Genomic DNA, 288,358 nt, shown 5'->3' with positions numbered 1-288,358 from the left:
TCTCAACCCACTAGGAACAGAAATATATAACATTCTCAATTTGATGAAAGATATCTGTGAAAAAACTACTGCTACTTACTAGTGAAAGACTGAAAGCTTTCCCTCTAAGATAATGAATGAGACAAGGGTATCTATTCTCATCACTTCTATTCACTATTATAATGTAGGTTATAGCCAGGAAAATCAGGCAAGAAAAAGAAAAGTCTCCACATTGGAAAGACAGAAACTGTCTCTATTTTCAGAAGACATAATCATGAATATGGAAAATCCTAAGAAATGAACACCAGAAAGAAGAAGGAGGAGAAGGAGAAGAAGGAGAAGAAGGGAAGAGGAGAAAGAAGAAGAAATTACAAATAAAGAAAGAAGGGAGAAAGGAAAGAAAGAAGAAAGGAACTATTGGGCTAATAACTGAGTATAGGAAGGTTTCAGGGCACAATATAAATGTACAAAAATCAATTCTATTTCTATGTACTAGCAATGCATAATCCAAAAAATGAGATTAAAAAAACAATTCTGAGGGAGAGGCCACCATGGCGGAACAGCATGGAAGTTTTTTTGTGTCTCTCATCCCTGAAATGCAGCCACATCAACACTAAACCATCTTGCACACCTAGAAAACTGATTTGAAGATTAACACAACAATCTGCACAACCTGAACCACAGAACTCAGCAGGTATGCCGTGTGGAGAGGTAAACCGGGAGAGAGAGAAGCCATGGAGGGCAGGGAGCTGTTTTTGCTTGTGGAGAGAGGACACAGATGCGGGGGAGAGTATGGGAAAAGCAACCCCCCAAAAGGAGCTGGAGAGAAAGTTGAAAAGTGGAAACAGCCATGGGGACTGAACTAAAAAGGGAGAAAGGAGAAAGAAGAGGGTTTAAATTCCATTATGACTCTATAAAGAGGGGGAGCACAGAGTCTGAAACTCCGTAGCTCGATACCTGGCGGTGCTCTGGTGGGAAGGGCAAATCCCCAAGAGCAGAGTGAGGTCTTGGGATCCTCAGGCCACAGGGGAGAGGCGGTTCCCCTATTGGAGGACATCTGTAGAGGCTTTGCAGCACTCCCAAGGCAAAGGTGCCAGCAGACCCTGGAGAACAACCACATTCACTGGTTCTGGAACAAGGACATTAAAGGCGAAGCCTGGCTCCAGATGTGTGTTGTGATTTTCCATAATCCCTGAAACACTGCAGCTGCACAATCTCCTGAACTTTTTCTGGGGCAGGCTGGCACCCAGCCGCAGTCTCTGGGCATCGGCAGCAATGTGGTCTCCAGAACATTCTTGGGGGTGGGTGGGCACCTGGCCATTCCTCAGCAAGACCCTCCCCTAGAAGGTCTTAGCGGGTGAAAGCTGCCGTCCCTCAGAAGTGAGTGGTTGGGAAACACAGCCCCATTTGAGATAAAACTCAGGATGGAGGTGCCACCTGGTATCCTGACAGTTTGGTCACAGACAGTGTAGAAGCAGGGAGTGGAGAGAAGTCAGAGACAAAGGAGGGTTGCTTGATTGCTGGTCAGTGAGAACACAGAGTTCTGATACTAGAGAGCGGGTAGCTGGGTGAGGCCACTTTCACCCCTCCTGCGCATGCGCATACGTGCCTACGCGAACCATGTCAATCCACCCAAGGAAGCTAAGCAGCATCATCTAGTGGAGAACAGAGCCATCACACTAAACCCCACCCAAATGGGCCAACAGCACTCTTGACCAACACATGTCTCTGCCTGTTTGGTTTACAGAGTATAAAGTGCTTCATAGCATGATGTCAATGGGAAACCAGATGTAACTTCAGTCATATTTCATTGTGTTCACTGGTCCTTTTATTCAATTTTTTTTCTTTTTCTTTTCTTTTCTTTTCTTATTCTTGAAAACAGAAAGAAAACTCTGTTTTTATTTTTCATTTTTATTAAAAACATTTTTCTTTAATTTTTTCTACTATATTTTTTAGTTTTGTAAATTTTAAAAATTCTCTTTTACTTTCATCACTACATTTTATTCTATTTTATTGCATTCATTTTTTTCAAATTTTCAAACGTTTTCCTTTTTGTTCCTTTTTTTCTTTTCTTATCTTTCCCTTTTTTCTCTAATCTATCAAGCTTCTTTCAACAACCAGACCAAAACATACCTAGGGTCCAGCATCCTTTATTTGATTTCTTTGTGTTGTTTTTAATTTTAAATTTTTTTACGTTATGAATTCCCTTTCTTCCTCCAAAATGACTAAATGAAGGAATTCACCCCAAAAGAAAGAACAGGAAGAAATGACAGCAAGGGCTTAATCAACACAGATACAAGCAAGATGTCTGAACCAGAATTTAGAACCACAATAATAATAATACTAGCTGGGGTTGAAAATAGATTAGAATCTCTTTCTGTGGAGATAAAAGAAGTAAAATCTAGTCAGGATGAAATAAAAAATGCTATAACTGAGCTGCAATCTAGAATGGATGCCATGGAGGCAAGGATGGATGAGGCAGAGCAGTGAATCAGTGACATAGAGGACAAGTTTATGGAGAATAATGAAGCAGAAAAAAAGAGGGAAACTAAGGCAAAAGAGCACAAAATGAAAATTAGAGAACTCAGTGACTCATTACAATGGAATAACATCAGAATCATAGGGATCCCAGAAGATGAAGAGAGAGAAAAAGGGGTAGAAATTTATGTGAGCAAATCATAGTGGAAAACTTTCCTAACCTGGGGAAAGACACAGACATCAAAACCTAGGAAGACCAGAGGACTCCAATTAAATTCAACAAAAATTTACCATCAACATGGCATGTCATAGTCAAATTCACAGGGTACTCAGGCAAGGAGAGAATCATGAAAGCAGCAAGGGGAAAAAAGTCCCTAACCTACAAGGGAAGACAGATCAGGTTTGCAGCAGACTATCCACAGAAACTTGGCAGGCCAGAAAGGAGTGGCAGGATATATTCAGTGTGCTGAATCAGAGAAATATGCAGCCAAGAATTCTTTACCCAGCAAGGCTGTCATTCAAAATAGAAGGAGAGACAAAAAGTTTCACAGACAAACAAAAATTAAAGGAGTTTGTGACCACTAAACAAGTCCTGCACTAAATTTTAAGGGGGAATCTCTGAGGGGAGAAAAGACAGAAAAACAACAACAACAACAACAACAACAACAAAAACCAAAAGACCATAAGCAACAAAGACTAGAAAGGACCAGAGAACACTACCAGAAACTCTGACTCTACAGGCGACACAATGGCAATAAACTCATATCTTTCAGTACTCGCTCTAAATGTCAATGGTCTAAATGCTCCAATCAAGACATACAGTAACAGAATGGATAAGAAAACAAGATCCATCTATATGCTGTTTACAAGAGACCCACTTTAGACCTAAAGACACCTTCAGATTGAAAGTAAAGGGATGGAGAACCATCTATCTTGCTAATGGTCTCCAAAAGAAAGCTGGAGTAGCCATACTTATATCAGACAATCTAGATTTTAAAATAAAGACTATAACAAGAGATAAAAAAGGGAATTATATCATAATTAAGGGGTCTATCCACCAAGAAGACCTAACAATTATAAACATTTGTGTTCCAAACGTGGAACACCCAAATATAAAAATCAATTAATCACAAATATAAAGAAACTCATTGATACTAATACCATAATAGTAGGGGACTTCAATACCCCACTCACAGCAATGGACAGATTGTCTAAACAGAAAAGCAACAAGGAAACAATGGCTTTGAATGACACACTGGACCATATGGACTTAACAGATATATTCAGAACATTTCATCCTAAAGCAGGAGAATACACATTCTTCTCTAGTGCACATGGAACATTCTCCAGAATAGACCACATGCTGGGACACAAATCAGCCCTCAACAAGTACAAAAAGATCGAGATCATACTGTGCATGTTTTCAGACCACAACGCTATGAAAGTCTAAATTAACCACAAGAAAAAAATTGGAAAGATAACAAATACTTGGAGACTGAACAACATCCTACTAAAGAATGAATGTACTAACCAAGAAATTAAAGAGGGAATTAAAAAGTACATGGAAGCCAATGAAAATGACAACACCACAGCCCAAAACCTCTGGGACGCAGCAAAGGTGAGGATAAGAGGGAAGTACATAGCAATCCGAGCCTTCTAAAGAAGGAAGAAAGATATACAACTTAACCTTACACCTCAAAGAGCTGGAAAAAGAACAGCAAATAAAATCCAAAGCCAGCAGAAGACAGGAAATAAGAAAGATTAGAGCAGAAATCAATGCTATCAAAACCAAAAAAAAAAAAACAACACAAAAAAAACCCCAAAAAACAAAAAACAAAAAAAACACCCCAAAACCCAATAGTAGAACAGATCAATGAAACCAGAGGCTTGTTCTTCGAAAGAATTAACAAAATTGATAAACCTCTAGCCACTTTGATCAAAAAGAAAAAGGGAAGGACCCAAATAAATAAAATCAAGAATGAAAGAGGAGAGATCACAACCAACGCTGCAGAAATATGAACAATAATAAGAGAATATTATGAGCAATTATAAGCCACTAAAATGGGCAATCTGGAAGAAATGGACAAATTCCTAGAGACATATAAACTACCAAAACTGAAATAGGAGAAATAGAAAATTTGAACAGACCCATAACTAGTAAAGAAATCAAATTAGTAATCAAAAATCTCCCAAAAAGCAAGAGACCAGGGCCGGATGGCTTTCCAAGGAATTCTACCAAACATTTAAAGAAGAGTTAACACCTATGCTTTTGAAGCTGTTCCAAAAAAATAGAAATGGAAGGAAAACATCCAAACTTTTTCTGTGAATCCAGCATTACCTTGATTCCAAAACCAGACAAAGACCCCACTAAAAAGGAGAAGCATAGACCAATTTCCCTGATGAACATGGATGCGAAAATCCTCAAGAAGATATTAGCCAACCCGATCCAACAATACATTAAAAGAATTATTCACCATGACCCAGTGGGATTTATACCTGGGATGCAGGGCTGGTTCAATATCCACAAATCAATAAGTGTGATACATCACATCAATAAAAGAAAGGACAAGAACCACATGATCCTCTCAATAGATTCAGAGAAAGCATTTGACAAAATATAGCTTCCTTTCTTGATAAAAACCCTCAAGAAAGTAGGGATTGAAGGATCATACCTCAAGATCATAAAAGCCATATATGAAAGTCTCACTGATAACATCATCCTCAATGGGGAAAAGCTAAGAGCTTTCCCCCTAAGGTCAGGAACACGACAGGTATGTCCACTGTTATTCAACATAGTGTTGGCAGTCTTAGCCTCAGCAATCAGACAACACAAAAGAATAAAAGGCATCCAAATTGGCCAGAAGGAAGTCAAACTTTCACTCTTCATAGATGACATGATACTTTATATGGAAAACCCAAAAGATTCCACCAAAAAACTGCTAGAACTGATCCATCATTTCAGAAAAGTTGCAGGATATAAAACCAATGCACAGAAATAGGTTGCACTCTACACCAATAATGAAGCAACAGTAAGAGAAATGAAGGAATTTATCCCATTTACATTGCACCAAAACCCATAAACTACCTAGGAATAAATCTAATCAAGGAGGTGAAAAATCTATACACTGAAAACTATTTGAAAGAAATTGAAAAAGAAACCAAAAAATGGAAAAATATTCCATGCTCCTGGAATGGAAGAACAAACATTGTTAAAATATCAATACTACCCAGAGCAATCTACATATTCAATACAATCCCTATCAAAATAACACCAGCATTCTTCACAGAGCTAGAAAAAACAATCCTAAAATTTGTATGGAACCTGAAAAGACCCTGGATAACCAAAGCAATCTTGAAAGAGAAAACTGAAGCTGGAGGCATCACACTTCCAGACTTCAAGATGTATCACGAAGCTGTAGTCATCAAGATAGCATGGTACTGGAACAAAAACAGACAGATCAATGGAACAGAATTGAGAACCCAGAAATGGACCCACAAATGTATGGCCAACTAATCTATGACAAAGGAGGAAAGAATACCCAATGGAATAAAGACAGTCTCTTCAGCAAGTGGGGCTGGGAAAACTGGACAGCAACATGCAGAAAAATGAACCTGGACAAATTTCTTACACCAAATAAAAAAATAAACTCAAAATGGATGAAAGACCTAAATTTAAGATGGGAAGCCATCGAAATTCTAGAGGAGAAAGCAGGCAGAAACCTCTTTCACCTCAGCCACAGCAACTTCTTACTCAACATATCTCTGGAGGCAAGGGAAACAAAAGAGAAAATAAACTAGTGGGACCTCATCAAAATAAAAAGCTTCTGCACAGAGAAGGAAACACTCAGCAAAACTAAAAGGCAACTGACAGAATGGGAGAAGATATTTTCAAATGACATATCAGATAAAGGGTTAGTATCCAAAATCTATAAAGAACTTACCAAACTCAACACCCAAAACCAAATGATCCAGTGAAGAAATGGGCAAAAGACATGAATAGACACTTCCAAAAAGAAGACATCCAGATGGCAGACACATGAAAAAATGTTCACCATCACTCATAATCAGAGAAATACAAATCAAAACTACAATGAGATGTCACCTCACACCTGTCAGAAAGGCTAACATTAACAACTCAGGCAACGACAGATGTTGGCAAGGATGCAGAGAAAGAGGAACCCTTTTGCATTGCTGGTGGGAATGCAAACTGGTGCAGCCACTTTGGAAAACAGTATGGAGGTTCCTCAAAAAACTGAAAATAGAACTACCCAATGACCCAGCAACTGAGATACTAGGTATTCATCCAAGGGATACAGGTGTGCGAAGGGGCACATGCACCCCAATGTTTATAGCAGCACTGTCAACAATAGCCAAAGTATGGAAAGAGCCCAAATTTCCATTGGTGGATGACTGGATAAAGAAGATGTGGCATACACACACACACACACACACACACACACACACACACACATACACACACACATACATACAATGGAGTATTACTCGGCAATCAAAAAGAATGAAATCTTGCCATTTGCAACTATGTAGATGGAACTAGAGGGTATTATGCTCAGAGAAATTAGTCAGAGAAAGACAAATATCATAGGAATTCACTCATATGAGGACTTTAAGATACAAAATAGATGAACATAAGGGAAGGGAAACAAAAATAATGTAAAAACAGGGAGGGGAACAAAACATAAGAGACTCATAAATATGGAGAACAAACAGAGGGTTACTAGAGGGATTGTGGGAGGAGGGATGGGCTAAATTGGTAAGGGGCTTAAGGAATCTACTTCTGAAATCATTGCATCATATGCTAACTAACTTGGATGTAAATTAGACAATAAATAAATTTTTAAAAAAACAAGCAAAATAACAACAACAACAAAACAATTCCGCTTACAATCAAAAGATGAAAATTCTTAGCAATTTAAACAAAAGAGGTGAGAGAATTTTACACTGAAAACTACAAAGTCCTTTGAAAATAACTAAAAAAAGACCTAACTGAATGGAAGGACATGTGTGTTAAGGCACCTGAGAGGCTCAGTCAGTTAAGTATCCAACTCTTGATCTCGGCTCAGGTCATGATCTCACAGTTCACAGATTTGAGCCCCGCATCAGGCTCTGTGCTAACAGCATGGAGCCTGCTTGGGGTTTTGTTTCTCCCTCTCTCTGTCCCTTCCCCAAGGGACATCTGTCTCTCTTTCTCAAAATAAATAAACTTAAAAAGACTAGAAAGACATTTGTGTTCATGGGTAAGACTTAATATTGTCAAGAGGGTAATACTGTCCACATTTATCTACAGATTCAACGCATTCTCTTTTAAAATAGTTGTCCCTTTTTTTGGCAGAAATTGATAAGCTGATCCTTTTTTTTGATAAGCTGATCCTAAAATTCATATGGAAATGCAAGAGAGCCAGAATAGCTAAAACAATCTTCAAAATTAACAACAAAGTTGGAGAAATCATACTTCCTAATTTCAAAACTTACTTCAAACCTACAGGAGTCAAGACTATGGTACTAGCATGAGTGTGTGTATATATATATATATACATATATGTATATATACATGTATATATACATGTATATATACATATATGAGTGTATATGTATATGTATATACATATGTATATATATATATGGAATAGAATTACATATATATATATATATATATGTATATATATATATATTATATCTGGAATAGAGAGTCTAGAGAGAAGCCCCTGCATTTATGACTGGGCTTCTGACAGAGTACCATGACAGAATTATGTTTTCAACAAAAGGTTCTAGGAGAACTGGATATCCACATACAAATTGAATCAGAGATCATACAGTAAGAGCCAAAGCTGCAGAACTCTTGGAGGAAACATAGGTGTTAGTTTTAGCTGGATTAGACAATGGTTTCTTAGGGATGGCTGGGTGGCTCAGTCGGTTAAGCGTCTGACTCTTGATTTCAGTTCAGGTCATGATCTCATGGTTCCTGAGATCCTGTCCCAAATTGGGCTGTGGGCTGTTAGTGCTGTTAGAATCCCTGCTTGGAATTCTCTCTCCCTCTCTCTCTCTTCCCCTCCCTCACTCACATGCACACTCTCTCCCAAAATAAATATGTAAACTTAAAAAAAAAGATGATAGTTTCTTAGACATGAAAAACATAAGCAAAAAATCAAATTGGACTTCATCAAAATTAAACACTTTTGTGCTTTAAAGGACACCATCAATGAAATGAAAAAAGACAACCCACAGAATGGAAGAAAATATTTGCAAACCATATCTCTGACAAAGATCTAATGTTCAGAATATATAAAGAACCCTTATAACTCTACAATAAAAAAGACAACCCAATTTAAAAACAAAGGATTTGAAAAGACATTTCTCCAAAGAAGATGTACAAGTGCCAATAAGCACATGAAACTCATAATTTAGGAAATGCAAATCAAAATCCCAACAAGGTACCACTTCACATCTATGAAGATTTCACATCACACTATGATGACCAGAATGAAAAAAAAAAACCAAAAAAACCCAGCAATAACAAGTGTTGGCAAGGATGTAGAGACCCTGTAACCCTTATATACTGCTAGTGGGAATGTAAAATGGTATAAGCTGCTGTAGAAAACAAGTTGGCAGTTCCTCCAAAAGTTAAACATAGACTTCTATATGGCCCAACAATATCACCCCCAGGTATATGCCCAAGAGAACTGGAAAACATGTGTTCACACAAAAAAATGTGCACAAATATTCAGAGCAACGTTATGCATAAGAGCCAAACGGTAGAAAGAATCCAAATATCCACCAACTGGTGAATGGATAAATAAATGTGGTCTATCCATACAATGGGATATTATTCAGCCATAAAAAGGAATGGAGATATAAACGTGGATGAATATTGAAAACATTATGCCAAGTAAAAGAAGCTAAACTTATAAGGCCATATATTGTATGATTCCGTATACATAAAATTTCCAGAATGGGAAAATTCATAGAGTCAGACTGTCAGTAGATTAAGGGTTGCCAGGTGCTGCTGGGGGAGGGGAATTGGGAGTGGCTGCTAATAGGTACAGGATTCCCTTTTGGGTGATGAAAATGTTCTGGAATTAAATAGTGGAGGTGGTTGCACAACCTTATGAATATATTAAGAACACTGAACTATATACTTTGTTATATAGTTTAATAAAATAATAAAATAAATAGCAATACACACAGCATTTGTGTTAGGAGGCTTTTAGCTGCAGGTAACTAGTTTAATCAGTAAGAAAATTTATTGACTCAGGAAGCTTGCAGTCCAGAGGCAGAAGGAGCCCTCTAGATTGAATGCTTCGGTGGCTGAATGTTGGTGTCAAGGACTCAGATTTTTGTACATCTCTCTGCTTGGAAGTCCTCAGTGTCAGATTATTTTTTCAGTCTGGTAGTAAGCTATTTCAAGTGACCCCAGGCATCACATATGGACAAAGAAATGTCCCAAAGCAGCAAAAAGAGCTCATCTTCTTGAGGTTTTTCTCTCAATAAAGAGGAAACTTTTCCCAAAAGCCCTCAACAGTCATGCCCTTACATCTCATGGCCAGAAGTAGCTCATGTGCCCATCCTAAGCCAGTTGCAAAAATCAGGAACAGCATTACTTTCAAACCACTGAGGCCCAGCCTGGATTTTGGGGTGCTGCCAACCTTCTCTGCAGCAACTGGCTGAATGGGGAAGGAATGGATACTAAACAAAGTAAAAACTAGGAAGGAAGGGGGAAATAGATGTTGGATGGGAAGCCAATAGTTAAGTTACCTCAACAGATGATTGATTCAACTTTTATAAATTAGATTACCAAGTATTAAAATATTCAGTCAATGAGCTGGAAAGAAGTACATGGACAATGTGAAAGCCAGTGTTCTCCATGGAGACTTAACAAGTAATAGTGCCAACCAAGGATACATCACGACCTCCATCCTCCCTGCTAGAGGTTCTTCAGAGAGGTTCCATCTTCTAATAACTGAACATCCCCTAGAAGAGACCTTAGCTACAGAATAGAGAGAACCCCAACCTGGGAACATGTTATGCGTATCACAGCACCAATGAATCAATTTCTAATTATTTCCAAGACAGGATGAGTCGTAGAGTATTTCTTTTCTATTTATAAATAAAAATGAATAATAAAAAAAAGGTTTTTTAAAAACAGGACAAAGACTTGAACAGATTCTTCATGGAATAATACATTCTAATGGACGATGAGCACGTGAGAAGGTGACTTCATAAGTCATCAGAGAAATGCCACTTCTAAAATTAACACCGCTGAAACACCAAGTGTTTGTGAGGACAAAAAGCAGGTCCAGATGTCAAACATTGCCAGTGGCAGTATAAATGGTACACCCACTTTGGAGAACAGTTTGTTCGTTTCTTACAAGTTAAACAATATACCCCACAACCCACCCATCCCACTCCTAGTAATTATTCCACGAGAAATGAAAACAAACGCCTTCAGAAAGACTTGTTCAAGAATATTCATAGCAGCCTATTCATAAGCCAAAAAGTAGAAACAACCCAAATGGCCGTCAACGGGAGAACAGATAAACAAATTGTGGTGTATTCATACAACGGAATGCCACTTAGAAATGGAAAGGAACGCACAGCTGTCCAACATGGACGGATTTCACAGACATGCTGTTGAATGAAAGAAGTCAGGCCCCCAAAAGTACATACTGTGTGATTCCATGTATACGATTTTTCAAGAACAAGTTCATCTAATTCATGGTGACAGTAATCAGAACGGTGACTGTTATCTATGGGGGTTAATTGGAAAGGAACATGAAAACACTTTCTGGGGTGATGGGAAAGTTCTATATTCTGAGAATCATGTTGATTACACAGGTGTATACATTTATCCAAATCTGTTCATTGGTATACCCAAGATCTGTGCATTTCAGTGTATGCAAATTTACATTCAATTAAAAGAAGTAAAAAAGGCAAGAGGCAGGAGGGGAGGTGTCTGGGGCCAAATTGAAAGAGGTCAGAATTTGAGCATAAAGAGTTTGCCTCTGCTGTTCTGGGGGCCCTGGGGCCCTGGGAGGTGTCTAAGCAGGGGTGTGTGGCTCAGCCTTTGCTGCGTTCCGGGGACGTTGTCGGTCTCCTGTTACCCTGCTGTACAGCTTTGGTGGCTGAGTCAGCTTAGCTCCTAGGACCTGGGCTTTGCTATCTGCCCCATCCTTCCTGAAACACCTTGGAGAGCTTGTCCCTGAAGAGACACTCAGCTGGAGCCAGAGCAGCCCCTGGGCCTCCAGTCCCCAGCCCTGGGTGAGCCAGGAGTGACGACTCCCCCGCCACCCGGGGCCCTCCCCAACCCCAGCTTTCCCGAGCCGAGCAGGACGAGGCTTCTGAGAAATCTCATTTTAAGTGCCAGCTCTAGGATTTATCACTGCTCTGCATGGGCGATGACTCAGTGTGGGGGAGGGGACAGGAGCCATGCTGCTGCCAAGGCGGCCAGGGCTGCTGCTGGGGGAGGAAAAGCTGCCCATCCCTGTGGGGACTTGGGGTTTCCGTTTCCACTCCTGACCTGTCTGCTGTCCAATCTGTCCAGGCAGGATGAAAGGAGCAGAAAGGGCTTGAACTTTGGGGAGAGACTGAGTTGGGGTCCTCCTATGCAAGCTTAGTTTCTTTTTCTATAAAATGGGGTAGGGATGTTTTAGGGCTTTGGGTGCATGTGATTCATTGAGGAAGTGCCCTGAGGAAAAAACCTGTAAGGGGTGAGGGAAACAGCATAGGGAAGGGGGAGGAGCCAAGGGGGAAAGTGACCCCAGGTAAGGTCCAGCCTCAGCCTGGTCCACTGGGGGCTGCGGGGTCAATCACACTCCAAAGTTGTTCATAGCCCCAGATGAGATGGGGAGCCCGCGTTTTGCATCCCCTTGCCAGCATCCTACTGACTGTAGGATGCTCTTGGAGGGTTATAACCAACTGGTGAGGCTCCCATCAACCAAGGGCAATTCTCCAGAGAAGGCAGGCAGCTGTGAGCTCTAGGCAGCCAACACTGGTGGGTAGGCTTGCTGGCCTGGTTATGGAGACCTGACTGGGGCCCCAGCAGCACATGTTAAAGAGGCAACATACACATTTGCCCAGGGCTTCTGTGAGTTCACACAATAGGCAGTGAACTGGCACCCGGTACTATAAATGTGCGTGCCCTTCCTACTGTGAATTCAACACTTTTGAGGACCAGGGTAGGGTGAGAATCCAAAGTCTATGCACCTAAGCAAGAGTAATATCAAAAATACTCAATAGCCAGAAAGTAGCTGGCAGAACGTCTGGGTCCTGGAGGTCTCCTTTCGTTTCTGGATCATAGGAAAGTTTGGGGCTCCTGAGGACAGTGGCTGGGGGACTAGTGGGGAGCCAGCCCTTTAGGAACCTGGGGCAGTGGCTACCGATCATCTGGACTTACCAGCTTGCCACATCACTCTGGCATGCACTCGGATGATCTTTATGCACACCTCCTGGAGACAGGGGAGCCTCCAGTCCCCTGTCCCCACTCCTCCCCCTGACATTTCTCTATTACGTGCTTCTAAGAAGTTGAGAACTGATCATTGAGCATCATCTGGTCCGTTCAACCTAGGACTCTGCTTTTGACGAGGCTTTCCAGAAACAGTGAGCTTAAAATGTTCTTGGGAGGTCTACATTTTCTCTAATAAACTACAGTATGTACATCAAGGGAGCAAAGAACATTGACTTTGGAATCAAACAGACCTGGTTTTGAATCCAGCTCTGCCATTTCTTGGCTGTGTACTCTTGAGGGAGTTGCCTTACCTCCCTGAGCCTCAGCTTCCCTGTCTGTGGGAATAAAGAAAAAGGCTAAATTAACGTGCCTGCTCCAAATGGTGACTGGGAGGAGTGAGCCTCACCATGCGATGTGCTTAGCACACAGTAAGCCCTTGATAAATGTTTGCAGGTGGATTCATCACCTGCATTAGGGGGTTTACCCCAATGAACTTCTTGACCCTCTGGGAGGGGACCCTTGTCCTTTCGGTCTCTGGCCCCAATTTCAGGAACCGCCCCACAAAGGCCCAGTTATTTTCCTCCAGCTATTTCTTACACGTCCCAGAAGACTCATCTCTTTTATGAGCACCCTCATTGTCCCCTCCATCCGGCCTCCCTTTCCTTGGAAAGATGGTTTGGGCTGAGGTGGCCCCTTTGCCAGTAAACTGCGTCTGTTGTTAGGAATCCTGATAAGATGGTATGAAGAACCACGTGGAATCTGCCATCACACGTGACTTCAAAGGGGCTTGTGGTCAGTGCCTATTTCCTCCCTTTCTTAGAGGAGCTTTTGCAGGAGAGAAGGCACTTACAGATCATAAATGTCAGGGCTCAGACAGCACGATCCCAGCCTGACCTTGAGGTCCAGGAAGGTAGCTAACAAGTGAAGTGTGTCTCTTGATTCAGTCTGGGAGTTCAGACATGGCGAGAGAAATCCAAGTGTGCAGGTGCCTTGCCCTGAGTTCTAGAACTACCACTCACGGGGGGCAGGTGGGGGGGGGAACCTGGGCTTGAGTCCTGGCATGGCCAGTCACCAGCCATGTGATCTAGGGCACTTTACCAAACCTCTTTGTGCCTCCGTTGCCACTCCTATAAAAGGGATAATAATAATCAGCATTTTTTTTCTGAGAGTGGGGGTCTTCCTCCTTTACACACAGGCATTGTCCCATCTGGTAGTAGCACCTGCTTCTCCTGGAGAGCAGCTCCTGCACTCCCAGGCCCTGTGCTTGGGAAAGGCTGGCCTTCAAATGGGGCAGGTATTTCAGCCCTGGACAAAAAGCACATTCATTCCATCCTTATGCCCTCCTTGGTTGTTCAGAGATGGACGCTGGACCCCTGAAGGCTCAATGAAACTCAATTCCAGGACTTCTGTTGGAAATGTTGAGAAACAGCTCTCTTTCCATATGGGTTTCAGAGATCTCTCGGGGGGTGGGGGGTTGTACTCAGGGCTGCTCAAGGTCATTTTGCTTCCACGAAAGGAGAACCTGACTGAGAAAAGAGACAACACAAAGCCATAGGATGGAGTGGAAGTTTCCTGAGAACATCCTTTGAACACCTGGATCCAGCTGGACCTGAACATCTCTTCGGAATTTTTAATCACTGTTTCTTTGCTTTGTTTTGTTTTGTTTTTGCTAAAGCCAGTTTATGTTGGGCTTTCTGTCCTTTGCAACTGAAGATTCCTTCTTCTGTATCATATATACAACAATAATACATCCCCCCTTTGGTTGTTTGAAGACAAGCCATGAGAGCCTCCTAGCACAGTGCCTGACACACAGTAGGCACTCAATAAATGCCCCTTTCTCCAGGGCCTGTTTTCTCATTTGTCAGATGTATCCCAATGCTTGTTAGCAGAGGTGGAGACCATAGAGGGGAAATCTGGGCAGTCTGTTAAAGTAAGAGGGGAGCGTTCGGGTAGGAAGAACAACGTGCCTCCTTCCCAAAATGTTCACATCCTAATCCCCAAAGCCTGTGAATAAGTTACACTACATGGTAAAAAGAATTTTAGCAGATGTGATTAAATTAAGGATTTTGAGATCCTCCTAGAATATATAGATGGGTCCAACCTGACCAGGCAAGTCCTTAAAAAGAATCCAAGAATCAGGTCAGAGATGCAATGTTGTTGGCTTTGAAGATGGAGAAAGGGGGCCTAAAGCCAAGGAATGTGGCAGCTTCTAAGAAGCTGGAAAAGGTAAAGAAATGGATTCTCCCTAGATCTTACAGAAAGCAACACGGCCTTGCCAACACTTGATTTTAGCCCAGAGAGACCCGTGTCAAGCCTCCTAACTTCCAGAGCTGCAAGATAATCAATTTATGTTGTTTTTAGCCACAGAGTTTGTGGTAATTTGTTAACAACAGTGACATAAACTCAGACAAGCATTCGCACATTTACGTATTCTTTTCATTCATTCATCATTTGGCAACTATGTATCAGGCCCTGTTAGTAAAATCTATTTCATCCCTGCTTATAATCTACTTGGGGATACAGAAAATTATACTCAGTTTGAAAAGCTCTGGAATGCAAAAATGGAAGCTCTAAAATGGGAAATTTAAATGTTGCTATGGGAACACCAAGAGGACACCTGGCGCAGCTTGGGGGGCGAGACTGATGGTGCCCAGGGAAGACTTCCTGTAGGAAGTGCCATCTAAGCAGAGACTAGGAAGGATGAGAAGAATTCACGAGAATATGAGCAGTCTTCCCTGGGGAGAGCTAAAAAGTGTATGGTGGTGTATTAGTCAGAGTTCTCAGAGAAACGGAACCAACAGAACATGTAAATATTGACCTAGAGAGAGACTTATTTTAAGGAATTGGTTCACACAACTGTGGAAGTGTACGGTATATCCAAAATCTGCAGAGTAAACTAGTAGGCTGGATACCCAGGGAAGAGTTGCAGTTTGAGTTCAAAGGCCACCTGCAAGCAGAATTTCTTCTTGCTCAGGGAAAATTAGTCTTTATTCTATTAAAGCCTTCACCTGATTAGATGAGGTCCACCTCCCCATTATGGAGGGCATTCTGCTTTACTCAAAGCCCACCCATTTAAATTTTGATCTCAACCAAAGTGCCCCTTCACAGAAACTTCCAGAACAATGTCTGACCAGATGTCTGGGCACTGTGGTCCAGCTAAACTGACACATAAAACTGACCGTTATAGGTGGGTACCAGTTTACTTCACAACATACAGACATATGAAAAATCACATTATTTTGTCTCAGTCACTTAAGAGTGTCCCTCTCTTCACATTCACCATATTTTCAAGCACTTCAGTCTCAACTATGTTTTTGCAGGCTACCCCTTTTTAGGCTCCAACAAGAATCAAGGATGAGGGCATCCTTGGGGCTTGCTCTGTAGTACATGTGAAGGATACTGTGGCAATTTCTCCCTCTGCTCCCCAAGGCAGCTGTTTGACCTGCTTCTCTGCTCCATCAGCCCCTATTGGCTCCAAAGTTTCCTTTCCACCACCAGCCACATGCCTGGCTGTGGAAACATCAGTTTCCATCTTGAGTGAACTTAAGATCTCAAGGGAATCTCCCCAGGCATTCTGCAATGGCAAGGATACTGCCTTTCTTCCCTACTTGCAAAAACAACCACCCTAAGTATCCTTCCATTTCCTTTCCTGCCTGTTCCTCCCAGGTCAGAGCTCAGCCCCCACCCCAGGCTCCTACAATAGACTTCCCTCCCTGGCTGAAGTCTGGTGCAGGTGAGGGCCTTTCCAGAGGCCTGGCGAGTTCCATTTAAGGCTCTTAAACACAAAAGCTCCTGGAAGTATCAGACTCCACACTCAGAACTATAAAGGGATCTGGAAGAGAAAGGAGGAATTGATAAAGGCTTGTAACTTTTCTGAATCGCCTGCAGGAGTCAGAATTAGTCACAGATGAGTTTTCCAATGACTTTGCCACACACATGTTAGACAGAAGGCCCTGCTGTGCAAAGGCCCTGGGGCAGGAGGGGAACCACAAGGAGGCAGGGGTGGGCAGAGAGGACAAGGGGAGAGTGGTGAGAGAAGAGGCTGGGATAGTGGGCAGGGGCCAGACCACAGGGAGGCCTTGTGCCAGATGAGAGGCTTGAAAAGTATCCTGAGATTGGCAGAGAAACATACCTTGAGTGGGAGGCAACACAATCCCATTTGTGTTTTAGAAAGCTCCCTTTGGCGACTGAGCAGAAAGTGTTCTTGATGGGTATTATGGGCTGAATCATGCCCTACTCCCAAATTCATATGCTGAAGTTGGAACCCTAGAAATTCAGAATGTGACTGCATTTGGAGATAGGGCCTTTCAAAGGGCAAAGAAATGAATGAATGAATGAATGAATGAATGAATGAATAAGAGGTAAGTAAGGTAAAATAAGGTCATGTGGATGGGCCCTAACACAAGATGTCTGGTGTTTTTATAAAAAGATGAAATTGGGACAGAAGACAGACAGCGGGAAGATGGCCAGCTGCAAACCGAGGAGAGAAGCCTCAAAAGACATCAACTCTGCTGACACCCTGATCTTGGATGTCCAGCCTCCAGAACCACGTGAAGACACGTTTCTGGTGTTTTAAAGCCAGCCGATCTGTGCTGCTGTTACAGACGGCTGCCCAAGCAGGTGGATACAACAAGGCCAAGGCAGCTGCTATGGCTTTTCAGGCGAGAACTCAGTCTGGGGGTGATGGGCAGATGGCCCCCCAGAAGGGCTCAAAGGCCTGCGGCTGGATGAGGCCTGAGGCCAGACACGTGGACTTCCCAGAGACCTCCCGCTGTATCGAGAAGGGCAGGGCTCGGTGGTGATTCTGTCGCATCTGGAAAACTGCTCTTGGATCACGTGGCCTTGATTTGGCTGCCCTGGGCCTTAAACAGACTTCCTCAAACCCAAAGTTTTTTGTTTTTTTGGGGTTTTTTTTCTCTCCCACTTCTTGGACACAGTGTCATTTTCCAAAGCTTGGTCACACCAAGAAATTTTTATCAAGCAGGATCAGATCATTTTTCTTCCTTTGAGGACATGATCACACCCATGGGTATACTTTGTCAATTGTTTTGTGAAAACTTGGCATTTGGACACTTCTAGTGGTTTTTATTTTGTATAGTTTTAGAAGCAACACGCCCCGACTTTTATATTTTGATATATAAATGTTTATATACTGCAGTTTATATAATTACATATGTTGAGTTATTATTAAAGTACAGGAAAACGCATACATCTTAGGTACATAGCTTGATGAATTTGCACCCTTTTTGATTGTTGTAACTCCCACCCTGATCAAGCTATAGAATATAGTGTCATCCTCTTGTCAACAAGAGGAACAACTTCCCCTTGTTCCTCTGTATTCAGTAACCACCCTCCCCACTTCCTATGTAACTGGCATCACTGAAGTTCTGAACTTTGTATAAGCTCATGTAATCCATAGTCCTTTGTGCCTGGTTTCTTTCATTCAATACCCTTCTAAGATTCATTCACATTGTTGCATTGATTTGTAGCCATTCTTTATTATTATTATTATTATTATTGCTGAATAGTATTCCATTGTATCACTATACCTCTGTGTATCCAGTGTCCAGTGGATGGGTAACAGCCGACTTATTTTAAAGCAAAGCAGACACAGGACATGTTGAATTTCAGTGAACAGAATGTCAGGGCTGAATGGAAGGAGCCTTTGGGATCATCTGTCTCAACTTATTTTTCACATGAGGCCCAGAGAAGGAAAGTGAGTACCCCGAGGTCCCGACCAGAACTAAGATCCAAACCAAATCTTCCACTTCTCTGGCCAGTCAAGGCTCTTTATTCCTCTCCTATCTGACCATACATTTTTTAAAAATGTGGAAAAATTAATTCTTTCCTTCCTAAAAGGACACATTCTTTTAGGCGTGTCAGTGGCAGGGAAGCGGAGATTTGGTCTGGAGTGTGTGAGAGACCATTTTCTCCTTATAAAGTTTGACGTTTTCCTTGGCAAGAGCTGAAATATTTTCAGGCCTCTGGCACCTGACCTTGTCTATCTGCTTTGCTCTCTCCAGGGTTGCATCTTAGAAAGGGAGGCTGGGAAAAGGGCAAGGGCTTGTGTAATCTGGAGGGCACAGGGGTGGCCAAAGACAGCCTTGGTGTGAAGCTCCAGCCTGGCACTGAGCCTGGGGAAGGTTGAGCAGCAAGACAAGAAGAAGAGAAGGGCCCCAAGTAGGCAACTCTGATTTTCTTTTTTTCAACTCTTCAGGGCCTTGGGAGACCCCCATGAACAGGGGTCTCAAGAGTTGGCGTATCTGGAGTAGATGAGGGAGCCCGGCTTGCTGGACAATCCTGTGTTGGGATCCCAGCTCAGTAAGCCGCGTGGCTCTGGGTGAGTCATTTTCCCCTTCGTGGGCCTCAGTTTCTTCATCTGTGAGGTAGGGGAGCCATTCCATTGGGACGGACAGGAGGATCCAATGACCTGACAACAGGAGAAAGCTGATGGGTCAGGTTGAATTCCTTTGTCTTTTCCTACTTGATGGCGGATCAGTCTCCAGGCCACACCAACTAGCTGAGCTGTGAAGTTACTGATGCCCGCCCCCACCCCGTATCCCAGATCCAGGCTCAGCCCGGCAGCTTCCATGGGCATTGCCACAGTTCACATCTGTCTGTCTCCAGGACAAGGAGACAAGCCCAGCACCCATGATAGAAGCACATGCTTCCCATTCTTCGTGAGAAGCAAAGGTAGGTCTTGGGGTTTTCTTGATGGTCAGACGCTGCTTGCCATGTGACTCCCTCTCTCCCAGTTTCTGGTACTTTCACTGTAAAATGGGATTAAATAACTCCCCTGATATTGCAAGATCATCATGAGGATTAAATGAAGCCATGATTGCAAAGCACGTAACACAGAGCCAGGGGATGTGAGTGGATAAAAGAATGGGGGTCCGATTCAAGCTGGGCTTAAACCCTGTCCCCACCACTTCCTAGCTGTGTGAACCTCGGAAAACCTGCTTAAGTCCTTTGGGCCTCCATTTCCTCATCTGTAAATTGGGGGGATGACTAGAACCCACTTCACACAGTGGTTGAGCAGCACCAGTAAGTCACAGATGTGAAACAAATACAGTGATTAAAAGCTGACTGAAGTTCTCGGATGGTAGGACAGACACCATCTGGGTGGGGTGACAATGGGTTAAGGATTCATCATTCCTTAATCTCCCTGTCTACCAATCATAGCAATATAATTGAGTTGTAATAAGTTATAGCAATATGATTAACTGAATTCTGTATTGCTATGGCAGCCCTTTTTTTATTGTTAAGATTATTCTCTTTTCTAGAGGGGAGACAAACAGGCCCAAAAGGGGGTCACTCATGCTTAAACCCACTTCATTAAACCAAGACTTAATACCTGACCTAACTGCTGTTTTAACACCCCCCCCTCACTGCCCCCGCAAATGTAACCTTTAGCCAGTCAACATGGAATTACCTGGTCTGCACAAGTGACAATGTCCATCTGATAGATCCTTTCCATTACCCTTAGGAGGGTGACCTTGCCTGAAACAATGCATTTTCTGCTAATAATTCTCTCTGTCCACTCCCCTTCTGCCATTAAAAACCTTTTCTTTTCTACAGCTTTGGTGAAGCTTCTTTCTTTCCTTTTATTTTCTGTTTTATATTTATTTACTTATTTTTAATTTTTTAATATTTATTTTTCAGAGGGGGGGAGGGGCAGAGAGAGAGGGAGACAGAGGATCCAAAGCAGGCTCCTTGCTGACAGTTAGAGAGCCAACTTGGGGCTCAAACTCATGAAGTCAGACACTTAACTGACTGAGCCACCCAGGCACCCCTCACCCTCCCTTTTGAATGTTTATTTATTTATTTTGAGAGAGAGAGAGAGAGAGAGAGTGCGATCAGGGGAGGGACAGAAAGAGAGGGCAAAAGAGAGAGAATCCCAAGCAGGCTCCATGCTGTCAGTGCAGAGTTTGATGCAGGGCTGGAATCCATGAACCCTGAGATCATGGCCTGAGCCAATATCAAGAGTCGGATGCTTAACTGACTGAGTCACCTAGGCGCTCCAGGTGGAACTTCTTTCTACTGATAGATAAGATGCTGTCTGATTCATGAACCATTGAATAAAGCCAATTTCATCTTGAAATGTATTCAGTTAAATCTGTGTTTTAACAGATTTGATTGGTAGCTGTGGGATCCAAAGTCATCTCCTGATGGCATTTGGGGACAGCAAGACACACAGCCATGGTACCCTGCAAACCCTTTTGAGATTGCTGCTTTTCTCGCCATTTCTGAGGGCCTTGAGTGAACCCCTCTTGGTTCTGAGCTCTCCTCTCTTTGCACCAAACTCCCAATCAAATTGACTTTCCGGTCCAGAAACTTGCTGGCAGACAGTTCAATCTGGAACCCCAGTCCGTGGCCTTTGGTTTGGTCCAAAATTCCTCAGTTCCAGTCCATGGTCCCCATTTTAAGATTGACTTTATGGAGCCAATAAAACCTTTTGGAAAAATTGACCTGGTACCTTGCTCACAAGGTTCCAGCAAAACAGTCTTAAAAAGAGCTTTTAGGGTCAATCACTAGTCTCGCTGCACTTATGTAAATGATCAGGCCCAGTTTAATGCAGACAGATGTTTTACTGTAAATATCTTTTTTAAAATTTGGAGATAGTTATAGGAAGGAAAATTATGTTTGTACCTTTGTAGCTATTAGATTCTAGTACCGTTAATTGTCTGCTGGTTTTGTTACATATCTTTAAGCTGGACTAGATTCTGAATTCTAACTTCTTCAAACATCTGGCTGTGACTCATCAAACTAACGTTTCCAACTTTCTCTCACCCTTCTGATTTAGAATCACTAAGAACAAAGATGGCCCTTGAATCTCCTTGAAGGGGATGTACAAGGTCCTCCTTGCTACCCAGATGGCAACCACACTTGAGGGGCTTGAGCCTTGAGTCCACATCTCACAGCTGAAGAAGGCTCCACTTGAAGAAGGCTCTGTCCTGTGCAAACACTGGGCATCTCCAAATGCAACTGACCAGAAGAAGTAGCTGATGTGGAGGTAGACTGCCTCCTCTCAAGATGCCAGATAAAGACTTCATCTTTAAACATGAAATCCTCTCTTCCTCCCTTTCTCTCCTTTACTCTGGCACAGGCCTGGATGGATAACACCCTCATGCATCTCTCCCAGGCCACTGCTAAGACGGGTAGTCTTTACTTCTTGGACTGCTGGATTTGTCATCAAAACCTCGTCTGTCCATTAACCATGCCCCTCTTAGCAGGAAGTGGTTTATGCCCCAACAGGGATTGCCTTTGTCTGCTGAAGTTATTGTTCTCCTTGGACCTATGAATGCCTGGATGGCAGGTATTTAACTAGGCAATGCCTCTTAGGTTGTTTAACTGTGTCCCTAACTGCCCACAAACAAACTGACACAGCTGATTGGTCAACTCCCCTGGATTTACACCAGCGAGTTAGGAATTACAGGAGGCATTCATAACTCAGGATTCACTTGCTCTGGTAGGGCAATACTTGCCTGATTAGAGGTAAGTGTAAATGAGACCATGATCAGGAATCTCTCCTTAACTCTTGACAGTGTTACAGAATCCACTGTGAAAACAATTGCTGCCCAACAAAAATCCTTAGACTCTGGTCAAAGCTGTCTTATTATCAGCTCGATTACCTTTTAGCTGAGCAAGGAGGTGTCTGTGCTGTGGCCAACACTACCTGCTATACCTGGGTTAACACTTCTGGGGAAGTTGAGACTCAGTTATGTAAGATCACTGAGCAAACCACTTGGCTTAAAAAGGTGATTCCCTCCAATAGGTTTTTCTTTGACTTATTTGATTTTGATTGGTTTGGGTCTTGGGGGCCACGGCTCTGAAGCACAGTCCAGATATTGGGAAGTATCCTGCCTATAATAATCATAATAACCTCCCCAGTGCCTGGTATTCTCCCCAAAGATATAAATGTGTGTTTGCAGCCGCTAACCACCAAGCAAAACAAATCTCCCGAAGGCTGGAATGTCGAGAAAGGAATGAAAAGAACAACTTAAGAATTGTGAACCTAAGGTCACGGCTTATGAATATCACAAAGATTAAACTGTCATGACAAAACTGTCATGACCCGTGACTACCACGAAAAGGATTAAGAAAAGCTTCTAGAACTACAGAGTAGTAGTTGGCAATGGTACTAAAACTTTAAGTTTTGACGACCTCAGTTAAGCTGAGAGTCTGATCCAAAGGGGAAAACTGTTACAAAGGCAGCAAGCTTAAAAGGGAGTCATGGGTGCTAAACCCTGACTCAGCAAACCAAGACTTAATACCTCACCTAACCAGTTTTAAGCCCCCAGAAATACAAACTTGAACCAGTCATCCTGGAATTATCTGGTCAGCACCAGTGAGGCAATCTGCCAGAAAGATCCCTTCTGCTCCCTTCAGGAGGGCGACCTTGCCCAAAACAATACATTCTTGGGGAATCATTTCCTCTTCTGTCCCCCCTCTCACCTTTCAAGACCTTTCTTTTTTTTTTTTAATTTTTTTTTTAACATTTATTTATTTTTGAGACAGAGAGAGACAGAGCATGAACGGGGGAGGGGCAGAGAGAGAGGGAGACACAGAATCGGAAGCAGGCTCCAGGCTCTGGGCCATCAGCCCAGAGCCTGACGCGGGGCTCGAACTCACGGACTGCAAGATCGTGACCTGAGCTGAAGTCGGACGCTCAACCGACTGAGCCACCCAGGTGCCCCTCAAGACCTTTCTTTCTCTAACTGCTTAGCAGAGGTCCTTTCTACTGCTAGCTGGGATGCTGCCTGATGCATGAACCACTGAATAAAGCCAATTTGTTCTTTAAATTTACACAGCTGAATTTATGTTTTTTAACAGGGGCAAGGTGGTAATTGGAAAGAATGGGGACATTGGGTTCAGACTGAGTGTTGAATCCTGATTCAGTCACCTACCAGCCACAGGAAACTGGGCAAACGCTTCCCCTCTCTGAACCTTTTTTTCCTCCTCTGCAAAACGGGGGTGAGTATGCCCACCTTGCTGGTTCCCCTGAGGGTGAGATGACACATTTGGGGCCCAAGCCCCCACCCGCCCTCTGGCCCAGGATCAGCTTCCCAGAGGAGGGTTTCCTGCTTGTCTTTGTGTTATAGTTGTCATGGTAGTATAAGTTTAGCTCAAGGGCATCAAGATGACTCCCTGCCATTAACGGAATGTTGGTATTTGTTTATTGTCCTCAGGCTCTCCCCCTGTACCCTCTACGCCTGCCTTCGGCACACAGACAAGACGGCAAAGAAAGGCACACCCCAAGGTTCCAGGAAACCATCTGGATTCCTGGCTCCTGTGCCTTCCTCTGCCCGTGTGGAAACATGGTTAATGAGGCCTTCTCCAGGGAGAGGCGAAGTGTCTGCGCTTTGATGTCAGACAGATCTGGCATCTGTCTTGTTCATTTTAAACTGCACGCCCTTGCACAAGTGACTTCATTGCTCAGATCATGTGAAATGGGGATAACCATGGACCTTACCTGGAAGGGCTATTGAGCCACCCTGCCTGCGAGGAGTGAGTGGCATCTTCTCCTGTTGTTGTTGAAGATCAATAAGGGCCTGCTGTACAGTGATCGGAAGGTGAACTCTCCAGGGTGGGCAGAGGCAGGCCTTCTCCTTCACAGCTCTTCATGGGCTCTGGGGAGCGTGATAGGACATATACATGTACATTTAGTAATGTCAACCAAGAGCTTGGCACATAGTAGATGCTCTACAAATGGTAATTCCCCCTCCTCTAACCTCTCACAGGTAAACTGGAGGGCCCAGCACTTCTCTGGGTACCATGGTCCTTATCTCCTTCTTCTCAACCCTTTATAATGTCAAAGGGCTGGAAGTCTCCTTCAGCCCCTGGGACAGTCCCTTGGGACCTTGTTCCCACGCAGGGGAGGAAACTCAGCAGGGAGGCTCTTAGTAGCTTCATCAACACGGCAGAGCTGGTATGTGGTAGTAACCAAATCCACTCGATCTACTGCCCATCCATCATTCATTCACTCAACATATTTATTTAACACCTATGACGTGTTCTGGGCATAAAGTGGTTAACAGGACACCCTCATCTTGGCCTGTGGAGTGTATAGTCTAGCTAGGAGAGAGGCATGAATAGATAACTGCATAAAAGTTTCTCAGATGCAAGGGTGATAAAAGCTATGAATGGGAAGTACAGGGAGTTTCCAGAGTGTATAGGGATGACCCAGCCTCCTCTGAGGGGTCAGAAAAGGCTTCCATGAAGAGGGTCTCAGCCTTGGACCTGCAAGAGTGGAGCCTGAGGCAGGGACTTGGTTTCAAGGGGTTCATTTGCAGTAGGGAAGTGCCCTGGGGAGCAGCAAGGAGGGTGAAGGGTAGTGGGCCAGGGCAGGAGAAAAACCAAAATATAAAATTATGTTATCAAGGTCATTACTGGGGCAACTCCTGAGACCACTTGAATAGGGGGCAGAGAGCTTCCTGGCAGTAAGCCTCCAAAGGGAGGAGGGAGATACTCTCTGTAGAAGGCCCAGCCAGCTTCCCCAGTGTCCCATCCATGGGAGGAGCCCGAGGGCAGCTGTCTGGCCCGGGCCAGCCCAGGCTGAATCAGAGTTTTGACCCAGAATAGTCAGGTACAGGAGGTGACATTTTCCATGTAGCTTCAGAGGGTCTGGGGGAGTATGCCAGGTGGAGGGACAGCTCCAAATTCAGCAGCCTGTCAGAGGGGTGGCTCATGTGCCATTGCGCAAGTCCCCAGGATTTCTGCTGGTTCCTCTGAGTCCTAGAAAAGTATTTTCTGGAGCAGTACATATTCCCAAAGCCCCAGACTCTTTCCAGACACCCATCCAAAGCTACATGTCTCACTGTGTCCAACAGGACACTTTCTCCACCCAGTGCCTCTGCTACTGGTCCAGGTGGGCACAGCGTACACTGGTGAGAAGTAGATTTGTTTCCTTCTCCTCCTCTCTGGACCTCTTGCCTCCTGGACTCTCAAAGACTTTGGAAAGAAGGAATTTCCCGGACAAGCTGTGAATAATAGAGGGAAGCCTGTGCCTGTGGTTTGGGTTGTTAACCTTGAAAATAAAATTGCCAGTTATTTTACCAGCAAAAATGGGTTTATTCGGAATAGCAGAAAACCGTGACCCAGGACAAGCAAGCTGCAACAAAATCATAGGCAAAACTGCAGAACAGAGAAAGGCTCTTTTATAGAGGAAAGGGGGAGGGCTCGAGAGCTGTTATAAACAAAACATCCATTGGAGTAAACTGAGTGCTGAAGTATCATGGCTTTTCATTGGCTGAGTCATGACTGCCACTCATTGGCTGAGCTGTTGCCAAGGGAGGAGGAAAGCCTTTCTTCCTCCTGCTGGGATGGTAGTGTCCACATGCAAGGTCCCTCTCTTCCTGTTGGATCTGCTATTGACAAGGAGTGGTAGGGTGTGAGAGCTCCCCCTGCTGGCCTCCCCACTCCATTCTAAATTTTCTTTCATTAATTTCCACAGGGTCATGGAGGGGTCATTCTTTGATGACCACAGAAGCCCAAAAAAGATGGATCTCAAGCACAACTATCTCTAATGGAACTCAGGAAGTCCGAGGTATTTTCCACCCTTGCCTTGCTCTCCTCCAGCCATCCCATTTGCTAAGCAAATGGCTTCTGGCCAGAGGCCAGTGTGGGGCTGGAGGAAAGATGTCTTCAAGTAAGTGGCAGAGTGACACCTAGTCCCCTCCCAACTGACAGTGGCAGAGCAATGGCCTGGGAGTTAACCCTGCCTAGTTCCAGAGTCACTGACTCTTTTGGGCCATTATTGCAAAAAGACCTAATCCGACCTGAAATGCACAATTGAGGTTCTTTTTGGTGGATGGCAGCAATGGCCAACAATTAGGATCGAGGCACGGTTTGCTGCTTCCCCACAGGCTTGCTACCAGGCTATAATGAAGCAACAAGTGGGTGGAATTCCACGCCCACAATGACATTTATTAAGCAACTATTATGCGCAAATAGGCCCCAAACAGTGCATACAACATATTAAGTTCAATAAATCTGAGGCAGACCTAAAAATATTCCAGAGCCACATTCTGTGACTGTTAGAATCCATGTCAAACAACTGGAATCACCCTACACCAATGGCTGGATGAGATCCACAGGGACCAGCCTGGAGTGCCCTCCTGAGGGTTTGCAGGACCCTTCCACCTTGTCCGGGCCAGCGAGGGAGCATCTCTAAAATGTTTTAGCCAAGCTCTACCTTCTGAATCCCATCAATTTCATCAACAAATGCCTGTTTCTAGCATCCATTAAGCTGACTAACAAGCTACTGATTTCACCTCTGAAAACCCATTTATTTTTAACAGTCATTATGCTAATCAGCAAAACCTCTAGTGTTGATCAACATCAAGGATAAACGAACCTTTTGTGCTAGTGCCTTCTGGAGCCAGTGAGGCCTTCCTGGAGAGGATGCCAGCTGGCCACCCCTGGACTGTGAATTCCAGAATAAGCAACGGACAACTCCCGTGGAATTGTAGCTTGAACACCATCACAGGCTTATATCACATTATCTTCCTTGAAGTGTTTCATTTAACTTCCAACATAGTGGTGGTAATCTTCCCATAGCCAACCCCCCACTGGGCTTCAGTGTCCCCATCTCTAAAATAACTGGTGCCCCATGCCCTTGGCACAAACTCCTCTCTGAAGGCAGAGTCTTGGGGAGGCTGTTCCAAGCTCCCTGTGGACAAGACTGATCATTTTCTAATGCCTTTTTTTTTCATAGATACAAGTGACCTATAACATATTAGTTCCAAATGTACAACATAATGATTCGATATTTATATATATATATATATATATATGTGAAATGATCACCACAATAAGTCTAGTGAACATCCATCACCATTCATAGTTACAAATTCTTTTCCTGTGATGAGAATTTTTAAAATTCACTCTCTTAGTAACTTTCAAATATAGAATCAAGTATTATTAACTACAGTTGCCATGCTGTTCATCATACCCCCAAGACGTGCTTATCCTATAATTGGACGTTTGTACCTTTTGACCCTATGACTCTGTTTTGTTTTCATTTTTATTGTATATTCCACATATAAGGGAGATCATATGGTATTTATCTTTCTCAGTCTGATTTCTTTCATGGAACATAATGCCCTCGAGATCCATCTATGTTGTCACAAATGGCAAGATTTCCTTCCTTTTTATGGCTGACTAGTATTCCATTGTATACATTGCCACGTTTTCTTTATCCACTTGTCCGTTAATAGACACTGAGGTTGCCTCCATATCTTGGCTATTGTAAATAATTCTGCTGTGAACATGGGGGTGTTATAGTTTAGTTTCGAGTTAGGGTTTTCATTTCCTTCAGATAAATACCCATAAGTGGAACTGCAGGATCATATGCTAGTTCTATTTGTAATGTTTTGAGGAACCTTCCTACTTTCCACAGTGGCTGCACCAGTTCACATGCCCACCAACAGCGCCCCAGGGCTTCCTTGTCTGCGTATCTTCACCGACACTTGTTATCTCTTGTCATTTGAAAATAGCCATGCTAACAGGTGGGAGGTGACATCTCTTTGTGGTTTTGATTTACATTTCCCTGATGACTAGGACATTGAGCACCTTTTCATGCATCTTTTGGCCATCTGTATGACTTCTTTGGAAAAACGTCTGTTCAGATCCCCTGCCTATTTTTTTTAAATCACGTTTTTTGTTAATGCCTTTCGTTTTGGCAAACCGGTCCTGCCCCCTAGTTAGGCCTCCCTTTGTGGAGAGGTGATACTTGCTCATCCTGAGGCCCCAGTCGTACTATGCTTATCCTGAGGAAAACGTTCCTGTTTTTCACTGGTGGAACCAATCCTTACTTCCATTCTTCCATTCCATTGATCATCCATTTGTTCCCTACCAACTTTTTGGCTATTTTCCACGTGCCTGTGACTGTGTTAGTGTTCATTTTCTGTCTCCCCGGCTAGAGACCATAAGCTGTACCCCCTGTGCCTAGCACAGTGTTGGCCCTCAGGAAATCCTGAATAAGTGCATAAATGAGTAGCAGAAAAGGAGAAAGAGGTTTGTGGCTGGAGAGATGCCAGCTCTGTCCGTCCCTGAGGTTTCCTTGGCCCCTCATCTTAACGCCTCTCCCAGGTCGGTGGTGAGCCTTGAGAGAGGCTGAAAGAAGTGCCCAGCTCCCTCCGCCGCCTGAGTGCTTGGTGGAGTTGTGCCCATCGGCAGATTGCCAGGGCGGGAGGTGCTCGTCCTTGCCTGGCTCATGTGGGAGCAGGTGGCTGTGATTCCGAAAGCCTGAGGCCCAGTGAGTTCTCATGGCTACAGGGAGTCAGAGGAGCAGGAAACAAAGCATCAGAGAGACACAGAGGGTCAGGGCCAACTAATAGGTGTTGAGATCTCACTCCAAGCCAGCCATGCTGGGAGGCCCCTAGGATTTAGTGGTGAACACCAAATCATGCCCCACCCTCACGGAGCTTAGAGTATAGAGCAGGGTTGGCACACGGCAGCCCTCAGGCCCACCCTGGCCCACTGCACAGGCTTGTGAGCAAAGTTTCATTGTAATACTGCTGTGCTCATTCATTTGAGTTGTTTATGGCTGCTTTCACCCAATGGCAGAGCTGGGTTGTGGCAACAACTGTATCTGGCCCACAGAACCTTAACATACTCTTTGGCCCTTTACAGAAAAGCGTGCCAGGTGGGATCATATGTGACTGAGGGTTCACTTGCCTCCTACGAATAGAGCTGTGATTCCTCCTCCATCCCTGACCCTGACCAGCACCGCTTAGGCACACGTGCGCACACATGCAGGGTCCCGTGCACTGGTGTGTAACAAGGAAGGATCCACATGTTTCACGGGGGAGGGGATTTACAGTTTGTATAACTTGGGGGACCCTGTTTAAGTAAAAGATTTCAAAATTATCAATACAAACGTAGGTACCCATGTGAATATTTGTTTGGAATTAAGGAAGAAATCACAACGTCGCAAATTTCTAAAAACCCTACAAATACCAGAAACATCACAAAACCTAGAAAAACGACATGTATTAATGGACTTCCTGGTACTTTCTGAAATGTATTTCCTACTTTTTTTTTTTCCTTTTTGGCTGTATAACCCCAGATTGGCTCTTCATTTTTGACCGGGTGTCGATGAGAATGAAATTCAATTATGATACTACATGTGTGATGATGAGAAGAAGTTTCCGCGCCCATTTCCAAGACTAATTTCCAGCTCTGTCCCTTTCCAACCGTGTTTCTCTTGTTACCCGCATATTTCCAGCATGGTAGGCACCAGGGCACACGCTGATCTTTCTGCACGACCACAGGCCCTACTCCTTCATGTCATGAACCAAGGCAGGTGGCCTCAGGGCAGCAGCATGATTTCTGGAAGCCATCACTATGCCAGCATGGCTAATAATAAACTGTCTCTGGAGGGGAAGGTGAACCACATGCATATACCCCACTGGTCCCAAATCAAAAGTGTCCCCAACTCAACTTGCCCCAAATGCTACCTGTCATGTGACCAAGGGGGTTAGCGAAGAAGGAGCTAGTAGTTTTAACCAACTGTGGTTAGAATGTGTTACTTTTTCTGAATGTCCATCAACTGACAAATAGATAAACCAAATGTGGCACATCCACACAATGGGATATTATCCAGTCATAAAAAGAATGAAGAACAGATACATACTATAAGATGGATGGACCCTGAATATACTGTGGTACATGAAAGGAGGAAGACACACAAAGATACACATATTGTCTGATTCCATTTATATGAACTTCCCAGAAGAGGCAAATCTATAGAGTCAGAAAGTAGATGAGTGGTTGCCTGGGGGTTGGAGGCAGGGGAATGGGGAGTGACAGCTAATGGGTACAGGGTTTCTTTTTGGGGTGATGAAAAAGTTCTGGAATAAGATAGTAGTTATGGTTGTATAACTCTGTGAATATGCTAAAAAAAAAAACCCACCCAGAATTGTACACTTTAAGTGTTTAAGTCTTATGGTATGTGAATTATATCTCAAGCAATTTTTTAAAAAATAATATTACAGGGGTACATGGTGGCTCACATTTTAAGCGTCTGACTTTGGCTCAGGCCATGATCTCACGGCTTGTGAGTTCAAGCCTCGTGTCAGGCTCTGTGCTGATGGCTCAGAGCCTGGAGCCTGCTTCGAATTCTGCGTCTCCCTCTCTCTCTACCCCTCCTCCACTCACTCTGTGTCTCTCAAAAATAAATAAACATTGAAAACAAATTGCAAAACATTAAAAAGAACATTACTTTTGCAAATTTTAGAAAAGCATATGACTAGGTAAACACATTGCCAGGGGCCCCTCCTAGGACCTTTTAAGGACCAATACACCAACATGACAAGTTCCTTGGTGGTATACATATGAATCAGTTATCTACTGGTATAATAGATGTGTGTACACACAGCAAACAGCCACAAAACGTCAGCAGGTGTTATACGTTTACAGGTATCTGTGCATTTATATGTGAATATAAGCATGTTCAGGCATAAGTGTGTGTGCATGTGAGGCTGCTGTGTGTGTACTTTCTCTGAGTGTGAATACATGTGCTACATGCATGCATGGGCATGTTTTGGAAGCTTTTCTGCTTATGTGTCTGTGCAAATGTGAGCTTTCCTAGATACCAAGCATGGTGGGGTGTAGATGGCACGAGGGCAATGCACGTGACCCTACCGCCCCAAACCCCAATGCCAATGGGATTCTGGAGTCTCTGTGACCTTGTCTGTCACTTCCAAAGAAGGACAAGGTCACAGGCTTTGGAATTCCGAAGGCTGGATTCAAATACCAGCTCTGCCACCGACTGGCTTGGCAAGTGATTCCAGCTCCAGTTTTCTGATCTGTAAAATGGGAACGCCATCCACTAGTTTCCTTGGGAGAACCCCACAAGGTAATGCTTGTGAAAGGGCTTTGTAGCAGGCACTGTGCCACAGCTTTGTTCGTTATAAAGACCCTGGGGGAGTGGCTTTCTTTCCCACTCCATGTTCCAAAGGTTTGACCCTTTCCAGACACAGAAACTGGAGGTGGCTTTTAATGTGTTGCCATGGCAACCACTGCTTCCTGCACTTCTGTCAGCAGTGTGGGCTGGGGCTCTGTCGCCCCCTCATGCCGGCCAGGCTCCCCGGAAGTACCTTCCTAAGGATGCATGCAGGACAGGGAAGGATGCAGGGAGGTGGCTATCTGTCTTTGGTGCCTTTGCTTCAAACTTGAGCACACCTCAAAACCACCTGGGCAAAATGCACTGTCACAAATTCCCACTCCCGTGCCCTGTCCCAGAAAGTCTGATTCATTGGCTCTAAGGAGCACTGGGCACCTGCATTTTTAATATGCTCCCCAGGAACTGCAGCTGGAGAAACCCTGCACGCTTAGTGCGGGGCCCAGGGCAGCCCGCTGGCTTCCGCTGCTGACTCCCACAACAGAGCGGGTCACTTCATTCATTCATTCACTGATTCATCAATTCACTTACCCACTCACCAGTTTACTTCTTCATTCAATTATTCATTCATCCACTCACGCCTAAAAAACCATTCCCTCATTTATCGACTTATTTAAACGAACATGTATAAACGTCTTAAGTGCTGGGAGATGGAGAGATAATTAAAGACGCGGTCCCTGCAGCCTGGCAGGAGGTGCTAGGGCAGTGTTTTACAGACTGTAGTGAAATGAATGTAATGGCTTGACTAGCACGTCTTACAACGTGAAGCAGAATAGACCGTAATTGAAAATATCAGCGTGCATAGCAGGTAGCAAGGGAAAATGGTGTTTGAGAAACTTTTGCACCCAGCGTGCGTGTGAATGTGGGTATTGGATTTTGATGTGAAATGTATTTTCTGGTGGGGGTGGGGGCTGTGGAAACAAATGCCAACACCGCAGGTGGGGGCCATGGCCAGACATGCTGGGGGGGCCGGCAGAGCTCAGTCCCTCTGCCAGGACGACACTGGGGAGGTCTCACACAAAACATCTGGGCTGGGTGTTGAACCATGAGCAGGAATTTTTTTTCACTAAAGAAAGAGGAAAGGGATTACAGGTAGAGGGAATAGTGTGCCCCAAAGCACAGAGGCATAGAAAAGAGGAGAGAAGAGCCACACCACCAGGGAGTCCAGAGCATGGAAGGTGTGGCTGGAAATGGTATGAGGTCAGGCTGGATCCCAAAGGGCCTGAATTCCAGGAAAAGCACTTGGGTTTTATTATGATACCATGGGGGGCCACTGGAGAGAAGTCACGGAAGTAATGTCATCAGAGTGGCCATTTAGAGAGGCCACGCCGGCCAAGACCTGGGCAGGGAAACCAGAGGGAGACTGGCTATTATGTGGTGAGAGACTGTTGTAACAGGAGCCAGGAGGAGGTCTGTGGTTGGGGCTGGGAGATAAGGATGATGACTGCACCTGGGAAGGGGGCATTTGAAAGAGTCCACAACAATGCCTGGGTTCCTGATGTGAGAAGCTGGGTGGCTGGGGAGGTCATTGACTCAAATAGGGCCCCTCGATTCTGCTCTTTTTAAGGGTCTCCACCTAACGTTATCACAGGCTCTCTCCTTGGGAAGTCGAGGTAGTTACTCAGCCCTCCAGTGGGAGAAGAGGTTCTATAACTTTATAATATTTTCAAATATTACGATAGTAGAAAACAGTAATAGGATTGTGATGTCCATTGCCAGGCTAACTTCCCCTATTCCGAGGATCTGGAGGGTTACACTCTGCCCCGCCCCCCCGCCCCAGGATGGTTACTGGACTGTATGAGCTTGACTGGGCCATGGGGTGCCCGGATACCTGGCTAAATATTATTTCTGGGCATGTCTGTGAGGGTGTTTCCAGAAGAGGTTAGCATCTGAATTGACAGACTGCGTAAAGATCTCACTCACCAATGCAGGTGGGCATCACCCAATCTGTTAAAGGCTTGACTAGAACAAAAAGGCAGGAGAAGAGAGAATTCTCTCTCTCTCTCTCTCTCTCTCTCTCTCTCTCTCTCACTGTTGAGCTGGGACATGTTCTTCTTCTGCCCTCAGACTGGGACTCCTACCATCGGTTCTTACAGTTGGCAGGCATCCCGACTCAGACTAGAACGACACCACCACCAGCCCCCCTGGGTCTCCAGCGTGCAGACAGCAGACTGTGGGACTTCTCAGCCTCCATAACTGCATGAGCCAATTCCCATAATAAATCTCTTTAGGAATACACACATAGACATAGACATATAATAAATGGAAATATAGACAGATAGAGATATCTCTCTATCCCCTGTTGGTTCTGTTTCTCTGAAAAATCCTGACTAATAAACCCCTGAAGCCAGGCATGAGTCTAATTCTGACCACTGAAACATGAGAGGCAGTGATGTATGTGATTTCTAGTCAGAAGCACCTAGTTGCTACCTGCTGCTGTTCAACTTTTCACCATGCCCTTCCCCTGGCTTGGTGAACCCCGAAGGCTTATGTCAAAGCATCAGCATCATTGATTGGTGGCAGTGAAGTCAGCTGGATCCCTAAGTGAAGGATACCCCAACCCAACCCAGCCAACTCATTTCTGGACATGTACTGTGAGCAAGAAATGTATCTTTGTTGCTTCAAGCTGCTGGGACATGGTGCTATTCCTTACCCGGCCTAACCTAGGCTATTCTTACTGGTATACAAAAGCCACCATTTATTGAGCATCTACTATGAGCCAGGCTCTAGCCGTACAGCTAGAAGAGCGCTGTTGCCATGTAAGAGTCATGGCGCTCCACTGTCACAAATGTTCTTGGCTTCCTCATTTCTCATTCACAGCGAAAGCCCAATCCCTTCCACTCTGACCCAGAGAGCCCTTCATTTCCTGGTGCCCTGCTTGGACCTCCTCTCCTCTGACTCCCCTCCCAGCTTACTCCACTCCAGTCCTGGCCGCCTTCTCGCTCTTCCTCCAGCACGCCACGCATGCTCCCTGCCCAGGGCCTTTGCCCTTGATATTATTCCTTCTGCCCCGAACGCGATGCCCCTGTGTTTCCTTAAGGCCACCTCACCTCCTTTACTCAGATGTCACTTTTTCAGCAAGGTGTTCCTCAGCACCCAACTCCGTCTCTATGTTTGACCCCCTGAACACACATTTCCCACCTGCCTTCTCTGCTTTATAATTTTTTCCTCCTGATCACTTCCCCTGATGTAATGTTTGCCTTATTTCTCTTGTTTGCTGTCTGTCTCCCCACTGGAATAGGGTCTCCCCTAGGGCAGAGATTTTTGTCAGCTTTGATCCCTGCTGAATCCCAGGGGCCCGACATTGAGGAGGCAATTCATTCGAATGTGTGAATACACCAGCTCCTTGAATCTTCCAGTGAGAGATTGTGAGCCCACCCGCAGAGGAGGAAGTAGAGACCCAGCATCAGCTGTAAGTGACCTACCTGGCACACGGGCAACACTGCAGGAGGCCTTTCATCTGCGTCTGAAGCGCCCCGCCTAGTCTCACTTCAGGCGGATCCTCTGCCCTGGGTCCCCCACTTTTGAGGGGCCGGCCGGCAGGCTCCCGTTGCGGGCTGGCGCTGCGGGCTGGCGTCTCTGAGTCGGGCAGCAGCGCCACCTGCTGGACACCCGCAGCCATCTGCGCCTCCTCTTGCCACCTGAGGGCCGGGAGGGACGCCCCAGGCTCACACCTGGGCCTAGCCTTGAGGCCCTCAAACGGTTGAAGGATTTGCCTGCAGGGTGTGAAATGAGAAGTTCTACAAGGTCCTTACTTACCGTGTGGTTAAGAGTCCCAGGGCCAGGCACCAACAAACCTGGACTCAATTCCTGCCTGGGCCACTTCCTGAGCTGGGCAACCCTGAGCACCCCACACCCCGAGCCTCAGTTGCCTCATCTACAAAATGGGTATAATCACAGTACCTACCCCATAGGGGTGTGGCAAAGATCAAGCCAGGATGCCCAAATTACGGCCTCCTCAGAGAGCCCTTCCAAGGTTACATCGGTCTGAAAGAGCTCCCCCATCTCCAGCCAAGGCACTCTTCATCCTTTCACGTTGCCTTATTCTCTTTATAACACTGTCAAATGACAAAAAGGAAACAATTTAGTAACAGGCTTGATGACCTTTATTTTAAGGGAAAACGATCCATCGATTGGGGGAGTTCCGTGTCTCCCAAGTAGGGGAGCAGTGTTCCAGGGGGATTTGGGCCAAGTGTGAGTTTTACGGAACTTTGGAAGGGGCAAGGCAGAAACAGGGCATGACCGACCAGGAGATGTGGGATTTCCTCATAAGGCTGGCACAGTTTTCCGGGGTAAGGCAAGCTAGCTAAAGCTGAGTTGGAGGATTTGATTGGCGTAGGTTAAGCTTCCTTGACAGGTGTTTCCTGTAAGTGCAGGCCAACTGAGATTTATATTTGCCACGTGGGCCAGGCCACCGGGGCAGCCTCCACATTGAGGGTCCCAATATACAAATTAACTTTTTCAGCACACAGCACCATTTGACATTTTTTCATATTCCTTGTTTACTATCTGCCCCACAAAATGCCGGGTCTATCGCTGTAGGGACTTTGCTCACTGCTGTACGGCCAAAGCCTCTGGCACCGCTGGCCACATCCTAAAAAAACTACCTGTGAAGGCGAAGAACATGGCGCACGAGGACTGGTAGATGCTGAGTGCTCAGGAAATATTACCGTTGTTGTGATTATGAATTCGTGTGTTCATTCGCTCACCTCTTAGTCTATTCATTCACATACACTTTTTTATCGTGGCCAAATACACGGGACATACAATTTGCCACTTTTACCGTTTTAAAGTGTGCAGTTCTAACGTGTTAAGTCCATTCACAGTGTTGTACAACGGTCACCACCATCCATCTGTAGAACTTTCTCATCTTCCCAAATGGAAACTTTGTCCCCATTAAACATGAGCTCCCCATCCCCCTCCCCCCAGCCCCACCATCCTACTTTCTGTCTCTTGGAACTTGACTCCTCTAGGGACCTCACAGAAGTGGAATCATATGGCATTTATCTTTTTGCCATATGTATTTCTTGAGCCCCCACTACGTACACAGGGAGTAGCTCTTATAGTGCTAAAGTGAGTATTGAGTGAGATCAATGCAGGTGAAGCACCTAGAACAGGGCCAGTCACAGAGGAAGAGGCCACATAAAATTGGCCGGGTCCCCTGCATGCTCTTCAGGCTGCGGGGACCCTGGGCAGGGAACTGGGACTGCTGCCTCCAGTGCCTCTGTGGCTGCTGTACTCTGCATGGACACCAGGTGGCAGCATCGTGCCATGAAGGAGCCTTTGCTGCCTTGGAGTGGAGCTGCGGGATGCCGTGGGGAGCGGGAGCCCATCTGGGATTCCACCAGCAGCCGGAAGAAATTAAGGAGGTTCTATATCCTTTAGAGTTTGAATCCCGAACAGAAAGCAAAGCTCCGAACAAGGGGGAGGAGAGGAAGGGGCAACATGTTGCAGAGGTAAGAGCAGCTGGTTGGCTCTGGATAAACGTGGGATCCAGCCCAGCTCATGTGCTTTTCTGCTGTGTGGCACTGGGTGAGTGTCTTTACCTCTCTGAGTTTGCCCTTCCAAATCTGTAAAATGGGTCTTCCTGCAGATAGACTCTCTGCAGGGTTGTCGGGACCCTCAGTGAGTGAAAGGGCATTCTAGAGCTGCTGGCACACAGCAAGTGCTCCATGTTTATTGGCATTTATTGGTGTTTACTGACACGGAGGAGAGAGGTCCTCTCTGTGACTGCTACAGAACCAGGAGGTGAGGACAATCTTTATTCCTCCTCATGCCATTGAATAAAGGGTACTCCAATTCCTACTTACCAAGGAGTCACTGCCTGCCAGACCTTAAGCCAGGTGTTGGCAAACTGCAAGAAGTGGGCTCTTCTCCAAACCCACTTCATAGCCTGGAGCCCTGGAATCCTTCTGCCTCCTTCTAAGCCCCAGCTGATTCCAGGAGTTCTTTTGTCTTCCCACTGGGAGTGGCCAGGCAGGGGCTGTTCCATTTCTATTTCACAGATTCCTCCCCAACCTCGGAAACTAGGTTTTGTTGCCCATAAGAAGTCTGATTTGAGAAGCCAGACACAAAAAGTCACATACTGTTGATTCCATTTATATGAAAGGTCCAGAAAAGGTAAAACCATAGAGACAGAAAATAGGTTAGAGATTGCTACTTGGGGGCAGGGGGGGTGGCGGAGGATAGTGAGAAACTGCTTAATGGGGGTTTATTTTGGGGTGAAAATATTTTAGAATCAGATAGAGGTGGTGGTTGCACACCATTATGACTGTACTAAACACCACCGAACTGTTCACTTTAAAATGGTTAATTTTAGGAGCATCTGGGTGGCTCAGTTGGTTAAGCATCCGACTTTGGCTCAGGTCATGATATCAGGGTTTGTGGGTTCAAGCTCTGTGTCAGGCTCTGTGATGACAGCTCAGATCCCGGAGCCTGCTTTGAATTCTGTGTCTCCCTCTCTCTCTGCCCTTCCCCTGCTCACACTCTCTCTCTCTCTCTCTCAAAAATAAATAAACATTAAAAAAATAAAATAAAATGGTTAATTTTATTCAAAATGGAACTACCCTATAACCCAGCAATTGCACTACTAGGCATTTATCCATGGGATACAGGTGTGCTGTTTTGAAGGGACACACGCACCCCCATGTTTATAGCAGCACTATTGACAATAGCCAAAGTATGGAAAGAGCCCAAATGTCCATCGATGGATGAATGGATAAAGAAGATGTAGTATATATATACTAATGGAGTATTACTTGGGAATCAAAAAGAATGAAATCTTGCCATTTGCAACTATGTGGATGGAACTAGAAAGTATTATGCTAAGCGAAATTAGTCAGAGAAAGACAACTATCATAGGACTTCACTCGTATGAGGACTTTAAGAGACAAAACAGATGAACATAAGGGAAGGGAAGCAAAAATAATATAAAAACAGGGAGGGAGACAAAACAGAAGAGACTCATAAATATGGAGAACAAACTGAGGGTTGCTGGAGGGGTTGTGGGAGGGGGGATGGGCTAAATGGGGAAGGGGTATTAAGGAATCTACTCCCGAAATCATTGTTGCACTATATGCTAACTTGGATGCAAATTTTAAAAATAAATAAATTATTAATAAAAAAATAAAATAGTTAATTTTATGTCATATGAATTTTACCTCAATTAAAGAAAAAGAAGTCTGGTTTAAGAATATGTTATGATTGTTGTGACCCCTGAAAAAAGAGCTGGGGCAGGCACAGAGGCCTTCCAAACCTTGATACTGAAGTCTCGAGTTTTTCTTCCTCTAATGATAGAGGAAGGGCCAGCATCCATCCATCTGTGTCCACTCACCTGCCAATAGTTCATCTATACGATCATTCACCCACTCACCCACTATTGATTTATTAATCGATCTATCCTTCTAGTATTAATCTACCGATATATCATTCCTTCTCTCCATTCCTCTACTTATCTATTCATCCAACCAACCATCCATCCACTCATTTATGTACTCACCTACCCATCTAGGCAATCAACACACCATCCATCTATCCATCCATCCATCCATCCATCCATGCACCCACCCACCTATCCATTCATCCATCCATCCATGCAGCAGACCCTTTAACATTGTCTCTGTCCCAGGTACCATTATTTCAGTAATAAGCCACTCCAACCTAGTCTCTATCCTCGAAGTTCCCTAAATCCAATGGAGAAGACACACTTCTAAAGTAATTGCAACACAGTATGGTGAATGCTCAATGAGGGAAGCTTAGAAGTTTGTGGAAACCTTCAGTAGTGGACTTTAGGAGTGTTGGGAAGTTTTCTCAAGGAAGCAGTGTATAAGTGTAGCAGTTTTGGTGGGGCGGTGAAGGGAAGGGGCAGGAGGGGAGCTTCTTGCAGAGGGAACTGCATGGTCAAATGCAGAGGTGAGAGAGCATAGCATGAAGGAATGCTCAGGATTGGCTGAGTCTAGCCAGTGAAGTGGGAAGGGCAGTGGCCTGAGAGGATGGAAGGGCCAGACCACAGGAAAGGGGCTTCAGGGTCACGGTAAAGAGTTTGGACATGATGTAGACAGTGGGGAACCTTGGAGAGTTTTGACAACAGAGTGACAAGATCAGATCAGACCCACATTTAGACAGACCCCTCTGCGGCAACGTGGAGGCTGGATTGGAGGGAGCGGGCCCGGAGGAGGCGATGGGGAGGAGCCATGGTGGTAGTCCCGGCCCCGGACACGGACGATGGGGTCTTGGGCTGCTGCGAGGGGCAGGAAGTGAGGGAGAGGGGAGGAGCCCCTTTCAGGGCAGGGGTCCAGGACCTATGGGGGACAGGCTCTGCTCCTGGTGCCCCTGCCCTCCCACCTCTCCCAGCAACCCTTCCCAGGGACTGTTCTTGCACCACATCTCACTCTACTGTAGCCCTGCGAGGGGACAGGGGTCCCGTTGTGCGGACGAGGAGGTGGAGGCCCAGAGTGACTTGCCCAAAGGCAAGCGCCTAGAAAGCAGCCGCACCAAGGCTTGATCGCAAGTCTGCCTGGGCCCTGAGCCCCTGCCCTGCAACCTTGATAGCCATTCCGTTCCTCGTCTTTTAAAAACAACTGCAGCTCAGCACTATTCACACCCACGTTTCCACATCCGCACTGAGAGGCAGAACAAGATGATGCCCGTAAGGGCCTGGGTCCGTATCCTGCTCCTCTCCTTACTAGGTGAGCTGTGTGAGCTTGGGCAAGTTACTTAGCCTCTCTGTGCCTCTGTGTTTGCGTCTACCAGAGAGATCATGAAAATGACCACATGGGATACAGGGATGGATCAATGAGTTAACCTGCGTAAATGTGGTGTTTTAATAACAACTATCATTTATGGAGTGTGGGCCATGTGCCAGGCACTGTTCTTACACGAGACACGTATTTACTAATTCTATTCTCTATGACACAGGCCTCACTCTTGTCCCTATTTTACAGATGGGAAAACTGAGGTCCAGAGATGAATTAGGTTGTCCTCAGCCACACAGCTAGGAAGTAGCAGAGGCAGGATTCAAACCCACACAGGCTGAGCCCCAAAGTCTGTGCTCCTATGGGTGCCCCTCCAGGGGCAGTCATTACATTCAGTAAACGTTGACTGCAATAAATGTTGGGTGTTGGCACGCACCCCCCACCATCCTGTGCATGTCCAGCTGGGCTCACAGGCCTCTGGGAAGCTGGCTCAGGAGATGTGACAACCTCAAGCAGCGTCCTTCCTCCCCTTTGCTCTGTCTGAACAGAAAACCTGAGAAGCCAGTGGCCCAGCAAGTGAGAGAGGGAGCAAGGAGGCCTGGAGACCCAGAGCTCTCTGTGGGCCAAGCCCAGAGCCCCGTTCTCCTGTGTGGTTTGCGTCCACCTCGTCCCCGCCTTCCCCATGGCTCCTCAGAGCGCCAGCAATAATGTCTCTCTCAGGGGGTCCTGGGTTCTGAGATCGGCTGGCCACCTTCCTCACTTCTCAATACACAAGAAGACCCCAGTATTGCAAGGGACCGGGAGAGAGTTGCAGGGACAGGAGGGTGGCTCCCCGCCTCCACACTCCTGCTCCCTCTGGCACCTGCCCCTGCCCGCTCTGCCCTCCTGGCCAACTTCACTTTCATCAGAAAGGGATTTTAGGGCCGCCTGGATCCTCACTTTAATTAAAAGGAAACGTCCTCCTGGAGTTGTTGGGCCGTTTTTCCTTTTCCTCCTCAGAACATTTGCTCAGCCTCTGAGCCGGAGCCTGGTGCCTGGTTAATTGAAAGTTACAGATGAGCAAGGACATGGCCCTCTTGGGAGGGAGTGAGGAGAGGCACAAGCTGGTGCTGTCTCCCCGCGTTTCCTGTGGGAGGGAGCAGCCGTGCCCCAGGCTGGTGGGCAGGGGTGCGGAGTGCCCCCCACCCCCGCATCAGGGCAGCCCCCCTCCCAGCCACTGCAGACCCCATCCGAGCTCCAGATGCCAAACACATCTGACATCTAAACAACTCATGGGCTCACTTGCTACAGAGAAATAACAAAATAGAGTAAAATGAAGAGCTCAGCCCTCCCGCCAGCTAGAGGTAATCATGGTTCACACCTGAGTGTGAACAACCTTCTGGAACTTTCTGGACACTTTGCATACACAAACGGTTTTATTGCCTTTCCCCCCTTGATTATATAAGTGATAGATGTTTATTGTGAACAACTTAGAAAAAAGTTTTAAAAGCATAGAAAAAGTTTTAACCATCTACCTATAGGGTCATACCAAGAGACTGTGTATAGAGAAGGAGGGGATAGGAGGTGTGGGCCTAGGTGTGGACACTGGAGTTGGACAGTTCTGGCCTTGAGGAGGAACTTAATTTCCTGTGCCTCCCTGGTCCCATCTATGGAATGGGATACAATACAGCAGTGGCTATCTTCAGGCTGTTATGAGGGGGAATGACGTCATTATGTATCCTGTCCAGTCTGTTCAATAAATTTATCCAGTATGCTACACACAGTCTCAACCCTTGGGGAGGTTTCCTTCCAAGCCTATAATGACACCGCACAACACAGTATGAATGATACTATGTATACATAATTTTGCATCCTACTTATTTTTACTCATAGCTGAATTTTGGACATTTAAAAAAAATGACGTCTACTTTTCGGGGTACCTGGGTGGCTCAATCGGTTAAGCACCCGACTTCAGCTCAGGTCATGATCTCACAGTTCGTGAGTTCGAGCCCCGCAGCAGGCTCTGTGCCGACAGCTCAGAGCCTGGAGCCTGCTTCCGATTCTGTCTCTCTGCTCCTCCCCCCTGCCTCTCTCTCTCAAATATAAAATGAAACATAAGAATTTTTTTTAAAAAACTATATCTACTTCTCTTTTATAACATCATCTTTGATGGCTGATTCATGTTTCGGGGCTCCGGGTGCCACATTTTATACCATATTATTAGCAAACTATATCCAAAAAGATTTTTAAAAATCAATTTATGTATCTGTCCAACAGGCATGAGTGTTTCTTTTCCTTGCTGATACTGCCATCAATGATTTTTTTAAAGTTTTGTGGATTTAATGGATGAGGAAGATCTCTCTAGTTGCTTTAGTTACTGGGTGAAAAGGGAATATTTTGGAACTTGATGACTATTTGATAGTTGAGAGAGCGAGTTTCTCATCTCTTTGCACATCTGGTTCCTTACCTAGAAATTGAGGATAATAACAGTATCTATCTCATAGGGTTGTTGTTAAGATTAAATGAGCTAATACATATAAAGCCTCTAGCGCCTTTCCCAATAAATGCCAAATAACCCTCGGCATGCATTATTACCTTTGTTGCTGTTGTTGCTAAATCCATAGACATGGGCCAGGATCTGTCTTCTGATAGAAAGTACACTGTGTAATTTTGCATAGGTCTCATGTCCTCTCTGGTCCTCATGGCTTAATCTGTCAGATGGGGCTAAGAAAGCCTGTCTTGCCTGCCATGGAAAGCTGTTGGAGGTACTGAATGTGGACTTGCCTCTCAGAGATCTGGACACATGTAAGGGTTTACTGCCTCTCTTCTTGCTTGACGGAGTTCAGATTCCAAAGAGATGCATGGGCAGTCTGGGAAGTCTTCTTGGAAGAAGGGCACCTAAGCCAAGACTTGAAGGAGGAGATGGAGTTAGCCAGCTGGACGAAAGGAGGGGGAGTTCCAGGGAGAGCAAACAGTATGTACAAAGGGCAAAGGTAGAAGGGCCTCCGAGGTTGGGGACCTCGGTGTCCCCAGAGTGTGGGGGGACAGTGAAGGGTGAGAGAAGAGGCAGGAGCCTCTTCAATGTGACTTGCGAGGAGAGGGTTCCCAGACACCCCAGCCCGCAGGGGTCCATCCAGCCCCCCTCCACGGAGCTGTCTCTGCTCTGCCCTGCATGTAACATCTATTGTTGAATTTGTTTGCATTGGCACCACATCCCTGCCCTGAGAAAACTGGAGCGTAAACATCACAGCGGTGTGGGGACTTTCTAAGCTTTTTCTGCAGGCCTCAGCATCCTGGGGGATAAAACAGGAATGATGACAGGACCCACCTCTTATGGCCCGAGGGAGGATTTGATAGATCTCGTGTGTTAGGGGCTCAGAAGACTGCCTACCAGAGTATATGGGTCATGAATTGTAGTTATTACTGATTGTTACACGAATATTATTATGTGAAGGGAGGTTGGAGACATTGAGGGAGGGGCCCAGGAGAGATGAAGAAAGGGTGTATGGGAGCAATCTCTGAGGAATGTGTCTTATCCAAGAATAATAGTAATAGCTCATTCCTGGGCACTTGCTGGGTGTTGAATGCTGAATTTTACAGACAGCGCCCTGTTTATTTCTCACAGTTTCTCTACCAGTCGGTCCAGATGAAGGAACGGAGACTCAGGGTGAGTCCTGTTTCCCTCAGAGAAGTAGGTGGCAGAACCAAGAGTTGAACCCATGTGGGGTTGGCAGGGTGCTATGCAGAAGAGCTCCAAGAATGACAGGAGGAAATTTGGGGCAAATATATGGGTGCAGTGAGGGGATTTGAGAGGAGAGATGTTTCTGGCTGGGTAGAAGGTTCTGGAAGGGGGCTAATAGGAAGAAACACTCATTTGTTCATCCATTCTCCTATTGTTTGGTATGGGTTGGGATGTATACAACTGCAAGTTACAGAAAAACTAAATAATAGAGACCCCAATAGCATAAATAATTATCTTCCATAATAAGAATGCAGGAGGCAGATTTGACCCAATAGCTTAATGATGTCATCAAGCACAGGTGTCCTTTGCTTTTTGTCTTTTTACCTCCTGATCGCAAGAGGGCTGCCACATCTCCAAACATCACACTCCTTGCAACAGTTTTCAAAGCAGGAAGCAAGCCAGCAGCTCTCTGTTATCTTTTTCTCAGGGAGGAAACTCTCCGAAACTCCTTTTCCCTCCTCCTCCCAGATACTTCCTCATTGCTCATTGAACACAGCTGTGCCACAAGCACCCCTGGAGCTACGAGACACTGGGAAAATGAGCATCTGGCAAAGGTGGATGGGTTTACCATGACTGGCTTAGACCAGTAGTTGCCCCTTAGTGTAATCTGAAGAGCTTTCAGAAAATACTGACGCTTGAATACCCAACTAAACCAGCCTGAATCTTTCAGTGTGAGGCACAGACTGGTGTTTTTAAAAAATCTTCTCAGATGGGGGCTCCTCTGCTCAGGTCATGATCCCCAAGTCATGGATGAATCCCTGTGTCCAGCTCCACACTGAGCATGGAGCCTGCTTAAAGATTCTCCCTCTCCTTCTGCTCCTCTCCCCTGTTTGCTCATGCTGTCTCTCTAAGATACATATACATATCCTCAGATGATTCTGATGTATGGTCAGAGTTGAGAACCACTAGACTAGGCCAGTAGTGGTCTGTCCTCCATGATGGGACCCATCGCTGCCTAAATACAACTGAGGTCCATCAACATGGAAGAAGGGAGGAATGGTTATGGGTGCGTAACCCTTATGGTGAGTCCCACACTTGTTCTGGTTAATCAAGATTCACTGAGAACCTACTCCATCCCACCCTGCCCTCAGGAGATCCCAGCCTGGGCAGGAGGAGGTGGGCTGGTCAACGAATGAGAACAACGTGGGTGCTGGATACTACACAGAAGTAGGTGCACAGAAGAGAAGACGGCTTTCAGCCTTGACATTACGGCCCTGGGATGCATAATAAGGGGCCCTGGACCACCTAGCTGTGTGTTGGGCAAATGCGGTCCCCTCAGCTTTTTCAGTATCCATTTTCCAGAGCAAAAAAAGACCAAAAAAAAAACCAAACAAACAAACAAAAAAAAACCCCACAAAACCCAAAAACCAACAACAACAAAACCTCCCTCGCCCCTCCCCCCCAGTAGGCTCCTTACACTTCATTGGCCATAATTGCTCCCGTGCCCAGGACTCCACCAATCACTGCCCAGGAGAATAGAATCGCAGAATTGACATAGACCAATGAAGATTTACCTTCTGGAGCAGGGGCAGAGCCCCGCCTCTCCTGTAGACCTAGGCTGCCTGATACCTGAACGAGATCAGGGTTTCATCCTGAGGGAGAAGTGGGGGAATGGCTGTTGCTTCCCCCGCCAGCTGTGCCTTTCACCCTGTCTCCAGAGACCACCTTGGCAGACAGGAAAATGGGGCGTGCAGAAGCCGAGCATCCCCCAAGGAAGGGAGCATCCTATGTGACAGCCAGCGGGTAGCCTCCAGTTGGCTGCCTTGCCTCATTGGCTCCTCGTTATTTTCCCCTTGTGACTTGGCAGACCCCGGAGGCTTAGGAAGCGGAGGATAAATCTACTTTCTCTACCGGGGTATGGGGGGAGCAGGAGGACTGGCCCAGGTAATTTGGAGCTGAGGCCCCACCAGAAACCTCCCATCGCTACGCTCTGCCCTTGGGGTGCTGGTGTCGGCTCCGAAGGGGGTAGGGCTGAGTTAAGAGGCCTGATGCCCCAGTTCAGAGCCATACCTGGGACTTAGCAAGGATTCAATAAATATTCTGTTACATCATTAAAAAAAAAAAAAATTTGATTCCAGCCTTTGGGCAAATTAGTGCTCCTCCCCAGGCTTCAGATTCCTCATCTACAAAAATGGGAAAGTAAAGAAAAGGAAAAAAAAAATTGGTAGAACGATCTCTGTCCCCACCTCCCACCCCCTTACATGGCTTCCTGCTCCCAGAACAGCAAGCATTATCTGTCACCCCTTCCAACCTTCTCTTTTTTTCTGTTAAGGAAGGAGAGACAGAGTGCCTCTAGAGCCCTGGGCTTTCAAGTGTCACCCCTGACCAGCAGCACAAGCAGCATCTGGGAACTTGTCAGACAAGCGGAGAACCGGGACCCATCACAGAGCTCAGGAATCGGGAAAATGCCAGGCTAAGTTGCAGAAACACTGATGTTCCCAGGGACGCTGATGCTGTTGGTCTCAGGACCACAATTTGAGAACCACTCAACCCTGGCTGTGTGTTACAATCACTTGGCCTCGCGGCTAAAGATTCTGAGCTAATTGATCCAGGCTGGGCCTGGGCCGGGCTACTGTAAAAGCTCCCTTGTGGTTCTAGCAGGAAGCCAGGGTTGAGCACCATTGCTTTAAACGTTTTGGGGGGAGGGTCCTGTCACTTACTTGTTTACTTACATTTAAGCATTCATGCATGTGAGCATTCATTCGTGTTCATGTTTGTGTGTTTATATTTGCTAGTTTGCTCCTGTGCAGAACACGATCGAATGGTATTCCCCATCTAATCTGTCCTCTGTTCTCACAGATTCATCCATTTGCCCATTTCAGCTAACACATAGTTATTGAGCCTTTATGATGTGGCGGACATACACTCGGTGACGGGGAAATAATGCTGAACAAGATGGCCCTTGTCCTCACAAGACTGACAGTCTAGCCGGAGAAGGAGTGTGGAAGAGATGGTACCAACACAGTGTGTATCGTGCACAGCAGGGCAGGTCCGGACACCTCCAGAGCACGGGGTGGGGTGGCTGGCTCAGGGAAGGGTTCTGCAGGGAGAAGGTGCCCCGGAGGGCTTTTGAAGTATGAATAGGAGTTTCCAAGGCAGAGCAGAGGGAGCACAGGGCACAACAGGTGGAGGGCAGGCACTAGCAAAGCCAGAGGGACGAACAACTTAGGTGAGTGTGCGGAGGACAAGGGGCGGCTGGATGTGGCTGAGGTTATGAGAGCAGGTCAGACAGGGCCTTGCTGAGCACAGCCCGGAGTTTGAACTTTTCAGCACAGTGGGAAGACCTTGGCGGGTTTTCAGCAGGAGAGTCTCACCACCTGCCTTAAGCTTTAGAAAGAGCTCTGTGGCCGTGGGTGGAGAATGGGTTGGAGGGTGAACAGCGGAAGACAGAGTCCAGCGAGGAGGCCCCTGCAGCTGCCAGGTGAAGCAGGGCGTGGGCTAGACGGGGGACAGGGAAGACCCGAGGTGAGATGTATGTGGAGGGGCTAGCCCCAGTGAACGTCTCACATCAAGGGCTCATGGGGACCTGGAGTGGAGAGCCGGGTGGGGATGGGTGCCGGGAGCGGGGTTCTGGCTGAGGCCGAGAAGAGGCGATTGTGAGCGTCCCAGTTGGCTCTCAAGCCCCAGATGAGGCCAGCTGCAGGCCCCACGTGACCACTATTTGTCTGTTTTGGGGGTTGGCTTCCTTGTTTCAAATAAAGTCTAATGAGGCCATTGTTTTGTTGCAAAGCCTCGGCTTAAAAATAGTCTAGGTTGCAAGGGCCAGTTTTTTAAATTAGTGTTTTAATGGGCCAGGACTTGGCCACATGCCCTCAGGGAAACGCCATTCTTGGAGCGGGGGTGAGGACAGAGAATAAAGACTTATCTTCAGGTATCCGGGGTCCCAAGTCCCTTCTCCCACTGCCTCAGCTCAGAAACCATAAACTGCCGGAAGAACCAGCCCCTCATAGAACAGGTCCCTCATCTCTGTCCAGGTGGGGCCCCCTGCTTGCCCAGCTCCAGGGACGGGGAGCTCACTCACTACCAAGGCAGCTTGTTGTATTATAGGATAGTCCTGAAGGTGAGAATGTGCTTCCTTCAGTAGAATTGGAGTTTATCTCCTGGGGCCCTCCTCGTACCCCAAATACACATGCCTTCAGCCTCTCTGGGGTCACAGAACACTGTACCTTCTGCCTTATTTACTTATTCATTCATTTTGTTTTCAAGGAAGTCACTTCATTTTCCTAAGCATCATTTTTTCATCCATCAGACCGGAGTAATCAGACCTACCTTACAGGTTAGCTGGTTAGTTAGTGAGTGTATTGGTAATCAGACCTACCCTACGGGTAAGTTAGCGAGTGTATATTGCAGAATGCTGCATTTCAGCCTTAAGAAACCAAAAGCAGACTTTCGAGCATAGGTCTGTGGCAAACATGCCGGGTCTGGGGACGCAAAGACAAATGACGCACAGTCCACTCCCCTTGGGCCAGTGGGAGAGATCAGTGAGCAAGAGGGGAGAGGAGCACCTGCCAGGGAGCACGGCAGGGGCATCTAGCATAGCCTGGGAGCTGTTGCTCCTGAGAGGCTGCAAGGAGGTAACTCTCACCTGAGGCCTGAGGGGGTTGTTGTCCAGAAGAAGGGGGCAATTCCAGAATGGGCGAGTGTGAGGGACGAGTGAGTCTGCTCTAAACCAAACCTGTGTGTCCATGGCCGGGCCCGCTGTGCCCCCGCAGGAACCCCCATGCCCACCACCCTAGACTGTTCTCATCAAATGCAGGTGACACCCAGGCTCTTCCTTGGTCATCTGCTTAAATAACTTCAGACTTAGAAGTTGCAAAACTTGTGTAAGGAGTTTTTATATAGCCTTCACCCAGATTCCTCAAGGGTTTTCTCCACCGTTTCCTGCTTCATCCTACACACATGCACACACACATGCACACATATGGGTATATTATATTAACAGTTCTCTCAATCATTTGAGAATAAATTGTACACATGTTATCTGTTTACCCCTGAGTACTTCGGCATGCATTTCCTTAAACAAGGATATTCTCTTACATAACCACAGAGCATCGATCAAAATCAGGAAATTAACAGTGATACAATATCATTATCTAATCTACATTTCTTATTCAAATTTCACCCATTGTCCCACTAACACTCTTTCTTGCAAAAGAAAAACACATTTTTTTTTTCCTATCCAGAATCTAATTTGGGATCCCCTGTTACATTCAGTTGGCATTTCTTAAACTGAAAAAGTCTACCACCTTTGTTTTTTAAGACCTTGACATTTTTCAAGAGCATAGGCCAGTTGTTTTGAAAAACGTCCCTCAGTCTGGGTTCCTGGATTGTTTTAAACAGCATTTCTGGCTGTGATTGGCCGCCATTTTCCTCCATCAGAAGAGCTTGGGCTGCTAAAAAGCAGGCCATTGCTGGGCCCCAGCCCAGACTTCTTGCATCAGAATGTTTGAAATGGGCCTGGATGTCAGCTTTTGATCTGGCACCCTCCCTGATTCTCTTGTGCACCGCTGGTTTAAAGCTTTCTCCTTCTGGAGACGCAGTTAAAGTTCTCTGTGCTCAAGGCCTCCAGGCCAGTGCTACCTGGCATGGTCCTTGTAAACTCTACTGTGCATGTCTACAGTGGAGCTCCCTGGGCGCCCTGGGTCAGCGCGGGTCCTTACATCCAGAGGGGCTGGCACAAGAGGTGGGGCTAATCCCTGAGGCTCCAACAGAAAAGAGTCAGAAGCCCCTGATGTTCCTGCCATGGATTTTTCCTGATCACCCCCTGGCCTTAACTCTACCTGGTCTTAGACCTTTGCTTGGTGTCTCTGCCCAAGGAAGCCACGATGGTGTCCAGCCCCATGACTTGTAGTTAGTTGTGTGGCTCTGGGGAAATTGCTATCCCTGTCTGAGCCTCAGGATACTACTCATCTACAAATGGAAAGAATGACCTGTGCCTTTTTGCAGCGTGGCAGTGGGGAGGAAACCGCATCCCTTGAGAAAGTGCTGGGCAGGTAGAACATTTGCAGGAAACGTGGCTACCTTTTCTTGTCCCTAAATTTCTGCATTTCGTGGAACTACAGTGGAGAGTATAGTCGGCATGGCCTCCAGCCACAGCACCTTTGAACGTGTCCACAGTCCCCCTGGCAAGCCGCGGTCAGGGACTGAGCATGGTGGAGGTGCTGGTGCCTGGACGATGCTCCAGTGTGACTCCTCTAATGACAGCCGCTGACCTGGGGCTCTTCCAGGCCCCGCCAACACTGTCTCCGTGCAGCTCCACTGCCTGAGGCTCTTCCTACCCGGGCCCCCTTTGCTCTCCCTTCTTGCACAGGTGCCGACACCGTGGCCTGAGTGTCTCCACCTGCTCCTGCCCTTCCTCCTCTGTGTCATTCAAAGGCATTTATCCCTTCAAATCTCTTGCACTTCTAATTCTGTCTTGGCGTCTGCTTCTTTTCAGACCTGAATTGACCCAGACCTCAAGGAAAACACCAACAAATCCTCTTGAAAACATCAGGCGAAAGAAACCTCCAGTGATCACGTCGCTGGAGCCCCCGGTTTCTTCTTAGATGGTGTTCTGATATTATTAGAATTCTCCATTGTGCTTGAGCTGCTCACCCATGTACCCGGTAGCATTTTTTTCATACAAGAAGACTTTCCTCCGAGACCATATGCATCATCCTTAATTGTATGTGCATCATAATGAGACGTTCTTGTCAGTAAACTGTCCTCCTCCACATTAGCAAGCCCATGTGGCTTTGTGATTTAAAAAAAATACAGTTTATTATGTATTTGCTATTATAAAAAGTGACGACCGCGTCTGCAGCACAGACTGGAGGTGCCACATACGGGAGGGAAGGCACAGGTACGCAGAGTGAAAATGGGGAAGGGACCCAAGGGATGAGGCTGAGGCGCTTCATGGGGTGTCCTGAGGTTAAACGAGAAAGTGCTTGGGAGGCTGTGAGCACAGGACCTCGTACTTAGCACTCATGATCATCGTCACTGCTGTGCGACCACCAGGGCACCAACACCCGATCGGGCGGCATCTCAGGTGGCCCTGCCACAGCTCAGTGAGCCTGAGGGGTGTCCCAGGGAAGTTCTACGAGGTTCGTGAAAGGAATGGTTTGTGGGGACAGGGAAGGAATACCCCACTGGCACTACTGTGGGGTCTTGGAGAGCCAGTCGTCAGAATGACGTGATCTGCACGTGGATATGTTCCAGGTGCTGCTCTAAGTACTTGACGTGCAGTAAGTCATTAATCCTCAACTCTGTGAGGAAGGTGCAGCTCCCACATTCCCACCCGAGTGAGGGCTTAGACCAGCCCAGAACGGGAAGAGGGGGTGCCTGGAAATGGTTTTTTGATTTTAACTCAACACTCATGTCAAACTATAAAAGAGCTGAAGCTGGAGAAGCCAGGAACTGGAACACAGGCAATCAAGAAGAAGACTTCTTTGGGAGAAGATATCTACACCTACACATCTACACCTGCACCTACACGAATACACCTACACATCTATGTCGACGCCTGCACATCCATACCCACACATCTATACCTATACATCTACGTCTGCATCTGTACCTGAACATCTACACCTACACCAAACGTGTACATCTACACCCGCACATCTACATCTGTGTGTTGTGATTTAGCTGCCCAAGATTTAATGTGTACTTTTAACATAGATAATGATGAGGGAGCGTGGGGCAAGCTGAGGACAAAATACAGGCCGGCACACTTACCCCCCACCCCCTGCCTCGGTAGGAGCTGTGTGATATTCCTCAGACACTCCTGGCTACCCAAGAACAAAGGAAAGGGGTATAAGTGTTTGCCATGGCGATGTGGGAAAGTAAGGCAAATGGAAAATTAAATTCCCCTACTGCCTATAGTCGATTTGACAAGTCCTTGAGACCATCAGAGTGTCCTCCCTCTAGGAGCTCAGCTGCCTCAAGGATGACACTTTTCTGGGGGCAAAAGAGAACTTTAGCTTAACATGATCCCAACCTCGAGGACCGCGTAAGTCTACTTCTTGTATCTCAACTGCCCCAACATATATGCTGGCAATCACACTCCAAGCTTATGGCCCCCGATATATATCTGAAGCGTCTCACGACTGAGGTTTTATTAAATGGTAATAAATGGTGTTTCCCTAGCAACAGCTAGCCCCTCAAGGTCCTAGAAACCTTGCTTCCAAAGTTCCTTAGACACTTACTCTATCCCTGACCTCCTCCCAACCTGAGGGTATATAATCACTTACTCATCACAACCCCAGTGCAGCTCTTTCTGCCCATGGGTCCTGTCCCTGTGCTTTAATAAAACTACCTTTTTGCACCAAACATATCTTCAAGAATTCCTTCTTGGTCGTTGGCTCCGGACCACCCCACCATCACCCCAAAACTTCATCAGACAAGGTGTTAATATTCTCAGTGGATTCAAAAAAAACCCCTACCACAAAAATCAGCTACAAAAACAAAATGTCTATGAACTGTAAATTTACAAAACAAATATAAAAGGCCAGAAAACACATGAAAAAAAGACAAGCGTCAGTGACAGTCAAACACATATAAACTCAAATATTCAGATATCTTTGGCTATGAAACTGCAAATGATTTTTGAAAATAACAAAGCCTGCTTTGGGGAAGAGTGTGGGAGGACTGTCACTTCTGATACTTCCTTAATTTGGGGGGAATGAAAACAGACACGATTTTCCCAGAAGGTAATTTAGCACTAGATACGAATGGGTGGGGGGAGGGGTGAAATAGGTGAAGGGGATTAAGAGGTACAAACTTCCAATTATAAAATAAATAAGTCACAGGGATGAAAAGTACAGCATAGGGAATATAGTCGATAATACTGTAATACACTTACGCTGAGCATTTCTTAATGTATATAATGGCTGAATTCGTATATCGTACACCTGAAATGAATCGAATACTATATTTCAACTATACTTCAATTAAACAGAAAAAAAGAAAGCACGCAGGCCTTAAAAACGGACTTGTGAGTCCTGTGGGTGCAAGTTTTTCTGAAGGAAAAAGAGGATTCCCACAAGTGGGACTTCAAGGCCATGAGCTGTTTTCCTGAGGCTTTCGATTTGCTTGAGCCAGTGCTGCGGCCACCCCACGTAGAGGCTCGTTCCTCAAAGCAACCTGCGTGGCTTTGATTTTAAAGAGGGGAAACACAAAGTCTGCAGCCAAATGTTTGGTGAACTAATGGAGACGCAGACCCCACCAGAGGCCCCGGACCTGCAAGGGTCCCCGGAGAGACCAACGGGGCATCTGGAAGCGATTTCTCCACGTTACAAGGAGCCCAGAGGAAATCACATAATAATCCACCATCAGGGTGAGCTGCGTACCCAAAATGCCACATTGCTCTGCTTTTGTCTAGACTGCTATCAGCTCAGTGCTGTCACCCCGGCTACCTCATGCTAATCAGGAGCTCTAATTAGCAGCCACATCTGATTCATCAAAAGGAGGCCTTGCTTATTAAGCAACAGTTCAGGAGACACATCCTTCAAAACCTGGGGCTATGGGTGGGGAGTGGACCCTGATGAAAGCAGTCTTTCTAGGGGAGCATCTCCGAACCATCGCTGTAACAACACTTGCTATTTTGTGCACGCTCATTGTGGGCCAGGCACTGCCCTCTGTGCTTTCCTTGTTTTAACTCACTTCACGTTACTACAATTTTGTGAGGAAACCGAGGCACAAAGAGATGTAAATAATAAGTTCGGAGTCCCATGGAGATTGAGTGGCAGAGCCAAAATGCACATCGAAGGCCATCTGATCTCAAAGCCTGTGACCTTGAGGGTTGGTATGCCGCCATTCCCTGTCCATTCATATTCATTCATTCATTCATTCATTTATTCTCGTGTTCTTTGAGCTCTTACTGTCAGACACTGTTCTGGACATTTAGGACACAGCAGTGAACAGAAAAAAAAAAAAATCCCTGTCTTCCCGGAGTTTCCTTTAGAGTAGAAGACAGACAAGTTAACAAGCATATGAGTGTTGAGAATAAGAAAAATAAAGCAGAGTTAGGAGCCAGAGACAGGGGAGGGTGTTGTTTTAGCTAGGATGGTCAGAGAAGCCTTCTGGGAGGAGGTGACATTTGAGCAGAGACCTGCCTAAATGAAGGAAGGAAGCAGACTTAAAGATATTTAGAGGACGAGCAGAGCAGAGCCCCTCCCCCCCATACAGAACCGTGAAAGATTTCTGCCTCTGTGTTCCAAGGCCCTGGGTCTTCGTTTACTCTGCCTCCTCTGTCCCTCTCGCTAAGTCTTTGTCATCTCTCATCTTTGAGCAGGCTTGGGACCATAGCTGGACCAAAGTTCCATGGCTAAGTCATTCTTAGGTTCCCAGCTTAAGTGGCTCCTTCCTCAGCGAGCTATCCTTGTCCTTCCAGGATGAATCAGTCCTTCCAGGCTGCCTCTTTGGTGACCCCACAACTCCCCGAGCATATTCCAAGCACAGGGAATGGCAAGGGCCAAGGTCCTGTGGCAGAAACAAAGTTGCAGGGCTCCAGGGACAGAGATGGCCAAATGCTCTGAATGAAGGGGTGAATGGTCCACACTGAAACTGGAAAGGTAGATAGTGGTCATCAGATCACAGCATTACAGGTCAGAGCAGGGAGGTGGAACATCCTTCCAAATGCAGTAGGAGAAGCTATTGGAGAGTTTCAAGCAGGGAGATGACAGGATTTATAATTTCTGGAGATCATTCTGGCTACAGAGTGCACTTGTAGAGCGAGTGACGGCGAGGAGATGAGGGGCAGGAGACAAGTTGGGAATCTGTTGCGGTGGTCCGGCTGGGCTATGGTGATGACCTGGGCTGAGTGGAGGCAGCTTTCCTGATTTCTACCCCTGGGTCTAACAGTAGCCCCACCCTGGACTGTCCCACCTCGTCCCAGACACCTCTAGTTCCTCTGCCCTCCTTATTGCACCACAGCACAAAGGACTTGCACTAGAAACGGACCAAATGGTCACGACTGTTCAGAGACTCGCGTCAGGGAAGGACCTCAGAGGGTTATTTGAAGAGATAGTGGCTTTCTCTGGGGTTGGGGTGGGGGGGGGTCTTTGTCATGTTTGTCTGCCCAACATCTATTCCCACCTTCTTCCATTAGGGACCCACTTCCCTCCTCCCCCATTCTCAATTCACATGCTTGGGCACAACTCATCCATCCCCCAGCTCGAGAGGTGGCCGGGGTGACCCAAGCCCACCAGTCAGTCCCTTCCATCATCGGCCACACTGATCGATTAGGAGACAGGCCTGCAATCTAGGCTCAACGGGACTCAGTCCCAGGACTGTGACAGAAGTTTTGGGGATGAGAATCTCACTTCATAGTGTGGTCGCCAATTTGGTAGGATGTTAGCCTGAAGCTTCTGGAAGCCTTTTCTCACTCCCCCATTAGCAACAGGAACAGTCAGAAGGTAAAGCTTGGGCAGAGAAAAGCAGACAGGTGGAGAGATGGATTCCCGATGCCATCCTTTGAGCACCTGGATCCAGCTGTGCCTGAAGCAAGAGCCCCTGGAAATTTTTATGAGTCAACAAATTCTCTTTTATGCCTAAGACAATTTGAGTGTCTGTCAGTTTCCTAAGGAGGTTGTAAAAGCTCTGAGTATTTAAGAAGAGGCCGTGTGGCTTTTCTTTGGATACTTGCTACGTCAAGGGTGGGAGGGGTCCATCAGCAATACCTGAGAGTTTCTTGGAAATGCAGAGTCCGGCCTTACCCCAGACCTATGGAATCAGCACCTGCATTTTGACAGGGTCTCCTAGGGGATTTGTATGCACATTGCAGTCAGAGAAACAAGTCCCCGAAAGCAGTCCAAACGTCAGTAGAACCGGGTGACCTTTAAGATTCTTCCCGGTCCTGGGCCCTCTGACCTGTTTCTGTCTTCCCTCTGAGCTGATGACAGAACAGCTGAGGAGGAAGCACCCCTGTGTGGGGGCAGAAGGGGCGGTGCAAAAAAATCACTATGGCCATATTTGACCGGTGACGTTCACATTTTGGATTTTCTTTTCTTCTGTTTGTGCTTTAAATGCTTAGGGCTAAGGGATGCAGGGCCAGGAAGGGCATGGAAAGGAGAGTGGGCAGGAGAAGTAGCCAGAGAAAGAAATGATGAGAGCAGCTGGGACGCAGCCCTGGGAGGGAAGTGACTTCCTTAACGGAACCCTCCATCTGCTCTCCTGAGGGAGAGACACATTCTTTTTTGTGATGCCCGGAACAAAATCCCTGCTGTTGTTTTTTGGGAGAGCAGAGGGGCCTTCTCCTACCTCCTTCAGAGACTGGGGTGGGGGGAGGAGGGGGAGGATTGGGGGATGGGGAGGGGAGCCTGGCGGTGTCCTGTGGGCTTGGCAGGTAGTAGGCGCTCACAAACGTTAGCCAATTAAATGCCACACGTGATCCTGGATCCCACAGGAATTGCCATAAAGGGCACTATTGCAGAAATTGGATATGGACTGTAGGTGAGGTAATCGTATTGCAACAGTGTGAAATTTCTCGAACTTGATAAACGTGATTATGTAAGGGGATGTCCTTTTTCAGAGGAGACATGATCATGTTTAAAGACAAATAGGGTCCAACTGTCCACAGGTCACTCTCAAACGGCTTAGCAAAATCATCATTGTATGATTCTGATTATGATGTGTGTGTGTGTGTGTGTGTGTGTGTGTATGAGAGAGAGAGAAAAATTAAGGGAGGCCGTATTATACGCTCTACTTGCTTAAGTTAAAACCACGTTTCCCCAAATCCCCTTCCACGTATGGTTCAGAGTGAGAACTGGTTAGAAGCAATATTTGCCCAAGATTTAGAAGGCAGGAGTGGAGCGGGAGCCATCACTTCTCTGAAGGCCTCCAGAGTCAGAGGCTGTGAGAGCTGGAAGTGCTCACAGAAGAGCTGGAGGGAGCTGGCTTATCCTTGCTGTCCCTTGGCCTGGGCCCTGCTGACCAGCGGCATGAGGCTGTCCATCACACATCCAGAGCTGGAAGCTCTGTGGAGGCACTGGCCTTCCCCAGGGCAGTACTTTACCTGCAGGTTCCAGGGAAGACGGCAAATGCAGGGCCCCCGTGTTCAACGAGCTGGAAAAAAGTGCCAATAAAGGTACTAGAGTATAAGGCTTTTCCTTCCTTCCGTGGTCTTTCTCTTGACCAGTCGTGGTGTTTTAGAATTTGCTACTTTATATCCTTCTAAGTAAAGGAAAATTTAACATCTAAATCTTCAGCAGACGATCTACTGTTCATCTTCATACTCCGCAAATGCCAATGGAAGAGCCCGTAACTTCTATGCGAATTACAGACTACGTATTTCAGAACTTGTACACGCACGTGCCTTTCATTCTTTCCAGAACAGGAGAAACACAAAACAGAGGTGTTTCGATTTCACCTCCTGAGGTGTGCACATGCGCCCATACCCCCAACTTCTGCTTTCTGATCGGGGAAAGAATGGGGTGCCGTATCTTTCCCTTCCCTTCCATGCCATCGTTTTCAGGGCGAGCAGTTGGCTCGTATGAAGAAGTGACTCAAGTAAGGAAGCATATGATGGGGTGCTGAGTGTTTCCTAGAGCCCTGCTGTCTTCCTTCTGGGTGGGAGGCAGCTTGCAGTTTAACAGAGAGTTGTGGCCTTTCAGAGCCCTGCTTATGAGTGAAAAAACCTCCCTTACGTAGCTCAGAGTCACTTTTTATTCACTCATTCCAGGGTTTTGGGAAGCCCAGCTGTATCTTTCTGGAGTTTTGAGCCCACATCTCTCTCCCTGTTGGGGAAAAAAGCAGTTTTGTGTGTATGTGTTGCTGTTCCAGTGAACGAGGCTCTTGTATCCACAATCCAAAGAACTGAAGGTCTGCCATCGTATATCATAGAACCTTTATTATTTTTCCTCTAAATTCTTAGAAACGTACATAACGCCCGTGCTCTAGTTATGACACCATTTATAGACATTTAAAATGCATCTTCATTTATAAATATTTTACATTTGGTCCATAGAACAGATAATTTTTCTAAATAATAGTGTAATTTTTTTTAAAACAGGCTCTGTATATAGTTTGAATATGTATATATTACATATATTTTTTTTATATAGAGATAGATTTACTTGATGTTCTGAGAATAAATCCTTATTGCAAAAAAAGCATATATGATAATACAATATCTTCTCCCCCAGGGCAAATACTAAAAAAAGGTACACATATTCACAGTTCTCACAGAAATTGTACGACACGGAATATTGTGCTATATAAGTAGGTTTGGATGGAAATCAGTTAGGGGATTTCTTGCCAAACATCTCAATTAGATTTGCTTACAAACATTAAGTACACTGCATTTATCTTGGAAAGACTTGGTCTTAGTTTCACATTGAAGGACAAAGAGAATGTCAGAAGTCTTCCTGCCCTTATTCTAAAGGAATTCACACAGGCTGGGGAGGTGGGACCATGAGACACAGTGAAGGGTTCCTTTCATCCTAAACCCTACAATGTAACAACACGTAAGCATCTTGATCATGGATTCACCAGTTGGCATGTGGGATGCCTTAGCAATGAGACTATTTTACAGATGACCTCAGGAAAAGGTCTGAGATTCCCTACACGTTACCAAGTAAGACCCTATATACCACGCGCGAGGATGAACGTATAGGTGTGTGCCTTTCTACGTGTACACGTACTTTTTGTTTTCTCTACAAGGATGTGCTTAATATTCTGAGGGTCATACCTTATTGCGAGAATTGGTATGCTGGTCACTGTCGGATGAGAATGACAAGAGATTAAAAAACCCACGGTCACAGTTAATTCACCATAATTATTAAGGATTAGTCGTAAAACACGATTTGTGAGCTAACTAGCTAAGGAGCTACGGGGCACAACATACAGTTTGCTACATGGGAACCCATCTTCCTGGCAAATGAGAAACGCTGAGTCACCGGAACTTGCAAGAAAGTGTCTTTGCCAGATTTGCTGTCCACCAGCACCAGCACCACCACCACCACCACGGAGCCCAGTTCCGGAAAGAAACAAATAGTACTTCTCGACGAAGTAGTTTAATCTTGGAAGCACTTTGGGGGGGTGGGGGTGGTCGGGGTTAACACTAGCTCCTCAGTTAGTGGGCTGGGGAGATTTTCCTGGCAGTGAGGGGATTCCCGCTGAGGAATATGAATGAAGAAGGCAGCATTTTGACTAGGGGCGGCAGTGAGGACACAGCAGAAAGGGGAGCCAGAAAGAGAACCGCATCCATTTTGACTCAAGGACAGACAAACCTTCGCCTTGATTTCCTCCGCACCTGATCTGCGTTCCATAAAATGGGGCAGCCTCAGAGAAACTGGGGCTCCTGATTAGGGAATTTCCCCAGAGGGACCTCAGGCCCCCAGAATGGCGATAAAAAAATCAATTGTGCTTGTGGCAGTTTTCCAAGGAGGGAGCGAGGGAGAGCTGGGCGGTCTGGAATGATGGCTGTTGGGCCAGGTGCAATCAGAATGGCCTGGCGGGAAGGGGGCAGGGAAGGACGCTCCACAGATTGCTGGAGATGCAGCTCAGGGAACAAGGATGGAGGTCCTCGGCGGGGGGGGGGGGTTGTTTTGTCCAGCTGCCTCGGGAAGGATAAACAAAAAAATGAAAGTAAGAGCTCTGCCGGCTCCCTGCTTCGTACAAGTGAGCTCTCCCTGGAAATCCCCATTATACGAAATGCCCTTTTCGTGTGTACAGAGCAGCGTTCTGACGGAACCGAACTCCTGCGAAGTCCGAGATAAGAGTCGTGGGTTTCGGCAGTAAGAGAACAGTCAGGAACATGACTAAAAGCCTCGAGGTGTGTGGCCACACCACACCACACTCTCAGGCAGGATGAAAAGGATTTATCACACAGTCACAAAGGCTGATTGCTTGATGCTTATGGGGCCCGGATTAAAAAGGTCACCAGCCTACAGGTGCTGGAGCCGTGGGGTATCTCTGCCCCTGGCGGGGCCCACCGGGGGTGTGACTGTCCCCCACCTCCCCTCTCTCTGCATGGTGATGATGTCTGGACTCGCCGTCACTCGAGGTAGGTTGAGACAGACGGTATCTTCAGACAGCAAGCGGTGGTCACGTTCAGCCAGGTCGGGGGGTGAGAGTGTCGGGTCGGGGAGCCGCCAGACGCCCCTAGATGTAGGCCTCTTTGCTGGCTGAGCCGCTGGCCTGGGGCTGCTCCGGGCCGTTCTCGGGGCGGACGATGTCTTCGCTGGGCTGGATCATGACCTGGATGCGCTGCGGGCGCCGGGGAGAATTTGGGCTGTGGGGGGAGGAAGACCGGCCGCTCCCTTCCCCCACCCCCCTTTCAGGTCTGTCCTGCCTGCCTGTTCTGCCTTCAGAGTGCCCCCCCAGACTCCAGCCTCACCCCCACATCCTCCATACTCTCCCATGTTCCTACCCGGGCCGAGTGGCATCTGTCACATTTGGGTTATTGTAATAGCTCCCCGCTGGCCCTCTCCCTGCCGCTCCTGCCCTCCCCACCACTTACTCCACTCCAGCCACACTGGTCTCCTCACTGCTCCTCAGGCACGCCAAACATACACCTGCCTCAGGGCCTTTGCACTCGCCCTGTCTAGTACATCCTTCCTCTCAGATAATTAGCTCAATCTCTACCTCCTTAGGTCTTGGCTCAGTGTTACCTTCTCAGCAAGGCCTTGCTCAGCACTCCCTAAAACCCCTTTCTACTTTATTTTTCTCCACAGTACTCATCCTTATCTAACACGTTTTTATTTTGTTAATTGTTGGTCTTCCTCTACTAGAATGTAAGCCCCAGGAGGGTGGGATTTTTGCCTATTTTTCTTACGGCAAAATGTGTCTCTAGCACTGATAATACTGTCACATAGTAGGGGTTCAATACGTATTTCCTGAATGGATGTCCCACTACCTTCTCTACACATATTCCCTGAAATCCTGTCCCTTCAGATAATGCACTGTCTTTAGAGATGCCCACCTCTGGGCCTTTGCACAGGCTGAGCTCCCCTCCTCAAATGCACTGCCTTTGCCTCTCTGCCACTCCAAGACCTGGCCGCCTTTGGGCACTCAGCAGAGGATTGTGGAAAATGAAAGCATTGGGCCTGGAGTTGGAAGAAGGGGCTGTAAGCCTCAGCTCCTCTAATGACTTAATGACTTACTGCAAGGGGTGGGGAAGTATTTTATCCCACCTGATCTCAGTTTCTCCATCTGTGAAAGGAGGAGCCTGGCCCAGGGGCTATGCACAAGCCTCCACCTTGTCCTCCTTAGGCCGCAGACCATAGAGCTCCCTCTTCTGGCTCTGATTGGTCTGGAAGGTCCATCTTAGTAGAAATAAGGTTGAGAACCACTGATCCCAGGCCCTCCACATTCTGATTATCCACTTCTCCTCAGTGAAATCTCAGCATGCAGTTACTCCATCAATATCTCTAGCACTTGGGTACTTGCAACATGCCCTTGTTTCACTTGAGAAGTCCATATAATTTAACAAAGAGCTGGTATGGGCCTAGAATGTGCTAGCAGGCCCCTGCTGAGGGCAGCATGCTTTACATTATCTTTCCTCGAGGGTAAGACCATGTTTTGTCTTTATCAAGCCCACAAAAGAGGTCTAGAGTAAGCCTTCAATACATCCGACCCTACCCTTCACCTGTTTCAAATCTTTGAGGCTCCCCTCTGCCCTCAGGAGAAAGTCCAAAGTTCTTGTCCTAATTTTCAAAGCCCTTCATGAGCCTGACCTTCTTACATGCCCAACCTCATCTCTTATCATCCCCTCTGCACCCCTCTCTACCATTCAGTCACAGTGCTCTGCCTTCAGTTCACCATATGCAGTTTATACCCCTAGGCCTTTGCAAATGCTTCCTTTCCATCCCCTTCTAGAAACATTCTTTCTGTGCTTCTACTTTTACCACTGGCTCATCCTTAGGCACTTTCTTAGCTATCTCCTCTTTCAAGAAGCCTTTCTTAACCCTCCCCAGCCCAGGCAGGGCTAACCCACCTCCTTGATTTACCCAAATCATGGCACTTCTAACACCCTATTGTCATTGGATATTGGCCTGTCTGTATCCTAACTAGACTGTGAGCTCCGCAAGGGTAGGGGGCTGTGCCCAGCACAGCAGGGTAAGGGGACTAGCAATCTAAAGGGTGTAGAAGGGGCTTACCTGCTTCAGAGAGCCCTTTAAGGTGAGGAACATGTAGGCCATGTAACCAGGGATGAGGACCATGGAAGACAGAGCCATGAGCCAGCCCACGCCCTGGCCCCACTTGGGGAAAACGTAGTTCCCCATGGTGAGAGGAGTCATCTGCACAGCGCTGAAAATGAACACGCCCTGGGGAGGGTGGAGGAGAGGGGATGGCGCACAGTCAGTCACCCAGATTGGACAATCGAGGCCTCTTTCTAGACCTTGAAGCTGATAGGTCCACTGACCACCTCCTTCGCCGTGAGGTTGACCCTCATAAGGGCCCAGTATCTTGGGAATCCTGCACCCAAGGCCACTGCTGGTACATAAGACATCTTTGTATAGAATAGAAAAAGGCACCCACTTCGGGAAGGACCGATAGCCAAAGGTTCCCTCTCGGTGACAACCAGCAGAAAATGGCAGTCCTTCTGGGAGGACCAGTTTGAAGTTGGTGCCCTCTCTGGGAGGACCCTTCCTCCAAGATAAGCAGCTTGGCAAGCAGAATGAGGACTGGAAATCAGCCTCTGGTCGTCCATCAGCCCAGTGTCTTTGTGCAGGACACAACATACAGAGTGGCCTAGCCCCCACCCCAAGGACTGGGGCAGCCCTCCTAGGCCTGCCCATGCCTCAGCTTCCTCCTGCCTAAGGCAATGAAGGATGCTGAGAATAAGAGGCCTCCCTTGGTTTGAGCTTCAGAATCGGGCCCGCCTGGTTTGAACGCAGTACCAACTAGCTGGGTGATGCTGGCAGGCTGAGCCTGGGTCCCTCAGCAGTAAAGCAGGCACAAGAATGCCTATTTTGCCGAGGTTTGTGAGGATGGTGTAATGTACCATGTAACGTACCACGGTACCATGCAGGGCACAAAGCAGATGCTCAGCAAATGGGAGGCAGTAGTATTATTACGGAATGGGCGCCTTTGCTTCCAGAAGTTTCTCTCTGGACCTGAGTGGCCCCAGGGCCTGGTCTGGCCTCACGCTAACAGGGCTGGTCAAGCCTTGTCCTTACCGCTACAATGATTGGGGTGAAGAAGGACCAGCAGAGTTTCCACCAGATGCAGGGCCTGGAGCCAACCATCTCTTGGATGTTGTCATAGAATCGGTTGACACCTGTGACATTTGGAGCAAGAGCAGCAGGGATGAATGAGCTCGAAGCCCCAATCTGCCACTTTCTTGCAGTATGACCACGGGTAAGTCACCTGACCTCTCGGAGCTTCCGCTTCTTTGTCTGTAACAGGGGGCTAATGCTCCCTGGGGTCCTCGCGATCTAAGCATTCAATAACCAACCCCCCCAGCGTGTGGGTTGTGTGGGAAAGCCAGGCACCTTCACATGAAAATACCCACCAACAAAAGGATATGCTCATAAAGATGTCCCCGCCTCTCTCAATGTCCCTCCCACCCAACAGCTAGCCTAGACATTTCTTCAAGGCTCTGCTGGACAGGGCGTTTTCCCATGATGATCTGATGCTATAAGCAACCGGGGACAGACTGCAAAGAAGAACCTCAAAGCTGGCAGAAAATCACAGGTGTCATGAAGTTCCCAAGACTGACATTGGGCATTGCCCGAATTCTAAGCAGAGCCACTGACCAGTGAGGATCTGACAGCATTAGGCCAGTTGGGAGTGAGGCGGGAGATGACAAGGAGGAGGAGGAGGTGAAGAAGGAACAGTGGCTATCAGGGACTAAGAGGGACCCAGGAAAACAGTTCAAAATCGTCTTGCTGTGATAATCAACGTGCAGGGGAGGATTACTTTGGACTATCACGTAGCGGGGTCTGGAAACTTAGGCCATAAAAAAAACACACACACACATAAAATCACTGTTTACTCCATTCTTTGTTCTAAGGTAGTGCATACCTTTAATTATAGCCCCATTTTTGTTACATATTTAACTTCAGAACTTTTTTTTGTAGTTTGTTTGTTTTAAGTAGGCTTCATGCCCAATGTGGAGCCCAACGTGGGGCTTTGAATTCACGACCCTGAGATCAAGACCTGAGCTGAGATCAAGAATCAGACGCCTAACAAACCGAACCACCCAGGAACCCCTGGTTTTACTTTTCTAGATAAAATCTCAAATGCTCTTATCCCAAAATTTATGAAGAAACTTTGGCTCCCATTTCCGACGAATGTATTTAACTGGTCTTATACCATCTTCTAAGCATAGAATCTCCTGTGCTAACTTCATCAGATTGTTGTAAGGACTAACGACAGTTGACCTTTGAGCAATGTAGCAGCCAGGGGCACTGATCCCCCAACATGCAGCCAAAAATCTGCATATAACTTCTGACTCTCCACAAACATAACCACCAATAACTTACTGCTGAGTAGAAGCCTTACCAATAACAGTTGACTAATACACATTTGGTATGTTCTATGCATTATGTACCGTGTTTTTACAATGAAGTAAGCTAGAGAAAACAAATGTGATTAAGAAAATCTGAAGGAAGAGAAAATACATTTATAGCACCGTACTATACTGAAAAAAGTATCAGAAAAAACACTGCACTATATTTACATGCAGAATAAGCAGACTGTGCCGTTCCAACCCGGGTTGTTCAAGGGTGAGTTGTAAACTAATGTATAGAAAGGGCTTGGTGTTCAAGTTGTCTTTGTTGAATGATAACTGAAGAAAGGAATGACTGACTGACTGAATGAATGAATGAGGGAGGGTAGGAGGAAGGAGAGTTGACACTCACCATAAAACCAGGAAATGGAGACACATTCGAAGAACACAAGGAAGAGTAGGCTCATGCCGCTGGCAGAGTAGTAATCAAACAGTTTGAAGACATAAATGCCTCCCTAAAAGAGGAAAAGTAGTAAGAGGGGGTCCACTTCCGGCCAGTGCCCAGGACACGCAGTTCACAGACCACATGGCCTTTGCAGTCTGGCCAGGTAAGTGTTAGACGATGCTGCAGGGAGAAGGCTTAAGGGAAGATTGAAAGAAGCATCGAGGGCCCAGTGACTGTGAGAGGAGGTGATCACTGCCTCCCTGGGAATTGGGAAGAAAATGTCTGGGGAAGAAAAACGTCCCATTCCTGGGAATGCTGGAGGACTGAGAGAGGAGCTGGTCATTAGAGCCAGCTCTCCACAAAGTTAAATCAGTTGTGCCTCTTCCCTGCTTAAAAACTTCCATGGATTACACAAGACATAAATATAACACATCAAAAGTTGAGAGATTAAAATACAATACAATACAATACAATACAATACAATACAATACAATACATTGCAATGCAATGCAGTACAATACAAAATACAAATGGCTTTGGACAGCAAGGTCCTGCATGATGTGGTTCTGCATCCCCAACATCTGTCCCCTCACTCCCTCTGCTCCTCAAACTTACCAAGCCCATGCCCACCTCAGGACGTTAGCACCTGCTATGCTTTATTCCCCCAGCTCGATCTTCCCCTGGCTGTCTCTTCCTTATCATTTGAGTTTCAGCTCAACTGCCACTTCCTCAGAGGGCCCTCTCCTGACTACTCTGTCTGAGGTAGCATCCCTCCCACTCTCACTGGTCATTCCCTGTCCCACTGCCCTTTTTTGGGGGGGGGCACTAAACACTCTCTGAAATGATCTAATTTGTATGTCAGTCTTGCCCACCCAAGTGTAAGCCCCAAGAGAGCAGATACTGTGTCTGTCACGTTAACTGTTGAATCTCCAGTGTCCTGCTAGGCCCACGGTGAATGTTTAACAACTATGGAGGAATAAAGGAATAAATGAACAATATTCTGGGAATGAGCTATATTTGAATCCAGGGGTAGTTTTGCCAATCATAAAGCAGACCCACAGGGCTGAGCTCATGGCTTTAGGGTCATTTATATTTATTGTACAATTCATCAGCTATATGTATGCCTTCTGACTAGACCAGGAGGGCCTTGAATGCAGACAGGAGTGCTCATTAATATCGATAGAAAAAAGAAAAGTGGGAACAAGAAGAAGAGACAGTATTGATGTCAAAGGCTCAACTCGAGCTCGACTCTCCAGTTAATTTTTGTGAGTTTTTAAAAACACAGTCTCTGTATCCCTTCCTCCAGGAAGCAGTCCTGGGTGCCCCTGGCTGGGGTACGGGCTGTATTCTCTAGCTGTGTCTTATCATTTCTAACTCAGTGTGTGTGTTTCCCACCATCCCACCCTAAGGGCGGGGACCCTGTCTGACCCACTGCTGTGTGTACAGGGCTTGGAACAGAGATGGTGCTCAACGAAAAGACGAAGGGTGACATAGTACAAGGTTGGGGTGGAGAGGACCTGGAAGTGGCTGCACCAGAGGCGAGCCACGTGCCCAGTGAGCTCACCTGGGTGATGTTAGAGAGGCCAATCAGGTAGGACACGATGCAGACGGCAGCAATGAAGAGCTCCCTGCGGTTGCGGAGAAGTCTGGGATACTCGTCCACCAGGGCCGTGATAAAGCCCTCCACGGTGCAGAACTTCAAGGGGGTCAAAGGTCAGCCACATGCAGCGGACCCCAGCCCCAACCCACCCAAAACCTGACTCTCTGGGGCAAGACCCAAGGGGTCCGGCAATGTCGGGATAGCAGGGCTAGGAGGGCCCCAGGATCCAGGCCTGATTCTGCCTCTGCCTCTTTGTGACCCTTCCCTCTGGACATCAGTCCAGGGAACTCGCCGGGGTCCTTTCCCTCTGGACATCAGTTTCCCCATCTGGAAAATGGGGAAAGTGGATGAGCTGATCCCTGAAGTCTCATGTGGTGGAACAGGCTAGGGGTCTGAAACTCTTGACCATCTTCCTGGGGGCCTGAGACAATGGCCTCCTCTCCCTGCTTATTCCCAGACCCACAAAGCTGGCTGGGGGCTCTTCAAAGTGCCAGGGAGGCCATCCTCACCTGGCTGTCAATGCCCAGCATCAGCAGCATTGAGAAGAAGAGGATGGCCCAGAGGGGAGAGATGGGCAGCTGGGTCACTGCCTCCGGGTATGCCAGGAATGCCAAGCCAGGGCCTGTGGAGTGAAGGGTAAAAAATAAAACAAAAAAAAGGTACTGAGCCCCTACAGCATACCCAGCACACTACCCACGTTCTGAGTTTTATTGCATTTCATCTTCAGAGTAAACTTTTGGGTGAGTGTCGTCAGCCCCCCTTTTCCTAGATGAGGATACAGAGTGCGTGTGGGCAGGGGAGGGAGTAGGGTTATGTCTGGAGGCCAGGGTGCCAGTGAGATGAAATGAGGGACTTTGGTGGCTTGACCAGCAGTGGGGACAGTGCGGGTGCAGAGAGATGACCCGATGGAGAGATAGTGAGGAGGTGGAAAGGGCAGGTCCTGGTATTGGCTGGTTTGTGGAGTGAAGGTGAAGGAAGGGTCCAGAATGATGCTGGGGCTGTCCTGGCTCCTGGACGGTGGTACCTTTGGGGAGCACAGGGAAGGAGAAGGCTTAAAGAGATCAATATTGTGTTTGAGCGTCTGGGTAGGGGGTAGTCAAGAGATCAGGGGAAACCTTAGAAGGAGAAGGAAAGAAACTGTATCCTCCCTGGGTCTGGCTCAGGAAACGGGGGTGGCGGCTGGGGAGTCCCAGAGAAACGAGCTGGCCATTGGAGGGAAGATGACATCAGTGGAGAAAGTTCCTTTCCACATGACCAGCCCAGTTCTCCATGATTGAGAAGATGCCTCCCTGAGCCTCAGGGCCTCTGTTGTGTACACAGTGGGGCCCTCATCTCACTGCTTTCTTGGATGAGTAGGGAGGTGAGGGTTGCCTGGGGTTCTCCTGGGACCCTGCAGCACTGATGACTGTGTGGTGAACAGAGTGGGTACAGCCTGCTTGGTGAGGACGTGTTTGGCAGTGGGACAAAAGCAAAGATTCAGGCACTTTGTGTCAGGGTGGTGAGCATGTCTGAGTTGGAACAAGGTTTATATCCCAGGGGGCAAGAAAGAGTCTGTCTCCTCCCTGCAAAAGGCAGCATTGTGCTTGGAAGAGCCAGTATGGTCACGGGATTAAGAGCCCAGGGTTCTTGATCGGCTAGGTGGATGTTCAATTCCAATTCCACCACTTTTCTAGCTGGAGAACGTGGTCCATGAGCCTCAGTTTCCTCACCTAGTAAATGGGATAACAAAAGTGTCCACTCCGTCGTGTTGGAAAGTTTCAGAGAGGCGTCCCAACTAAAATGCTCCGTGCCCTGCCTGGCACATAGTGATGCTCAATGCCAGGGAGCCCACACACCACACTCATCCCTGTCTCCAGGCCTGTGTACTGGCTCTTCCCTCTGCCCGAAGGCTTGTCCCCAGGCTGCTGCTGGTGATGTTGACGATGGCCACAGATGCCGCGCGTTATCCCCTCCCACCCCAGGAGCCCGTGCCCTCCAATGGGCGGCCCGAACCTGAGGCCGCCACATCAGCAATGGACCTCTTGGTGACATGGGCCATGAAGCCCACGATGGAAAAGATGACAAATCCTGCGAACATGCTGGTGCACGAATTGATACAGCAGACAATGATGGAGTCCCTGCAGAGAGGAAAGGGCGGAGTCAGTGAGGGTGGGGCTGGTCAGGAGGCGAGCTAGGAGCAGTGGTTAGGAGGGCTGAGGGCTGAGGGGCAGGGGCAGAAAAGGATGCCTGGGAGAAGGGCCACAGGGCAGGTGCCCCCACCCCATCCCAGGGAAGGGGTGGAAGAGGAAGGAGTGGCCACAAAGGAATCGGCTTAGAGAGGAGTGGAGCTGAAAGTAGAGATAGGCCAGGGGGCGTAGTCTGTACGGGGGCGTGGTCACGTGCAGGCTTGACCTTAGAGAGGCGTGGCCGGGAAGGAAGGGGCTCTTGGGCTCCCGCACCTGTAGACATTGTTGTGGAAGGAGTTATAGCTCCCGAGAGCGATCAGGGATCCCAGGCCCAGTCCATAGGAGAAGAAGATCTGGGTTGCCGCATCCAGCCACACCTATAAGTGGATGATCAAAAACTAGTCAAAATTATAATCATTGCCACAGTGCCCCATGGCCTTTTACACGTGGTAACCAGCTCTACCTGGCAACCATCTTGGTTTCCATGAGGGATAGAGAGGTACAGGAACTTTTCCTAAAGCTGGTAAACGGTGGCTCAGGACTCAGGTGGGCCCTTCACCCGGCCAGAGGGGCGGGGCCCTGGGAAGGCACTCACCTCAGAGTCGGACAGCTTGCGGAAGTTGGGCGTGATGTAGAAGAGGATGCCCTCCTTGGCCCCGGGCAGCGTAACTCCACGGAAGAACAGGATGATCAGCATGATGTACGGATAGGTGGCGGAGAAGTAAACCACCTGGGAGAAGAGTTGGCAACAAGGTCGTCACCCCCACTCCAGCGCGCCCATTCTTCCCCTCCCCCCACTTCACCTACATCAGTATCTCCTGTGGCCCTGGGCTTACTTCCAGTTCATCTTCCTCCAGGAAGCCTTCCTGGATTCCTAACTGGCTGTGTTTGTCCACTTTTCTGAAGCCTCTCCTTGGAGTATGAACCAACCAGCTCAGCACCTGGAGTTTCCTTCCCTCGACCCCTCCTTTATTTTTTGACTTTTGTCTAAATTGTTCAAGTACAATATGGTGTCAGGAAAATTTTACACACACACACACACACACACACACACACACACAAATTTCCCTTCAACAGCTCCTAGAATTTAAGTTACATGAAGGAGAGGACTTGTCTTGTTCAGTTCTGTTTTCCCAGTGCCTAGAACGGCCCATGGTATATAAGAAACACTCAATAAATGCCTAGTACATAAAAGCATGGGGGTGAACATTTTAATGTTCATCTTTTGAGAATTTGCTTTGCATATATGATCACATTTTCTTACAAAGTGATGCTCAAATTATGTACTTGCATCTTCATTTAACATGTTTAAAATTCAAAAACACAGTACATACAACTTTATTTCTTTACTAAAAATTGCTTTATTGTCTCTTAAAAATGCGATCTTTAATTATGCAGAATAGTCCCTCAGAAGGCTCTACCATCCTTTTTAAAGTTTCCCCTACTGTTATCCATTTATGTGAATGTCACTAACTTTTTTATGCATTTTATATGAATGTCACTAATACAACATTGGACACCCCTATATATAAAACTTTGTCCAGAAAATTATTATACCACTCTTGGGAAAATTTTGTAGAAGTAGAATTATTGACTAAAAAGGGATAAATTTCTCAATGGCTTGTGATCCATATTGCTCAATTACCTTCCAGAAACCGAACTTTGTCCAGCATTTCAGAGCGCACCTTCCCCACAAAGGTGCCAGCACTGAGTATAATCATTAAAAAGTATGTGGGTTTTTTTTTTTGCCAAATTGATAATCAAAAGACTGATGTCATTGTCTGAGATTACACTTCTTTGTCCGCTGTTGTGAAAGAGCAGTTTTCAAATTCAATAACCCTTGTATTTCATAGTTTCATTTCCCGCAATGGATCTGAGATTCTTCAGGGTTAGGAAAGGCAGCCATAATCCACTAGAAACACCACTGTACTCGGAATTAGGAAAAAGGAATTTGAAACATCTGCAGCACCTATAAGCTGTGTGACGTTGGATCAATTTCTTATCCTCTCTGAACCAAGAATTTTCCTGTCTGGAAAATGGATACAATCAACCTGCCTACTCAGAGGACATACAACATGCTTAATATATATTGCCTAGGTCTTACACTTTAATCTGTCTTCCATGTTCAGAATGGAGTCAGGTATACACTAGGTGCTTAATAAGTGTTTACTGATGGATTGGATGACTCACTCAAAAGATAACTGATATCATGGATTGTCTACATGGTATATGGTATATGGTGGCTAGGCATATGCTACATATTCTGCATAGATTATTCTCCTCAGTCTTTATGACAACCCTGTAAGGTACTATTATTGTATCCATTTAACAGATGAGGAGACTGAGGCACAGAGAGGTGAAATAGATTGCCCGAGCACACACAGCTAGGAATCAGGGGCCTGAGATTCAAGCTGAGCTCTATTTCTTCCAGTGCCTTTAGCCCCTACATTCTTCTGTTTCTTAAAAACGGGATGGGAGACACCTGTGCCCTCCTCCTGACTGCCTAGTCTAAGGACACATTCGAGAGGTTTTGACACTGGATTTGGAACTGAGAACCTGGTAGGTCCAAAGGTCCCACCAGACTGGAATTGGTGAGTTTTTCATCACCTGCACTCATGCCCAAGCATGGAATTTGTTAAGGTTCTGTTTTGCTCACATCAGCTTAGGTAGTCTGGACCTCCCTGCTCTTGCCTGATTCAGTTCAAATCCCTTCTCTCCCTTACTTGCTATAAGAACTCAGACAGGTCTCCTCTAAGTTCCCTTCAGGCTAGGGCCAGTGACAGGCTGAGCCATCTTCTGTCCCTGGACTCCTGGGGTGGGGCTTTAAGGAGAAAGGAATGGGAGTGAGGCCAGTCCCTTACCCCTAACTTGATTGGTGAGCTCCCCAGATGTCCCCAGGATGGACCTCCCCGCCCCTCCAAGCTTGACCTGCTCTGCCCTTGCCAATAACAAAAACAAAACAAGTACAATTCCTCTCGCTAGCTGAGAGCTTTACAAAATCATCATCCCATTTGATTTTCATGACAAACCAACAGATAAGCCCCATTTTTTAAAGAAGGAAATGGAGTTTCAGAGCAGTGACCTGTCTAAGGTCACCTAGCCAAGTAAACAGGGAAGTTGGGATCTAAACTCAGGACTGTTCCAGAACAGGGCCTGAGTATTTAACCATTCATTGATCCATTTCTGATGCTCCTCAAAGGCTGGGATGTGGAATATTCATCTCTGGATCACCCTACAAGGCCTGGCTCAGTGGAGATGTGCGGGGACAGTTTGTTCAATGGTCCTTGAGCAAAGTTTACCACGTGTTTTGTCATGGCTCTGTGTAACTGTCTGACTTGCATTGTGGTATGTAATCCTCAGAGCTGCCCAGAAGGTAGGTAGTGTTATTATTCCCATTTTACAGGAAAGGAAACCAAGGCAGAGGGAGATGAAGAGAACTGCTTCACTCCAGGTTCGACGGGATTCCTTGAGGTGCAGACTCCTTGCCCAGAGCAGAAATCCCCTTGTAGATCTGTCCCCTTCTGGTCCCCACTGTGCACAGGCCTTACCTTTCCAGTCCAGCCAACACCCTTCCAGATACAGAAATACACAAGGATCCAGGCGATGGCCAGGGTGATGGCCAGAGGCCAGCGGATCTGACCTGGCTTATCTAGCCCGTCTGTCATCTGATGCATATTCCGCCTGGTGGAACAGTGGAGAGAGCAGAAAGTCACGTGGGAGCTGGAGTGACCTGGGGGTACCCAGGGACTGAACACAGATGACATCCTCCACTGGGACTGTGCTGACATCTGTGGTCACTGAGATCCAGGAGCTGGCTGGAGACCGTGGGGTCCATTATACTAATTGGCAGAGAGTGTGCTATTTGCTCAAGGGACCTGCCGGAACCTTAGTCTGGCCACCCTTATTGCTCACCATGGCTGCAGTGCCCTCCTAGCTAGACCCTCACCTTCATTTTTGCTCTGTCCCCACTCCCTTCTAGCCCCAGAGGCCCTTCTAAGTGGTACATCTGATCGTATCACTCACCTGCTTAAAACCCTACAGTGAATAGCTCTTTACTTCCTCAGCATGAAGCCCAGCCTCCCCCAGGCTGACCTTGCAAGGCCCTTCTGGGCTGGCCCTACTTTTCTCTCCAGTCTCAGCCCCCCCTGAAGCCCCTCAAATGCTCATCAGCCTGGACGACTCCCATCCCCTCACCTGTGCCTGGCTTGCGCTCACCTGCCTCCAAGCCTTCATGCATTCTCTTCCTCCTGCTGACACCTGTCCTTCCTATGTGGTTTTCATCCTTAGATGTCACTCCTCACCTGGGCTGGTCCAGGTACCAACTTGGGGCACCTCTAGCCTCCCGTGCATCCCCCCCTCTTAGCCTTGCTCATCTGGTGTTACGACTGCCTGTTTGCTTATGTTTGCCATGCCTCTAACCACACTGCACACAGTAAGCACTCAAGAAATGTTTACTGAATAAAGGGCTGAATGCAGTCCGGAATGGGTATGTGGCAGATGCTGGAAAGAAGCAGAAGCCAAAGAATCTAATTTTATTTGTAAGGAGACCAACCTAGCCAAGGACATTTCTGCACAAAGACTAGCATCACGTGTTCTGACACCTCCTGAGAACAGTTCCTCCTGGCAGCTTATCTAAGGTGCTGTGGAAACTTCCAGAGTGCTCCCAGACCCTTTCAAGCTACCCAACACAAATGCCTCCTTCATGCCAAAGAGATTTGGATCCCAAGGCCCCTTTTAGTAAAATCAATATCCCAACACACAATCTATGATGTGCTCTCCTGAAGATACAATCAGCACGGCCTTCAGTATGTACCGTGTGTGTATGTGTGCATGTATGTGTGTGTGTGTGTGTGTATGCATGTGTGTGTGTGTGTGTGTGCATGTGTGCCTTTAGTCCAAACAACTCTGGGATTCTAAGTAGACTGGACTGGTTTTCAGGATGAGCTGGGATTTTGTTGGCCTCTCCTGGCAATTCTCCTTGTCCTGTGCTGGTTACTCCCTTCCGAGGGCTCACTCTTCACCCTTGTCCATTCTGTTCTGTGCCCCAGGAGGCTGGCTGCTATGCCTATATGGCTGGCTCCCTTGTCCTCTGGCTTCTAGCTAGGTTTGACCAATGGCAGGAGCCACTGGTCAGGAGGAGAGAGAAGGCAGGAATTCATTCTCTGTACTGAAGCAATTCATTCTCCCCAGTTTGTAACTAGTGGCCCTTTCCATGGCCCAGCTCTCTAGGAGGGAGAAAGGGACTTCACTCTCCCTCGCTTCCCCCTCAGCCCTGCACACATCATCAGCTCCCATCACCCTTTTGAGGGTGCCTCTGTCTCCTGCTGGCCCTGGCTGATAGGCACCCCTGTCACCGATGGCCCCACACTTACTCCCAGAACTCTACCACGGCGCTGGTCATGTTGGTGGTGTTGACGACGCTGTAGTTGGAGAAGCAACGGTCTGTGTTCCAGGGGTTGTCACACTGTTTCCACGGCAGCGTCTGCAAAGGCACAGGGGCATGGACAAACACAACTGAGCCCCCAGGGGATGGCAACAGTGGTCCCAGCGTACCTTGTCCATCCTCACAGTCCCCCGAGCCTCCTCATAGCCATCCATTACCTCGCCTCCCCTCTTCAACAGCTCTCAGGTGCAGGTCATGTTGAGATCCCCATTTTAGAGATCAGAGAGGGGCAGCAACTTGTTCGAGATCGCACAGCTCCTAAGTGTCAGAGCTGAAACTTGAACCTTGATCATATCCCTTTGAAAACCAGCTTTCTGAGCGGCACCACAATATCTTGTGTGTTCATCTGGGGGCCGCTTCCTAGCTATGTGACCTTGAGTAAGAGATCTCGCCTGTTTGACCCTCTGCACACTGATGTTAACAGTGAACACTTTACTGTACTTGTTCTTTGTGAGGTATAATCCTAAGCCTTTTGCACATATTTACTCCTTAATCCTCACAACAACTCTATGAGGCAGGTTTCCTTTCTACCTTCATTGTATAAATGAGCACTGTGGCTCAGAGAGGTTAAGTTTCTTTCTCGAAGTTGCACAGCTGGTATATCCTGGGGTCAGGATTGGAACCAAGGAAGTCTGGGTCTGTATGAAATGAGCTAACAAAAGCCACCTTAAGAAGGGTGTCAAGGGGCGCCTGGGTGGCTCAGTCAGTTAAGCGTCCAACTTCGGCTCAGGTCACGATCTCACGGTCCGTGAGTTCGAGCCCCGCGTCGGGCTCTGGGCTGATGGCTCAGAGCCTGGAGCCTGTTTCCGATTCTGTGTCTCCCTCTCTCTCTGCCCCTCCCCCGTTCATGCTCTGTCTCTCTCTGTCTCAAAAATAAATAAACGTTAAAAAAAAAAAAAGAAGGGTGTCAAGAGGAGTAGATGTTAGCCCCCATGAAGCACCTGGCTCAGTGGCTGGCCCAGAGCAGCTGTTGGTTCATGGTGCTACAACTTGCAGGGAGACAGGGACCACTGAACATAAACCACACCCTCCACCCAAGGAACAGCACTGTGAGCAGAAAGGTAGTCCCAGCAGACAGAGAGCAGGCTCTGGGTCTGGCTCCTTCTGGAGGGGGCGGTGCAAGGGTCCACTCACTGTGGTGAAGGAATTGTACAGGTAGTAGATGGCCCAGGAGATGATCACGATGTAGTAGATGTTCAGCCAGAACGACAACACAGCAGCAGCAAGGCCCACACCTGGGAGTGGACACGCCAGCATGACATTTCATAGAATAATTACATGGGGCGCCTGGGTGGCTCAGTTGGTTGAGCGTCTGACTTCGGCTCAGGTCATGATCTCATGGTCTGTGAGTTTAACCCCTGCATCAGGCTCTGTGCTGCCGGCTCAGAGCCTGGACCCTGCTTCGGACTCTGTGTCTCCCTCTCTCTGCCCCTAACCCACTCGCATTCTGTCTCTGTCTCTCTCAAAAATAAATAAACATTAAAAAAAATTATAACTGTCCAGTGAGTGCCATTCTTATCATTTTCCATGATGCCCACCAGCTCACTGGCCCTTGGAGACAGGTGTTATTGAGGCACTGAGGCTAAGAGAGAATTAGGAACTTAGCTAAGGTCACACACATCTGGCAAGTGGGAACTTGGGTCTGCGGCCCAGCACTGGCTGGTTGCAGGTGGGGCAGGAGTCTGAGCTTGCCAGGCAAGAATGCTTCTCCACATATCTATCTGAGTGTCAGGCACTGAGTAAGGAAGCAAAGAAAATTGCACCAGCCCTGGCTAGGGAAATAAATTCACAGGACAGCAGGCTGGTGGGGGGGGGGTGGCCTCTGCACTGGGCACTCCTGTCCACCTCCCTCACCCTAGATTATAGTCAATGCCACCATCTATCACCTAGCTCCTTGTGAGGGCTCCACTCTGCTCAGAAGCGAACCGAGCAGGTCCCCCTCTCCAGTGGGGATGGAAGTGCCGGGAAGGGCCTGGTTTCACCATAGTTCTGTGGGCAGGAGCACCAGCACATGGCCCCCCACTCTGCAGACTTACCCTTGAACATGGGGGCCAGCTTCCACACCCCCAGGCCCCCGATGGATGTGTATTGGCCCAGGGAGCACTCCAGCAGGAAGAGAGGGACCCCCGCAAAGATAAGGGTCAGGAAGTAGGGGATCAGGAAGGCCCCTGTGGGGTTGAGAAGAGAGACGCTCGTGACCCCAAGGCTTTGGAGAAGCCCCGGTCAGAGGGAGCATCACGGCAGGGCATTTTCGGGTCCCGGCCATGATATCCTTACCCTCTGCCTCAAAAGCAGCACCCACAGCCAAACTGAGGTCCAAGGATGTCCTTTGCTCAAACTATGTCCCCCGTTCTTTGCAAAATGAAGAGGTGAACTTTTTGGTGGTGTTAACAAAGGACACTTGTCCTTTTGGGAATCTTTTGGTTAAGGGACAAGAAACAGGAAATGGGGCCTGGTACTCCCTTTGGAGTCTTTAGGGGACCCCTTCCCCTGAGTTTGCCCCAGAAAACGCCCAAGTGTGACACTCTCCAAGGGGTCCAGGCCCGGCTGGGAGGTTGCCAGGCCAGCACCTACCACCTCCGTTTTTGCCGCAGAGATAGGGGAATCTCCAGACGTTGCCCAGGCCGATGGCATAGCCCACACAGGACATGAGGAAGTCGAAGCGGCCCTTCCACGTGTCCCGGTCTGGAAGGTCCGCTGCCTTCTTCTGCACCTTGACCACCAGAGTTTTGGGCTTGTCATTGGCCACAGGGGCCTCGCTGACCTCCGTGGAGATCTGCCCATCGGCCACCTTGCTGCCATTGGTCGCCATGTCTCGGAGTTTGGACACAGAGGTCCTGGCAGATGGACGTGCGATGTCGGCCCCGGTCCACGCGGACAGCAGTTTTGCGGCTCAAGGTCACCCTGGGAGAAGAGAGGGGTGGGGTAATAGGCACAGAAGGGTGGCAAGATCCTGGAGTTGCCCCAAAATTACAAAAATAAAATAACCCCAAACAACCTAGGAGCTGGAGAAGGCTCTCTCATAAGCCCTCTTTCTCCTAGAGGAAGGGCAGTACCCTTTGTTTCTAGACTTGTGCGTGGGGATGTGGTGTCTTCATAGCTCCTGAGCTAACGTCAAACCTGCATCTGCGTCACATGCCCTCATCATGGGTCTTGCTCAGAAAAGAAAACCGAGGAGACCAAATATTCAGACAGAAATATTAAGTGTTCCTCATCTTTGCCTCGTGGGGTACAACTAGATTTCTCATTCCCTGAGGTCATAGTAACCATGACCAATGTAATGGTGGGGCTTAACCATGGGCTGGAACAGGGAGGTGACCCAGTACAGGTGGTGAGTGAAGGCGGTATATAAGCACAGACTCTCATCATCACAGTCCTCTTTCACATTTGAGCTGTGTGACTTTGAGAATATTTTTTAACCTTTCTAGACCCTGCTCTCCTGATCATTTAAACTGAGTTATGATATGCACCCCAATGTTTATAGCAGTGCCATCAACAATAGCCAAAGTATGGAAAGAGCCCAAATGTCCATCTACGGATAAATGGATAAATAAAGAACACACACAATGGAGTATTACTCGGCAATCAAAAAGAATGAAATCTTGCCATTTGCAACTACGTGGATGGAACTGGAGAGTATTATGCTAAGTGAAATTAGTCAGAGAAAGACAAATACCCTATGACTTCACTCATATGAGGACTTTATGATACAAAACAGATGAACATAAGAGAAGGGAAGCAAAAATAATATAAAAACAGGGAGGGGGACAAAAACATAAGAGACTCTTAAATACACAGAACAAACTGAGGGTTACTGGAGGGGTTGTGGGAGGGGGCAGGGGCTAAATGGGTAAGGGGCATTAAGGAATCTACTCCTGAAATCATTGTTGCACTATATGCTAACTAACTTGGATGTAAGTTAAAAAATAAATTTAAAAATATATTAAAAAATTGAGTTATGATAATAGTATGTCCTTCATTGGGCGGTTGTTCTTTGCTTATTCAATGAGGACCCTGCACCTGGCAAATGGTGGGGACTTGTTACTATTTTCTCAGCAACCCCAAGCCTGGCCACGCTTCCAAGTTCTTTGCGAAACTCTGTAACGATGCAGATTCCCAGGTCACACGCCAGATGTCCCACATCAGAATCTCAAGGAGATGCATCCTGAATCCATACATTTAACAAATTCTGCAAAAGGAGATTCTTATGCTGGGAGCCAGTCCCAGCCATCAGTTGAAGAAGGACCACTAGTTTACATGACCTCTCTGACCCAAGATATATCCCACCTACACCCTGCACTCTCCTTACCTCTTTAGTTCCAGAGGCAGCGTGGGGTAGAGGACAGTGTATGACGTTGGGCTCGGTCCCATCCTGGATTCAAATCTCCAGTCTGCCTTTTACAAGCTGAGTGACCCTAAGCACTGTTTTTTATTGCTCTAGCCTCAGTTTCTTCATCTATATAATGGGAGTAATCTTATCTAGCCTGTAGAAGGGTGGCAAAACTAAGCTTTAATAGCTGTAAGAGTACTTTTCACCTGACTGGTTTACAGAGAGAACTCCACAAATGGTTGTAATGATTTTGGTTACAGATGTTACCTGATGATTTTCAGTGGTGCGTCAGCTCCAGAGCAGTGCCCTCTGCAGCCCCTGGGTGGGATCCTGAAAAGCAGACATGAGGAGGGACCCTGGTGAGCTGGCAGGCAGTGGCTAATGGGCAGCCCTGGGGGGAGAGCGGCAGGGGTGCAGGAAGCCTCTCTCTGAGCGCCCCTGCCAGGTGACCATGTGAGTCCATGCAGTGTGGTGCTGGCCACGGGGCACTGGGAACATGCTGGAAGGGGCCTGCTGCCATCTCAGGACCTTGCCTTGAGGGCAAGGCAAGGATGTCACTCCATCATTTTATGAGAAGGAAAAGAGAAGGCGACAGAGAGGACGCAGCTCCTCAGGGCCCAACTGGGAGCCAGCGAACCCAGCTGAGATTTTTCTCCATCCTCCAACCAAACATGCAGAAATGTTGTAAAAGACCACCTTAAGAACACGAGAGACGGTACCTTGTTTTATGGAGTGAAAGACGCAGACCTCAAAATAGTTCATTTAGTATGATCCTAATTTTGCCCACTCCCCACCCCCAAATCTGTTCATTAAAAAAAAACCCTCTAAAACCCAAGGGATATATCCTAAGGTATTCACAGTGATTAGTTTATAAGAGTCATTTTTATTTCCTTTTTTTTGTGTGTGCTTTTCTGGATTTTTAGCATTATTTCTAAATTTCTGCCAAAAATTACCATACATTTCTAAGTTTCTATAAGACATTTTTAAATTAATAAAATCATGCAGAATAAATGTATGGAATCCCCAGGGCTCACAGGAATGTGTGAAGCACTGGTCTGAGGTCTGAGATGTAGGAGGCGAGCCAAAGCAATGTGCGGCCTCCTCCCTCAGCGCTGCCCCGCTGGGGGGACCCTGGGGGCTGTGCACCCACCTGACGGCCCCTCACGCGCAGTCCTCATTACCAAACACCATTGTCTCTTCCTAGAGTTCACAGAAAGCCAGAGGTGAACCAGAGTTCACCTTCAGGCCATCGAAACTTTACTGCCAACCCTGTTTCTTGTTCTCAAGGATGACCCACAGCCTTGTCTCAGATGCCCATCTAGTTCCTGACGTGGGCCTGGCGCCATCAGAAGGAACTCCAGACTCAGGTAGGGTGACCTCCCATTGTCAGGGATGGTAGCTCATTCTGTAGTCTACCAGGAAGTCTTGGGATATGCAAGAGAGAGAGCAGCATCAGGAAAAGGGGAGGCTAAAATGGAACCCCTTTTGTTGGGGGGGGCAGTTAGCCATTCACTATCAAAGCAGTGATGCCCTTTACTGTCCCCATGACCTACCCTTGTGGGCTCCAGCCACCATGTTTGTCCAAAAGGATCCAATCACCTTGGACCAGGGCTGATCACCTGACTCTGGCTAGTCAATCAAAGCTCCTTGCCTGGGAATTTGGCATGAGACTGAGAAAGAAGACCAGCCTCTCCCATCTATACTCAGAGTAGCGGAGAAAGCTGATCTGCTGAGAAGGAAGGAAATCAGAGGTCCAGAGACGGAGAGAGAGGAGTACCTGCGTGGCTCAGTCGGTTAAGTGTCTGACTCTTGACTTGGGCTCAGGTCATGATCTCACAATTCGTGGGCTCGAGTCCTACATCAGGCTCTGTATTGACAGCGCAGACCTGCTGGGGATTCTCTCTCTCTCTCTGCCCCTCCCCCACCCATTCTCTCTCTAAAAATAAAGAAATAAACTAAAGAAAAAAAAAAGATGGAGAGAGAATCTTGGAAGCATTTGTGTCTGCCATTCCAGGCTTTCTTAAGACTGGGTTACATACCTGTGTTTAGAGGTTACAAAGAAAGCATCCCCATAGTGGTAACATAAATTTCCTGTTTGCTCCCATTGACTCAGAGGATTCCTGCTAAAGTCTTGAATCTCGGCTCCCTTACCACTTGACCAAGTTCTCTGTAGCCTACGGGAACAACAACTTCTGGCCTCCACTCTGGATACATTTGTTGATTATCCACAGAGAATCAAACCAAACTAAAATTTACTGTGCTGTGCACTGGGGCCTCAGACTGCCCCACACCACTCAGGGAGAGAGACAGACAGAGTGACAGACAGACAGGCAGGCAGGCAGACAGGTGCCCCTCTGTCCTACTCCCAGCAAGCAGGGGAGATGGCAGGGTGTGTTTAAGGGGGAAACACGGTGTGTATGTCCTTTGAAGAAATCATTCAACATCGACACATAGGAAAGGTGGAAGGTCGGGAGGAAGCAGAGTTCTGGTTCACCGGGCGGTTTATTCCACCACCCTCTCCATGAGTACATTTAGCATCACCTCGTGCAAAGGCCAGAGAGATCAGAGTCCACGGCTGCTTGAAGAGCTCAGCATGAGAGAGGCATACATGCTATCTTCAGAATATGAGAAAGATTTAGCCAGATGCCTGTAACTGCCCTCTGAAGAGCCACATCTCTGCGTGTGCAGCCTTCCTTTTAGAAGACGTGCAAAATATGAAGGTAACAATATAAGGCCACGAACTGATGTAACTGGTGCTTCTTTGGGGATCCCCATGGAGAAGGCCCTCTGGCTTGCAAGGCAGTGGGACAGACGGCCCCGGGGCTACATCAGAGACCTCGGCTCCCCTTCATGTTTACTAACGCTGGGCAAGTTCCACCCCCTTTTTGATCCTCATCTGTAAAATGGGGCGGTGAAGGGTTACATGAGATCATGCATGTAGAGCAGGGGAAGGAATACCTAGCTCAGAGTGAGTGCTTAGGAAACCTCAGCCCTCATCATCACTGTGATTATTTCTGTATGTGTGCGGATTGTGGTTCCAAATCTAGGTGTCACAGCTTCCCAAAAGGCCATCGTGGTAGTGACGATGGCAATACCACTACTAAGAGCAGCTAACATTTATTGAGGGTGTATCATCCGGTCCTTCACAGACTTTCAGCATTTTCAGACCGATGGAAATAGTCCTTTTAGCCTCCAGGGGGGAAACTAGCTAATGAAAATTTCAAATCTCCATGCTTTGGGTTCTCTGTATATCAACTTAGGAGTGGTCTAACTGATCACCTTGGGCCAGTCGAAGCTGGGAGTGGTACGTTTGTGTGGTCAGTTAATAAAATAAAGAACTGTTCTGTAATAAGTCAAGTCTGGCAAGAAAAAGACAGTCCAAAGCATCTAGTAGATGGCAGGAAAATGATCAAAGGGCCCCTGTTCATTAAAAAGCCTAGGGCCCGATGCTTACAGACAGCACATTCAGAAGCGGCCCCACTAATACCCCCCAAGAATAGCTTCTTGCCAATTTTCATTCCTGACACCAGCTGGTTAACCTGTCGCTCCCTTTCTCCGAAAAACGGCACATGGAAAGCACAGGCATGTTCAAGTTCACAGCAGAGGAATCTGGCTGTCTTTCTAGAAACGTAATGCTCTCTGAAGCAGGAGCCAACCTTCTAGCCAGTTGCTATTTCCCCTTTCCCGAAACAGGTTCCTGCGCTTTGCCGCCAGGGGCTGCTCAGTGTCGAGATGGCTCTGTGGACCCACCGCCGTGAGACCGGGCATCTCTTCACCAGCCTGTACAGTGCCATTCTGCAGCCCTCCTCCACCTGCCGACGCAGTGGGTAATAGGAATGCCTCTCACCACCTTGTGATTTGGGACATTTTTCCAAGGCCCACTCCCAGAGCCTTCTGGATCTTCCCCATCAGGTGACGATATTCCGCAGACCAAGAATCTGGCTACGTGTTCCTCCTTAATACTCTCCCACGTTAGCTGAATTCCACCGAAGTTAACATTCTAAAGGGCACTGTTAATGTGTGACCGCAAGTGATCCATTTTCCACTTTCACTCACCTACTCATTCACTCCTTCCTTTCTTCAGTAAGTACTTACTCAGCATATGCTGGGTGCTGAAACAGGGATGGGACAATCATTTCTAGCACTTTGCATTTTGAACCGGAGTTTGAATCCGTGAACTAACAGGGACCAGCAGGAAGATTCCATGTTGTAAATGTTTACTAGGGTCTAATGTGTACACGGAGCTGGGCCGGACACTTGGGTTGCAAACATTAACAAGACCAGGTCCTTGACCTTGACAAGGTCACAGACTAGAAGGAGAAATATCTCTGTCTACAGCCAATCATAAAACCTTATGATACGTGCAGCAAGAGTGTACGAACAAGACACCGTAGGCCTAGAAGGAATGATTTAATTCAACCAGAGAAGGCATCCCAAATGAGGGGACATTGGAACTGGGTTTTGAAGGCTGAATAGGTGTTCATCAGGGTCAGAAAGAGGGAAGGGCATCCCAGGTGGAGAAACAGAAGTAGGGAGGTTTGAAGATAGGAAGGTCAGTTTGTGAAGGACCTTGAAAGCCAGGCTAAGGAACTTAGGGGCCAGTTGCAGGGATGAAACGGGGGTGATAATATGATCAGATTAGTATTAGAGAAGAAGACTCACACAGGGAGGCTCTGGGAAGGAGTTAAAGAAAGAGACTCAAGGCAGCAAAGTGGTGAAAATGTTTCCACGAACACGTTCCCATGAAAATGTTCCTTCCTCGATGTGCACGTTGAGACCAAGTCCCAAAGCCATCGTTAAAAACAGGGCCAAACCAAGCAGAAAGAATACCTCTGCCAACCCCTGAGTGAGGAAATGCTTTATAAGAAAAAAAAAATGTAGTTTGGAAGCTCTAGATCAGAACTGGCAAAATGGGTCAAAGTTGGCCCTTGGGCTTGTTTTATTTGGCCTGAACAAAAATTTTTTTCAGTTTGCATTAGAAGCCAGAAATATGACTCTCTAGGATACATTATTTCAAACAGGGGGAACAGCAAGTGCAAAGGCCCTGAGGCAGGAATAAGCTTGGCATGTTTGAGAGTCAGCATGGAGGCTGGGCTGGCTGCAGTCCAGTACAGGAGGGAACAGAACTAGTCAGAGGCAGGCAAGGGCCAGATCACACAAGGTCTCAGAGACCACAGCAAGGAGTTCACATTTTCTTCTAAACGGGATGGAAGAGAGTAGAGGGTTTAAGTGGTGGGGGAAATCTGACTTACATTTAAAAGTCTCACTCTGCCCAGAAGAGGCTGCAGAAGGGGGGGGGGGGGAAGCAGGGGGGGGTGCATTAAGAGGCTGAGAGTCCAGGGAGAGAGGACAGTGACTTGAATGGTGGCAGCTAGGGTAGAGGTGGTGAGGAGTTGACCGGGTTTCTCTTTTGGAGGTGGGGCTTACAGGCCTTGCTAGCAGACTGGCTGTCAGCAGCCCCCTGCACAGATGGCAGGCTGGGGGGAGGGGAGTGGGTGGCAGCCGCCTTGGACAATCCTCCCTCTGTCCCACTGCATCAGAGGGACTGGTGGCTGCATGGGGTGGAGACTTGGGCAGAGGCCAAAAGGTCAAGGCCAGTGTCTCAGGGCTGCCATTGTCCAGGTCCGGGGGTGGGCCCAGAACCCACTCAGAGCGAGTGGGGCACCATGAAGAGCCAGGAAGGCAAGGGGGGGGGAGCAGCAGGCCTGGGAGTAGGGGCCCCCGCTCCCTCCCATGACGCTGTGCATACTCCTGCTTTGTCTTGCTCCCATTCTGTAATTACAGAAATTACAGAGGCTTGCTTCATACTGCAATCACTCTACTTGCTTTTATTTCTTTTTGGAACTCTGCGGTTCAAGAAAAAAATTAATATTGGGTTTGGCTTCATTCCAAAGGGAAACATAATGCAGTTTATTCTCTGCTTTGGGGGAAAATGCTGGGCTCAATAGATTTATTGAGCATCTGTTGTGTATCCAAACCCATGCCAGCTCCTATCAAGGGAGAAGAGCCAGCATTTATTGAGCACCTATTGTGTGCCAGGCATTTCACAGGTGTTATATCATCCAGTCCCCATTCCATCTCCATAAGCCAAAAGCTATTTCATCCATCTGACAGACAGGGAAACTGAGGCTTGCCAGCCTGGGGCTACTGTAAAGCAGTCTCAGATTGTTCACTGACCCGGGGCATTGTTATCCAGTGTGATTCTCTTATGGGGCGCCTGGATGGCTCAATCGGTTCTACGTCCAACTTGGGCTCAGGTCATGATCTTATGGTTCAGATCGTGAGTTTGAGCCCCACATTAGTCTCTGTGCTGACAGCTCAGAGCCTGGAGCCTGCTTTGGATTCTGTGTCTCCTTCGCTCTCTGTCCCTCTCCTGCTCACATACACTCTCTCTCTCTTTCTCAAAAATAAATAAACATAAGAAAGAAAGAAAGAAAGAAAGAAAGAAAGAAAGAAAGAAAGAAAGAAAGAAAGAAAGAAAGAAAGAAGAACGAAACTTGGGCCCCACTCCAGACCCACAGGATCAGAAGCTGCGTTTTAACAAGGACCCAGTCATTCAGGTGCCCAGGGCAGCTTTGGAAGGTCTAGGTTAGGGATGACCCTGATTCTTCCAAGAGCTTGGTTCAAATTCCTGTGTGACCAGGGGCCAGATACATAAGCGTGCTGGAGTACCAGTTTCCTCATCTATAAATGTGGACTCCTGTACCTCACAGGATTGTTGTGAAACTCTGAATCAAGACGATGCGTGGAGAGAGGCTGGTGAAAACAGAAGGCCTGGCGCACAGGAAGTGCTCAGTAAATAGCAGCTCGGATCACTATTCAAAGAGATGAATGGCCGGGGAAGTGCTTTGTAATTGAAAAATGTGGCACAAATACGAGGACCAATTAATAGCTGATCATCATGTGCGGAAGGTCAGAAGGAGGTTGGACGCGTGCAGATGGATGCCGGTGTCGTGGGCAGCCTTTGACACCGACTGTCCTGAAGGCCAGGGAAGGTTCCCCGAAGAAGGTGCTCGGATGGAGAGGGGGCAGCTGGAGAGGGCCTACGAGGCCTCCCCTGAGTCGGGTGGGGGTGGGCAACAAGTCAATCTTTGCCAGGGTGAGAGCTGCAGGCAAAATAGATGACCTCAGGTCTAGACGGCTAGCCCTTTTCCTTGGACCCTCAGCCAGCGGGGTTTAGGGCCTATGCAGCTTCCTTCCTGTTTGAGACTTATTCTCTGCCACACTGGTACACCTGGTCTACCCCAGCAGTCTACCGATGAAGAACAAGGCCCAGAGAAGGCTGGTGGCCGGCCCAAGGTCACACAGGACACAAACGGTATGATTCTTTCAGACCCCCCAGATCATTACACATTCATACTTAAGAGATGAAAGAAAGCAGGTCTGTGCTGGTACACACTCCTGACTTGCCTCAACATACCCGAGAGGTCATTTACAGACCCGGGTGCATTTCTCAAGAGCATCTATTGAATGCCTACGCCTCACAGCATCCTGTTGTGATTTTCAAGTACGTTACTTATTTTCTCCAAGTGTTTGTTTCCTCTTCAGGAAATGGGGCCAACAGTAACCACTTCACAAAGCGTGAGGACTGGATTAGAATTTTCTAGTGCTGTGCCAGGCCCAGCAAGTGCTAAATACATTGAAACTACAATGATTACTAGCTCCCATTTCGCAGATGATGGTACCGAGGCTCAGAGAGGTCAAATGACCTGTTCAAGGTCACACAGGATTTAACCCAGGCCCGCTGACTCACAGTCTGGTGGTGTCAGCTCACCTAGCAGGTGCCTCCCAGACACAGGCTTGTGTGAAATTCTCTGAAGCCTTTATATGTAGCCTTACTACTGTTCATGCCTGCCTGCTGGATTCTGAGGAGAAGAGATGTGACTCACATAGATGAGTTTCCCCAGACTCACAGCCCCATGCAGATGAGAAAACCCAGGCTCAAGCCCTTCCCCTCCGTTTGCAGCCTCTGAGAGCCTGCAGGTCCAGTTCTCCCGGGTGCCCTCCAAACCAGAATATAGGAGAAGGCCAGAGAACACACCCCTCCCCTGCCCCAACAACCAGAGTGAGAAAAAAAAAAAAACCCAGCTTTATAACTGCTAGAGGCTTAACAGACCCATTTAACGGTGAAATAAACTCCAGGAGTTAAGGCTCTCTTTCTTTGGGGTTGCACGCAGCAAAAACAACAAAAACTTTTCATTAACAAAGATGGAAAGAAAAAGAGCTCAGAGTGGGGGAAGGAAGTGAGTTATGCCCTTACTAACATGCCCAAGGCCTGCTGTAAATGATTTACATGTATTAACTATTGAACCCAGGAAGCTGGGCTCCTGTGTCCACGCTCTTAAGCACTCTATTCTGCTGTCTCTAGTGGGATGCTTGTGGAACCCTCACATGCCACCTTTGGGGTGTGTAAGAGTGGCCCATCTCCAGCAAGCAACTCCCTCCAGGGAAAACCCCCACAAGGACAAGGCCTGTCGCTCTTTTTAAGAAACCCAAGAGGCTGCTGAGGTCTGGCTCCGTAAGAGGCTAACTGGTCCCCACGGTCGTATTGGGCAAACCCGCCGGTATCCCAGGGGCCAACAAGCAACCACATGGGATCCAGGCTGAGCAGCTCTTGCCAGGCCCCAGGGGTCTAATTAGAGTCCTTTGGGGAGGCAGCCAGCCCCAAGGGGCTGTGATCCCCTCCGGGGGTCCCCAGCTCTCGTGCAGCAGCAAGGAGCTGGCCCTCGGGGCCACGTCTGCAGGGGAAGGAGACAGCGTGGCTAGCTGGAGACTTTGGAGTCGCAGGCCCCTGTGGGAATCCACTCCACACATTACTAGCTGTGTGATCTCTAGCAGTCCCTTCTGCTCTCTGTGCCTTGGTTCTCCTCCGAGTGCAAGGAGAGGAGGCAGACAGCGCCTTCCAACGACACTTCTGATCTGCATCCTTATTCTCCTCTCACCCTGCTTGTCTAGCTCAATCAGTGGTTTGCTAACATGTGCCCTGGCCCCTAAATGTCTGCAAAGCCCAACAGAGCACCTCCTCTTGTCAAGGCAGTTTTCAATCCAATCCCGTCCGCATGGACTGTGTGCCTCTGGGGAGCAGGTCCCACACTGGGTGCAGGGGGATAAAGATACCAGCTGGAGTCTGGCCCTGCCTGCCACTGAGCTCTTGGGACGGCTGGGGGATGGGCCACAGGTAACCAGCATCCCTGTGATAAGTTCTTCCTCAGCCCAGAGGAGGGATGGTCCCGTCAGCAGGCAACTGGGAGAGGATGGCACTCTGTCCCCCTGACAGATGGGGACAGAAGTGGGGACATTCTCTTTATAATCACAGCTAGAAAAGCAGGACCGGAATCCTTGCCTTACCCCAAGCCTGGCTGCTGATCTATTCTAGGCAGATAGAACAGGGTGAAGACGCATAATGTATTTTAGGGACAGTGAGGAGCCTGGTATGGCTGGCTAGAAGCTGGGGTTATTCAGGGTGTGTGGCTAGACAGGGGGAAAGCAGCAATAAGGGGTTTCGAATGTAGGAAAAGGGGGTGCACCATGTCCTGTAGTAAGAGCAGTGACCAAACTGAACGTTTATCGAGTGTTTAGTGCATTTCACAGATGATCATGTTGACCTCTCACTGCACAGATGTGGAAACTGAGGCTCAAAGCAGGAAAGCGCCTTGCCTGTGGTCCCAGATCCAGGAGGCAGCAGTTTGATTCTGGAGCCTCTGCTTCTAACTGCCCCTCCCCACCTTGGATACCGGGGGAAACTTGGGGGTCACCAGAGCCTTTTAAGGTGGGGGGATTTGGTCTGATGACTTGGCCAGAGTCTGGCACCTGGGGAGGGGGGCAGTAGAAGGGGGACGGAGGGTAGCATCTGAGCTGGGTTCACGGTGGGGGTGAAGGTGAAGGCCCTGTCGCTACACATACCTTGACTTCTATCCAGTCTCATCCCCCCAGCGACATTGTCACCTCTGTACGAATGGAACCCAGGTCTTCCACTTGCCCTGTTTCCCCCATAGCACTTCAGTGATAGATGCATACGTGTTGCACTGAGTTCCACCCTCTGTCCCCCTCTATCCCATGTCCCTCTCTGTGACAGGGGACGTTGTTATTATAAGTCCTCAAGAAATGTCTGCGTAGGAGAAGGTGGCACTGGTCTCCAAAGCAGCAGTGTGCCGGAGTTCACCAATGGGCCCTCAGGAGGGCAAACAGAAGGTTGATTTCCATGGCGTAAATGCTTCCACTGCAGCCGGTTCAGGGTGCTACCATGAGGTCACATGACCCGGAGGACACGAGTACACCCCAGGAGTGGGCTCTTGAGTGCTTCCCGCAAGGAGAGCCTGGATATAGCCTCCTCGGCTGGCCCTGGAGGGGACGCCGCCCGCTGCTCCTGCAGGTGCCTGGGGTCCAGGGTCCAGCCCTCCTTGGGTGTTTAGGAGTGGGGAGGGATGCAGAGAGGAGGGCAGGAAGGAGGAGGGGAAAGGAGAGTGAAGAAAACCGGAGGGAGAGGCCAGTACAGAGTGGTGGGAACAGAGCCACAGGAGGAAGACGGGAGGAAAAAAAAGTAAGGACAGCAGAGGGAGGGGAGTCAGGGTGCTGTTCCTGAACCTGGGGCTGCACTAGGCTCTACTCTGTGATCTCACTGTAGCCTCCAGAGAACCCAAGGAAAGAGGGGGCCTATATTTCAGCAGGAAGAGCTGGTTGGCAGAGCCTGTGGTCTCCAGTGGTTAAGGAGCTCTGACTGGAACGCAGGCTTCTGGACCTGCCTGACTGGCTTCCTCCATTTGGTTTCACTGGATTCACTGTCGGTGACCATCAGTCAGTGTCCTCAGGAGGGCTCGAGGCACCTACTGGGAAGTACCCTGTGCCAGGAACAAGGGGAGCCCACAGCGGAACAGGTCAAGGTTCTCAGCCTCGGGGCCCTCGCAGTCCTGTTCCTGGCTGTTCCCGGCTGCGGTTTTCCTCCTACCGTTCTTGGCTCCTTGCTTGGTGAGGTGGAATTCTGCAGCATTGCACTCCGGGGGCTTCTTCTGAAAAGACCTCCCCCCCCACTCAACCGGTCAGAAAAGATTAATTCAGATCAGGAAATAAGAGTCACATGCTGACCACCTGGCGTTCTTTTACATCACTCCTTGCCTTTTAAGACACACTTGTGAGAAAACCAGGGGGTTAAATAAGCATTCTTTCCTGTGCATGATGTGCTTGAAGGACTCTGAAGGGCATTAGGATAAACGCCCTTAAAAAACTCAGATTTGGGAAAAAAGAAAACACAGTACTGCAGGGACTGGCTGAACTAAGTGATAATCTGTAATAAGTCACACGCAGACGCACAGCCTAGATGGAGAGCTGACTCCGCTTCACAGAATGGCACTTCTGGGCATTTCCACAGTTCGTTATCGAGCATCCACACCTGGGGCGCTGTTTCCACTCTGCAGGCTTTCTTGCTTCCATTCTAGAGATGAACACACTGAAGCCCCAAAGATAGACCGTCTGGATCAAGATCATACAAAGTCACAATAAGAACCAGCAGGGATCTCAAACTAATGGCTTGCGGGGCTGAACAGGTCCCCTGTAAGTGTTTGGTTCAGCAGTATCAGAATTTTAAAACTTCAGTTTGCAGGGACTGGGGGGAGGGAGCAGTTATGTGTTTCCCAGTTTACTGTAAGTCCCGCCATGATAATTATCTCATCCCTGACCTCTTTACTCATTTCTTTGACCTGCCCAGCCTTCACTGGACCTTGAGTTTGCAATCTTAACATACATGGTGCAATCTAGTCACTCCAGAAAGCTCTTCTCCTAAGCGGTAGAAGGACAAAGTTACTCTTTCCCTTTCCCTAGCGGAGATACGCAAAACTCACTGGGATGGGAGCATCAAAAAGGCACATTCAGTATTGTAATTTTATATTTGGGAAACAACAAATCCTATTGTTCTCTTAATACAAGCTCAGTCGGATTTTTTAAAAAAAAAAATGTTGAGAGACTCTGCTTTAGAATATTTTGCGAGAATGAGGAGGGTGTGTATTTTCAGGGTTGATTAAGGGTCAGATTCCTGGGTCTCAAATATTTCCCACAAGAGAAAGCTGATTTTATTTTTAAAAGACTCACATGAATGCTCACTTTGGCCAATGCATCTGTTCTTGATTCATGCACTTAGGTTTCTAAAGGAATCTTTACAGTACAGATCTCCCCTTGTTTGTAAAGTGAAAAATCACATGCAGCAAGAAAAACCTACCCACTTGGGAAAATGGGATTTTTATTGAGCGAGTTTTCTGAAGTCCATGGACAATGAAGGAAGTCATGAATAACTTCTGCTGAACAGGTCAAAGGTCTTCAGAGATTGATCTGTCAGCTATGATAGGGGCAGGCAGAACAGGGTAGTGGTTAAGGGCACTGGCCCTGAGGACAAGAAAATCCGGGTTTTGAGTCTCAGCTCAGATGCTGTGTGACCCAAGTTAGTCACCCAACCTCTCTCAGACAGAGGCGATGGTATCTACTTTTAGCTACTATGAGGATTAAATGAGCTAATACGTAAAGTGGTTAACACAGAACCTGGTACAGAGTAAATGCTTGCTACCTGGCAGATATAATAAATCACTTGATTAGGGCTAGTATTATTTGTTTTGTTTTGTTTTTGATAGCTGTGGGAAAAAGTCCTGGGCAGAATGCCACCGTTATCTTAACCTATAGGCAATCAATAGAAGAGAGCGGTGCAAACCACTGGGAAGTGCTGATAAAATCAAATTCTCAGAGCAAATTGTCCATTAAACGCAACTCCTGAAGTGGACATGTGTACCTTTCCTGCAATTAGCACGTTCGTTCCAATCCTGGTTAAATGTCAGCTGTCTTCATTTGTCCGCTGAATGAGTCTCCCTGACCCCTCTCCTGCCTGGCCAAGTTGGAGGAGTGGGAATCCAAGGTCTTCGGGCTCATTGCTTCACACCCTGTCACCCAGCCCCAGGATCAGCAGTGAACAAATGACCCTCCCTCTCTGGGTATCCAGAAGCAGGTTGCTTGCTATGCCCGGGGGTGGATCTCCTCAGACAGGTTTGCGGAAACAAACAAAATGGTTGCTTGCGTCCAAGTAATCAGGATCCCAGCTCTCACCACTGCTTTTAAAACAGCTAAATGGCTGAATCCAGCACCCTCTTTCTGCTTCCCAAAAGGAGTGGGGTTGTCTGCCAGCTCCATCACATCTTTGCCAGCATGCAAATGATGCACTTTGGGGTTTCTCAGGGTGTTAACCCCATGCTCTCCAATCCCCTATTAGGGGAGTCAATATTTTGCACCAGCTGCGTGAGAGGGAGAAATGATGAGCGTGGGTGAGAGTATTCACTTTCCAAAAGGGTTTACAGCATGGGGTCATTTAGATAGCTGGCAGAGAGAAAAGGCAATTTCCCCCATCATGGTTTGCACATGGGCTTTTAGGGACAGCCCACTGCAGTGAGGTACATCAATCATGCTTTCCAAATGCAAAATATTTATGTATATTTTTGGTGATGGGGGCTGTTCATTTGTTCGACTGATATCCACTAGCCTGGAACGAAGAGCTCTGTTATTTATCACTTTCACACTCATTTTAGCCAGTTCCACTCTTCCAAATTACAAGCTGATACATGGCTGGGAGCGGGCTCTTCTCCTGGCCTCTCCTCTTTGGTCAATAATTATAGCTACTGTTGATTGAGCTACGCTCACAAGCAGGGTTTGACGCTCTAACTCCCTTACCTTATTTGGTCTGAGAATAATCCTATGAGCTCAGTCCGTTATTTTGTCTCCGTTTTTGCAGATGAGGACACGGGGACTCAGAGAGGTACGGTGACTTGTCCAGGATCACGCAGCTAGGAAGCGGCAGGGTGGGGTTTGACTTTGGCTCCAAAGCTGATAGGGGTAGCCACCTTGCCATACTGTTTACCCATTCCTCTTGGGCTGGGATTGTCAACCCTGGCCCATCAGGATCTCTGTGAGCACTCTCTTCAGCAGTCTTCAGAGGGGTTGAGGTGCCCAGAGGGCAGGGTTCAGAGTGGGGTCCATTCTGGTTCCCTGTCCCACCAACCTGTCTGCCCTCTCTGGATGCCCTCTCCAGGCACTCTCTGGGGCCTAGACTTCTGGCACCAGCCTGAGATTTAAATCCCAGCTCCACCTCTCCCCTGGCTGTGTGATTGGGTGAAGAGTCACTTCACCTCTCCTGGCCCTACTTCGTGCCTCCACGAAGGGGAGGTAATTATCCCTCTGTGCGAGGTTGTGGGAGCGATGGAACTAGGCAAGGCGAGTGTCCCCACAGCTGTCCCCACCTACCCAGCCCAAGCCTCCTTCTTGGGGAGCTCAAACCCTAGACACTGTCCCCTCTGCACTCTTGCTCACTCACTCTAGCAGGTCCCGAATCAGCATTCAACACACATCACTCTGCCTGTGCAACGCCATTATCTCCCGAGGACACAGGCTCCGTTGTCACGGCAACCAGAGTCCTTCCACCAACTCTATTTAATAATTTCTCAACAGTGGAGCTGGGCTGGCTTGGGGAAGGGGAAAGAGCACTGGGTTAGGGGTTAGAAGTTCTGGGTCCTAGCACCTGCGGCCCTAGGGGTCCTCCTCTCTGGGCCTCAGTTTACCCATCTGTAATGCAAGGGTGTCGGAAATGGGTGGGTTTTGTGACTTTCTCTGGCCTAGAAAAACCTAAGAAACAATTTTCCAGGTCCGGGAAGCAGGAGGCAGGGGTCTGGAGCTACTGGAGATCAGACAGAGGTCTGAGTGACATCTTAAGTCCACAGGAACGAACCAGAAGCTACCTTTGGTGACCGAAGTCTCTCCTTCTGCTGAACTGCCCACCAAAATGTCACTTTTCAGACGCTTATGCAATCTCTGTGACCCTGTGGGTTCAGAGCTGGGGATGCTTAAAAGACACAAGTTTGCCTGCAGCTATCATAGCCCCAACTCTCCCCATTTTGCAGATGTGTAAACTGAAGTTCAGAGGGCAAAAATGTTGTCCATGGTCACCCCGCAGGTGGTAAGTCCAGCTGTCCAGGAAGGCTAGGTTGGTGTGCCTAGAGAAGAGAGCCAGTCCGCCTGCCTGTTGGGCCTCATTCAGCACACAGCTGATCGTGCTCTGACCCCCACCCGTGTGGCCTCTGGCTCTCACTGAAGAAGCCTTGTAGACAACAGAAAGCAAGAGGTAAGTACCTACTACGTGTCCCACTATGCTGGGCCCCAGAGACTCCCGAAGACATGGCATTTCTATTTACAGGGAACATACACTTTGACTGTGAGTAGCTCGTCAAAGGCCAGAAACAATACCTGATTTGTCTCCACAACCCAACTAGGACCTGGCATACAGAAGGCGCTCAAAATTTTATATGGCCCAGTTGTCTGCCCACATCTGCCCCTGAAGGCAACTCATCCAGGCCCCCAGAGGCCTCTGCAAAAATGTCCCAGAGCAGCCATCAACATCCCCAGCTCCAAGGAGCCACTGCGGACCCCACGCTGGGGAGGGGGACCCGTGTAGACAAGCTTTGTGGCTCCTGTCTGGCCCCACAGTTGGGGAGGGGGCCGTTCTGCCTTGGCCCAGGTCCATGGCACCGCTTTTAGGCATGGCCACTGCCAGCCCAGCGGCGCTATTAAACTCCTCCGGGGTTGGCATTTTCATTTAATACCCGCGGCATAATTAACAGTGCTGCATCTGCTCTGTCATTAGTGGCATTCACTGCCATTTGGAGAAAGGGCTCTTATCTTCCCCAGTCATTAGTCTCAGGAGGCTATTATGGGGGAAATGGAGGAGGAAGCGGGGTGTGCAGCCACCCTTCCCCTGCCTGGAGAGCTGGCGCCGGGCTTGGGGAGCAGCCCATGGTCCAGTCCAGTCCAAACCTCTTGGCTTTATGGACTGAGAAAGCAAAGTCCAGAGAGGGGAAGGACCTACCCTTTGTCCCCTGCAGGCTTGAGGCCTGCCCGGACTGCAAGCCCAAGCCTCAGGGATCCGGCAGACCCAGATCTGAGTCGCAACTCTGCAGCATGTCAGCAAAGCGAGCCTGGGCAACCACGTGAGCTCCCTGGGCCTCAGTTTCCTTACTGAGGATCCTAGAACACTGCTTGTCAATTGCTCAGCTCAGTGCCTGGATCACAGTCAGAGTTCAAAATCAGGGCTTGTCAGTATCTGATCATTTGCTACCAACCTGTTAAAAATGTATACATTTCAACTCCATCTTCACATAATACTCTTCAGTATGATAACTTCTTCCCTGTTCCCAAAACGACTTTAAAAAACAAAAATCATGGGTGAGACCTTGATCCCAAGCTCCGAAAACATCTGACATGGGAGGAAAGGGGCAAAGGGGTTCACGCAGCAGGGGAGCTGGACCTCAGAATCAAGGGCACAGAAGCCTTTGGCTTTGGTTGCTTGTTTCATATAGCTTACACTCCGCCTCAGTGAGTCAAAGCCCCTGTCTCTTCTACTGTGACCTCCACTCAGGTGCTTTCCAGAGGCAGTGGGCAACAGGAAAAGGTACATGGGGGTCAGCATCAGCAAGGCTTGGGTTGAAACTCTGCCGTGCAAAGCAGGGTAAGTGACTCCACCTCCTTCAGCTTCCAGGTCCTCCTCTGGCTGATGGGGACAGTAGCACCTACCCCCCCACCAATCCCTAGCATCCTTCTCACAAACCTCAGATGGCCCAGGACTGGTGCCCAGGGGGCACTCCATACTCAGTGGTTGGGGACTGGCTGGCCACCAGCAAGAGGACGAGTCAAACTGTCAGGTGTCCCTGCCCCCTCCCCAACACCCCAGAAGGAAGCTCCCAGAACTTGTGATTTTTCATAATCTCCAGGGTATAAGGTAATGGCCAGAATGAGTGATGGACTCCCTCCCCTTTCCTACCCTCTTGGCTGGGAACGACTCAGAACCACCCAGTCTGCTCCTCCAGTAGGTCCCAGACAACCCGAGGCGCACCTATGAATACTTCCCCACACGCTTCCTGGTTACCAAGACCCTGAGATCCTTCTAGACAACTTCATAGTGCTCCTGGTTTATTTGTTTCCACCCAAATCCATCTAGAGAAGCATGCTTGTGTTCATGCGGGTGTCTAAGAGTAATCAATCATTCCCTCTTCCCCAGCACCACCCCCCCGCCCAAATCTGGCCACCACTGGGGGCCCCCTAGCCAAATGAGCACACGTCAGACTTCACAAACTCTGGGCATAACTGAGGACATGTTAGCTTCTTGCCAGAGCTCAGAACTGGAACTAAGGCTTAAACACTGCCAGAGCCCTGTTCTCCCAAACTGCATGGTGATGCCTTCCCACACTATCCTGCAATCAGTCCCCTCTGCTTGGTGTTCTGTCTGCTGCAGATTGGGCTTGCCTGGACTTCTTCTCAAGGGGCAACCTGGTGAATTTGGACTTGGGTTTAGTAGAGGTGAATACCACCAGCTGGGAATCCAGAGGTCAGGGATAAGTGTGTTCAGGGCTTGCTGAGCCTCAGTTTCCCCATCCAAAGGACAGAGACAATAATGGTAATAATAATAATATCTTCACATGGATCTCCTAGGGCTGTTGCAAACTTCAGCGGAAAAAGCACTCGGACTATCAAATTCTACCTATTAAGCGTGTGTGTACTCTCATGTGTACAAAGAGACCTCATCGGAGTCAAGGTCATTCTGACTTGGGCTTTATGAGAAAACAAGCTTTAAAAAAATGTCTCTTTTTGTTCGACAGAGGATTCTTCTCCGGGATATCAAGGACCATATTTTCTTCCTCTGGAATACTTCATACAGGATCAAAAGGCAGAACAGCTTCAAGAACATTTTTCTGCAACTGCAAAGTACTCTTCTGATGACCCGGCGTACGATCAGCGGTCAGTTCCAGCAAACTGCAATACCGACACCAAATGTTCACCTCCCGTGGCTGCTGCCCTCTCCATGTACACAACCTCCTTACCAAACAATAAGGCCATGAAAACAACCTGCTGTCAGTGTCTTTCGGGGCGTCTTTGACCTTGAATGTCCCTCTGGCCAGGGCTCAGTCGTCTCGGGAGCTGGCATGCAATGCTGATCCTGCAGACACCATGCAGCTGACAGGTGGGCAGAGTGCTGCAGGTTACCGTCCAAGGCGGCCACTAACTCCTGCATTCTCCGGCCTGTTCTCTATGCCAGGATCCCATCCGGCCCCATCCAAGAGGGTCCCAGGTACCCTAATGTGGCCCGTTCCACCTGGCTGCACACCCTGGGCTTTCAGGGAGCCACAGCCAATCCCTCTGCAAGACCTGGCCTCCTTGTAATTTCCAATTTGTGACAAATATAAAAATAGAAGGCCATTCGATGCAGGCAGCTCGCATCAAATTGGATGCTGCTTTCGTGTCATGTCAGATCACGGTAAACGGAGCTGATGACTTCGTCGGCCACTCTCAATGGCTTCCAGAGCAGTGAGAGGGTGCTGACAAACTGGGAGATACCTAAGAGTTAGCGAAAGGTGGCTGGGTGCACAACACTCAAAACAGCTTTAAATGAATTGAACTCTAGGTCAGAAATCTGCTGTAAGAAGTAGGGCACTTGCGTCCGACTTCGGCTCAGGTCATGATCTTGCGGTCTGTGAGTTCGAGCCCTGTGTCAGGCTCTGTGCTGACAGCTCAGAGCCTGGAGCCTGCTTCCGATTCTGTGTCTCCCTCTCTCTCTGCCCCTACCCTGTTCATGCTCTGTCTCTCAATAATAAATAAATGTTAAAAAAAAAAAAAAAAGAAGAAGTATTTAAGAAGCAGGGCACTTGAGTGCGAATCCCAGTTCTGCACCTTAGCAGCTCAGGTACCTTGGGCACAAACTCCTCTCTCCATGCCTCGGCTTCCCCTAAAGAACACCACCGACCCCCACCCCCACTCCCCCAGCTGCAGCAAAGCTCAAAGCTCAATCCTTGGAAAACAAAGCGGGGAAGTGCTTTCTAACTGTGCGGCTCCTTAAATGGGGAGTGTGGTCCTTGCCAAGCGAACCACCCTGGGGGGAGGTTGGGGGGGAATGGCTCTTCCGTGGCAGGAATGTCAGCACAGTACGGCAGAGCTTGGGCTCCAGGGTCACCTACTAGCCTAGCAATCCCACAGCAAGGGCCCTCAGCTCTCTTCTTCTCAGTTTCCTCATCTGCAAAGGGACAATTCCGAGTACCCCACAGGGTTTTGTGAAAATTAAATGCAATCGTGTAAGTAAAGCACACAGCACGTTCCCTGGCAGATCATCGACTTGCAATAACTGTTACTTATTATTGTTATTGATGACATTACCATTGGAACAACATTTAGTGCGTTGTTTTGCTTTGTTTTCTGTTTGTGACTGAATCCAAGTCTGTGCTGAAATATCACAGCTTGTGTTCGCACCTACCGTCTCTGCCAGGCAGCCCTTATCCCCGCTATTAGCTGGGCTTCCCACTAACTCTCACACCCCTTCCCCCTGGCTCTGAGGTCTGCAGGTGAGCTCCGAGCAGAGATGCTGGATGTTCACAAAGCTCACAGAGGCACATTGCCTGAGAAGCCCTATTTTGGGGTCTATCTCTGTCCTCTCAGCCGTTTGCCCCTCTTTGCCCCCCTCCACACTCTCTCCCTCCACCTCCCAGCAACCTTCAGAGAATGGGGCAAAAAGGTGACAGAAAGAAGCACAGTGCTGGGCCCATTTGAGGAGCTGGTGCCAAGGAATGCGATGGAGCAGCGGCCTGGCTGGCGTTCTCCTGTTCTCCTCGCTCAGAGGGGCCCTGCTGCTCTTTGCAATTGGAGTCAATTCAAGGTTGTTTTCACCACGGCAGGGACTGTGCTCTGTCCACTGTTCTCTGGGCACAGAGAAGCTCAGGGGACTCTGCACAGGGAAATTGAAGGGGCAGTTCCGATGCGGGATAAACAGGCCAGCTGACACTCACATCTCCGTTTCCTTTCGGGGAACAAGGCGATTGAGGGGCTCTAATTGGGTTTGGCATTGTAGGTGCAGCTGAGGGACAAGGCTGCTGGGGTGGAAGCTGGGTACACCTGGGGCCAGGTGACAGGGAAGGGCTCGGGCATCCCATCTGCTCCCATGGACGAAGGGGATGGACTTGGGATGCAGGGGGCTAGAGGTGGCGGGCAAGGCTTACTGGTTGGCACTGGGCCTGTCATGCATATGCAGGCTAAGGGAGGAGGGAAAAAGACGTCTCTGAATTCCAGGTGGCTTGGGACATCTCTTTCTCAGCTGCCGAGCTCACAGCCAAGCCTAGGAACAGTGTCTTTATGTGATGGCCAGAAGCCACCTGACATTTGTGTTTTATTTAAGCTCTTAGCATATGCTGGAAAGGTAGAGAAGCAGCCACTGCTCAGACAGCAGACCCAGAGGCCTCACCGTCAATCATTAAATCCTCACCATTACCCTTCCACCTCACTCTATAGAGGTGATAACTGAGGCCCAGAGACCCAGCCATGGAGCAAACTGTTGGCCAGGAAATCAGAGGAGCAGGGTTCAAATCCCTGCCCTGCCTCTTCCTAGCTGGGTGACCTTGGGCAAGTCAGTTCCCTCCTCTGTACTGCAGTTTCCTTACCTCTGCAGTGGGGATTAGAATACTACCTGCTGCACAAGGTTATTAGAGGCCTTATGAGCCGGGCACGCTGGAAGCTTTCAGTACTCCATTCTTTGCTTCCAGTGGGGATGAGAACTTACCCAAGGTCACCTGGCCAGATAATGGCAGCACCCTAGCTTAAGGCCAACTCAGGGCTGGTTCTGGTCTCAGAGTCCATGTTTCATAGCCTCCCTGGCTCCATGACACAGACAGATATCACAGGTCGGTCCACGCCGGGCCCATCATTGCCTTCCATCCATGCAGGCTTTATTCTAAGACACTTGCCGAGTGCCTGCTATGAAGCTAGACCAGGCGTAAACAAATTACAACGTTTGGAGTTCCTGATCTCTAGGCACGTGAAATCTGGGAGACAGAGCAATTGTGCTTCTTTTAGCTCTGATGGACTTGCTCTTTCCTCCGTCTTTACCCTCTGAGGTGCTTCCTCCTGGGCCTCCAGATGCCCCTCTCAGCTCTTGGGTGGGCCACTTCTCACCAAATCGCCAGGCTCTGGAAGGGCTGCACACAAGAGAGATGGTCCCTGCTTTCTCCCCACAGCAGCTGCCTCTCTCCTGTTGTGGTTCTTAGGAATCGCCCCACTCTCCAGATGCTCTGCCAGACAAGCCCGGCTGTGTGCCCCTGCCTGGGACTCACTGTTTGTCCTCCAAGCCCTGGCCACTGAGCCAGCCCTTGGCTGGAGAGAGAGAGAGAGAGAGAGCGCTTTCTTTGTTTGCTGCTTGCCTGACAATTTATTTCTGAGACTCAAGAGAAGCTCAGCCATTTTGCCCTGGATGCTCTGGGGGAAAGTCCCTCCCACTCCTCCAAGGACTTGCACCTCTAAGGGCAATGTCTCCTCTTCCTCCTTTGCCTGGAGGAGGGTCTGAGACTGCTCCAACCAGAACCAGAGCAGAGGCTGGGTCAACCCTTCCCTGAGAGAGTGCTCCAGAGAGAGAGAAAGACAGACAGAGAGACAGACAGACAGAGGGTGCAAGTTGCCTGTAGTTCCCACTGATCTCCTTTGTTCTGGAATTTGGGAGTTGGGCAGGCTTTTCAGACTCCCTTATGTATACATTTTCCCCAAAGTTCCCAAAGACAGAGAAAAATCTGAACAATATCCAGCACCCAACACCCCCTCTCACCAACCACCTCCTCTCTTGCCAAAAACCCACTTTGTGTGTCACAGAAAAATGAAGGTCGACTCCAAAGTCCATGGATTTTGGGGGTGTCACCAAAGCTCAGGGGCCATTTTGCTCAGCGCTTTCCCCCTCCACCCCAGTTCATGGGGGATGAGGTTGGGGTTTCTGGGAGAGGGAGCAAGTGCTCCAGACCCATATCAGGAAGAAGAAACAGGGCTGTATCATTTGGCTTTTTAAAACCCAATTTTCTCCTTGGGGTCCATGTCTATTTTGCAAAAAGATTAGCTAAGAGCCTTAGTAGTGAGCTGCCTGGTCTAAGTTCCTCATCTGAAGACCAAGCCAAGCTAGAACAGGGCATCTGTGGGCACCACCCGTGGGGATGGTGGGCACAAAGGGACGGAGCATGGAGACCCTATGGCCATTGCCCTGGGGTAACCGTGGCAGGCAGTTTCCCTTTACCCATCCCCAGAGAATAAATGAGGGATACAAGAAGGTGAAAACAGTTTCCGCGGCGACATGGGGACACTGTCTTCCAGCCCTCTGGGGGACTCCCCTCACCCTACATTGCTCGGAGGAAAGGAGTGGAGAGCGCGGCGCGAGCTCCTGTGCGCTCCGCCCAGGCTAGTATGCTTTTTAGCCAACATCTCTTGAGAGCTTGAGCTGCCCCAGGATGGGATGGAGGTGCCCCATGCCCAAGTCGCTCGCCCAGAGCCCTTGGAGAATAAATAAGGCGCACGGCTCTACCTCGGCGCAGCTGACCCCGACACGGAAAAGTGGCGCACTGCCCCCCAAACGCTCTTCGTATTATTCACTCCCGGGGTCCCGCCGTCCCCTAGGGAATGAACGCGGCGCTTCGACGGCTCGAACAGAATCCAGCGCCAGTTAGGGGATCCAAGGGGCCCCACGACCGGGAAGGGGCACGAGACTCTCGCGCCCCTCGCGCGAGTCCCCCTGCCCCCGCGCGTCCCAGAGGCATGGCCCGGGCTCACGTCGGCGGTCGGAGCGGCGTCCCGGGCTCCTCCGCGCGGCCCTGAGGTGAGGCGAGGCGCCGAGGTTGGCATCTGGGTGTCGGCCCCCACCCCGCCCAGCCCGACCTGCCCGGGCCGTCCGGGGCTCTGTGCCCCACGCCCCGACGCCGGCCGCCCGTTCCTACCTGCGGCCCGGGCTGCGCCGCCCGCAGCGGGCGCCGCGCGGGCAGCTCGGCCGCTCCGGTGCGCTCCGGGATCGGGCCGCGCTGCGCTCCCGGCTCCTCCGCTCCTCGGCTCCTCCGCTCGGCGCGGCTCGCCCGCAACCTCGCTCGGTCTTCCGAGGGCGGGCGGAGGGACGCGGGGAAGGGGCAGGGCGGGGGAGCGAGGGAGCGAGGGAAGGAGGGCGGGAGCGCGCGCGGGCGGGGGGGGGGGGGGGCGGGGCGCTGCTCCGGGAGCCCGCCCAGCCCGGGGAGGGGCGCCGCCCGCCGCCCGCCCCCCACCCGCGCTACCCCCGGCCCGCGCCGCGCGCTCCCCACGCGGCAGCCGCCCCGCGGCCTCCCCGCCGGCAGCTTCTACCGCTGGCCGTCGTCACTCTCTGCCTTCCCCTCCTCTGCCCCGTTCTCTCTCCATCCCGCCTTCCAGTTCTCCCCTTTCCTTCTCCCCGTCTCCTTTCCTTCTCTCCCTCCTCCCTCCCTCCCTCCCCCTGCCAGCCCCCCCTTCCCGTCTCCCCCCCCCCCCCCCCCCCCCCCCCCTCCCGCTCCCTTCTCCTCCCCCTCCTCCTCCTCCCATTCCTTCCCTCCTTCTCTTTCGGTGTGTTGGCCTCTTCCCTGCCTTGGCCTGGGGTCCTCAGCCTGCCTGTGTTGGTCTCTGTTTCCCAGTCCTTTTCAACCCGTGTTTCCCTCTTGGCTTTTCTCTTTCCAGCCTTACAGTCTGCTTCTGTCGGTCTGTCCTTTTTGTTTTTCTCTGGCACCCACTTCTCTCTGTAGGTCATAAGGCCCGGCCATTGTGGGTGGCGGTGATGGTGGACTCCTACCCCTCCTCTGCTCTCCCCCCAGGGCAGCCTCCCGCGCTGTTAGGAGGGGACCACAACTTCTGACCTAGAGCTCACTAATGCTGTTGGTGCCAGGCTGGGGGCGTGCCTGCGGTAGGCAGGGAGGGGCGGGTTGCTACCAGGAGTTGGTCTTGGAGACACTAGTGGCTATGTGTGTGCAAGGACAGTTGGATAAACAGATGACTAAAAAGGGAGACCGCCTGGAAGAACACCCAAGGGATGGTGGCAGAACCCCCAAGACATCCTACTTCCAGTTTTTGAGGTTTAAGAGATTGTCCCAGAGAAGCCTCTCTCCTAGCCAATCCCAGCCCAATGCCTGAGGACTCCCTCCCTTCCCCTTGCCAAGTCCTGACATCGCCGCCCCCCTTCACTTTCACAAAGCCTCCTGGGAATGGGGCCACAGCTGCCCTTCCCTCTGGGTCCCTCAAGGACTCATAGAGTGACCTGCTCTTCACCATCCTCTCTCTTTCCCCAGGGCTGGCATGTCCTGATTAACTTGCCATCCTCTACCCTAACTTGCCCCCACTCTGGTCATCCATCCTGGGGTCCCACAACACAGTGCTCCCCAAGGCCACCCTGACTTCTCCTGGTTCTTTCCCCACACTCACTCACAAGCATGGAATCCTGATACTTTCCTCTATATCATCTTTGATATTTTCCATCCATCCCTCCCCTCTTCACTGGCCATTAGCTCCTATATGCTTTTAACCTCCAGGTGCTTCAAATAAGTATTTATTGAGCTCCTTCTACTCGCCAAGCATGGTCTTAGGCTCTGGGGACACAGTGGTAGACAAGACAAACCTCAAGATGGTCTTGGTCCAGCATGGGAGATAGGCTTCTGTCCAGTAGTCAAATAAACCCACAGTGACAAGTTCTGCCAGGAGCATACATTTCAGGGGAATCTCAGGCCAGCTCAGGATGATTGAGGACAGTTTCCTCAAGGAAGTGCCATTTGAACTGAGGGTCAGGGGATGATTAGGAACTTCCTGGATGGAGATGTGGGGCACAGCTTTGAGCAAGGATATGAGGGTGGCAAAATATGGAAGCTATTTTTGCTTGCCTGAAATTCATTTCTACTTCTTCAGGTGATAGCACCTCAGTTTTGATTTGGGGAACTTCTCTTCCTCCATTCACATTGCTATGGCTAGGTGGGGTTCCCTCCTTCCAGAGGTGGATGTGTGGCCCAAGCACAGCCAGAGCACATCACCCTGACCTCAATGGTGGGGGTAAGGGAACATGTGACATAGGCTGGCTCCATGAGAGCTCTCCCTGAGTTTTGCTAAAACTATTGTCAAACAGAAGCTTGATCTCCATCACAGTTCTTAAGCCTGGAGATGCCAGCAGCCTTTTTTGTCACACCATTTTTGTCAGACCCTACCTGAAAATGAAGCCAGCAGAGACCACGGCAGAGCTGCGAGATGGAGAGTGGACCAAGTCCTAATGAAAAATGTTTGAGTCTCTGAATCTAGCCATGCCTGAAGGCTGTTTAGTTATTTGGAATCCCATTAAATTCCTTTTTTTGTCAATGATTAAAATTTTGAATTCAGTTTATGTTGCTTAAAGCCAAAATTGTCCTGATGAATCAAGAGCTGGGTTGAGAAATATGAAACATTACCTATATAAAGGAGTAATCATCACCACTTCCCTCCACCTTTCTTCCTTCATGTCTCCTGGATAACCTCGCTCGCAACTGTCTCTCTTTTTCCTAGATTCCTGATCAGAAGTTAATTCTCCGCTGTTTTCATTGCTGTACGTGTTTTGCCTACATACCAAAGCAAAGTCTGGCTGTCAGGTCAGTTTCATAGGCTGCCATCTGATGCTTGAATTATCTTCACGACATTCCCTGCTCCGTCCCCTCCCCCCCATCCCCATGACTGTCTAGCATCTATCTGCACATCTCCAAGGATGGGAGCTCCTTATTCCACCATGCAGGTGGTTTCAAACAACAAACTCTTATCTCAGTGTAGTTCTGAGAACTGTCTCCTGGGCCTTGAGGTTTGGGTAAGAGTCACTACGCCATAAGGCTGAGTTCGGTGTATACAGGACCTCTATGTCCTTCCTACGTCCCCAGTTAAAGCCTTCCAGAGAACTCACAGGGGTCTCCCATGGGCTACAGTGGTGGGTTTCATTAAGCAGTGTTGCCAAAGTGTGGCTTGGCAACCACAGGTGATAGCTAGGATAATTGTCACTGCAGCAGAATAACCTGAAGGGCAAATGCTCTTCTGTGTCCATCTCCCTGTGACATTCTATTTCTGTCCTTGGGTAAGTCTCAGGTTGGTGCTCATCTGTCTTTAACACTTCTCCAAAGTGCCGACCAATCCCATTTTAGCTAAGAGAGAGAGAAGCCCTCGGACTCCAGCCTTGGTAGACAGCAGTTAGAACTGAATGCATTGCTCATTTGTCCTTGCATTTCTTTTAATGGAGACCTATTTCTGGCAAGCAATACTGGTCTTCTAGTTATAGCATGATGTACAGTTTCCTTTTGGGATACATTTATTTAATCTAAAAAAGAAAAATATTTAAGTAAATAAAAATAGACACGGTGCACAGATTTCAGAAAACTCTTATAAGTGGTTTGCAAATGACTAAAGTTTGAGTAGCCTAATTTAGAGAAACATTACACCCACGTGTTCATTCATTTAAGGAATGTTTATTAAGCACCTCTGAGTACCAGGCACAGGACCAGAGGAGAGGACCAGACAAAGAGACCATAGAGTTGATAAGAAATTCCATTAGAGAGGGCATGGCCTGAGCATGGAAGGCTTAACCACTACATTAAAGAATTGGACTTGACCTTGGAGGGCACTGAGGAACCAGCGACTGTGCTGGAGCAAAAGAGGAAGGCAAGGTTTAAGAAAGCTGAGACTGGCCAGGTATGCAAGGTGGATGGAAGGGGAGAAGACCGGAAGCCAGGAAACCAGCACGGAGCTGTTATAGCAGTATAGGTGTGATAGGAGGTAGGCTAGCACCTAGCAGAAATCCCAGCCCACAGTAGACACCCAATAAATGATTGAAACGATTATTGTTAATATTATTGCTGTAGTCCTTGCCCTTCCTTGACGTGAAGTAATTCATGAAGTCAGACTTACAGGGCTTCAGACTGGAACTGGCCCTTGCTTTACCTAGTCTAATCCTTTGATTTTACAAATGGGTAGATCAAGGCCCAGAGAGAGGCAGTAACTTGCCTGCCAGCACCTTGCTGTGTGATGGCTGAGCGAGAAAGACGAAGGCTACCTGCTAGTTTCTGGAGCAGCGCTTGCTGTATGATAAGTACTGACATGTAGGGAAACAAGAGGCCCAGAGAGTCACTGGCCCAAAGTCACACAGCAGGAGAGGAGCAGAGCTGAGATCCCAGTTCAAGCTGGGTCACCTCAAAGCCAGCACTCTGGGCCATCAAGCTCATTAATCTTGCCCCGGGGCGGGGATGGAAAGGTTGGGGGCTGCAGTTTCTGCCATCCTAGTGAGCCTCCTATCTGGCCGCAGGTGATGCTGGGGGTCAGGATGCTGTCACCAACCCTCTGTGTCACCTTGGGCAAGTCCCTTTCCCTGAGCCCCAATTTCCTCACCTGTAAATTAAAAAGATGGCACTTCCCTTCTGCCATCCCCAGTCACCAGGCTGCTGGGGGAGGGGCTTAGGGGGAAGGCCACGTCCAAGTCTGCTCCCCACTGCCTTTCCCAGGCCTCCTACCCTGAACCCCTGTCTGCTGCTTGTAGCAGACTGTCTCCATGGACAGCAGAATTCCCTCTTCCAGTTTCTCCAAAATTATAGTAAATCTGAGATGCGTCCCTTCCACCTAAGAAAACATCCACTGTGGGGAAACAGAGCTTCTTGGTGTTTTGTTTCCTGAAGGGATGCTGTTATCTTAACCACACCCCCCTCCATGCCAGAAATTCCCCCATTAGCAAGAGAGCCGCAGCTGTAATGTGTGTAATCACTCGAAAAGCCACAATAAACCTCACGGGGGATAATAGGACATAAGATCATTTTGTTATCCTGTCCGTGAGTCACGCTGGGGCAGCTCCCTGACAGTGGCCTGGCTGCGGAATGTTCAAATATTTGTGTGTGTCATACTGTGCTGGGATCTGTGCTCGAACTCTTCAACAGAACGCCACTTCCAAAGAAGCAACTCCCCGAATGGGCATGGGCAGAGAGCAGCCTGTGCTCAGCGGGGCCTGAGACCGTCCCTGAGGAAGTGGCCCAGTAAGCCTCCCTCCACTGTGGATGACGTGCGGGCTTTGCAGCTAAACAGACCGTGGACAAGTGACCTCACTTTCTGGGCCTCGGTTTCCTCATCTGTAAGGTGAGACTCATAATGGCATCTACCTGACAACATTGCTAGGAAAAAGCCAGATAATGCTCTGATGCCTGGTAAATGCTCGACATACTTTCATTATTCAGGTGCCATTCACGAGCAATCTCCTTGCTTTCGGCTCCCAGTTCTCCCAGTCGACAAGATCCTACTCGAGGGCTGAAATAAGTCTCAAATTCCTCCAGGAAGCCTGGTGGATTTTGGCCCAGCTGTTTGTGATTTCTTCTTCCTCAAATCCCCACATGGGTCTTGTTCCTGCCTCCCGTTAGGTACTTAACACTCTCCCTTTGGTGGATTCTGGGACCATTGTCCCTTGGAGCCCTGCATGCAATAGGGCTCAGTATTTGTTGACTCATATCGTCTCCCAGGACTCTCGGATTCCTTCCACACTCATTACCTACATTCAGCCATAGGGCTAGTTTCAGTGCCCCTCAAAAGGTTCCCACCTCTGGACCTTTACATATGACATTCTGGCTGCCAGGAATGCTGTTCCCTTATCCTCCTTTCCTGATGGACCCTTCTTTGGTCGGCAGGCTTCAGCTTGGATGCCAGCAGATCAGCCCTTGCCCTTCTGGCTTGGGCCAGTTCCCTCGTGTATTCAGGCTGCATATAGTTGTCCCCTGGACTATGGTTTTGCTTTTGCTTTCCTCTGGGTCAATTACCCAGGGTCAATGACACTCGGGAGGCAGATGATCCCCCCCTCTGAGGAATCATCCAAAGGTCAAATAGTAGCCTCACACTGTGTCACAACGCCTATGTCATCCACCTCACATCCTCTCATCACATCTATGTAAGGAATTTGGGGGGACAGACTCTATATATCTATAGAGCATTCATATGTGATGCAGGCGTGAGCTCTAGAGTTAGTTACAAAAAGGCTAAAAATCAGATCACCCCTTCCCAGCCGGACGATCTCAGGCAAGCTGCTCAAACTCGCTGCTGTGTCCCTGCTCCTTGGCTGGTGGTCTGGGGTCAGTAAGTCATGACTACCAAGTATCTCGTGCCCAGCCAAGGTAGCAGTTTGTGCAGTGGCAGCCCCAGGAGAGGGCTTTTGTGGCCTTAAAAATCATGGCATCTTTGGGCAGCTTTTGAGATAAGCGTCTGTGAGAAATGGGCACTTCTAAGAGAAAGGAGGGAGAGTTGTTCCCCCACTGCCATTCCCTTGGGTGCCTCTTTGATTCCATTCTTGCCCAGAACTGGTGACCAAAGCCACCAGCAGCCTGATCTTCCCAGCCTCACTCCCTTACCCATAGCAGCCAACCCACCTTACCTGTTGGCTCAGCCAGCAGCCTATATACAGTTTTCAAATTGAGGTATAACATATTCGCCTTAAAGTGTCAATAAAATTGTAACAACTTCGTGTAGTGACGGATTGTAATTACACTTAGGGCGAGCACTTCGTAATGTACATAATCACTATGTTGTACACATCAACATAATATTATAGATAACTAAACTGCAATGAAAAGTTTTTTAAAAATTACATGCACAGAAGTACTCCCCTTGTGTGGACGGCTCAGTGAAATTTTACATGTGCACACCTTCATGTGCAAGATAGAGCATTTTGAGCTTTCCAGAGATTCCCACTCAATACATCACCCGAAGAAGGAACGACTCTTCTGACTTCTAGCATCATGAATTAGTTCTGATCTTGAACTTCATATAAGTAGAATTGTTTTCTTACGTGTCTGGCTTCTTTCACTCAGTGTCATGTCTGTAAGATTCATCCATTCTATTGGGTGCAGGAATTAATTTATTCTTTATCAGGGCCATGTAGTATTCCATTATATGACTATGCTATGATTTCTTTATGTATTTTCCTATTATGAAGACTTACATTGTTTTCCCTTTGGAGAAATTATAGATACTGCTCCTGGGAATATTTTATATATGCCCTTATGTGCACATATGAATGCATTTCTTGTTGGTGGTCTTCTTTTATTTGCTGATAAAATGCCACATATTTAAAAAATTTTTTTAATGTTCATTTATTTTTCAGAGAGAGAGAGAGCCCCTCAAAAGGGTGCAGGCAAGGGAGGGGCAGAGAGAGACGGAGACATAGAATCCAAAGCAGGCTCCAGGCTCTGAGCTGTCAGCACAGAGCCCCACACGGGGCTCGAACTCACGAACCTCGAGATCATGACCTGAGCTGAAGTCGGGCGCTTAACTGACTGAGCCACCCAGGCACCCCAAAATGCCACATATTTTTAAGCCAAGACTCACTTGCAGATTGTCTTTCCAGTCTCTGGAATGGGATTACTGGTCATAGGTGTTTAAGTTTGGTAGGTATGTAAGTTTGGTAGCCCACTTAAGAGCTCTTGATCCTTGGTGGAAAGAACCCAGATCTTCCTCTTTTGACAGGAAAGAAGGAACCCTTGAAATGGACTCGTGTCGAAGTTCCCCACCGAGCCTTGGGGAGGCTGAAGATGATGTGTGCAGGGCTCTGCTTTCACACCCCTGGTGCCAAATGGAGGGTGTGCACCAACGTCTTTGACTCAGAAGGTTCAAGGGCTAATTAATTCCTTCATCTGACAGCTATGCTCCTCACCCCATCAAAATATTTAACTATTTGATGTGATTTTTGTCCATGCTGCATTCTATACAATCTCCTTTATTTATATTTGTTAAAAACCAAAAAGTTTTAGATTCCAGCCTTAACTGGGGAGGGGTGGCAAAGATGACGGGTGGATTTATCTCCTTGGCTTCCTTCAGCCTGGCTCCTGGCTGTCACATCAAAAAGAAAGTTTCAGATTAGTGCCACCATGCCTTTAACACCTTGCCAATACTTGCTAATCTCTCTTTTTAACAAAGAGCCAGCTTTAGACTCCCTCCTGCAATGTAGAATTTAATAGCATTGCTCTTTGCTTATTATTGTTATTGTAATTATTTTTAGTTGCTTTCTATTTTGGCAAGGAATATTAGCTTTCCATTTGCAGTGGTGAAATGTTTCCTTTTCAATAAATTTACTGTCGTTTAAAGGAGAGTTGCTTTAAAGAGAGATCTGAGTACTGCCCAGATCTGGCAAAATTCCTAAACTGGGGTGTGAATGTTGAAAAAAAAAATCAATGTGGCATGTGAATGGCTGAAACTTCAGAAGCCCAGGGGCCAAGGGGAGAGTCAGGGGCTCACCCGGATTCCATTTATGGCTCTGAATGTGTGACCTTGGGCAAGTCACAGGAGGTGATTTGCCCAAGAGCACACCTTCTTTAGTGTTAACATTTCTTTTTGATGTGAACAGAAAGATTGGGAGTGAATTGAAGAGGAAGTCACTTTCCATGTTTGTGGGTGTTTAATGCCATACCCAGATACTACCTGGAGCCCCTCCAACCCCCCAGTGGTAGACATCTGACATGAAGGGAGATTCTGCCACAGTGTAGTGCCTCTGAAGCTTTCGTGTGCCCATGAGTTTCCTGACTCCTCAGCTGGGACTGGGCAGTGGTTTGAGGTCCTGTTGGTCCCTGGACCTTCCTGTGGAGGTGCCTCTGCGGGTCAGTAACATGTGAGTGGTGGTTGGGAGTGGGGATCTCAAGGACCCACATGTCTGATTCAACCAGAACAGATCCACTTTTATTATCTGGGCTTCTACTTAGGATTTTGTTTGATATAATTTTTGCACAGCTAAAGATAAAAGTTAGAAGTCATTGGCTTTAAAATCTTAAATGGCTGTCTGGCTCATTCTATTTAGTTCTTGAGCAAGCTTCCATTCCAAATTCTTTTGGTTGCAGGAGATGGAATCTGAGCTCAAACCACCCAAAATACCAAATGGAATTTACTGGCTTGCACAGCCAAAATGTCAAGGGTATATCCAGTTGGTGTAGCTGGTTCTATTCTGTCTGTCTCTCTGTTTCTCTGTCTGTATTTGTCTTTCTGTCTCTCCATCTCTCCTCTCCCTTTCTTAGTCCTCCTTTCTCAGGGCTGGCAGCCTGTCTCCCATGTGTTGACAGTATGGCTCCCAAGAGCTCCAGACAAACATCTCCATTTTCTCATCAGGAAAAACCCTCTTTTTCCCAGCATCCCCAGAAACTTCCTGGAGTTGACATTCATTTAATTAGCTTGGGCCCATTCCTGAGCCAGCCACTACGGTCACAGGTGTTTGATGCTCTTTAGGGCTCTAAGCCTGAGTCATAGGTACCCCATCTTCATGGAGCCTTGGCAGAAACAATCCACCTGAACCATGTTCCAGGCACTGTACTGAACCCTGTGTGTGTATGAGCTCATCTAATCCACACAAGACCTATGTGCGAGGTTCTCTCCTTGTTGCCTATCACGTAAAGAACACACCTAAAGAATAGAGGCTCCGTGAAGTACTTGTTCACATCACCAGACAGGATTCAAATCCATACACTCTTAGCCATGATCTTGTCAAGGGTGCTATCTATCCGATTGCTGTTTGGACTAAGTTTGGAGAAGTAATCCCTCCACTCCCCAAATTGAGGGATTGCAACCAGACCAGAGACAAGGGTTGCCAAACAGGCAAAACCTCTAAATGTCCAAATACCACCTTAAGGAGTTTGAACCCGTGGTTGCCAGGGGTGGAGAGTGCAGGTGGGTGAAGGGAGTCTAAAAGTAAACTTCCAGTTAGCAAGTAACTAGGTCATGGGGGTGAAGTGCACAGCCTGGTGACTATAGTTCATAATATTGTAACGCATATTTGCAAGTTGCTAAGAAAGTAAATTTTAAACATCCTCATCAAAGAAAAAAGTTCGTAACTACGTGTAGTGACAGATGTTAACTAGATCAATTATGGTGATCGTTTCACAATAAGCACGTATATCAAATCATTACATTGTACCTGAAGCTAATGTAATGCTATATGGCAATTGTACCTCAATCAAAAACAAAACCAAAGCCAAAAACAAAGAAAAAGGTTGAACTTAACTTAGGGAGCCTTGAAGGATGTGACCAGACCTGAGTCTTAGGAAGTTCCTTCTGGGAGATTTACTGCTGGTGACTGAAGTTTTTGTTGGAGTGTATCTGGATCGTTGCTTCCAAGGGGCTCTTTGATTGGGTTCCCCCAGAGGCCCACCCCGAGATAGACTTGAGTGCAAGTGGTCTGTTTGGGAGGCACGGGGAACACAGTAGGGAAGTGGGATGTGGGATTGGGAAAGGAAGGCGGCCGGTATGGAGTGCGTGATCCAGCCCGTCAGCCTGTGGGCAACTGGCGCTCAATTCCAGGGGGAACCTCTAGGAGAGGGTGTAGCACATGAGCCTCAGAATCACCCCACCTGAAAGGAGAGGGCGCTGGGGTATCTACATACCAACTCCTGCCAGCCGTTGGTCGAGAGAGCACCTGCTCCAAGGGTGCTAAGTTCCTGGCACCTCTGGACTAGTGAGCATTTGGCAGAGCAGTCTTCTAGGGGTCGTGGGGAAGTGCCCAGGCAGAGATGCGGGTGACTGAGTGGGAGGTCAGCCAGACTCCCTGGGAAAGGTCAGGTCCAGGGTTATGGGTCATACGCTGTGTCTCTCCACTGGGGACGGGGTGGGCTGATGATGCCTGATAGGGGTGAGCACTACCCTGAGTCCATTCGTCTTCTGGAATTTCTGCTTTCCAAGAGTAATGGGCAGCTGGGGTGTAGACATGCGAATCCTGATCTTGGAGAGAGAAGTCCTCAGTTCATTCTAGGTCTTCGTTGTTGGTTTTTTTTTAAGTATTTTTTTAAGTTTATTTATTTATTTTGAGAGGGAGAGGGAGAGGGAGAGAAAGAGAAAATCTCAAGCAGGCTCTGCACTGTCAATGCAGAGCCCAACATGGGGCTTGAACTCATAAACCGTGAGATCATGACCTGAGCCCAAGTCAAGAGTTGGATGCTGACCTGACTGAGCCACCCAGGGAGCCCCCATTCTAGGACTCTGTAGGTGGATGACGTCAGCGGGTCACAGTTTACTCCTCTGCCATGTAGACACAGCCACGACTGCCTGGGAGAGGTGGGAACAGTGTGTGGACTCAGAGCCTGGCACGGAGCGGATGCCCCAACAGGGCCTGTGGCACCCACACGTCTCTATCTTAGGAGATCTAGAAGCAGCAAATGCATGCTCTACTTTCATTATCTGCCATCAGAATGGCAGCTAATCACAATATCGGTATTTATGAGAAAAATGGATTCAGCATTTTTATTCCAAACAGAAGCTATTGACATTCCTAGAATAGTCCTGGGAGAGGGAAAACCCATTGCTAAACACTCCTTCAGAAACAATTTGCAATCAGTGGGCCAGGCGTGGGGCCAGCCATGTGGTCCTTTCTGGTCTTCTCTGATAAGAGGGATAAAGGCCTCTGCAGGAGGCCAGGGCTAGGGGCAGGCGGGAGCCAGGAGTGGAGTTGACATCTTAATGGGAGAGAACACAGCAGAGCCCTGGGATTTCAGCTTGTCTGCCCCGGTCTGATGGGGCTGGAGAGATCTTGGCGGGTGCAGAGGGAGGGGGCTGCAAGGGGTTTCTGGAGCCTGGTTCCCCACCCCTGCTTCCTCCCCTCCCTTACTTCCTCCCTAACCCTCCCTCTGCCCTTTTACCTCCCTTGTCTCTCTTCCTCCCTCTCCCTCCTTTCTTTCCTTATTTTGTTCTCCTTCATTTTTCCTCTTAAAAAATATATTAATGACACAATATTTCTGATATGTACTCTTTGTAAACTGTGACAATATTTAAGACCTTTTGATCCAGGCACGTGGGTGGCTCAGTCGGCTAAGCATCTGACTGAGGCTCAGGTCATGATCTTGCAGTTTGTGAGTTCGGCCCCGCTTCAGGCTCTGTGCTGCCAGCTGGGAGCCTGGAGCCTGCTTCGGATTCTGTCTCCTTCTCTTTCTGCCCCTCCCCCACTCGTGCTCTGTCCCTCTGTGTTTCAAAAATAAACAAAAATTAAAAAAAAAAAAAACTAAGACCTTTTGACCCACTGCTTAATCTTCATTTACTCCTCCCTTTCCAGAGAAAACATGAAGGGTGTACTGCATGTCCTTCCAGACTTTTCCCTTTCCAGTGGCATACATCTATATATACCTAGAAAACATCTAACAATGGTTTTCTGTGTGTGTGCTTATATTCTAAATATAGCATCGTACTCTAGTTATCATTCTGCCACTTGCTTTTTTTAAAAAAGACTTTTCTGTAGAGTAGATCTAGGCTCACAGCAAAATTGAGAAGAAGGTATAGTGGATTCTCACATTCTCCCTGCCCCCACACATGCACAGCCTCCCCTGTTATCAACCAGAGGGTACCCTCCCCCACCTGAGGGTACACGAGTTATAATCCATGAACCTACACTGCCGCATCCAGAGTCCACAGGTTACATCAGGGCTCACTCGGTGTTGTACATTCTATGAGTTTCGACAAATGTATAATGACACGTATCCATCATTATAGTATCATACCATATCCATCATTTTCATTGCCCTAAAAATCCCCTGTGCTCCACTTTTTCATCCCTCCCCGTTCTCCCAGCCCTGTCAGCCACTGATCTTTTCATTCTCCCCATAGTTTTGCCTTTTCCAGAATGCCATACAGTCAGAATCATATAGTATGTAGCCTTTCCAGAATGGTTTCTTTCATGTAGTTTGCGGTTAAGATTCTTCCATGTCTTTCCTCGGCTTGCTAGCTCATTTCTTTTTAGTGCAGAATAACATTCCATTGTCTGGATTTCCCACAGTTTATTTGTCCATTCACTTACTGAAGGCATCTTATATCACGCCTTTGGCATTGTATCTAAAAAGTCATTTCTATCCCCAAAGTTATATAGATTTTCTCCTATCTTCTAGGAGTTTTATGGTTTTGCATTTTACATTTGGGTCTATGATCCATTTTGTGTTAATTTTTGTGAGCCACTTACATGATTTCTGTTGGTTACACATAGGCACAGGTATAGCCAACATGACTGTGGTTTGTTACTTTCATTCTGAGTGGAAGGGAATTAATGAACATAAAGTTACGACGCTTTCCCCATGCAAGTTTACGGATGCCTTGAGTTCTCTGCACCATGGTCTATAGACCAGAAGGAAGGGGCTACCATGGTAGCTGGAAGGGTCCCTTCCATGGGAGTCCCCATGAGGCTCTGGACCCATGCAGCTCTGTCCAGGCTCGGTGGCAGGTGGACAGAGGAGAGAAGGTACTTTCTTGTCCCATTTATGCCTTGCCTGGAGCACCTATCCAGCAGCTTGAGAGACACTTGGGGATAGCATCTTGGGCCTAGTCATCAGCAAGGATAGCTAGGGACAGCCTTGCTGGCAATAGCCAGTGTGGCTGCTAGAAAGGAAGAGCACAGTAGACGCTGCAGGTGACTGACGCTGATGGGCTGGTTGGTGAGCATGGGGGAGACGTCATAGGACCTATTGGGTGGGGGGATGTAGAACCAATGAAGAATGAGTTAGGACTGTTTCCAGGGCCCCATTTGAATCCATAAGCTGAGGAGCTCAAGGACAATTCAAGGTATAATTCTTTTTATTTGTAGAATATATGACTCATTTTTTTTCAAGACCTATCTATTGTTAGCCCCAATTTACAGATTAGGGCCCAGAAAGACAGAAATTTGTTCAAGGTCACATAAGGTCGCTGTTCACTAGAACAGTGGTACTAACCCAAGTCTTGGACTCTTAGTCAAGTCTAGAAGATTGGAAGAGACAAAGCTGAGAAGGAGAAGTAAGGTGAGACCTTGGGGGCCTTGAGCATCAGGCTGAGGCATGAAGATCTTGTCCTGATGGCAACTGGGAGCCAAGGAAGGTTCTTGAGTGGGGGAGTGATTTGGCAACTATGGGAAGATTAACCTGGTGGTGGTATATGCTGTGGGTTGGATGGGGAGAAAGTGGGTGGAGATTAAGAGGTTATCCAAGGAGAAATGACAACATTTTGAGGAGAAGCCCTGAATATAAGTTCCCCACAAAGAACACTCGACTCTCAACAAAGGATGTCAAAGGAGCAAACTCAGTCACAATGAGTCCTAAAGATATCATCCAGGCCCCAGCCATGCATGAAGCCATCCATGGCATCCAGCCATGCCTGAAGTCCCCAGGACTTTTCTCTTATATGACACAATAATCCCTCCTCCCTCAGACAATGTTTAACTTAAGCCAGTATACATTGGGATTCTGTTGCCTGCAACCTAACTTGTCCTGACTGATACACCAGAAGGTTCACCTGGGTTAGGGGTAAGCAATCTATAGTCCATGGGCCAAGTTTGGGCCTACCACCTCTTTCTTATAAATAAAATTTTATTAGAACATAGCCATGCCCATTTGCTTACATACGATCTATGGCTGTTTTGCACTACAAGGGCAGAGTTCAGCTCTTATGACACAGACCCTATGGCCCACAGAACCTTAAATATTTACTATATGGACTTTTTACGAAATGTTTGCCAAGCCCTGCTATGGTCCACAGAACCTTAAATATTTACTATATGGACTTTTACGAAATGTTTGCCAAGCCCTGACCCAGCTCAATCTCTCTCACCTCTTATTAAGGTAGAAACTGGGGCCCAGAGTAGGGCTAACCTAAAATTGGGGCAGGTCCAGAGTCAGAGCTTAGGTTTTCTGACTGCCATCCAGAACCCTTTGAATTGTCTCTCTCAGTCCCTCAGACATTGAAATGTCCATGGGTCCTTCTGAGGATGTTTGATTCATTTGACAGGTGAAACTTTCTCCTAGGCCGAGACAAATACCTTTCTGCAGCTTCCCTGGGATGCTCCTGGGAGTCACAGGGAACCAGGGAAATTGAAATCCATAAATAACCAAGGCTCACATCCCAGCCAGTCCAGCCTGCCTCCTCTAGAGACATGCTAACTGGAGCTGGAGCTGATACGGAGGACAACTGTCCTGTTTGGGACTCTATCTAATTCCCACAGATGCTCTGCTGGCCCTGGGACCCAGGACCAGAGGAAGGCCCAGCTGTAAAATGCTTTTACCATGCTTTGAATAAGATGACACAGGGGTTTAGAGACTCCTCCATCTTAAAGGGACCAAGAGCTGATTCAGGTCATCAGGGGTAGGGACTGAGAGAGTTCATAGGCACAAGGAGTGGGCACCCAGAGAAGGTTTTCTGGAAGAGGCTGTCTAAAGCATTCAAGGACAAATTTTTTAAATGTTCAGGAAATGCTTTGCTACCTCTCTGAACCCTCCCCTTCCCCAGCTCTCTATACTCCAGCTACCTGGGCATAACCCAAACATGCCAAACTGACTCCTACGCCAGGGCCTTTGCACTTGTTGATTCCTCAGCTAGAAGTCCCCCGTGTATGCAAAGAATCAAAGATGATGTTGTGTCAGTGAGGAACTCAAAGTAAGAGAGGGAGTGAGCATGGGGAGATAAGTTTGGACAAGCAGGCCTGGTACAGTGTTTTGGAGGGACTGGACTTCATCCAGAGGGTGGTGGGGCCCCTAAGCAGTGGTTTAGCAGGGACATGACAAAATCAACCATGGGATTAGAAGACTCATTTCAAGGATGTGTTAGAATAAGAAGGCAGTGCCAAGGGGAGGGGCCTGTCCAGGGGGAGGGTTTCTCCCCTGGAAAGGAGTGGGGTGGAAGAGAAGAAGATGGGGTGTCCTAGACTCTCTGCTCCACCTCCTTCCCCTAGCATCTACGCTCGGGGTTGCCATCCAGCTACAGTCCCAGGCCAGACCCCTCCAGGCTGTGAATTGGGACAGCTTCCTGGAGGAGGTGACCTGGAGCAGCCCTAGCTGCTCACCCAGAAGGGCTGAACAGGGAGATGTTAGCACAAGACCCAGTTTTGTTACAAGTGGGCTGTGGAAGCTTGGATATCTCTCTGTGCCTCAGTTTCCTTACCTGTCAAACAGGGAGAACACTAGCACCTGTCTGTCGGGTTTTGCGAGGAGTAAGGGAGACTGCCCATGTAAAGCACTTAGCACACAGCCTGCCATAGGATCAGCACCAGAGGAGTGGAGACTCTCTCAGCAATTATTAGGGTCTGCTTTGCTTTGGCTGGAGGTCCCTACAGGGGTGGGGGAATGAGCTGGGAAATGGAAAGTGTTGCTGGAGGCTCAGGGGAGTTCGAGTTATCTTGAAGATGCCCAAATCCCTTCTATCCTTGGGGACTGCTCAGGGCTGTCCTCTACTGGGCTCCCGTCCCCCAGGGCAGCTCCAAGAGAGCCAGTCCTGGACCAGGAGAGGGACCTTATTCTCTGGAACTGGTAGCTGAGGGCAAAATGCCTGCTTTCCGGTCCTACCAGCATTCCTTTGTAGCCACAGCTCACAGGCCAGGTAGAGACAGCCACCATGTGGAAGGTGACAGATGGCCACAAATGAGGGGTGAATGAACCTGCTAAATCATCAGCTGGGAAATTGAGCATCTCACCTCCCATCTGCGAGAGCCTCTTCCCCGTGGAAGAGAGCATATGTTTAGGTGTGCACGTGGGGGGCGTTCAGCGGACGTATGCACACACTCAGACAAGCGCTGTGGCTAGGGCGTGCGCGCACACACACGTGTGGGTACACTTGCATGCTTACATACATACACGCTCACATGCATGCTCTCACCTGCATGCGTGCCCAGGCGCTTGCATACACATATGCACACACGCACACGTGCTGACACCCATGCTTGCACACCCACATGCTTACACGTCCCTGAGCCACATTCTTCCCACTACACACACACTCACAGTTGTCCCTTCACCCACAGGCTCTTGTACACACCTCTCATGTGCTTTTCACATCTGGAAATGCCAACCTACCCCATCTACGCCCAGAGCTCAGGCCCCCCAACAGGTAGATTTGCACCCTTGTATTTTCTCACACAAACCAACACCCATTAAGACGCAAAAGCCCATTTGAACCGACGTCTCGAGAACACATCGGGAATCACGGTGGGGTCGGCTGTCTCTCTGTTCACAGATTTCCTAGCTCTCCCTGAAGGAGGGGTCCGCTTCCCCTCCTGTTGAAGTCGGGCTCGCTCACATGGCCATGAAACAGGGGCGGGAGAGCCACGCCTCATGTCAGGGCAGGAGCGCTGAGAGCCAGCTCGCAGTTCCTCGTGTTTTCCATGCCCTCTGCCGTGGCAGCCCACGGCAACCCAGGTGGAGGCTGCCCATTTACTCTGGGCTCAGGGTGCAGTTGGCAGGGAGCAGATGACCCGCGAATAACTGGCAGGTGCTGAAAAAGATGCCCCTGCTGCTGTGAACTACGGAGATCCAGGGGCCTTTGTTACAGCAGTGCAGCACAGTCTTAGCTGACTGAAAACACAGCTATGCACACACTCCTGATGGGCTCACACACACGCGCACACACACACACACGTGCGCGCACGCATGCACGCTCCCCTGGGCTCACACATTCCCTAGCACACTCCAGGCTGGTCTGATGTGCAGGGTCAGAATGCGGAGAGGATGAGACAGGAGCAGGTGTGTGCTTCCATGATAGGGTTGTGGTGGAATTATTTCATTAGAAGAGGCTTTTATGTTATCAAAGGATGCAGCACTCGACCATGCCTGGATGGCGAGGTTTCTGAGGATCAAGGAGCACTTGCTGGGGAATTGGGAGTTAGGCAACTTGGCTTTGAGCCTCATGTGGCTGTGTGATCTTCTCCAGTCTGGCCCTCTCTGGGGGCAGGAATTGCTTTGAATCCAGGAAGGGGTGTTGGTTGAATCTGAATAACAGTAAGCAGCCCAGCAGTGGCCTTCCCCTGTGCTAAGTACTTACTGTGTGCCCAGCCAAGCCAGTCTTTTTGCAAGTGTCTGCTCATGGATTCTTCACAGCAGAGCTCTGTGATCTCAGGTTTCACCAGATTAAAGTCCCCTTGGCAAACGTGAGCGGGTGGCTGCCAGCGCCCCAGGCTGGGTGTGGACACAGCTGACTGGAACCTGCAGAAGAAGAAGGCAAGTGTGATCCAGGGAAGGAGTGATGTAGGGGTCCCAAGGAGTGAGTGGTCATATCCTGAAGGAGTTTGGGAAGACTTCCTTTGGCAAGGGTGTTTGAGCTGGGCCTCCAGATGCTGGTGAGAGCATGGGCTTTGACAACAAGTCCCAACTCCTTTGCTGCCTGGCTGTGGAATTTCGGGTATAGGACTTACCCTGATCAGGCCTCAATGTCCTCATCTGCAAAATGGGTATAATCATTGCTATACTTATCACTGGGTTGTTGTTGTGAGAATAAAATGACAAGATGCTCAGGGAAGACCCAGGCACGGCCAGTCTATGTGTCTTTGCTTGAAGGCTCACTTCTGATGCTCCCACCTCCAGGAAGCCTTTCTTGATCTCTTCTTCTTCCAAACTCACGGAGCAGTTTGTACACCTCTTCACATTCTGGCATGACAGAGCTCAATCACTCATGAATTTGTTCTACATTTTATTGAGCGAGAATCTTCACTGTCCCAGGCCTTGGGCTGGGGGCTACGATGTGGAGTTGAATAAGATGAGATTGGTGCCCTCCTGGAAATGTCTCCTCTATTTGCCTGTAGTCAGGCTGAGGCCTGGTGCTGTGCTCTTTTCTTTCCAACTGCCTGGAGTGGTAACTGGCACATAGATGTGAATCGGGGTCTGGGAGACAGAGGGACAGAGTAGGAAGGGCTCAGGAGTCACGTCCAAGCTCTGCTACTTTCATAGCCTCGGCCAAGTCCCTGCACCTCCCTGAGCCTTAGTTTCTCCATCTGCAAAATGGCAGGGGTAGGGCCTGACCATCTCTAAGTGCTACAGGGCTCTGTCTCTCAAGAGTTGCCAAGCACGAGTCTATTCTCACACTGGAGTGCTACCAGCAGCCAGGGCCCACGCCCGTGCTCACCTCCTCCAGGCCCTGAGTGTGTGCCCTGCCAGGGGAAGTGAGGGAGAGGTTAATGCCAGACCTCTCAGGAGGCGGCCCTTTATTCAGAGTGGCTTAAATTAGCATCTGTGGCCAGATCAGAATCTGAGTATTAATGAGCCATTGAGTCAGAGCCAGTTGTCCAGTGGGCAGTGCTGTTGATGAATTAATCACTTCTGACAGTTTTGAATGCCAACTCTGTGCTCACCCGGAGCAAGCCTGGGGTGGCTGCTGGCTGAGCCACCCAGGGCCAAGGCCGGCCTAGCTGCCCACGGCACCCCCTGCCCTCAGCAGCACGTCAGCAGCTCAGCCTGCGTTCTTGCCGTTCCTAATCTGGGACCTGGCCTCTCTATCCTTTCCATCCATCACTTCTCCCTGTGCCCTAATAAACTCCCATAATATGCTAAATCACTCAGCTTCCCCAGCTGGAATGATGGCCTCTTCCTCTACTGTTGTCCCCCAGTGGAATGAAATAACACTTTCCCGTCTCTTGGGTAACAATGTGCAGAAAATAATACACTCTCAGAAGCGCATTTTCTCCCTAGGAAGACAGGTGTTTTATTTTGATGAATACTTGTATACTATTTTGGGGATTGGAAGTGAGATCCCCAATGGGAATATTGAACAAATGACCAGTTGAGCAATGCAAATTGAGGGCAGAGTGGATTTGCTCTAGCAGGAGAGAGGACTTTTAGAGACTATGTGGTAAGAAGAGAAAGGAAGAGACGTGGGGCACACCTTAAAAGTTGTTCCTTCTGTGTTAGTCTCCTGGAAACTCTCACCGTGACCTTTCATATCCTTGGGCCTTTTCTCAAGCTGTTCCCTCCTTCTAGAATGCCTAGGCCTCTCTTATTGTTCTGAGAAAACTCTTAATCATGTATCAAAGCCCACTCTAGTTTCTCCAATCAGCCCTTTATGGGTTTCCACTCAGTTCAGGAAAGATGGCCGTACAGGCATTTGCAATCTTTCGCTGGATCTCTTTGTATACATATGTGCCTCCCCTGTAGACTGGCTGGGAGCTCCTTGAGGGCAGAGACCTCATCTTATTCACCACAGTAGCGCCAGGATCAGGCGCAGAGCCTATCATGGAGAGCTACTCAGGGAATGGGGGTGGGGAGGTGAATAGAATTAGTCAAATCCTGTTGAAGATCAAAGGAGGTCCTTAGGGAGAAGTTGAAAACCTCTGCCTCGGATTTTGGTCATGTGTGTCTCGGAAGTGATAGCCCCATGAGCCCCATGACCCCCATGATGTCAGAGTCCTCTCAGAGCCCTCAGCATAGTCCAGCCCATGGGTGATGGTTGAGTGAGATAGTCCAACCAGGGTGCTTGGAGCTGAGTGAGACCTGGTGTCTGGACTCTAGCCCTTCACCTAACATCCTTCTCTCTCTTAGGCTCCACTACTCCCTGGGCTATTGACCAGTCCAGACCCTGCCAAGGAGCCAGGCTCAGTATACACTGTACATCAGATTGTGGTATGCAGGCAGGGTCAGTGGTAGGACACAGAACCCTAGCTCTGACCTCTCGGGGCTCCACTTTCCACATCTGTGAAATAGGCACAGCGATGAGACCTGTCTCCTAGAGCTGTTGTGTGGACTAAATGAAATAATGGATAGGAAGCCTCCGGCAATGTGTCTGCCCAGAATTGGGGGAATCCGTCCCTTTCTTCCTTTCTGTTCTGTCTCTTCCTTCCCTCATCCTTTCCCCTTTCAGCTTCAGCTCCTTGTCTTCCTTCTGCTCTCTCTCAAACTTCCCAATGACAATTAAATGCAGAAAGAGAATGAGAAAGAAAGAGAGGAGAGAGAGAAGAGACAATGCCTGATTCAAAGGAGCTAATGCTCTGTTGGGGGGCTTTCCGGCATCTGTGGCCCCATCTCTAACCAGCACCCCTAAGGAATGCTTCATGGGCAGCTGTGAGAGCTTTCTCCTATTGGCTGCTGCCTGAGGCCACCAGCCTGGGGCTGGAGGAGGATGAGAAGGGCTGTGAGGGATGGCCTGGGGCCTCTTGGAAGCAGCACTCTGAGGGAAAACAGCTGTCACAAGACGTGGGATTATCTTCTCTGCGTGGGACTCACTTTCATGTCCATGATCACACTAGCTCCCTGAGGTTGTACTGGCGGGAAGAACACAGGGATGGCAGAGGCAGCTGGGAACACAGCAAAGACCATCAGCTTCCCGCCAGGCCCAGCTGCCTGTCTGCAGGGCCTGCATTCCAGACTCCTCATGTGGCAGGGGCTTCCAACAGCTTCTCAGTCTTTCTTGCCTCCTGTCTCTCCATAAAGTAAGCAGGCAGGACCAATCTGTGAAAAGGTGCACGGATACTCATGCATTCATTCACTCACTCATTCATTCATTCACATATTACTTTATTCTCTTCTCAAGCCTGTCCCCAGAGGGATCCTGGTGAGTGTTATGTCAGAACGGGCCCCTCCTCTGCTCAGAAGCCACCTTCCTCAGAGTGGAAATAAAAATCCCTGCCATGGCCTGTGAGGCCTTGCGTGACCTTGCCTCACAGCCCCATCCCCTGGGAAGCCCAATCCCCGGTCAGGGAACCCACATTAACCTCCTGAGGGCTCCTGTCTCCACACTCAGGCAGACTCTTGCCTCAGGGGGTTGTATTTCCCTTCCCTCCACCTAGAACTTGGTTCCCTCCCTTGGATTCCTTCTGCAAGTTTTGGCATAAGGCTGTGGTTTCAGGGAAACTTTCTCTGATTGCCTATTTCATTTTGTACTGCTCCCCCAGTATTCCCAATCCCCTGTATTTTATATATAGCTCCTGTATTTTATATATAGTTCCTTTATTTTCCTCCACACACACACACAGAGTTGTCGTCTTTAAAAGCCCTATACATTCCACTTATCTACTTGCTTATTGTCTGTCTTCTTTTCCACGAATTTAAGCGATGTCAGGGCAGGAGTTTTCATTTATTTTGTTCACATACTGGCTGAAAGACCTTGAGAAAGTGATGTAATCTCCATGCCTCAGTTTCCCCATCTGTAAAGTGCAGACGACTATACCTGCAACCTGACAGTGTTGTTTGAAGACTGGAGTTGTGGGTGTGTAAGGGGCAAAGCTCTGTACTGGGTAGTGATACAGACCCATGGACCCAGTAGTGAACTGGACACACATCACAGGGGGCTCTGTCCTGTTGTGGGGTGAGTGATGATGCATTTCTGGTGATGGTGGTGTGGGTAGTTCCCAATACAAGGCCCTGCACCTCTCCAGCCAAGTGCTTTCTCTTGGCCATGCTGGGCAGGCTGGACATGCTAGAACTTCTTGCTCCTAGAAGCACATGTTGGCCAATGAGGGACGGCAGGTATAGAATGGATACCCAGCTTCCTGCCCCTCCATAGGATGGCACTTGGCTGTGCTCTATGCTGGGGGGATTGTCTCCAGTTACTCACAACAGTAACCTACTCAGTAGTGAGTCACTTGTATACTCCTTCCCCTCTCCACCTTCTCCATTCCTCTATCAGTGCTTCCTGGGGTCATTTCCTAAATAAGCTGCTTGCATTCAAATCCTTGTCACAGGGTCTGTTTCTGAGGGGAGTCAACTCAAGACAGGTGGATTTTTGAAGGGGGGAGGTCTTCATGGGGAACATTTGCCATCTTTTCTTTACCAAACCGGCCAGGACTCTCCATCCCAAGAGTTGTCTCTGTGGTTTTCTCAAAAGTGGCCTTGGAACTTGCCTTTGAAGTTCCACCTGTTCCCACAATGGAGCTCCTGGTCAGCACCTGGGCTGCATGAGAGGAAGAACTACTTAAGGTAGTTGAGGATTTTCTTCCCTCCAACTAGAGTTGCCACAGGTCAAAGAAGAGTATATTTGGTTGAGTCAAAAGGTCACTGGGAGGAAAATGGCTTGTGGGGGGAATTCTTCTAGGACATCCTCAGGCCATACATAAAGGGAGAACTGGTCTGAAATAGGTTGGTCCTAAAATACAGGAAGAGTTCAGCTGGCTCTTGTACCAGCTTGTGGACTCAACTGTTCATTCACTCATGTCCTCAGCATACATTTATGGAGACCCCACCCCATGTGTCAGGATCCAGTGATGCAGTGGAAGACAAGAGAGATATGGCTCTGGGACAACAAGGCCATTTTAGGGATGTGGTAGCTTCAGACTTTGGGGATCTGTGTTATTGGGAGTCTGGTGGATTTGGTCCCCAGTGAAGGGAGCTGAACTTGCCCTCTGAGGGTCCCTAGCACTGCTTTGGGAAATAGCAGTGATCAGTTAATTTGCACCCATGGTTGGTGGTGCTGGCACCTTCTTGGCCATATTGTAGAGGTCTTTTTATACCCTCTGGCCTTGCAAGTTCTCCCAGTTACCCTTGGAAAGGGGCTTAGAGGTGATTGGCTCATCCCAATAGAGAGAGAAACCAAGTCCTGCCTTCTGTCTTTCCAGGCAGAGCTCATGTGACTTAGAAGAACATCAAAACTGCAGAGAACCAAGCCTTGGGGTGGGGTAATAAAGCCTTCACAGACCAGCTGGTCAGCTGGATTTCTTAGAGAGAATGAGGGGAAAGAAAGGGTGAAAGACCGAGAAAGAGAAATTCTCAATATGAGAATCATAGAACAGCTTAGAGCCCATGGGCTGGAAATGAGAGGTTCCTGGGGTAATTTATATTCCAAGCTTCATTCCCAAAGCTAGAAACCTCTAGAAAGCACGCTCTGGTTATTTACACACCACCAAGTGAACTGTTTTTCAGGGGGGTGGTATGTATGTTTGTGTGCATTTGTGCACATGTTGGGAGTGTTGTGGCTGGTCAGGGTAACGACTAAAACCTTTTGGCTTTTGGAGCTGCATAACCAATAGTGGCAAAAGTGAACTTTTACTCAGTGCTTATGGTGTACCTGTGGCCATGCTGAATGTGTTCCATGTGGGGTTTTCTTAGCCTTCGCAGAAATCCAATGGGACAATGTAACAGGCAGGTCCTGGAGTGAAAGAGAAGGTGCACACACATGGGGAAATCCAAGAGTGTTTCGCAAAAGGTACAGGGAAACCAACAAAAGGTAATGAACCATCTGAGGTCAGCAACTTTGGGTACAAATGGACCAAGGGGAGGAGATGTTACTGGAAAACGATGAGCATGGCCACAGCCCTTGGCAGGGCTGCCTGACAGAAGCTGTGCCTTCAACAGAGGAACGCAGCCAATCTGAAGTGACTCAGCAAGGAGGGAGCCCTGGGGAAAACATCCCACTGTGGGATGGGTAGCATGCCCTTGGACTTGAGCATGAACCCTCTCCTTGCCCTCTCATCTCCTGCCAGGGCCTCCCATTGGCTGAATACACCTGTGTGTCAGAGGACCTGGGAGCTTGATGGTGTAGTCATTATAGGCCAGCCTTCTGGGCCACAGGGCAAGGTGCAAAGGGCTGGAGAGCAGACCTGGAGTGGGGAACAGAACATGTCCAGCTGAGGGAGGTGCTATAATCATCATTCCCACACAGGACTGGCTAAGGGATTTTTAGGGCCTCGTGCAAAAATGAAAATGCCAATATTCTTGTTAAAAATTAAGAACTTCAAAACAGTGACGAGAGAGAATTAAGCCATGTCACCTGCCCATGACAAGCCAACCTTGTTCCCTTATTTCAGATGAGCAAACTGGAGGCAGAGAGATCTGACACCTTATCCAAGATAGTTACACTTGGACTTCGGTCCTGGCTCTGTGCCTTTCTAGGTGTGAGGCTTCAGACAAACTACTTAAGTGGCATACAGGAGTGCCTCAAGACACATTACTACTTCAGAGGCATTGTTAACAAGGAGGGGATAAAATCAGGTTGAGGGGGTTTGTGCCAGGACCATGTCTTTGGGAGCTGTCAAAGGTGATTCCGTATGGGGTTCCTTGAGTCCTGTGCACATCATGGATGCTGAGGTCGGCAGCAACTTTTGAAATAATGTGCTCCCACCCTCAGTTTGCCTCGGAGTTCCTCTAAGCTTCAGAGCACTGATTCCTGAAGTGTTATTGCCTGGAGTTTGGGAAATGATGTGCTGAGCTGGAAAGAGCGCAGGAATGGGAGTCAGGAAAATCGGATTTCACTAGACTGGTGTTGACATTATCTCATTCATCCTTACAATCATCCATCAGAATGACTGCCTTAGCTACATCACATGCTTTACTGAACACTTACCAGGCACATCCAGTACACAGTTACTCTAGCATCTAAGTGCTCTTAGCACCCTCACCTAGGGAATCCTGGTCAAAGAGAGTCACTATTGCAGTAGATTCTATCAGTGCTTACCCCCCATCATGCTTACCCACTGCACAGAGCAAGCTGAGAATGCTGGATTTAATGCCCATGGAGGTAGCTCTCAACCAGTGATGGGTAAGGATTGGATGGGAAAATACCCCAGAGTCCTCATGCTCTGAGTCATGAGATGACTCTGAGGCATGTTCTATGCTGTCCTCAAGGACCCCCCCTGTGGGGGTTAAGCTCTAGTCACCCATGGGACCTGGCTTGACAGGTCCTCTCTTGGCTTCCATTGATTCTCCCTGTCTCATTTTCTGTCACAGAGAGCCTCTAAGATGGCTCCCATGATCACCAACTCCTGGTATTCACACCCTTATAGCCCTATCAGGGTTTAGTGTGTGTGGCCAATAAAATATGCAAAAGTGATGGTATGTTGTATCTGAGATTAAGTTATAAAATACACCATGGCTTCTCTCTTGATCTATCTACTCCCCACCCCCACCGCATCCCCCATCACTCACTCTGAGGAGTAGCCTGCTTCCATGTCATGGGGCAGCCCTGTGGAGAGACCCACATTGCAAGGAACTGAAAAACCCCTGGCCAGCAGCTGGTGAGGAATCCAGGTCTGCCAACAACCCTGAGAGTGAACTTGGGAGTGAATCTTTCAGACTCAGTTGAGTCTTCAAATGACCACAGCCCTGGCTGACAGCTTAACTGAAACCTCATGAGAGGCTCTGAGCTAGAAGTGCCAAGCTAAACCACTTCCAGATTCCTGACCCTCAGCAACTCTTAGATAATAGGCATTTGTTGTTTTACACTGCTAAGCGTTGGGTTAAATTTTTTTTGACAGTAGATAACTAATACACTTTCTCACTTCAGTACTGATGTTTCCTATATTCACCTCCCAAACAAACTATTTAAAGTTAAATCCTTGTTTCAAGGTGAGCTCCTGGGGAAACTCAGACTCAGACCATTACCCAAAGACACCTATCTGGTAAATGAAAGAGATAGGATTTGAACCCAGAGCCCATGGAGTGACTGTCCAAGAGCCCAGTACTGTGTGTACTGGTCACTCTCAGCTCCAACCTGCAGGTGCCTTGGTTACAGGAATGAGGTCTCAGTTCCCTTGGTGGCCTCAGAACCCAGCTCTGTGCCTCCCATATACTAGGTGCTCAGTATATGCTGCTTCCTTTCTGCTCCCCCCTCACTGGCTTTTATTCTGGATATTTGGCTGCAGTAAGCATATCTCCCCCTTTTTAGATTGAGATTTCAGAAGATAAATTCTGGAGTTAGGCTGCATTCAAATCCTGGCTCTGGAACTCACTGGCAGGGTGACTGTGAGCAAGTCCTTTACCTGTTTTGTGCTTCAGTTTCTTCCTCCATAAAAAGGGGATAATAATGGTATCTACTTTATAGTGTTGTGGGGAGGAACATGAATGTATGCATATTCTTAGTGCCCAGAACACAGAAGTGCTGTATAAGTGTTTGCTTTACTAGGACCACGTCGTGCCTGTCTCCATTCTTCCTAGTCATACCCATCTGAAGGGCACATAGCTCAGGGAGCCATTACCTGCCATGATTTGAGAGAAGACTTTGAGACATGAGAGATGATTTTTTGCAATTCCCAGTGCCCCCTATGGACCCTTACCAGACATATAACTCAGAGTGAGCTCTCACCTTAGCCCACAACAGACAGCAAATCTCTTTGGGAGTGAGAAGGGGGATGAGGATGGGGAGCATATTCTATGAACTTAATTTTTTTTTTTTTTTTTTGCCAAGAATGAATCCTGGCTGCCTTCCCAGCAGGTGCTCAGTAAATACACATCAAAGTATGGATTGGAAAAATGCCAAATGAACATCGATGCCTTGAAAACAAGGGTGCGTTTTACATAAAATAACATCTCCTGTGGACACTCACACAGCAACAGCCCAGAGCACACATATTTCCTGCCCTCTTCTCTCCCCTCTGAACTGGTGACCCCAACTCCTGGCTGATGTCGGTGTCTCTACTGGAGCCACTGAAGGCACCAAAATTCATATTCACCTCCCACTTTGGGTTAGGAATATTGGCCCATGTATGCCATGATTATGCTAATTAACTAGTTTTTTTTTTTTAAGGAGACAATTATTACCTTCAGTTTGACAGTTTCTAACCCCATTAGCAGTCACAGCTGCCAGCATCATGGTGCTGATTAGTTACCTCGAGTTGCTCAGAGAAAGATAATTATCCTCAGGATGCACCCCCAGCCTCTCCTGCCATGATGGGAGCACTGGGCTCCATGACTTCTACAGTGAGCAGGAATCTAGGGAGATGAAGTCGCAGCCGCCGAGGTGCCAGCTCTGACTCTGATTTAGGCAAAGGCAATTGCAGTTGGAGGAGAAGTCACAGGAGTGAAGATCCAGACAGCTGGGGCTGCTTTCCCTGGTCAGAGGAGCCAGAGCAGCGAGAGGCTGCCTTTCTCCCATCCACACCGCTTTCCATGGTCCTGAATCACTATGCACGGGAACTCCTGGCTTCTCCGAACTCCCGGCTCCTGGTTCCTGAAAGTCATGGCCACCTATTCCCATAGCTCACATCTTTTCTTTGGTTCTTTAAATTCTTTATCTCTTGATAAACATTTTGTCTCTTTTTATGCTGTCACTGAATAATTAGGCCCGTGACTTATTAATAATTCACGGGAGCGATTTCATATACCTTTGACAGTTCCATAACGGTTCTGACAGTTCCATACTTTATTTTTGTCTCTGGGAGGTTGGGAGGGGGGCTCTCGTGACCTTAACTGCCTTCTCCAGGCTCTGCTTTTGAGTAGTGGGTGCGCTTGGCGGGGACAAGGATGATGCCTCCCACAAAAGCTGTCTTCCACCTTAGGGAGCCAAGGACAAGGAGCTGACCAATGCCACCAAAGGGCCACTAATGAGGAAGAAGAGGATCTTGAGCACAGGATGAAAGTCTGAACCAGGGTCTCTGGCCCCCATCTATGTCATTCTAGTTATAATCACAACCCCCATTTATAACCACTTTCTCTATGCCAGGTACTTGGGTAAAAGCACTTTGCATGTAATTCCTTTTCCCTCTGACATCCACTAGAATGTTGAGAGGTAGGAATCATTAGGCCCATTTTACAGATGAGGATACTGAGATTCAAAGATGTCAAGGCCCTTTCTCAAAGCTTGTGAGTGCTGAGTCCAGGATTTGAACTTCAGAGTCTATATGAGTCTCCTTTCCTCTGCCACTTTACCTGGCCTATAAACTGAGTTTATAATCCTTACCCAACAGTTGTGGGGTAAGAGGGGATGATGTCTGTGAAGCACTTGGTGCCAGTCACTAAGTTCCTTTCTTCCTTTTCCTCCTTAATCTACCCCCCTCCCAATACTTCTGACGCCTCACGCCTCTCCCCCCATTCTCCCTGGGGCTGACTGGTCTGTATTGCAGACAGATGACCTGTGGGGCTCCTTCTCAGGCTGTGTGCACCTTCAGCCTACTCTGCCTATGGGTAGCTGTGGCTGGATTGTATGAGAGTTCCTAGGCCACAATTGTGGATATTGAGAAAGTGTGTACATTTATGCATGCACATGCACTATGGGCTAGCACATCTTCATACGTGTACACGCACATGTGGTGTTCATATGGGTGCAGGACTTGAACACACACACACACGTGTGTGTGTGTGTGTGTGTGTGTGTGTGTGTGCGTGAACATGTGCTTATGACCCTGCATATGGACAGACATTTTCCCCTGAGCCATAATACACAGTGCTGGGTGAGACAGAAGGCCAGATGGTGGGAGAATTCCACAGCAGATGAAGGAGGGATTTAGCCTGAGGACAGGCTCCAACGTTTGCAGGGAGGAGAGGAACAAGTGGAGGGTGAGGTCACCCAGGGAACACCCAGACTTCCCTCCAATACCCACACCATTCATGGCCACATGTCACAGTTGCAGAGATCCAACCAATCCATGTAGCAGATGAATAAACCAAGACTCAGAGTGGGCATCGCCCTGTGCAAGGTCATACCATGTGTAGATGGCAGAGTCAGGAAGACCCCAAGCTCCTCAGCCAGGCTCAGACTTTCCTGAACTCTGGATCTGAGGCAAGGACTTGTTTGAGGTGGTTTGTGTGAAAGGTGATGTAAGGCATAGAAATGGGGGAGCAGGAAGACTGTGAAGGGAACGTTAATGCAGGGGTGTATGATCCACGTTGCCGTCGTGGCAACAAGACCTCAAATCTGCCAGAACCTTCTGCAGAGTATATAGAAGTCTTCCAGAATTGTCCATTAGGTTCAGGCCCCCATTTGTCAAGGGTTGCCTGGGACAGGGGTGCTGATTCCCCTTACTTCTGAGCTGCATGTGCATGAGGTCCTAATGAGCTCCATGGACACCACCACATTTAGGCAAAGGCTCTGGCATGTCCTTGAACAAAGTGAGAAGGAGATGGCATAGATAGCCATGACAGAAATCAGAAGGGTCAAGAGCATGTGAGTCAAAATCAGAGGTGTCAGATGTATTCTGGGCACCAAACGCATCTGCCAAATACATCGGCTTTCTTTGGGTAACTCCTTGACAATTCACCTATTTGTGCCCCTGCCCCTGGCAGGATCACTCACTCTGAATAATAATAAGACCCGATAACACTCACTAAGCCTTTGCCGTGTGCCAAGCCCTGTTCTCCTCACTTTGCATATAGGAACTCATTTAAACCTCCCAACCACCCTGCGAGGTCAGTGCTATTATTATTGTTTCCATTTTACAGTAGAAAAAATGGAGGCATAGGTAGTAAGTGGCAAAGGTTGGGTACAAACGTGGGTCCAAAGTCTGAGTCTCTAGTTCCATTCCTATGATACCCCAAATTCTAGGAAACCTGACCCCCAGAAGGAGCTCTGAGAGATTTCTATCTCAGCAGCATGTGGCCAACAGGTAGCTCAGGTCAGTTCCTTGGGAGGGATGAATGTGAGTTTGGGCAGCACCCAGAGAATAGGGGTCCCCTGACCCTCATAGCCTGGGGGTGTCTCTTTTAACCCCTGTAGGACTTGAGTGGGACTGCTCTTTGCAGACTTCTCTAGGCTTTTTCCTCTGCCTCTGGCCGCCCATCTGGGCCTGGGTCTCAGCAGAACCTTGTCTCACATCCTAGAGGTGCAGGCACAAGGGCTGCTGAGAAACAGACACCCAACTCAAGTGGCCTCTGCAGCTTGCTTTCCAGCCGCTGTGGCATCTGAGTTGCCAGGTCATTGATAGCTGGGAAGCCAGCCAGGCCACAAGTGCCAGCTGATTGCTTCTGAGTGCATGACTTCTTGGAAGCTTCAAGGCCCGCTCCTCTCTGCTCACTTGGGCAGGGGTCAAGGCTCACCAAGGGGTCATATGCAGTGGTGGCGGGCAGTACGATGTACTGGGGCACCTGGCTCCCTCCCCAGCTGGGCACCTTGGTGTCCCTCACCCTCCCTAGGATCCCTCTGGACAGCAAAGGGATGGGGATAAACCAGGTTTCCCCACTCGGGGTTATAGAGGATGGAGTAGGGTCATGATCTACATTGGGACCACGCATCCACTGGTCAGTAAGCTGTGTCTCTGGGGCCTGTATATCTTCTTCCCTGCTAGATGCCATTGTCACACAAGCAGGCAAGTGCTTAATGAACATGTAGTGAATAGATTCACATACAATTCCCGATTATTATTATTACTATTATTATTAATGGCGATCGCTGGCTGAGAGTTGTCTCTGCACGAGGCTCTGTTACAAACATCACCGCATGTGATCTGCAAAGGCCTGGGCGGTGAGCATCTCCATTTTGCAGATTAAGAAATGGAGGCTGAGAAAGGTTGAGCCGCTTATCCCCCATCACACTGCTAGTTGGGACAAAACAGGGATCCTAGTCTGGGTCTGGCTGACTCCCAGGTCTGGCCTCTTAGCCTCTGTTATGCTAAATCAGCACTGCAGCTACTAGCTACTATTGACAGAGTATTCCCATGAGCAAGGCCCCAGCAAGGATTTTTGTAGATACTGTCTCATTTAACCTTTGCAACAGCCCATTGAATGGATGAGGAAACAGGCTCAGAAGAAATGAAGCCAGTTGCACGAGACCCCAGGGTTCAGAAATAAGGGAGTTGAGTTCAGAACCCACATCTGGCTGCCCGAAAGCCTATATTATTTTGACTAGCATAGTGTCCCCAGATCCCCCAATAATCCCCACTCCAAATAAAGTCGGGATATGTGGGTGACAAATCCTCCTAGAACATCCAGCATGCACCGTAAACCCATCCCTGCAGCCCCCATGATCTGTGCTCAGGTTGTTCAAAGCTCTCTCTCCCTGTGCTACCAAGAGGTAGAAAATGGGGTCAAAGTCTCCGGCAGGAGAGGAGTGAATGCAAGATGACAGTCCCGTGGCCGGCGGGCCTGTGGGCAGGAGGGAGTGGAAATGGGTTAGTGTCCAGGGCAGCGCTGACCCACTTTGGGGTTTGTTTCCTCTCTCTAAGCCTTCCTCAGGCCCCTCCTTCTCTGCCCATCCGGACTGGGTGAGCGGGGTTGCCCCCCATCCACAGGGCAACTGGGGACACTAGGAAAGATCTTTCCCTCTTTGCCTTTGCCGGGGTAAGCACACGCCTGGCACCCTCAGCATCAAGGAGACCTGCCTGGGAGATTTCAGCATGCCCGTCTGAGCAGGAACAAGGGGCCAGCTCGGCGGGCCCTGGGAATCGTTTGGAGAGTTGTTACAAGTTGGCGGTTTCTAATCTGAATATCCACAAAAAGGACATCCCTCAAAGACAACTGTGAAAGCTGCCGCCATTGATTCAGCACCCACTATGTGCCAAGAACTTGACATATCTTGCAAAGAGTGCTCTCAATGGGTGGAGGGACGGGAGTCATGTTCAACCGCCCCACTCTAGATGAGGAAGGGAGGCTCAGAGAGGTTTAGCCACTAGCCCAGGATCACACAGTAGGTCTGCTGGGATTTAAGCCCAGGGCTTTCTGCTTCCAGAGCCTCAGCTTTTCCCTCTATCCTATGCTCAGCCTTGCCAGTTCTCTATTCTAGAGCAGTGGTTCCCAGTCACAGAGAAACTTATGAAAAATCCAGAATTCCCTGGGAGATTCTGAACTGCAAGTCAGAGATGGGTCCTGGGAAACTGGATTTTTTTAAAGAAGTTTTGGTGGGATTGGGAGCCCTAATTTAAGGAGATGCCCAATCTGAAAGTGCAAGTTACATTCTAGGTGGGGGTCTTAGTAGCCAGGGACTAAGCGTCTATCCGTCTTTACCTGGGTTGAGTCCCCCTGGATTGGACAACTAGGGAACAAAACGGCAGAGATTCCTAGAATTGGAGGGAATTTGTTCTCTGTGCACCAGGCCTCCTGTGTGCTCTCTGGTTTCAACCCCAGCAGGTGGGGCTCAGATGAGAGCCCCTGCCTGGGGCCCACATGCCAGGAACTGCTGTGGGTCAGGGGAAGGCAGCAAGGGAAGATGTGTTTGCAGCTGCTGCCCTGACCTCTGACCGAGGCCCCGCCTGGCCGGCGGACTCAATCCTGGGGCAGGGCTGTTGGGGGAGGCAGTGACGGACCACACGTCAGCTCAATGAAGCACAAGGATCTGGCATGTGGCAGGCCCTCAACACATCACAGCTACAGCCTCCAGTCGCCCAAAGCAGAAATCGACTCATCCTCGATTCTGTTCTCTCCCCCATGGCCCTGCTCTCTGCCCACCACACCAGACCCAACACTGGGTCCGGCCCACCTGTCTAACCTCTGTGGCACCGTCTGCCCCCACCAGCTGCCAGTTCTTCTGGCCTCCTGTCTGTACTGTGCACACTCTCGTGCCTGGGGATTTGCATTTGCTATTTTCTCTTCCCTGTAATGCCTCCACTCTGCCGGGCTTGCTCCTTCTCCCCTTGAGTGTCACCTTCAGAGGGGCCTTTCCTGAGCACCCCCTCAGGAGCAACCCATCCCTGGCCTTAACATTCACTGTCTTGGGCCCTTGACCCCCTCCTAGCCCACATCATTATCATCATCTTTTTTTTATGGTTCAATGTATTAGTATATCTTCTCCACGGGGCAAGAAACATGCATCAAGCTAGTGGTTGGTTCATAGTAGGCGCTCAATACAATTTTATCTAGTGAGTTAATGAATGATTAACACACAATCTCAAACTCGGGCTTCTGACTAGATGTCTTGGCTCCTGCTCCTGGCTCCCTGCCACTTCTGGGATCTTTTGAAAACAAGACCAAAGGCACTCACATAATCATAGTGAAAAGATGACTTTAACAAAATGTAAAGAAAAATTAGGTGCAGTGAGAACCAGTGTGGTCAGAGTGAGGGGCTGGGCAGAGAGGGCTGCTAGGCAGGGCCAGGGGGGCCCTCCCTCCCCCGGTTAGGTCCAGGGCTGCCCCCTGCACACAGGATAGGCCACCGTGCCCTGGGCTCCCAGGCAGAGCTGACCATGGAGGGGGGGAGGGGGACACAGCTTGTTCACCTCCTTTCAGCCACCTGGTGTCATAGCCCCCCCCCCTCCCCTACTGGTGGCCCTGCTCTTTGTCGCCCAACATCAGAACCTCCTGTGTTTCTTGGCTGGGTCATGAATGATCCTATTTGAGATGAGAAGATCAAGGAGACCATGGAAACATTTCAGGGAGAGAAGAAACCCCAGCTCCACAGGAAAAACAGCATGTGTGTGCTTGCACATGTGTGTGGAGAGTGTTGTGATATGTATGCATGTATGTGCACATGTATGCACGTGCGGGGGGAGTGCACATCTCCCTCAGATGTTCTCAAGTCCCACCCTTGTGTTTAGAGAATCTTCACAGGAAGCTCCTTCCAGCACGATTCTTATCCAAAAACTCCCTCCCCAGCCCTCACCTCCGCTCCACGGTGGCAGACAATATACCACGTCCTTCTGACCTGGGCAGGGTGCCTGTCCCTGGCAAAGGATGATCCCAAGCAGACCCACTGGGGAGGGGAAGGCTCTCTCCCTCCCGTCTCCCGTGTCAGTTGCCTCCTAATCCACCTGCATTCCTTGGAACAGGTCTTGCAGGTTATAAACCACGTCCATGCGTGTTCTGAGTTGCAGAGCCTGAGCATCTGTTCTGACTCCTCAATTGGCAGAGGAGAAAATGGAGGCTGGGCAGGGGAGGGACTTGCCCAAGGTCGTGTAATCGTCAGGGGCATGCCAGGGACAGAGCCACCTTCTGACTCTCAGTTTGGTGCTTAAGCTAGGACGACGCGGCCCTGCTTCTGGGAAGGTGACAGTCCAGCACATGCTCATTGACACTCTGTACATCTATAAAACCACCTGATGTGTGCTCTGGATGAATAGGGCTACCCTCTCCCCAAGCCAAGACCCTGCCTTCAGGGAGCCCTGGCTGGGAGAGTGGGATGACCATGGTTTTGATGAGCACCCGCGTGAGGGGCACAGTCTTCCCCATGAGGGTGACTGGGGAAGGGATTGCAAGGCCTTGGGTTGTTCGTGGGCCCGTGTCCTGTGTGCCCTGCATGGGTCAGAGCAGCTGAGACCCAGTGGTCCAGTGGTAAGTGCCTGGCTCTGGGCTCAGCGACTCTCCCTGTGTCGTGGGGTTGAATGAGCTCACTTAAGATGTGTGTGGTAAGTGATGTGTGTGGTGTGTGCGTGGCATGTGTGTGACATGCGTGGGGCAGGTGGAGGGCGAGCCTGCCAGGTCCCCCTCCAGCGGCCATGAGGAGGCGGAACGAGCAGATGGGGTCTGAGTCTAGGGAATGGGAGAGAGGACGCTGGAGGGAGAGAGAGAAGCTTGCAGAGTCAAACCCACCTTAAGCCAGTGAGACGCTCAGGTGAAGCCCAACAGTTGCCAAGCAACCATTCCACTTGGCAGCCTGACACCTGCACCCCGCCCTCGCAGGCCACCATCTTTTCCTTCCCTCACCCACTAACCAGGGACCTGGTGAGCTCCGGTTCTGATCCCGTCCCCCAGTGTCCCTCAGCAAAACCCATTTGTTGGGCCTACATCTGCCTTTCCAGGAACAGAGCCGCTGGCAAAGCTGGGACTGAGCACGGTGTGTCCTGGGGATGGAGGGTGCTGGGGTTTCAGCTTGGCTACCGCCAAGTCCCAGAGGAGACAGACAAGAAAGGAAGGATGGGGTCAAAAATTCCTTGAGCGCCGCTTCTGTGTCTGACACTCTGGGGGGGGGGGTGCTTGCGACCACTCACCCACTTAATTTTTACAGGGAAGGCTTGCTTTCATCAAACCCATTCTACGTACAGTAGAGTTTGGGGTTCAGAGAGGCACAGCAGCTCACCTGCAGTCACACAGAGGACAGCACAGAGCTAGGTCCTGAGGTTCTGACTCCCAGGCCCCAGGTGAACTCTGTTCCACCACATTTCTCAGGGCCTCCGCATCTGTAAAACGAGACCATAGGAACAGATAAGAGATAATAAAAAGATTTATCTTGCACGCCAGCTCTGACCCATTGTTAGACTTGTCCGACCACTGTGTTGAGAATTGTGGGGCTAAGGCTGGGCTCAGTGGAAGAAGCACGGTCCCCGAATGGCACTGGCTGCCCTGCCTCAGGAACCGAGGGGTGACAGTGCATGTGCTGTGTGAGAGCTGACTTTCTGAGTATCCGACCAGCTCGGGTATTTTGGTGCTGGGATCTTAACCCGTAACTGTAGTGGCCTTGGACAAGTCCTTGCACGTCCCCAAGACACGGATCCTCACTAGGCTTGACCTGGGAACAGCTTCCTCTGGCGTCTCTGCAAAGGACAAAGCTGGCTGCTTGGCTTCCTTCTGCTTGTACCCTCAGCAATGAGCAGCTGTTGCCTAGCAACAGGGGACAGGTGGGGGGAATTGGAGGGGTCTGCAGAATCCTAGAATCTGGGCACACATCCCGCTTATCTTCCACAGCCCAGGCACGGGTCTCGAACATCCCATGTCGGCCCACCGAGAGTCCTCAGAGCTGAGTTCAAGCCCTGGCCGTGGCAGACATGCTGAAAGACTTAGGGCACCCCGGGCACCCTCGCAGTTCCTTCATGTAGAACACTGGAGAAAAGTCACTCCAACCCTGGAGCCTGCCTCCTCCCTCAGAGGCTCATCTAAAAACTCAGAGACTGGCTCAGATGTCCATCTCCCACCCCAGTCAAGCCTAAGACCATGATCTGTCCCTAGTCACCTATTAAGAGCACGCACTGTGTGTCGTGCCTGGTGCTACATTTGCATATATTAGCTTATGGAATCCTGACAACAACCATGGGAGGCAGGAACTAGCTTTATCCCCATTTCACAGATGGAGAAACTGAGGCTCAGAGAGGTCGGGTCACTAGCCCAGTATCACACAGCCAGGAAGCGGCAGAGTGGCAAAGTCAGGATCTGAATCCAGGCCTGTGTGAATCCAGAGCTTAGGTTCTTAAAACTCAACCCGACAAGCCCTCCCCTAGACCCCCCTTTGTTCTAGGTCCTCCTACCAGTGAGGCCTCCTTACTGCCCCCAAGGCCTCTCTGCTCTGCAGGAGGACATTAGGGAAGGGCTTTTAAAGATCAAGACTTTGGAGCTCATCCCCTAACAGTGGTGTAGGGGGGCTTTGAAGTCCAGGGAGAACAGCAAAAGGTCAAGTTTCCTGCCCCGCCTGTCCACAGGGAGGCCATTCCTCAGGCTATTTGTAGAAACATCCTGCTCTGGCCTGACACTTGCAGCCCTCCCTGGCACCCTGGCCCAGGTGAACAGAGGTCCTCAGTCTGGCAAACAGGTGGGAGTGTGTGTGTGTATGGGGGGGGGGTGGTGCTGCAGAGAGGGAGACAAACAGGGACCAAGTAGTGAGACAGGGAAGGGTGCAAAAGATTGGAAGGGCAGAGGAGGCAGTAGGGGTGTGCAGAGGGGAGAGCCACCTGTGAGAGTGGGGGGAGGAAGAAGAGACAGCATTCAGAGGGGGATTCGGGGAGAGGGGAGAGGAGATGTGGAAGAGAAAGGGGGTGGGGAAAAGGACAGGGGCTGCCAGAGAGAGACAAGGTCTCAGAGTAGTAGACAGGTGAGGAGGAGGAGTTGACCTGCTCCTCAAAAACCCCTTGCAGCTGCCAGCACTCGCCGGCCAGGAGTCAGGGGCCAAGTGGACAATCTAACGAGAATTCCAGTCTCGTTGCCAGAGCTCTGGAGACCCCGCTGCTGCCAATCACCCTATGCGTAGGCCGCTTGGGGTTCTAGCGACCAGGGCCAGGTTTCCACTGTCCACCCCTGCTCCCCACACCCCAGGAGGGCAGGGCTCCCTTGTTCCAGAGAACCACAGTCTCTCCTAGGTAGGGGGAAGGATCTAGGACTCAGACCCAAAGCAGAGATCCTCTCCACGATCTCCTTCCAAGTAGATAAGCAGAATCTTCTTGTATGTCTCCCTGCACGGGGAGCTTATGTCCCCCATGGTGGCCCAATCCTCCCCAGGATTCCTCTCGGAAGTGAGGTTTGAGCTCTGTATAATGGATGGGCAGGCATGAACAAGAAGAAGGGAGAAAATGTGCTCCAAGAAGAAGGGACAGCGATGCAAAGGCCCTCTCTGGTGGATAGTCACACTGTGGGTCGAGATCTGAAATATGAAATAACACCAGGGGACTGCAAGGGGAAGTTTGGTCATGTAAAATGAGGCTGGAGAGGGGGGAGGGGCCAGTCCCTGCAGGGTCTAGTAGGCAAAGTATACGATTTAGTCTTTATCCCTGAAGCAATAGGGAGCCATTGGTGGTTGAAGACAGGGGCAGGGAGGATTGGCTGGTGGTGGTGGTGTTGGTATTTAGATTTGCACTTCAAGACCATCCTTCAATCTGTTGTATAAAAAATGGACCAAAGAGGACCAGAGAGGTAGCAGGGAGTCCAGGGAGGAGGCTGCTGCAGTGGTCTGGGTCTGAGATGATGGGAGCTTGGGCTGAAGGCAGGGTCAACAGGGGTGTGGAGAACCAGCCAGATTGTAGACCCATTAGAGAGTAGAACAGACAGGTCTGGTGTATGGATGGGGCTGGTTGGGAGAGAAAGTTTGGGGCAGAATTGACTGATGTCAGAACCACTGACCCTCACTGGGCAGTGTTTTAAAATACTGACTTCTGGGTCCATTCCAGGATTATTGATTTCAGATCTCTAAGGATGAAGTCCAGAACCTGCATCTTAAAAATGCACTTCTGGGTTATTTCAAGAATCAGTTCACCTGCCCCGGGCAACAGTCTAGAGTTTGGGCCACTCTGAGTCCATTCCCCTTTCTACAGAAGAAAAAACAGGCCCTGGGAGGGGAAAATACTTTTCCAGGACCACACAGGACTAGCATGGTAGAAATAACTAGCAAGAGGCTTCCGATACACAATGCCCATTAGTGGTTTCCCTTCAACCTGGCGAAGAATCCAGAGCATGCTGTGGGATGGTGAGAAACACAGGCTTTGCCTTCACACTGACCTTGGTTCAAATTCTGACTTCACCATTCTTTAGTTGGGCAATTCACATCACTTGTGTTAGTCTCGGGATCGTCACCTTCACACAGGCACAAAATATGTGCCTCAAAAAATCATTGTGGCATTTGTACTTGATATTGTGCCCAAGGCACCTGGGATGTGCTCAGTAAAGGGAAGCTCTGATATTTAAGCTCAATCCCACCCTACCAAGGGCAGCCTCAAGTACAGGCAGAGGCAGAGGCAGTGTGTGTGTGTGTGTGTGTGTGTGTGTGTGTGTGTGTGTGTGTGTGTGTATGCACGTGCGTGCACATGTTTGCATGTGTGTACATGCATGTATGTGTGATGGGGTGTCTTGAAGAGTTGCTTCCCCTGGCCAAAACCATGTCCTTCCCCCTTGTGACCTATCACAATGTCTAAAAGCCCACCATTAAAGTCACATTTCCCTGGGCACAATTTTGGCGCCTTTTTGAGCACAGGAGAATTTTGCAGTGGAGTAAACAGGGGCCAGGGAGAGGGAAAGTGGCCTGCCCAAAGTCCCATGGGTGGTAGAGGCAGAATAAGGATCCTAACCCAGGGATGCTGCACCACTTACTGGGTACCCCTGGGTGCCAGCGGGGAGGTGGTCGGTGGGTGTGGGAGCATGTACTCCCCACAGAGCCTGGGGAGGGGGCTGAGCAATGCGCTCTCCATAATCAAGGCGCAATCAACGTTAATCAGCGTGTTCTTGAAATAGACCCAACTGGATGGGGGAAGCGAGCAGCCGCCTGGGTTTGTATAGCGGCAATCAGAGGGAGGCAATTTTAGATCCACGGGAAAAACAGCCCTTTGTCCAGGGACTCTGCCGAGCTCTTCTTCAGAGCCCACTGCAGCTTGGAGACAAAAAACACCACACAGGGGCTGCAGCTGCCTTGGCCCAGGAAGGGGAGCGTTCATGCAGTGGGTCCAGCTGCCTCCAGGGTGAAGTCCAAACTCTTCAGCACCTTGGCTGGGCACCTACTATGTGCTGGGTGCATGGACAGCTTCCATTCCCCACCCCCCCCCCCCACCGCTGTAACCCTGCTTCCATTCTGCAGGGGAAGGATTGGAGGCTCAGAGATGACAGTGCTTTGCCCTAGGTCACTGGGCTGGTAAGTGGCAGAGCTGGGGTGGGAATCAAGTCTGTCTGACTCCAAAGCTTGGACCTATTTCTTTTATGGGGGGCACCATCAGGCCCAGGAGATGTTATCCTAGGGTAAGCCAACACCCCTAATGGAATTCCTAGGTCTTGCAAAAGTCTCTAGACTTGAGGATTATTGGTTCCAATTTGCTGATGAGGCAAATTGAGGTCCAGAGATGTGAAGGGACAAGTTCAGGGTCACCCAGATGGTGTGTGAGTGGTGGAACCAGGATTCAAACCCACATCTGTGAAGTGCCAAAGCCCACCACTTGAAATCACTAAGCTCCAAGCTTCTTCAAAGACCCACCTCCTGCCCTTCCTCTAGGAAGCCTTCCCTGTTATCTCTGGGGCCACTGTTCCCTCCCCTTTGATTGCTGCTTGGTTACCATGGAACTGGGTGGGTATGGCTGGAAGGCAGACTTCATGGGGTTTTTGGCGACCCAGCATCTTTCCCTCTTCTCTTGGTGCCAGTGCTCCCCTGATTTGTTTTGGGGTGGTAACTCTCAGGCAGAAGGAAATCTTCCTGCCAGAGGCTGTGACTGAGGTGGGAAGTGCTCTGGCTCAGGTATACCCAGCCAGGAGCACAATGAGTGAAGTGCTTTATCATCAGAAGAGAATGTAATAGGGGTGTGCAGGCAGGCTAGGCAGGAGGCCACAGCAGTGGTCCAGGTGATGGCGGATGATCCAGGGCAGTGGCTGAGTCAGAGGAAAGCGGGTGCATTTGAGAGATTTCGAGGAGAAAGAACCAAGGAAATTCACCAATTGCTTGAATGTGAGGAGTGAGGAGGATTTTCCACTTGACAATTTGGCCCTACACAACAGTCACACTTGATTCCTCTCATACCCCACATCTAATCCACTAGGAAATCCCGTTACTTTACCTTTAAAATATGTCCAGAATCTGATCATGTCTGCCCTTCTCTGTCTCCACCAGTCCAGTCACCATCACCTTTCTACTGGATTACAACAGCCTCCTCACTGGTCTCCTTGCTTCCACCCAAGCCCACCACTGCAGCCAGAGGGAACTTACTAGAACAGAAATCAAATTATGTCTGTCTTCTGCTCAAAACCCTCATCTCACATCTAGGACAGCCTCCCAGGTCCTTTGTGATTTTCCCAACAACTCTCTCATCTCACTTTCTATACTTTCCCCTTGCTCACTTTGCTTCGGTCACCATGGTTTCCTAGCTTCCCTGGGAACACTGCAGAGAAGGTCTCACCCCAGGGCCTTTGCACATGCTGCTGCCTTTGTCTGGAAGCTCTTCCCTAGACAGCCACAGGCTCTGTCCCTCACCTTCTCAGTGAGGCATTCCCTCACCATTCTATTTAAATTTTTAAAAATTTTTTAAAATGTTTATTCATTTTTGAAAGACAGAGAGAGACAGAGGACAAGCAGGGTGGGCGGAGAGAGAGGGAGACCAGAATCCAAAGCAGGCTCCAGGCTCTGAGCTGTCAGCACAGAGCCTGATGCAGGGTTCGAACTCACCAACGGTGAGATCATGACCTGAGCTGAAGCCGGACACTCAACCGAGCCACCCAGGCGCCCCTCTATTTAAATTTTTAAACATGTTTACTTATTTATTATTAGAGACAGAGACAGAGAGATAGAGAGAGAGAGCGCACAGGGGAGGGGCAGAGACAGAGGGAGATAGAGAATCCCAAGCAGGTTCCCAGTGGGGGCTTGATCTCACAAACTGCGAGATCATGACCTGAGCTGAAACCAAGAGAGTTGGATGCTTAACCGACCCAGGCACCCCTCACCATCCAATTTAAAATTCCAACCCCAACCCATACTCCCTGGTCCTCCCTATACCTCTGCCTCACTTTATTTTTATCCAGATTATTTCTTATCTTCTGCTATAGCATACATCTTTACTTTTTAAAAAATGCTCATTGTCTTGTCTTCCCACTAGAATATAAGCTCCATGAGGGCAGGGCCACAGCAAGTGCTAAATCATATTTGCTGAATGAAGGAAGTTGTTGAATGATTGTGTCATTTATTGAGACTAGGAGGGACAGACTGGGGGAGATGGGGGTTAGAGGAGATGAATTTAATTGGGAAAACTGAGTTGGAGATGTACCAACAGACACCCAAAAGGAGATACCCAGGAGGCAGTCAGATATACAAGTTCATACCTTGGTTTCCTCCTCTGAAAATTGGGTTAATAATCCTAGCTCCCTCAATGGGTATGTGAGGATAGGGTGGTGGTGGTGGGGGGGTCTGATGAGATAAAAGGAGTGGCAGTAATTAGCACACAGTCAGCCCTCAACAAAGCAAGGCAGCCTTGCCTTGTATGTCTGCTTCCTTCTCTCCTCAAACAGTTGCAGTGAACTCCCTGCAACACTTGAAGATGTTGGAACGTGGGACCGCCCAGACATGCTGTGCAAATATGTGGCCCAGAGGAGAGATCCTGCTCCATTTACTTCTCCCACATCCTGAGGCTCAGGATCCCCCAGGGGAGGCTGGAACCTGAGGACTGAAGGAATGTTTGTAGTGGCAGCACCCTCCTCCCTTTTCCCGCTCGCCATTTCTTCCAACCATATCAGAATCATTCTTCATTCCCCGACTCTTCATTTGTAACCAACCTCTAAGTGGTGAGGAGAGGATTTTTTAAAATAGCTTTATTGATTTTGTTTTTTATTTTTTTGGAATATAAGCAATAGACGTTCTTTGTCGAAGAAAAATTAGATGGTACCAAAAAAAGGGAGTAAATAAAAATCAGCCCAAACCTTATCACTGAGAGATAATCACCATGTATATTTCAGTGTGTAGCTTTCTCATCTTTGTTCTATATTTTTTGTGCCCAAATGCGTTGGGGGCAGGACTTGAAGGAAGATAAAGGAAGGTAAGGACTAGGGGGAGGCTGGGCAGATACCAAGGCAGGGTCTGGATGATAGGGCCTGTGTGATTGTGGGTACATGGTCAGGGCAAAACCCACAGTCCGGCCCATACTCCTGGTCAGACCATGAGGGGCTGGCCTGCCCTCCTTATACCTTATCACCTTCTGCATATTCACCTAACTACAACCTCCTGGAAACTTTAATATTTTCAATAATCTTTTTTCCTGTTTATTTGGAGCTCTATAAAACAAATGACATAGAGCCACTATGTCACCTAATTCACAGAATAACCAAATGAGAGAGTTCCTGTGCTTAGCCCCATTTTACAGATGAGGGAATTGAGGCCCAGGGAGGCACAGTGATTTTGTTCAAGGCATACAAACAGTTCAGAACTAGGACATGGGTCTCTTGACATGGGTTGAGGCCCTTCTGAATGTCATCCTGAGAATGGTGACATGTGAGAATAACTTTTTTTTTAGTTTATTTAGAGAGAGACAGAGAGAATGTGAGCAGGGGAGGGGGAGAGAGAGAGAGAGAGAGAGAGAGAGAGAGAGAGAGAGAGAGAGAGAATCCCAAGTAGGCTCCACTAAGTCAGTGCATAGAGCCCAATGCGGGACTCAAACTGACGAAACTGTGAGATCATGACTTGAGCCAAAATCGAGTCGGACACTTAACTCACTGAGCTATCCAGGTACCAAGAAGAATAACATTCTATTTGCCAGACACTTGGCACACACTATTATCTCATTTAATTCTCTCAACGGCCCTGCCAGAAAAGCCCTATTCTGTCCATTTGCACAGATGAGGAAACTGAAGTCAGAGTGAAGCCACTTGCCTAAGGCCACCAGCCATTATGGGGAAGCTGAGAGCTGAAAGCAGGTGTGTCTAGCTGTTGGGGTAATGCTTCCAACAGAAGCAAGGGATAGGGCGAGGTGAGAAGGGTGAATTGCATCCTTTTGTCAAGGGCAGCCTCTTGGTCCCTCATCTGGGCACCCAGAGCGAAGCCTCTGGACCCTGCAGCCCTAGGTCCAATTCTGACCTTACTAGTCAGAGCCTGGACCATGGGGAGGGGGCTTGGGTTTAGCAGCAGCGCCACCTGGTGGCTGATTTGCTGTCACCAGCGCCCGCCTGAGCCCAGGACTCTGGGTGGGAGGGAGGTGACGAGGAAGGAGAGGGAGGCCCAAGGCCCAGTCTTCTCTGCAAGAGACTCAGGCCAACCCAATAGTCACCTGGTATAGAGAAAAAACTAAGGACTCCGGGTTTGATACACCTGGCTTTGAATTCCAGCTCAGTCTATGTGACATCGGGTAAGTTCTTCCCCTACCTCTCTGGGCCTGTTTCCATATCTGTAAAATGGGAATGAACCACACTTGAAGTTGTTTTCCAGCTTATGGAAAATACCTGAGCCTATCCCAGGTGCATGGTAGGTGCTGAATAAATGGTACTTCAGGTGGTCAATGGTACTGGCCTGTGCTCTACTCTTTCCTCTGTCCCCTCTCTCCCTCTGACCAGGGGCTCCCACAGAAAAATCCCAGACTTCCCTATTGGGGCCAAGCTCCTGCTCAGACTACCAGAGCCTGCTCCTTCCAGAAATGATTGGCTTTGGAGAGGTACTCAAAAGGCAGGCAGAGAAAATTCCGTGGAGAGTAAGAAAAGCCAAGTGTTGGCTGATTGGTACACCCAGGTGGGGCATCTCCAGAAGAATCAAGCCTGCTTCACTCTTGTGAGGTCAAGTTCACAGAGTCCTGGGCCCAGGCACAACTTGCCCACTGCCTCCTGATGTTTGCAGTTCTGGCTGGGCCTCCCCATCACTGCCAGGTAGGCCCTCCCTGTCCTCATTCCGTCACCTTAGCTCTAATGTCTATGCCCCGCCTCTAGGAGCATTTCCAAGCTCTCCTCCTCCCCTCCTTCACTTCCCTCCAGGCTGCATCCTACAGGGTGCCCCTCAGAGACTTGCTTCCCACAGGGACCCTAAGTGGCCCCAGAACTCTGCATGGCTCTAGTGTCCCCCAGTAATGACCAAGGGCTCTGATAGTTTTTTACAGCTCTTTATGGCCCCTAGCAACTCTGAAGTGCCCCCCAAAAGCCTTCATTTTTTCCAGTGGTCCCCTAAGAACTCCCATACCCACCCTCCAGTATGCTCAACCCCTCGTAACTCCTAAAGGCTCCATCTCTCACTGATTCCACATAATTCTAGCTCCTCATTCAGTACCTCTCAACCTCTCCTGCAGGTCTCCAGGGTTCCAATGGTCCCTTCCACTCTCAGTGCCTCTCATTAGCCCCAAACATCCCTTTTTCCATCTCACTGAACCCCAGTGACCTTCTATCATTTCTGAGAAACTATGGAGGCTTCCAGAAGTCTCGTGTCCAAAAGATATTTCAAGGCTCCTAGAGACTTTCCAGCCTTCCCCACCTGGCCTCCATCATCCGTTTCTCCATGGTCTTTAATGATTCTTCAGTGCTGATGGCTGTGATGGCACTCGATGGCTCCCAAAAGTGGTCTGTGGAAAGTGCATGAACCTTGGAGCCAGAATCCCATGGGGCTGTTACAGCAGCCCTGCAACTATCCAGCTCTGGGACCTTGGGCTGCCTACTCTACTTCTCTGAGCCTGTTTCCTCATTGGTAGAAAATGAACACCATGGCAATCCACAAGGGGATTGAGGGCAAGGTGATACATATGAAGGATCCCCGCATGGTTTCAGCACCGAGTGGGTCTTCAGTGCCTTTTGATTCCCTTTCCCATGGTTCCCCACTCTATGGCAAGCCAAGAATTTGTTCGTTGGAGGCCCTGTCCCATGGAGCACCCACTCTGTGCCAGGACTTGCACAGTGCTATCCCAAAGGAGCATGGTGTTACTTAACCCCCTTGCTCTGAGAGAATGAGGAGGGGCCACCCTCACAGCTGGTGAGGTTGTACAAGGAGTTGTAAGAGTATACCAGGGATGGGGAGGACTTTCGTTTCCACCATGTTCCCCCAAAGACAGTACACTACCTCTACTTTGGCTCGGGCTGTTCCCTCATCTCAAATGTTCTTCTCGCTGGTGAAATCTTCACATCCCTCAAGGTGCAGCTCAAGTCCCACATCCTTGGTTAAGAGGTTGGGCACATGGGCTCTATTTAGACCCAACAAGCCTTGGTCCAGCCTAGCTTCTTCATCTTCCAGGAGGTATATCTGGTATCATTTGGGTAGGTGGGGGGGAAAATTTTTTACCATCTCCAGAATTTTAGTTCCTCCATATGAAAATGGGATTAATAACACCTCTTAGATTTGTTGTGATGCTCTGGTGAAGTAATGTAGGAATGACACTTGGAACACAGTAGGTGCTCAGTAAAGAGTTCTTTCCCCATGCTTGGCACTCCCAGAGCACTTGGGCCCTGGCACATTCCACCCTGTAGTTTCTCGAACAGTACATGTGCATCCCCGCCCCCCCCCCCCCGTAAAGTGATCTTATTCAAACCTGAGAGGCAGAGAAGGCCAAGAGTTGGCAACAGATGGACTTTGCTCCCTAATGGCTAACAAGCTGCCTGGGTCAATGATCCATTTGATTTTTAACAGTCTGAGACAGTGCAGAGTGTCTCTAGGGGATTCTTAAGCCAGATGTTTCCTCTCTGCATTTCATTTTCTTCACCTTTCTCCCAATGGCTAAGCTGAAGTCCAGAAAAGTGGGCAGACTTGCCCAGGGATGCAGTGCAGAGCTCAAACTAGCTGGAGAAGGCTGGGGATAGGAAGCAAGAACAGCTTCTCCATGTACTTACCTCTGTCCGGGGGAGTGTGGACACCTGTCCTCTTGACCTGAAAGAGCAGAAACATTCAAGGAAAGGGGATTTTCCATTTGTCTTAATATCCCCAGTTCTAGGTCCAGGCAGGAAACATGACGGGTACTCAGTAAAAGCCTGCTGAATACATGACCCAATTTATAAAATCTGCAGCCCTCAGCAGAAAGTATCAGCTCCTTAGTGCCTGATTCCCTCCCCTGCCCCCTTTCCCAAAACCAGAGGAAAATCTCCTAGGTCTGAGTAGACTTTGACTTCACTTCCAAACCTCCTCTATGCTCTGGTTATTTGCAGTGCCTAACAGAGCTAGGCTGCAGGGTCACATTTGGCCATCAGGGGTCACTAGCACACACTGCAGGCTACAGGGTCTACTGGGTAAAATAATGCCATAGGTTACAATTCTGTAAGCTTAAGTGTCTGCAAATCAGATTTCCTGGGGATGAGGGAGACCCACATTTCTGTGACCCGGTCTCTTTGTGTCTTAAATTCTTTGCACCAACTGCTTGATACACTTTCAGACACGAGGAGGGAATGGTGGCAGATAGGTGACTGTACCAATCCCTGTGGCTCTATGAAATTATTAAGTTCTCAGGGACCCTCTGGCCATCAGAGATTTTCTGAACCTGGAACTCTGTGGGAACGCGTTCCTTGTGAGCGGATGCTACTGCCTGAGAGAGGGTGAGAGGCCAAGACAGGTTTGGGTGGATCCTGAGATCAGGGATTTTAAACAGAAGAGCCAACCACACAGGAATGAGCAGACACTGTATATGGATGATCTTACTGTTCTGTGGACTATCCTGGAGCCCAAACCAGGGCTGCATGTTTCAAATTGTCATGTCTTTCCACCCTACCTTGTCTGCCTCAGACATGCAGGTCTGCCAGCATGGAGACAGTAAGGCACAGTGATTCAAGACTGGGTTTTGAGTTCAGACAGACCTGACTTCTCTGTGTCTCAATTTCCCCTATCTGTAAAGTGGGGGATGTAATATGTGGGAGGAGCCTCTGTTATGGGACTATTTTGAAGGAGTAAAGAGACAACTTTTGTAGAGGACCTAGCACAAGGAGATGTTCAATGTATGGCGAGGAAGGAAAGGAAGTGTGGGCTCCTACAACACCCCTGGGTGCTTCTAATATGTAATCCTGAGTTAAAACGGCAACCTCCAAGTATGGAACCAAGGTGGTTTTGCAGGTATATCGTGGAGGTAATACAGTACAGGAAGAGCAACTCAATGAATACCACTCTGCTGGGAACAGCCACATATAGTGTGTTCATTCCTTTAATTTTTAAAAATGAGTAAGCAGACAATCGTGTGCCCTTTGAATACCCAATAAAAACGTTCATTATGTAAAACAGTACAACCTTTTTCATTTTTTAATAATTCTGTAAATATCTCAGAAAGGATGTATTGTTTCTAATGAATATCAAAAAAGTCACCACAATGACATTTCCCCTGCCCCCACATTTCCCTCCCTGCCCCACCCCAAGTTGCCCAAATACTAGTAGGAAATTACAAAAAACAAAGAGCAAAAGCCCTCCCTCCGTCCTGCCCCATGAGTAGTGTTAAGTGAGTGAAATGTTAAGTGCCACAGGTACAATGCAGTGTGTCCCCAGCGAGACCGCAGAGCTGTAGGTGGAGAATCGGTAGCAGCAGCAGGGGGGAGTCTCCTTCCCCGGGACCTGGTGGGAGAAGAAGAGTAGCCGAGGACAGACACAAGCAGAGGCTCAGCACAAGGCCCAATCTTCCCAGGTCCACTTCTGGGGCCACCAGGTCAGACAGCGTAGGGAGAGCCAGGCAGGCCTGGGCAGTGTGTGCAAAAGGGGGCCCAGAACCAGGCGTCCCAACCTGCCTCGGGGGTGGGCATTGGGCATCCCTTCTAGCAAACTTGGGCTTCAGGTGGGGGCTGGCCAGAGCAGAGAAGCTGTCAGTTTGGAAAGTTTTGGGTGAATCAAACAGGTGGGTTCCCTATGGGAAACTCAAGTCTTAGTTTGGAGAAAGCTCCTGTTTCCATCAAATAAAACCGGCAACATACAGGAAAAGGATAAAGAATGCACCTTCCCTGTCCCCAAATAACTCAGAATCCAAGAGAGAGGGTTGATGAAATCCAGTTAAAGAAGAGAGGTCAGGCAGAGGGGTCTGAGGCAGCACTGGCCTCACCCCCCAGCAACCCCAGGCCTGCACAGAGGGAGGGGTGGGAGCCCAGTTCTCCCCTCCAGTATAAGTGCCAAGGCTTCTCAGCCACCTGGCGAGAGAGGCAGGTAGGATGGCTCCCAAAAACAGGGTGGGGAAGAAGCCTCTGTGAGGAGGGTCTGCTGGTGATAGGAAAGAAGATGGGGAGGACTGAGAGGAAGTAGGACAGGGGGAGAGAGAGGAGGGCAGAGGACAGTAAGAAGGAGAAGAGGTGACAGGCAGATGGAGAAGGGGTCAGAGGAGAAAACCAGGGTTCAGGCCCTACTATGGCTCCTTCCCCTGGGAGGCTGGTGGAAGGTTCTAGACACAGATCCCTGCTGGGGCAGCGGCAGAACAAACAGCCACAAGGGAATAGCGGCTACTTCCTGACCCCAAATATTAGCGCCCAGGAGATGCCAGTGAGCCCCATGAGAATGGAGAGGCAGAGATGAGGGGGGAGAGCAGATGGATAGGACAGGAAGAGCCCTTTCATGGGGGCTGAGGACCTGGAAGGACTTCAGAGAATGGAGCCACTCACAGATGCATCAAACTAGAGTTTTAGGGGGAAACACCACATCATTTTCACAACAAACTTGATTTTAAATAAGCAGGAGGTGCAATGCAGGGATGATAGCTTGGGAGTGAGTCTTCAGAATAATCCAAGATCAAGGTCAGGCCTGCCAGCCAGTGAGGCACACCGAGAGAATCCCCAAGAGATGTGGCAGGGCCAGGAAGGACCTCAGAGATCACCTGATCCAGCCCTCCCCATTTGAGAAGTGGGGAAACTGAGGCCCAGGGAGGTGATGGGAGCGCCCAAGGTCACTCAGAGGGATCAGGGCGGAGGTGGGGTTGGGGGTGGGCTATAACCCAGGAGTCCTGAGTCTGGTGGGACTTTCTCTCCTCTGACATAGCCTTGCTTGTCTGCAAACCCACTACTAAGGGATTGGGGATGGCAAGGGCAGGATTTGAAGGCAAAGGCTTCCTGGGGGCATGGAGGACAGGCAGCTCATCAGGGACGAGCGTGGGATGCGGTCTGGTCAGCTAAAAGGCTGACGGAGAACAGGCATCACTCCCACCCCACCTGCCCCACAGCCCAAGTATAAAAGTTTGACCATATGATACAACTTCTCCCTACCCCCTAGAAAACATTGGTTAACACCATCCTAGCACAGAAGATTCTGCTAGTCCCTGTACAGTATTATCTCTTTGTAATGTTACTTACATGATAACTGGGGGCAAGGAGGGGAATGGGACTTTCCAGAGTGTACACGGCCACCTTAAAATTAACTTGTTAATAAATCCTGTGCAAAACGAGCAAGCCTCTATCATTAGATGAAATACATGTTTCAGGTATTCATTTACACACATGGGGTGGGGGGAGGAAAGGAAGGAGAGGCATCCGAGGTGGAGGTGTTGCTCAGAAGTGTGTCTCCTTCTCTGTGATGGCTGCAATGGTCCCATCGCCCTTGAGTTTGGCGTCACAGTCATTAACCGTCACCGTCCGTGGGCCTCCCCCAAGCTTGCCCCGCATTTTCAGATCAGCGCTGGGGATGGTCAACTTCCGGAATTTCTACGTGGAGAGGAGAAGAGCTGTCTGAGAGGGACTGCCGGGGTCCCGGCACCTGCCTTGGCCTCTCCCACCTGCATGGGTGGACACCACAGGGCCACGGAGCCATCAGACCCAGATCTGGGCCTTAGCGCTGTCACTTAGAGCTCTGTTCTAATGAACTGACTTTCGTGGGTCTCAGTTTCCTCCTCTGGAAAATGGGGACAATGAGGAGTAAGGAGATGGCTTGTACAAGTGCTTAGCCTTGTACCTGGCCTACTGGGTGTAATCAGGGGCTGACCGCCTCGTCCCTCCCTGTGGTGAAGAGCAGCTGGGCTTTGAATCTCTGCTCAGCCACTCACTAGCTGTGTTGGGGAAGTTATCTAACCTCTATGAGCTGCACTTTCCTGTTCTGTGAAATGGGATAATAGTACTTGCCTCCAAGGGGTGTTGTATGAGGGAGCTAAGGCTCACTCTAGGGCTGTTTACATGATTGCTGGATAAATGGGTATATTTCCCACAAAAGGGATGTGATCACATTGCCACTGTCCAGGGGAACACGTGGTGTGTGCCATGTGCTCCTCTGGCCACGCTTGAAGGTGGGAACATTGTCACAGCCACAGCCCCATTCCACTTGGAAAGTGGCTAGCACTGGGCTGGGCACAGATGGCATGACTCTCATCCTGACTGTACCAGTGAGGGAGCAGAGGACACAGGCAGACTCCTGACACACGTCTGCTGCCACAATGCTGCCTGGAGCCCCACACCTCAGCTTCACATGTACCCCACACATTCCATCAGGAGAAGACACTATACCAGGATTTGGGATGTCCTTACTGGGCATAAAACCTTTCCCCCAGGGAAGCCGCAAAGACTCGGGAGGCCTGTTTTTTCATGATCAAGGTTCTGTCTTCTCTTGCAGACACTGCCATGCCTAAGAGGCTGAACCTACGTTGTCCAGGTGGGATAAGCAGCCTGATTCCCCCGTGCTGAACGCCTCCTGTGTGCCAGGCACTGCACTAAGCTCTTAACACAGGACAGGGGCAAAGACTACTGGCTCCAGAGCCAGGCGCTTGGGTTTGAATCACAGCTCTGCCACTGAACTGGGGCAAGAAACTTAACCTCTCTGCGTCTCAGTGTCCTCATTTGTCAAAGGGGGAGAACAAGGGCACCTGTCTCCTAGGATTAACATGAGGTCCAGTTTAGTTGAGCTTGTCACAGACTAGCACAGATATCTATCCTCACAGCAGTTCTCAGAGGCGTAAGTACCAGTGACCCCATTATTCCTTCCAGATCCTTCCTGTCAGCTGGTAGAACCTTCAGGGAAGGCCTGGAAACCAGTTCTGCTGTCTTTAACGAACCTTGCTGTCTGTGGAGGCAGGTATGTGAGCTTAGGGACGTGGAAGAAGCTCAGGAAAGTAGCCTCTCCTTCCCCAGCCCTCCCTCGCTCCCTCCCTCCCTCCTTGCCAGGCCTGAGCTGATCTCTGGAGGATTTGTAAGGCGACATAGAGCATTCCTGAATACCAAAGGCCACAGAAGTTTGGACAGGGGCCGGCAGGGACCACGGACATGGTTTGGTTCCAGATCAAAATTCACCAACTGCCCTTGACCTATATTCCCTGCAGGAGCCAAGGAAACTTTCTTTGGGGGCATGAGCAGGTCTGAGAAAGGGGCTTTCCCTCTCGGCTTGCTCCTTCTGGCTGGATATGTGGAGCTTTTTTCTGGAGCTTAGGCCCTTCAGTGGGCAGGCAGGCTGGTTGAAGCCGGCTCTGAGCTGCATTTGGGTGTCTGCACACACAACTATTCCCATTTCCCTTTGGCCTTGTCCTGGAGAGAGAAAGGTCAACCCCTGAGATCCCTGTCATGTGGCACTGGGGCAGAGACAGGGGCTGGCAGTGGAGTGAGGCCAGGCTAGCAGATGAAGGAGGCCGCAAAACTCAGGCAATGGGAGCCCAGACTTCAGAGTTTCTGCTCTGTCACTCTGAGGCTGTGTGCTCTTGGACAAGCTGCTTCACTTCTCTGTGCTTCAGCTTTCTCCTCTGCGAAGCGGGGGCAGGAAGAGCCTCCACCGCAGGGGACTACTATGAGAATTCGATGGTGCAGTGTTTGTAAACAGAACAGCGTCTGGCACGTAGCAGTTCCCTAAATGAGTGAGAAAGTGACTCAAACCATCTGATGTGCCAGCAGGTGGGAAAGGAGAGTAAAGAGCCAGCGGATGCTCTGGAGTACCACGGTGTGTTTGTAACTCTGCCTGCCACCAAGGGACCACATATGGTGTGATGCCGCTGACAGGAAGTGTCCCGAGCAGGCAAATCCACAGAGACGGGAGATGCGTGGTGTCTGGGGTGGGAATGGGGAAAACTGTGAAAGGGCATGAGGGGTCTTCTTAGGGTAGTGGACAGGTTTTAAAGCTGACTCCTGGTGATGATTCTCACACACAGAAAGTTACTACAAAAATCACTGAATGGAACACCTGACATGTGAATTTTAGGATATGTAAAACATACTGTAACAAGATTGTTTTTAAAAAATTTGTTTTCCACCATGGAAAGCATTCTGAAGTTTCCTCAAACAGTTAAAAATAGAACCTACCATATGATCCAGCAATTTCACTTCTGGTATTTATCTGAAGGAAAGGAAAATACTAACTTGAAAAGGTATGTATGCCTCCATGATCGCTGCAGCATTATTTACAGCAGCCAGGACATGGAAACAACCTAACTGTCCATCCGTGGATGAATGTATAAAGAAGATGTGGCATGCATATATATGTATGTATGTGTATGTGTATACACACACACATCACACACACACACACACACACACACACACACACACACACACACACACACTGGAATATTACCCAGCCATAGAAAGGGAAATCCTGTTTGTGACAACATGGATGGATGTTGAGGGTATCATGCTAAGTGAGATGAATCAGACGACAAATACCGTATGGCATCACTTATATGTAGAACCTAAAAAACCCCAAAAACTGAAAAACAAACAAAAACCTAACACACAAACAAACAACACCTAACAGAGCTCAAAGATACAGAGAACAGGCTGGTGGTTGCCAGAGGTGGGGGTGGGTGGGGAAATGGGTGAAGGGGGTCCACATGTACAAACTTCATGGAGACGTAATAAAGAAGTCATAGAGACATAATGCACAACATGGTGACTATGGTTGATAATACAGTACTATATATTTGAAAGTTGCTAAGATAATAGATCTTAAAAGTTCTCATCACAAGAAAAACATTTGCAACTGCGGGGTGATAGATGTTAACTAGACTTAACTGTGGTGATCACTTCACAATACATACAAATGTTAGACAATTATGCTGTTACCTAATACTAATGCTATATGTCAATCATATCTCAATTTAAAAAAATTGGTTTGCTAAGCTTTGGCTGTATGATGCTCACTTTGGGTTGAACGATTTAACTTCTCCGAGCTTCAGTTTCTCTATCTATTGAATGCAGAAAATGAGGCCAGCACCTGCTTTGCTCTGAGGACTAAAGGAGATACAGCATGTACAGAGTCTGGCACGGTGATGACACGGGATAGGTGTTCCCCCTCCCTTCGCCCCAGGTATGGGGTCCTTCATGAATTAACAGGACAGTAAAAGCTACCACTTGGTCAGTCTCTGTTCCAGGTCCTGGTCTGAGTGCTTTTCCCTGTATGAACTCACCAAGTCCTTACAAAATCCTCTGTAAGTCAGGAACTGCTGTTGTCCCCATTTTACAGATGAGGAAACTCAGAGAACCTGGCCCAACCTCAAGGCCTCATATAGATGACCTGATATAACGGAAACAATGAACACCTGCCAGGGAGGGGCTGGCAGTGGCTTCCCTGAGAGACACACGAGGGCTCATTCTTAACACACTCCCTGCTCAGGTAAGACCCATGGACTTGCTCCTGCTCTTTGGCCCACCCGAGGCAGAGCCAGTCCCCGCGTGTGCCTCAGCCCCCCTCAGAGCTGCCCTTGCCAGCCGACCTCCTGCCCGGGGCTGTCTCACCTCAGGCAGTGTCCCCTCTGTCTTCCACACCTTGATGAAGACCCAGAGTGGGATGCACAGCATGGACGAGAGTGCCATGAGCCAGCCAATTCCGTAGCCCCAGGTGGGGTAGGTATACATGTTGTTGTACTTGAGAGGCTTGTACTTGACCAGGAAGAAGATGAAGATGCCCTGTGGAGAGACAGGAGAGGTCCCTGGGGGCCCGGCTGCAGGCCTGTGTGACGGTCTTGGACAGGGGAGGCGCTGCACAGGATCGCCAGCACCGCGGGCACAGGGAAGGGACGCCCACAGGGCCCAGCGCCTCCTCGGGGCTCGAAGCTCCTTCTCCCCCCCCCCAGGAGCCCCATCCACCGCCTCTGCCCAATCAGGGATTTTCATTTTTCCCTAGCTACTTCTTGGCGTTGCTTTCAAAGTTGCCTTTCAAAACCATGATGGTTTGTGAAGATGCTCTGAGATGCTTCACATGCCAAGCACCTGGTAAAGAGCAGCGGGGCTGCAGTTTTTATCAAACATCCATTCACAAAGTCCCCTCCAGGGTCTGGCCTGAGGGGCAGAGCATGAGCTCCAACTTTACCCTCAATTCTGTGGCTTTCTCAGTTAACTGCAAAGCTAAACATTGTCCGTGGTACAATCCTTGGGCCCCACGGAGACAGGCCCCGGACACTTAGCTTGTGGGTATAGAATCCAAGGCTTCGAGAAGGGAGAAGACTTGCTTGTGGTCACCCAGCAAGCTGGTGGCAGAGCTGGGATCCCAAAGAGGCCCCTCCCTGGCCGAGCCCAGAAACTGACCCCATGACTCCAACTTAGAAAGCTGTCGGGTGCCGTGGACTCTGAATTCACAGAGGGTCACCCAGGGGGCCATCACCTCCTCAGTTTCAGCCTCAGCCAGGCTTGTGGCGCTAGAGTGGAAAAGCGGGTGGGTGGGCTGGAGGCAGCTTCTGGCAGGGCCCTTACCGCACAGATCCCGGGGGTCACAACCTTCCAGCACCATTTAATGAGCGACAGTGGCCGGTAGCCAATCATGTCTTCGATGTTATCGTAGAAGCGATTGCTTCCTGTCCAGGATAAAACAGACAGCCACACACACATCCCAGAGAATTTTTGTACAAGACTCAGACAGAAGGCTAGAAGTGTTTGCTTTTCCCAGCCCGAGACAGACAAATGATGGCAGGGACCTTATTTACCACTGAACAGCTACCAAGATGTTATGTATGTGAGGTTTCAGAATATACTGCAGTAGGAGGAATTCTGGTCTGATATTGGGAACACCACTGACCTTGGGCAGTGAGGCCCAGGAAACAGTAAAGAGGAAACATTTCTGGGAGCAAAGTAGAAGGTGGTCCCTTTGAGAGGCAGACCCTGGGCCTGGCTGACATGCGTGGGGGCAGGGGCAGGGCTCTGAAGGTGACTGCTTGGCTGGACTGTTAATGAGTAGGGCAGCCCACAGGGGGCCCTGTTCCCAAGCTATGCTCCCAGTGGGGGTGTCCATCACCAATGAGTCCAGATCCTCATCCACTCATAGGATATAGGAGGAAACAGGAGGACCACAAGGCAGCTGCTGACTGAGGGCCAGGCACTGTGCTTGTTGTTTTGCCCACACTATCTCCTACTTGTAGACATGGTGAGGGCTACTCCATTTTACAGATGGGAAAATTGAGGCTCAGGGGCAGAGAAGCACAGGGCCAAGGTCACAGTGCCTGAGTCTGGAACCCCTCCCTGTGCTGCAGGGGTGTAAGAGTAAGAAACTCTCTCGACAAGTATGAAAGGCCGAGCCCCTGAGGAAAGGAAGAAGAGGTGGACACAGATGGAGACAAGCCACGGAGAACCTGAGCCCTCCCGGGCCCCAGGCGTCCATATGCTGGGCACCACGGCAGGCTGCCGGGGTGTGGGTGGGCCCGGCTTCTACTCACCATACACCCAGCCGATGCAGATACACTCAAAGATGGCCACAAAGAGAAGGCACATCCCGCTGGCAGCATAGGAGTCGAAGAGCTGGAAGATGTACATGCCACCCTGCAGAGCAGGAGGACAGATACATGGACAGAGGGACGCAAACACACATGGGAGAGCAGGGTTGGCCAGCTGGCCTCGGAAAGGCCTCTGCTCTGCCCTGGGGCTACCATCGGCCAGGAGTCACTTCCACCAGGGCAGACTGCTTCTCCCTATCCTCCCCAAACGATAACCCTTCTACACCTGGGCACCCCATAAGATTCCACCCTCTGGGGGTGCTCAGATCGCAATCGTTTGTCTTGTCTCTGTTCCCCACATGCCAAAGACAACATGGAAAACCAGAGGTGGCCTCAGCCCCTCTCCCTGATGGCTCTAACAGCCTCCCCACAGGTCTCCCTCTCTCTAGACCTTGGGCACATCAGCTTTCACCAGGACCTTTATAACACGCAAATCCAACCATGTGCCTCCACAGCTTAACGTTACCCCTTGGCTTCAGGCAGCCTGACAGTCACAGCTGCCCTCTCACTCGGCCTTGTCTGCCTTCCTACCAGCCGACTTCAACGCGCTTCCCCCTGACAGACCAAGGGATCATCCTGCCTCTGTGCTGTTCCCTTTTGCTTGGTAAGTTCTTTCAAAGCTCAGCTCAAATGTCACCTCATCTAGGAAGCCCTCCCTGAAAGCCTCTGTAGCACATTTTCTGGATTCACAGTTTTTAAATCAAGTTTTCCCATCAGCTGCTCTATTAGCTCTGGGCTTCTGCTGGGGAGGCCCCCACACCAGTTTTGTCTCCTGCCAGCGCAGGGCCTGGCTCGAAGTAGGTCCCCGATAGTTGCAAGTTGAATTGTGTGGAGTGAGAGCCCCGTGGGGGAGGGACTCTGAATGGCTTGTCCACAGCTGTGTCCATTTCTGGTCAAGGCCTTGGCACAGACTAGGTGTGCAATCTTTGTGGAATGCAGGATTGGCGTGGGCCAGCTCTGTGGTATATACATCTGTGATGATGGACTTCAGGGAAAGGCCTGGGAGGTATAAGCTCAGGTGGCCAAGGTGATCCGGGAAGGTTCCAAAATAGGAGGGATGGCATCTGGGCTGGGGGAGGCGGGGAGGCCAGCTACAGGTGTGGGAAGGGTTGGGATCCTTACAGAAAATCTTTATAATACGTGACTGCCCTTAGGGGAACACAACCAACAGCAGGAGAAATAAAAGTCGAAAAGGGAAGGAGGGTCTGGTTGGGGGAGGCACTGTGAATGCCAGGACAGGAGGGTAAGAGGCCAGGACAAAGCCTGGACAGCCTCCTGTGTGTCTGCCACAGGGATGTAATTGGAATTAAGCTTCTGGTCTGTGCTCCCACAGCCCCCAGGGCCTCCTCCTACCCTGTGAGACCACACACAGGCTGGGACTATTTCCTCACATCTCTTCAGCTGCATCAGGGGCAACATCTCAGTGCCTACAGGGCCAGACAGGTAACACAAGGGAGAGACGTTGGCCCAGTTGGCAGGAAGTGGTGGGGACTGGTGCTATTTGGCCACACACAAGTCTGGTTGAGTCGCTGGGGGAGGCAGGTCTGAGTGCGGCCACATATGCAGATTTTCTACAAGATGCCAGAAATCCAGGCTTTCCTGAGAAATCTTTCTCTCCTGAATAGTTGGCAACCTCTTCACGTTCTTAAAAACACATTGGGGGTGAAACAAAGGGGATCTCTGGGCCGTATCTGGTCTGGGGCCTACCATCGGTGCCGGATGTGGTGGATATTCAGGTCTGTGAGAGTAAGGAGCCAGCTGGAGGCTCCTCTGCGACCAGCAGTGGGCGTGGCTTTCTGAGTTAAAAGCAGAGACCATGCTCCCAAGGGCTCTCCTGAGCGTCTTCTTCCATGAACACCATACATGCATATGCAGCGCTCTCCAAGCACCAGGCTCTGAGTGAACTGTGTGCCGGGTCTCAGTCTGGTTGGTCCTTGCAGCGTGTGCAATTAATTACGAGGCAGGCACGACTGCTGTCCTCGGTGTTCATGGGGGAAACCAAGGCACAGAGTCATCCGGCTTTAGCCAGTCACTGGGCTGAGGACTCAACCTAGGCCGACTGCCGCACAGCCTGTGCTCTTAACCCTCCACCACACTGCCTTCGTGGAAGACAAGAAATCTGTGGCCTATTTCTTCCCCAGAGCCGAACTTTAAATGTGTATACTTAAGGGAGAGGATCTCGCCGGCAATTACTGTGGAGGCTGGGGCGGACACGGCCCATTTGGCCATCTGAACTTCCTGCTGCGCTCACTCACGGATCTTCCTGCATGGAGGCAGAAGGTCGGCATGTGAAGCCCACGCATCTGCTGATGAATGGTCAGCACCTCCCTGGGGGCTAGGAGGCACCCCTGGGCAGATCCACGCCCTCAGGTTGAAGGGTGGGCAAGCAGGTTCTGGGAGGCCCGGGGCCCCCAGCACGGGAGGTCCAGCAGGGTCCTCTGCCCGCCTGCTCCAGACCAGTGATATCCACGCCCACAGCCCGGCTTATCGGCTTATCTTCTTGCAGCCCAGTCCCCACCAGCCCCCTTTAACTCATCACGTTAACCCCCCAATTTGTACGTAGGTGACAAAAGACTCTACTTTGTGTAATGAATCAGCACTTAATGAAGCCCTGCTCACTGCAGGGCTGGTTTCCCCAGTGGGAAGAGGAGAGATAGAATGCCACACCATTCATTTGCACAAAGCTGATTATCACTTCCATTAATGTGACAATGACTAGGAACACTAATAACACCAGCCACCACGCCCTGAGTGCCTGCCCCCTATGAGGCCCCAAGGGAAGAGAGCCCACTGGCCCGGCAAGGCCAGCTCCTGTTTTCAAGGACCTCAGAGCCTAGTAGGGGAGAGACAGGTGCTTGGAGGGGTCATTCTAAGGTGGGAGAAAGGCTGGGCTGAGACTGGAACAAAGTGCTTGGAGGAAGGAAAGCAGAGGAGGCTTCCAGGAGGCAGCCTCTGAGCTGAGAAGCAGAGGATGCGGAAGATTCCCCAGACTGACCTCAGTATCACCTCAGCCGCTTTGATGGATCTGGAATTCCCTCATCTCTTTCCACGTTTCTTACAAAACCTCTTCTTGTCTCCCAGCAACAGTTTTCTGTGTTTTTTTCTTTTTAAACTAATTTTGTGAGTATGGGGGAAAAGATACCTAATGTCACCACCTCAAGGTACTTGAGAAAGTATTGGACAGGATGGTTGCAGGAGAAACATGGTATTATGAGCCTTTTTTTTTTTTTTAATGTTTATTTATTTTTGAGACAGAGAGAGAGACAGAGTTGGGGAGGGGCAGAGAAAGAGGAGGACAAAGAATCCAAAGCAGGCTCCAGGCTCTGAGCTGTCAGCACAGAGCCCGACATGGGGCTCAAACCCACAAACCGTGAGATCATGACCTGAGCTGAAGTCTAACGTTTAACCGAGGTGCCCCCCCAGGTGCCCCAAGAGAGTCTTAATTTGAGGGGTTAATGGTGAACCCCTCCTCACCCACAGGCCCAGCAGAGGCAAGAAGAGGGATACATAAGGGGTTCTTGGGCTCAGACACACAGTGCCTGAAGGTGCCACACATCCTCATGTGTGTCGTTCTCAGTGATGTCCCAGAAAAGCCTGCTCTGAATGTTAGTCCAAGAGCAGTACCTGGTTGAAGGGTGCATAGCTAACACTGTCCCTTTCACCCAGAAGTTACAGTGAGAGTGGTCCGGGCATCCAGAGGCTCATGACTACAGATAAACCCAGTATCTCCCTTTCCGAGTTTCACTCCTGTCTGGTAGCGACCACGGTGACCTTTAGCTGAGCCTTCACACGCATAAGACATTATGCTAGGGGCTCAAGGAGAACTTCGAATGATTTGCACAACAACCCATTACAAAGAGAAGAAACTGAGTCCTAGACCTGTACTAGACCTGCCCAGGGCCAGATGGCCAATTCCAGAGCTGGGCTTTGACCTCAGACCTGCCTAAGCCAGAGCCCAGGCACTTAACCGTCACGTTACCGTGTTCACATTGCTTACTTGCGTCCACATGGCTCACCTCCGTTAGCATCACAAGGCCCAGGAAATAGGAGACGACTGATAGAGCCAGGATGAGCAGCTCCCGCCGGTAGCCCCTCCGAAAGACCTTGGGGTACATGTCCACCACAGCGGTCACGAGGCTTTCCACGCACACAAACTGGACGGGGCAGAGAGGATGGTGTCAAGTCCAGGAGAAAGCCGGTTCTCAGTGGCCCTGGCTCTGGACAAGTGCAACACGTCTAACCCCTGGGCTTCTCGCCCGCTGGCCTTACCTTCCTTCCCACACTCACACTGACAGAGGGCCTGAGAATAACAACAATCCCAGCACTTAATAGAACTTCAGCAAGGGCATGGAACAGATGGGGACCCTGAAACTCCGAGAGGGGAAGTAACCTGCCCAAGGTCACTCAGCAAGGAAGTGGCAGAGTCAGGACTTGAACTGGGGTCTCTGACTCCAAAGCTAGTATTCCTTCTCCCCCGTATTTCCTATCAGGAGCCTACGTGCTGGGCCCTGTTCTGGGGTCGACTACTTAAGTGAGACGCTGTCTGGGAGGCAAGATAGGCGTCTCTGTACCTATCCTGAGAGTGAGTGCTCTGGTAGTGGCAGGCTCTGGTCAGTGTCTGCAGGCAGAGCTTGATTTCCTCATTCTCTAGGACTGTGACAGTTCCCCTGTCCTTTGCTTCTGCTGGGCAAGCACCCCTCTGATGCATGGAGAGCAATCAGAGGCGAGCCAACACCCAGCTCTTGTGTTTGTGCTGTGGGAGACTCTGGGCCCGGCCAGACCGGGCAGGCTCAAGACAACACAACTTGAGCCCCTGTCTGTATCCCACCATGCTGAGACAGGGCCAGACGCACGGTGTCACTTCTATTCCTACTCAACCATCAACACCCAGCCCAAATATCCCAACACACAGTCACCCTCCTCCCTGGGTTCTTCCAGACCATGGGCAGATCTCCTGCATAAGCCTTTTCCTGACTGCTCCTTCTTGCCCCCAACTTGGGCAGAACAGACCTTTCCTCTCCTCTACCCCAGCACCCCCACCTCTGTTTCACCTCATGGGTCCCATGCTTGCTTATATCTGTCCCCTTACAAGGTGGGACCCTGGATTTTCATCTCTTTCCAGCGGCACAGAGGAAAGGCCTCAGAAAAGGATGATAAATTCATAATAATAATAAATAATGGCAAATGCATGGTACTTATGGTGAGCCAGGTTCTATTCTAAGCATTTAACAGATACTAATTTATTTAATCTTTATGGTACTATTATTATCCCTGTTTCATAAGTGAGGATGTGTAAGCATAGGGGGTAGGCCACCTGCCTGAGGTCACAGAGGTATTCAGTGATACAGCCTGGGTAGGAAGCAGGCAATCTTGTTCTACAGACTGGGCTTTAACCACTGTGCTGGACTGCCAAGAGGGAGGGCAGCAAAAAGAGTAAATAATTCTTTTACTGGTCACCATGTTGAGATACCCCCTTCCCTGGGGCCATTTCTTGGCCCCCTATCCTTTCTACTTTTCGTTTCTATCCCCTCAGAAAAGGTATTTCCAACTTCACTGTGCAGGGGACTGAAGCACAGAGAGGTGAAGTGACTAGCCCGAGGAACACAGCTAGTGAAAGTCATGGAGCTGGGACTCACACCCAGTGCTGTTTGACCCCAAAGCCCAGGCTCCTAGCCTCCAGGCTACCCTGTCTCTACAGTAAGGCTGGCTGCACTCATCCTTTCTCCGGGGTCCCCAGGGAAGGAAGGAGATGCAATTCAGGGAAGGCTGTTTATCCAGGACCCAAACTGAAGAGACATCAGAGCATGCGGTAGCTAAGAGGCACGAAAACCTGGGTGCATGTCCCAGCTGGTCACACGGCCTCAGTTTTTTCATCTGCAAAATGGGGATGACACAAGGGTCCTCGGTCCATGTGGTTATTGTGACAAAGAACAGAGGATGTGGTCCCAGAATAGCACAGCACACACGGGGATGAGCAGATCACCACCTGCCCGCTGGGCCCCCGGGTCTCCCTTGCTAGCACAGTGTCTCAGCCCAAGTGCTGGCTCCGCTCAACACCCCCAGGGACTCACAGAGCCAAGGACCCCATCCCCCACCTCCCACTGCAGGACAGTCACTGTCACGCACAAGCTGCCAATCCCTCCCGAGGCCTCGGCCCTCAACAATAGAAGGGAAGATTATCGGCAGGAACACCCGGTGCTTCAGCAGCTCAGCTTTGCAGTTTATGAGAAACATCCGGGGCGGGGAGATCGGACTTGGCCGGGTTGACAGACACACCGGCCATGAGGTCTGGGTGCTAAGTGACTTGCACAAGGTCATGGGTGGGGCGTAGCACCTTGCCGCAGAGGCTGACAGCACAGCCTCCAGCCTTGGGTAGAAGATGTTCACTGGGGCTCACAGGAAAGCCCGCTGTGCTGGAACAGCAGGCAAAAGGGTGGATTTCGTCGAGTGGAGAGTGACTGGAGGCCATGGGGGTCTGGCTGGAAAGCCGAGGAGAGGACTGGAGGAGGGCTGGGAGTGCAGGTTGGGGTGAGTTTTACAGGGTGAGATTAAATGCATGCCTTCGTGAGGAGAAAACGGAAAACGTCCACAGATAAATTGCTAGTTCTAACTATACACCCTTCACTGAGGAAGGCAGGCTGCCAAGTGCAGGGTGGGTGGGGGGAGCCCTATTAGCAACAATGAGAAGAGAGCAGACGGGTGGGATGTGGGGTGAGTGGGAGCTGGTGGTGGTACTGAGGACCCTTGTGGCATCCTGGAATGCCTTGGGGGGCCGTAACACCGAGAAGAAGGAAGGAAGAAGGTACTTTTCTGTGTTCCTGTGTCCCCCACGATTTGACTGGGACAGAGCCCTCAGATATGCCATTAACTATAAGCCTCTCTCTGAGAATTTCTTCCCGCTTGCTAAGTGGTGCTACTAGGCAGAAATATTTTCACCAAATGGAAGTATTTAACAATTAAAAAAAATTTTTTTATTGGGAGTTGGGAATTCTGGGTAAGGGAAAGTATGTTTGGGAAGACGTGGAGGGACCCATACAGGTGCATCTGGGGGTGACCGAGGAGACCGCCTGGAAGGGGGTGCTGAGAGGAGACCACATGGGGACAGCAAGCAGGGCCCTGACAAGCAGTACCCAGAGGTGGCAATCAGGCCCCTGAGCTGCTCCCAAGTGCAGTGTCTGGCCTCCCTGCCCTCCCAGCCTGGGTTCTCCCCCTTACCTGGCTGTCCAGGCCCAAGAATATCAGCATCATGAAGAACAAGGCAGCCCACAGTGGGGAGAGAGGCATCATGGTGACAGCCTTGGGGTAAGCAATAAAGGCCAGGCCGGGGCCTAGAGAGGAAGGAGAGAGAGAAAGGTGCTGGGTGGAGCTTGGTCCCTCATTCAGTTGTTATTTGAATCCATCATATATTGAGTGCCCCCTTTGTGCTGGGTACTATGCCTCATTCTCCCTCAAATCAGGTAAATTTCCCAGCCACCCTCCTAAGCTGTTGGTACTATTTTGATGCCCATTGCAGGGATGAGCAAGCTGAGGCATAGAAAGGTATGCAAGGGTCAGCAGGGGTCAGGATTCAAACCCAGGTTGGTCTGACACACAGACTTTCCCCTGCATAGACCTGTCTCTACTGTTCTCACTGGGGCAGACGTGGGGATGGTGGCTTATTAAAATGCGGGTTCTCAGGCCCACCTCACAGATTCTAATTGGGTCAGTCTAGGGTGGGGCAAGGACCAGGCACCAGGTGATTCCAAATGGGTAGCAGGAATAGCTTACCCCAGGCTGCCCCTTCCTTTGCTTCTTCCCTTCATTTCCTGTGTCTATACTCACTTATTTTGGCTGCTCCAAATAAAGAGCTTGGTTAGCACGTCCTGAGGATGAACTTTATTAATATCGAGGGAGAGATACCTGATATTCTAGCCCTGTAGCACAGTGGTCAAGGGCACAGGTTCTACAGGCAGATGGCCTGGGTTCAAATGCTTATTCTTTATTGTGATCTGTATCTGTCTCCTCAGCTGAAAAATGGGGATGATAAAGTCCTACCTAACGAAATGGTTTTGAAAATTCAATAAGATGATGCAGAATATGGAAAGCACTTAAAATAAATAGTAAACATTAACTGATTATTATATTTGTTCTTAAAAGCAACATTATTAAAGTCTAATTTACCTATAATAAGCACTCATTTTAATTGTACAACTTCAGTGAGTTGTGAAGTGTATATACCCAGATAACTGCATTCAAGATGGCGAACATTTCTATTGCCCCACTGGGCCCCTCTGTGGTCTCTCTATCCCCATTCTCTGTCTTAGCTCCAGGCAACCATTGATCTGATTTTTTTTTCCACCTTATATTAGCTTTGCCCATCCTATTTAGGAGTGGAATTGCTGGGTCATATGGTAACATATCTTTAACTTTCTAAGAAATGCCAAACAGATTTCCAAAGTAGCTGTCATTTTATATTTCTACCAGTAATATTGGAGGGTTCCAGTGGCTCCACAACCTTAGCAACACCTGATGTTATCAGATGTGGAGTATCTTCACGTAGCTTTGTTGTCTGCTCAAACGCCTTCTTTTGTGAAGTCCTTGTTGATTTTGCCCATTTTTTTTTTTTACTGGGTTGTCTCCCTTTTCTTGAGTTGTGAGAATTCCTGATATATTTGGGATATAAATCCTTTATCAGAGAAGGATGATTAATATTTCCTCCTACTCTGTGGCTTGCCTTGTCATTTTCTTAATGGTATCTTGTGAAGAACAGAAGTTTTAAAATTTCCACTTGTTTGTTGCTAGCATATTAAAAATACAATAAATTTTTGTTTATTGTCCTTTTATCCCATGGCAATACTAAGTTCACTTATTAATTTTTGTGTGTGACTTTCTTACAATTTTCTATGTGGTCAATCATGCTGTTTATGAGTAAATACAATTTTGATCCTTCCTTTCCAATCTTAATTATTTTTATTTATTTTTCTTGCTTTATTGCACTGTCTAGAAATTCTAGTACCATATGGCATAAAAGCAGAAACAGCATACAGCCTTGCTTTATTTCTGATTTTAGGGGCAAGCATTCAATATTTAATGGCTAGGAAATTAACATTTGTGCAATAACCACAGACCTTTTTTTTTTTTATCTACCAGTTTTTCTCATGTCCTTTTTTCCTATTCTAGTATCTAATTCAGGATTCCACACCATACTTCCTGATTGTATTTCTTTACTCTCCTCCAAATTTGCAATAGTTTCCCAATCTTCTCTTTCATGACCTTGACATTTCAACGAGTACTGGTTATTCTTTTGTGGAATGTTCCTCTGTATGGGTTTGTCTGATGTTTTCTCATTATTAAACAGAGGTTATACAATTTTTTTAAGGTTATGCATTTTTTTTTTTTTTTTTGGCAAGAACATCACAGAAGTGATGCTGTGTCCTTCTCAGTGCATCAGGTTAAAGGGGCACATGATATCTGTAAACTTTAGTACTGGTAATGTTTACCCTGATTACTTGGTTAGGTTGGTGAATGCCAGTTTTCTCCAGTGTAAAGTTACTGTGTTTCCCTTTATAACTGATAAATATCTTGGTGAGGATACTTTGAGATTATGAAACTATCCTGTTTCAAGTAGAACTTTTACCCACTGATTTTAGTATCCATTGGTAGATCTTGCTTGCAACAATAACTCCTTTGAGGTTTGCCTAGTGGACTTTTCTTCATTCCTTCTACATTTATCAATTAGAATTCTTCTGTAAGAAAGAGTGTTCCTTCACACTCATTTATTCAATTTTTATTTATTTCAATGTGGACTCCTGGGTATTCAGTTTATTCTACAGATTACAATCCAATACTATCATTATTAGCTTCTTCAGTTTGGTTCCTGTGTCCTTATGACATGCCTCCGTCCTTTTTCTGAGTACTTCCTTACTTTCTGGCACTACTAAATGTTTCAGCTTATCATGTCTTGCTCCAGCACTAGAATCAACTGTTTCTCCAAAAACCCTGAGTTCCTTTAATTGAAAAATGGTGTTCAGAAATCAAGATCTGGCTTCTGGGTATGTTCGTTGCTACTGGAACATCATTTCTTGCAGGCCCTCTCAGCACACAAAGCTAGGAGACATATGTATGTCTATCTACACATACACACACACACATGTTTCTATATCTAACTGCATATATTTTAAACCCATGAGTCCATCCTGATACCTCCAATTCTAATACAGATCACTATAGCTTCTCCATATTCTTTATGTGTAACTTCTTCCTCAGTGAAAATTCTGTCTCTAATGATCCCTATTGACTTGTTTGTTCAGTCCCCACATACACGTACAATAGTTACAGAATTGCAAACCCACACTCCTGTACTAACAAGAGAACAGTACAGTGATTTTTGTTTTTAGCCTTACAGTGTCCAGTCAAAATACTGTGTCCAGAAATTTACTTAGATTTGGTCTTTTCTTTCCCATTCTCTTCAGTATGGTTACATTTTTTTTATTTGTAATGCAGTTAGGTTCATTTTTTACTGTTTGTATTCCATTTTAATTCCACTCAAAAAAAGGAACTGTTTATTTTGGGTGCTATGTGAAATGTTACTATTACTGTGGTTCTCTAAGAGTCAGAACTAATAGAAATATACTAAGAAGTATTTTTTCCTTTTCATCTTTACTTAATTCCACCCTTCTTTCTATTCCTTGTCCACTCATGCCCTATAGGTAACCATTCTCTTCATTTTTTAGTTTATCCTTTCCATATTTCTTTTGCACAAATGAGCAGACATACTTTCTTACATCTCCTTCTTTCTTATACAATGGGTAGGTATATTTGCTTTTTAAACTTACACACACATTTATCCTTTAAAAAATACTCATAAATTTCCATTTACTTGATTATTTTTATATTGTGAATGACTATTGTATTTTTGCAAAGACTTTTTTAGTATATATGAAGATAATTTTATAATTTATTTCATTTGGGCTATTAATAGGATGTATGATATTACTGGATTTCCTAGCATTACACCAACCTTGCATTATTCCTGGAGTAAATCCTACTTGGATTACCTTCTTTTTAAAATTTTTTTTTAATTATTATTTTTGAGAGAAAGAAAGACAGAGAGCGAACAAGCAGGGAAGGGGCAGAGAGAGAGGGAGCCACAGAATCGGAAGCAGGCTCCAGGCTCTGAGCTCTTAGGACAGAGCCCGATGCAGGGCTCGACCTCACAAACTGCGAGATCATGATCTGAGCTGTAGTCGGCTACCCAACCGGCTGAGCCACCCAGGCGCCCCCCGCTTTATTTTTTTTTACATTTTTTTATTGTTTAGGTATATTACCTTTTTTAATGTGATTTTGGATTCTAATGGTTTGGATTTGGATTTGCTAATATTGTATTTACTATTTTTACATCACTATGCATGAGTGATATTTTGTTTCTTTGCATTGTCTATTTGGTGTAGGTATCAATGTTACTCATGCTTCATATAAATGTTCCTTTCCTTTCCCTCTGGAATAATTTATAGAGCACTGGGATTATCTGGTGCTTGAAGTTTTTGTTGTTGTTGTGTTTATTTATTTATTTAGAGACAGAGAGGGAGGGGGGAGTGTGAGTGGGGGAGGGGAAGAAAGGAAGGGAGAGAGAGAGAACTCCAAGCAGTCCCTGCACTGTCAGCACAGAGCCTTACATGGGGCTTGATCTCATGAACTGTGAGATCATGACCTGAACCAAAATCAACAGTCGGACACTTAACCAACTGAGCCAACCAGGTGCCCTGGATACTTGAAGGTTTGATAGAATTATCTGAGAAGCCATCTGGGCCTAGTGTTGCTTTTTGTCTTGTTTTGTTTTGTTTTGTTTTGTTTTGTTGGTAGGGTAGTTACTCAATAACTTTTTTCCTTCTATGGAAATTGGCTTAGGTTTTCTAAATCAAATGTGGTCAATTGTGGCAATCTGTTTTTTCCCAGGAAAATATTCATTTTATCCAATTTTTCAAATTTATGTGTTGAGAAGACTACAAAGCAGGCTCTTGTGATTTTTTTTTAATTTTTAAATTTTATTTAAATCCAAGTTAGTTAACATATAGTGTAATAATGATTTCAGGAGTAGAATTTAGTGATTCATCACTTACATATAGGGCTCATCCCAACAAGTGCCTTCCTTAATGTCCATCACCCATTTAGCCCATCCCCCCCCCCCCCCACCTCTCCTCCAGCAACTCAGATGTGTTCTCTGTATTGAAGAGTCCCCTTATGGTTTACCTCCCTCTCTCTTTTTACCTTATTTTTCCTTCCTTTCCCCTATGTTCATCTGTTTTGCTTCTTAAATTCCACCAATGAGTGAAATCATATATTTACCTTTCTCTGACTTATTCTGCTTACCATATAAATGTCTTCCACTTCAATGGTTATTTCCCCTTTATCATTTCTTATTTCACTCTTGGTAAGTTCTTTTATTCTTGGCCGTTTGGTAACTTGTATATTTTTAAAAACCCAGAATTTTAATTAGATCTACTGTTTGTAATTATCTACCTATAATTATTTCACTCCTTCCTGCTTTTATCTTTATTATTTCCTTTCCTGTGCTTTCTTTTAGTTCACTTTGCTGTTGTTCTTCTTAATGTAATTAATTTTCATTTTTTCACTTTTATCGATGTGTTTTTAGTATAGTTTTCTCTTATTATCAGTTTATTTCTATCTGTGTCTCCTTGTACCTCCTGCAGTTTTGCTTCATAAAGGTTATTGCTGTATTATTTGGTGCATATATTTTTATGTTGCTGTATCTTTATTATGAATTATAGTTTTTACCATTTAAAAAATGTCCTTTGTAATGCTTAGTGCTTTGGGGCTTGAATTCTACTTTCCCTGATATTGCTGTCATTGTCTATTCCCTTATTTTTAGCTTTTATGAATCACTTTGTTTTAGGTGTATCTCTTATATACAGCATGTATATATCTCTTATATACAGCATATATATAGGTCATGTTTTGTGAGCCAAATTGAAAATCTTTTTCTTTTCTTTTTTAATGTTTATTTTTTTGAGAGAGAGAGAGAGAGAGAGAGAGAGAGAGAGAGAGAGAGAGAGAGAAGGGAGGGGCAGAAAAAGAGGGAGAGACACAGAATCCAAAGCAGGCTCCAGGCTCTAAGCTGTCAGCACAGAGCCCAAAATGGGGCTTGAACCCACAAGCTGTGATAGCATGACCTGAGCCAAAGTCAGACGCCTAACTGACTGAGCCACCCAGGTGCCCTGAAAGTCTTTTTCTTTTAATGAATGGATGAATTAAGGCTACTCACATTTATTGATATGATCAGTCTTAATTTTGACAAAATACTTGGTGGTTATGTGTATTTTTAAATATTTGTTATGTTTCTCTAGGAGTCATGTATTCTTTGTTCTTTTATTTATAAATGTTTTTTGGTATTTAGGAAGGTTTATGTTTTTGTTCTAGTGGTTATCTTTATACTTATTACATCTTTTAAAAATGCCCTTAGACCCTTATAATTTTATTTAAACCTTTACTGCCTGGCTTTCCAGGTCTGCCCCCCCCCCCCCCATATCATTTGACACCATTTATGGTCTACACAACAATGAGCTTTTCTGTTTTCCTTTTGCCTTCTCTCTCCATCTTTTAGGTTGATGATTTCAACTCTGTTAACAGTACACAGCATATTTCTATATTACTCATCTATCTTCTTCCCTACCTTCGTTTTGGTCTTAGATGTGTACTTACATATTTTTGAATGCTTACCATCAGTCTTTTTTCTAAGTTTTCCTAGTTATTCCTGGGTTGGATGAAGCTCACCCCATAGTAGATTCCTCCAAAGGACTTATGAGTGTAGAAGTCTCAAAGTTCTGCTTAATATGGTTTTCCTATAACCTCGACATTTTCCATAGCCTTGATTCACACTTCTTTTTGTAAATTAAAAAAAAAAAAAGATACTGTTTCATAGTTGCCTTTCTTTGTATGTTGGTTTTGAAAACTATGATACCAGTCTAAGTCTTTTGCCCTTTTAAGTTATTTAATCTTTTTTGCCTGGAAGCCTTGAGGATTTTATCTTTATCTTTGAAAGCTAATATCTTTACCAGAATGTCTTGGAGTTGATCAACCTGGGTTAATTTTCATTAGTACCTGAGAAGTCCTTTCAATGTGTAGATTGAGCTCTTTTTCTGTTTCTGAAGAGTCTTCTTGGATTATAGTTTTAAATATTATCGCTGTTCCATTGTTTTATTTTTCTTCTTCAGGGACCCTATAATGTGAATATCTTCTTCTCTGCTGGTCTTCCATTTCTAGTTTTTGGTGGGATCGTTTTTACTTCTTTATGTCATTTTCATTCATCTGGTTGTTTTCCTTCCTTTTTAAAATGTCCCTTTATTCGCCTGAGTGGCTCAGTCGGTTAAGCATCTGACTTCAGCTCAGGTCATGATCTCGCGGTTTGTGAGTTCGAGCGCCGCGTCAGGTTCTGTGCTGGTGGCTCGGAGCCTGGAGCCTGCTTCGGATTCTGTGTCTCCCACCCTCTCTGCCCGTCGCCCACTCACACTTTGTTTCTGTCTCTGTCTCTCAAAAATAAATAAACATTTAAAAAATTTTAATAAAAAATAATAAAATGCCCCTTTATTGAGACCATTCTCCAGTGGACATTTGTAATTTATTCTTCATTTCTGAGATAACTTGGCCTTATCTTTTTTCTCATTTCTTCCCCCCTGAGTTCAATTAACTTTCTCTTCATTTATTCCTGTGCCCTCTTCTCCTATCTGGTAGTTTTTAAATTCCAGGTTCAAGGTTTTTGTTTGTTTTTCTCACATCCTCAGATGCTTCTTTGGACATATTTAATTCTGTCTGGAGTGCTGACTTACAATTTTCCTCTATGTCATGGTTGGTTTCATGGTCATTGATATGTGGGGAGTTTCTATTCCTGATTTTCTGCAGTAGCTCTGTATGGACTTGACTTTTCTCATGTTCATGTTTGTGGGTATTTTATAATATTCCCAACTTAATAGTGCCCTCTTTTGTCAGTACGGCAAAGTCCAGGTACTTTAGCAGCTTTTTGTTTTGAGAGTGGGGAAGGGTGATCTCCCCTTCCCACACCCTGATTTAATGGTTCTCTTTGGTTTTTCAGGACTTTATTTTATCTCCTTTTTTTGGTTTTCCCTTCACCATCGAATCGTCAAAGGGTGCTTCTCCTTTTCTTTTTGCCTTTTTCTCTCCCAGAAGTTCTGTGTTTCAAGTGGTGTCTCCTTTAAATTGTCCTGGTTCCTTTAAATGGCCCCTGTTCCTTGAATTACACATTGAATCCCTTCTCTGTTGTCCCTGCTCAGGGATCTGTCTGGATCTTTTCCAGGTTTTTCAGACTTACAGTGAATTTAATCTTTCTGGGGATTGCTCCAAATCACTCTTAGGTCCCTTCACCAGCCTGTCTTCTGTTTCCCCCATAGTTTTTCTCAGTTTGCTTTTGTTCATCACAAAGCCTTACCAGCTGTGAGGGTGCAGGTGGTAGCAGAAGGGATTATGCACTGAGATTGGTATTTTTTCTTTTTGTTACGGTTATCTGTAGCTTTAATATCTTCTGTCTTTGAGTTATGCAGAGGCATGGTTTTGTATAAAATATATTTTCCCTTCTTGTTTTTTTCTTGTTTGGGAAGGAAATTAGGATACAAGTAGCTATACAGCTCTCATAGTCCTCAGATATTCAGAGGTCTAACATACTCTAATTTTTAAAAGACCCATGTAAGATTGATATTATTTTTTTCTTACATGTTCGGTAGATTTCACCAGTGAAACCATCAGGGCTTCAAGTTTTCTTGGTAGAAAGGTTTTTGATATGAATCCAATGTCTTTTAAAAAGTATAGAGCTATTCAGTGTTTCTATTTCTTCTTGAGTCATTTTGAGTAAATTATATTTTTAAAGGAATTTTCCATTTAATCTACATTATCAAATATATTAGCTTGAAGTTGTTCATAATATTTCCTATTCTCATTTTTAATGTCTGTAGAACTTCATCCCTCTTCTTTCATTCCTGATATTAGTAATTTGTGTTTTCTCTCATTTTTTTTCCTTGATTAGTCTTACTAGGGGATTATAAATTTTGTTGTTTAATACCAAATTTGGCTTTGGAATTTTATTGTGGGTATGTCTTCCCTTTATTATTTGTTTATACTTACTTTGGTTTTAATTTATACTTCTTTTTTTCAGCTTCTTCAGATAGAAACTTTTTTACTTTAAATCCTTCTTTCTAATTAGGCTTTAAAGTTATAAATTTCCCTGTAAGTACTTTAACTGTATCCCACAAGTTTTGATATGTTTTCACTACCATTCAGTTTGAAATACTGTCTTCTTTGGCTCATGGGAAATTTAGAAACATGTTGCTTAATTTACACATACTTAAGGATTTTCTAGGTATATTTTCATTATGGATTCATAATTCAGTGGTAGTCAGAGAATATACCTTGTAATTTCAATCTTTTGAAACCTATTGAGATTTAATTTATGGCCCAATTTATATCCTATCTTGGTGAATATTTCATGTTCATTTGAAAAGAACTGTACTTTGCAGTTGTTCCTTGCAGTGTTTTATAAATGTCAATTAAGCTAAGTTGTTTGACAGTATTCAGATCTCTATGTCTTTATTAATATTTTGTATAGTTGTTTTAACATTAATGAACAAGGGGTGTTAAAATCTCCCACTATGATTGTGAGTTTGTCTATTTTTACTTTTAGTTTGTCAATTTTTGCTTCATGTATTGTATTTTTAAAAGTTTATTTATTTATTTTGAGAGATGGGGAGGGGGGCACAAAGAAAGGGAGAATCCCAGGCAGGGATTCTCCATGTCAGCATGGAGCCTGATGCAGGGTGCAGACCCACGAACTGTGAGATCATGACCTGAGCCAAAATCAAGAATCATACACTCAACCAACTGAGCCACCCAGGCACCACTGCTTCATGTTTTTAAAATCCCTGGCATTAAGTACCAACACATTAAGGATTAGCTATCTTATAAATGAACTGCTCCTTTTATAAACATTATGAAGTGTGCTCCCCATTATCTCTAGTAATACTCTTTGACTTGAAGTCTACTCTAATATTAATATAGCAAAGCCACTTTTCTTATGTTTGTTGTTTACATGGTATTATCTTTTCACTTTGTGTTACACGTTATCTGTGTCTTTAAATTTAAAGCATCTCTTGTCGAAAGCTTATAGTTGAGTCTTGCTCTTTTACTCAGTCTGATAATCTCTGCCTTTTACTTGGAGTATTTGGCTCATTTGCACTTAATATAATTATTGATATAGTTGGGTGTAATTTTACCATTTCATATTTGTTTTACTTTTGTCCCTTTTGAATTTTGTAGGTTTTGTTTTTTTGTTTACTTTGTTGTGTTTTTATTGCCTTCTTTTGGGCTGATGAATATTTTGAAATGCCCAATTGTATTTCATCTAAGCTCTGTAGCTCTACCTCCTATTATTATTTTCTAAGCAGTTAGCCAACAATATGCACCCATAACTCATTAAAGTCTATCTGGAGTTAGCAACATATTACTTAATCCTGCCACCACACATCTGACTCTTTCCACTTCTGATGATCATTCTGACATTTTCTGTCTCAAAATAGAATTCAGGACTTAACCACATCAATAATTATGAAATGAAAAGAGACAGATACTCCAATTAAAAGACATAGATAATCAGACTGAATAAAAAAGCAAGACCCAATTATAAGCTGTCTAAAATCTCAACCTCCAGGAGAAGGTATCTCACAGAAAGTATCACAGAAACAGACCAAGGGACATGTGGGTAAGGGCTTGGGATCATAGCATGACAAAATCTGAGTCCTGTGAGAAGTATATGTTGCCTTTCTGGCTCAGTTTCCAGGTATTCTGGGACATCCCATTGAGCATTCTGCCATCTAATTAGGTATTTTCCAAAAATCACTCATCAGAAAGCAAGCCCAGGTCCTTCCGAGCAAGGTGAGGTGGCTACACACTCACTTAAAACTTGCAATTTCTCCATATGGCAGATGTTCCCAAGGAGAATCTTAGCCTGACCCATATGCCCAACCAAGGGCACAGAGCAGATTTACCGGCTGGATACCAGGAGCAACACAGGAAGGTGAGCCAGAAAAGGCTAGAGCCAGGTTGTAACACCTATGAGCTATGTGACCTTGGGTGAACCACTTGAGGCTCTGAGGTACGGGGTCCATATCTCAATGGGCATGATAAAACCTAGGGCTGTTTATGTGAACAGTGCCCCCTGCAGTTGTGCAGAGCCTGTTCTGTACAGCCACAAGTGGAAGCCCGGACAAAGCCTACCCTGCAGAGGTGCTGTGAGAATTTCGTGAGGTAGACTATGAAACACAACCACCCCAGAGCCTGACAAACGAGACACAGTAAATCCATTATGGTCCATCCATCCAGTGGAATACCACAGAGCCATGAAAACTCTTGATTGAGATCTCTGTTTACTGAGGCACAAAGTTCCTCATGCTTTATTGTGAAGGGGGAAATGTAGTCTACTGAATACCAGGGGTAATTTGATCTGATTTCCATCAACACACATATGGATATGTAGGCATGGAAAATGCCATGACAGGAAAAACCCAAAATGTTGTTTGATTTGGAGTGCAGCGTTTTTCCTTTGTTAAGATTTCCACATTTTTCTAACATGAATATGCTTTCAATTTGAAATTAGAAAAAAAAATAATAAAATTTATTTTTAGTTGGCTCTTTTCCTTTCTATGAATCCTCTCTGAACTCCATCTATAAAATGGAAATAATGACAAAAAGAGAAAACATAATGCTGCAGATATCTTATCCCACTGCACACCTAAGGCAGAAATTAGGACATTCATTTTATAGAGGAGGAAATGAATTCTTGGAGTGGGCAGTGCTCCCATATAGAAGGTAACACTCTTTCCTTACAGGGCTGTCTGTGGTTTGATGCCAGGAAGGAACATGGGTGTTTGGTCAAGGGTCAGGTGCCCACAGTGGGCAGTAGGATGGCATGGTCAGAGCATGGGCTCTGGAGCCAGAGGGCCTGTATTAAATCCCAGCCCTGTCCCTTCCAGCTTGTGTAATCTTGGTTGAGTGACTTCACCTCTCTGAGCCTCAGCTTCCTTATCTGTAAAACAGGGGTAGCTTCTTTACAGAGTAAGCACTTGATGAGTGAGAGCTTTGGTCAGATTAATATCCTCTAGGCTAGCTCTGGCATCCTGATTTCAGCAGGGATGGTCTGTCTGTCCTCAATCTCTCTCTCTCTCTCTCTCTCTCTCACTCACTCACTCACTCTCTGACATACATTATCCAGAGGAAGGTGGACCCTGAGTGGTCACGGAGCAAAGCTTTGCAACCACGTTCCTGCTCTGATGTCCATATCCACCACCTTGCCCAGCTTGGTGGGTTAGAGGGGTGCTTCCTGATCTATGTGTGCCACATAAAAAGGATACTGTGGACCAACATTTTCCACAGAGGCAATGTGGCTCCCACAAGTGCTTGGGGGTGGTCACAATAAATGGGGGCATGACTTGCACTGAGTAGATGGAGGCCAGAAAGGCTAAGCAACCTGTGCTGCTCTTGACAAACTGTTCTACTACACATTCTTGTAGGTGAAAAACTTATTTAGACTTAACTGAGTTTAGAACCTAACCATTTGTCATGAGAACACAAACTATTTTCATACTTTTTAACACACATTTTCCTAGAATTCAAACACCATGTAGATTGTGAATCACAACCATGTAAATTCACCATTTTGTGTCATCGCCTCAGCAACAATAACTCTGCTTGTAGTGTGTTTGATACAAACACATCTATCTATACTTAAGAATGTCACACTCAGTGATTCTACATCTAAAAGAGGGAAAGGGAGAGAGGTTCTCTAAGCAGAGAGAACGGTATGTGCAAAGACCCTGTGGTGGGAGGGAGCAAGTGACGTTGCAAAAGCAGATCACTGCAGTGGGGCAGCATGAGCACGGGGGGGATGATGTTGGGGGTGAGGCTACAAAGGCTGGGCGACACGGGGCCTTGGGGCCATGCTTAGAATCCACTACTATGAGAAGTAAAGAAGAGCTTTTCACCAGAGATGGACATACTCAGATCTGCATTTTGAAAGAAATCAATCTACACATGGAATAGAAGGGGCAATAGTGGAGGCTAGGAGGCCTGTGAAAGGTTCCTGCGATCATCCAGGTGAGCGGTGATGGTGGTCTGGGCTGGTGGGGAGACAGTGTAGCTGGGGGAAAGTACATGAAGTGGAGCAACACTGAGGAGGCAGAAGCTATACAACCCGAGGACGTCTTGGATATGGAAATGAGGAGGTGTCAAGGTTTTTCTCCCGTGATCCTGGTTTGAGGATGGATGGCGGGCCACCTCCTAAGACCTGAATCCAGGAGGAGAATGAGCTGAGGAGGCAGATCATACTTGTGCTATGACCTTCAATCACCCGAGGCCTCCCTCGCCTTTGGCGAACTTACCTGACTCTGCCACCTCGGCAATGGGCACCCCCTGCTCGTATGCCATGAAGCCCAGGACTGAGAAGATGGCAAAGCCAGCCACAAAGCTGGTGCCACTGTTCAGGCAACACAGCATGATGCAGTCCCTGTGGGGAAGCAGCGAGAGGGGCTGAGGTCAGAGTGGGCGGAACAGGTGCCCTGCTTGAACATTCTGTGTGAGCACCACCGCCAATCCTGTGGGGCAGGCAGGGCAGGGTGGGCACAGACAGCCCCATTTGTCTGATGAAGCCCTGGTGGTTCAGAGAGGTTAGGTGGCTGGCTCACAGTCACACAGCTTCTCCTGCATTTTTAGAAGATAAGGTGGGTCATGAACCAGACGCATGGAAGAGGGATGGGAGGGAAGAAAGCCTGGCAAGTGAGAAAATGCCCTAGTGAGAACATAGTTGGAGACAAAGCAACACTCCTCCAAATCCCCAGAAGGAAACAAAACCAGGGAAATGACAGAGGAGTGATTTCCTGGGAGCCCAAGGAGGGCCGGAGAGGCCTCTGAGAAATGGCTCCTTCTCAGGGGAGCATCCACAGACTTTACACTGGCAGCTCCCAGCAGCTTCAGGAGGAAACACCCTCCCAAAGGTCAAGCTTCTTGCCAGGCTGTTTACTGGAGCAGAGCCTCACTGGCCTCACTGAAGTCCCTATGAGGCAGCAGCCCCTCCCAGGTTGGATCCCGCATGGAGGGATTACAGGAGCAGTGACTGTCTCTTGCCCTTGGGAGGGGCTTACCAGTAAAGAAGCACCAGCATAAAGCTGCAACCAGGAGAAATCGGAGTACAAACGACTGGGTTTTGTCAAGATGAAAACACAACCCTCAAGCCCCGGCCTCTCCTACCTCAGGCACTGCATCCTCACGGGGCCAAGTCAGGGAATCGGCCTCCCCGGATCTCAGCTGCTGCCAGCATGTGCCAGGAAGTTAGGCTTATGACACGCGCGATGCCCCATTTTACAGGGAGGAGCTCCCAAGTGGCCTGTCCAGCCATTTGTCTGGGGTACGATGCGCCTGGGGCGTCCCTGTGGTGGTGCTGGTGGGCTGCCTCTGGTCACACCCTAGCAGGTCTAGTCCCCTCGTCCCATGGTGCTTTCCCATGGCCGGCCAGCTAGTGCTGCCTACAGCAGTAAGAACTTCCTCGTGTGTGTTCAACCAAAACCAGCCTTCTCTGGTGAGTTTTAGTTCTGCCCTCCCTAACCGCCTGCAGCTCCTTCAGCTTTGGCAGATCTGAAGATAGTGGCCCGATATCCCCTTTGGGTTTTCGGTTCCCTCAGTTAACTGCCCCAGTTCCTTTACCAGTTGTTCATCCGGCTTGTGATCTGTAATCCACTCCAGCTGGCCCAGCCCCTCTTCAAATGCCATATCCAGGACTGAGTGCTCGACTCAAGAACACAGCAGGGCTCTCACCTCCTCTTCTCCGGACAGCCTGCCTTTTGTAATGTAACCAAGGGCTACACTAATGTTGGTGACTTGTGACACCCAGCTGCCTTGCAATGACTCTGAGAATCAAGGGCACATTGGAGTAGGCATTACCCTGGGGGTCAGGAGACGTGGGCCCTACTTCCCCCTGCAGTATCTTCTCTCTGGACCTGACCTCCCCATGGGACAAAGTGCTTAAGAACAGGGTTTCTTGGGCCTTATGACAAATTATGTAATTTTCCAGCAAGTAGTCATCTCCCCCTACCTTCTTCCTTGGGTTCAAGTATGCTTCCCCACTGACTTTGGGCTTAGCCACATGACTTTCTTTGGTCACAGGATATTAGCAGATGTGATACAAACAGAGGCTTCAGATAACACTTAGGTGATTGAACTTGCCCTTTATGCCTTCTGTGACTTGCCATGAGAGGAACTGCCTCAGGGGAGCTGCCGTCCTCATAGTCTGCACCCCACGATGTACACACATGAAGCAGACTTGAGCCTGCCCTGGGTCCTGGGGCTGAATCCAACCAATTCACAGCCTGCGGGAGAGCTTGCCCAGTTGTCCAGGAGACTTGAGAGTAATAAAAGCAAATGCTTGTCATGTTAAACCACTGAGATCATGGGGATGTTTGTTACACAGCATTACTGTAGCAGTCAGTGACTGATTACAGGTCTCTTTAAATAACTCTTCTGGCACTGTGGATGTAGGCTGGGCTGGCAGACCTGAAGACTATCTGCAAGCCTGATATCTCTCCTCTTTTTTTTAAATGTCTGTCTGTTTGTTTGTTTGTTTATTTATTTATGAGAGAGAGAGACAGAGAGAGAGACAGAGAGATAAAGAGGGGCAGAGAGAGAGGGAGACAGAAGATTCCAAGTGGGCTCTGCACTGACAGCAGAGAGCCTGATGTGGGACTCAAACCCATGAACCGAACCATTAGATCATGACCTGAGCTGAAGTCAGATGCTCAACCGACTGAGCCACCCAGGCGTCCCAGATTTCTCTCCTCTTAAAAGGAAATACAGCTCAGTCAAGGTAAGGGGAGATTTATCCCTACGGTTGGGGTAAAACTGCTCTTCATGCCTATTTCCTGACCCTGCCTTATCAAACAGTGGGAAATAAGGGGGTCCTGAGGAAAGCACTTTCTCTATATCCTCTCTATTCTGGAAATCTCCTGTATAATTTGAATCTGCAATGTACCTAGTCCTGTGCTATGGTTTCTTGAACATCGTGTCACTGAATCTTGAGGCTCAGGGAGGAGAATCACCTACTCAAGGTCTCAGTGGCATCTTGGGATGAGGTTGGGATGTGTGTCCATTTGTCTCAGATGCTAAAACCCATGCTTTTTCCAGGAGCTACACAAAAACAATGCCCCCTAAGAATTAAGACTTTCAGATCCTGACTTGTGGACAGTTATCTGTGGGCACTCATGTGGTTGTTGAAAAACAAATATCCCTTATTGCAAACTCCCCATCTGTCCCCAGGGAACTCTTGAGTGAGTTCCTCATGCCACAGAAGGACAGAGAAGCACTAAGCAGACCTGAGGTCCCTTCCAGCCCTGCATCCCACCCCTTGGCCCTCAGAGCACTCACACCTTTTAAGCAGAAGGAGCTTAGCAGCCTGTGTTCTGAAGTGAGGATTTTCCCCGCCTGGTTTGCTGCATTTCCCATCCCTCTAATTCCTTCCTGCAGGGCACCTTCTAGGTGAAAAGCTTATGTAACAAGCGCTTTAAAGTTGGCAGGAGCTGAGCTGGGCTTTGAAGACCTCCAGAAGCTATTAGGCTGTCAGAAGGGAGGGTACTAATTTACTCCCTCTGAGTTGGGAAGACCTGTTCGCAGAGAAATGGAAGTAAAATGGGCCTTCAGATGTTGCAACATCCCCTGGGGGATTTTCTTTCTTCTGCTGCCTCTTGGATGGGACAGCAGAAGAGATCTGTGGTGGCCAGCATATCTTACCCACACGCTCGGTGGGGGAGACGGTTGTAGGACACGGCCCGAAGACAGGGCAGTCTTGGCCAAATCCTTGTCAGCTACAGATGTTGGGAAAGAACTGGCCATCCCTGTTGCTGAGGAATAGGGGTGCAGGAACTAGAAAGCCCTGAGTTCAACGCCACGTTCCACCACTGGTAATAATGAACATGAGCAAGTGACTTATTTGGGGGCCTCAGTTTCCTCATCTGTGTAACAGATGGCTCCTTCCCTGCTTCCTGACACACTGGGCAGCACTGTAGTAGGCTCAAGGGATGGTGGCCAACAAGAACTAGCTTGTGTCCTCATGGAGCTGACAGCCGGGCAGTGGCCAAGTGATTTCTGCAGTGTCCTGCACAGAGGGCTGGTCTAAGTCAGTAGTCACACTGGCATGGTGACAGCTGTGTGCAGACAGCATTCTTCTCCAACATCCCAAGTGGCTCACACTCAACCCCGACCAGAGGACTGCCATGCTGTTCTCCCTGCCCCGTGCCTTTCTCTTCCTGTCCATGGTTACTGTTTTGCATTGTGGCTGACAGAGTGCTTTGCCTCTCACCCCCAACACCCACCTCCCCACGAACGCCTGGAAGGTAGAAAGGATCGTATGGACAACCTGGCGTGGTCTTCTGCCTCTCCAGCATCCTTCTGCCGAGCCATACCCAATACCTCTCTGCCCAAGGGCCCCCAGGAACAACAGAACTTGCTGCCTAATGGCACACTGGATTCCACAATGGCTTTTCCTTACAGCATGCTGGACCTGGCCACTTTCACTTCCTCAGTGCCTCCATTTCCCCAACTTACAAAATCTGTAGACCGAGGCTGTGCCATTCCTGTGTGTTATCTCCTAAGGTACCAATGCTGGTGTCTTGCACTCAGCAGACACGCAATGCACATGGTTTTAATGAATGGGTTAATAAAGCAATCACAAAGCTAGCTTTCAGAGAGATGTGGCAGGGCCCTGGGATGGAAAAATGGGAGACCTCAGGCAGAGTCCAGGCTCTACTGTGTACAGCTGACGGGCGTCACTTCCGTGAGCCTCCCTTCCCCCATCTCAAAGATGGGATAATATGGGAGGGACTTTTATCATGCCAAAAGTTCTTTCAAATGCACGATCTCCCTTGAGCCACATAGCAACCAAATTGTGTGGTTATTAAATACAAGTCTCCTGAAGAGCCACCTACTATGACCAGGAGTTGAATTCAGGGGTACAAAGACCTCAGCAAACAGACCATTGGCTAGAATCCAGAGTGCCAATTTCCCTTCTGCCATGCACTGCTTGGTGACCTTGAGTGGGTTCCTGGCCCTCGGTGGGTCTCAGCCTCACAGTAGAAATCAGGCTGCAGGCATGAGAAGCCAGGCAGCCAGGGTCAGACAGCCTCAGGCTCACCTCCCAACCTGGGCAATTCCCTTCCCAGTTCTGGGTGTGGGCACATGCAGGAGGCCAGGCAGGGAGGCCGAGGGGTAACATGGGGTACTAGTCATTCCAGATGGGACAGGATAGGACCCTAAAATCAAGTGAGAAGGGGCAAGAAGCAGGGTTCTGAATAGAAGGCAGAAGAACAAAGCTCGCACTGTCAGAAGACCTGAGTTCAAGTCCCAGTTTTGCCACTTACTAGCGATGTGACCTTGGGCAAGTCACTTACCTGCCCTGGGATAAATCTTTGCCACACAGGGTGGGATGGGGGCCTGAATAAGACTCCTGGGGTGGATTCACATTCAGTCTGCAACACACTCTGATCACATTCCTTATTTTCCTAGCTCCTCAAGTGGCCCGCTCTTTGATCCTGGGGCAGGGAGAGGCCGAGAAACAGACTGCCTGTCTTGTCCTGGCCCTGCAAGGCAGGAAGACGAATGTGACCTAGCCTGACAGTGTGGAGCTCTTGGGGTCTGGTGGAGGTTTGGGGTTTGGCAGGGCCACAAAATGCTCACCTGTAGCAGTTGTTGTTATAATTGTTATAACTTCCCAGAGCAGTCAGGCAACCCAGGCAGATGGCATAGGAGAAAAAGATCTGTGTCCCAGCATCTACCCAGACCTGCAGGAAGGCACAAAGAGGTCAGCATAAAGAGAAGTCAGATGAGTGATGGCCCTGTTCTCTGAAATCCCCCACCCACACCTTACCATCCAAAAAGTCTAGACGGAGAAACAAACGAACTTCCTAAACTTCTCAGGAACGTGTTTTAGAAGTTCTGTTATTGGGGACTGCTTCATTAAATATACATGTCCTTAATTAATTCCAGAATCTTCCAGAGGTTATGGGTAACAGTTCGCTGAACAGCAAGAATTTGGATGTTTAGGTCCCTGCTCCAGCTTGTGTGACCTTGGAAAAGCTACTTAACCTCTCTGAGGCTTAGTCTCCTCATCCGCGAAGTGGGGAATGAACTTCCCTCTTAGGATTGTCAAGAGGATTTGTGTGATACGGAATGGAAGCTCCTGGGACCCAGCTCATAAGGCAAGTCATATTTAAGCCAAATTGAGTGACTTCTTATCTTTGTGATTAAGATTACCATGAGAAAACTGTCACAGGATTCTGCCCATGAGAAAATATTTGCATAGCTGATCTGAGCATAAGAGGTGGCAGGGAAGGGGTAGGAGAAGGGGGAGGCCCACCTGTATCTTTCACCTTTCAAAAACAGATGCATTTTAGGCTTCTTCTGTGGTACTTAATGGAAACTACTTTCTTAGTTTCCAGGCTCCTCTCTGACAAAAACTGCTGTTGACAGCATGAGACGCACACCGGGAGTTACAATGGCTTTTCTAACATGTTTCCCCAGGCTCTCTGTGAGCCCAGCTCCAAGGAAAATCTAGAGCTAAAAGCCAAATGCAGCCGATGATGCTGATGGTTGAGAATAGGGTGCCATCTAGAGAACAAGGCTTTGCACTAAATACAAATACTAGCTACATTTACCGAGCACTTGTTATGTGCTGGGCACGGGGGCTGAGCCCTTTGAGCATTAGGGCATTTGAATATTCACAGCATCCCTACGTGATAAGTGCTATTATTTATAGCTGAGGAAAGGGAGGAACAGAGAAGTTGAGCAATTTATTCAAGACCACACAGCTGGGAATGGCAGAGGCAAGTCTATGGAGACCCACATCTAGAGATACATACTTAACCAATCCCAGAATTTCAGAAGTCCTCTGGGATAATCTCCCACCCAAGACTCTCTTCTGAGTACTCCTGACTATTAGAATAGTCTCTGTTTGATGACTGCTAGTGACAGGAAACTCACTATATCCTGATGTGGCCCTTTCTTCTTTAGAGAGTTCTGACCATGAGAACATTTCTTAAAATGAGAGGAAGTCCCCCTTCCTGAAGGTTCCTAGTTCTGGAGCCATCCAGACCACACCTTCCTCTTCTATGCAGTAGCACTTTAGAGATTTGGAGAAAGCACCAGTGCCCCTTGGATCCTAGAACTCATCCTTCTCCAGGCAAAATCTCTTATTTCTTCTCTCAGGGATTTGATTACAACAGTACAGGTCACTCTACCCTGGATTTGCTGGAGTGTGTTAATCATTCAGCAAATACTTATTAAAATTAAAGATCTTAATCTTAGGCTGCTTCTCAACCTAAGAAATGAATACATTTTTTCCCTCACTGGAGTGTCCTGGAGCTAAATGAGCATCTCAAGGAGAGTCCTTTTCATGCAGTGTGTGTGTGTGTGTGTGTGTGTGTGTGTGTGTGTGTGTGTGTGTAGAGCAGGGGTGCCAGTATAACAGAGTGGACTGAGACACGGGGAAGAGGAAATGGAAAGAGTGAATATAACAAGAGCTTTTTCAAGAAATTTTGCCTCCAAAGGGAGTTGGAAGATAGGTAGTGGAAAGGGAATTGAGGGAGAATTTTTTTTTAATGGTAGAAACTCAAGGATGCTTAAATGTTGATAGGGAGGGTCCAGTGCAGACACAAATGTTAAAGATTTAGGAGAGAAATGGATGCATTTTTAAGTCCTCCCGCTCTGCCTCAGTTCCCCTATTTGCTACGTCAGTGGATTTTCTTTACCCAAATCCAGGGTAGTGACCTTACTGAGTCATCAAATCCCCAAGAAGGAAAGAGAGGTATTTTGCCTGGAGGAGGGAGAGTTCTAGGGTCCAAGGGCAGGGGTGCTTTCTCTGAATCTCTAAGACCAGTAGTAAATCATACAGAGAGGTAAAACACAGAACAGCTGCTGCCCCAGGAAACCGAAGACCAGATCACAGGAGCTACCCAGTGGGACTCCTGGCACTCTATCAAGCACAGCTCCTCTGGTACCTCACTCTTGCCTGTAATGCCTCTGCAAATTAGATGTCCCTGTACCCAGCCCCTTTTCTGTCCTCTGGCAGACTGTACAGAACTGCTTGAGAAAAACTGCCAGACTTGTGGGAAATCTAGTTTGTCCATCATGACTGAGCTCCATGGCCACTGGTTCCTCTCCACCCAGAACATGGTAAACAAGCTCTCTGTGACTTTGAAAACACCGGAGAGCTTTCTATCCACACACCCTGAAGATGTAACCCCCAAAGAATGACTTTCACTTATGGGGAATTTTCCCTGCAGTCTGTGCATTGAGCACATCAGCACTAAAACAGACATCTGCTGGTTTTGCCCACCCAGCATCCATCTCCCCCTTTCAGGTAACAGCTCCCCAGTTTTCCTTTGGGAAACCACCTCTTCTCTACTGGGAGGTAGCTTCAGAGATGGTCACATGACCCAGGCCTGGCCAGTCAAAGCATTTCTCTTGACCACAGTGATTGATTCAGAGATGAGCATATGATGCAAGCCAAGACAATTAAACTCAATCCTGGGACTTTTACTGAAGCTACTGCAAATGGGATACCTTCTTTTCTCCTAGAGATGCTAAGCTTGTAATTCCTGGGGGTCATCACTGAACATGAGGGAATAGCCTGCCCGAGAATAAAACCAACGCAGAGGAAAGCAGAGTTTAGAGCAAAGAAAGACTGATATTGATGATATGACTTGAGTACCTGGATCCAGTTATGCCTGAAATGGAGGCCTACCCTAGAACATTGCACTTTCAGAGGCCTATAAATTCCTCTCTTTTTAAAAATGTTTACTTATTTATTTTTGAGAGACAGAGAAAGAGAGAGAGCACACAAGCAGGGGAGGGGCAGAGAGAGAGAGAGAGGGAGACAGAATCTGAAGCAGGCTCCAGACTCTGAGCTGTCAGCACACAGCCTGACACAGGGCTCAAACCCACGAACTGTGAGATCATGACCTGAGCCGAAATCAGACGTTCAACCAACTGAGCCATCCATCTAGGTGGATGGGGCACTGCCTAGGTGCCCCAAATTCCTCTTTTCCTTAAGTCAACTTGAACTGGATTGCTGTCACTTCAAACTCAAAGAATTCTGACTAGTAGCAACATTAAGTGCTTAGAAAAGCCCAGGGGATATAAGCCCAAATCCTTCAATCAATCCTAAATTACTGGTAAACCAGCATTTACTGAGTGCCTTCTGTATGCAGAACCCTGTGCCAGAACCTGAAAGAAATACTGTACAGTTACATATAGCACTTCATCTTTGTCTGCAGATGAGATAAGCTGAAACATTCAGAGCACAAGGTAGCCAGTACCTAGGAGTGGTCGATGGTGGTGAGGGTGGGGGAAGGATAATTAACGTGCTAGGGCAATCAGAGAAGTTGTGCTTAAAGGCACACCTTTAAAGACAAGAAAGATGGGGGAGGACATTTTGGGTCTGGAGGTTCATGTGACAGGGGGATGTTTTCTCAAACAACTTTTCCTTCTTGCTCCCCTATCTCCAAGGTAAAATGCCTGTCATTGTTATTCTGGTGGTTACCATCAAATTCATGCCTCTATACAATTCCCTTAGTTCCCCCCTCTTTGTGACACTGTGTGTTGCTTCCCAACTATGAGGAATATTGAAATTGAAATTAGTCAGTAGTCTCAGTTTATTTTTCTTCCCTTTCCTCTAGCAACTAAATAGAAGAAATATTCATTGGTTTCCAGTTGATAGGTAAAAGCAACATGCGAACTTATCCTATCTTCCATATACATACTCCACCGTTTCCCAACTTTAAATTTTGTTCCGTAAGAGCATGATCACAATGTACAGCCATTACATATTATATTGTCTCTGTGACAGGCACGATTCAGTGTGAGCTCTACAGGTGACTATTAATTTAATGCTTACTCCAGCCCTTATGATAATACCTCTCCTGTCAGTTTGGCTGCCGGTAGCCTGTTCTCTAGTAAGTCCCTCAGGCAAGGCTCATGAGAAGTAAGATTTCCTGGCTTCTTGTATGTTCGTAATAGTTGGCTGATGGCTTTCATACTTGAACGTCAGTATGGCTGCATATAATATCCTTGGCTCTCTTTTTCTTTTCCAGAGCATCTTAAATACATTGCATAGTTTTCCCCTGGCACAGAGTGAAATGTAGAAAAGCCTGAATCCATTCTTCTCACTTAACTCTTTTTGTTTGAATGACCGACATTCAGGTGTTTTTTTTTTCTCTCTCTTTAACGTTCAGTCATTTTTATTAGAATAGGTCTTAATGTTGACTAGTCTGGGTTGATTTTCCTAGGCTTCTGATATACTTTTTCAAGATAAAGTTCAAGTCTTCTCTTTTATTTCAGGAAAAAAGAATCCCTGAATTATTGTTTTTAGTATTTATTTTCTTCCACTGCTTTGGGTTTCTTCTTGGCATACTCATGTATACGTTGGATCTTTTTTTTATATCACTTTTTCTTTTATTCTTTAAATTATCTCTTCATTTCTGACTTTATTTTTTTTACTTTCCTCTTTTCCATCCCCTATTTACCTTATGATATTACCCATGATGTCTATTCACCTCTTTAGTCCTTCTATTTAGTTATTCCTCCCAAAATGTTTTGCCTTTCTTAAGCAGTACCTCCTGACAGCCTTATTTTCAAATGTTCTTTCTGTCTAACAATTTCACCTATGCTGTTGTTTTATCACACCTGTTGGTTCTTCATTTCTTTCAGCTTGTTTTGAAATATTAAGTTTTAGCATTCAGCTGTTTTGTGGGCTTGTCTGTGGAATGCATACATTATCTATAGGAATACTATTATGTTCACAATTCTTTTTCTTATAATAGCTTTGTATGGGATTTGACATGATTCTTTTCTGTTGTTCATGTGTAGGGCAGACACATTTTCTTGTCCTCTTAGGAGGAGATTTTCTTGTGTAGAGGAATGGGGGGATAGATGATCCAGGGTAGATTTTCTAGCCTCATAGTTACCTCTTCTGTTATTATCAAACAGTCTTGAAAACTATGACTGTGCAGACAGTACATTCTGAAATTACTGTTCTCTGTTCCCTTCCCCTACTCTTATGCCAAATTTCTCTTTTTGTTTCCTCTAGTGTCACTGATCTGCTCAATTTGGATTCTGCTTCTAGTGGTTTCTCCCCAGGGTGGTGTTCTCTCTGGCTATGGAGCCTCAGCTGCTTGGTCCTTAGAGTTCCCAGGGCCCAGACCTCATGCTCGAGCTTCCCAAAGCCTTCCCACATTCACCTATAGCTTGGGGCCCACATATATTCCTCTAGTTTTGGCTGACCTTCTTCTCTATTTTTTATTTATTTTTTAGTTTAAATCCAAGTTAGTTAACATATAGGGTAATAATGATTTCAGGAACAGAATTTAGTGATGCATCACTTACATACAATACCCAGTGCTCATTCCAACAAGTGTCCTCCTTAATATCCCTTGCCCATTTAGCTCATTCCCCCACCCAACATCCCACCAGCAACCCTCAGTTTGTTCTCTGTTTTTGTCTCTTATGGTTTGTATCCCTCTCTGTTTTTATATTAGTTTTGCTTCCCTTCCCTCATGTTCATCTGTTTTGTATCTTAAATTCCACATATGAGTGAAGTCATATGATATTTGCCTTTTTCTGACTTACCTCTCTTAGCATAATACACTCCAGTTCCATCCACGTTGTTGCAAATGGCAAGATTTCATTCTCTTTGAATGCTGAGTAATATTCCATTGAATATATATACCACATTTTCTTTATCCATTCATCACTTGATGGACATTTGGGCTCTTTCCATACTTTGGCTACTGTCAATAGTATTGCCATAAACACCGGGGTGCATGTGTGCCTCTGAATCAGCACCCTGTATCCTTTGGATAATACCAAGTAGTGCGATTGCTAGGTCATAGGGTAGTTCTATTTTTAATTTTTTGAAGAACCTCCATGCTGTTTTCCAGAGTGGCTGCACCAGTTTGCATTCCCACCAACAGTGCAAAAGGGTTCCCCTTTCCCCACATCCTTGCCAATATCTGTTGTTGCCTGAGTTGTTGGTTCTAGCCATTCTGACAGGTGTGAGGTAGTATCTCATTGTGGTTTTGATTTGCATTTTCCTGATGATGAGTAATGGTGAGCATTTTTTCATGTGTCTGTTAGCCATCTGGATGTCTTCTTTGGAAAAGTTGTCTATTCATGTCTTTTGCCCATTTCTTCACTGGATTATTTGTTTTTTGGGGTGTTGAGTTTGATAAGTTTTTTATAGGTCTTGGGTATTAACCCTTTATCTGATATATCATTTGCAAATATCTTCTCCCATTCCATTGGTTGCCTTTTAGTTTTGCTGATTGTTTTCTTTGCTGTGCAGAAGCTTTTTATGTTGATGAGGTCCCAATAGTTCATTTTTGCTTTTGTTTCCCTTGCCTCCAGAGACAAGTAAGAAGTTGCTGCACTCAAGGTCAACGAGGCTGTTGCCTGTTTTCTCTTCTAGGATTTTGATCAGTGGAACAAAATAGAGAACCCAGAAGTGGAACCACAAATGTATGGCCAACTAATCGTTGACAATGCAGGAAAGAATATCCAATGGAATAAAGACAGTCCCTCAGCAAGTGGTGCTGGGAAAACTGGACAGTGACTGCAGAAGAATGAACCTGGACCACTTTCTTACACCACACAGAAAAATAAACTCAAAATGGATGAAAAACCTAAATGTTAGACAGGAAGCCATTAAAGTCCCAGAGGAAAAAATTGGCTGACCTTCTAAGATAGACCTTCCAAGCTTCCCCTCCTAGAGTCCTCTCCTTCCAGGGGTGAACATGTTTTAGAGAGTTCTGGTTTTCCCGTCTCAGGCTTCTGAATTCCTTTGGCCTTTGCCTTTATCTTCATATTCATCTTCTCTCACAAAGTTGACATCATGCAAATGTTACTGCTATCAGCATTTGGCTCCACTTGGTCACATTTTGTGGTTCTTGGAGTCATGAGCTCTAGTTCATGGAGTAATTATCGTGAAGATGTTGTCTGTAGGTTTTTTTGTTTTACTATCCTGGGTTTTCTCTTTGGGTGGAGAGAGTCTGGAAAATTTTAAGGTTTTGTTTTTTCTGCTGCCATCTTGTCTCCTTGGTTCCCAAGAAATGATCAGTGGGGAGATGAAACAAGATTGGTCTCAACTGGAGATGAGAGAATACCCAGGGTTGAGCAATTTAGTAGACAGAGGGTAACAGAAGATGAGCTAGTTTTTTAAAGGGAGGGTGGAAGTATAAAGTGGGGAAATGGGGAAGCATGGTTTTGGACAAGGCAAGTTTGAGACATCCAACTGAGATGTGCAGGAGGCAGGGGGATAGTCAAGGGCTAAATATCACAGCCTGGGCTGGAGACACACATTTAGGAGTCATCACAATTTTAGCAGTAACTTTACATCTCCTTGACTCCAGATCCACACCTTTCTCCACTGGCTTTTTCCATTTTCCACATTTGTAAAACTCAGGTTGATAAAACTTCTCTGCTTAGACACATGCTCATTGGGCATTCAAGAACCAAGAATCTTCAGGGTTAGACTTCATGAAAGTATCTCATGAAGAAGCATGATATATCTTCACCTGAAGCCTCCTTAACAGACTTGCCTAAGTGAGGTGTGTCTATGTTCTTAAACATCTGCCTGTCATTGCAAAAATGCAACAAGGTCCCAGTTGTCAGCCTTCCTCCTCATCAGGGAAGGAAATAGTTAACTTATGAGGGAGCTGCTATATTTGTTAAGATAATTACTGCTGGGCTACGCAAGAATAAACAATAAACTCCCAAATCTCAATGGCTTAGGACAACATAAGTTTATCGTTTTTCATTTATTTTCCCACAAAAAGCCAAACACAGATTATGAAGGGGCTCTCTTCAACCCAGTGACTTAGCAATACAAGCCCTTCTATCTTATCTTGATACTTCTACGTCAACGCACCCTCTGAGGCAAAGGAACATAGAATTGGAGGTCTGCTTGGGAAGTTTTAAGAGTTAGACCCAGGGGTTGATTAAATCAATTCTGCCCGCATATCACTAACCAGAACCAAGTTGCATGGCCCCAACCTAAAAGCAAGGGAGTCTGGGAAATGTACTCTTCCTACTTATGCAGGAAGAAAAAAGGAAGTGAGAACTGGTTGGTAAACACACAGTATTATCTCTGCTATAGGCATTATCCCACGTCTATTTCCCCTACTTCTTACTTCAACTAAGAATTCCACAAACACCCAGAGATCAAACAAGATTATGGTGGCTCCTGGAATGACTCTATAAAAGATAAAAAGAGAGGCTAATAAAACAGACTAATAACATTTATGAACCCTTCCACCAATCTGGTGATGCCTTAAGAAGTGGGAAACTTCAGGGGCACCTGGGTGGCTCAGTTGGTTAAGTGTCTGAATTCAGCTCAGGTCATGAACTCGCGGTTTGTGAGTTCAAGCCCCGCGTCGGGCTCTGTGCTGACAGCTCAGAGCCTGGAGCCTGCTTCAAATTCTGTGTCTCCCTCTCTTCCTGTTCTTCCCCTGCTCGGGCTCCATGTCTCTCTGTCTCTCGAAAATAAATAAATACATTTTTTAAAAAAAAGTGGGAAACATGAGTTAACTGTTGAAAACCTGCCTTGTACTAGAGGTTTTCACAGATACAATGTCATCATTTACATAACCATCCCACTAAGGCAAGTACTCCTATCTCCATTTTTATAGAAGAGGAAATGAGTCCATACAAAGTCAAACAGCTAATCAAGGAGAGAGTCAGGTTTGAACCCAAAGTACTCTGGCTCCATGTTTCAGAGAAAAGCTCGGGCCTCCTGGTGTGCTGAGTAGGCCTGGAGTCTCCACTAGGATATAAACAGCTCTGTGGCTGTCCAGTCAAATAGGACAAAGGCAACCCCACCTTAATGAAAGGAAGACCAGGCAACTGAACCCCATTGACCAGCATCTCCCAGGATGCTACAAAGGGGTAAGCTCAGTGGAGAAAGGGCTTCCTATTTCTCAACACAATTTGAAGGGAAAATAGTCTCTACAAAACAAACCCTAAGGAAGCTGGGTAAGTAGCTGAGAAACGGATCACTCCCCATGTTCTACAGCAATGAATGGGGGGCGTTCTGGCAGCATGAACGTAGGCGGTCCACATTCAGAGGTTTGGAGAACAGATTTGCATGGGAACAGGGGAGCAGAGCCCCTTTTAGAAGAGAGGTGGTTCCGCCCTCTAGCTCTGGGGTAACCTCACATCTTTCGAGACAGTTGGTTCCAGTGAGCGCTGGTGCACAGTAGGTACAGAAAGCAAAGGATCAGAGTGTAACCCCACTTCCCAATGAGACCCACAGGGCCCAGCACAGGGCTGCACAGAGTAGTAGGTCCTTGATGATATTAGCCAGGAGGAACAAAGAACGGTGGATGCACAAGGACAAATTCTTCCCTACCCACACTGAGAAGCTATGTTTTTCATGACAGACACTCAGTATTTGCTGCCCCAGTCCACATGAAGAACACTTTACAGTTTGCAAAGCACCTGCTTATGTTCTGTGACCCACAGGCCGCCCTGAGGTGGACATGATTATCCCCAGGTTAGAGACAGCTGTGGGGAGGGGCAGAAACATGCTTTCCCTCTCCCCACATTTCCATTTTGACCATATATGTAGAATGTCTTATCCCTTAGAAGTTTGGGAACAAAAGCTTAGTGTCTTTTTCTCACCTCTTGGAGAGAGACTTCTACTCGGCAGGGATCAAGGAGAGGGTTATTATGCCTATGTGGTTAGCACCTCCCTCTTTTTCTCTCACAAGCAAAAGGTTCATTAAGACAATGTGTGTGAAAGAGATATTCGACACAGTGGCTAGCTCTTGGAGGGCACTGGGAAGTGCTCAGAAACCCTGAGCTCTAACAGTAGGTGTTTAATCAACATTAATCCCTCCTCAGATACGCCAGTATTGAAAAATCTAGAAAAAAAAACAAACCAAAAACCTCTTCCCTTCTTTTCCCTACAGTAAACATGCACTGGGAGTCTACCATGTGCCAGGCACAGTACCAGCTTCTCCCGCCCTCAGGGAGCTTACATTCTAGCAGGAGAGACAGACCACACACCAAAGCAGAGAAGAGGCAACACAACACCTGGTGGACAGGAGCAAGCAGGGACTATATGGGAGATGAGGTTTCGAGGCAGTGAAGGTGCCGCTGCTGTCTCTGGAGGCTGAGAGGGAACTGGAGCCAAAGGTCTCATTTTCTGTGGTGTCTGGCACAGCATGGGGGACAGGAAGACACTTCCCTAGAAACGTGCTTTCAGGTCCACAAACAGAGCCGACCATCAGAGCAGAAGGGCAGTTCCTCTGCGCATCACCAAAGCGGAGGCCAGTGGGCGGGCCCGGTATGCCCCTATCTGTGTCCTGGAGTGGGTGGGATTTGTGGCACTGACCCTTCGAGGTCCCTGACAAATGTAGCATTAGCCCATCCTGCCCTCAGTGAAAGGAGGGGAGTGAGGACAGTGATGCCAATGATCATGACACCAGCTCACCTCTGTTAGTGCCTATGACACGGCAGGGGCTGTGTTCCAAGCGTCAGACTCACTGTTGAAGTCAGTGCTATTATTATCCCCCTTTTATAGATGAAAAACTAGTGCCCACAGGAGTGAAGTCACTTGTCTCTTTAGCTTTGGACAGACAGACACCCTGGCCACTGTGTGAGGAGTAAGCCTTAGGGACAAATGAGCCTCTGGAACTGCCCTTTGGCATGTGGCCTGCCCTCTGGGAGACCATGCTAAGGGGGACTAAATTAAATCACGTGGCTTCTGTCAGGTGCCTGATTCCAAGCCTTGCTATGGCTTAATGGAAGGATGTGAGCTTTGGGATCAGGCAGGAGCCCAGCTTGTCCACTTACCTGCTGTGCAACCCTAGGTAAGTTACTTCACCTCTCTGAACTTCGACTTCTTTGTCCGTGAAAGATATGGCGAGTGTAAGGTACACAGTGGGATACCTGGTAAGATTTCCTTAATGTGATTTCTTTTGGGGGCTAACACTTCTCAACTGTACCATGAAAAAAAGCTCTTGCTCCTTTTCCCCCATCACGGCCTCTTCAGACCAGGTGAACAAATCAGGTGTCTGAGTAGCACCAAACACTGCAGCTGCCCATCACTAACGCAGACCCACTTACTTCTAGAGCCTGGAACATGGGTACGCCAGTGAGGGGTGGAAGGAGCCAGCGTCTCACCACTCCCAGGCTCCTTGCCGTCCGAATGCCTGGCCAAGAAGATGCGTGAAAACTGCCAGACCCAACAGCACATGCAGCATTTGGCTTTTGGGTCCAAGTAGCCAGAACAGGGCTTGGTGGCCCTCCTGGGGCTCACAACCTACAGGCTTTTGTCTCTTTAACATTTTCTTTTATACAGACCACCACACAAAGACACACAAACACACATACACAACACAACTTTTGTAAGCGGAGCCTTCGACTGAGGCTAAAACATAACTTATATGGCCCGGCAGAAAATGGCTGAGTTAAGCTCTTTCTTTTCTCCTTTTATATTGGTAAAGATTCTCAAAAGATTAAAAGTAGGTTAGGAGAATAATACAACAGCTGTGTTTCCAGTGTGTACCTGACAACGGCTTTTGTAGAAGTGAATAATTACATGAAAATCACTTCCTTCCCACCTCTTTCTCAGCCCCCTCTGGGTTGCTAGGCGCCCTCTCTCCTTCTTTCTGCTAATGCCACATACAGAAGCTCATGAATACAGTATGGCCATTATGAGGGAAGGGAGTTGGGAGAGAGAAGGATTCAAATGCTCCCTCCCTGATGGATTCAATGGTGGGGAGAGGGCTTTGGGGGAGTCCACTCTGGATATATTTAAATGCTAATGCACTGGGCAGGCGGGCAGGGCCAGTGGGAACAGTGGTGGGAAGGGGCAGAAGCTCTTGGCCTGGAAGCCCCACTGGAAATATGTTCTACAGCCTCTGGCTCTGGAGCCAAGCACTTCCCTGGGCAGCCGGCCCTGGGGGCTGGACTGGGGCCCTGCCAAAGGCCCTGCCAGTAAAGTGTCATTGGGCTGAAGGGTTGCACTGCGGGCGGTGAGGAGCTGTTCAGTTCTGCAGGGGTGGGGGGGGAGCCTGGGCGTGTAGGCTAACCCTGGTGGCCCTTTTGTGTGGAGCAGGGAGCGGGGTCACTGTGGCTGGGTCTTTGCCCGGAGGCTGGACAGCCATGTCCCAGTCACAGAGAGCTGAGGGAGTGTATGGGTGTTGTTGGCACTGAGCTGATGGCAATGACCTCGTGCCTTCTGTGGCGGAATCCTGAGGCCTGTGCATGCCTATCCCCTAATCCATCACATGAGACAATTGAGTCCCATCTTACCAAATGGCTAAAGAGAGGAGGTTCTGAGAGTAGGAAGCATGAGCAAGGCCCACAGATAGCATGTTCCCTGCCCTGAGCTTTTCCCAGGACTGCCCATGCACCCTCAAGGGGTTGCACTTTAGGCCAAAAGTGTTCCTCTGGGGGGACACAACTGGCACTCTGGACAGGACAATTCACTGTGCAAGATGTCCTCTTCACTGCAGGGGTGTAACATCACTGGCTTCTACTCTCTAAATACTAGAAGTAGCCGCAGTCAGCACAGAAACCAGAACTAGGCTTCCATGTGTTTCTAAGTGATCCTTGGACAGTGGTCCTATCTAGCCCTGGTTGAGAACCACTGAGGCACGAGGAATCTGAGCTGGCATCAGTGGTGAGGCTGCAGAGCCCACATCCCATCTCTGGGAGCACAGGGCCAGGGACTTCTTGGCCAAATGAGACCTGAGCTCCCAACCAAGCCCCAAACTGGCACATTCTCCCATGTCAGCTGAGCAAGCAGCCAAGATGAAGCCTCATCAGCTTCTGCCATAACCACTTCTCTCTTCTCATAATCACTGAGCTGGTTCAAGGCAGAGAGCCAAGGAAAGAGAGGGCACGCCAGGATGCTCCATGCCTTGGGAGAGCCAAGTGGCCACATGCAGTCCTGTCTACAGAAAGGACTCCCTTGAGAGGAAAATGAAAAAGAAAGCAGCCACAGTTGGTGAAGGCAGCCACCTCTACATTTGCCCAGAGACAAAAGAGTGAATACATTTAATCCCATCATCATATTCATTGCCTATGGTCTGTCTCTTCCACCTAGAACAGAGACTCAATGAGCAGGGACTTTCATTTGTTTGTTCACTGATGCATCTCTGGCACTTCGCACGCTGGTAAATACTCAACAACATGTGCTGAAAGCCCACAGCTGCTTGGAGTCTCCAGGATATAGGAAGGGAAGATTCAAGGCTCATGCAGAGTCCTAGCTACCAGGCTAAGTGGAGAATGTGCTGGACTGACAAGGTTAGGACCCCTGTTTCCAATTCCAGGTTGCCCTGATAGTTCCTGGGTGTTCTCCCTCAAATTCTTTCTCCTGGCCTCAGTTTTCTAATCTGTAAAATGAGGAAACTGGGTTGTAATGGCGATGACAAGTATGTGGCAAGCACATCCCCCTCCATTTCCTGCCCATGGCAGACATTGCTAATCAATTTCACTCCATTTCTTCCCATCCATGGCAGACATTGTTAATCAATCCCACTCCAATTCCTGCCCATGGCAGACATTGCTAATCAATTTCACTCCGTTTCTTCCCATCCATGGCAGACATTGTTAATCAGTCCCCCTCCAATTCCTGCCCATGGAAGACATTGCTAATGAATTTAACCCCCATTTCTTCCCATCCATGGCAGACATTGCTAATCAATCCCATTCATATTCCTGCCCATGGTAAACACTGTTAATCAACCCTCCCCCTTCCCCACCTTTCTTCTCACGGCAGATATTGTTAATCATTCACAACACTCTCTTGCCCTCCCCTCTGCCCAGCTATGGTAGAATTCCTCCATTCAGTCAGAGTTGGTAAGTGAGCTGAAACCCGTGAAAGATGGTCTTCTAGCCCTGGACACCAGGCTTATATAGCAAGGATATGTTTTGGGGTCAGTGGAGACTCACTTTCCTTGAGGTGTTTTGACCTTCTAGTCTTGAAAGCCCAGGAAGACACTGTGACACCAGAGTTTAAGCTCCTGCCCCTTCCCAGGAGCAAACTTCAATTCAAACGCAAGGAGCAGAGAGTCTTTATAAAGGGAAGAGGAGGAGGATGCCACACTCATGGAAATATACATTTTCAATAGGTTTGTAGCACTTGTCCTGGCCTGGAAAGCTGAAAGGAAGAGGAGGGATATTCTAGGGGTGCAAGTGGTATCAGCAAAGAAAGGCCTAGAGGCAGGGGAAAGAAAGATCTATGTGAAGTTGCCCAGCAGAAATGCTTCCAAGCTAAGCAAAGGATGTCGAGCGGGGATAGAACGTGCCTTCCTGAACTGCACGGATTTACAGAGCTGGCATTTCATTCATCACTATATGTTTGGCTGGAAGTTGCTCTTACTTTGAATTGGAAAACACCTGTGGTAGTCATAGGGACGAGGCAGGAAGATGCTACTCACTTCCATGGGAAACAGAATTCTAAGAGTGAAAGGGAAAGGAACTCAAATTCCTGCCTGGAAGAGCCTCCTTGAGGGGTTCCATCGTGGTGAGGGTATGGGGACAGTCACAGCAGCAAAAGAGCTTTGTCCCCAGCTGAGAGCTCCAGCCCCAGAATGAGCTCCCTCTTGCTAAGTAGTTGGTGCAGTGAGGAAATTCTTGCACTGCATTGGAAGTTAGAGCAGAAATCTCAGAGGTTTTCTGCTGTTAACAAACTTAACGATCAGGGGGTCAATTCCCCCCAACAACACTTTCTGAGCATCACCTATCTGCCAGGTGTAGAGAATACACAAATAATAAGACCCCTAGTCCCTGCTCAGAAGCTTGTAATCTAGCAAGTGAATGAGGGGAAAGGAAGTCAAACAAGACCTTCCCCGGTCCACAGTATCAGACAGATCTTGAGTGCCTGCTCTGCTGGGTGACATGGAGGGGGCACTTCTTTGAACCTCAGTTTCTTCAGGGGTACTGTGGGGATAACAACAGCTCCAAGGTGCTGGCATTGTTCTGGACACAAGACAAGACACACATGTAGAGCACACACTGGCCCCTGGCTCACGTTAAAAGCTGCATCCAGTGGGAGGGGCCGAGTGGCCAGAGGGGTCATTACTTCCGGCTTGAGGAAGAGTCTGAGGAGTCTGAAAAGCCAAGTAGATGTGTCCCAGGAGGAGAAGCAAAAGAATAGTCAGCTATTCTAGACTGGTCCCAGAGCCCTGGCCTTGTCTCCACCCCAGGGTGAGTGCTCCCATGAGGGCCAGGAAGCTCATGCCTCCTCTCCCAGGCCCAGCAGACAAACCCCAGGGAGCTGAGCTCTTCAGGCTTCACTTCCTCTCCCTGGGACCTCACTTTTGGGCAGCATCAGGAGTGAGAACAGAGGGGAAACCCACCACCTCCATATGGGCCTTCAAGGAACTATGCACGCTGCTCACCTGAGTACCACCTGAGAATGCAGACACCAGCTTGCTCCTGAAAAAGGTGAGTGTGTTCTATCATCTCAGCAGCAGAAACCCAGGCCCTCAAATCCTCATGCACCTCACTCTCTTTTCTGGAGGCCTAAAAAGGCTATTACCTCAGTCCTTCCCAAAATGCTTTGAGCTAGGTACTATTATTTTTTTTAATGCTTATTTGAGAGAGATAGGGAGACAGAGTGTGAATGGGGGAGGGGCAGAGAGAGAGAGGGAGACACAGAATCTGAAGTAGGCTCCAGGCTCTGAGCTGTCAGCACAGAGCCTGATACAGGGCTCGAACTCACCAACCGTGAGATTGTGACCTGAGCTGAAGTCAGCCACTTAACCAACAGAGCCACTGAGGCGCCCTGGTACTATTATTATCTCTCTTTATGGATAAGGAAGCTGAGGCCCAGAGAGGTCATGGACGTGGCCTTTGATCACCCAACCGGTAATTGGAAGATTCAAACCCTATGTGTCTGATTCCAAAGCCAGGAGACTGCCACTGTGTCAACCAAGAAGAGAGTACCCAGGGTGACCAGCCTCATAGGTGCAAAGTCCAGATGGATCTGGATAACATGCAGTGGCCTGCCCACATCCACTCACATACTGTTTCCTTCCACCTCCCTGCATCCTTGTCAAACTGCATGGTCCCATGGCTACCTGACCCACACTGCCTCTCCCCTGCTCATCTGAATGGAGAGGTGACAGCTTTAAACACCAGCAGATCCTTGAGAATCATGGCACCCAGAGCATGCAGGGCAGATGACAGAAGCAGGTTCAAGTGATGGACTGAGTGAGCCACCACAGCAGTACCCGCAGACTCTGACACCAGCTGCCTGAGCACCACAACGTCTTAGAGGGGCCAGAACCCAGGAGGGATGGCTAACCTCACAGACGGACTAATGGGAGACACTGACAGGTTGCCACATGTCCTCCCAAATGATGCTCCACCAGTGTGGCCTTGGCTCTGGGCAAAGTGGTCATGACTGAGGGGCTGACCTCATTCCTCATGCCCTCCCTTAGCAAGTTCTGCGGGCATTGGCTTGAGGAACAAAACCAAGAATGATCATTTTAAAAATAAATCAAGGCATGAATGCTGAAGTGTTTAGCGGGTAAAGTGTGCTGATGTCTGCAACTTACTCTGAAATGTATCAAAAAATAAATTAAACGGATGGATGGATAGAAGGCTTGGAGAGGCCTGCAATGAAGCAGACACAGCAAAACATCGATGGCAGAATCTAGGTGGTGGGTATGTGGGTGCTCCCTGTGCAGGCAGAACCAACAAGATGACACAAAGGATGCTCCCATGCCAGCAGTGGGAACTGGTGGGCTCAATGAGATGAATCATATACGCAAACTGGGGAGGGAAATGCTTCCCAGGGATGCATCAGTGAGGATACCTAGGCTTTGTGACCAGTAACTCATGATCAAATCACTGAGGGGTAAACTTAGGTAATCCCTCTACTGTCCAGGTGACAGTCAGAAGCCACACTCAGTGTCAGCTCCCAACCAGAAAACCTGGCAGTTTATTATCCTTGACATCACCTCATTGATTAAAAACACTTCTGAATTCCTTAAATCATCCAACTGCAATTCATGGTTTTATCCGAGTTTTTAAAGCTCATTTTCAGCCACAATTGTCTTCTGGATGAGGTAGATCAGCCTTCCAGGGCTTATGGGAGAAGGAGGAACAATGGACCAGAACGTAGCAGTCCCCAGTTGCCCTTGAGACTGTATGGATTCATTTTATATTTGGTTCTTGGGCACTCAGAAAGAAGCCCATGCCCATAATTTATCTTCCCGTCTTTCTTAGAACCCTTTCTTTCTTTTCCACTCTGTTTCTTCTCCACTTTGTCACCAATTCTGACGTATAAACAGTTATCACGTCACCCACTGTCCCAGGCATGATCAAAACACTGAAATGATGACCACATTCTACACAAGCACTTAGTGAGTACTTGCTATGTGCTGAGCCATGCGCAAGCCTCCACCATGGGAGAGGTATAGTTGAATAAGATGTTGTCCAGGTTCTGGAAGGGTAGTCTTGGGCGATGATCAAGTGTAGTTTGGATTATCTCCACAAGGAAGTTAACCACATACTCACTTAGAATGCTGTTCATCTGACCCTTTCCTTCAGTCTTATGGCCTTGAGAAATCTTAATGCACTATCATCCATTATCTTGGAGGCATGTGCATGATTTATAACATAAAAATACTCACATGACTGCAGATATATCATCTCATATCTCGGAGTCTCATTTTCACAAAGGACATTTTAAAGAATAATTCCTGGGCTGACACCTTTTATTAATCAGACACATACAACTGCTAATAAGCACCTCCCATGGGTATGAAGTAGCCCACAGGAATGGGTCATAAGGGAGAAAAGAAAAGCAAAGGGCTACTGGTAATGAAAAGCTTGAAAACAAGTGATTTTACTTGATGCTCTAATTTTATGGTTGAGGGAACAGTGTGGCACAAGGAAGGACAATGTCTTTTCAAGGTCAGTGATGGAACTGGGTACCCTGATTCTAAGTCTGGGAGTTACCCACTATGCGACACTGCCTCCTTGGGGCAGGGGAGGGTGGGAAATGCAAGGACCAAGGCACTTACAACATCGGAGGCTGAGCTTTGCCCACCAGCCCCTAGTATTTGGAACATCTCTAAGGCTCTAATCAAGGAGACAGAGCTATGTTTGACCTCTTTGTGAACATTATGCAGGACTCAGTGCTTGCCCTGCAGGGCTTTCCAGTGCTTGGTTTGCATATGAGAAGTGAGGGAAGCAGAACATGAGATTCACACACCAGTGAGTTTTCACAGAGAAGAACATCAAATGTCACAATCCCAGTAAACTAAGATGTATCAAACCCTTGTCATCTTGCTGCTTACAGACAGAAAAGATCCTTGCTTTCCTTGTTCCAATATGTGCTGGGTCAGAAATCATCAGAACACATTGCATTTGCAAAGCAGACTTCTTCTTAACTAAGGAGGGGTTGCAGGAGGCAGTCACAGCATCTTAATTATAAGAACTACATGCACCTCTCTGCAACCCTTGTGTTTCTCAGGGCTCTGTTGTGCACATCAACCTGTTTGTTACTCTCAGCAGTCATTTGAGGTACAGATGGGAGGTCTTATTAAAATGGAAGCCCAGAGAGGTTAAGTGATCTGCCCAAGGTCACAAAGCTAGGGAGTCAGGAGCTGATTCTATGTCTAGCCTAACTCCTTAACTTCACAGATGGGAAAACAAGCTCAAAGGGGTAGAAAGATGACAGATGTTTCAACAGGAAGTTCTGCATTCCAGTCCAGTTCTCTGCCAGCTGAGGTCTTGGGTAAGTCAGGTCCTCTCTCTAGGATTCAGCCACTCATCCACAAAAGAAAGAAGGCCTAGATATTGACTTTCAAACTTGTTAAAATAGCAAATAAATGGGCTCCATGGGGCTTTTTATCTTGATGAATATGATTTTTACTGAATGTGCTGGAAGTATACTTATTGTCAGAAAATATATTCAGTTGGTAGTATGAAATATGAAATCACCATAAACATATGACTTTATGGATAAAATTGAGCTGCTGAATTAAGCATGAATGACTAAGGGCTAATTCTCTTAAATGTGCTACCTGAACATTCAGTGTGTCATATTCAAGACTAGTAGATGAAGAGAAGCAAATACCTGAGGGTTAAACATATTTTTATGGGAGATACAGAAAACACATAATTATAAAATATCATAACCATTTAAAAATTCATAGCCTGGCTTGAAAGGAAGATATAAAATTCTCCCAGATGCCAGAATGAGAGAAGTCAAAGCTGAAAGAGAAGGAGGAGGAAGAGACTTAGCAACCCATGGGGATATCCAACCAGATAGAAGCCCAAGAGGCTGAGGTTTAAATTCCTTTTCAAGGACAGAATTAAGATTACAGCCCCTGAGCATGACCAAAAGCAGAGTGGGCTTACTGCAAAAAGTGAGGATCTAGAAAAGGACTGTCCTATGATGAATGTGGTATTAGAAAATTCTACCCCTTAACCCAGAACTCAACATGGAACTTCTAGGTATGGATATGACCACACATGGCTCCTGTAAAGTAGGTACCCAAGCTTAAACTGCAACTTGAAAATCACCATCCTAGAATTCCATACCCAGCAAAACTACCATTCAAGAATGACAGTGAAATAAATATCTTTTCAGACATAAACAGAATAGTTCCCATGGGGCTGCTTAAAGAAATATTAAAGGATGCACTGCAATACAAAGGAAATTTAATTCAGTAGAAAAAAGTGAAAGAAATGGGGAGCAAAGAAATTGGTAAACATATTATAAATCCAAGAATCAACTCTAGAAAGTAACAAGGCAATATTTTAAAAAGTAGTAAATAACCATAACAAGGGTGAGGGTGTGCGTGTGGAATTTGGAGGGAATTTTGCATCTTTGTTATTTTCTTGTTTAGAAAAAGGACAAGGCTGGTTAACAGCCACTCTGATTAACTCAGCATCTTTTGTCTTTCCAGTGTACCCCAAAAGAGACTCTTTCTTCCCAGCTGGGAACTGCCACATGGGCAGCTACCACCTCCTTCTCAGCACTTCACAGAGCGGCCCTCCAGTTGCTGTGCTTTCTGCCCAAGACAACTGTGGCCACAGTTCTGGTGCCGATTCTTTAATGGGCATGCTCTGAACTCTTCTGGAAATAACCTGGGCCCTACAGTGTACAGTAAGGAACCCCAGAATACTGAGAGCATGCCTTCGAAGAGTCAGGGGTCACTGCTCCATTTCCAAGTTTCTGGAGTAATTTGAGTTTCAGTTTCCATAGACACCCCCATCCCTGGTTCCTGGGCCCTTTTCCCTCTAGAGCACTACTGGCCAAGAGAATTCTATCTGCAATGATAGAAATGTTCTATATCTGCTCTGTACAGTATGGTAGCCCCTGGCCACATGTGGCTATTGAGCACCAGGTATTTGCCGAATGAAACTGAGGAAATTGAACCTTAACTTTTACTTAATTTTGATTACTTTAAGTTTTAATAGTGAGTTATGGCTTGTGACTGCATAATTCTAAAGGGTGGGCATCCCTGAAGGGATCCATTTTACTCCCAAATGATTCTTGAGAGACAGTCCCCTGCCTCTACAGGAATCTCTGAAGTGAGCTCACCCTCCCTCTGCTCTGGTGTGTGCGTGAGGGCAGGTGGGTGGCCCCAACACTCGGCCCCCACCCCTCTCCTTCCCCTGACCACAACCCTGATGCTCATCTGGCAGCCTCAGCCCGCCCTGCGTGCTCTCTCAGACCAGCACGCCTCAAACCTGCCTGTGTACACAAACCAGAGACAGCTGTTGTTAAAATGCAGACTCTGATGAATATGTTTGGGATGGAGCCTGCAAGTCTGCATTTTTCAACAAGCTGGCAAATGAGGCTGTTGCTGCTGCTGGTGGTCTGGGGACCACACTTTGAGCAAGACAGTTTTAGGACAGTTGTCTTGAAATGTCACGTCACTCTGCCTGTAGGCACCATGACAGCTGGCATCATATCAGCTCCCATTAATATTTGTATCTTCTGTTTTTGCCATACCTGTTTTCCACGGGGTTTTAAAAGCAAACTCTATGAGAACAGGATAGGTCAAATCAGCTCATGCTGAACAGAGCTGCCAAAAAACCCTGAAGTGTTAGTCAAGAACATAAAATTAAAGGCATATTCATCTCTTAAAGAAAACAAGAGCCAACATTCATTGAGCATTTACTATGCACTGGATATGATGTTACGCATATCATGAATGAGGATGATCTCATTTGATCCTCTCAACAACCCTTTTTATAGATTAAAAAAAAAACCCAGGGGTGCCTGGGTGGCTCAGTCAGTTAAGCGTCACATCTGACATCAGCTCAGGTCACAATCTCATGGTTGGTGAGTTTGAGCTCCATGTCAGGCTCTGTTCTGTGTCTCTCAAAAATGAATAAACGTTAAAAAAAAAAAAAAAAGAAAAACAACAACAACAAAACCAATGAAGGCCCAGAGAGCTCAGTAATTGCCTAAGGTTACAGTTAGTAAGCAGATGAGCCATGATTCAAATCCAAGCAATCTGATGGGAAACCCCACACTATACCAGAGCTCTGGTGGAAAGCTCAAGTCCAGGGATCTTGATTGTTGGCAGTGGATGGACTCCTTTACAGAAAAACATGCTTAATGAGGTATCTACACACAAATGTTCCTAGCAGCTTTATTCATAATTGCCCAACTTGGAAGTACCCAAGACGTCCATCAATAAATGAAAGGATAAACAAACTACGGTACATCTTGAGGACAGACAATTATTCAGTGATAAAAAGAAACGAGATTCTAAGCCACAGAAAGATATGCATAAACCTAAAATGCTTATGACTAGGTGAAGGACGCCAATCTGAAAAGGCTACACGCTGTAGGACACTCTGGAAAAGGCAAAACTATGGAGACAGGAACAAGATCAGTGGTTGCCAGGGGCTTGGGGAGGAAGGAAGGATGAATGGGTGGAGCACGGGATGTTTAGGATGCTGAAGCTATTCTGTATGTCATGGCAGATACATGACATTATATACTTGTTAAAACCCATCAAGTGCACAACACAAAGAGTGAAACTGAATGTAAACTCTGGCTAGTAATAATCTCAAGATTGCCTCATCAATTGCAACAAACGTGCCACACTCATAAAATGTAAATAATAGGGGAAATGAGAGCGGGGTGAGGAGGTGTATGGGAATTCTCCGCTTAATTTTTCTGTAAAGCTAAAACCGCTTTCAGAAAGCCTATTAATTAAAAAAAAAAAAAAGAACATGCTTAGTGCACACAATTTTATGTCCAACTGTGGGGGGGGGGGCAAAATCCCTCCCCAGTTAAAAACTCCTGTCCTAGAAAACACCACTCATCCACATACTCCACCCGCTCCCACAGAGAGCAGCAAATGTCTAGCAAGAGTAGATACTTTGTACATGTCTGTTGATTCATCTAAAAGGCAAAGGCGTAGCCAGCACGTGGCACACAGTAGGTGTTCAATAGTACTTGCTATATGAAAAAATATAAGGCTGGAATTCTAAAAACAAAACAAAACAGAAACAGCCTAAGAAGCCCTGGAGATTCTTAGAGAGGTCTCACGGTCAGTCTCCTGTGCTGGTACAGCTGGAGTCACGACTGTCCATGGTCCCCATCAACCCACACTGTGGCCACTCTTGGTGACATCTCTCTTTCTCCCTATGAGAATACAAAATCCTCAAGGACAACAGCACTGCCCAGTTCACCCCTCATACTACGAACATATGGTCAGACCTGGAAGGCAGCAGGCACATCTTCAGGGTTTGCTGACATCTTTTCAGAATGAGCCCCATGTCTCTTTTCTCTGCGGAGCCTCTTGGGCTTCCAGAAGTAGCCACACGAATTCAAACAACGGCACTAACCCTAGGTCCATGTGCCCATAAACCCACAATGTCACAACTGGGGGGCTGCTTCTCGTGTCCCCTGTGACATTGCAAAGTCTCCACTGTCCTGGGAAGACAGACTTCTTCCTTGCTTTACACTGTCCTCCCAAATCAAGGTCATTTGATACGTGTGTCCACTCCTTTACTCACCTCAAAACTTACTCTCTTCTCTTTCTCTTTTTCTGTCCCTAGAGAAGTTTACACATTACTGTTTCATCTAACCTCACCACGTCTACAAGGGGCGCATATTAGTAAAAGATTGTATGTTGAGGCTTGTAAGAGAGGAAACTGAGGTTCAGTGAGGGTGAGTGCCTGCCTGAGGTCACACAGTGGGGTAAGCAAGAGGCAGGCATTCAAATGCAGTTCTGTCCGACTCTAAAACTCTGCTGCCAATGTCTACTGAGTCCCTCCAGTCTGAGCAATCTTCGAAGTTACAGCTTTGTTATGCCAATCAACTTCTTGCCCAGAAACTTTCAACAGCAGCCTCCTGACCACTGAATGAAGTCTTAAACTCTTTGGGCTGGCACCAAAGGTTCCCAGTGACAGGGCCTCAGTCTGCTGTCTCACTCTTACTTCCTACGATTCCCTGTAACAAAACCTGTTCTATAGCCACACTGAGTTACTGACCATTCCCTTCATACATGCAGACTTTCCTAGTTCTGGTGTTTGCTTATCTCCAAACAGCCTTCTTTTCCCTATCCTTCAAAGATAAAATCAAAGACTACCTGTTTCAAAAAGTCTTCCAAAGGATGTGCAACTGGAAATAGTTTTGTTCTCCTCTGTGTGCAGTCCTTTATCTAAACCACCATATGGTATCCACCCACCCAACCATCCAGTATTGACTGGGTGTCTAACATGTGCCAGGCTGTATGACAGGTGTCAGGGAGACTACAGTGCACAAGACAAACCAGTTCTTTGCTTACATGGAGCTGCATTAACTGGGGAGGCTAACATTGAGCACATCAACAAACACATGAGATTGCTTCAGACAGCCATCAGTGCCGTGAATAAAAGAAAACAGGGGTTTCATTAAAGTCACGGGGTTTAGTGAAGGTTTGAGCTTGGCTGGTCAGAGGCGACCTGACTTTGGAGCTAAGACTTACAGGACAAGAAGGAGCAGGCCACAGGATTATCAGAGGGAACAGTGATCTAGACAGGCAGGGTTTATGGTAGGAAGGAGTCTAGGATGCCCAAGGCCATGTGGGACATGGGACCAGGCCACAGAGGGCCATGGTAAGCAGTCTTGATTTTAATCCTAGTGCGAGGGGAAGCTGCTGGGGGGGTTGACCTCTGTTTCTGGTCATGAATGAGTGGTATCAGACTAGCCCTCCTGCCATAAGCAGCTATCAAAGCAGTCACAATAGAGGAGGCGACCCTTTCAGGCAGTAGATAATATGCAGGGCAAGATTGTTATCTCTGAGAGATGGCAACCTCCAAGGGGGTTTTCCCCAGCCCTCTACCTGGGGACAGTTTCTTGACCACAGCAGACAGGGCTAGAATCTGGGCAGAATACATAGTCTCACCGGGCCAAGGAGGCAGGGCCAGAGTGCAGGACAGCTGAAAGAGTTATAATCTATAGTGTGGGGCACCAGAAAGGGGGAGCTATACAGAACAGGCCCCAGATGTCCATGTCACCTGGGAGACTGTGGCTGAGGGCTGAGCTGTAAACGTCCAGCGTGAGCCCACCCAAGGCCAGATAGTGCTGCCAGGGGCTGAGAGTGGAACAGATATGCTAGAGGTCAGACACTACTGGGGGAAGAGCACAGCCGGGGGACTGCCTACAAGCATGACAGATCAGTCAACACCAAGTATTCACCCTTGGCACCTGGCTGAGACACAGAAGGACCTCCCCTTAGGAGCAAGAACCAGGCCTCCAGGTAAGGTTTCTCCACCATGGCATTACGGATATTTTGGGCCCCATAGCTCTTTGTTTGGGGGGTTGTCCCATGCAATGTAGGATGTTTAGCAGCATCCCTGGCCATCACTCACTAGATTGTCAATAGTGGCATTAACACGGTTTCCAGACATTGACTTATGTCTCCTGGGATGCAAAATTTCCCTAGTTGAGCACCAATGCTCTAGAGTAAGAACTCTTCTAGACCCATCCTAACAAAGCCTAAAGCAGAGCCCTGACAAGCTCTACAGAGGAGACAGAACTTAGAACCAATGAAGGCCCACTGAGTCCTATTAAGTTAGAGGGTCTTAAGAAACAGCTTGGGATTTCCACATGCCTGCAACAAGAAAACATGAAGTTGAGTCTACATAAGTTTAAGGTGTCAATCGGTATTTGAAATACCTATTCAAATAAAACCCAACACTCTTCAGAGGAAGATAACAGAATTCAGAGCCTCTATAATATCGTATCCATAATATTTAACTACAACCCACAGTATTCAATCAAAAACTAACAGATATGCACAGAAACAGGAAAATATGATCCATGAACTGGGGAAAAAAGATGTTAGAATAAACATACGCAAAGAATTAAAGCAAAACACATTTAAGAACAATTCCAGGAAGTTACATAATCCAGGATTCCTTTTTCAAAGCTCCCTCGGTCTGTTGGGTGAGGAAGGAGATCGTGGTAAGGGGCAGGGAGCCCATCTTGGAGGCTCTTAGCTCACAGGAGGCTGGTCTGTACCTCATTTGTTTAAGCTGCACTTATATTAGCATGTTGAACCCTGGTAGATTCTCTCAAAGTGGGGTACAAATTAGGGTAGATGAATCAAGAAAGAACAAGCAAATGAAACAAAGAATGAATGAATGTCAACATTGGGAACCAGGTGAGCAAGGAGTGTTCCAAAGTGGAGTTGAAGGGTTTCCTTGTCATAGGAGGGGCCAATCAGAAACTGACCAGGTTACTACAGAGGAGATTCCTGCACTGGGTGGGGACTAAACCCACCTGACCCTGAGATTCTAGGATTCTTGCAAGGTAGTCATGCAGGTCTGGGATGCTCAAAGACACCAGAGCCAGAATTGCTAGCCCAGGTCTGCAGAGTAAGAGCGAGGCCAGAAAAATCAGATATGACAAAGGGTTTCAGCATTGCATCCTTTAGTTGCCCAAGTCAGACTCACCTGGGTTCAAGGGCTATCTCTGTAAGCACAAGGCAAGTAGTTTAACCTCTTGGAGTCTGAGTCACCTCATCTGAAAAACCTTTAGGACATAGGTTTTAAAACTCTCATGACCCATAGGAGAGAGCCTTTCATATGGTAATAGGACCATAGGTCCTGTCTTACAGGTCATAAAAATTTAAGGTACTTATACATAGCATTTAGTGCCTGGGTCTAGAAAATAATAATTATCAATAACTATTTGCTGATTGAGTGAATAGGATAAATTAAATGACAAGTTTGTGAAGTGTAATACCTGTCATAAAATCAGCCATCAAGAAACGATAACTAATGGGATGCCTGGGTGGCTCAGTCAGTTGAGTGTCTGACTTTTTTTTTTTTTAACATTTATTTATTTTTGAGAGACAGAGGCAGAGCATGGGGTGGGGGGTGGAAAGGGGGGGGGGAGAGAGAGAGAGAGAGAGAGAGAGAGAGAGGGAGAGAGAGGGAGAGAGAGATACAGAATCCGAAGCAGGCTCTAGGCTCTGAGCTGTTTGTTAGCACAGAGCCTGATGCGGGGCTCGGAACTCACGAACTGTGAGACCATGACCTGAGCTGAAGTCGGAGGCTCAACCAACTGTGCCACCCAGGTACCCCGAGTGTCTGACTCTTGATTGCTGCTCAGGTCATGATCTCACAGGGTGTGAGTTCGAGCCCCACACCAGGCTCTGAGCTGATGGTGCAGAACCTGTTTGGGATTCTCTGTCTCCCTCTCTGTCTGCTCCTCCCCTGTTTGCTCACTCTCTCTCTCTCTCTCTCTCAAAAATAAACAAACATTAGAAAAAGAAACAATAACTAGTATCACTACTCATATGTGTACCCAAGCAGCTCTTCAACCGCTGAGACTGCAGATTAATAAGGGGCTACTGAAACAGCTGAGAACTAAAATTCACAACACTTCCCCCTGAGTAAGCCTATGGCTGAAAGAATTTAATGAGGAACCCCAGCGACGCACAGAATCTCAGTGGAATATACAGGAATTCTGATTCCACAGACCAGCAACTCTTGAGGAATTTCAAGCAGTCAAGAAAGAAGAAATGCTCACTACCTTCCTTTCAGTGTGTGTGTTAGATCAGTAATGTTTCTCTAATTCTGGAGGCATTCACCCCGTGACGGGAAGCATACCTGGGTCAGGTGAACTCCAACCCTAATACCCCCTCCTTCACTACTGTTAACACTGACCTAATTATGTGTGTCTCCCAAGAGACTATCGTCTCCTTGAAGACAAGAATCATGCATCATCTGATTCTGCATCCGCAGTACCTGGTGCTGAGTAGACAACAGATGAATGCTGGTAGAACAGTGACCCTAGCCCCAAACCAAATATACCAAAAGGAACCTTGGTTGATTTTCAGTCCCAGGGAGTAGCCCTCGTGTCCAGGGAGGTTTGCAATATTTTCAAAAACATATCCAGTGTCTACAAGTCAGTATCATTATTTCCATTTCAGTTGGGAAGTCCAGCAGTAAAGACACTCATGTTTCCTTGGGTCCCTGTCTGGAGCCAAAGTACATTGCCACCAGGTGGCAGCGATTCCATGGGCGTGTCCACAAGGTTCATGAGGTGAGGTTTTAAATGAGGATCTTGTTTTCCCTGATTTGTCCTTATGGGGTGAGGGCAGGTGGAGGAGATTTCCAGCGTTCTGAGGTGCTCACTCTTTGGGCATCCTTCTACCCCACCTCCAGGACTTGGGGCACCTTAGCTGCCAGCTCCAGTTCCCTCCATAGAAGAGGCTGACTTGGGGAATGTGTGCACACCCTGGGAAAGCAGACCCCGCGATTTGGATCCGTGACAGGCCTTTCTGTTCTTGCCCTGAAAACACACACTCGAAACACAATGAAGAGTGAGAGTGGCAGGAATCTGGGGCAGGGAAAATGTGATTTCCTGAAAGCGGCCCTCCATTCCCCAAAGACTAAAAAGACAGAAAATAAAAATTTGGGGGGGAAAAAATGGAGTGGAAGCACTTCACACTTCGGAGAGAACACAGGGCTGACAGTGAAGGCAAATAGGTGTTTAGAAAGTTATAAGAGACCACGGAATGCAAATTGCCAGAGGACAAAGAAGGCGAGCCGTGTTGCTTCAAGTTCTTGATGAGAAACTTAATTTACTGGATTCACAATGAAGGCACTCGGTTCTGAGTTCAAAGCCTCCCTCTAGGCCTGTGGAGCTCTGACTCATCCTGCCCAGAGCCCAGTGACATGGAGGCAAATGAAGAACATCACTGGTGTCCCTGGAGCCCTACTGCATGCCAGACCCTGGGCTGGGCACTGAAAATGAGAAATAGAAGTGCTTTTGCATTCACATGCAAACCTGCTCCACAACTGCTATGTGTGGTGGATATTCTAACCCCAACAGACAGGTGAGAACCCTGAGCTCTGAGAGGTAAAGGGACAGCCTGAAGGCCACCAAGCTGGTCAATGGCAACAGAGTGACTCAAATTTCCTTTCCTAGATACCAGATTCCAATGCACTAAAAATCCTGTCTCTGGAGAGCTTACCCACAACTGCAGTCCATGCTAGGTCATCGTAACAGACGCATAGGCTCCTCCTGAAACTGTCCGTCCTTCCTTTTTCCCTTCCTTCAATTCCTTCCTTCAATTCCTTCCTTCAATTCCTTCCTTCAATTCCTTCCTTCAATTCCTTCCTTCAATTCCTTCCTTCCTTCCTTCCTTCCTTCCTTCCTTCCTTCCTTCCTTCCTTCCTTCCCCCCTCTCTTCCTGCCTGCCTGCCTAAAAGTATTTACTGAGCTCTTAATGTTGGCAGGCTCTGTTTCCAGGGGCAGGACATCTAACAGTGAATGCAACAGATCAATCCTCTGCCCTCCTGGAGCTAACATTCTAGTGAGTGGAGTATGGTGACACAAAATGAAAGGTGTCTTAGATGTTGGCAAGTGTCATGGCGAAAACCAAAGCTGGGGCGGGGTGGGTGGGTGTGTAGACAGGATGTGCAGGGTGGAGAGCATGATTTTATACAAGGTGGTCAGGAAGCCTTCACGGAGACTACAACAGTAGGGCACACAGCCCTTTAGACCTTAAAATAACTTCCATGGCTCTCTCTCTGGACTTCACAGTTACCCTGTGAGGAAGGTGTTCTTGGCTCCCAGGCTCCCTACAACTGAGTTCTCTTTACATGCTTTTTGGAGTTCTCCTGCCTCACTGGCTGGGGAGATAGAAGGAGGGGGCCGCTGTGAATGCATCTGCCTGTCCAGATCAAGACTTAATTAGTCTTCATGCAGAATGCCACACAAGCCCAGAGGGCTCAGGAGCACCCCTCAAAAGGATTTTTCCCTTAAGGCCCTGGGAGCTGGGGTCCAGAGCGTTGCATCAGTCAGGAACCTGTGCCCCTTTAGAAACATAAATGACACAGCACACATGCATGTCTGAACCCCTTATAAGCAGCAGGGAAGGGGGGCTGGAGCCTGGGTCTGGAATTAATGGAGATCCTGGATCACGGAGAGGCCCCACCTTGCTGTCACTCCAACCAGGATATGGGATCCAGGAAGCAAGAGTTTCCTATGGGGTAGAAGGCACCCCCCTGAGGTGGGTTCCTCAGGTGGGTCATTGCCTGTCCTCCTTCTGCTGACCTGTATAGGCAAGCCCTCCCACCCCAGGCCCCCAACTTTACCAAATTCCAAACATGGCTTCAGGGAGGTAAAGCTGTGATGATAACATGTGAGCCCCATAGCTATTCCTGGAGCACTGGGACAGGGCTGGCTTTTCCAGCTGCAGGAGAGAGAAGGCAAGCTGGGGGTTCCATTTAGCACCCAGAGCATCAGCTATCAGCCCTCCTGTGAAGTCCCCACCCACGTAAGCCCCCAGGAAGCAAAAGACGGAGAGTGATGGCATGGATGCAGCCCCTTTAGATCTGCCCTAATATGTAGAAGGCAGGAGTTATTCACAGGCTTTGGCACAAGGACCATCACCAAGAACAAGGTGCACATTCTTCTCAACAGACCAAAGGAAGGATGCAAAGCTCCGATCTCCTCCAACCCTCTTCCTTCTTCCAGGGAGGGAAGCCCACCCAGTCACAGAGTGCTCTTACTCATTTATATACTGACTGCCTGGCAGAGGTAGGCATGCTATAAATATCCGTGGGATAAGATATGGAACAGCTTTGCTGGGCTCTGGTGACAGGTGAGGGGTACACAGGACAGTCGCGATCCCTTTCCTCATGGAGTTGGCAGCCTGGGGAGGACTCCCAGTAAGGGCTTATTTCACTCCCTGGTGGCCCCCAGTCCCTCTGAGACCACGCCCACACTCTGGGAATGGCTGGAGCAGTGCAGGGACCCAGTGAGTCTCTGAGGCTGGAGGTCTGAATGTGTCCAGCAGCCTCCCCTCTGACCAGCCCAACTCCTCGGCCCACCACCCCCATCACCTATCCTTCCCATCACACATATCCTTCCCTTGTGTCTCTTGTCTCACACACAAGAGACACTCTGATAGGTCCAGCATCAACCTTTTAGTCCCTCGTAGCTGCGGGAAGCCTGACCACTGCAACTTCTAGATCACCCCAAAGAAACAAGGGTGTTCACACTCGTAGACAAGCCAAGCGGCCAGGCCTTTCTGGGAGTCTTTCTTCCTGGTGCGTTCTGAAGCACAAATGGGAAACTAAGTCAGGTTCATTAGTCACAACAAGGACTTGATAAAAGGAGAAAACCACCAAGAGGCTGAGCCATTTTCTGATCTCCTGATTAAGTATTTCTGGCTGACAGCTCTCCTGACCTACTTTCTCTACTTCTGAGAGCCATGCCTCAGTTGTCTTGAGCGGGACCATGTGGCTACCTGAAGTCCTAACGCTACTTCAGGATGATTCTCCAGCCCCAGCCATGTCCCAAACCTCAGCACACCTGTCTTCACCCTGTACTATTTTTGCCAAGTCCATGTTCATTCTAGTATTTATTTGATAGCTGCTTGTAAATTAACCTTGCTCCTTACCTCATTCATGTATGTAAATGTGTAGCATGTGTGTGTGTGTGTGTGTGTGTGTGTGTGTGTGTGTGTGTGTAAAGTGTATATAGATACAGCTTCACTCCAGCAATAACTATGAAGTCACGGTTCTGATACAGTTGATGGATGTCCCAGGTTTTTTTTTTTTTTTCTAATGCACATTAAAATATGTAACTGCAAAAAGAAAAAACATTCCTCCACTAACTGGGTCATTGCACTTCACCTTCACAGCCATCTGATGGGGCAGGCGACTACAACCTGTGACCCTCATTCTAGGGAAGAGATGACCAGGTCCCAGAGAGGGAGGAGCCTTGCTAGAGGCCACACGAACTGTAACGGGAGAGCAGGATTTCCAGCCTGGGCCTTCCCGATGGTTCATGGCCCGGGGTGTGCACAAATGGGAACACTTAAAACTTCTCGGTGTGGATCTGTCATTTTCTTCTTTAGATCTTACCTTCATTCAGAGCCCAGAAACCCTGGGCTCTAAGTCCTAATTGGGCCACTGAGCTGCTGTGTGGCCACAGACAAGTAGCTCAGCCTCTCTGACCTGGATCTATCTACTGAGTGGACATTCTAGCTGGGGTACTGTGATTCTACTGACCCACGCACAGGCTGCCTTCTTCCCTCAGCACGCCGAGACGAATCTGTGTGATGTGCTAGCCTCCAAAGTTCGAGGAGTTATCAAGACCCCTCCACAGATTCCAGGTTACTATACACCCCAACACCAGCCCTTCAGCCCCCGGAGCAGACAGAAAGCAGGCTCAGGGCTACCCCCACCTCTCTTCTCAGCCATGTTGGGCCCTTCCCGCAACACACTCCAGCTTCCAAAGACACCAGTTACATGGAATTTTGTTTACCCTTCCTTCTTGCGGTCACTATCCTTACCTCTATCCCAATTAACTATCTCTGTTCCTTTTGGTGGGCATGCTCACACAAGGAGAATCAAAAAACATTACAACTCACTGATCTGGTGAGCTGGAGGTTTTTAAATTTTTGGCTAAAGCAACAGAATCTTTCTTCAAAAATCTCAAAATAGCTTTGGCTCTTACAGTCATTCAGCAAACATTTATTGAGCACCTATTATGTCCCACGCACTGAGCTAGCTAGGGATTGGAGATACAATGGTGGGAAAAACAGATACAGACCTTGCTTCCAAGCTGTCTTCTCTGGGAGGAACTTTGTATCCACCCTCTCTTAAGCACTCCCCTTGCAACTCCATCCTTGGCCTCTTTGGGTCTTGTTGCCATTTAATGGACTGCATATTTTATTTTTTATTCTGTTCACTGCTTTCTTCTTTGACTGGCATATAAACTTCTTGGGGAAGGGATCATTATTTTGTTCAATGTCCACTGCTATATATCCCTGATACCTATAATAATCTCTGATACAGAACAGGCACTTAGTAAATATCTGTCAAGCAAATGAATGGACATTAAACAAATCACACATGTAATACATACATACATGTATATACATATATAAATATTTCCCTGCAAACATGGTAAGCGCTTTGGAAAATAAGTGTGAAATACTAGGGGGTACATGGTTAGCAGTTGGGAAAGACTTGCCTGAAAAAGTGATGTTTAAACTGAGTCCTAAAGGATGAGTGGATGTTGGGCAAGGTACAGAAGGAGGGTCTGGGGAGGAAAGAGGGAGCATTCTTAGCAGAGAAGTAACATGTGCAAAGGTCCTGAGGCAGAAAGAAGGCCAGTATCTGGCATGAACTGAGAGAGGGGGAGAAATGATGGGGATGCAGCAAGGAGACAGCTCAAGGAAGCCCTTGGAGGCCCTACCAAAGACCACAGGGAACCCCAGAAAGGATTTAAGCCAAGAGATGCCTGTCAGATTTAGATTTCAAAAAGATCACTCTGCTGCTGAATGAGAGTGGCCCACAGGACCAAGGGGTTAAGGGACATTTCTGGAAGACCAGTTAGGAGGCTACTGTCAAGGGGGAGATGGTGGTGTCTGGACCAGGCTGGTGGCAGCCGAGGCAGAGAGCAACATGGGTAGAGTGAGGGAGTCAAGCAGAGATCAGAGGCCAACAAGTCTCCCCTTAGAGGCATTTGAGGGTTCTGCAGCTCAAAATTAGCACTTTTTTCTAGAATAGCCCAAATAGTAAATATTTTACGTTTTGCCAGTGTGCGGCAAAGAGTTACCACAGCAGACCTGATGTTCCTATCCCAAAGGGCCTGCTGGCAGGATTGGCTCTTGGCTGTTATCTGGGAACTTAGCTAAGATATTCCCCTGGTACTAAGTCACACCGTCATTTTGTATGCCAGGGGCACTGAATTCTGCTGTGCCAGCTTGCCTGGACTATTTGTACAAGCAATGTAACTTACGGTGAGTACCTGCTTTCTTCCTGGAGACCGTGTGATCGATCACGTGGCCACAAAGTACCTGCGCACTTAATAAAACTTCCCCATTAAAAACCCAAGTCCTGACCAATCTCCTCTGGGGAGAAATACTGCCCACATGCTGCTGCATTTTGATGCTGCAAGAAGGAACACGTTCTGTGTGGCTCCTCCTGGCAGGTGACTGTGGGAAGCCTATGCATGGATTCCTCCCGACTTGATGTGATGTGTCTTTTTCTCTCGCTGATGTGGACATAAGCTGTATTAAAGAGTATGACTGCTCTGAGTCCTCTGAGCCCCTCTAGTGAGTCATTCAATGTGGTAGGGGGCGGGGCATAGGGGTCATATGGTTTCTGTCTCAGCTACTCATCTCTGCCTCTGAGTTATGCCTTTGAGCAGCCAAACAATATGGGGAAAAATAAGCAACAAGGCTGTGTTCCAATAAGACTTTATTTACAAAAATGGGCAGAGGGCTGAAGGTGGCCTGTAAGTCTATCAGTCAACCCATGTTCATGGGAAATGCAGGCATCTCAGAATCTACTTTGAACCTGCTGAATGAAATCAACCTTTTCTTGCCTTCATGGGAAAATGAAGGCCCAGAAGGAGAAAAAGAGAAGGAACCTGTCCAAGGTCACTTAGGATCAGCAGCAGAGCCCGAGGAAAGCCAGGTCCTGACTGCTGGCCCAATGTTCGTACCACGACTCCAAGTGGCCATTCCTCAGAACAGCCTTGCAAGTGAGTGCTGGCCTGGGAGCCGAAGCCTGAGAAGAAGAGAGATGGCAAGAAACTGGGATGATGAGGCAGACAGTGTGAATGGTGAACACCTGGCTTCACCTCTGTTCTGTGTGTGGGTATGTGTGTTTGTGGTACATGTGTATATGTGTAGATAGGGCTCTACGGTCGTAAGTGTTGGCTGGCTTTTCCCAAACTTTTCTGATCATCAGAATCTCCTCGGCAGCTTCCTAATTATATAAATAGGCAGGTGCCATCACATACCCCCAAAACTGCATTCTTAACATGTTCCAAGGTGTTCTGATGATCAGTTAGGTTTGGAAAATGTGGGTGATGCCCAGGATCTCCTTCCTGACAGACCCTGAGGAACAGGATAAGGAAACCTGTGAGCAGAGGAAAGAACACGAAATCTGTACTGGGTCAAGAATTTGTGGATCTGACAAAAAGGCACAGACCAGTGATTCTGGAAATACGTTTTCCAAAACTCACTCTCCAACTGAGCCTTTGCCATCGGAGGTTGGAGTTGGTGAGGCCAACAGTCAGGAGCTAATTTCCTTCTTCCTAGGGATTCTGCCTGCAACTCAGGATGCTGCGTCAGGTGCCCGGTGGTGCCCCGAGCCTCAGGGGCCCTTCACGGCACAGCAAACTGAGAAGAAACGAGCACACGTTGCCACTTCACCATGGACCTTAATCAGTGTAATGAGCTACACCTGAGCTGCAATAACTCGCCCTCCATAAACCTTTCCACCCACGTTCTCCTAACGGGGTGGCTGGAAGCTACAGACTGCAGACTCGGAGTTTCCTGCAGTCTCATCTACTATGAATGCAGATTCTACATTCTAATGCATGATGTATCTATGTTCATTTTAATAGAAATATGGGTGCCTCTATGATCATCACGGCATTATTTACAATAGCCAAATTATAAAAGCAGCCCAAGTGTCCACTGATTGACAAATGGATAAAGAAAATATGGTACACAGATACAACGGAATACTATTCAGTCACAAAGAAGAATGCAATCTTGCCATTTGCAACAACATGGATGGACCTGGGGGTATTATTTAAGTGAAATAAGTCAGAGAAAGACAAATACTGTATGATTTTGCTTATATGTTGAATCCAAAAAAAATTAACAAAACAGAACAGAAACAGACTCCAAGATACAGAGAACAATCTAGTGGTTGCTGGGATGGGGGTAGGCAAAATAGCAGAAGGGGATTAAAAGGTACAAACTTCCAGTTATAAAATAAATAAGTCAGAGGGATACAACGTACACTACATGGAATATAGTTGATAATATATAACAACTGTGTACGCTGACAGATGGTAGCTAGATTTACCAGGGTGATCACTTTGCAATGTATAAAAATGCCAGAATCACTATGTTGTACAGCTGAAACTAATATAACATTGTATATCAACTATACTTCAATTAAACAAACATGGATGTCTCCTCAGCCATCAGATGTCTTTGAGCACATTATCTGACACCCTGGATTTACCTGATGGCCTTTAAGAAACACTGATACCTGGGAACCACCCCCAGAAAATTTAATTTAATTGGTCTGGGCTACACTCTGGGAATTGGGATTTTTCAAAAGGTCCCAGGAGCTTCTAACAAGTAGTGAGGTTGAGCATTTCTGGGCCTGCAAGATGTCTGTTTTCACCTCTTGTCTAACATACACCTGGGAACACCATCACTGCCCACTTAGAGAAGCTTAGGTATAAACAGTCACTATCCAAGATTCAGCACAACCAACGCCTTACCGGACACAACTAAGAGGTGAGCCAGTTTTCACCAATTATTTTCTTTCTGCAAGCTGCACCCACAAGGAAAATCAATCACCAACAAAGACCCAGTTGGTCTCACTGAGATGCATGGCTGGGAGATCTGTGATCTTAGGCAGGAGGAAAAACTTTCTGTTTACACTTACCTCTAACAAATTTAGCATTTCTTCAATTATGAATATAGACAACAAACCGCAGAACTGTCAGCAGTAGAAATCCCAGATACTTTCATATCACAGTATAGATATCTCCACACATCATTTATGCTCACCATGACTTTGAAACCATAAAAATCATAGGACCTGTTGCTGGATCTTGCTCTTTAATGTATTGATAAACAAGCACATATATTATTACATGCCACAAATTTGTCTTTTGTTGATGTTTTGATGGTTGTATTTCAATATATTGGATTTCCTAGGCATTTAATTTATGCATGGAAAATGATTATTGTGAGAAGGGGTCCATGGACTTCTACATGCTCAGCCAGCTGCTAAGCCCCTGTGGCTGGCAGCAGAGGCTGGCAGAGGGCGTCCCAGTGGTGACAGGCAACTGGACACGAAGCAAGCAACTTTACCTGTGGGTCGGAGAGCCGGGAGAGGTCAGGATACAGGTAGAACTTGATGCCTTCGGAGGCCCCGGGCAAGGTGACCCCTCGGATCAGGAGGATCAGAAGCATGATATAGGGAAATGTTGCAGTGACGTATACAACCTGCCCAGGGGAGGAGAGGAAAGAATCAAGAAGGGGTGATGGTGGTGGGCAATGTGGCAGGGCCCTAACTTCTGGCCAGGAGCAGAGGACTTTCCAGTGTAGAACCCCAACGTGGCTTCTTCTCCCACCTCATTTCTCACCACTGTCCACTCAGGGGCCTGGCCTTTCAGTGAGTATCTCGTGAATGCCTACAATGATGCTTGAGACCGGTGCTTATCAATCATTTGTGACCACAACCCACAAAAGGAAATACATATGATATCAAAATCCCATACATATTGAGCTGAAACAGGACGTCCCACATGATACTCACTCTTACATGTGTGATGCACTCAATATTTTCTATCATATTCTATTTCATGTTTTCATAAGGCTGGTCATGACCCTCTAAATTTACGTCATGATTCACCAATGGGCCATGACCCACATTTTTTAAAAAGACTGCTCTTAATGATAATCAAGTTTTCACAGCCAAGGATAGAATAGAAAGATGCAGGGGAGGGGCACCTGGGTGGCCCAATCGGTTGAGTGTCTGACTCTTGACTTTGACTCAGGTCGTGATCTCAGGGTTTGGGAGATCAAGCCCCACCTTGGGCTCTGTGCTGACAGTGTGGAGCCTGCTTGGGATTCCCTCTCTATCTCTCTCCCTGCCCCTCCCCTGCTCACATGCCCTCTCTAAATAAATAAATAAATACATACATACATACATACATACATACATACTGAGAAGAGAAGAGAAGAGAAGAGAAGAGAAGAGAAGAGAAGAGAAGAGAAGAGAAGAGAAGAGTAGAGTAAAGTGCAGGGAAATGGGGGAGGGAAGCTATTTGGGGCAAGAAAGACCCAGTGTTTGCCTGGGATCATTTCTGCTCGGTGTGCCTGGAGGCCAGTGATTGGAACCAGCAAACTGAGCAGCCCTTTTTAGCCCACAGATTCTGTACAAGAAACAGAATCTTCCCTGGGTTTCCTCACACAAGCACTGCTTATAAGCAAATAGCAACACCCTCAAGACTCTATCCTGTCCTTGGGCCACAACCTCTCCTTGAGGTCCATGCAGGACTTGGTGTCTCCTCCTCCAGGTCTGATTTTTCCTCCTTTGTCACATCTCTTCTGTAATCACTTCGTTGTGCCCTCTCGGTGGGGCCTGCCTGTTCCATCTGTTTACATCAGCAACTTGTCAACATTTGGGGGCCATGGATGTCTCTGAGAATCTGAGGACAGCTACAGACTCTCCTCTCTTCCCCCAAAGGTGCACAGACACAGATATGTGTACCAGCTTTTGGATGGTTCAGAGACTCAGACTTCCCTGCTAAAGTACTTGTGCTGTGTGACATACAATCTTAATTCTTCTAGTTGAAACCCTTCCCAGCTCAGGGTTTCTTTTACCAGTGGTCTAGTCCCTCACTCAGTTTTTGCATTCATTCATTCACTCACTCATCCACCTACTTACTCACTCACTCACCAAAAATACTCCTATGCACCAAGCGCTGAGCTAGACTCTGGAATATGCAAATAAGTCTCGAAATGGAAGTTTCTGCCTCAAGAGGCCCCGCTCTGGTAGAAAAGACAGACATGTAGGTAAGTAGATAATTAATGCATTATGTAATCAGCGGAATATAAAGGATGGAGGACCAAAGAGTAGCTAATTACAGAGGCAGTCAGGGAGGGCTTCTCCAAGGAGGTGATCCAGGTATTGGACCATAAAGGAGTTCAGGACATGGGAAACGGGGACAGAGGGAAGAAGAGAATAAAATCTTACTAAATGCCAGCCACTTTACACATGACAATGGAAATAGTTACATTTATGTAACTTGAATTTTTTTATTTTCATATAAATTAACATCTTCGAAAAACTGAAATAGAGATGCTATTTATGGCAGGACACCCAGTGATCCTTGTGTTAACTGGGCTATTACTTCATTGAAGAATGGTCATATACGCATTAGAGGGACTAAAGGGGACAGGAACATTGCAAAGCAGTAACAAAAAAAGGTATTGCTTCTTTGCACTTAACCTTCAAACAAAAAAGTAAGAGTCCATACTTTACATAAATGCAAATGTAAGTCATTCAGTTGGTGACAAAGCAGGGATTTAAACCCAGTCCTCAAAAACAAGAAATAAGAACCAGCAGAGGGTGGTGTCATTGGGTCCTGGAGCTCACATCTGGAGGACTGGGTTGTTTCATCCAGACACTGTCCTTGGCCCACAGTGCTGGCAGCATCCTCAGCCTACTCACAGCCCTGCCCCAGCCAGTTAAGCATCCTGTTTCCAAACCAACAGTCAGCTCTACTGACATATCAGTTATTTCAAACAACCTCTTGCTGTAACATACACTGTAATCCGGGTGAATGCAAGTCAGATGTATAAGAATCAGAGCCAACAGCTGATACTAATAGTCAAAAATGAAAGGCCAGCAGTCAATAGGGTTGACGGTTCCTGCCCAGACAGCTCATCGTGGTATAAAAGCTCCCATTTCTCTTAGCCTTACGGATGCAATCTTGCGTGGATCTTCAGCATTTCATATAAATTCTTGAGTATCTTCCTTCAAAATGAACCCCCACACCGTGGTCAACTGGCTTATGTCTGTGAAAAGACAGGAGGAAGCTACAATCTATTGCTTTTAATTGCATAATTTCCACTTTTGTCTCTGTAGTATGGCAGAAGATTAATTATCCAGAATGCCCAGGCCCCAAAGGATGACATATCTATCTTAACCCCCAATGCTCACAAAATGTAAGGAAAAGAATGTTATCCTATAAAATAGAACAAGTGAAAATCATAGGACTTTATCTTTACTCTGTGGGACCACCTTAACTTGTTGGTTATACTCCACCTGGCCCTTTTTTTTTTTTTTTTTTTTTTGATAGAGCAAGAGAGTGCACACACAAGCAAGCAAGGTAGAGGGGCAGAGGGAGAGACAGAATCTTAGGCTGAGCATGAAGCCTGATGTGGTGCTGGATCCTAGGACCCTGGGATCATGACCTGAGTCAAAATCAGGAGACGAGTTGGATACTCAACCAACTGAGCACCCAGGCGCCCCTCCACCTGGTCTGTTTTTGAGTGAACATTAAGGGGTCACTTATAACCTGGCCAAATGCACCCTCACTATGCCCTCAGCAGCATACATAGCAGACTACTCCTCAATGACCACAGTAGTATGATTTATTAAATAGATAACAATTATTTTGAAGTAATTCCATTGTTTAAAGTTCTAAATGCATGTTCTGCTTCTACATTACATTGAGGAGAACTACCCTCCCTCCACTGGTATCCACACCTTCATTTTTACGTTTTTTAAAATAAAACCATAAGGGAAATAAAATATTCAGATGAACTGCTCAAAGACCACAGTACAGACAATGACTTAGGCTGCCAAAACGAAACCACTGGCTGGCAGGCATTAGCTAGAAAAATCCCTTTGTGAGCTGAGGTTTGAGAGCCTCAAGTCAGGGAACAAAAGGTGGTTTAGGGGCATCATTATGTAATGGACACAAGTGGAGAGTGGTATGAAAGTTGAAAATGCAATGCTGAGGACAGCCTGTATCTGACACTGGTCCTGGTTCTCTTAACAGCCCCCTTCTGATTTGTTTCTGCCCTCAGTTATACCAGCCATTGGGATATCATCTTTGATTTTTCCTGAGAACAGCTGTAGATTGTCCATACAATACAGATCTTGTCATTAAGAAATTGTACATAAATGGTATTTACCCTGCCCTATCCCTGCTGTGTTCATGGCAGACATCACTAATCGATCACAATACTCTGTGCAGCTAAGCATGGACACAGCCTCAGAACCCTCCACAGTACTCCAGGCAGCTCCATAATCAGCTGGGAAGAAACCCACTATCTTCTACCCTTGATCTAGCCCACTTTTCATTTATGCCTTCATAGTCTCCTGCAGGTCCTTAGTCCCTGTGCCCAGAGTGGTAAGCCCCAGATCTCATGCTTAAGGAAAGACCTGCTGAATGTGCATACCTGAATGGGATTCCTGGGGTCATAACACCCAAAGGAGCAGTGTGAAACAGGAAAAGGAAGCTAGAGAGACAGGCTGGAAGGTTCTTTGTGAATGGATTCGGCCTTTGGGTGCCGACAGTGGAGTTGCAGCTGGGTCCCCAAGGATAAGCAGGAATGGGAGAGGCTGAGTCAGGCAGGGAAGATGTGGAACTAGCCAACAATGTAGAAGTGGGCTGAGAATACTGTCCCCTGGGTTGTCCTCCAGGTGTTCAAGCTGGAGTCTGCCTCCCCTCTTTCCTGAGCTGTGTCCCCATCAATCAGTGGTATTAAGACCCACCAACTTGATCTCCAACTATATTCTGAAATTACACCCCCTCTTCAGCCCCACCACCAAAGCCTTTCATTATCTTTCTTCTCAGTCATGCACCAGCCCCACTCTGTCCACACTGCAGGCAAGTTTCAAAACTATGAATTCAGCATGTGTCTTCCTGCTTCTCTGAATCTGCCCTCCCCAACCACACATTGAAGGCCGTGGGATATAGCGCAAAGGATTAGGCTTTGAGTCAGATGACCCTGCATTCAAATCTTGGGCTTCCCTGGCTTGCTGTGTGACTTGATCAGTCTCTATCCTTCCCCCAACTACTTTGTCCTCTGCTGTACCAGGTTCCTCACCCTTGGAAAGCGTGCCAGGCTCCTTCAAGGCCTCCTTATCTTTTTGTGCCTTCTTCTATTTGTACTATCCAGCCCCAGGTGTTCCTCCTGGGTGTGTTTGAATCCCCACAAGGCTGAGGACTCCTCAAAGTCACGGACCCTGCCATCCAGGTGTGATACCATTGTCCTACCTACTTTATACATCAGGCAGCTGAAGCCCAGAATGGTGTTTCTGAAGTACTATAAGCCCCCACTCACCCTTATCCATGGGGGATATGTTCCAAGATCCAGACAGGTAGGACTGAACCTTATATATACTATGTTTTTTCCTGTATGTACATACCTATGATAAAATTTAATTAATAAATTAGTCACAGTAAGAGATTAAACACATTAACGAACATTAAGAATAAACTAGAACAATGATAACAATATACTGCAATAAAAGTTAAGTGAATGTGGTCTCTCTCTCCCAAAATACCTCACTGTACTATACTTATCCCTCTTGTGATGCTGTGAGATGATAACGTGCCTGTGTGAAGAGAAGCAAGGTGAATGACCTAGACTACTGTGACATAGCATTAGGCTACTACTGACCTTCTGACATCAGGAGGAGGATCATCTGCTTCCAGGGAGGAACTGAAACCGCAGAGATCAAAACCATGAATAAGGGGCAGGGGGCCGGACTACTGTACCTCAGTCTCAGCTCAGGATCCACCCTCTAAACCTATAAGCCATGCCATCTGCCCACCTGTTACGGAGAGCTGGAGTGCCACTTCCTCCCTGACTCCCTCCCCCACCAGACACACATCCCTGTCACTCCAGTGCTCTCTGGTCCCCTCTAGCTGCTCTCCACCCGCTGTTTTATCACCTTGTAAGTGTAAGATTTCTAAAACATAAGCTCCTTGAGGAAAGGGAGTTTTGTCTTTTACTTTCCCTGCTGTGTCCACAGTGCCCAGGACAGCACAAGGTACATAAAACAAGCTCAATAAACATTTGGTGGATGGATGAACAAATAAGCAGGCTGAGGTCTGGGACCCCAAGGTTAGACTGCAGGGTTTCACAACACTACCGTGTGCTTCCTCTGTAGGAAACGCTGGGTCCGCATAAAATGGGATTCAGAAAATCGAATCGGATTTTCAGAGGAGTGTTTATAAATAAGGAAGTAAGAGATCTGGCTTTAAAAGATCAGTTCAGATGCAGAGGTCAAGGAAGTGCAGGTACAAGGTACTTTGCAGCAAAGTTCAGCATGGCTTTCAAGATGCCCAAGGCTACAGGAGTCTCTGGAAGAGCCAAGCAGGGCTTGGGCATTTAGCTAAAATATGCAGTGTTTGGTGATGGGCATAAAAGTCACTGACAAGGTACCATCAAGTCTGGCTGGTAGCTCAGACCCAGAGAGTTGTTGGGTGTGGGGGAAGGAGGGTCTAATCTGTCAGACCTCAGAGGCCCCTGAAGTGAGGCTCCTGCCCCAAGCACATCCCCCTTGGTTAAGGAAGAGGTTTTGTTTTGTTTTTTACTATTGTTTAATTTCCTTTCAGCAGGTCAAGTCCTCTTGAATATAAAGGTTAGCACACTTGGTGGTAATTATACTGTATCCTGTTTTAATTGACTCTAATTGCTCATTTGCATTCCAATACTGGAATTGTGGAGCATTTTCCTCCTACTTCCAGGACACAGCTATTTATTTCATAGCAGGGAGACTGTCTGATCATTGAGAACATGACAAAAGTTGCAGAAAGGCTGCCCCTCCCTAAGTTTTCCAGGATAATGGGGTCAATTGGAAAGTTGAGCCTTGTTCAAAAGGCTTTGGGAAAGCAGGCTGGTGTGGGGGCAAAGACATAGAACCACAGGGTCAGAAGATCCAATATAATAAGTGGCTTGAGCAAGTTCCATTGCCTCTCTGGGCTGGCACTTTACCATCCACAAGAGGCAGGGATGAACTAATCCAAGCTTCAATCATCTTTATACCATTTTCTCAATTTTTTTTTGCCATATATATGTATACTTTTGTATTATTTACTTAATATTTTCTATAATTCAATATTCTCTCTTATGTTCAATAAATATATGTAATGGAAAAACTGAATTACCCCCATAAACAGAAAACCATTATCTCTAATGACAAATATAGAAGGTGAATGCAAAAATAAATGCAATGAAAACAAAGCATGATTAAATTATAGCCAAAGGCTCAGTCAGAGTCTGGGCTATGTTCTCTCTCTGTTCAAAACCAAGAGTAGCAAGTGTCAAGGAGGTGCTAAAAGATGAAGCAGTTAACTGTACCTTTTGCCTTAAGCAACATGGAAAGGGAATATTATCTCATTATGTAATCGGATGTTCTTTAATCCAGGTTCATGTATCACTAAAATCATCCTGTGGACTGCCAGTAGAAAAAAACACTTCCCATATTTGTGGGATAGATCACATGGATGATCGCTGGGGTCCTGCCCAGCAACCACAATGTTTTCTAGAACAGTCCAGGATTAACCACAACCCTTTCAAAGGACCAGGATTTGTAGAGCTATCCAAGGTCCTGACTCTAATTTAGGCTGAACCTTCTGAGAGCCAGCTACCCAGGGCCTTGGAAGATGCTGTTGGTAATTGAGGCACCACCGGGTGCCAAAGATGTGTCGTATACTATCTCTGACTGATCTTCATGCCAGTAGAATAGGTTCTGGCCCCATTTTGTAGACAAAAACAAACAAACAAACAAACAAAAACAAAAACACTTGAGGATTAAAGAAAGAAGTGGATTGTGCCAGGTCACAGAACTGTAAGTAATCAGAAGTCAGCTCTCTCTACCATACAAGCTGTGCTCCATGCCATAAACCTGGCCAGACATGCCTTCCTATTTTCAACTCCTGTTTCTCCCTCTGTCTGTCCTTAACTTCAAAGGTCCAGTTTTCTTGACTTTTGCCAGCAACTCATCGTAGCCTACCACCCCAGTGTGGGAAACATTGTATTAGTCTAGCCTTCCCCCCACCCCTTCCATTCTAGCTGGGCTTGCCTCTGTGTGTAGGGTACATATGCCCATTACATATGATTGCAATCCTTAGAGAATCAACGTTTTCAATATCAACAGATTTTCCCCAGTGCTGGTTTTTGAGGGAAAACTACCTGAATCCCTAGGTAGGGACACCATAGCAGGCACCAAATAGTCTGGTATGATCTCCCAGAGGATGTTACTGATCTCTCAAAACAAGGTTCTAGGAGAATGTGGATCTGAAGGAGGGATGTCACCATGAACACATCTGGCCTCTTCACCCTTTTTAGAGACATTATTCTTAGACCATTCTAACAGAAATAGGAAATGAAGAAAAAAACATTCTGTTCTAGCAATCAAATTCTAAATAGGTGGATGGAGCCACGTTTTCACAAGAGTATAGCAAAGATATTCACTATTCAAGGAGATAACAGCATTTCAGCAATGCAGAAATATTTCCTTGGGAAGCTGAAGTTATAATTTTTATGCAGTGATTTGTGGTGTATCTTTATCTATGAAAGTTAGTCCATGTGTGGAGCCTAAAATCACCAGCCAGCCTTGGGACCCATGTTTCAGGGTACTGTCCTAGATCTGGGTTGAGAGGGACAGGGTTAGAACTGGAGGCAGCAAGCAGGGTGGGATGAGCTAGCTCTAGTCCTCATTTTACCATAGTGGCAGAGAACATGGGCCCCCTTTCAAGATTCGCATTCCCTTTTTCTGCAGTAACAAAACTCCTATTTTTGACTGGATCCATGGCTGTCTAGAATAAAGGCAACATTTCCCAGACCCCCTTGGCAGCTAGGTGTGGCCATGTGACTACACTATGTACAAATTCCAGATTGTATCTTTAAAGGGAAGAACTGTATCCTATTCTTCTCCTCTTGCCCATCCCACAGGCTGGAATGAAGACCAAGTTGTGAGAAATCTTAGACCATGGAAATGAGGGCAACCATTCTAACAGAAATAGGAAATGAAGAAAAACATGGCAACAGAACAGAAACAGCCTGGGTCCCCAACAGCAGGCAGCTTATACCTGGACTGTTATGGTAGAGAGAAATACACGTTCTTTCCACTACTGCTCTTTGAGGTCTCCGTTGTAAGAAGTCCAACATGTAACCTAAATATCTAACCACGGATTGCCTCCGTGATCTTGGATAGGCCCTGTCCTGCTCTAAGTCTGTATCATTTTTTCTTAAATGAAGGCACTAGCCCAAATGATCCACCTTATTCCTTTCTACTCAGAATGAAAAGAAGATTCCAAGGATGACCTGAGAATCCTGAAGGTAGACTCTTCAGAGCCACCATCCTTCCACACCTGGAATCAACCAGGAATGGCAACAGATACAGTCAGGAAGTCTTCAGAAAGGTCCAGTCCGTAAAATTAAAAGAGCACTTAAAACAGACCTGTCAAAGAGATCACCATTTCTAACAAACCACTGTTTTAACCTTCTCTGTCACAGTTTAGAATGAGCCTGACAGGGTGAGTAGCCAAATTTGGTGTGGATCCCATCATCAAGTAGAAAGGTGCATACATGGGTTAGAAGGTCTCTGAGGTCTTCCTGAGCCCCTGTCCTCTTCATGTGTGAAATGAGGATAACACTTATTTCAAAGGTTGATGTGAGAATTTGAGATCACCATGCAAGGCAACTGCCACACAGACACTGCTCAATAATTGGAAAAACTGTGACTGCCTTTGCATCACTAGGTCAATAAGCAATGTCCCTCCAGCCCAGTGAGTGAGTAGCTTTGGCCAGTAGAAATCAACATATCTGGGGGTTCAAGAATGTAAACAAAGAGGCTGGAGTCATCTCTGTCTCGGCGGTAAGGGTGGGGGGGAGGGCAGGAGAGTGGCTCTTGAAAACCCTTATGGGATCCTCTCATTAACAATGGGAGTGAAGAGCATTGTTGGGGCAGCAGAAAGCAGAAGGCTGGTGTAAAGAGGTAGTAAATCATTGGCTGGGACAATCTAGGTGAAGAGGACCAGAGATAAGAAAAACATCAGAACAGAAGGGAAGTGCACATAGCCACTGTGAGGGGGTGCAGCAGCCAGACTCTGAAATGAAGGCTAGAGAGAGGTAGGAATAAGCCGAAGTGGCCATTATGGGTGAGAATCCTCTGGAGTCCTGACTCCAGCCAACAGCTATGGCCACTGAAGGGGGCAGGGTGCAAACAGTTCTTAGATGTAATAGGAGAAATTATACCAGGATAAAACCCCCTAAGACCAAGTTCCAAATTAAAAGAATAGAAGGGACTGAAAGGCTGCAGTGAAGGGAAGGATGGGTCCCAGCTGTGTCATCACAGGGACAAAGCTTGCCCTGTGAAAGGGGGGAGCCAGACTTTCAGGGGAAGCCAAGGACAATAAGCATTGCCAACCCTCATAAGGCTTCAGGAACCCAGTAAGAAAGGAGCCTGGGGGCTCCCCATTGAGGGGTATGTTGCTGTTGGGGGATCAGGTACAGTTTATGGGGGGAAATTTGCTAAGACTTCTCAGATTCTGACCCAAAAATGCCACTGCCAGCCCTCATAGGTTATGAAGGAAAGATTAGATCAATAAGGCATCTTCAGGGGTTGGGGCATGGTGAGCACAGAACCAAACATCTTAGGAATGGTGTTACTCTTTCTTCTTGTTAATGGTTGGGGCCATAAAGATCATCTACACCCATGGACTAGTCCAACTTGGAGATCCCATGGTTTTATTATTTACCAATCAGGGGTATGCTGGTTGGAACAGAGGGATTAAGAGGGAAAAGTGCTCTGTTCAGGAAAAATGGAAAATCAGGAGATCCCTAATAATGACAGGACTAACACTTATTGCTGGTTCTACATGCTTCCTTCTTATGTTATCCAGTTCTATAAGATAAAAACCATTATCATTTCCCCTTTCACAGAAGTGGAAAGCGAGACGCCCAGAATCTGAGTATTTAGCCCATGGTTAAACAGAAAAAACAGGATTCAAGCTCAGATCTGTCTGGCTCCAAAACCAGCACTCAACCGCTACACAGCCCCATAGTGAATTCAAGTGGACTTACAATCCAACCAGCTTCATCTCACACATTTCCCTGTGGTCCCCGAACAAACCCTGCACTTTCATGGGTGTAAGCCTTTGCTTTTGTCATTCTCTTCACCTGGAAGGTCCTTTCCCCCTTTTCTAGTTAACAAAATCTTGCCAACCTTCAAGACTGGTCAATTACCATGTCTTTCAGGAATCAGCATTAGGCTACAGGATGAAATCCTCCTTCCTTAGCCTACAGCACATGGGGGCAGTATAGGGGGATCAACCTTGACAGCAGAATAACCAAGCTCAAATCCTGCCTCTGGAACTTTCTGTGTACATGACCTACTTTTGGCAAGTCATTGTCTTTCTAGGTCTTGATATTTTCTTCTATAAAATGGGGATAATCATACAGCCAATTAACTCAATCCCTTTGAGCCTTGGGCTCTTAACTCTATGGAATATGGATAACAGTTCCTACCTTTTATGGTTAAGGGTGAGAATTAAATGAACCAATGCCTACACAATACCAGGCACAGAAACTTCACACATTGGCTCATAGCAAACAGCCTCCCAGCCTTCTTTCACTTAGCTCTGATACCATTCTACCTTCTCGTACACCTGCCTCTCCTTCTAAAGTGGGATTCACTGAAGGGCAAGCGCCTTATTCATCTTTGCAGGCTCTGAATGCTTTTCACAAAGGCCTACACAGACTAAATAGTGGGTGAATGAACACATTATGACCTCAATAACCCAGAAAGAACAAATGGAACAAAACAGGATATAATCCCATGTGTCTGCAACAGGCCTTAAATGTAAACAGTTCTCACTTTGAGCCTCTCCATCTGAGGATTAAGAGCTTTCTAATTCAATTCACCAGCCATTTATTGAGCCCACTGTGTGTCAGGCCCTCTGCTGTTTTTGGAAAGCATGCTGATGAATGAGTCGGACCCCTGCCTATAAGGGCATACAAGCCAGCCCTAGACATGGACAGCCATAATGGTGGACCCATTCAGTAGTAGCAGCGGGAGCTCAGGAACACATCACTCTGATGAGGGAGCAGGCAGCTCAGGTGGCAGTGGTGTAGCTAGAGAGCTCTTCATGGGCCTGGGCTGCGAAGGGAGACAGACTGTCCCTATTGCTCTAAAGAGTCCTGATCTAGAATGTACTGTGTGAATACATTCCTCAGAGCAAGAAAGAACTGTCAGGACATGGAGCACGTGGGGTGCTTCAGCCTGGGACCATCATCTCCAGGGAAAGAAACCAGCTTTGCATGGTAGTAGAAAAGCTGGGGGCCCAGAGGTGACAAGGTACTTAAATAGCAACCATGCTCATTAAGACGGTTGAGCCCGATTCAAATCTTTGTCCACGGGATATCTAAAAATCACTGGATGGGGGAGTCTAGTGTTTAAGCCTATTTCATGGTGAATTAAGATTAACTAGAGAGGCAATGCTATTGATTTTTACATAGCTCCACCATAAAGACCACAAAAATGAAAACAAATCCCCAGACAAGCTCAAATGACATAAATATTCCATGCAGTGCCCAGCCAAGCTTACAAGAGCTTTAGGAGCTATTATTTACTGCCTGGAAAACACACTTGGTACCTTGGCTAATAATGATTTAAACCCCATCCATCTCTCTTGGACTAGAAGGCTGGTGTCACCATGGAGACCAAGAGCACCATTAAAGCACACCATTAAATCCCAGGCAGGGGTTGTGGGGAGGCTGTCAGACGAGAAGCACCACACTACATCCTCTTACGCTAGTCTTTAACACGCTTCCTCTTGGCAATGGAGGTGTGGAGAGGAGAGCCAACATTCAGGGAATGTGTCTCAGTCAGAAAGAGCTGCCTGGATCCTGCATGGATCCTGCATCACCTGTTCTCTAAGACAAACCACTTCCCATCAGCCCACAGGCCAATCACCTGCTGTTCTCCTGGGTCTGCCTTAGGAGTCCTGAACAACACGGATCCCACCTAGGCCACCTGTGGCTGCAAAATGCTCCCTCCAAAACAGCTTTATGACTTGAAAGAAGAATCTACACTTGCCTCTGTTGATGGAGACCCACCTTCTGTCTGCCACCTCTCCACTCAGCAGCCACCCCAGAAGACACCAGGCACACTTATTAGGTCAAACTCAGTAATTTCTTAGCACGTGTCCTCCAATTTTGCAGCTTTCACTTTTCCTCATTAGATGATGCCTCTGGTTTCCTGTTTCCATTCCGCATGATTTTTTTTTTTTTAGTCTCTTTCACAGACTCATTTCTTCACTCATTCTTTCCATCAATTTATCAGCCAGTTGACCAACTTTGATGAGCATGTGTCCTGTGTCAGATGCCGTGGGAGGCATAGAGGATACAAAGATAGATTGGGAGCGAGCCCTGCCCTCTGTTTCACAGTTACACCTGCTCTCTGTAGATTCCAAAGCTGATTCCCAAAAATCTGGCCTCAGCCAACCTCTATTTGCTCTCTACCCACTCTCCTGACTTGCCTTACTTACTCCGGTAGTTAAGCACATTGCCGATGTGCCGATGGCCTTCAGTCTCTCTCACCAGCCCAGCCGTATCTCAAATTTAAGACCCACATTTTCAACTCCTTTTGTTCCTTATGTGTACATCCACCCGGATTTCTGACCTATAATTCCACATGCTCAAAACCGAAACCACGACTTTCTCCCCCAAACAGGTTCCTCCTTGTGTGTCCCTTTGCTGGATAACGGTGTCACCCTTTGTCTCTCACCCCCTCTTCATGAATAAATTAAGAAATGCACAGCTGGACTCCACTGCCCCAGAGCCCCTTCAATGCACTGAAGCTGGACGCGCTCTCACCACGCATGGACAGATGCGGTGGGCTCTCCTCCCTCACTCCCTCCTCAGGCCTTTCAATCCTGGCGTTTCTCGACTTCCCAGGGAACTCAGCTTCCTTTTCAGGTTCCTTCTTCACCTCTCAGCCTCCCCAAACCCCTTATCTTTACCCCTCCTCCCTTCTCTTGCATTCTCTCCCTGGGTAGCCCATCTGTTCCCACAGTTTCAATTCCACCAATTCGAAGATGCATGCTTTCCGCACTGTTCACCTTATTATCTCTGAAGTCACAATGTCCCCCCCCTCAGGTGGCAGCTGCAGGGTCGCCACTGCTCCCTGAGTATAAGGGCCCTAGGTCAGAGCTGTCCCTATTATCATCGCTTCAGTTGAGGGGCTTTGTAGGTTAAAATCGTTTAGGGGGCCCTGGGTGGCTCAGTCGGTTAAGTGTCTGACTTCAGCTCAGGTCATGAACTCATGGGTTGTGAGTTCGAGCCCCACATTGGGCTCTGTGATGACAGCTCGGAGCCTGGAACCTGCTTCAGATTCTGTGTCTCTCTGTGCCTCTCCTCTGCTCATGCTCGCTCTCTCTCTCTCTCTCTCTCTCTCTCTCTCTCTCTCTCTCCCTCCCTCAAATAATAAATAAACATTGAAAAAAAATAGTTTAAATTAATTTCAATCAATTTCTGGTGTTTAAAAGGTCTTTTGAAAAGATTACACTGACAGGCACAAAAAAAGAGGTGAAAATTGATACTGTAAAGCAAATATAAGTCATTAGAAAAATAATCATAATTTTATCTTTTCTTATGAAGAAACAACCAAGTACAGTTAACCTTTGAATAATATAGGTTTGAACTCTGCAGGTCCTCTTATATGGACTGTATTATAAATCCAGTAGAGTGCTGTAAATGTATTTTCTCTTATGATTTTTTTTTATTTTATAGAGAAGAGAAAGAGCATGAGTGGGGTGAGTGGTAGAAGGAAAGAGGGAGGGAGACAGAATCTCAAGTAGGCTCCAATGCTCAGCGTGGAGTCCGATGTGGTGGCTCGATCCCATGACCCTGGGATCATGACCTGAGCCAAAATCAAGAGTCGGATGCTCAATCGACTGAGCCACTGAGGCACCCCCCTTATAATTTTCTTAATAAAATTTTCTTTAGCTTACTTGACTGTAAGACTACAATATATGATACATATACAAAATATGTTAGTCACCTGCTTATGTTATTGGTCAACGGCAGGCTACTAGTTAAGTCTTTGGGGAGTCAAAACTTAATATATTGATTTTCAACTGTGCAGCCCTAACCCTCATGTGGCTCAAGCATCAACTGTACTTTATGGATCTAAGAAAATACCTTCCAGGACATGAAGCTGTATTACATTGTTACTGCAGTACATGCAAACAATAGCTATTAAAATCCAAACAATATGCCAGCAGACAAGAGAATCCGCCAAAGAAACTTCAAAACAGTGAGAGTCCATTAGAGTCTTGGGTGGTTATTTCATGTGGCACATGTGAAGTTCAGGGAACACAGAGCAGACAAATTAGAGGTATTTTTGCTTCTGGTAAACACCCTTCTCAATTGGTAGTATTTTGTACTGGTATATAAAATAGTGGTGTAACTTACATCAGATGAAATTACACTATCAGAAATTCCTCATCATTTGGGGGACACAAGCCTCTTTGAAAATGAGAGGACAGCTGTGAACCATCACCCTAGAAAAATGTGGTTATCCACATGGTCCCAAAAGTTTTACACAATTCCAAGAGGTTTAAGGGCCCCCTGAAGCATCTGTGGACCCCTAACATATATGCTGGTGCCCCCCCCCCGACATCCCTCCCTCCTGGGCTTTAGACCACTGTGCAGACACTCTCTACTAACAGTGCTACAGACATCACAAATGCAACAGGGATCTCCCTCAGCTCTAGCCGTGCCTCATCCTCCTGCCGGGTCCCCCATCTCAGCCAGCAGTGCCACCAGGCACCACACACTTGAACCAGGAACCTGGGTTTCCTTGCGGACATCTCTGTTCCCTTCACCCTCTACATTCAGTCACAGGGGGCGGGGTGGGGGCTGATTCGCACTCCTGTGTTGGTTCTCAAACCTGTCCTCTTGTCCCCACTGCAAAGCTGCCACCGCGTGCTGGTGAACCAGCAGAAGAGAGCCCCAGCCTTGGCTCCTGTTGACCCACTCTCCATGTCACAGTCACAGGGGCCTTTTCATAAGGAAACCCTGGTCATGTCACCCCTCTGCTTTCAGCCTTCCAGTGACTCTCCATTCCTTTCATCTTCTTACTAGGCTGGCCTACAAACCCCTCCTAAGCTGGTCCCTGCCTACCAACCCAGCCTGCCTTTCTCCGTTTCCTCTTGAGGAATGCACACTGGCCACAGTGTGGATTTCCTTCTATTCCTTTCCTGAGCCATGTTCCCTCTTTCTATCCCTTCTATTCCTTTCTTTCTTTTCCTTTCCTGAGCCATGTTCCCTCCCTCTCTCTCTCTCTGGACCATCCCGTGTGTTATACAGGGACCACGTCTTAGTTATTTGCCTCTGTGTCTACAGGACTTATTGGTGCCTGTAATCCAGTAGGTGTTTAATAAATGCATGATGAATTCATCTTTACTTTAAGTTTATTTATTTGAGAGAGAGAGAGAGAGAGCAGGAGAGGGGCAGAGAGTGAGAGAGAATCCCAAGCAGGCTCCCCACTGTCAATGCAGAGCCCAACAGAGGACTTGAACCCCAAGAACTGTGAGATCGTGACCTGAGCCAAAGTCAAGAGTCAGATACTTAACTGACTGAGCCACCAAGGCACCCCTGAATTCATCTTGAAACATACACTTCCATAAAACACTAACGCAGTATTAAACACTGTGGTGAGGCAGATGAATGAAGTGGGTCCAGTCCCAGCTCTGTGATCATGAGCAGGTGACAACACCTCTCCAAGCCTCGACGTGCACACCCATAATGTGGGAATGAAAATATCTACTCAGAGGATTGTTGTCAAGGCTAAACAGCTTAACGTACATTGGTGCTTGTCAACTAAGTACTACTGTTGTCTAAGGGGTGACCTGGAGACACGCAGGCCATTTGAGGTCATCACAAAGATAGAGACCCAGCACTTAACGACCGAGGGCTAGGAGGGCTGATAAGTCTGCAACACATGGGACACTCCCCACATAACAAAAACTGCTCTGTTTCACATGCTTTCCCAATGTGCCACTAGACATTCATGGGGGTGGGGGGCTGTTTCTGACTATCAAGCCTAGAATCTGTTTTACAAGTAACTTGAAAGTATATTTTACCTCATTTTAATATAAACTGAATTTTCCAGAAATGGAATTACCATGTAGATTGAGGGTACACTGTACATTCTCTTATTCAGTACTTTACCAAACGTTAATGTCATTCATCATTTCAGAAAATCCTATCACCGATGGTAACGCCACCGACAGAGCCCAGTGGTCAATGAAACACCCGTCTACCCACATTTGTAGCTGCTGCATTCATGGTGATTCCATAACAGATGTGGTTAGCTCTTATTTCAAGATGTAAACCAGAGAAAAAGCACTGACAACATTCTGTGGAAACTTAGCTCTCTTTTTAAAAAAATTTTTTTTAACATTTATTTATTATTGAGAGACAGAGAGAGACAGGGCATGAGCAGGGGAGGGGCCGAGAGACGGGGAGACACAGAATCCAAAGCAGGCTCCAGCTCCAGGCTCCGAGCTATCAGCAGAGAGCTCAACGTGGGGCTCAAACTCACAAACGGCAAGATCATGACCTGAGCCAAAGTCGGACGCTCAACCGACGGAGCCACCCAAGTGCCCCAAACTTGGCTCTCTTGTCTTATACCCAGATGTATTCGTGCCAGGCTGCTGCCAGCACCTGATGACTCTATTACCTTTGTGGCATGATGGAACATTTACATATTGAAACACATGCTGTTTTATTAGAAGTTGCTTCCTTTTTGTTTCTCTTTTAAAAGACAGCTGGGTGTTATATCAATTTTCTTGAACTTATCTGTGCAGGTAGATTATTTATGAATCGCATTTCAGGGCGATAAAGGCATTATTGCAAATCTTTGCCATAAAGAAGGGGTGCTGGGTCTGTGAGTGGCTTAAGCAGCACCGGGGGGGGAGGCAGTTAGGGATGGCATGGAGTGAGCACCTGCCTCCTGGTGTTGATACTGCTATTGTCAGTATACTGGGTCCATCATAACTGTGACACAACATACTTGCGATTCAGGATAAAGATCATGTCTGGCTTCTGCAGAGTGAATTATCTTCTGCTTCAATGTTCTCACTGGGGGTTCGAGTTCATTACACATGGGGGGTTGTCAAACAGGAAGGAAGATAGCTACTGCCATGGCACGATGCACAGTGCGAGGCCTATCTGTGCCCCCTCCACTTTCCCTAAACACACCCCTGGTCAAGGACCCTCAGTGGATCCCGACCGTCCATGTGACCTTAGTCTGGCACTTGTGCCCCCCTCCCCTGAAATCTGGCCTTGCCTATGGCTTCCCAATCTCCATGACCACAACTGACTCCCCCTTTCCATACCCCTGATCCTCTGGAAGGCCCAGCTCAGCCCCTGCCCTTGGGCTGTCCTTCAAAGTGAAGCTCAGGTCCCACCTCTTCCAGAAGGCTTTTCCAGACTACTCTGGGCCCCAGTAGCTTCCTTATCCAAGCTCTGTACCAGCATGACAGTGCCATTATTTGACAACTAATCTGTACTACAAAATAGTGTTAATTATCTCCAAGAAGGGAGTCCAGTCTTACTTCTCCACTAGACTGAGAACCTTTTTAAGTTAGAGAATGAGTTTATAAAAAACCACAAGCAATTAAATAAAAACAACAGTGATCTGTGTGTGTCCTGTGTGACAAGCACCGGGCAAGTATTTGCATGCCTCATCCCACTTAAACCTTAACATGCCTCAGACCACTGACATGGCACTCTTACTGTCCCCAGTGAAGGCTGAGGAAATAGCTCAGAAGCAAAAGAAAGGCCCATGCCCAGACCTGCAGGGCAGAGCTTTGGTTCAAACTTAGGACCACCGGGCTCTGCTCTCTTCTGCCTGTCTACCTCTAGGTCACCTGCCTATGGTGCCAAGCACATATTAAGCACTTGGGCTGGTGAATATTCATCTAGGCCAGGAAGGCAGCCAACACGTATTCAGGGCTCTGCATACACTGGTGGGAACAACACTAGTTTCGAGATCCACTTTGGCAGACCTGGGTTCAAATCCTGACTCCTCAAACAGCTAAGTGGTCCCTCTGCACATCACTCACCTCTTGGGCCTCAGTATCTTCATTTATAAAGTGAGTTTGCTAATACTCACCTGACGGTCTGTTGTGAAGGTTAAGTTCAATAATGAAAGTAGAGTGCCCAGCCCAATGTCAGACACACAGTAAGCCCTCAGTAAATGTTTACTCAGCTTAGGGCAAAGACCTGAGCTTTGAACCTGGGTCAGTCTGACTCCATAGCTTCTGTGACACCCTCCATATCATCCTGCATCCCCCCCAGACCTATCATCATCCCTCATTTCTGCTGGTCCTTAGATAAGGGTATCACACGTACAGCTGCACACTTGGGATCACACACAATTCCTATGGACTCCGCCTCATTTTTCACTCCTCTCCCCCAAGATAGGTTGTCCCTCTGTTTTCCTAGCCACCGGTGTTGGGAGGAGGTGGAAGGAAGAGGGCTTGGTTGTGTGATTGTCAGGAAATTGCTTTGGAACTTTCACCCCAATCAATGAAATAGGTCCTAACACATGGCAGGCAACACATACTTGTCAGCTGATTGAATCAACTAACAAGAAATAAGGAAATGCAGAAGAGCCCCTGACAATAAGCAATGGATGCTCACTCACTGAATGAGGAGGGAAGAGGAAGGGAAAGAGGAAAAGAGAGAAGGAAAAAAGAAGAGAGGAAAGCGGGGGGGGGGGGGGGGGGGGGGGGGGGGGGAAGGATGTAAGCCAGCTGCTGGTGGACCGTAATCACAAGCACAAAACCCCTTCACAGCAATATTAACACAGGTGTTTGAATCACGTGACTGTAGCCTAGCTACCTTGCACATTATAGAGTCTTTCCTACACTCTCGTCCAGAGGTGTCCTACCCACACCCGGCTGAGTGCACAGGGGCTACCCTCCGTGCCCCCTGCCCAGGCCTATTGTCCACCACTGCCAGGCTCAGCTTCCTTCACCATGGCTTTCATTGCATCACTTCTCTGAGAACTCTGGAGCAGCCCCCATTACCTGTAGCACCCACTCTGGTCTCTCAAAATCAGCCAACCAATATCATAGCACTGAGTATTTAAAAGTGAAAGGCTAGTTTCCCCAGAATGTTCCTGTGCTGCCTTCTGATCCTTATACACGTATAACCAGAGTTTATACCTTGTTTAATCATAACATGATGTAATTCAATATTGTATATTGTACTTTTTCCATTTAACAGTCCTTCGCAAAGCATGTTCTCCCCATTTTGCCAAAAGCTATTTTTAAATTCCACCGAGTAAATATCCCATGACATAATAAGCTATTCCATGACTGTTGGGCTCTTAGGATCCTTTTTTTTTTTTTTTTTTTTTTACACCATTGAAAATGCTGAAGGAAATACTTTATTCATATGGTTTCCCATCCCCATGGGAGGTGATTTTGATAGGAAGGTTAAAAAGTGTGAAACTTCTGCCAAAATCACCAGCCTCATCCATCCAGAAAACCTTGGTCCACTCCCCGCCTCCCCCAGCAAGACACTCCCCGCCAACAGCTCTTCCCTCGTGTCTGGTTGCCTTCCCTCCCGCCCTGACATTCTGCCCACATTTGAAGGTCCAGCTTGAATCCTTCCCTGGCATTTGGGGAATGTTCTCATTGGATGGAGGAGATTTAAGTCTCCCTCACTGCAAGCTAGCTTTCCCCCCAAACCTGCCTCCCTGCCTCTATGCCTCTCACCCCGCCAGTCCTCCCTGTGTCACTGGCAAGTAACGGGCATTGGCAGGGTGACGGGCAGCACCGTGCCTTCTTCCCACTCCTGCTTCCTCTTTTTGCTGTTTTTATGCCCTACCCTGATATCTCCTGTTCCTCCAGGAAGCTTTCCAGACCCCTTCCACTCTCATCCTTCCGGGCCTTCTCTGAACTCCTCCGGTGGCCCTTGATGGCAGCCACCTGCCAGCAGCATGCAGCCGGCCCAAGTCTGCCTGTCATTGTCTCATGACTGCCAGGCTTGTGAGCTCAGGGAGACTTCTTACTCGGAGAGGCAAATATTTATTAAGCATGCCCTGTGCCTGGGACTGCAGATAGCAACTCCAAACAAGTTTAGAGGCTGGAGTGTAAGCAGGCAAGTAAACAGGCAGTTATGAAACATCCCTGTGCTAGGGATGATCCCAGGGAAGCAGTGACATCCAAGCTGCATGGTTATTAATTTACCTCACAACAGAGGAGAAAGGAGATTTCAGGGAAAAGGAACTGTACAAAACCCAAAAATACTCAGTGCTACGATATTGGTTGGCTGATTTTGAGAGACCAGAGTGGGTGCTACAGGTAATGGGGGCTGCTCCAGAGTTCTCAGAGAAGTGATGCAATGAAAGCCATGGTGAAGGAAGCTGAGCCTGGCAGTGGTGGACAATGGGCCTGGGCAGGGGGCACGGAGGGTAGCCCCTGTGCTATCAGCCAGGTGGGTAGGACACCTCTGGATGATGGCACGAGAAGGACTCTAGTGTGCAAGGTAGCTAGGCTACAGTCACCAATGTAGGTGTTGCTGTGAAGGTGTTTTGTAGATGTGATTAAGGTCCACCAGCAGCTGACTGATGATAAGGGAGATTATCCCAAATGATCTGGGTGGGTCTGATTCCATCAGCTACAAGGCCTCAGGAACAGAAGCAAGGTTTCCCTAAGGAAGAAGTGGTACCTGTGGGCAGTGGTATTAGCTCTTGCTCAAGAGTTGCAGCCTCCCCTACAGACCTCACACTTGCCCGGCCAGCACCCACAATCAGCAGTGCCTCGCACAAAATCTCTACATCGCCTACTGGTTCTGCTGCTCTGGCTGAATGCTGACTGACACAGTGGCAATATCCCTGACTGACACAGGGATAGGGAGGAAGGAGGGATCTAGCAGGGGCTCTGGAGGAAGACAGCGGCTCCCTGTCAATTCCAGCTACACTACACTGCCGCCAGCCAAGAGCAAGCAGGTGCACTGTAACTTGCCAGCCCCCTGCTTCGCCATCCACTCCACAGTCTGCTCAGGCTCACATGACCTCTCAATGCTCCCCCAAAGTCCCCTTTGGGCCTATGCTCATCACCCTTCCCGTTCACCCCTACCCAGAACCTCCTAGACACTCGGACCCCTTTCCTGTCTTCCTCCCCCTCCAGCATGCTCTGGCTGCCAGGACCCCCTGCCTCATCTGTTCTCTCTTTAGTGACATCAGCACAGCTACCAACTTGTCACTGCACTTGTCATGCTAATCTTGACAGAAGAGGAAACTGAGGCCCTGAGAGATGAAGTGATATGAACAGCCATACAAGGTCATGGTGGCATGCACTGAATCACACAGTTGGTGAGTAGTGGGGTGGGACTCTGGACCCCAAACGCTGGCTTATTCTGTTCCTCTTAATTGCTATCTCTCTTCATCTCCTTTGCCAGATTCTTGTGGGCAGGATACATAGCTCACAATTCTTTTGTGAATGCCTAGTACGGTGCTGACATTCAGTAGGCACAAAATAAGTACCCACTTGCTTCTGGTTTAGTTTTCCAAAAGCACTGCTCTTGGCCTCACATTGACAGCAAAGCCACTTTGACTCTTCCGTGCCTGCCATAGGGGAGGGTGGGCTCCTGATTCCCAGGGAGGCCACGCATGCGGGTGGGCTCCAAGCGTGCCAGGTCCCCAGAGGTGCTCCGCTTCATGAGGGTTAACAGTGCCCGCTGCCCCCAGCCAGGTCCCCCGTGCAGTGCTCCAACGGGCCTTCTCAGGAGGCGGCCAGCCCTGCAGAGCCCCTCCCATCCAGCAACCACTGGGACTTTGGGGGGCCTTTGTGCTTTAATAAAGACGGTATTACTGAGTCGCAAAGCTTCCCTCCTTTCCAACCTTCCTCGCTGCCAGGGTTCCCGCTAAAGGTGACGCGCTGTCATTCAAGGCCAAAGAAAGGGTTGAATCAAGATGCTAAACTCCTTTGACTTAATGTGACAATCTACAGCTCTCCCCAAACCACAGTTGTGGGAGAAGCACTCCCAACTGGGCACAAAAGCCCCCTCGCAGCAGCTCAGGCTCCGGGTGTCCTCGGGCTCTGGGGGCCCGAGGGCAGGGACCTCCCTGCGCCGGCCGCCTGGGCTCTCTGCATGCAGCTCATGAGCGCTCTAGTTTCCTCTCTGAATGCAGACATCAGCCGGGCCACTGGGAGAGCCCTGCCACCAAGGCCGTCCCCACTTGCTTCAGGCTGCAACAAAGGCCACTTGAGGGCCTAGAGACAGCGCTGCCCAGTTCCTTCCCTGGGCCTGTTCTCTTCCCTTTCACACATCTTTCCCTTTTATTTCCCCTGCCCCCTTTACTCCTGCTTTATGCCTCATTGAATCCATTAGCCACTTTAGAGGGTGCTCCTGAAGAATAAATTTTCTGTGTGGGGCTCCTGGTGGTTTCCCCGCTGGCGGCTCTAACCCGCCTTGGTGGGGGGGGGGGGGGAGGCACACACTCTGGGGAGGAGCCTCCCAGGGCCCCTCTGGGCTGTGCGTCCATGAGGCAGCTCTAGGGCAGACCGCCTGGAGTGGGTGCCCTCACCTGCCCAGGGGCCCCACCTTGTTCCTCCCCCATCCCAACAGGCTCTGGTCCCCCCAGGATCTTAGGGCACACAGCTTAAACCCTACGAACTTTGGTCTTCTCATCTGCAAAATGGGGTAATTGTCACACCTTTCTCACAGGGTTGTTGTGAGGACTCAGTAGGTTAATGTAATTAGAGCCTTAGAACAGGGCCTGGAACAAAGTGCCACTTAACCATTTGCTTTACTATTAACATCATGCAGATGACACGGGCTGTTTAAGAGTCCTGTGCCACCTCCAGTTCTTCTACTTGTTGGTGAATGAAGGAAGGGGAAGAAAAAAAAATCAATTCAAGGCTATTTGCAGCTGTTTCTCTGTGTGTGTGTGTGTGTGTGTGTGTGTGTGTGTGTGTGTGCGCGCGCTCACGCGCGTGTGTGTGTTTTCTTTTCTCCTGCCTTGGTGTCCTAGAGCTCTGAAAAGAATAAAAACAGAGCCCCAAAGCAGTGAAAAGGCAGGATTCTTCTTAAAATCCCAGCTAATCCTGCAGCTTCCTTTAAAGTGGCAATAGTAGGAGGCGGGGAAGAGACCAGAATTGTTTTTGCAGTGCCCTCCCCTCCCAACCTCTGCTCCTGGAGACCAGGAAATGAGGGGGAAAAATCCATAAATCATCCACCAAGAGGAGGACAGAGGAAGAAATTGGGCAGAGGAGAGAGCAAAAACCAGGAGCCAGATGGGGAGGGAGTGGGGGGCAGCATGAGGGGACACCCTGACTATCTGGTGGGCAGGACGGCTGCCTGCAGAGGGCAGAGTGTCCGGGACCAAAGCTGGGCCAGCCACCCCCATTCCACAGTCAAAGGACTTTAAGGTCTCGAACCCCTGTGCACCTTCTGGCCCCACAGAACAAGGATGCCACGCTAAAAGTCGACTGATGCGACCACTTCTCTCCATTCTGCTGCTACCTCTGCCTTGGTCACCTGCTAACAGGGCTCCCACAGCCTGTCTCTCACCCATCCACTTGCAACAGGCAGCCAGAATCAGCTTTTAAGGATGAACTTCATATCATGCTGCTTAAAAACATTCAGGGGCTCTCCATCACACTTAGAATAAAATCCTGCCCTTTCCCCATGACTTGCAAGGTCCGACCCCTGCCGACTTCCCCTGCCCCATCTCATGCCATCACCGATTCTATCTGGACTCCCAGTTGCTTCGCTGCACATTCACCAGATCCTTCCCATTTGAAAACTTCACATGTGCTGCTCACCCGGCCAAGCCCTGCTCGTCCTTCCCATCGCAGATGGACACCTCTCTTGAAGGAACGCTTCTCTGACCCCTGCGAAGGGTTCCCCCGCCCTTGTTCTTTTCTCTCCCAGCCCCACTTGTCTTCCATCCATAGCATTTCTGTTACTTATTCATTCTGCATCTCCCCCAGCAGGCCGTAACTCCACGGTCTGGATTACCCACCGCTGAGAAGAACCCCCAGCCTGGTACCTGGCACACAGTAAGTATGCAACACTTACTGGATGAATTAATGAGTGAATGAGTAACATCCATAGCAAGTGAGCATTTGGACACAAGAAATAGCACATCTGCGGGCTACAAAGGCTGGGGTGAGATTTTAAGGACCTTTCAGAAAACCTCTGCACTGCAGCTATCACTAACGCTTTGCAGTGTTTGAAATCATCCATGTTTTGGGTGACAGCAGTTTATATTAGTTTCTTGTTAGATGGCAGAGAGTCTGCGTGAATTACTTTCACAGATTACAGACCCACTTGGGGCGCCTGGGTGGCTCAGTCAGCAAAGCGGCTGACTCTTGATGTCAACTCAGGTCATGATCTCACAGTTTGTGAGTTCGAGCTCCGCATCAGGCTCTGTGCTGACAGTGCAGAGCCTGCTTGGGATTCTCTCTCTCTCCCTCTGCACTCCTCCCCTCCCCCCCCCCCCTTCTCTCAACATAAATAAATAAACTTAAAAAAATTACAGATCCACAAACTTTTTCTGTGAAGGAGCAGAGAGTAAATATTTTAGGCTTTGTGGGTCACATCGTCTCTGTCACAACCATTCAAGTCTACTGCTATACAGTAGCACAAAAGCAGCCACCTACAATGCCTACAGGAAGGGATGTGGCTATGTTCCAATAAAACTTTATGTACAAAAACAGGCCTTTGGCCAGATCTGGCTACTCCCTGAGTTAGACTAAGGTTTAGCAAAGCTACAAAGGCAGGACAACCAGTAATCACCAGTTTTTTCCATCTTCAACAAATATGCATAGAGGTACCAGGAAAATATTGCAAAACCACAACATTGCTTCACATGCTGTCATTTGATAAAATAGAATGAAGACAGGAGCATACAGAAGTTATTTGAAATTGCTGTTTCATAGAATATACAGCATTTCATTTGTATTATTCTGCGTGTCAGCAATATGTTTGTACAAATGGGAAATCCTAAGAGCAATTTTCACTCTGGAGGAACTGAAGAGCTACTGAGGGCTCAATATTTGTTGCATGTGTGGGTGAGTAGATGGATGGACAATAAATGGAGAGGACAGGATGTTTGCCAGGGTAATTACAAAAGGCGAGTTGGTCAATAACTGCATGAGACATAAAGGGAGAAGTTGTCAAAAATGCCTTGGTGGTTTCAGGCTTATGAGACCAGGGGAGGAGTGGGTGGCAGGGATGGTCAAGATGAATTTGGTTGATGAATAAAAACAAAAAAATAAGGACAGAGCAAAGATAGTCTTTTCAACAAATGGACATCCACATGCAAAAAATAAATAAATCTAGACAGAGACCTTACATCCTTCACAAAAATTAACTCGAAATGATCATAGACCTAAATATAAAACATAAAACTATAAAGCTCCTAGAAGATAATTGGAGAAAGCCTAAGTGGCTTTGGGTACAGCAATGACTTTTTAGACACAACACCAAAGGCAGGATCCATGAAGCAGGTGATAAGATACACTTCATTAAAATGAAAACTTCTGTTCTGCCAAAGATAATGTCAAGAGAGTAAGAAGAGAAACCAAAGACTAGGAGAAAATAGTTGCAAGAGGGGTGCCTGGCTGGCTCAGTAGGTAGAGACTACAACTCTTAATCTCAGGGTCGTGAGTTGGAGCCCCATGTTGGCTGCAGAGACTATTTTAAAAAATAAGCTTAGGGGGGCACCTGGGTGGCTCAGTCGGTTAAGTGTCCAGCTTCAGCTCAGGTCATGATCTCACACTTTGTGGGTTCGAGCCCCATGTCAGGCTCTATGCTGACAGCCTGGAGGCTGCTTCAGATTCTGTGTCTCCCTTTCTCTGCCTCTCTCCCTCTCACTCTGTCTGCCTCTCAAGGGCAAATAAATGTTGAAAGATTAAAAAAAAATAAGCTTAGGGGCACCTAGGTGACTCAGTCACTTAAGCATCTGACTTCGGCTCAGGTCATGATCTCACAGTTCGTGAGTTCAAGCCATGGAATGGACTCTGTGCTGACAGCTCAGAGTCTGGAGCCTGCTTCGGAATCTGTGTTTCACTCTCTTTCTGCCCCTTCCCCACTTATACTCTGTCTCTCTGTCTCAGTCTCTCTCTCTCTGTCTCTCTCTCTCTCAAAAATAAACATTAAAAAAAGATTTAAAGAACAATAAGCTCAAAAAATAGTTGCAAGAGGGGCACCTGGGTGGTTCAGTCAGTTGAGCATCTGTCCTACTTTGGCTCAGGTCATGATCTCACAGCTCATGGGTTTGAGAGCCATGTTGGGCTCTGTGAGGACAGCTCAGAGCCTGGAGCCTACTTCAGATTCTGTGTCTCCCTCTCTGCCCTTCCCTTGCTTGTGCTGTGTCTCTCATTCTCAAAATAAATAAACATTTAAAAAACATTTTTTTAAATAGTTGCAAGAGACACATCTAATAGAGGATTGTTATCCAAAACACACACACACACACACACACACACACACACACACAAAACACTTAAAACTCAACAATAAGAAAACAACCTGATTATAAAATGGGCTCTGGGCACCTGGGTGGCTCAGTCGGTTCAGCATCTGACTTGGCCTTAGATCATGATCTCATAGCTCATGGGTTCAAGCCCCGTGTCAGGCTCTGTGCTGATAGCTCAGGGTCTGGAGCCTGCTTCAGATTCTGTGTCTCCCTCTCTCTCTGCCCCTCCCCCATTCATGCTCTGTCTCTCTCACTCAAAAATAAAAATAAACATTAAGAAAAAAAAAATGGGCCCAAGACCTTAACAAACACCTCACGAAAGAAGATACTCAGATGGCAAGTAGGCATAAGAAAAATGCTCTGTATTATGTGTCATCAGAGAAATGAAAATTAAAATAATGAGACAATGGCCAAAACCCAAAACACTTGGATGTTAGCGAGGATATGGGGCAATACTAACTGTAATTCACTGCCGGTGGGAATGCGAAATGGAAGACAGAGTGGCAGCTTCTTATAAAACAAAACGCTCACCATACAATCCAGCAATCACACTCCTTGGTATTTATCCAGAGTTGAAAACTGATGTCCACACAAAAATCTGAACACAAATGTTTATAACAGCTTCATTCATAATTGCCAAACTTGGAAGTACCCAAAATGTCTATCAGTAGGTGAATAGATACGCACCCTATGTTAATTGCAGTATTATTTATAATAGATAAGATATGGATGCACCCTAAGTATCCATCAGCAGATGAATGGATAAAGATGTGGTATGTATACACAATGGAATATTACTCAGCTATGAAAAGAATGAAATCTTGCCATTTGCAGCAACATGGATGGATGTAGACGGTATAATGCTACATGAAAGAAGCCTGACAGAGAAAGACAAATACCATTTGACTTCACTCATACATGGAATCTAAAAAACAAAACGAACAAATAAACAAAAAGCAGAATCAGACCTATAAATACAGAGAACAAAGTGATGATTTCCAGAGGGGAGGGGGTGGGAGGACAGGCAAAATGGGTGAAGAGGTGTGGGAGGCACAGGCCGGAATGAGTAAGTCACAGGAATGAAAGGTAAGACATAGGGAGCATATGAATGGTATCATAATAGTGTTGTATGGTGACAGATGGTAAGTCCACATGTGGTGTGCACAGCATAACATATAGAGATATCCAATCACTATGTTGGACACCTGAAACGAATGTAACATTGTGTGTCAACTATCAAAGAAAAAAAATTAAGGTGAATGGATAAACCATGATACATCCAGACAATGGACTATTATTCAGTGCTAAAAAGAAATTAACTTTGGGGGGCACTTGGGCCTTAGTCAGTTAAGCGTCCGACTCTTGATTTCGCCTCAGATCATGATTTCATGGTTCATGAGATCCAGCCCCATGTCAAGCTCCCTGCTGAGCCTGGAGGCCTCCTTGGGGTTCTCTCTCCCTCTCTCTCTGCCCCTCCTTGCCCCTCAAAATAAAAAAAGCATAAAAAAAAAAAGAAATGAACTTGTAAGCCATCAAAAGACATGGAGGAACCTTAAATGCATATTACTAAGTGAAGGAAACCAATCTGAAAAGGCCACATACTGTATGATTACAATGATAATGACATTCCGGAAAAGTTGAAACTATGGAGACAGTAAAAAAAAAAAAAAAAAAAGGATGAGTGGCTGTCAGGGGTTAGGGATAGGAGAGAGGAAAAGGTGGGGCACAGAAGATTTTTAGGGTGGTAAAACTATTCTGTAGGATACTATAATGGCGGGTACGTGTCATTATACACTTATCCAAATGCACAGAATGTACAACAAAACTGAAACCTCGTGTAAACTAGGGCCTTTGGGTGATGATGAGGTAGGTTCATCAACTGTAACAAATGCCCAACTCCAGTGGTCGGTGTCGATAAAGGGGGAGGTGACACGTGTGTGGGGGCAGGGGGATACATGGGAAATCTCTGTACTTTCTGCTCAATTTTGCTGTGAACCTAAAACTGCTCTTAAAAATAAAGTCTTTAAAAACAAACTACAAAAACCAAGGACACAGAAAAATCACAAAGATGTCTCCATGTTGTGAACACTTGATTTCAATTATCTGGAGTAAAACTGTTTATCATGCAGAAGATGACAAGTTACAAACAGCCTGGAAGTTTCCTCGTGAAGAAATCAAGTATCTTAGAATCCTACATCTTGGCAGAATTTAATTAACAATTGAGAAAGGTTTTTATTTATTTTTCTAATTCAGACTTCTAGAATTTGGAATTGTGCCTAAAGAGAGAAAAAAAAAGCTATGCAGAAATCAACCATAGCTGTTGCCTTGGGGTAGGGAAATAAACACCTACTGTGTGCTTAGAACTATGATCAATGTGCTCACGCTGAACTTGCACATGAACTCCCAGCTGAGGGCATGAGAGCAGAGGAGGATCAGGCTTAGGGAAGGCAGACAGACCCAGGCTTGAATCCCGGCTCTGCTCCTTCCAAACAGGGTGGCCTTGAGCAAACCTTGCAACCTCTCTGGGCCTCTACTCTCTTATTTGTACAATAGGGTTTGACCTTAAAAGCCAAGATGCCTCCCAGCTCTGACATGCTATGTTCCAATATTCCAGAGCCAGTATGCAGCCATTAAAATCCCCACATTCACAGCATCTGATTCTCTAGCTGTTCTATTGTGAATGCTAGCACTAACACACTAAATTGCAATGGCTTATCTGTCTGTGCCTGCCCTGCTAGGCACACTCTATGGGGACAAGATGGCCCACCACCCTCTCTACTGGATCCCAGCACCTTGCAGGGCGCCCCAGGCACAGGTGAAATGCATCCATTCCACAAATGTTTATTAAGAACAGTTAGGTGGCACCTTGCTACGTACTGAAGTTTGAATCTAGTTTGTGTCTTTCCAACCCACAGCAGCTTCTTCTGACAGGAGATGCTGCTCACTCTGACCCTGGGGACATCCTGAATGCTGGCCTCTGTGATGTCAGAAGACCGTAAAGTACTCAAACAGGGAGCAGGAGGGGAGGGCACTGAAGGACATTTGCGGAGACCATCTGTGGGGGGTATGCTAATATCAACACAGATCAGGAGCCCACACACTGCCTGTTGAGCCACTGGAGAGGGTGGCTGGGCCTTCCTCTATGGCCCCGTCACAGACTCATCTGTGATCTACTCATTTGTGACCTGATCCCAAACCTCCATTTAGACAGTCATCTGCTAACAGGTGAGTCTGTAATGCATGCCTCCAGCAGCAAGAGACACGTTCAATGAATTAAGTTAAACCTGGGCCAGGAAACTTTTCTCAAGCTAATGAAATTTCAGAATTTTCTGCTGAAATCTGAGTATGGGAAGTGGGCTGGAACTCAGTCGTGGCCTGGACAAGAGCAGAAAGACAGGGTTCTCCTTCCTTGGACAGCCTCATGAAAGTGGCTCTGGTCATAGGCAAGAGACAGGAGCGGTGGCTCCCCACTCAGGAAGACTCATATGACCTGTGTTTATTTTTAGCTGTTTTTGTACAGAACCTGAAAAACCTTTGGACCCTAGGCTTTTGTCCAAGGTGAGGCGGACAATAAACAGTAAGAAAAGCAACAGACCCTCTCCTGAGAAGACACCATGTGCTGATGGGGGACCCCTGGTCTCCTTAAACTGTTAGAACCTCATCATATATAAAGAGCTGAGGAGCTGGGCCACCAGGCTCTAGTTCCTAACCCGACACTTGTCACTTACTCCCTGTGTGGCCTTGGACAAGTCCCTTCTGCTCTTTGAGCCTAAATTTCTTCACTAATAAAATGTCAGGGGTGGGGGTAAAGCACATGGTTTCTGAGAAATCACAACAGCTCTGGAAAACCACATTCCATCCTGATGCTAACCCTGGTCTTGAGCATGGAACAGGGGAAGAGCCCCTGAAACCCAGCCTTCAGGAAAATGCTTAATTGGCTCATCGGATTTCAGCATTTCCCTTAAAACCACCATCTTATTACAGCTGCAACCAACAACCACTAAGCCCCCACTGTGTGCTATGTTATCTCATCAACTGCCTCTTTATAATCAGCGCATAAGAAAACTCATTATCGCTACACCACAGAGGGCAGGCAGGATAGTACTCTCATCCAAAGCCCAGGCTATGTGGCCACCAAGGCTTGGGGTCTGCTTCCTACCTGAGGGTCCTTAAGCAAGTTACTTACTCCGTCCAGGCCTCAGTTTCCTCGTCTGAAACAGAGATAATGACTGCCCCTGTCTCCTGGGCTTGTTTCAAGTTCTAAACGGAGTGGGCATGTGAGGCACTCAATGACCATCACCCGTTACTATCACAAGTACTACTGCCCTCATTACCATGCCTACTAGTGATGAGAGAAAGTAGGCTCAGGCAGAATGCGTGAAAGGACATCACTCAAAATATCACAATCTTCTAAAATTTGATCGAGTCCAAGGACAGGCAAGATGGGAGCAGCACGGGGTCAGTGCCGAGGCACAGTCTTCATCCAACTCAGGCCAGGCTCCTCAATCTCTCAGCCTCTGGGTCTCCACCTATGAACTCGAGGCAGTATCTCCCCAGGTTGTGGGATCTCATGTGCTAATGTGGATGAAAAATGCCTGGCAGAGTGTGCAGCGAACAGAAGGCTGTGGATGAATGTTCTCTCCCATGCTTCCCCATATGTCTCTTTTGAAATCTCCAAGAATGCAGCCTGCTAGTCCTTCCTTGAAACCCAGTCCCTGCATTAGAATTCTCAACACACAGGCTCAACAGCCCAGCCAATGGCAAGTGGCCCTATAGCGGGACTCAGCTTCCTCCTAAGAGCCAAATGGAACCAAATTTTGCTGTGGCCCATGTTCTGGGCCCAAGAGCTCAAGGCTACATGTGCCCACATGGACAACCCAAGTACATGCATGCACTAATGCCTTATCCAATGGCCCTCGCCCCCACCACACACAACTGCTAGCCAGCCAAGCCTGCTGGCCTTGGCATTGACTCCCAAGAAAGTGGTAATCATGGTAGAAGCAGTGTCCCTTCCCTTTGCACTTCACAAAGCACTCTCACGTATATTAACTGGGTAGGGTAGAGGCTGTGTTTCATTCACCTTTAGATATCCATTGACTAATGCTAGGCAGAGAGTAGATACCCAGAAACAACTTCTCATATGAGTAAATTTTATCATTATAATAAGATTTTTAAGAATCACCATTATTTAGCACTTACTATTAGTCACACACTCCGCTAAGCATTAAATATGCATCCTTGCATCTCACCCTGACAATCACCCCATGAGACAAACTTAATGATCAATCCCCATTTTGCAGAAGAGGAAACTGAGGCTCAGAAAAGTTAAGTGATGTGCCAAGGTCACAGCTAGTGAGTGACAGACCTCAGATGTGAATCCTGATTCCAAACTCTGGTTCTTCACTCCTCCAAGTCATTCTCCTCCTCTTTAGCCAGAAGAGGCAGCAAAAAAGGGGACAGGAGCAGCGTGTATGTAGTCTAAAGAAGTACATCAATAATGCACTGATTTTTAGATTTGGAAAAACAGAAAAATTCTATTGTTTTCATGATGCAAACTAGAGAAAGCAAAGATTAGCAAAATCATCTAGGCCGACAGAACATGAGTCTCCGTTCTCCTTTCTCTGGTGCACCAGGCAAATTTATGATTACTTTCTAGTACCTCCTTAGCTCCCTTACCACCCTCAGCATGGAAACTTGTCAATATCTCTGTTCTGCTCGCCTAATTTCCCCCCAGTAGGTATGCCCACCAGTCAATACCTACCACTGTGGGAAATGAGGGAACCACCTTTTGTAAAAGGACCCAGAGTGGTTAAGTTCCCATCTCCTTAGAGGTTTGACCTCCAGTCGCTGATCCAGCCAACAGCTTAGAATAAAGGTGATGCCTACCAGAAACAGGCAGGCAAGGAGTGAGATGGTCAGGGTGACTGGAATAAGAAAAGCTGCAGGTCCCCTTTTCCACAAGAAAAAATGGAATAGCACAAATGAGCAAACTACTGGCACTGACATTCAGCTAGAGCGTCAGGGCAATAGGGAATGGTGAGGACTGTGGCCAACCAGAGTATCCCTAGAAGGCGGTGGCTACTGCTCAGCTCCGCCAACCCAGCTGCTGTGTAGGCATGCAGGCCCAGTGCTGCCAAACCTTTCAACTTTCCAAAGGATACCAGAATCATACTTCCTTTTCCAACATGAAATCTCCTGATTTTTAAGTGTTGGCAACTATGCTTTTATTTTAATGTATTTGAGAGACAGCACACACACGTGTGCGCCTGTGCACACACCAGCAGGGAGAGGCAGAGGGGGGGCGGAGAGAGAGAATCCCAAGCAGGCTCCACTGACAGCATGGCGCCCAACGTGGGACTAGATCCCACAACCCCGGGATCATGACCTGAGCTGAAATCAGAGTAGGCCGCCCAACCAGCTGAGCCACCCAGGCATCTCTATTTTTTTTTTCCTTAAAGCACGTGAGTGGGCGGGACTTGTCCATGAGCTACATGTACAACATGTGCATTGATTCTTATGGCACAGATGGCTATGCTCACTAGACTTCCCCCCGTGTTCCCCTACATCTTGAGCCTCCCTGGCAGGCAGCTGAGGCCATGCCTCAGGCTCCAGCCAGGTGCCTGTGAGTGGGAGAGCCGTGCTAACTTCCTGGCCAGGGCTGTTGAGACCTGGCTGCTTCCTCCCACTTCTCCGCCCCCCCCCCCCCCCCCCCCCCCCCGAGAGGAGATGCAGGTCCCGGAGGCCACACAGTACGGATGGCACGGCAAGGCAACGAAATGGACGCAGCTGCCCTCCATCCACAGACTCTTAGTGGGTGAGGTCCTGGGGCCTATCAGTGCAGGCAGCCAGCATTTCCTGCCCTGGCACATGCCTGAAGCCCATGTCTTCATTACAAAAACTACATGGTTGTACTTCAGCACTTCCAGTTTTCAAAGCATTTTACCTCCCCTTTCCTTGCAGAGCTCTCAGTAAGACAGGACAGGCTTTGCTATTTCACAGACAAGCAAACTGAGGCTCAAAAGGCAGAACTGACCAGCCCTGAGGTGTGTGGCATGTGAGTGGTGCACTGGGTTCTAGCTCTGAGCTCCTGAGTGGACTCCCAGTCCAGTGCTCCTCCTACCTTCCAGCATAAGAGCTAACTTTTATAATTCAAACTCGGGGCACTCTCCGGGTCACCTGTGATCTTATACAAGGACAGCTCATGTCCTCCCCTGCTGGTGGCTAGTTGCTTGAAGATGCACCTCCTACCTTTCCTGTGGACTTGGTCCCCTTCCAGATGCAGAAGTAGCAGATGGTCCAGGCTGCCAGGAGACACAAGGCCAGCTCCCAACGGAGGTTCCCAATGTGCTCGATCCCACCTGAGATGGCCAGGACCCGGCGCCTGTGAAGGGGAGAGGGGAGAGTCACGGGGGCTGGAGACCCACCCTGATCCCACCCGGGGCAAAGCTAGTGCTATAGGGAAGCAGGAATAGGCCACCCAATCATTCACCTGCCTCCCCTACCACCATTTGCCAAGCATCTCCTCCGAGCCAAACCCAGAGCTGGGACCCCAGCGAGGAACAAGACCCAGCCCTCTGTCTTCATGGATTCACTCATTGGGGAAAGACAGACCAGTTAGGAATGGTTTACAGTAAGTGAGGCAAGGGCTAAAACGGAAGAAGTAGAGGGGTTCTGGAAAGACTGAGAAGCATCTAGCCCACCTGACGACTCCAGGAGACTGAAGGACTGTCCATACACATTCCAGGTGGGGAATTTCAGTGGGAGCAATTATACAACCCTGGCTTGCTGAACTAAACAGCAGCCAATGAACGTGCTTTGGCCAATAGCACCCGTGTCACTTGCAGAGCCAGGTGAGGTGATTCACCATGTTGCCTTCTCCTACTACTGCTGTGATGACAGAGTATGTGTCAAGATGGAGCCCCTAGGAGCCTGACTTCCTGAGTGACTACACATGAGCCTTCCTGCTACCCTCTGTCAAAGATGTTGTGTGAGCAAGAAAGCAACTTTGCAGCCTTAAGCTACTGAGATCTTTGGAGATGTTTGTTATTGCAGCAAAACCCAACCAATGCTGACTGATACATGGGGTTAGGGAAAGCAGTCTGGAAGAAGTGATATTTGAGCTAAACCATGAAGGATGATGGGATTCAGCCAGGAGAGAAAGGGACTTAAAATTGTTTTAGATGGAGGGAATAGCACAAGCAAAAGCCAGAAAACAGAGTATGGGATTCTTGGGGAATACTGGAACATAGGGGTCATAAGGGAATCGCAGAAAACGTAAACAGAGACGCATCCCTGGGAGCCTTGAATAGCAGGCCAAGAGTAGGGATGTCCCAGAAGGCCCAGGCCACAGGAGGGGGAGGACCCCAGGCTACACTGAGTCAATGCCTCGAGCCACAGTCTTCCTTCAGAACCCATCAATCCTTCAGGGTTGACACAGACCTGGCTCCCAGAGCCTACGCCTGGGGTTTGTGTTTCTTTAAAGTCAAACTCGCCACGCTCCATATTGTGCAGAACCGTGGCACTAACACAAACCCCCTCCAAACTCGCTCCACGAACCCCATTCTGGCTGCCAAACCACCCCCGTCGGACCACGCCAGTCGTCTCAGCACTCTGGGAACATCCTTTGAGCAAGCAGCTCCCATCCCACCAAGCATGAAAGCCTCCCTCAGTGTCTGTCTCCCTGGGAATCTGCTCAGGGCCTGATTCTGCATTAATTACTCAATGACACCAATTAGCACTGGTCTACAGGCTCCCTCCAGCCCCAACCCCTGCTGGAGAAATCAGGCAGGCCCCCAAACAAAATTGGGCTGTGTGGATTTATTTGAAAGGAAACCAGCTTTCAGACCTATTGCTAGAAGTGCGAACATCCACTTAAATACACATTTACTGAGCACCTACTATGGACCAGGCACTATATTAAAACTGTGAATTAAAACAAAAGCATGTATGGCTTTTGCCCTCTACAAGTATAAGTTGGACCAAAAAAAAAAAAAAAGTCCAAGTTTTTAAGGAAGGAGATAGCCACATCATTGTAACAGCAATTTTTTTTTAAATTTTGTTTCTTATGCTTAGTAGTCTCTGGCTTTAATTCCGTTAAAAACTATAGGCCATTAAATGAAACCTTCAAGAGTATCTATTATCATAACAGAATAGTGGGCCTCAGAGCACGGTCCTTGTGGAGTGCTTGCTAAAAATAAAAAAATTCCTGCATCTCGTCCCAGACCTACTGAGTCCAGATCTTTGCCGAACGACTCCCCCGAAGCTGCATTTTGCCGCACCTGCCCAAGGATTGCTTATGCGTGGGAAGGCCTCAGCACCACAGAAGTAGAGTTTCCTGACAATGAAGGAATAACCTACACACCCCACCTGAATAGATTTTTTGAAGAGGACCTAGAGATGGGGTCTGATATCCTTTGAGAAGCTCCTGAAGGACTGGACTTTCTCCTCCCCCAAAATACTGTGATGCACCCACTCACTCTCAAAATTCTGCAGGGAACCTCAGAGTGTTCATCAAGGACCTTGTTTCTCGATTAAGAGTCTCGTAGCCTACATATATCTACCACCTTACAAACTGCCCCCGACAGCATCCTGAATGCCCATGAGGTGGGCATTCCTTCTCATTCAAGAAGAAATAAGCCCGCTCAGGAGAGAAAGTGGGCCAGTGCAGATGGTGTGCTTTTCCCATTCCACTCCAGGCTGTGAATTTTTCATTAAAGAAGCACTTACATGAGGTCCCCAGCTAGCAGGGGTGCACATACACATATGCCTTCTTGTTGATGTAGTTGTTTTCTGAACTGGGACTTGAAAACTGGAAACGGCATGGGGACAGAGGGACAGCAGAGGGGGCAGAGCAGCCAGGAGGGAGCTGGCTCAGGTCCCCTCTCTTCCACATTTTGGATGCCGCAAACTTTTGAGTCATGCAGCCTGCTTCGGCGCCCTCTCGCTTAATTGAACAATCTAATTCCCAGAATGGGAAGCAGATTACTAAAAGCTACGCAGGATGAATTGCTCTTTTGTTTCACCAGACACTATTTGAAAACATCCTCAAACTATTTTCTTTAGGTTTTACCAGCACTGACTCTAACTAGCAATGGACCTTGGGTTTCTAAAGATAGAAGGCTCAGGGGCCAGGTTCTCAGCCTGCAGGGCTGTGGGTTGTTTTGAAACCCACAAGGGCAGCCTTTGAGAGTCCAGGGGCTGGGGCACTCAACTCCGGAGACTTGGAGAAGGCACAGCTCTTCCTGGGAAAAAGCTTTCTTAATGACCCTCCCCATGAAGTGCTGGAGAGGAGAAAGGTCTGAATAAGGAAGAGTTTGCTGCCAACACCCTGGCAAAAAAAAAGGGGACCAAGGAACAGACCTCCTGACACTGTCCAGGGAGCGGGAAATGTTGAAGACTAAACAGAACTCTTTGGAGGCATTTACTCAAGTTATTCTGAACACCTACTATGAGCCAGGCATGGGAGCAGGTCCTTCACGAGGTATCTTTTTCAGACCACACGTGTAGAATATTTCTGGAGATAGCTACCCAGAGCTTGGCAGTGTGGTGCCTCTGCTTCTCCAGCCCCTGGCACCTGTAGAGATGGACTGGGTTCAAACTGAGCGCTGTTCCTTACCAGCTGTATGACCTTGGGGAAGGGACATCGCTTCTCTGAGTCTCAGCTTCCTCATCTGTAAAATGGGAATGACAATACCTCCCTTTGACAGGTTTCCAAGCATCATTTAACCCTCCCAACAATCCTTGAGGTAAAGAGAATCACCATCATTTCAAAGATGGGGAAACTGAGGTGTGAGCGGTTCAGTAACTCACCCAAAGTCATACCAGGAGCAAGCAACAGAGCTGGGATTTGAACCTAGGGATCCTGGCTCCAAAGCCTGCACTTCCAGCCTCAATGCTAGCTCTGAGATTCCCCTGTAACACTAAAATCACTGCCTTCTTCTCTTCTTCATTAATGAAAGCTGTCATTAAACGCATGCTCCAAAGCTATCTTACGTGTTTTTGCATATAACATAAAGGTAGTACGCAGCACATGTCCTTCGTAATTTATTAATTTATTCAAGTAGCACTTAGTAAGATGTCTTTAGTGTGCCAGTGTTACACCGGGGGTCCATAAAGAGCTCATGTTCTAATGGGGAAAGCAGACAAGAAAATAGAACTGGGCATAGAGAGGATCAAGACAGAGAAATCATTGGGACCATCATCGGGGATTTGACCAATACCAGGATGCGGAGATCAGAGTGAGTCAGGAGATCAGAGTGAGCCAGAGAGATCCTGGAGGATAGGAGGGAGTCAGCAAAGAAGGGCGGGGAGCACTTGGGGCAGAAAGGCCACCAGGGGCAAAAGGCTGGAACAAAAGTTCAGTGAGACCAGGGAAAGGCATGGCACGTTGGGTAAGCGCGGCAGAAGCCAGGGTGAGAAGTGGGGTGATGACAGAGCTGGACTATGAGCCTTGCTGAGGGGCTAGGGCTTCATCCTGAGGGCAACAGGAGCCTCATTGAATCTTAAATAGGACTGAGACCCTATCAGATACATATTCTGGAAGACTCTCTTTGGCTGCAGTGGGAAGAATGGGCAGTAAGGGTAGAACGGGTCAGGGCTGCCTTAGTTTGCATAGTAATTGGGGAGGGTCTGGACCAAGGTAGGGGAATGGCCCTAGAGGAGAACAAGTGGGCTTGAAAAAGCACAGGAACAAGGTGACTGCCTGGGGGTGGCAGGTAGGAGGGAAGAGGGGGTTCCCAAGTGACACCCAGCTTCATACTTGGATGGATGGCGGGCAGGTCATTAGCTGAGCAGGAGTGAATTGTCAAGAAGGTTGGAGGAGGAAGAGGTGAAGAACCAATCTTTTAGACAAGATGATTTTGAGGTGCCTGTGGGACACCTAGGAAGCTGCAATGCCCAGAGGCAACTGGGTCTCTGGGTGTAAAGCTCAAGAAAGAGATACAAGGAGGAGATTCAGACCTGAGCCATCAGGGTGTTCTGGGAGCACATGAGGCTCCCTGGGGAGAGCTGGAGGAGGAGGAGGAGGCAGGGGGAGGACGTGCACAGAGCCTCCAGAACCCCAACATTTACAGGACAGGAGAGGAAGGGAGGAGCCCTTGCAGGAGGGAGACAAGTGTGAGCAGAAAAGCAGGGAGCAACAGGAGAAGCCGGCATCCCTGGAGGCGGAGGGCATTCCAGAAGGGGAAGCAGTCCACCTGCCACGTGCTGCAGGGCAGCCTGGCAAGACGGAGGGTGTCAGGGGATTTGGGACCAGAAGGTGGGAGTGAGGCAGGGAGAACAGATCCTCGTGGGGCAGACTTCAGGCAGCTCTGAGTGAGGAGCAGACATGCAGTGGGATGCGGGTGGGACCCTGGTGAGTTTGGCTTTTATGGGTCAGAGACCGTGGTATCTGGAAGGGCCACACAGAACACAAGAGCTGTTTTACTTATAATGGGGTGAATGTGTTGGGGAAATCAAGAGGCCAGTTTGGAAGGAAACCATCCTTATTTTTTTATTTTTTTATTTTTGAGAGAGTGACAGCAAGCACATGCCCGTGAGCAGGGGAGGGGCAGAGAGAGGGGACAGAGGATCCAAAGTGGGCTCTGCGCTGACAACAGATGCAGGGCTCGAACTCAGGAACCGTGAGATCACGACCTGAGCCGAAGTCTGGCACTCAACCCACTGAGCCACCCAGACGCCCACAAACTGTCGTTATTAAGAGACTGCCAGGAGAGAATTGGAAGGAGCTGGAAGCAGAGGGGACTATGGCAGGTGCTACATGAAAGCCATACAGCTCATTACATTCAGTTCACTGTGAGGGTATTATTAGACCCATTTTATGGGTGGGGAAACTGAGGCCAAGTGAGGTAAAGGAACTTGCCCAGATTAGGACTTGAAACCAGGTTCTTCCGGTGCCCACACCCTTTCCCCCACTGCTGCCCGCCAGAAATGGACCCCAGCAAGAGGATGCCTCTCACTCAAGGCTTCTCCCCCATCCTTCACAGTCTGAGGGAAAATGGCTGGGTTCCCAAATCCAGTCTCCAGACATCACCCTCATTTCCATCTCAGTGTCTCATACATAGAGAGGCTGAGTCTGGAGGGGAGGAAACAGCCTCACACCTGGGGCCTCCCTAGCTTGCAGAGCCAGGAATGGTCTGACCCCGGAAAGTGGAGAAGGAGCAGGCAGCCAGGCCCCTCTCCTCCACCGGCAGAGAGCCTGGGAGAGGCCATGTGGGAACAGCTCCCAGCGTGGCTGGCTGGCCGGAGAGGCCTCATCTTGATGTCCAGCACGGAGCCGGCAAACACATCACCTTTCTTTAACCTGCCACGGAGTAAGTGTTGCCAGGGACGCACAGACCGCCCTAAAAACTGGCGCTGAGGGGCTGGGCTATAAATAGCCTTGCCGGTCTTCCTTTCTGGTCTCCCCAAGCAACAAACAAACAAAAAAGGGCCCATCACCAAAACTAATGTGCCTTCCCTGCCCCCTCCAGAGTTTCTCTGCCTTCAGGGTTCTGCTCTCACTTCTCTGGGAAGAAAGAAGTGCAGACCCCCAGCTCTGACTTGCTCCTATGAGCCCCAGCAGAGGTCCTAAATGCCGCTGGAGGCACAGGGCAAGGACCCTCCTTGTCAAGCAACTGAGGCCTCTGCATCATGCCATCTTCCAGCAGATAGTTATCAGGTGCTAACTCCATGCCGCGTACCCTAAGGACTAAAGCCAACACGATGAGTGAAGCAGGGGTGCGCTGAGAGAGCACCCCCTCAGGTTGTCGGAGAGCTTATTACCCAGGAGTATGAAGAAAACAACAAGGACCATGATAGCCTGGATTTCCTCATGCTCACTCCCAAGGTAAAGGCAACAGTTGTTCCCATTTTACAAGTGGGAAAAGTGTGGCTTAGGGAAATTAATATGCCCAGGAAGGCTGAGGCAGAATCCGAAGCCTCACCTGTTCGACTTCAGAGGCAGAGCTTGGAGCCACTGTCTGGTCATGGGGAAGACGGAACAGAACTGTGTCATTTACAGAATGACCTAGGTTGGCACGAGGAGTCAGGAGCTACTGCTCCAATTTCTTCCGTCACTGCAGAAATCCCCCTAGGCCATGCGGAAGTCCCCATCAGCCCCCAAGCACACCTTGACTTCTCCACCTTACAGGATTCATTCCTGTAAGGAATTCTTCCTCATTCTTCCTCATTCTCCCAAGCTGTAAAAATTCTACCAGTCCTTTAAGCACCAGCTCAAATAACACAAAGCCTCACAAAGTGTATTCTTGGTCCCTACCCATATCGTAAGGGTTAGTCCATCCTTTCATCTAAAGGTTAAGCGAGCATCTACTGTGCACCAGGCACTCCTAGATCAGGGGTCAACAAACTTTCTTTAAAGGGCCAGTGTGTAAATATTTTAGGGTCTGCAAGCCATATGGTCACTGTCCCAACTATCTATCTTTGCAGTGTGAAAGCAGCCATACACAATTTATAAACAAGTGTGGCTGTCTTCCAACAAAACTTTATTTACAAAAATAGGCAGGAGACGGGGTTTGGCCAGTGGTCTCTAGAACCCTGTCCTAGGCTTTCCAAAGAACAGCAATCCTTCAAGACACTCAAGAGTTCTCACCAGGACCTCAGTGGAGAAAATGAAGTACACTGTAGCCCTCCTTTGAGAATCTCAATGATCATCAGAAAATTAAAGGTTCTAAGGAGTCCTGCGGTAAAGATACTTTTATACTCTGATTAACCCAATGTTTCCCAAATTTATTCAGAAGTATTCCCCATTAAAGCCAAACTAAAACCACAATGAGATACTATTTCATATCCACTTGAGTACACCTACCAGGATGGCAGTAATCAAAATAACAAGTGTCCTCTAGGATGTGGAGAAATGGAACATCATATATTTTTGGTGGAAATGCAAAACTGGTTTGGCCACAATGGAAAACGGTTTGACAGTTTCTTAAAAAGCTAAACATACAACTCAGAGGTTCCACCCCTAGGTTATTCCTAATAGCCAAAAACGGAAAAGCACCCAAATGTCCATTAACTGACCGACAAAATGTGGTGTATCCATACAACGGAATGTCATTTAGCCACAAAGAATGTTATTTATGACGAAGTGATACATGTGATAACATGGGTGAGCCTTGAAAACATGCTAAATGAAGGAAGTTAGTGAGACCTTGCATGACTCCATTTATATGCCAAGTCCTAACTAGGCAAATTTAAGGAGACAGAAAGTGGAGGAGTGGTTGCCTGCAGGCTGGAGGAGAGATGAAGTGTAAATGGGTACTGAGAGCCCTTATGACGTGCTGGAGATGTTCCAAACCTGTATTGTGATGAGGTCACGATCGGCAGTGATTCAAAATCACTGACTTGCGCACCTACAAGGGGAGCACTTTATGGAATGTAAACTGTAACCCAGTTACTAAGAAGTTGTCAGGAAGGGGGGCGCCTGGGTGGCTCAGTCAATTAAGTGGCCGACTTTGGCTCAGGTCATGATATCGTGGTTCATGAGTTCGAGCCCCTCATCGAGCTCTGTGCTGACAGCTCAGAGCCTGGAGCCTGCTTCAGATTCTGAGTCTCTCTTTCTCTCTGCCTCTCCCCTGCTTGCACTGTTTCTCTGTCTCTCTCAAAAATAAACATTAAAAAAAAATTTTTTTAAGTTGTTAGTAAGAAGTGTACTGTGCCATGTTTCTGCCTTTCCAAAGCAATACTTCCTCGAGGGCATTACGCAGAACACACACTTAGGAACAGCACACTGGCACTCTTGCGTCTGTTAGTCCTGTTTTGCTCCCATTGTTCAGGGGAAACTGAGGCTCCATGTATTACTGAGCTTGCCTTGGATCACAGTCTTCTGTTCCAGTGGCCCCCTGGCTGGAGGGTGAGATCCAGGAAAATAGGAGGCAGTGAGGAGCGTGAGTCTAGAAGAAGGGACTCTTATGGCATCGAAACTCAGGGAAGAGCCCTAAAACTTGTGCCTCATGGGGAGACGTGAACAGAGGTACTGCAGGTCAGGAGGCAAAGTGCAGAAGGGGCAGGCCAAGCAACAGAGAGGCTGCCACGGCTTTGGGGAACCCGCTGGTTCTTAACATAGCACATCCTCATGTGTATTACCTAGGTCCCACGGAGCAGAGAGGATCTCACCACCCACAGCTGGGGTCCCAGGACCCTCCAATTCCTGACCCTTTCTCCTCCTCACCAGGACTCAGCATGGCCCAAAAGTGCTGCCCAAGCCTTTCCAGCCCCACCCCACGGGCCCCCACAGTACCACACCTCTGCATCACCAGCCACCAAAAGCTCTGATGAAGTCTGACCATCTTTGCCACCCCTCGTGCCTCTGAGACGTTCTGTGCCGAGGCTAGCAAAGAGCTCCTGTCTGCCAAGGAGGGACAGCACGCAGGAGAGGCACACATGCCATTAGGAAAAGCCCTGGACAAGGAGCTCCAGAGTGGGGAGGAGGGGTCTATTCCCAGCTCTGGTGTCTATCACGAGGAGACCTCCATCCTTTGAATGTCACCTTATCCACCGGGAAGGGGGGCAGGCTGGACGCAGAAGTGAGAGGAGCTACCATTGGTCAGCTACTCACAATGCACCACTGTCCCTTCACACTGACAGCACCTTGAAGGGTGGGACAGGTACACCATTTCACCAACGAGGGAACAGAGGTTCCAAGTCACATGCCCAGGGACCCCACCAGTAAGTGGGAGAGTCAGGTTCCCCAGCTTTGGTGTTTCTTCCCCATCAAGATGTCTACCAGGGTCAGTCTAGAGCAGACGTGAGGATACATGTGTGTCAGGCATCTTGACAGTTTCATATACTTTCTTGTGGTTTCATTAAATATCATCTGGACTAGGGATGCCTGGGTGGCCCAGTTGGTTAAACGTCCAACTTCAACTCAGGTCATGAGCTCACAGCTTGTGGGTTCGAGCCCCACAGGGGGCTCTGTGCTGACAGCTCAGAGCCTGGAGCCTGCTTTGGATTCTGCATCTCCCTCTCTCTATCTGCCCCTCCCCTGCTCTCTCTCTCTTTCTCTCAAAAAATAAACATAAAAAAATCACCCAGAATAGAGTTAATGCACTGAAATTTGGTAACAGCCCCTTATGCATTATTCTGTGCCTGAGCCTGAATTAAAGTCATTCATTAACACCTGTGCCACCAGCTACAGGGCCATAAGCTATACACCAGGAGGCCAGCATCAATTTACATCTGTCATCACAGTAGATCAGAGTCTTTAAGTGTCACAAGCACCATCTGGCTCAGCTGAAAACAACAGTATTCTTTCAAAATCAAGATTCAACCATTTTCCTAAAGGAACCTCTTGAAATCCAGCAAAGACATAACCCAACAGGTGCTTTTGTTTGGTTTTTGCTGGGCACCAGAGCCTTCTCTTCACCCATTCCCATTCATTCCTCCCTCCTTGCATCAATTATATTCTCCCCAATCTACTAAAAAACTCTTCCTTCAAGGACCTAGGTCCAGCAGCCTGCAAAGAGAAGGGACATGCTGGTCAGATTCTGCCATTAGATAAAACAGGCAGCTGCCCGCATTTCAGACACAGGCAAGAGGAGCATGGAAGGGAGAAGGGGAGAAGGGGCGAAGGGACGCGGGTGGGGTGGAGAGTCCTTCTCTCAGCCCAGTTCTGGCTCTGGCTTGCCAAGAGAGGCAGTTTGGACAAGTCCCTTAACCTCTCTCTGCCTCAGAATCCTGTGTGTGGGATGAGGACCCCCACAGTGATGTTACATCATTTATCCCCTGGGTGGGTGGTTGGAATTGAAAAAGCGTGGCTGGAGGGCATGCTCCGGGCCAGGGCACAGGGCCAGGGCTTCCCCTTCCCCTGCTGCACCATCAAGACATGAAAGAAACCTCAGACAAAGCCCTGTGGTTCACTAAATTGCTACCTCTCATTATTTAGTGTAAGTCATCCACCATTTTTTTGTGTGTGAATACAAACACACTCGTGGCTGATTTTATATACAAATATCTTTACTCCACCAATGAACAAAAGATAATAGATCATAGCTCTTCAGCACTTCCTAATAAGCTGAATTACTCCTCCTCCGCCTCCCATTCTGCGGGCAAAGAAAGTGAGTTGCCGGGAGGTGTAAGTAAGGAACACACAGCTCATAAGTGGAAGCCACAGGGTTCAAATTCCTGTCCTGGGGCCCCAAAGCCCAGGTCTCTGCATCCCCATACCGCATCACCATTCTTTTAAAGAGCATTTCAGTAATTCTGCGTACAAGCAGTGCTTCCACTCTCAGCTCATTGGTGCATTCAGACTGCATCAGCAGAAGGGTTAACCGCTCCCTCTTGGGGCAGGGGCTCTGGGTGAGCGGGCACCCCAGGGCTGACAACTGAGGGCAGATAGCTTACCGCTGGTGGGGGGGGGGGGGGCGGAGCGGGAGCGTCACCTTGGGGCTCTATCACTGTCAGTGGGGGACAGGTGCTGCATGCTGCTTCTTGAAAGCGGGGGCCTGGGTCTGACTTCGGGGGTGGTTACCAGGCTAGATCTAGAGGAAACGAGGGAGCCACAACAGTGGGCTTTGACACGTAACCCCTCTCAGCTTCAGCAGTGTGGACATTGGAATGCTATCGTGTGTGCTGTTTTTTTCCTTTATTTACTTAAACTTGCTTCCTACATCTTCTGCAAAAAAAAACATGGACTACTTTTGCAACAAGGAAATCGAGTGTCCACTGGAGAACCCACTTCTGTAAAAGGGAGCTGACCTTTACAGAATTAAATTCCTGAACCTGGGAATTTCTTTTCTTCAACACACAGAGCAAAAAGAAAGGTAAGAAGAATGGAGCTAAATGCATAGGGAAATACTGACAGGAAGAGATTCTGAATTGTTAACAACAGCCTCAAAGTTTGTGTCCCCCCAAATTATATGTTAAACCCTAACCCCCAGGGTGATGGTATTAGGAGGTAGGGCCTTTGGGAGGTGATTAGGTCATGAGGGTATTGCCCTCCTAATGGGACGAGTGCCCAGAGAGTTCTCTTGCCCCTTCCACCAGGTGAAGGCACAGCGAGAAGATGGCCACCTATGAACCAGGAATGAGCTTTCACGACACACCAGATCTACCAGCACCTTGATCTTGGACCTCCAGCCTCCAGAACTGTGAGAAATAAATTGTTGTAGAAGCCACCCAATCTGTGGTATGTTTGTTATAGCAGCCCAAATGGACTAAAACACATATTTATAAATTATGTATATCTGATGCACAGATGTATCTCATTTATGTAGCTGTTGTGTTTGAATCACTTACAACATTCACTACTTCTGCAACCAGTTAAATATTAAATAATTACAAGGAAAAGGACAGAAAGTGCCAGTTTGGGTTTGCTTTGGTGCATCTCCTGAGAGCTAGGAAGGGCGGCCCTGGCCTGCTCCCTTGCAAGGGGGCTGGTGATCTCCTCCCTGCTCTCCTTAACTCAGGCCCCCAGGAGCCTCCCTGGTGGTGAGGATTGAGCACAGAAGGAGGTGAATTCCTCTGGTCCACAGGAAACATCTGTAGGGGGAGGCAGCCCCTCCCAACCCCACTGGAGAGCAGCGCCTTCTGGAGAAACCAGGGCTGCCCTGGGGACAGCCAGAGCCAGGAGTTTTGAGTTCTGGTGTATGAGCTGGGCAATCCCTCAGCTCCTCCAAGATTATGTTTGTTCAACGGGAAAACAGAATTGTTTTTCTTCTGCCTATCTCATGGGGCTGATATAAAAATTAAATGAGATAATGTTAAGAAAAACGGTTTATACGATAAATAAATAATGACAAGTAACTCACTACCAGGGCTGTGATTAAGATTTGTCACTCAGGAGGGATCATTATCATAAATGACAATGTATTCTGTAACCTCTCAGCTCCTATTTTTTTAAATTATGAAATAATCATGTTCCTGGTTTTAATTTTTTAACTCAAATAGTACAAAAAAATTAAAAGCAAACAAAACTCTCTTTCTCCATGCCTGTGTGCCCCCATCCCACTCTCGGGTCACCACGTTTAACAGCTTCCTGTGTAAGGTTCCAGAAATATTCTACGAAAACAAGGCATGTACATATATTTTTACAATTATGGTATTATATACAACTTTCTACACTGTGCCTTTTCCACTTAATTTGACCTTAGAGATTTTTTTCCATATCAACACATTTTCTGTTCATTCCTTTTTAGCAGTTCTTGCGACGATACCACAATGTATCTAATCAGTATCACATTTTACATGTGTCCCTTTTTTTTTTTTTCCAACAACGACAAACGATGTTGCCATTGGCATGCTGTTCATAACTAGAATGGTCACCCAAGTAGGATAAAGTTCCAGAAGTGGAATTTTGGGGACAAAGCTGACACACTGCCCAAGCACTGAGAGTTATTGCTAAGTTGGCTTCCACTGCCGTGTAAAAGCTATGAGAGAGTCCAGGCCAATTTGGAGCCTCCCCCCTGCCCCCATGAGGAAAAGCCCACCACGGATGCATGCCAGCGGGTAGCTGGGAGGCATTAACAGATCATAGGGACGTGTTCTTACTTTCTCAGGGCACGGATTGGCCAAGCAGAATTACCACCATCCTCACAACACTGTTTCTGCCCATCCCTTCCCACCCACATGCCCTCTCTCTGGCAGAAAACTCAATTTCATGCACTTGGACCAGGAAAGTGTCCCCCCAGCCCTGCCTCCTGCGTCCACCTGGCAGCATGGGTGATCTGTCTTACTCCTATTATTCCATGGATGGGGCCTTTGGAGGCAGCCCATGGGATGATTTCAAACCCTTTGGAAAGGCACCAAGGTCCTTCACACTCGGCTCCAGCCTTGCTGGCTGCCGGCTCTTCCCCCAACACCTCAAGCATTCCCCTGCTGTAGGGTCGCAGCCCCCCGCTACTCCTTCAGCCCGAGGCCTCATCCCCCACATCCACATGGCTGCCTCCCTCACTTCTCTCAGGTACCTGCTCAAATGTCACCTCCTTAAAGAGGTCCTCCTTGGTCCTGTGACACTCTTGTTCCCTGCCTGCTTTTTCTTCAGCAGAACGATCCTGACTTAACCTAATACTTTCTGTGTATTTGATTGTCTGAGAAGCCAGCTCCACCAGGAGAGTATGTTGTTCTGTTTATACCGTATCCCAGAACCTACAATGCTATCTGACATATAATAGGTACTCAGTAAAGACTTGTGACTGACCAGATGCTCTGGCTCCTGCCTACTTCCTCAGCAAAGCCCCCACCATTCCCTAGGCTCCACATGCAGTAGTATGGCAGGTAAAGTCTACAAGCCTCAACATTTAGCTTCAGGTCTTGCTTCGGTTCTTGCTTAAGCTATTTCTCCACCTGGCATGCTATTCAATCACTCCGCTGGCAAACACATAAACTTCTATTCACCCTTCAAAACACAGCTAAGCCTCATCAACTCCATGAAGCTTTCCCCAAAGCCCAGTCTTCCTCATCTTGGCCCAATGCAACCATCCTACACGTATCTGTTGCTTTATATTTCAAAAAATCTTTTATTTTATTACATCTTTACTTTCCAGCTTCCCCCACCAAGCTGTGTGCTTCTTTGGGGACAGTAGCACCGCCCCCTCATGTTTCTGACTACTGATAAGATGTCCAACACCTAGTAGGTTCTCAGAAAATGTCAAAAGAACAACCAGGTGAAGAAAATGCACTGAGAGTTCTCCAGGTCCACCATGAGGGGCATACAGACCTGGCTGATGAGACTTCTCTAAGAATGTTTAAAAGAATCCACGCAGACTTTCAAAGATGTGGATGACATCTTCCTTGTAAAAATTAGCTACCACATATTGAACACTTGCCACCGGGAAAGCATACAGGCCTCATCTCTTCTAACACTACTGAAAACCCTGACAGTTAGGTCCTATGACCCTCCCATCTTCAGAGAAGCAGATGGAGGTTTAGGAGGGTAAGTTGCCCAGGGTCATGCACTGGGCTGGTAGAGGAAGCGATGACTTAAACTGGATTCTAGAACTTGCCGCTCAAGTCTACACTGTGCACGTCAAGGAGGTAATACACTGGGAGTGGAGTACTCCAAACTAGCAGGAGTAGACGGTGCCATGCAGTGCTGGGTTCTGACTTAGGGAAGGGTCGGGGGGCATTTCTGAACCTGCAGTAGGAGGCACTATGGCTGATTCAGACACACAGGCTGACGCTGCATGAGGATCAGCCATGAATCCACACCTGTAGAGGCAGGGGTGAAGTGGGGCACCAAACCTCAGTACCAGGAGCTAACTTGGGCACCCCACTTACACCCCATCAAAGTTAGTATGTGTTCTCCCCTTTAATCCTCAACAGAAATCCAGAGAGGCTGGCAAAGCAGGGAATGTGACTAATTTCCAACTCACAAATAGGAAAGTCAATCACAAACATTCTCTTTCTGCACGCAGTCCTTTCCAAAGGGTCTAAACTATACCGGGCTCAAGACAGGGGAGGACCCATTCAATCCTCATCTCAGCCCTGCAGGTGAGTGTTATCATGATCATTTCCAATTTACAAATGAGGACAATGAACTTTGAGGAGTTAAGAAACATCTGTCCAGGGGCGCCTGGGTGGCTCAGTCGGTAAAGTGTCCGACTTGCGCTCAGGTCTTGATCTCGCGGTTTGTGAGTTCGAGCCCCGCATCGGGCTCTGTGCTGACAGCTCAGAGCCTGGAACCTGCTTGAGATTCTGTATCTCCCTCTCTTCCTGACCCATCCTCCGCTCATGCTCTGTCTCTGTCTCTCAATAAATGTTAAAAAAAATTTTTTTTAAAAAGAAACATCTGTTCGTTTATTCACTCTTCCACCTACCCATCTCAACTAATATTTGTTAAGCACCTAGAATGTGCTGGCAGAACAGGGAACAAACGAGGGCAGCCCTTCCTGGCATGGGGCTTACATTCTAATGGAGTGAGGGAGAAAATAAGCAAAGATGCGGGGATTTCAGTAAGGGCTACGTAGACAATAAAACAGAGCTATGGGGTTGAGAGGGGCTGAGTGCTGATATAGCTGGGATGGTCAGAGAGGGCTTCCCAAATGACATCTGCATGAAGATTTCATGGTAAGAAGGAGCCAGACACATAAGGATCTGGTGAGGAATCTTCCAAACAAAGGGAACAACAAAGACCTATGACTGAGCATGGGTCAAGTACGTACAAAGGACAGAAGGAAAGCCAGGTGGAGGAGGGCGATGGTGGAGGGGAAGGAGTCTGAGAGGGAGGCAGGGCTGGGCCCTGGGTCCACAGGAATCAGGGCTTCACTCCAGCTCCCCTGCCTCCCAAATTTTGTGTCCAGAGAAAATCAAGTAGCCACATGATTTAGAAATAATGAAATTTTAAAACCTTGTCCAGTGAAGATACACCAGAAAGATAAGACCACACCCTTCTGAACAAAGATACAGAACTGAAAACCCTTAGGGCTTAATTCAGGCCCAGCACACAGTATGTACTCAACAAATGATGGTTGAATGGACACCACGCAAAAGTGATTTTAATTGTACACACAGCAAATATGGACTTGCTGGAGACACGTGGACTAATGGAACCCAAGGCCTGATGTGAAGACAGACCAAAGTCCACCTGATGCCACGACGGTGGTTACACTCTTGGCAGTACTCAATCCCAGCAGAGGACACAGGCTTAAAATTTAGGACTGCAAACATATTTAGATAAATGCTCAGATGCCAGAAGCATAATGAGTTACTAAGAAAACCAGAACAGCCTAATTTTGAAATCTGACATGAGAAAGACAAATTGCCCCTGCCCCATAGGCCCCTTGCTTGAGCCACAGTCCAAGACTGACCCAGGGCCCAACCTTTTCTCACTGGCTAAGCCAATAACTTGTACCCTGAAAAGGGAAATGAACCTGTAAGACAGGGGGTGGGCTGGGCCAGGTGCCCAAGGTCAAGGTGAAGCTATGGCCAGTCATGTGCAGGGAAGTAACACCTTGTACCTGATTTTATGGCCGTTTAGGGGCTTGTCTCACCTCCGCTTCTAGAGGGCTAGAGTTGCATCCCACATTTCTGCCTCCTCCAAACGTGCAGTGTCCTTCCTATGAATACCAGGAACTCACACATTTATGGAATGAGTGAACGAGCAGGCAGCCAAGGCAGTCTATTTGGACCAAGCAGTGTGTGGGCCTGAATGAGGTCAGAGGCAGTAAGGAAAGGTACCAGGAGCACCCTGAGGTGGGGCATCCGTGAGCCAGCCACACAGGGAAACAGGACAAAGAACCAAAGAAGAAACGTTTCTGAGGAAACTTGATACAATACTTGAAGAGCTGTCACACTGGCAAGGAATTAGACATGCTCCATCCAAAGCCCCAGAAGTCAACTGTCAGCTGAATTTAAGGAAGAACTCCCTCCCAGTATGTGTCAAACTGTGCTGCATGGACAGCTAGCATTCAGGGAGTGGGGGTAGGGTGGGGGTAGAAAGGAACGACTCCAAATGATTCCACAGGAAAATACATTTGGCAATTTGAGTTAATCAAAGACAACAGATGTTCTTGACAAAGGACACAGTTTTCAACCCTTCTCAAATGCATGTAGCCCCAGTGGCGTTTCATAGGATGTTATGAACATCTCACAGAGTCTCCTTTCCAAGCTCATCTCTGGGAAGAGATGAATTAGAACCACCTGACAGGGGCGCCTGGGTGGCTCAGTTGGTCATGCGTCCGATTTCGGCTCAGATCATGATCTCACAGTTCGTGAGTTCAAGCCTCGCATCAGGCTCTGTGCTAACAGCTCAGAGGTTGGATCCTGCTTCCGATTCTGTGTCTCCCTCTCTCTCTGCCTCTCCCCTGCTCGTGCTATCTCTTTCAAAAATAAATGAACATTTAAAAAATTAAAAATAAATACATACATACATAAAAGAACTGTCTGACAAAAGCATCTTATGAAAAGGTGATTGTCACACAGGTATCTGAGTACCTTTAGGATGTAGAATTCAACACTGCACAGATGATACAGATGCAATCTAATAGAAAACTAGAACCATGGGTTCATTCTCCCATGGACTTTCATCTAGAATGGCCACGCGGTAGGCCACAAGGTTCAGTTACACACGAGGGTGCTGTCTCCTCCCACCACTTTGTGTCCAAATAAGGTGATGATATGGATAGTGCAAAGGGATCCAGGAAGCAATCGATGCTGTTGGCCAGGGACCTTAGTGACAGGATGAATTCTTGCCAGAACCCACTCTGAGTTTTCGTGTAGTATTTCCAAGAAAATATTGCCTGCCTGTCTTCCTTGCATGCATCTATGCATTCTGTAAATATTCCTTGGGGATCTTCCACAGACCAGCAGTAGTAAGTAAAGCCAGACAAGGTGTTCCTTTAGGACTACCTTTTGGTGAATACAGACAATAAACAAACATATTTCACACACACAAAAAAATGATTTAATTGAGGTTTTCTATATATGACACAAAGGAAATAAGTGGTGAGAAACAATGTAAGTTACACGGAGATCTTCTCCATTGTGGGGTTTCAGGATCGATTCTCTAAGGGAGCAAAGAGACCCTGTTTTACAGACCCTCAAAATATGCAGGTCACAAATAAGTCTCTGTAGTATGCCTCTGGGAAATCATAGCCCAGTGGGGCTGGGAAAGGCCACACCAGTCCACCTACCACAGTAATCCTCTCTCTAGCACATGTCTTATGTATGCTGTATTTGACACTATGACTCAGTAGGTCTGGGGAGGAATGGAGAACCTGAATTTCTAATCAGGTATTCTAATGCCACTACTTTGTAGACATTTAAGTAACACTATTGTATCAGGCATTAAAAAAAAACCCTAAATAAATGGAGGGCTATACCATGTTCATGAACAGAGAGGCTCAATCACAAAGATATCAATTTTCTTCTAATTAACCTAATCATTCAATATACTTCCTACCAAAATCCCCACGAAGTTATTTTGTTCTTTATTGTTGTTTAACCTGACAAACTGGGTCTAAAATTCATTTGGTAGGCAATTTTGGAAAAGAACAAAGACAAGTCCCCACATGTCTTACCAGCTCCAGGCTTACAATAAAAATGTGGGTGTAGTATTAACACACAATTAGCTAGAGAGACAAATGGAACAGAACAAGAGCCCCAAAGCAGACCTGTATTTTTAAGATAACTATGTATGGAAGATAGCATTATAAATCATAGGAAAAAGATGAATAATTCAGTAAATATGGCTGGAAAATTTGATAATTTGTATTAAAAAACAACAACAGCCCTGAACTCCTACATCATGCCATGTACAAAAATAAAATTCCAAGTAGATTATATTCTTAAATATGAAAACACAAAACTTTAAAACTTTAAAATTTTTAACATTTATTCATTTTTAAGAGACAGAGTGAGCAGGGGAGGGTCAGAGAGAGGGAGACACAGAATCTGAAGCAGGCTCCAGGCATTGAGCTGTCAGCACAGAGCCTGATGCAGGGTTCAAACTCACGGACGGCAACATCATGACCTGAGCTGAAGTCGGATGCTTAACCGAGTGAGCCACCCAGGCACCCCAAAACTTTAAAACTTTTAGAAGAACATATAAAAGATTTTTCCCCCAACTTTGGGTAGGGAAATACATCTTAAATAAGATACCAACTGTGCAAACCAAAAAGAACAGACTGGCAAATTTGACTTCAATAAAGTTAAAACTCCAAATGCCATAAATAAATAAGAAAAGCCACACACTAGGGAAGGCAATTTGCAGCATATTTATATCTAGAATGTGTCAAGATACTAATATCTAGAATGTGTCAAGAATTCCTACCCATGAGGAAAGACACACAATCCAAAGAGAAAAGAATGCGAATGGGAAGTTCACAGATGAGGAACCCAAATAGGGAAAAACACATGAAATGTGCTCAACCTCGCAAGTCATTAGAGGAATGCAAATTTAGAACAGTCGGATGCAAAACTTAAAAATTAACCAGACCAAATGCTGTCTAGAATATGGAACAGTAGAATTCTCATACACTACTGTTTGGAAAGTAAATTAGAACAATCCTTTTAGAAAGCAATTGGACGTTACCTGATAAAACCGATAATAAACATGCACGCTACCATTAGCAATCCCACTCTTAGGCACAGGCCTAGAAACCTTCCTTCACGCACACAGGGAAGCATGGGCAAGACATTTATTCAGTGTTCTTAGTAACACTGGGAAACTAGAGAAAGTCTAAATGCCCATCAAGAGGAGCTGGCTAAATACAATGTAGTCTTTTTATACATTGAAATACTATACGGCAGGAAAAAATAAATGAACCAAAGCTGCATGTATCAACAGGGGAACATCCCAAAACCAAAACTGAGCAAAGAACAAAGTTGTAAGAAAAGTAAGTAATGGATACCATCAATAAAAAACTTGTAAGTATGCCACAAAGATCTAGGTACTATTTGGGAGATGTATATATAGCATATATATAGCTAACATACAAATAGTTTATATATAATTTTATATAGAGCTTATAAATTTTTATAATTTTATAATTTTATATAAAGCTTTATAATTTTTATAATAAAAGCTTATTAAAGTTTATAATTACATATTAATATAGAATGTGTATATATATGTATGACATACACACACCAACTATAAACATGAGAATGATAAGTCTAAATTTAGCATCATGAACTCTAGAGAGGGAAGGAGATGAATGGTATCTGGGAAGAGAATTAAAATGACTCATAAAACCACTGCCCCTCTACCCTACTTATAATCAGCATTAGGGTAGGCAATGTTCTTGAACAAAGCCATACTTTTTTCAGATTGAATAGTCTCAGAAAACATTTAGCCCAACCTCTGACCCACAGAGGAAACATCTCTTCAATACCCAAAACGAGGTGATCCTTCTACCTCAGAAGACCCCAAGTCAGGGCCGCTGTGTACTGTTATGCAGGTTGGCACTGTACAATTCTGGAGCACACATTTCACAATATGAATGAGGCCCCCTAGGGTTGTGCAGTGCACGACTTCTATAACCATACGTGGCAGCCCTGTAACTGCCAGGTCACAGACCCCTTTGGGATGTTAATGAAGAATGCCCACCTCTGGGGAAATGCCCATTCACACAATTACTGCCTGTAATGTCGGTGGATTCAGACACCTCCCCAACAATGCTTAGTGACCCTCCACCAGGTAAACACTTTCAGGGTTGGGTGATCACAACCTTCAGAAGTACTTGCAGACCATGCTATGAAACTAACCTCTCCCTTAAGCACATTTAAACTTGCCTCTTTAGAACCTCTATCCATTCAAGTTCACCTGCTTCCTTTGCACATGACACTTCAGGTACTGAAGGAAAGCTAACCTGCCCTCTCTGCCCTGGAGACTTCTGCTTTCCAGGCTAAATACACTTCTGACTTAGTTTATAGCAAACATGATATGTCTCCTCTTTTGTTAAAAACCCTTTTTTTTTTTAAACTACCATTTTTAGCAAGAATTTCCTGCCCTAATAAGCAACCAGGCATGCTGACATGCCATCAAAGAACAAGAAAACATTCCTCTCAGCTGCTCCTTTAGGAAACGTGTAAAATCTCCGCACTGGCTTCCAAAGCAGTCAAACGTCCCCAGAAACCAGGAAGTGCGAAGCCAGAGAAAGAAAGGGTCAGACTTTTTCCAAGGGTGGGGGCAATGTTAACTGAGCAGAACCAGGACAGAGGCCCCACAGGCCAAGGGACACGAGTCACTTTCCACTTACTCCCAAAACTCCATGACGGGAGAGGTGGCGTTCTGCAGGGACACATGACTGTGGTTGCTCACGTTCAGTTTCTGGAACTCCACACAATTCTCTACAGTGGAAACAAGACAAGAAAGACAAGATTAACCTCTGCAAGGGCTGGACCTTGGGAAACATTCAAAGCTGATGGTGCAACCAGGTGGTTTTAACTAGCCGCTCTAAGCAAACATGCCTCAGAGAACACCGAGGAGGAAAATCGATCACTTACAGTTTAAATGAGAGGTCTGGTCTGATTAGAACAGGAGGGAAAGGTTTGGGGGCACGACACCTTCTCTCACTTCCACTCCAAATGCCCTATCAAACTCTCCTCCTGCACGGTTCTGAATTTCCTTTCCTTTTTCCCACTTCCCTACAGAAGCCCTCTCCATGGCATTTATCTGTCCTGCCCAGTGGCCCCAGCAGGGGTGGAGGGTCTAAAAGAGTGAGTCGGTCACAGTGTCCCTACGACAGTAATGCATTTGAGACTCCGTTTTCCTTCACGTAGGAAGACACTGATATCGCAACTGCCTCATAAAGATGTGGGAACTGGATGAAATGGCGTGAGCCTGTAGGTGTAAAGAATTTCTGCTTTCTTCCTCATTCCCTCGCTTGATTGGTCAATCCAAGAAAGGATTTATTGAACGTCTCATTTCATGAAACTTGATGACCAAGGGGGAGTTGAATTTCCAGTAAAAATATCCAACTGTTCAATCTTAAAGGCCCAGATTGACACCCTCCTCCAGGGAGACTTCATCTATCTCCCTCCCCTGAATTCTAAGAAAAGTAGAATGTAAAGACCCTCCAAGGAACCACCTTCTCCAACTCCCTTTAATTTTGAAGAGGAGAATCTAAGGTTCAGGAACAGTCAAGGGACCCATATCCCTACCCACTCCCTCCTCTATAAAGTCAGTTAGGGACAGAACTGGGAGTCCACTCCGGCCAGTGCCCCATCTCGTGATTATCACCCAGGTCTGTTTCCCACCACAGAACCTGCACCTCTTTACAGCACCCCTGTTTACAGAGCTCTGCGCCAGACTGTGAACTCCCCGAGGGCAGCTGCACTGTTCACTCTGGAGCCCCTGCACCCAGCACGGAGTCAGTGGTCTGCTTCGCTCTGGCACTGCTCTCTCCTCGCATGGGTACAAACCCTCCAACTACATCTGTAGCCTCTGGAGCAGGAAGCACCTCTCACACATGACATTTTTACACAACACAAGTGTTCACATGCTAGGAGAGAAAGGGGGCTGCAAACCAGTGGGAGAAAGGTTTGCCGTCTGCTGGGGAAAAGTCCCCCAATCGTCTGCCTCCTTCCTGCTCCTCCTGGCAAGGACTAACCATATTCTGAAAGCGGGGGGGGAAGTGAGGGGGAGTCTGTGGGGGCCACAACATCCTGAAAGGAGTCTGAAAACCTGAGATTATAGGAACCCTCATGCCTTTTTCCAGGGAAGGGAGCCCTTAGTTTTGATCAGTCTCTAAAATAGTGTGTCTCTTTGTTTTTTCCCTAGAGTAAACAAATTTCTCAGACATCCAACACTGACAAGGTATTTTTATTAAAATGACATCTGTGTACAAATAAATGAGTTATAAAGTCCTTGTGATTATAGTACTCATACGACTATAAAACCAGAATTAAATTTATGCATTAAATACCAACTACGGAACACAATTCAAACTGATAGCATAAAATGTATGTGTAGGACAATGCCATTTTGTGAAATTAAATGGATTTCCTGACAGGAGAGTGGAGCCAAAGGGAGGAGGCAGGGTCTGTGGAGTTCAGCTTGCCTATTCTTCCACTGGCTATTTGAGAAGCAATTCTACTATCATTTTCCTCTGGTCACACTTGCGCAAGATCTTCATTCTTACAGTTTGTGGCATTCCTAACTGGACTTTGATGAATACCAAAGCACCATTTACAAATTAAATCTCTGTGCTCTCCTCCATTGGCCACCATCATCCTACTTATCAAGAACCCATCTTAAACTGTAAACACGCACAACGCTGGGCACTGAAGTCTCCTGACTGTCCTCGGTGGAAGGTGGTTGTGCAGATAATCTAGAACATGTGCGTATTTTTAGAGTGCCCTCAAAATAAACACACACAGTTAAATTATCATGGAGGACTTGCAGGCCTCCAAGAATATATCCTTGAATTTTAATTTGATAAACATCTCTATGAAGTCCCCAGCCAAAGAAAGGTTAGGAACCAATGCCCTAAAGAGAGATAGTGAGACCTCCACACAATCCAACAGTGGGAGCAGGGCAGTCATCACAGCACTGGAAGTGACATCACAGCACTTTCTAGACCTACTACTCCCTACTCCCTGTTCCTTATGCTGATAACCAACATCCCACCCAATCTTACCATACCTCAGCCTGCAGGATGAAACGACCCTTCCAGGGACAACCTAACCACAGGTTATAACACAGATGGTGAACAGCTTAAGGCATGCGTGTTCATTCCAGTCAAAAGGCAGTGGCTGCCTGGAGCACTGCTGAGAAGGGTTCTGAGGCCAAGACTAGGCTCAAAAGGATAGAGTTCTACAGTCAATCAGCGAGGTCTGCTCTGAGCACAGCCATCACAGATAGGGAATAAATATGATGTTGCTTTCCCTGGATTTTAAGACACCATCTCGATAGGATGGACAAATTGAAAAGCAAACAGCACATTAGAATCCAAAGTAATCTAAAGAGTTATCCATTCAAGGAAGTGGGAGAGTGGTACATTCAAATTTCTACCTGGGTTAGATTGGGAAAGTAAATAAGCAATGTGAGCTGAGTGGAGACTGTGGCCAACTTGTGGACAGATGCCTTATCCAAAGACAACTGCTTATCAGCCCCAGCTGCTGTCAAGCAAGACTGTGAGAATGTGGGTCTGCTATTGCCAGATCTTTTATTTATTTATTTTTTCAAGAGAAGCGGGAAATCTGGATTTTCATGTGAGGTCTTCTGGTTTTTAAATTTTGGCAACCAAACACATTTTTGAAATTCACTGATCACTGAGTTAAAGCCTAACTGGTCTACAGGCCCATGGTTTGCAACCCTTGATCTAGCCTAACCCGTTCATTTTACAGAGGAAAATCTGACACCCAGAGGGGCCTGGCTGGAACTAGAGCCTGAACCTCTCTCTGCCCACAAAGGGCTCAGTCTCTGTATTCAGCAAAGCGAGGAAAGAACATCACCATTCTTCTACCCATGCCAATTACTGAGCCAGGGCAACCAGACCCAGTGCAGAACTGATCTCCAGTTTCAGTGGAATCTGGATTCATGTCAAGAGGCCAGGATTGATGTCCAGGACAAGGGCATACCCCCAATCCCTGGTCCCCCAGCAGGACCTGCAGAGAGACCCTCCCTGGGGACCATACCTGTGTTCCACTCATGCCCACAGGTAGCCCAGGGGAGCTCGGTGGTGAAGCAGTTGCTCAGGTAGAAAATGGCCCATGCCAGGATAATGATGTAGTACACGTTTAGATGGGCCTCGATCACCTGTGTTGCATAGCCAATGCCTGAAAGAACAAAGGGAGTGATGTGGGTCTCTTACCACCTTGTTAAAACAGTCTCAGCTGCCTTTCACAGCCTGACATCACCCAGGCACCATTTCATTCTTGAACTCAGTGCTTACCTTCAAACAAAGGGCAAACTTTCCTCCAACATGTAATGCCACCTTCACTCGTGAACTGTCCCAGAGCTGTTTCCAAGAAAAAAACAGGAATTCCACAGCAAATAAAAAACACCACATAGGGAATCAGGAACGCCCCTACAAGGATGCAAAGTAAGGGAATGAGGTTAAAATTGCCTCTACTATTTCGAGTTCAGCACAAGAAATCTTTAATAATCACCTACTACGTGCAAGACATAATGTTCACTGAGCTTGAGGTCAAGTTCACATCTTGACGACCATAGTCAGAAAACATGGCCCTGGGTTTGTGCTCTCTGCACATCTACCTCACATCTCCCAGCCTCAACTTGTTCATCTGTAAAATAGGGCTTTTAATATTTAACATCCGTACCACTTATCTCACAGAAATGTTGTGCATCTAAGATGATAATGTAAAAAGGAAGTGTTCTCTTTGCTTAATTCTATAATGTATATATTTCACTCTCTAGCACTCTCTAGGTTAAATCCATTCTCTCCCTGAACATTACATTCTTCTTTTTTATCCTAAAGTAACCTCAACAGGCTAGGTGAAGGGGACCCCTTCTTCCTATTTACTTTGGAAGTGATCTGCAAAAAAAAAAAAAAAAATCTTTTTCATTAAGAAAAGCATTCTCAAGGAGATGTGCTATTAGCAATATGGCGCCCCAGTACATGAGACCCAGCTATGGAGTTGACTTATAAGGGGTTTGCAACAAGTATCTATCTCCCCAGAAGGCTGACTGAATCAATCTGAGAAAGACCGCCATAAGCTTTAGTGCTCCTATCCTGGTACACAATACCCACTGCCTGGGCCTTTCTTTGAAACAAATGAAATAACTCAGGTGAGCATGAGCTACTATAACCAGAAAAGGATTTTCCAAATCCCTCATTCCCTCTCACCTGTTTAGTAACAAAGCTTGGAAACACATGCTATTCCTCACGATCTGATCTAACAAATGAAGGCTTTAACTGAAATTGCTTTTTGCTAAATGAAGTCTCTTCAGCCTTAGAACTAATAGCAACAATTTTGATCAAACCTGATAGTAGGACCACATCCATCAAATTTTGAAAGCCTCTTTGAAAAGCTTTTGGGGGCAAGATACTGTTTTGTTGTCGTTGTTGTTGCTGTTTTCGTTTTCTTAGTTTCACATTGGGAAAGAAATCCTTTAAACTATTGCTGGGATCTATGAATAGAATTGTATAGATTTTTTTTTTTAAAAGGCAAGCAGTGGATAATCAGATACTCCAGCTATATCAGAAGGCAAAAAGTGTGTGAAAGGAACAAGACGCTCTGTTTGCTGAATATAAATGTAAGTGATTAGAAGAAGCTACAACAGGTTCGCTAATATGCTGTGAACCCTCTAGAACCTAACAGCACTTTCTGAAAGACTTCTAGCCCATGTATTCGCAAAGTTAGTACTCAAGATAACCACCTCAATTAAATCAGGATATTTGTGTGCCCAATGGGGACTCTTGGCGAGTTAAAAAAAAAAAAAAAAACCTAATTTTTAAATTTTACTCACTGCAACTTTTTTTTGTTTTAATCTGTGCAGAATTTGTAATTAACCCAATTTACTCTGTCTCCTCCTTTTAGGAATGCATTGTTTTGGTATAACAATTTCCTGTATTAAAAAAAAAAAAAAAGATGCTAAAACGATTTTTGCCTGGGACTACCCTAAACAGGGTTTCCACGGGTTTCTAAGAAGACATGGCAGCTAATAAAGGCTGAATCTGCAAAAAGGCAGAACTCAGCTGAGGCCACAGGGCACGTTCCAGGTCTCCAAGTCCACTCCCTCTGTCCCCAGTGCCAAGCCACCAACACCGGCGGCCACTTCATTACCAGTGCAGAGCAGGCTTGGAGCAGCCTGGGCTTTCAGGATGAATGTCTCCAAAGAAAGGGCCTGGGCCAAGCAGTACCCTTCTCGCTCTCCCTGCAGCTGCTCGAACAGGAAGTCCTACTCCGAGCGGCCTAACAGTGTGGTCCCTGCCAGCCAACTTCTGAGCCACCTCCACTGGGGTCTTGGGAATCTGCTAGAGGGGCAGGGGCACAGCAAAGAGAGAGGAATACATGGACACAAGCTTTTCCTGGGAGAAACTGTGCCACCCACGAAGGTTTCACAAGGTCCCTTGCCACACACCCTACCATCTGTCCTGCTGATAGGATAGGTGGAGGCTCCTAAAGTCCTTCAGCTGAAAGATTTGAGGATTCACTGCAGAATCTCCACCAAACTGACTCGGACAAGTCACTAGGAACAACTCTCTCATCACCTTCCTCTCCCTGTCCCCCACTCCACAGTCTCGAAGCATCTCCTAAACATTAAATCAGTGTCGTTGCTCTTTGTCCGTGTCTCTGACACCAGTGAAAGAAACCGCTTGGTGCAAGTGTTTCCGCCAGATAGGCCCGAAAAGAGGACCTAGTAAAGGCCTTAAGGGCAAATGAAAGACGGGGCGGGCAATCAAACATCAACACCTCGCCCAAAAGTCCTCCCTGTTGTCAGTCCAATCCCAGTTTAAAACAAGGCCTTGGTGCCAGAATCCCATCTTTATCTCTTTATGGGGTTACTTCTCTGACCCTTTGCATCCTCATCTGCAAAATGGGTTTGCCACTGCCTGCAGAGATGACTTTAAGGATGAAATGAGATGATGGAGGGAAAGCTGAGTCTGGCATTTCACTAAGTGCTCAGAACCCCAGCCTACACGGATCCTGATCAGAGTCCTTTTCCTTCACACTGGTTTCCAGTTGGGGAAGCTGAGGCTCCAAGGGGCTGTCTCCTGCCCCAGACGCTAAGGCACGTCTCAAAAGCAAGGAAGGGCTCCCAGCATGGGCCTCCACCCGACGCTGGCTCAGAACACACCTGGCGACCACGTCCTCGCGTGCTGGCAGGCGGCACATTCAGGTGCGAAGAAACGTGCACATGCGCCCTGGGACAGGCGAGCCTAGCCCCGGGAGAGCTCACGCGCCAGGTGGCCCAAGGCAGGCACTCCCCACGAGGGTCCCGCTACACGCAGGCGCGGGAGGGGTCACTCGCTCACCCCCTTGCTCCCCGCCCCCACCGGGCCGCTTTCCCCTCCTCATTCCCGCTCACGCCGCGCGCGCCGCCTCACCTCCTCCGTTCTTGTAGCACAGGTAAGGGAAGCGCCACACGTTCCCCAGCCCGATGATCTCCCCAGCCACGCTCAGCACGAACTCCACCTTGTTGTTCCAGTGGCCGCGCTCGTGGACCGCCTTGTCGCGCTTGTCGCGCGGGTCGCGCGCGGGCGCCGCGCCCCCGCTGCAGCCGCCGCCGCCGCCTCCCAGCGCCTCAGACTCCCGCGCCTCCTCGGCAGCCTTCCCATTGCCCAGAGGCAGCGCCTTCTCCGCCGTCATGGCCGCGCTGGCTGCCTCGTGCGCCGGGCCCGGCTCTGCGCCGCCGCCCCGGGCGGGCTGGCTTTTCAGGAGGCGCGAGCGGGCGGGAGGGGGGAGGCAGGGGGTGGAGCTGAGGGGCCGGGCCGGGCCAGCGCGGGGACCGGGACGCGGCGCGGCGGCCCGGCCCTCAGGGCGCCCACGCCGCCTCAGCCCGGCAGGGCCCGGGAGCCCGCGAGCACCTTGCGCGCGCCGAGCACCTTGCGCGCGCCGAGCACCTTGCGCGCGCCGAGCACCTTGCGCGCGCCGAGCACCTTGCGCGCGCCGAGCACCTTGCGCGCGCCGAGCACCTTGCGCGCGCCGAGCACCTTGCGCGCGCCGAGCACCTTGCGCGCGCCGAGCACCTTGCGCGCGCCGAGCACCTTGCGCGCGCCGAGCACCTTGCGCGCGCCGAGCACCTTGCGCGCCCTTCCTGTTCTCCTTCCTACTGGCCTCAGCACAAGAGTGGAAGCGCCCATTCAGGCCTAGGTTGGGCTGCTGACGCCAAACCCCCAAATTCCACCACTCACTGTAATCTCCAACAGCTTGGGCCTCGGTTGCCCATCTCTAATAAGAGAAGTGGGCTCTAGACCAGGCATCTCCAACTTTAAGGTGCACACCAAGCACCTGCGGGTCCCTGCAGATCCTGATCCAGGGGGTCGAGCTGGGCTGGAGCTTCTGCGTTTCTAACAAGCACCCAAGTGCTGTGGATGCTGCTGGTCCGGAGACCACACCTGAAGGTAACAGGGAGTAAATGAACTCAATTTCTTCCCACTTCTCAAGGTTTGTGAGCTCCCATAGGATGGGTACACCTTCATGTCTTGTTCATCCTCGTGCTCACTGTTCTAAACACAAGGAGGCAGGACAGTGTGGCAGTTAAGGGCATCTGTCTGATGACAGGCAAACACAAGTTGAATCTCACACTCCACCTGTCTGAGCTGTGTGAAGTCATCTGACCTCTGTGCCTGAATTTCCTGATCTGCAAAAGTTAATACCAACAATGCCTTTCTTAGGGTGTGTGTGTGTTTGTGTATGTGTGTGTGTACTTAATGAGAAAATGCTTATAAAGTACTTAGTACGTTGGAAGTGCTCAATGAACATTAGCATTTTTTAGCATTATCATACAATGTGTAGTTACACAATGTACATATGTGTGCATCTTCTTGTTTACTATCCATCTCACCACTCAAGTTTAAGAATGTATCATTCATTATAATAGCCGCAGAGCTTAGCACAAGACCTAGCACATAGTAGGTGTTCAGTAAATACTTAGGGCAAAAGAGGGAGAAAGGGAGGAAGAAGAAAGGGGAAAGAAAATTAGTGGGCAAGGAGCCACAGAGATAGATCCACCTCTGTCATTTCACAGCCCTGGAGAAGCCCAACCACATGAGCTGTTACTAATGCCACCCACTGTGCTCTCCATCCATCCCTTGGAGCTCCTTCTGGGGCTCTCTCAGGAAGAACCTCCCCATCTGGTAGCCCTCAGCTTCTCCTTTCATTCTGGCTTACAACAGCTCCAGTCTCTCCCCACCTCCAACCCCCTAGAAAACCCTTCCTGCCTCCATCTTCCCATTTCAGGCCTCCTTCCTCCCCTCCCCCTCACTACCATGTTTCTTGAAAGAGTAAGTTTACATGCTGCTGGCCCTGTCTTCACCTCCCACTCATTGCTCAGCCCATAGCAATCTGGCGCCCACTCCCACCATTCCTCTGAAAGTGCTGTCTGTGAAGTCCCTCTTCTTTTGGCAGATCTTACAGTCCTTAGTCCGTCCCCATCCTGCCTGATCTCCAGGTAACTTTCTGCACCATTTCCCCCTCTTGCTGTCGTAAAATTCACACTTGCATGCTTTTCTTAACACTGCCTGCCTCAGCTGCTGTTTCTCTCCCTGCTTCTGTCCTCTTAAATCTCATCTCTCTCATGGCTTTAGCCGCCCAGTGAAATACTGATGGTTCCCACACCTCTGTCCCCATGCACTGTGCAGGGTATGTTCTAAAGCAAAGATCTTGCAGTGTTTGGGGTGAGAGTAAACTGAATTCAGGTAGATGTGGGGTCACATCCAGGCTGTACCCCTTATGAACTGTGTTATCGCTGTCCTCAGGCTGTCTCCTCTGCTAAGTGGGGTTGATACTAGTTCTGACCTCATGGGATGGGTGTGAGGGTTTGCAGGGTGAAAGCATTGAAAGCAATAGGTCTCTGTGAACAGTAGCTGTTATTTTTATTGTGACGATGATGGCGATGTCATTCCCTTGCTGAAAAATCCGCATTGGCTTTCCTTTTCCTACAGGATGAAATCAAATTGCTTATCTTGGCATTCAAAATTACCCCACAGTCTGTCCCAGCCTTTCCTTCTAAATTGATGCCTTTTCTATCCCACACTAAGACTCTATATGAGTACAGTAAAACCTTGGCTTGTGAGTAACCTGTTTTGCGAGTATTCCACAAGGTGAGCAAATGTTTCTAACATCCTAATAAATGAGCGTTAGCTTGCCAAACATCACATGATCACAACTGAACAATGATTCTTCTCTCTCTCTCTCTCTCTCTCTTTCTCCCTCTCTCTCTCTCTCTCTCTCTCTCCCTCTCTCTCTCTCTCTCTCCCTCTCTCCCTGCGGGATTGTGGGTGGTCGTCTCCCATGCTCAGATGCTCAGTCTCAGGCCACAGCCTTTGGCAGAAATCAATGATTTTTCAGAATGTTGGAAGGTGCCCACAACTGGCAGTCGTGTATTTTTTGTCACTTCCAAGCACTTATGGACAGTCCTTACTTTTCCATACAAGAGTAAGCTTAGGAATGCTTTGCTTCATTCTCCCAGACTACCTGCAGATATAGACCCTTTCCTCTGCTGCTTTATTGACAGTTACATTAAATACAGTAAATAACAAGAGATTATTAATACTGCATGGTAGTCAACATCTGTGTAAGTGCATACAATGGCCCCCATGCAGAAAAAGGTTGAAAAGAAAGGCAGTAAGCATAAGGAGATGATTACAGTGGAAGTTAAGAAAGAAATCATCGAGAAGTACAAACAAGGTATGGGAGTGGCCAAAACTACAAGATTTTGTAAGAAGTCTATATATGCATCTTACCCACAGAGGAGGAGGGGAAAAAGGGGGAGGAATCCCTCACTTCAAATGAGATTAGGGAGAAGTGTAAAATGTGGGAAACAGTGAAAAACAGTGAAAAAGCACCACCCAAATAAGGCTGTAGCAGTGAGAGCAATGAATCTGTTTAGAAACAATGCAATGTTGCATTTTCACAAAATCCTCAAAAGGAGACAAAAGCAAGTGTCATTGGATTGGTTCCCTGTTAAAGTTGCATGAAAAGGAAAAGATTCCATTGAGCCAATAGATAGCAATGATTCAGTTAGTGATACTGAAAGTTGTCCTGCACAATAACCCTCCTCTCTCTTGTCTCCCTCACACCAGCCACAAAGGTTTTCAAAGGTAAGTACAGGTTAATTTGCTTATTTTTCTTTATATTTTGTATTTTAGTTATTATTTTGTATTATATTACAGTATTGTAATCATTTTTGTATGAATATTTTTGGGTTGTGGAATGAATCATCTGAGTTTCCATTATTTCTTAGGAGGAAATTCACTTTGATTACAAGTGTGTTTCTGGAACGAATTATGCTCACAAGCCAAGGTTTTACTGTAATTGCATTTGTGGGGAGGATAGGAGGGTGAGGGCATCATGCACAGTACTGCACATAGAATGGGCAATAAAGGAAGGAATTCATGTTTGACCTTGACAGTCCTTGTATACAGTAAGCACAGAGTGCCTCAGAGTCCCCCTGTTAAATGAACAACTATAGCAAAATTTTGAGACACAGTCCAACCCTTATTGCAACATTAGGCTGTCACCCCAAAATCTCTATAAACCTCCTTTGAATCTAATTGCATTTCACTTTATAATGTTCCTTAGCATAATTAGCTCCAGGAATTGACTTCCTCTGAGAAGCTATGATTTTCTGAGACCTGCCTGGGGAGCAACCACTGAACAGCATGAGAGGGTGGGGGGTGGCCAGCCTCTGGCACAGACCTGGGCTCAGTTTTGCTGATGGATGCTCATGTGGCCTTGGGTAAGACCTCTTACCTCTGAGCTTTGGTGTCCTTGGTTTATCAAAATGATCTTGATTATCCTCATCTCCCAGGGTGGTCTTAGAGGTAAATTGAGACTACATGGAGAGAAGAATATTTTACATTACACTAATGTCCCAAACTTAACCTCTCAGGGTTTTTGTAAAAAAATTTTTTAACATTTATACGTTTTTTTTTAAGAGACAGTGTGAGCGGGGGAGGGACAGAGAGAGGGAGACACAGAATCGGAAGCAGGCTCCACACTCTGAGCTGTCAGCCCAGAGCCCGACGCGGGGCTTGAACCCACGAACAGTGAGATCATGACCTGAACCAAAGTCAGACACTTAGCTAAGCCATCCAGGCACCCCTCACCTCTCAGGTTTTAATGTTTCCATATGAAAGTTGACCAAATCAGTATTTTCCTCCTAGAATTTAGTAAATAAATGTTTAAAGTCTATCCCCATGCTTACATCAGAGCTCTGGAAAAGACTTATTCGTTTTCCTCTTTCCTTATACGGAAGAACCCACATCTTCCCTATCATTTTGGAGCCTCATCTCTGGGCCTTTTCCATTTTGTTATTTCTTGAGTGGCAGTGACCTGAAGGGCATACACCCAGGCCCCTGGGATGGATGTACTGAGATTGGAGCAAGATGGGAATATGGGCCATGGATCATCCCCAGAGCTGGTCCTGATGCAGTACAGCATAGTGGTTAGGAACAGGGGCTCTACAGTCACACTTCCTGGGTTCAAAGCCCAGGTCTCCCTACTCGGCACATTATTCTGAGCTTCAGTTTCCTTATCTGCAAAATGAGAGTACTAGTAGTATTTGCCTTTAGTTGATATGAAGATTAAATGGGTTGGTATTTGTAAAGCACTTAGATTGTGCCTGAATTAGACATTCCTGTTCAATAAATATATGGTCTTCAAAGAATAGAATTGCCATGACTTCCTTATTCCTTTTTGGGGGCAAGAATTCAAAGTTTTTCATCTTCCAGAAATTGCCATCCTGAAGGCTTATTTAAACTTCAGCATGGCTCATTCATTCATTCTCCAAATACTTATGTTCTTCAATTATCTTCAGATACTTCAGATACTTGAGGTCGTGAGGGTGCAAAACTAGATAGAAAGCCTGCCCTGGCAGTATGCTGAAGCCAGCTCATACTAGCTCATGAAAGCCAATTATTAAGTTTTCAGGGATTTTGGGAGCTGAAATTGGGAGCTGGAAGTCTGCTATAGTGGTTGTACTTACACCACAGGAAACTACAAAGGCTACAAATCAGCCCCGCGCCCACTTAGCAAGTGCACCAGCCCACCATTGTGGAATAGTGGAGGAGGCAGATCCTAGTTCAGGAATCGCAGAAATTAATAGAAGTTGGAAATTCTGGTTTACACCATAAAAGGGAGCCTTGCGGGTCTCTAAGAGCTTGTCACTGAGAGACTGACCTTGTCAAGGAGATCAGGGAGGACTCCCTGAGCAAGTGACAGATGAGCTGAAGCCTGAAGGGACAGAAGCAATGAAGTGAATGAGGAGGGGTTGGGGGTCCTGAAAGACGATCACTGAGGCTGAGGCTGTAGCAGACAGTGTGGATCAAGATGTGCCTGAAGGGGAAACTTTTTTGAGCAGTGAGTGACATTAGCATATTTGCATTGTAAAGAGATTACTGTGAA

The 288,358-nt window shown here is 47.6% G+C and overlaps 2 protein-coding genes across 2 annotated transcripts; both read right to left on the bottom strand.

The window, feature by feature from the left end:
* Positions 1 to 58,236: 58,236 nt before the first annotated feature.
* On the bottom strand, positions 58,237 to 79,109 carry SLC6A1 (solute carrier family 6 member 1). Its single transcript, XM_007075461.3, has 15 exons — positions 78,868 to 79,109; positions 76,845 to 77,174; positions 76,307 to 76,438; positions 75,405 to 75,505; positions 74,200 to 74,309; positions 72,376 to 72,508; positions 69,423 to 69,557; positions 69,101 to 69,204; positions 68,655 to 68,779; positions 67,172 to 67,284; positions 66,627 to 66,758; positions 65,030 to 65,132; positions 63,344 to 63,444; positions 62,321 to 62,488; positions 58,237 to 60,428 (listed from the first exon to the last, which is right to left on the bottom strand). The coding sequence occupies exons 2-15, from the start codon at positions 77,080 to 77,082 to the stop codon at positions 60,324 to 60,326; spliced, it is 1,800 nt and encodes a 599-aa protein (XP_007075523.2). The 5' UTR covers positions 77,083 to 77,174; positions 78,868 to 79,109; the 3' UTR covers positions 58,237 to 60,323.
* Positions 79,110 to 148,864: 69,755 nt separating this feature from the next.
* SLC6A11 (solute carrier family 6 member 11) lies at positions 148,865 to 282,608 on the bottom strand. The gene is made up of 14 exons (XM_007075526.3): positions 282,337 to 282,608; positions 279,217 to 279,351; positions 278,960 to 279,100; positions 275,578 to 275,668; positions 254,195 to 254,327; positions 219,769 to 219,903; positions 183,083 to 183,186; positions 177,748 to 177,872; positions 164,531 to 164,643; positions 161,332 to 161,469; positions 157,259 to 157,361; positions 156,303 to 156,403; positions 155,349 to 155,519; positions 148,865 to 151,349 (listed from the first exon to the last, which is right to left on the bottom strand). Exons 1-14 carry the CDS (start codon positions 282,596 to 282,598, stop codon positions 151,197 to 151,199), a joined length of 1,905 nt encoding a protein of 634 aa, XP_007075588.2. The 5' UTR covers positions 282,599 to 282,608; the 3' UTR covers positions 148,865 to 151,196.
* Positions 282,609 to 288,358: the final 5,750 nt, after the last annotated feature.

This window comes from Panthera tigris, chromosome A2 (assembly GCF_018350195.1).
Source record: "Panthera tigris isolate Pti1 chromosome A2, P.tigris_Pti1_mat1.1, whole genome shotgun sequence".
Taxonomy (NCBI): domain Eukaryota; kingdom Metazoa; phylum Chordata; class Mammalia; order Carnivora; family Felidae; genus Panthera; species Panthera tigris.
This window is presented reverse-complemented; position numbering and strand designations above follow the sequence as displayed.

Excerpts from the sequence above, each read along its gene's own strand:
- SLC6A11 (XM_007075526.3), bottom strand. The coding sequence starts at position 282,598 with ATGACGGCGGAGAAGGCGCTGCCTCTGGGCAATGGGAAGGCTGCCGAG. Across the intron at positions 219,904-254,194 it reads GGACCAAGTCCACAGGAAAG|GTTGTATACGTCACTGCAAC; the intron begins GTAGGAGGTGCA and ends TCCCCTGGGCAG. Across the intron at positions 183,187-219,768 it reads CCCGGCTCTCCGACCCACAG|GTCTGGGTAGATGCTGGGAC; the intron begins GTAAAGTTGCTT and ends GCCTTCCTGCAG.
- SLC6A1 (XM_007075461.3), bottom strand. The coding sequence starts at position 77,082 with ATGGCGACCAATGGCAGCAAGGTGGCCGATGGGCAGATCTCCACGGAG. Across the intron at positions 75,506-76,306 it reads GCTGGCCCCCATGTTCAAGG|GTGTGGGCCTTGCTGCTGCT; the intron begins GTAAGTCTGCAG and ends GTCCACTCCCAG. Across the intron at positions 69,205-69,422 it reads GCAAGCTGTCCGACTCTGAG|GTGTGGCTGGATGCGGCAAC; the intron begins GTGAGTGCCTTC and ends ATCCACTTATAG.